Source organism: Stegostoma tigrinum, chromosome 30, assembly GCF_030684315.1.
Source record: "Stegostoma tigrinum isolate sSteTig4 chromosome 30, sSteTig4.hap1, whole genome shotgun sequence".
Classification (NCBI taxonomy): Eukaryota; Metazoa; Chordata; class Chondrichthyes; order Orectolobiformes; family Stegostomatidae; genus Stegostoma; species Stegostoma tigrinum.
This window is the reverse complement of record NC_081383.1, coordinates 25,221,586-25,456,826: the sequence shown is the minus strand read 5'-3', so window position 1 is coordinate 25,456,826 and position 235,241 is coordinate 25,221,586. Positions and strand designations below refer to the sequence as shown.

At 41.0% G+C, this 235,241-nt stretch overlaps 4 protein-coding genes across 13 annotated transcripts; 3 read left to right on the top strand and 1 right to left on the bottom strand.

The window, feature by feature from the left end:
* The first annotated feature begins 12,817 nt into the window (after positions 1–12,817).
* Positions 12,818–25,676, top strand: LOC125465977 (acidic leucine-rich nuclear phosphoprotein 32 family member A-like). Its single transcript, XM_048560031.2, has 7 exons — positions 12,818–13,016; positions 17,301–17,450; positions 19,532–19,654; positions 21,001–21,217; positions 22,613–22,734; positions 23,040–23,085; positions 24,100–25,676. The coding sequence occupies exons 1-7, from the start codon at positions 12,963–12,965 to the stop codon at positions 24,171–24,173; spliced, it is 786 nt and encodes a 261-aa protein (XP_048415988.1). The 5' UTR covers positions 12,818–12,962; the 3' UTR covers positions 24,174–25,676.
* Positions 25,677–27,728: 2,052 nt separating this feature from the next.
* acer1 (alkaline ceramidase 1) lies at positions 27,729–65,024 on the top strand. 5 transcript variants are annotated; one of them, XM_048559314.2, is made up of 9 exons: positions 27,729–27,937; positions 28,410–28,523; positions 36,424–36,524; positions 37,785–37,944; positions 49,451–49,565; positions 52,212–52,350; positions 56,915–57,052; positions 58,385–58,522; positions 64,111–65,024. In XM_048559314.2, the coding sequence occupies exons 4-9, from the start codon at positions 37,825–37,827 to the stop codon at positions 64,286–64,288; spliced, it is 828 nt and encodes a 275-aa protein (XP_048415271.2). In that variant the 5' UTR covers positions 27,729–27,937; positions 28,410–28,523; positions 36,424–36,524; positions 37,785–37,824; the 3' UTR covers positions 64,289–65,024. The 5 variants fall into 5 exon arrangements, with proteins under 5 accessions (XP_048415271.2, XP_059494532.1, XP_048415272.2 ...); XM_059638549.1 differs by lacking the exons at positions 27,729–27,937; positions 28,410–28,523; positions 36,424–36,524 and adding an exon at positions 37,120–37,233; XM_048559315.2 differs by lacking the exons at positions 27,729–27,937; positions 28,410–28,523; positions 36,424–36,524 and adding an exon at positions 37,234–37,291.
* A 10,848-nt stretch (positions 65,025–75,872) lies between these two features.
* Positions 75,873–175,015, top strand: mllt1a (MLLT1 super elongation complex subunit a). 2 transcript variants are annotated; one of them, XM_048559977.2, is made up of 12 exons: positions 75,873–76,082; positions 99,466–99,646; positions 124,484–124,566; positions 127,343–127,486; positions 128,680–128,805; positions 135,968–136,537; positions 140,127–140,214; positions 142,371–142,479; positions 153,395–153,491; positions 161,178–161,249; positions 164,940–165,011; positions 171,077–175,015. In XM_048559977.2, exons 1-12 carry the CDS (start codon positions 76,071–76,073, stop codon positions 171,203–171,205), a joined length of 1,683 nt encoding a protein of 560 aa, XP_048415934.1. In that variant the 5' UTR covers positions 75,873–76,070; the 3' UTR covers positions 171,206–175,015. The 2 variants fall into 2 exon arrangements, with proteins under 2 accessions (XP_048415934.1, XP_048415936.1); XM_048559979.2 differs by lacking the exons at positions 161,178–161,249; positions 164,940–165,011; positions 171,077–175,015 and having other exon boundaries at positions 142,371–142,565.
* On the bottom strand, positions 174,898–225,784 carry acsbg2 (acyl-CoA synthetase bubblegum family member 2). 5 transcript variants are annotated; one of them, XM_048559660.2, is made up of 15 exons: positions 225,615–225,784; positions 220,236–220,341; positions 209,561–209,673; positions 203,804–204,072; positions 201,761–201,849; positions 196,148–196,268; positions 195,197–195,277; positions 192,107–192,256; positions 189,239–189,415; positions 186,915–187,096; positions 185,458–185,691; positions 184,147–184,364; positions 181,757–181,896; positions 178,268–178,514; positions 174,898–177,916 (listed from the first exon to the last, which is right to left on the bottom strand). In XM_048559660.2, exons 1-15 carry the CDS (start codon positions 225,628–225,630, stop codon positions 177,798–177,800), a joined length of 2,262 nt encoding a protein of 753 aa, XP_048415617.1. In that variant the 5' UTR covers positions 225,631–225,784; the 3' UTR covers positions 174,898–177,797. The 5 variants fall into 5 exon arrangements, with proteins under 5 accessions (XP_048415617.1, XP_048415618.1, XP_048415620.1 ...); XM_048559661.2 differs by lacking the exon at positions 225,615–225,784 and adding an exon at positions 220,758–221,166; XM_048559663.2 differs by lacking the exon at positions 225,615–225,784 and adding an exon at positions 220,626–220,709.
* Between the last annotated feature and the right edge of the window lie 9,457 nt (positions 225,785–235,241).

The following is a 235,241-nucleotide window of genomic DNA, read 5'->3' as shown; positions in this document are numbered from 1 at the left end:
TATCTCCATTATGATCAATTGATTATTTTTTGACCAGATTTTTAAATAATTTTATTGAAAGTTGGCGTATCATGGGCAGGATCTTCCCAGTCACTGAACTATGTGAGCATTCCCAAAAAAGTTGGGGAAAATCAAGTGAGATCAGCAGCAAGGAGATTCCTGACATTGAGAGCAAAAAGCCTCATTCTCCAACCAAGAGTTGAATAGGCGGATGAGAATCATGCTCATGAGCTGTGAGAACCCTACTAGCATGCTCATTATTAGTTGATCTCAGTTCACTAATGTGCAGTTTCCCACCCTCCCACCCCTAGATATCAACAATTACAGACATGAAAGTCAGAGTGGTTGCCTGGCCCTTTCATCTTGGACACCAGGCACCAACATCTCAAAGCAGCAACCGTAAGTACTGTCTAAAAGAAATTGACCGGTAAGTCAATAGTAGCCCCCCATTTCAGTCCCAGGGCTTGGGCACAGTCAATCAGCTGCTTAGAGAGTCAGCTTCAAGACCCTTTCCTTGCAGGGAGCAAGAAGTCAAATGTTCAGCATCCCCCCACCAACCATCTTGGCTCTTTCTAACAACATGGTGGGCATTTTTTCCTATAATGAAATAAAGGGAAGGATTGAATGAGATGAAAGTAGCTGTCACAGTTGATAGTACAGTGGAGGATAGGTGGTGAGGTGTCCCAAGTAAGTGAGTAAGTAGCACAGACAGTAACCAGGGTTAGTGGTGTGGGAGGATTGAGTGGGTGCAAGCATATGAGGGAAAATGTTGCATGCGATGGTGAAAGTGGTAGATCCTGAGCCCTGGTGAGAGATGTGTGCAGTAGCAGAGAAAGCGTGAGTGTGAAGTGGCAGAGAAGAGATGGTGGCACTTACCTTTGTTGATCATAGAAGATCATTAACCTTCTTCCTGAATTGGTGATTGTTCTCGAGAGCTTAGAAACAGCACTGGCCTGTATGACAATTTCAGGCCAGGCTGGCAGCATCAGGTGTCATAGCCTCCTCTGCAAGTTCAGAGGGATCAGAACGGTACTCCTTTGCACCATCAGGACCTCCATGTCCTTGTCAGCAAATTGGGTCCAATTTCACTGTTTTACATGTCTGGGGCAATTCACATGGATCATTGCAGGGCAGTGCCAAAATGATGGCACTCATGCGGCTGGGTACTGTGCCAGTAATCCTGTGAGAGCAGCAGTGGTGAGTACTGCCCCCTGTGCCAGGAGCAAGCATGCACAAATAGTATGCCACAGAGATGTGGTGCATAGGCAAGTTTGAGAAGAAAGGATGAGAACTCCCACTGGGCCTCACAGAGAGAAACACTCCATGAAACTTGGCAAACTTGACACTTAGCCTATTTCTGGTAATGTTCAGCTTATAATTTCAGTTTGGCATTATGCCTATCTGGATGTCACAAACCTCATCTTGCTCTGCGTAAAACTTTTAATGAGTTATTTGATTCTTAGTGCTGCCCTGTCTGGCTGTCTGTGAGGATTCTTTAATGTGATTGGCTGCTGGAATAACTTCATGCTTAAGGGGGAGGCAATGGCCTAGTGGTATTATTGTTGAACTACTAATCCAGGGACCCAGGTTCAAATCCTGCAATGGCAGATGGTGGAATTTGAATTTGATTTTTTAAAAATCTGGAATTAAGAACCTAATGATGACCATGAATCCATTGCCGATTGTCAGGAAAAACCCATCTGGTTCACTAATTTTCTTTGGGGGAGGAAACTGCCATCCTTCCCTGGTTTGGCCTACATGTGACTCCAGACCTACAGCAATGCGGTTGACTCTGAACTGCCCTCTGGGTAATTAGGGATGGAAATGAATGCTGCCTAGTCAGTGCCACCCTCATCCCATGGATGAATAAAGAAAAATCACAGCTCAATGCTGGCAATCTTCATTATACCACAATCAATCATTGATCAAGAGAGTTAGTCTTCTCTCTATGGATCTCTGTGAAACTTTCTTCGAGGAAAACAGTGAATACCTTTGTTTCACAGCTGACTACAGATTTTGGGTTATTGAAATTGCATAGTCTTTCATTCCAATTTTTCAATGTGCCCGGCAGGAAGCTGTTGCTATCCATCATATCAACGATATGATGTATGGGCATCACTGAGAGTTCCCTCTTCCGGTTACCACTTGGGCCTGATGTTGCCTGGAACATCAAGTGAGTGAAGAGGCACCAATCTCTGAAAAGTTGTGTGTCTGTTCTTCAGCAGGTGGGACTCCTGAAGAGGTATTTTTTAAGTTGATCAAGAGAGGATCAAACCAGTGCTGGGTTTGGTAGAAATAGCAGTTTCTTTTGGCATGGGAGAGGCTGACACCAGTGACATCTCCGAAATGCAGCCACATGTCCATGTGTGAGAGGAGTCCTCTTTATTACTCTGCATTAGGGGGCATTGTTGAGTGAAGATAAAATAACAATATTCCCACACCTGCATTAAACAGAAATAACTGACGGTGCCTTAACCTTAGGGTCACCACACCTCAGGTAAGGGACAGGTTCAGAAAGAAAGTTCTTTGCTGTACTATCAGTTGCCCAGGAATCGAACCCATGCATCATTCTGCATTGTAAACCAGCCAACCATCCAGACAACAGAACTAACCAACACCCTACTATTTTGTAAAATGTCAGTGATGCCAGATGTCACCAAATTACAAAGCCCTCCTTATTTTAGTTATGGTTTCAAAGCCACAAACATTTTGAAGCTTTGGTAGATTTTGAAAGAAGCATTATGGGGGAGGTTTTCTATGAGACTGGAAGCTACTGGAGCATTTTGTTTAGGCCAAGATTATCTCACATCTCCTAGCGGAGCAGAAAACACATCATTGCTGCTCCACCTGTTCCTTCATCTTGAAGTCCGCTTTGGGAGAAGGAAAAACTTATATTTGCCTATTAAATAACTTTTGGCTGCAAATAAGTTTGATGTGCAAAGACAGCTCACCAAATGCCAGGGAAGTAATCCACACCTTTTCATGAAAATTGCAGTCAATGGATAATCAATCAAATAATCAATCCAAATTTGTTATTAATTGTTACTATCTGAATGGTTTAACAAAGGTTTACAACAATGTTATCTTAGCAAGTATTATAAATTAAAATCAGACTGTTTGTACATAGGTGCCCATGGTACTTGAAGGCTTAAACTGGAATACTGAACATCTCTGGAACGCTAAATACAGCCACAATCTTATATGCTGGCACAATGAAAGGTCTGGAAAATAAATCCTGTTTTTGTGCGGATGTGAGACTGTCTGGAAGAGTATCTAGACCAGTTGCCAATACATGGTAAAGTGTTTTGAAATCTAATCAGCTAGAAGTTATACCTTACATTTCTGTCATCTTCTTGTTTATTGAAATGCACCACCATCTGTGAATATGATGACAGCAGCACCCCAAAACAGATTCTATGCATCCCTGCATTTTGCTTGAATACACATATTTATATGCATTTCTATAGTACCTTTCACTGCCTTGGTATATGTCAAATACTGTATAGCCAATGAAGTGTAATTACTGTTGTAATGTGGAAAGAACAACAGTCAAATAACTCACAACAAATTCCCACAGACAACAATGTGAGAAGGAAAGATAGTTTGTTTTGCTGATGTTAATTGTGGGATAAATCTTGTCCATGATATAGCAGCACATACACACAATTATTTCTGTGAATGACAAACAACAAGAACTGCTTCCTTTGCAGGATAGAAAGTACATCAAATTCCAACACAGGACAACATATCATTGAAGGGCAAGTCAATTGAGGAAGCACCTTCTGATCAAAGCCAGCATGGCTGCGAAATTACTGGGAAGGATAGCTATTACAAATAAATCAGCAACGATTCCCTTCGAAACTAAAGCCTAGAGGTCACTGTTAAATGTGGCCCAGACTTCCCCACTGGAGACAGGAAACAAAAGGTGGTTTTGATTCTGGATTACCAACCTCTGCTCCTTCATGAAACTGGAACTGCCGGTGGTTTTCTCTGAGCTAGGGCTCTACTTAGATCACCAAAAGCTCTGTTATCCAAGAATGTTCTCAGCCAGGGAAAACAGACAAGTCACCTCCAAAACAGGCAAGATGAAAGGCCACCTCTGGGCCCTGGACATGTTCTGGTGCCTAACAGCCGAGAGTTGCTACTATCAAATCATGTTGTCAGCCAATAACAGAGTCACAGAAATGTACAGGACGGAAACAGACCCTTCAGTTCAACTCATTCATGCCGATCAGATTTCCTAAATTAATCTAGTTCCATTGCTAGATCTTCCTCTAAACCCTTCCTATTTATGTACCCATCCAGACGGCTTTTAAATGTTGTAATTGTACCCGCCTCCAACAACTCCTCTGGCAGTTCATTCCATACATACACCACCCTCTGCGTGAAAAGGTTGCCCTTAGGTCCGTTTTAAATCGTTTCCCTCTCACCTTAAACCTATGTCCTCTATTCACCCTATCCATGCCCCTCATGATTTTATAAATAAAGTAACCCCTCAGCTCCCGATGCTCCAGAGAAAACAGACCCAGCCTATTCATCCTCTCAATATAGCTCAAACCCTCCAAAGCCAGGCAATATCCTTGTAAATCTTTTCCGTACCCTTTCAAGTTGAACGACATCCTTCTTACAGCAGGGAGACAGAACTGAATGCAGTATTCCAAATGTGGCCTAACCAATGTCCTTACAGCTGCAACATGATGTCCTAAAATGAACTGACCGATAAAGGCAAGTGTATCAAACGCCTTCTTCATTCCCCTGTCTATTTGCGACTCCCATTTCAAGAAACTATGAAGCTGCACTCCAACCATTAACATTCACATAATCATTCTGAGTAAACTCCCTTTCTCAAACCCATAATTCAGAAAAATGATGCTGTGCGTCTTCTGTGTTGAAAGTTCAAGGTAATCATGGTGGATAGGATGTTTTTATTACCTCTTCCTTTGTCTTTAACCCCAGCTAGATTACTTTCAGTGAGTTCCCTCTTGACACTTTCAAAACCCTTCCACCCTTTCCTCATTGATTATAGCTCTAATGAAGGCAATTTAACAAATGACCTCCTCCTCCTTGCTGGGCACTTACTTGCGCTGCGTCTGAAGCTTGAGAGCCTTGAAAGACCATTCGCTTCCTCCAGGGATTCAAACCCTTAAGTTTGTACTTGTACAAAGCCCATTAGTGGCTTAGAAACAAAAACTGAAATTGCTGGAGAAGCTCAGCAGTGTCTAAGGAGAGAAAGCAGAGTTAACATTTCTGTTCTGAAGAAGGGTCACTGGACTCAGAACGTTTATTCTGCTTTCTCCTGACGGATGCTGCAAGGCCTGCTGAGTTTCTGCAGCAATTTCAATTTTTGTTTCAGATATTCAGCATCTGCATTTCTTTGTTTTATGTCAGTGTTTCCTTTAGTAGTTTACTTGGCCTGTGAATAGGTACAGGTCAGTTCCAGGGCACATGCTGTCGGCACCTTCATGACAACTGCTGACAACAGAAACAGAAGTGGAATTTCTATCCACACCACTCGGTAGCCAGATTACCACCATCCCAGCTCTCGTTTCGCCCTCCTTCAGAAGGGAAAAATAAACTGTTAAGTAGTAGACAAATATTTAAATAACGTAGGTTATTTCTTTGTTATCAGGACATCAATTTCTTTTTATCCAATTTTACATTCTAACATTAGATCGGGCAACTTTTGAATTTAAACAGAGATAACAACTCACTAAAAATAAAGAGATCAATATTTGCGCTATGAAGGAGAACAATATCATTTTAATTACTAGCTGCAATGTTTCTGATTGAAAACACAGTGTTATAGAACAAATTGAGTTATTTCATTCAGAAATTGCCATATCATATGTGATTCATGTTATAGCTTTTATAGAAATCAATGGAGTATACTCTCTCACGACTCTGCAATGTATGCCAATATGTGATGTACAGGCTGACTTGTGGCCTCTTATAAAAATCCTTCAGTAGAAGAGTTTTACTGTCTGAAACTAAACACAATTCTACATGTGAACCTCCTGACTGCAATCTAATAAAGTATGATTCAAGCACATAAATGTTTCTGTGCAGCCATTGTAAGCTCTTACTCATTCTACATAGAGAGGTGACAATTAAAAAACTCGTAATGTTTCCTGTCTCCATGAAGTCATAGAGAATTGAATGTCCTTTAGAATTGCTAACAAAACTCAATCTTTCTCCAGTTTCTTTCTTCTGCTGTTTAACTCTGACACATAGTTGACCAAATATTTCTGTCTCTGTGTTCTAAATCAGTGTGACTGTTTATGAGATCAGCAGATGATAGAGCAGTACTAAATAACTTGTGTTATTTTACGAGCATTTGGATCATCCTCATAGTTCAGGAGCTCTCTGATCTAATATTAGTACATAAAATTGGATAAAAAGAAACTGATGTTTCAATAACCCTTTTACTTGCACATTTTGTACCTTCTTTCACCTTATCCTCTTCCCCCATTCCCCGTTTCAGGAAGATTAACAAGCTGCTTCTTGACCTGTTTGAACCACACTGTGAACTCTCCACTGATCACTAAGTCCTGGAGTGGGACTTGAACCTAAGGTTTCAGGTTCAAAGGGCACGAATATAACTATCATCAACCTACTGAGCCACAAGAACTCCATCCTCTGACTGTTATGGTTTATGGGTATTTTAATGTGCAGCACCAGAAGAAAGAAGAACAATAAAGTGTCCAGACAAATGAAGTTGTTTCTGATCTCTTGAACAATTATTAATTAGTTCAGAGCTCCACTGAGTGTAGTGTGAAACACACAAAAATCACAAAAAATCAGAACAAAATGTAATGAACAATTGGTTGTCAACTTTCCTGAGCAACATTATCAGAATGAACAAACTTCCGGCAAATTAAAATCAGAACGTATGTCACAAACACAACCTTTCCAGACAGCATTATTGCCAAACCTATCTCCCTTTGATAGAATATCTGATTGAGTACCTAGCTGTCACAGACACCAATCAAATCAGCAGCTCCACCTCCACTCGATACAAAATCTGATCGCAACAGATTGTCATCAGTATACATTTTCAGAAATTTCATAGTGTCAAGTCGTTGAGTGTATTTAAATCACCCTCATTGATGACTACACATTCAGAAGAATTAGCCACCATTTTTATTCTTTTTTCTGACTGGATTTTTCATTTTGGCTTCTGTATTTTCTAAGGCTTTCCTCACAGAAATTCAGAATTTTAATGCCCTCTCAGAGTATATGAATGATCTGCGGGTACCTCATCTAGCAGTGGAAGTGTTTGCAAGTAGTCATGCCTAAATGTGTTCCATACGTAGTAAGTTCAACACATTGCAGATTTTTAAATTTTAAGAGCATTGGCAAGAACCTAGTAACATAATTAAGCCAGGCAGCATCAAAGGAGCAGGAAAGTGATGTTTCAGGCCGGAACCTTTCTTCAGAAATCTACAGAAGGGTCCCGAACTGAAACGTCAACTTTCCCACTCCTCTGATGCTGCCTGGCCCGCTGTGTTCTTCCAGTTCCACACTGTTATCTCTGACTCCAGCATCCGCAGTTCTTGCTTTCAACAAGTAACATAATTATGAAGGTTTCCTATTTTGGATCCCCAGGGCCCTCTGCCCGTTTTTTTCTGCCTGTTCAGTCTCATTCTCTTTGCCCACCACTCGCTTCCAACCCAAGTCTTTTTTTAAACTCATAATCTGTTTCTTCCGCCGTCATTGATCTGTTCCCAAGTCTTACATGAATGTTTTCTCCTGCAAAGATTTTCTTAACCATTTTTGGCACTTAGTGTATTTTGCGACCTAAAATCAGATTTATGGCATAGTTCTATGTATTCCCATTGCCGCTCCTGAGAAGATAAAAGAATAGTCCTTTAGAGTTCTCCACAACTGTATTTCATATAAATAACTATTTCAGTTGGGTGTACTCCTTATATCATCATATGTAAATTGTCATAAAAATTCTTCATCTTCTTTAACAGATATAGAGTTCAATCTATCAATATTAATACAATCGTCTGAAATAAATAGTAAATTTTACATTTTCAATAATATCTAACTAATTAAATACACAATTCCTGAATTTTTAATTCATAAGTATTGTATCGGCCTCAATTTATATATTCAAGTTAATTTTACAAATAATAATTTACTTATTCACTGGATTGATATAATTTCTTCAAACATTTTACCATTTTCATATTTCCCTCAGCATAAACTAAATTGATTTTAATATTTTATCCACTTTAATAAATTATCAAGTCATGCTTCATATATCCTCTCAATTATCCCTTCATCATTTCTATCATCTCAGAATGTTGCTGATTCGTGTAGCTTATGTGATTTTAAATTTACGAAGTGACATTAGAGCCAAATCGGACGATGGTAAGGGGGAATGGATTTTTAAAGATTTGGGATTGGAAATGCAGCCAGAGTTAGATAGCATTTGGAAGCTGTGAACATTCTACACTCCAGTTCTGGCTGAAAAGGCAACCAGGGAGAGAGATAGATAGAAGTGTTACAAGGGAACTCAGTCTGAACAGTTGGCCAAAGACAATGGCTGAGGCCTGTCCAATGTTTTGCTTCTTCATTTTCACCATCACTTTAGTAGCATCGAGTTGCTTCTTCTCTGGTTTTCCTTAGGCCTCCCTTTGTCTACACCTGATGTTATCCACCCATCCAATCTTTCATCTTGCACTTCTGTTTGTGGAAATTGCAGTTCTTGCAAAACATGGAAATCGATGATGATCAGATGTCCAAATGTTACATACTCAGTACATACATATGGGCATTGCTTGTATTTTACCCAAGGCCTTCTTTGTCTTTACTGATTTTGTAGCATTTGGGTTCCACCTCCCCCCATTTATCACTCCCTGTAATCCTGGATTTGTCTATCTGTGAGTTCCTCTCTCTGTACATCTTCAGCAGTGTTCTTCAATGCTATCCCATTTGCTTTTACTGAGAATGTTTCTGACTGCAAATATATTCGTTGAGTAAATGAAACTCATTCAACTCCTTCAGCTTCCCCCTTTTTGCGGAGCAAAACAGAAGTTGTCCTCCATCCTTTTTGTGAAGGCCTGCCCCCTGGTAATCAACTTTCTGTTTACACTCCACCACCTGTAGATATTGGCCAGCTATTGAACTTCGGATTGTAAAGGTATTTTGTTATACCATCCGTACACATTGACCCAGCAATACGGGCTCTTGCCTCATGCATTTGGATCCTGCATTCTCTGAATCCCATATTTCTTGCATATCCTTCTGCTGTGATGAACCAAATAGGTTAACTATAAAACAAATACCAACTGGATGACATCAAATCATGGGACATGATCCCGATCCATAGGAGTAGCCATTCAATCCCCAATTCCACCAGTCCTCCCACCAAGTCTAATATCGTCAGCCAATGCTCAAGTTTGGTGATGCAGTGTATAATCTGTTCTATACAGCAGGGCTGTATAGTAGAACTGTCTCAGATATAGTGTCAATTTTTATTCTTTATCTACCAGATTTCTACCAGTTCTATCATTCCCCACCCTAGCCAGTATCCATAAGTATAGATATACAGCATACTTGATTATAAAACAGGGTTGATTATTCCCATATGGTGCTCCTTTTCTAATGTGGCAATAAAATATCTCCCAGTTATACAACAGAGTTTGTTATACTGCTGCTGATATAGCTTTCATCAAACAACAGGCTGTTGTACTGAACTTGCACCTTGATTCCTCTAATAAACCAAAGGTGGGCTCACTGCTGTGGAGATATACAACTACATCTATCTAAAATGGGGCTTACTCTGTTACCTTTCTATCTTTTCTGCCTGTGATAGTAAATTATGGTAATTCACATAATAATCCCCTGTAAAATTAGCCTTTTGTTTTCTACCCTATGTAAATATTAATGGGTATTAATGGGTATAACTGGGATTGCCAGAATAATGACAAATGACAAACTCTTGAGGTGGCAGCAAGTCAGACCAGGCTCCCTGTGCCATGACAGGTTGTTATGGACAAGACCAAACCCCGTCAAAATACATTAAGAAGTTAGCCTGGACGCTAACATTTCCTTATTTTATAGGTAAGTTTAAGGTGGTGTGTTCTGGCTGCAATTCGATTGGTCAAACTATCAGGCTTGAAACAAAATGCACTTTATTCATATACTATAATTAAAATACAAAATTAAAATAAAAGATTTGGCATAACTGCAACTCTATTGAAATGCTTAACAAAATTACATATGTGTATAAAACTACAACTAAAACAACAACTAACTGTTCCAATATAGAAACATCCCATAAACACACCCTTGGCAAAGGCAACTTCAGTAAACTTGATTGTTTTACATGCAATTCTAACAGCAGAAAGAGAACCACAGCTGTAACAGAGAGAGGAATAAAGAGCTTCCAAATCCAGCTTCAAGATCCCAGTTGCTTTGGAGCAGGCTGCTTTTCACTACCATCTCAATCTTTCTTCATAACAAAAGGATAAAATTCTCTTAAAGCCATAGCATCTTCACAAGGTTAAACAATTGCAATCTAGTTATCCAGAGGGGTACCTTGCCCTATGAATTTGTTTCAGGTTTCCCCTCATCTGCTCAAGCATTCACAATGCTTCAGGAATAGAGAGTACTGGGCTAATGGTAAGATTCTTGGTAGTGTGGATGAGCAGAGAGATCTCGGTGTCCATGTGCATAGATCCCTGAAAGTTGCCACCCAGGCTGAGAGGGTTGTTAAGAAGGTGTACAGTGTGTTAGGTTTTATTGGTAGAGGGATTGAGTTCTGGAGCCATGAGGTCATGTCGCAGCTGTACAAAGCTCTGGTACAGCCGCACTTGGACTATTGTGTACAGTTCTGGTTGCCGCATTATAGGAAGGATGTGGGAGCATTGGAAAGGGTGCAGAGGAGATTTACCAGGATGCTGCCTGGTATGGAGGGAAGGTCTCATGAAGAAAAGCTGAGGAACTTGAGGCTGTTTTCGTTACAGAGAAGGTTAAGAAGTGACTTAATAGAGACATGAATGTTGATCAGAGGACTAGATAGGGTGGACAGTGAGAGCCTTTTTCCTCGGATGGTGATAGCTGGCACAAGGGGACATAGCTTTAAATTGTGGGGTGATAGATATAGGACAGATGTCAGAGGTATGTTCTTTACTCAGAGTGTAGTAAGGGCATGGAATGCCCTGCCTACAACACTAGTAGACTCGCCAACTTTAAGGGCAGTTAACTGGTCATTGGATAAACGTATGGATGATAATGGAATAGTGTAGGTGAGATGGCTTCAGATTGGTTTCACAGTTTGGTGCAACATCGAGGGCCGAAGGGCCTGTACTACACTGTAATGTTCTATGTTCGAATGCATAGATACTGCAGACATTATTCTGATTACATTGTTTGAGATATTTTTCATGCTGCTACCTGTTTTACCAAAGTTTGCACAATCCTTGGGTTTGAATTAAACGCCACTCAAGCAAACCAGCACCTGGGCTGTTTAGAACAATGGGTTCCAGCTCAGTGTACAAATTCAGATCAAATTTTTTATCATCCTTTACTAACGCCAGTTCATTTTTCAGGTTCTGGACTCAATGTCAGACAAAGAGGATCTGTGTCTTTCTCTTACTGGTTGATACCGTTGCTATGGCGGGTAGGGCCATGGTTTAATGTTAGACCATAAGAAATAAGAACAGGAGTAGGCCATTCAGTCCCTTGACCCTGCTTTACCATTCAATGGTATCATGGCTGTTCTGACATTCTTCATGTCCACTTTCCGGCCTTTTCCCCATTATCCCAGATTCTTGGGAAGTCAGGGAAAGTGATCTCTGTCAGCTTAAATATATACAAAGACTCTGCCCCCGCCCCCACCCCCACACGTCTCTGTAACAAGCAGTCCAAAGAGTCACAGTCCTCTGAGGGAAGAAATCCCTCCTCATTTCAATCTCAAATTGGCGGCCCTTTACTCTGAGGCTGGTCCCAGACTCTCCCATGTGGAGAAACGTCCCGTCAACATTTATCCTGTCAAGTCCCTTAAGATGCCCAGATGACAAAACCACCAATCTCCCTGTCAGTAGTCAGTGGGAGGCACCTGGATTATATTTCTCTCTCTCTCTCCTGGCAGCCCCTGTCCCTCGCTGAAGGTTAGTCAAACAGCAATTGGTACCAGCAACTGCGCTGCAATGATGCAAGGGACCGCTAGGTGGCGCGGGTTTCTGCCGAAGCGGCCGAGACACCGAGCCCTTCAGACGGACCCATCGAGGATGCAGTGGACATGCGCGCCGTGAGGAGGCGGTGTCCCTGGCGGACCCGGTGAAGTTAGGGGCTGGAGCGGTGCCCTGATGCTGCTACCGTTTGGGCGGACCCGGGGAGTTCGAAGCTGCCGTGGCGGGCGCCGGAAATGGAGCGGTTGTTTGGGACGACCTGCAGCGGCGCCCAGGGGAGCGGTGATTTGGGAGGACCCGGTGTTCCGAGCTGCAGCAGCGATGGTGGCCGCCAGGGGGCGGTGTTTTCGGAGGTCCGGATCGGCATTTCTTTTTTAAAAATGGAGCTGTAGTTGCTCTTGGCACCTTTAGAGGGCGGCTGTTTGGACGAATCCGAAGTGGAGCTGGATGAACACAGCAGGCCAAGCAGCATCCTAGGAGCAGAAGAGTCGGCATTCCGGGCCTAGACCCTTCATCCGAAAAATGCTGCATTGACTTAGAGCGCCATTAGGAGGCCCCGCTCTGGGCGCTGTGAGGCGAGTTTTGGAACGGCGGAGGCTCTCTGGGCGCCGTTAGGAGGCGGTGTTTCAGGAGGAGCCTGGTGTTCGTAGCTGCAGTGGGCTGTGGGCGCCGTCAGGGGGCGGTTGTTTGGGCGGACCCGCGGCTGCTCCCAGAGGTTTCGGCAGTTTGGCGCGGTTGGAGCTGTTGAAGCTGAGCCAGGTTTTCCGTCTGTTGCTTCTCATTGAAAGCGGTTTTGGCGGCCATTCCCCCAGAGTCATGGATATGAAGAAGAGGATCAACCTGGAGCTGAGGAACAGAACTCCGGCGGACGTAAGCCTGGCGATTGGGCGGGAGGGGGGTTTTATTGAGCGGCGCTGTGGGGGTTGGGGTTGATGGTGATGGTGGTGGTAAGGGAGAAGCGGATTGAACCGGACCGCGTGGCCGCAGCAGGGCGGGAGAGTAACAGAGACCTCGGGCCGTGTTTAAATTTCCCGCCGGGCGGGCGGGAGGGGTGTCCCGGCCCCTTCCTCAGTTTGCGGTCTTGTGCCGCGTCCCGCTCCCCCACGGCCTGAAGCCGGGTTCGGGGAAGGAGGGATAAGAGGGGGAAGGGGGCGGGTGGTAAATGTTCAGGCCCGATTCGGGCGGCCCCTGCACCGTTTTCCCGCCCGCCAGGCGGTTGGTCGGCCTTAACTGCCGGGCTGTGCGGAGGGGAGAGTTCGGATGGGGAAGTGCGGCCCGCAGGTCCTCCCCGGGATTTGGGATGAGTGTGGGGGAGGGGGAGGTTTTTTATATTTCCCCCGCCCCCCACCCGGGCCTGTGCTGCCTCCTCTCCACGTGTTGCCCGGGGGGAGGGGGATGGAAGTATTCGCCTGGATAGGGCCCGATCTCCACGAAGGGCGCAATATTCCCCCCGCCGGGAGTCTCTCCCCATCCATTCAAACAGGCGGCTCCAGGCTCTGACCTCCCCGAATATTGACTCACCTCTTTGTTGTGGGTCTTCCATGAGGAGCATGGGTTTTTAATGGGAGTTTACTTCCAGCACATGGATTGTGAATGTTGCCTTTTCGGTAATGGCTTCTTTATTTCATCCGTTTATATCTTTACAGAAACTTGAATGAACTGTGGACATGACTTCTGGATTTTCATTTCATATTTTGTTTTTCTGCGATGAGTTGCATGTAGTTATAAGTGAATAAAGTTTCTTAATTGCCACAATTCTCTTCCCTCCGCCCCGCCCCGCTTTTCTATCTCTTAATTGCTCGTAAATTATTAACATTTCTGAAATAGCTTCGTTTTGTAAGTGGATGATCTTGGAGATATTTTGAGAAGTATTCTCAGGCATCCTTTGCATTGCAATAATATTTAGACTTAATTGTAAAATATTGACATAGCTCTGTTTAGGATTCATGTTGCTTAATGAGTATTATGACGCAAAAGCTTGCATTTATTACACTTTGGTGTTTCCTTCAATGTCAGTAGGATAATGTAGCTAAACTGATTTGGGCAATAAAATATTTATCTTGGTAGAATATATTCATATATTGTGAAGTATGCATTGACTCAGTGATTATGAATTGGGAAAAGGAAATGTAGTTATGGCAGGAGCAGATATTACTGCAGCAGAATGCTGAGTGATTAACCACACAGTTGTGGATCTGATTGGCAAATTAATAAAACAAAGCAGCCTCACTGGTGAGTATTGACCAGTGAAGTTGTTGTGTGGGATTTGGTGGGAGGTTAGCGACAGGTATCTGACAATGTGGTAATCCGTCATGAGGTTTGAAATTAAAATCAAGCTATTAAGAAATCCACAAGTGCCGTTTCTGTTTGGGTGGTGATGAGTTGTCACAATTTTCTTGAAGGGACTTGCCGCACTCACTTATCTCAGAGAACTTGGCCAGAGTGATAACGGTCAAAGGTTATGGAACTTTGTTGTATGTGTAAAGGCACAGAGCATCAAGAGTCTTCTGTCACTTGTCCAGTTTCGACTCCATTTCACGTTAGATCCAGGTTAGCTGCAGCTGGCAGAAAGGTCCCAGCAACATGCTCTCTGCTTGCTATCAAGGCCCTTTTCGGATAGGAGTTTCTGGTGTCACTAACGAGCCAGCCTAGTTCAGTCGTTGACAATCGTGTAATTTACCGTGGAGCTGTCTCAGTTTGGAACCACCTTCAAGCAGGACAGCCACTAGCTGATCATTTAAATATCTGCTGCACATGTTTGAAGGCTTCCACAAAGGGTCTGTTCTTTCCTCTGAGTGTTTGTAGAATCTTGATTTCCATGAGCTAAGATATTGTTGCATTGAGGTGTCATCATGCAGGCTTAGCCTTAAGCTCTGTTTTCTTCCACCTCAGATAGATGTTAAAGATGCTCTGACAGTGTTCAACTGCAGTGAGTTATCTGTCCAGAATGTTTATTCCTGAACCATATCTGCCAATGTAGGTTATAGTACCATAGCATTGAACTTACAATATAATTCAGCGAGCAGAAGCAGTCTAACACATGCTAAGGCTGTGACAAATACTAGAACTGTAAGTTCCTTTAGTCTTAGTAGGTGTGGGTACCAGAATTTTATGGAGTAATATTGTATGCAGCACCAGTCAGTTGTTTTCAAATGAAAATATCTGTTATCAGATCCTACCCATAACATTAGATACATGTTTGTATGTTTGTCAAATGTCTAACCTTGGTTTAATTGGTTGTAGATGGTGGAACTTCAACTACTTGTTTATGTGCGGCAGTGCTGTCGTCACTACTGAATTTTGGGTAAATGTGTGTGTGTACCCAGCTTCTGGTAGTCATGTGCTTTGACTTTAAGCTTTGGACAATCAGAGCAGATTATGCAGACAGTTTCCAACATGCTAACTACCTTGAATGTTGCCAGTATCCCAGGTTTGATGTTATTTAGATATTTGATCTTTATAAACTGATTAAGTTATCAGTTGTTGCTCAGTAGTAATGCACAAGTCTAACTTAGTAGATCATAGATTCAAGGCCCACTGTGAGACGTGAACACATGATCCAGACTAATTTCACTGGCACTGGAAAATAGAGATTTTGTGTATTTTGGCTTCTTGAGTTGAGCTGTTAAACTGACCCTGTCTACCTATCAGAAGGTCAAAAGTTCCTGTGGCACCTATTAAAGCAAAATAGGGGGATTCTGGTGAACTGGTCAGTGTTCAGCCTTCCACATGCTCTCTTGAGAATATTTTATTTCAGCATTTATTTTGTTGCTATTTTTGACGCCTTTCTCTGTATATTCTCTGAGGTGGTTTTGCATGTTGCAAGTGTCCTGATAACTATAGAGTTTTGAGTTGTCTTCAGGGCGTGCCTGGTAATATCAAAGTGCATTTCCTTTCTTAATCCAGATCTTTGACCAATTTTGGGACGATCGTGTTCACTTTTTGAGTTCTGCTGTTCTGCCTCCCTGAATGCATTTCCCCTGCTACCACAAATTGATAATGGTTCATTCTATGCTGATGAACCTGAAGAATGATACTTGTCAATGAAGGCCGATTATTTTATCACAGCATTGCTGTACAATCAATATGAAATAGTAGTTGAACTATCATTTCCTCTAATGTGATAAAAGGTACAAGATACAGTTCTTAGAAGTTCTCTGCCTGGAGTACTGCTCCATTCTGGGCTGTGTTCTTTTCACTGCCCTTGTCCAAGTTATTTCCAAGACCACTTTCGTTCATGAATAATATTCCTTAACTAATTTTTAGCTTGTAGTAAAGTGCAGTTTATCTCTGACAGTCAAGAAAGTCCTTTGCTCCTGCCTCTTCATTGCTGTGTTCCAGTAGATTTTCGAATTGCTCAGTGGATTTTGTGCATGGTAGCTCTACAATCTCCAGGGGTTGTGCTGCACACACCCCACTGCATATCTGAGATTATATTATTTCTCATTCCACACTCCCTCTGTCCTCAGCATTAGTGGTAATTCCTATCTTTAGCATTACTCAAACAACACTACTATAATTGTCAAAATTAGACCATTAAATTTTTGTGTCCCAAAATATAATTCAATCAATGTTAGGTTTTGAATAAGATGTTTGAAATCCGGAGGTCACAATTACCAGTAGGGGGCAATGTTGACAAGTCACATCTCTAATCCGGGATCTGCCCCAAACCAGCACTGAACTAATCACCTTGACACACTTTTACTCCCATTTTGTGTTTACTTTCTACACATCTGAAGGATTAACTCCTTAAAGAGGCACTGGCCGAGTACAATAGCGAATGTAGATAGTGATCAGGCGGCATCATCTCAGTACATTTTGTCCTCACTCTGTCTTCAGACACAACTGGAAAAAATCTACCAACATGGGATCTGACAAGTAATAGAGTTAGCCAAGGTGGTGCAGCTAGAAGGCAGAATTTTGGGGCAGGGGCTGATTTTACCTGGGTTTAATCCTAGCCTGCACTGGAAGCCTACTTCATTAGCAAGGGGTGATTTGGATAGAAAGATGATAAGAAAGGCATCTGTGAGTATACTGAAAACTGTTAAATTATGTTTTAACCAGATTCAAAGTTCATATAAAATATATCAAGTGTACTGCTTTTATCTGAATTGTATTATGGACTATTGAAGACACTTGACTTTTCACTTACAGGTTAAAGAACTGGTTCTGGACAATTGCCGGTCAAATGATGGCAAAATTGAAGGATTGACTGCAGCATTTGAAAGCTTAGAATTTCTTAGTATGATCAACGTAATGCTGACATCTGTGTCAAATCTCCCAAAGTTAAATAAACTAAGAAAGGTGAGAATTTGAACTCATGCTTTGGGTAGAGTTAATCATCCTAGAAAAGTCAGGCTATTAACACAGTCAACTGTGTCGACTTGCAATGAATAGTGCACTCTTCCTGCTGTGAAGTTTTTTTCAGCAATAAATATGTTGTGCTCACTACATTGATCTTGAATTCTGAGCATAATCGAATACAATAATAAAGCTACTCAGTTAAGACTTATTTGTGCTACATTATGAAATACCTACGACAATTTAAACTTCCATTCAATACCTGCTTAAATCTTTATCATTTTTAATGATTAGTTATATGGTGGTAACTAATAATCCTGTAAAACTTAGTGAAGGAGTATTCCTTAATGCATCCTATGCGTGACTTAATCTTTCATTCTGAATGTTGGGCAATGAATGCTTAATTTACAAGTGTATTCTGTGGATGATTGATTGTGTCATTGTTAATATATGTTGAACTGGATAATGGCCAACAATTGAAAGAAAATTAAACCAAGACGCTCTTCATGTTCAAGTTCATGATAAACGTCACCCTCTAATCTGAAGTGTGGGTGGTAAATCTCCATTTTTGCTATAGAATTACATAAAAGTATTTTAAGTGATTCAGCTAACATCATTCCATTTCTATTCTTTATAAAAATTCAGCTACTGTTATTGTAGATTATTTGGCAATATTTTTCATTTTATTAGTTGATTTTATTATTGTATATAATCTCAAGATGTGGATATTTCTAACGTGGCTGTACTTGCTGCACAGCTTTGGTTGGCTTGGGAAAGTGCCATTAACCATCAGCCGCCTTGAACTGCTACAGTCCTTCTAGTCATTGTGCCATGAGGGCACTTCTCAGATTTTTGATTCAGTGATAATAAATGATCGATTCAAGAGGTGTTGTTTTTCTGTAAATAGTACTTATGCAGTTATTCTTCTGTAAATGGTACTTAATGGGCTTCCTCTTGCAAGACTAATCTAGTGAGTTCACTGGCAATCAGTTGATTGCTGTATTCAAGTTGGAAATTCTTCAAAAACAGTATCCAATTGCTTTAAATTTTGCAGAAGCCAGCATCTAGCTATCAATCTGTCGAGTTCATTGTGCTATGTTACTTGGCTAAAATACAACACCAGCAAACAAAAATTTAAGAAAATTAAACTTAAGCACTTGGAGGAGTCTTATTCCATCAGTTACTCTTAGCTAACGTAAGTGACATTCTGAGTTATGCAGTCTTATAAACTAGTTTACAGGGCGTGTAGATTCCTGCTTCTCAGGTTGATATGAGCATTTGTAATGTCCCAGTTACTTGGAGAAGTTTGGATCTCCATCACCAATTCAAAAGTGCTAGATATTGTCAGTGGCCATTCTGAATTGACAGAGGGAGATTAGGTGAAAGATATTGGCTAATTATTTTTCCTGCTCCCAATTAGGTACATGTCAGTGAATGTCAATGTGAGTTACCATTAATGTTTGCAGCTTGGACCATCATCTACACCAAAGTGCATTGATATTATAAAAGCTATAATTCATATTAACACAGAAACAGGATAATAATGCTCCTAAATGCATGTCGTATGCTTGGATATGACAACTAATCATTACCACAGATATTCAAAATTTATGATAACAGGGTGTAGAGCTGGATGAACACAGGCCCAGAAGGGTCTAGGCCTGAAATGTCAGCCTTCCTGCTCCTTTGATGCTGCTTGGTCTGTTGTGTTCATCCAGCTCTACACCTTGTTATCTCAGGTTCTCCAGAATCTGCAGTTCCTACTATCTCTGATTCAAAATTTATGATTTTTATTAAATAGTTACTTTCAGTATGACTGCAGTTATAGTCAGAAAAACACAGTAACTGCAAATAAAATTAAATTACAACTTGATCCCATTGAAACGACACTATGGGCAAATTGTTTTATAATATTGAGTAGGTTTATACTATCTGCCTGCAAGCTATTTTAGCAATAATCTTGACCATGTCTTTCCGTGGTCTCAAAGCACCGCAGAACCACTGGTTATGGCTTGTTGGAGTTTAGTTTGTAACAAAGTTGTTCAACAATGTGATTTAAAAATATTGTAACCTTAATTTTTCAGCTTGAATTAAGTGATAACAGGATATCTGGAGGCCTCGAAGTTCTGGCAGAAAGGACCCCAAGCCTTACGCATTTAAACCTCAGTGGAAATAAAATCAAAGACATCAATACTCTGGAGCCTTTGGTGAGAAATTATCAATAGTTGAAGTGGGAAGCCATGAATGATTTATTAAGCTTGTTGCAATTTAGCTGGATAGAATTTATTTCAGGCTTGTGGTAAGTAAAGTAGCAATCCTGTAAGTTGATGAACAGGAATTGCAGGGCTAGAGTTAATGGATGTTGCTCAGAAAAACAAGGAGTTAGTGTGCATATTCACTGCACATGTGAAGGGTGAAGATACACATAAAACTATATGATGATATGTTTGCTTGTAAAATTCCTTAAAAATTCAATTAGATACAAACATTTTTTTGAAAGCACATTTTAAAAAGTAGAATCTGATTTTGGGTTCCATAAGTAGTATTTTAAAGGTGCAGGGGCATTGGCTATTACTTAGTTTTGGCCACCCCATTAGGAAAAGGGCACTAAAGATGTAGAAACTGTAACCAAACTAAATGAGGGCATGGGCAATGAGAAGCTGTAGTTGTGAAATCAATTCCACTGGAACAGGTAAAGCCAAGAATGGAAGCCACCTTAAGTAAGATCCCCATTAGTTTTTGAGTTTATTGCTGTAACCCTGAAACAAGTTTAAATAGAGAAGCCATGCATCTAAAACAAACTAGGCAGTAATATATCTAGACAGCTGTTTTGTGACAAATGGCATACGAGAAAGCTTTGTAACGTGTAGAGTTCCTGGCATCAGCTTCTCCAATGCAAAAGCTTCCATGGTTCATACTTCATTCCTTCTCTGCCATTAGACTCCTTTCTAACTATATGACTTTTGTGGAAATTATTATGGAGACAATCAGTGGGATCAATGAGAAAATACATGAGAGATTCTGTTTTGAAGGCATTTTCTTCAAGTTAGTGCTGTACTGTCATTAAGGCAGTGACCATATTTCAAAAGTACTTTGGATTGATGTTCTTTGGGACATTTTGAAATCATAAAAGGTATGATATAAATACAAATCTTCCTCCTAACTGAAGCAACTCAATAGAACCAACTGCATGAATTCAAGTGTGAATAATTTCCAACTTCTATTTTAAGCAAATTGTCTCAAAATGCCTTGAATCAAAAACTTTATCTTAGTGACCCCTCGATTCAAAGAATTTTGAACTTAAGGCAGGGCATCCTCCATTTTTTTTTGTATTGCCACAGGATTTTTTTAAAAATTGCATGTAACAGAGAAACTGAATGCAAGTTCCCAGGTCTGTAGATAAATTGATATTTGCGGTTTATGGTGTATTTGTTACAAGATATCAATTGTAATTGCAGCTTCTGTGCGATTGATACTGAACTTTAAAGAGAACCAAATTGAGTAATATTTGATCTATTATTTCTGTAAATAAATTTATTTTCTTGTTCAACAGAAGAAACTTCTGAATTTGAGGAGTCTTGACTTATTTAACTGTGAAGTGACTAACTTAAATGACTACAGAGATAGCATGTTCAAGCTGCTCCCCCAGCTTACCTACTTGGATGGATATGATCAGGATGATCAGGAGGCACCAGATTCCGATGTGGAGGGAGATGGTGACTGTTTAGATGATGATGAAGAGGAAGATGATGATGAGGAAAATGAAGATGGTAAGAAATAACACAAAATCTAAGCTGATGATGCACAAAACCTGATGCCAATGAGTTGATATCTACATGCTAATGTTATATTAATCCTCCTGTTTGATTACTTTTTGGATTCATGTTAGGATCATAGTATAGATTATTAAAAATAATTTTAAAAGTAAATATTTAGAGTAGTGGAATGTTCGAATTTTTGCTATAGCTTTGGAAATATTTCCCTGTTCATGACTAGAGAAAGGATTTCTTAGCGAACAACTTTCAGAAGCTGGATACCGCTGTTTGCTCTGGGGGTTTGTTAATGGACCCAAGTGTGATTGTTTCACCAGTCTTTGGATAGTATGAATGTATTTCAAAGTATTAACGATACATGGACTTGTCTTTGAATTTCTGTGTGAACATTATAGCATCCAGGTATACAATAGTGATTTTTAAATAATACGTGTTTGCTATGTGCAATATATCAAGAGAAGCCCTGAAATTTCAACCATTACAGAACATTTATTCTACAAAGAAAAAGATCGCTAAATTTTTAGAAATTGAGAAATCCATAGGTTGTCCAGTAATATCCAGCAAATCCAGATTTGCTCTTTTAATTTCTGCTTGTAATGTCACAATAATAATATTTATACATCAGAAACAAGTTTGATCTAAACGCAATAATCTAAATAATTTGATTTTTTTTTGATGAAGGGTCCCGACCTGAAATGTCAGCTTTCCTGTTTCTTTGATGCTGCCTGGCCCACTTTGTTCCTCCAGCTCTGCACTGTGTTATCTCTTAATATAAAATGTAGTATTTTAATGTATGGGAATGGGATTAGGATATTTGGCTAACCAGGCTTACCCTGCCATTCAAAAGATGATGGTTGGTCCACTTCCGTGCCATTTCAAGTTATTTCTATATTTTGTGATGTTTGTAAGATGTAAAACTATATCATTGTCTGCTCTGGCTATACTTGGCAACTAGATCTCCATGACCGTTTGAAGATAGTGATTCTTTCAAATTCTATTTTCTGAATAAAGAAATTCCTCCTCCTGTCAGTCCTAAATACCTGCTTGTTCTGAAATTGTCCTCTGATTGTAGACTGCTGACCACCACCTGCCCTCAAAGCTAGGGAAAGATTCATCATTCAGTGGCTGCGTTGACCTCTGAATGAGACTTGTACACTTCAGTTAAATCCCTTTTCATTTTTCTAAACTCCAGTCTCTTGATAGGACAATCTGCCATCCCAGTGTCAGTCTGCCGAATGTAAACGTTTTCCTGTGCATCATATTGTTGGTAATTTGTCTTTTGAATTTAATTCCATGGTCCCATTTTCAGAATAAGAAAATGTTTATGGATTTAAAATATGGATCTCGAAGCCTACAGTGAATTCATTTATTAACCTGTCATAATTTTTGTAGTGGAGGAGGAGGAGGAGGAGGAGGATGATGAAGAGGGGGAATTTGATGTCTTGGATGAAGAGGATGAAGATGAACTTGGCGATGATGATGATGATGAGGAGGACGATAGTGCAGAAGAGGATGTAAGTGATACACTGTGTTTGGAGTGATTTGATGGATCCTTTCCCCTCCATCTCATTCCCTATTCTTCTTTTAAAATTAATTACATTTCTGTGCAAGCTAATCATTGTTGGATTTGGTTGCAGTGTAGTTTCTGCAACAGCCTCTCCAAAACTAGTGAGAGATCAGATCTTCTGAAATTAGTACGTGACCAAACTTTGTGGTTGGTTTTGTGTTATTATTTATAAATGGTTATATACAATTGTATGATAACAGTGAGTCATGCTGATATTGTTGAGCCCAACTCATTTTAATGGTTTTCATTTAGGAGGATGAGGATGAAGAAGCTGAAGATGGTGAAGAGGAATGCAAAGGTAAGCTTGAAAGAAGTGACTGGGTCAGTTGTAAATTGGCATTCATACAGAAAGGATGTGTATAGAACTAAATGCTGAATATTTGTACATTATTATGAATATTCATAATCCTGTTTTAAGTATTTTTCATCATCGTCTTGATCAAAATTGCACTAACTACTTCCATTTTATTCACATTCACTGACTCTCCTGTGCTTACCTGCTGCAACTCAATAGTTTTATGAATGTCTTTGGCGTGAACTGGTCAACCTGCACTGCCTGCTCATCAGCTTGACTTATTTATGACTTCATTATTGTCTTCTCTTAACATTTTCCTGCCTAAGCTACTCAACCCACCTTGAATGTTTGTGTAGCCCAGCAGTTTGAGAAGGACCTGCATATGCTGTTCTATCCATTTAAAGTATATCTATAACATAATCTATACAATTTAAACCATTTGTGTGCCATTTAAAAGATCTCTGCAAATGCATCTTAGGGAAATTAGACTCCTTTTTCCATCCAAATATGTTAAGAAATAGAAAAATCCTCTAAAGGCTTTTAACCTGAAATTTAATGTGTATAATTAATTAACAGTGGGGGAGAAAAGTGGCGTGGGCAGGGATGAAAACGTGTACATGCACAGGCAAAGACAATGTAGTCAAATGTTTGAGGTCATTTAATCCAGAGGGAGCCCACTTTCATTATTCCTTCATTTGAGAATGACTGCCAATCCTAATCCTTTAGGTGATCGTTTTATAGTAATTTCATTAGATTAACTGTTCTGTTAAGTCATGGCAAGTAAATTATTATGCTTTCCGTTATGTAATTTAACATACAGCTAACCAGTGTGTTTCTGTTTATTACGTTTACCGACCATTCTCCAAATATTCTCAATATAACTAGAATACTTTCCTCCCAAATATCTAATGTCTGTTTTCTTAACTCTGAGTGTTAATATAGCGATTTAATCTTTCACTTCTCGCTTCAACAAAAATGCGATTATCTGATAGTTTAAAATATATTCTCTCTTCACAGACACTGCCCAAGGCCAGAAACGAAAGAGGACCCAAGAGGACGATGGGGAAGAGGATACCGAAGATGATGAATGAGTCCAATAAAATGTATAGACTGTGACTGTGGTTGATATTCGCATCAAGTGACATTCCTCTGAGGCAGTATCTGTAGCTATGGCGATGTATATTTATGAAAAATGTAATTCATAAGCTGTTTTGTTTTAAAGGCGTTTATAGTAACTGACTCACATTTCTGACAAGTTGGATAAAGCATCAGGTTGCTGAGGGATCTGGAATGTGGCCTTAGATTGGTCAGAGTTGGCACTGTTTAAACCAAAGTGTTCCATGAAAACTTGGGTAGTGGTGAGTTTTATTTGTTGTCTTTGTGCAGTGTCCTTCAAAAGAAGCAGTTAACATCCCTCCCCAATGAATGTGTAATTTTTTTTAGGCAAGAACTTTTCCACCAGTATTGGTATTTATTCACTCCTCTCTTGCCATCACCCCAAACACACCACGGATCGGTATTCCAAAGAGTGGCAAAGGAGCTTGAGTAGCTGGCGTTCTTAATCTTTTAAGTTTGTAGAGGGATGCGTGCGTCCAAAGCCTTAACTGATAGAATGTGATGACTTCAAAGGTAATAAACCAAACCAGATCAAATGATTCCTGTAGTAGATATTCGTTTTGTTTAAAACTCACTAAGGTTAGCAGTTATACATTGCTATAAAAACCTGTCTCAAACCCACTGCATTCAGTTTGGAGTTTATGACATTACTGTGCCTTATAGTGTAGTTGGTCTGGTAGACAATGTTTTTGTTAAATGTGAATGGGATTATCCAGTTGTCGCTGTGTATTAGAGTGTACAATATGATAGCCTGTGCAATCTGTCAGAAATGTCTTTTTTCAAAAACCCCCGTCTCCATTATTGACAACTTATTGTTTTGGCATTTCCATAGCAACAGAACTGATGCAAGAGTGGTGAGCAGAAGTGTTTTCAGAAGCTGTCTTTTTCAGAAGCCTGAGCATGAAAATCTATTCCATAATTATAATTAAGGTATATTTTGTAGTTGCAACTGCCTGACACTGGTGTTCTAACAGGACTGTAAACGTGCTGTCTAATGTCTTAAACGTGCATCTGGTGGAACTGTCACCAGTAGTTGAATAGAAATCTAAAAAGACTGAGTCTTGCTTCAGGTATACCAGACTTTCTGAAAAAGCTTGTTCAGTTTTTAAATACAAATGCAAAAAAAACTTATAAGGAGGAAGGTAAATGGCTTTCAAATATTTGTATAAACTCGGTCAACAGTCTCTTTGTATTATAACAGTATATTATGGAATTAGTTCTAGATACCCATTGAAAAATGGATATTTATAAACTCTGGGACTTTTTTAAAAGAAAACTAAATGTTGAGATTAGAAATAGGTAATTTGTTACTTTTTATTTTTAGTGTGGTGTGAATTTTTTTAGAGCAAAATGAATTTGAATATAAATTTTCAGTGTAGTAACTTTACAAATGTATTAAACTTTGAAATGTTGCTGTTCAGGTTATTTCTGTACAGAAAATAAGTTCAGAATACCGCTTTCATGTTAATGTATCTAGTTTTGTTATAAATTTTCAAAAATAAATGGGTTTTTAATAAGTTGTTTTTTACTTCTAGCAACAGGTTAGTTGCGCTATTTCAAGTTGCATCTGAGATCATAAACCTTGTTCCCCACCCTCAGCAATTGTGACTTCCAAGTCGTCCCTGAGTAAACTAAGAATTACTACAACTTTCTCATTTTTAGGGAGCCAGTGTGGTTAAAATTTGGACCTCAAAGTAAATATTTATAATTGTGTAAACATCTTCATCAGTGACAATGATGATGCATGTATTGTATATATCATTGGGGTGTCTAATTATACGGTCATAGAGCTGTACAGTTTGGAAATAGACTCTTCAGTCCAACTCATCCATGCTCACCAGCTATCCTAAATTAATCTAGCCCCATTTGCCAGCATTTGTCCCATATCCCTCTGATCACTTCCTAGTCATGTACCCATCCAGATATCTTTCACATGTATGTTGTACTAACCTCCACCACTTCTTCTGGCAGCTGATTCCATATACACACCACGCTCTGTGTGAAAAAGCTGCCTCTTGGTTCCCTTTTAAATTTTTCCTGTCTCACTGCAAACCTGTGCCATCTGGTTCTGGACTCCCCTACCCTGGGGGAAAAGACCTTGGCTATTCACCCCATCCATGCCCCAGGTGATTTTATGAAGTTCTAGAAGGTCAGCCAGTCAGCCTTTGCTTCAGTGAAAGCCCCATTTTATTCAACCTCTCCCTATAGCTGAAACTCTTCAACCTTGGCAACACCTTGCCAATCTTTTCTGAACCCTTTCAAGCTTCACGACATCTTTCCTATAGCAGGGAGACCTGAATTGTTCTTGAGTTTTGATCACTTCACCTTGTATACAAAGTAGTCAGAATTACAGTGAATAATCTGGGGTATGAACGTTCTGTTCTCCGAACTGCAAAAAGAAGCTTGTGGTCAGTAGGTTCTGCTGGAGTGGTTGGGCCATGATTATCTGAATTTTCACACAAGTAATGTAACTTTTAGTGTTCAACATGAGGAGATGGTTAAATTTTTTTATTTGGTGCCTTAGCAGTTGACTGGCAAAGGCCAAATAATCCATTATTACAAATGCTGAATGTTTCAATGACTGTATAAATGTGAGGTAACAAACATTGTGATGGCAAAACAATATGTGGAAAGAGAACATTTTGATTCAGGTATTCTTCAGAACTGAAAGGTGTTAGAAATTTTCTTTTGATACTTTTGAGAGGTGGAGAAGCAACAAATGGGCAGATGGTGTAGAGGTCCAGAGCAAAAGTTGCTATGTAAATTAAAGTGCAAAAGGAAGAGAATGGGTCCTGTTTGCTAAGAGCAAAACAAATGAGACAAGCTTATCTAAGGGGTGGGTGTGTGGAGAGAATAAGAAAAATAGGAACTGACAATGCAGTCCATTTCTGAAGGTATGGAGTTCAATATTGAGACTTGCAGCCTGAACATTGCAGAAAATGAGGTGTACCTCAAGCTTGTGTTGTGTACCGTTATAAAATTGCAACCAGCGCAGGACAGAGAACAAGTTTTATTGAAATGGCAAGCAACTGGGAGGTCAAATTCGTTCCTACGGGCAGCAGAGATGTTCTGCAAGCTGGCCACCCAGTCTGTGTTTGGTCTCACTGATGTAAAGGAGTCCAACGAAGCTGCTTTCGTGTTGGGAGAAAGTTAGGTAGATTGCAATAAGTTCAGGCCAGCCTTCAAACAGTGCAATAGGGGAAACCAAACCTTGGGTACGTCCTATACGTCCATGGCTGCTTTATCCTGTCGTCATTCCTATCTGTTACCCAAGACAAATGGCAACAGTGGTTAATATCTGAAGTCATTGAACTCAATATTAAGGTCAGAAGGCTGTAAAGTGGATAGAAGATGGCATATGACAGATGCTGATTGGATCAGATGAAGTAGAATCAGTGAAAGCTTGAGTGAGAGATAAACATAGACCAACTGGACCCAGTGGCCTACATGTTTGTAAATTCTTTGTAGTTAGCATTCAGACCCATGTGTTGGAATTAATTGGTCTAGCTGACAAAACGAGAAATTGTTGATTAAATTATGATTATTCAGAACCATTCTGGAGGAGGGTCACAGGATCCAAAACTCTGCTTTCTGTCCACAGATGCTTCCAGGCCTCATGCGTTTTTCCAGTGATATGTGATTTTGTTTCACTCCGCCCTACTTCATATAATCCTGGCTTCCTGATTGTCTTGTATTATGAGCTGTGTTCCCTGTATTGTTTTTTGTTTGGAGTGTCTTGGTAAGTTGTTTGGCTGGAGCACCAGGTAACTTATGACTTGTGTGTTCTCTATGGAGACCTTCAGTTTGCAGCATGACTGCACAGCAGAAAGCAAATATGCAACCTCTAGTTTTGCACTGTACAATGAGTCTGAATATTTCATTTAAGTTTACTCTGTCGAATCTTTACATAACCTTATATCCATCCAGGTTTAGAGAAAAGAGCCCCATTTTGTTCTGCATTTCCAGACGATGCCTGTATATCCTTTCAATAATATGAAGTAGGAGACAATGACATTAGTTCTCTGATACCTATCATTGGAGAACCTATGGTTCTGAAGTGGCATTTGTAGCATGAATATTCTGGCGTAGCCCATACCACGATAGATCATAGGACATGTATGTGCCAGAAGTATACAAAAATGATTATGGTGAGAGTCATTATGTAACTGATTTGACCTCTATTGACCTCTTCTTTTGCCTCACCTTTCCAGGTTATGCCCTTTCCTTGCCTTGCAGCTGAAAATTTGTTCAAAAGCAGGAAGGATTCTTAACCCCACTCAACCAAAGCCATTTTAAAAGACCATCTATCACCTTCAAGAGAATTGGTAATTAACTTCCATTAGCTTTATCTAAAATTTTATTGAAGTTCTTTATGGCTTCCAGAGTTGCTTAAAGCCAGTAAAGCCAAAAGAACATAAGTAAGAGTAGGTCATTCAGTCCCTCACGTCTGCCCCACTATTCAGTACGATCATGGTTGATCTACTCGAGGCTTCAGCTCCTTGTGGCCCTCAGACTTTTAATTGTTGAAAAATTCAACTACTTTCTTTTTAAAATATTAGCAGTGATCTAAACTCAACTCTCAAGTCAAGAATTCCAGTCATTTGCTACCCTCTGGGAGAAGAAATTCCTTCACATCTCACTTTGATATAGAAGTCCCCTAGTTCCAGATTGCCCTACTCGCAAAAACATCTCAACATCTACCCAGTCAAGCAGCTCAGAATCTTGTACATTTCAATAAGATAACCCCTTATTATTCTAAACTCGAATTATTAACTGCCTGATCTGCTTAGGTGTTGTTGTAAAATCAATCCTGTCATTCCAGGAAGCAGCCTAGCAAATCTCATTTGAACCACTTCCAGTGCCAGTAAATCCTCTCAAATTGGGAACCAAAACTGTACACAGTACACCTGGTACAGCCTGTATATTTGTAACAAGACATCCCAATGTTTGAACCCCAAACCCAACACAATAAAGGCCAAAATTCCATTTGCTGTCTTAATTATTTTCTGTATCTGCGCGCTAACTCCTTGTTTTACAGGCACAACAGCACCCAGATCTCTCTGCACTTTTCAGAGTCTCCATTTTAAAAATCGTCTGCTTTTTGTTTCTTCCCGTTAGAACCTTGCTTCTCTGATATCTTTTGTACATCTGTAGTGTACTCCATCGTGAAGACTGATGCAAAATATTGATTTTAAATTGTCTACCATTTTCCATCCCCTAAGTGACCGCACACATTTTCAGATTCCATATACCTGTTGAAGTCTTGCTATTTGTTTTTCTACTTGCCAATTTACTTTCGTAATCAATTTTCTTCCTGTTTATTAGCTGGTGAGTGTCTTGCTGCTGGTTCTTAATAAATTCATCAGATCGTTACAGTGCAGAAAGAAAGCCAATCAGCCCACTGAGTCTGTGCCAACACTCCGAAGACCATCATGCCCAGATCCCTGTAACTTACCATGGCCAATCACCTAGTCTGCACGCCCTGGACACTAAGGAGCAATTCAGCATGGCCAATCCACCCAACGCACATTTCAGACTGCAGAACAAAACCAGCACATCTGACGGAAATGCACACAGACTCCTGAGAAATTCTCAATCCTCCAACCTACCAGTTTGGATACCTTTCCTTTTTCTTTGGCTATTTGTCTTGACTTGCTTTGTTAATCACATATTCATCCTTCTCAATGGTTTTTTTTAATCAGGATAAATTATGTTGAGCATTATGAAATACTTGTCACTGTTCATCTACATATTTTTCCCTTAGTTTATTTGCCTAGCCTGTTTTAGACAGCTGTTCCTACTGGTTTGAGACCGGAATTTCTCCCTCAAACTGAATTTAAAATTTTACCATGTTATGACAAATAGCTTTTAGAGAGTCCTTAACTACGAGACCTCTTGATCATCAACATCATTACGCATTGTTAGATCTAAAATAGCAAATGCTGCTCTAGGAAACAGATCCTAAAATATGTCTTCCATGTTACCCCTGCCCATCTGGTTTGTCCACTTTATATGATAAATAAAATCACCCTTCTTCAATGCCTCTGTTATTTTCTGACACATTCTGAGGCAATTCTTAGGGGCCTAAAAACAACTCTTGTTCTTATTTCCACTCAGTTTCACGCCACAAGCCATTGCACCTACATCACTGCGCTGTGCCACACTAATGATATTTTGCTTAACAAAGCAACCCCACCTCTAGTCTCTCTCGTCTTTTCTGCAATTTTGAACACCTTGAATATTGAGTTTCTAATTTGTCACCCTGCAACCATGTATAATAATTGTCAAGTAATATTCATTTATTTCTATTTGTGCCATCAACTCATCTTGTTTCAAATGCTCTGTGCATTCAGATAAAGAGCCTTATGCTGTAATTTCTTGTCATTATTACTTATTCTGGTTCTAATTTCTGCCACACTTTTCTGCTTATATTTCTACTTGTCACAGTTTGATTTTCATTCATGTCTTCACTACCCTGCTCCTCTGCTGTCGCATTTCTTGATTTTTGAAATTTGCCTGAAGTTGAACCCTCCCCTGCTGCAGTAATTCATTTAAACTCCTATCTATAACTATTTGATTTGACTATTTGTAATGAGTTAACCTATTTCTCTCATCTGAAGTTGGCCACACAGTCAAGGAGCATAGTAAGGGATTGAGGATGCAGCCTTGTGGTGCACCAGTGTTGAGGATTATTTGGAGGCGGTGTTATTGCTTATCCTTACTGATTGTGGTTTGCAGCTTCGGACATCAAGGATCCAGCTGAAAAAGGAGGAGCAGAGTTGTAGGTCTCGGAGTTTGGAGATAAGTTTTGTTAGAGTTGGTGTTGAGGGTGGAGCTGAAGTCAATAAATAGGAGTCTGAAGTAGGTGTGTTTGGAATCTGTAATCTTAAAGTTAACTCTTGTCTTGATTTTCCCACCCAATTCCTCCCATCTTGCAGATGATCAGAATCTGTTGCACCCCTCTTATGCTGCACTAATTTCCAGCTGAATGTCCACATATAGAGATTTACGTTGAAACTTCAGTGATGGTGCAATTCTTTTAAAATTTGTACCTTACAGTTAAAGGGTCTTATTTTTGAGTTCTCTTTTTGGATGCACATTGCTGTCTAAGAACCAGAAATGCAAGTACTTCTGTCATTCAGGATGCATTTCAAAATGAATAACTAAAATATCAATTACTAAGGCTGAAACTGTCCCTACCCTGAAGCAATGTGAACAGTGAAGATAAGTTGGGAAAACATGATGAAACTTGGAAATTAACATTGAGAAAAATGTTCCCAATTTTACGCTTTTGTTGTTAGTGCAATTCATTCTGAAGTTGTCATTATTAAGTGGTTGACTACTTTACTTTTGTGCATTTGCATCCTATTATTTGTCCAACCTTCTCATTTCTATGCCACTTCCAAATCTCCTCCTGTGAGAAACTAGACAGTGCAAATTCATGATGTGAAAGTCAGCGTGGTTACCTCACTACACTGTCACAGCATGAACTATAAACATCATCCTCCATCTTTTGTATACAAGTTGACATCAGGAAACAACCAGTTTCAAATTACCATCTCTCAGCCCAAGTCTTGTACTGCGTCAGCCCTTCACGACTTGATTTTGGATCTCAGCAAAACTTTACTTGAACCATCAAGCTTAACTTTAAATGTTTCTGCTTTCAGTTTGCTCACAGGAACATCTATGCATCTTATTATCTTTAAGTAAGATGCATCTTATGGTGCCTAGCCTCATTTCCTAGTACTGACTCACTTTGTGCTTATTTGGAGTCTGCCTATCTGAGTTTCACTTAATCTTTTGAGCACAAAGGGTGAGGCAGGTAGCTTGACATGTTTGGTAGCACTAAACAGTGATGGGGATGTGGGACTGTGCAATGTCACTGTCACACCTGCAGCACCACAAACACATTGCTTCAGCAAAATGGCCATGTCTGAAAGTTAAAGGGACCCAGTTAAAGGGTCCATTTGATTCCAGTCAAAGTGGTTGGTGGAAGATTGTGAGAAAAAGTCACTGCGAACCATGGTTATTCAGTCAACATGAATTTCACACAACAAAACAATTTAAACTCAACACTGGAAAAGTCAACCCAGTATTTCATTTGTGACACCCCGACCTTCCAGTGGGAGAATCACTTAAAGTAATGGGTTGCAATTTAAAAATTATACCCGATGCACCATGTGTAATGCAGAACAACGTGGGAAATGAGAATATAAAATGTAGATGCAGTAGTAGGCCTTTCAGCCCAACAGCTCTACTATTCAATGAGATTATGGTTGATCTGGTCAACCTCAATTCCACGTCCCTGCCTTTTCACCATAAACCTTACTAATAAAAAAAATCTGTCTTGATATATTTAATGACCCAGCTTCTGCAGGAAAGAATTCCACAGATTCAATACCTCTGAGAAATGAATTCTCTGAATCTTTGTCTTGAATATGTGACCCTTTATTGTGAGATTATGCCCTCTGGAAGTAGACTTTCCCTCAAGGGGATTCAACTTTTCTGCATCTACCTTGCCAAATCCTCTAAGAATCTTGTACGTTTCAATAAAATTGCCTTTAATGTTTCTAAATTCCAACAAGTATAGACTTAACTTACTCAACCTTTCATCATAAGAAGTCCTTCCATATGTGGTATCAGCCAAGAGAACCTGCTTTTGATTGCCTCCAATGCCCCCCTATCTTTCCTTAGATAAGAGGCTCAAAACTATTCACAGTATTCCATCTAGGCCTGACTTGTGCCTTGTATACTTTTAGCAAAGCATCCCTAATTTTGTACTCCATTCCCTTTGAAATAAAGGCCAATATTCCATTTGCCTTCCCTATTACCTGCCGAACTTGGATGCTAGCTCTTTGAGATTCTTTCAGACTTCCAAAACACACTTCAGTAGCTTCCTACAGTTCTTCTCCATTTACATGATATTCAGCTCCTCTATTCTTACTGTCAAACTACATTGCTTCATGTTTTCCCACATTATATTGCATCTGCCAAGGTTTTGCCCTCTTGCTTCACCTGTTTATATCTTCTGCAGTTTCTTTGTGTCATCCATAGCATTTGTCTTCCCACCTATGTTTGAATCATCTACAAACCTGGCTGTAGTGTACTCACTTTCCTCACCCAAATCATTAATATTCATTGAAAATAATCAGAGCCCCCAGCTCTGGTTACAGTTTGCTATCGTGAAAATGCCACCCTTACCCCAACTCTCTGTCTTCTACTAGTTAGCCAATTCAATATCCAGGCTAATATTCTATCTCCAACACAATGGGCTTTAATTTTATTAAACAGTCTTTTAGTATGCGGTACTTTATCAAATGCTTTATGAAAATCCAAATATATTGCATCCACTGCTTCCTCTTTATCTATCCTGCTTGGCATCACTTCAAAGAATTCTAGTAAATTTTTCATGCACAATTTCCTTATAAACCCTTTTGAGTATAATATGCTTCTAAATGCTCCGTTATTGTATCCTTTATATAGGACCCTGATATGTTCCCAATAACAGATAGTTCTCGTGTTTTTTTTATGTCTCCTTCCCTTTTTAAATAAAGCTGTTGCATTAGCAGTTTTCCAACCCTCTGGGACTTTTCCAGAATCTAAGCATTTCAAGAACATTACCACTATCTCTGTAGCTATTTCCCATCAGGTCCAGGATAAGTAAATTGGGTGCGCTTCAGCTCTGTCTGCAGACCTGCTTTCACAAGGTTAGTTTCCACATTTACACAGACTTCATACAGTTCAACTCATCACTACTGTTATCCAATCCTCCACTATTTCTGAGCTGTCACACTGCTCGTCTGATATCCAGCTTTGGATGAGCAGTTATATCTTCCAACTAAGTATATCATTTATAATACAGGTATATTAGGAAGACCGAGGCCATGGTCTGTAACAAATTGCATTCCATAGCCATCTCTATCCCTCTCTTGGAAACAGTCTGACACTAAACCAGACTGTTTAGAATCTTGATATCTGCTTGATCTCAAGAGAATTTCTTAATACATTTCTGCATCATCACTAAGAACACCTGGTTCCATACTACTACAGGCAACTTAATTGCTGTTCGAAATACTATCGCAGTGTCATGAGGGCACAGAAGAAGGATAGTTCAGTCCATCAAGGTTTTAATCATAAATGCAATCTGGTTGTCTCCAGTAAGGCTGACATTTGCTTCTGATCCCTCATGGACTTGAAAGGTGAATCATCTTCTGGAACTCCAGAAAACCAAATGATACAGGTGCATCTATGATGCTGTTAGGAAGGGAGTTCCAAGATTCTGACCCACTGACAGTGTAGAAGTTTTTTTTATTCATTTGTGGGATGTCGGCATCCCTGGTTGGCCAGCGTTTATTGCCTGTCCCTAGTTGCACTTGAGAAGGTGGTGGTGAGCTGCCTTCTTGAACTCATGCTGTGAGTTGACTCACAATACCATTGGGGAGGGAATTGCAGGGGGGAATTTATGTGGAAAAATATGGCAGTGTAGGTCTGAAAGATACTGTTGTGCCTTCTAGACAGTAGAACTGTTTTGGAAGAACAAGTAAAGGCAATATAAAGTGAGGGATACAGAACTTTAGGCATGCAAGAGCAGACACCCTGAGGGATATATTGCACAAATCGTTGAAGTTGGAAGGGCATGTTAAGGCAGCAGTTCATATACTATATAGGTTCTAGGACTCTATAAATAGAGCCATACAGCACTGCAACAAAGTTAAGGCAAACCTGTATGAAACTCTGGTTCGGCCTCAACTGAAGTGTACGCTGCCCAATTCTGGCCACCACATTTAAGGAAGAATGTGAAAACATTGAAAAGAATAAAGATTTACAAGAAAGGTTTTAGGCTTGAGAACCTTCAGTTAAATTAGCAACGTGGGGTCTGTTTCTTTTAGAGTAGAGAAGATTAACGAGATTTGTTTGAGATATTCAAAGTTGTGAGGGACCTCTAGGTTAGTGAGAAGCTCTTGCCATTGGTGGACAGGTCAAAAACCACTTAGCACAGATTTAGGATGATTGGTAAAAGAATTAATGGCATGACATGAGGAAAGCATTTTTTATAAAGTGGCCAAAATCTTCATAGCTCCTGAACAACATGGGCTTTGCTGAGTCAGTTGGAAAAATGTGAGATTCACAGAAATGAGACTCTCAACATCAAAATAAGAAGTTCCATTCTCTAGCTTAAGGACTGAATGGCGAGATGAGAATCTTCCGAGTAAGTGGTGTGAGAAGCCTATTTGCATGTATTACATGTCATTGTTGCCTAATTTTGTCTCATTGACATGTAGTTTCGCAATCACACAGCCACTGGATGGAAACTAAACGTTGAGAATTTTCAACATGAAAGTCAAAGTCAGTTGCATCTCCAGACCTCTATCTTCAACACAGTCCTCAATGTCTCAGGGCATGCAACATGGCCAATGATTGCCCACAGACCCTATTCATAGACCAACCTTACCACACCCTCAGGGCTCATCTTCAATCCACCTACAACATGGACCTGCACTCAATGCAGAGTTTGGAGCACACCACCATCTTTCATGTAGAGATGCTGCCAGGGCACTGTGTGCAGGGACAGGCACTCTTGGTTTGGACCCCATCTCGCAGCTCTGCACTTGCTGTCTGAGCATTTGCCCTGCACCTATTTGGATGCTCACAGCATCTGTGCTTTGCTTTGTCTTGGCTTCTTGCAGTATCCTCAACAGCACCCGCACCCCCCACACTCCCACGTCCCCACCCAACCACCACCACCAACCTTAAAGGCTTACAGTTCTGTCTTACCTTGCAGTTAAACATAGACACAGGCAGCTTGTCATCGTTGTCAACAGTTTGGGAAGTCAATAGTGGGGTTTGAAGACAGAATTTAGAAGGGATAAAATTGCAAAGGGGGGATACACAACATAAAAATCGTGGTGCGGTGGAGACTTTAGAGTGTTGGAGCACATATGTTACTGCAGGAGGAGAGTTGTTGACAGACACAACTACTCTGGCTTCAATGCAGGACAGTGGAACACATGGCTAAGCTACAAGCTTCACTAGGTTGTGAATAAAGAGTAGCACTGCTTTATATGGGGTTCTAGGGTGGGATGTGGCTAAGGATGGGTAACCTGTGTAGCTTGCCTCTTAAACAGTGATGCATTTATGAATGTACACTTGTATTTGCAATGAGGTGTCTGCTGTGCCACCTATGTGCCCTGAGAAACATTTCTTTTTTGGTTACTCTCCCACTAGGTGCACTGTGAAGGGAAATACTTGTCTGGCAGCACTGGACCTCGTGCCTGTTGAGCATAACAATGGTGTCAGCACCAGGATTACCAGAGACCCCAGCAGCGGTGAGTACTTCCAACTCTGGCAACGGAGAAAATAGGATGAGCCTGGCACTATATTGGCATTGTGCATAGGTAATGAGGCTCATTTGAGAGAATAGTGTGAGAAATTGCACAAGGTCTCATTGTGAGAAACCCTTCACAGACCTCGCCATAATTGACGCTTAGCCAATTTCTGGTAAAATTCTGCCCAGTAACTGGTTAGGATCTGAAATGACCTGAGTGTGTGGTGAAGGCAGATTCAATAATGATTTTTCAGATGGAATTTCATAGTTACCTCAGTTAGATTTTGCAGAACAAGAGGTGAAAAGCAGGGTAGTGGGATTATCTGAGAAGCACTTACAGAGAACTAACATGAACACAATGGGCCAAATGGCCTCTTTCTGTGTTGTAACCATTCTGTGTTTCTATGATTTAAGTATCAGCAGTGTCCTTTATACACCTGAGCAAAAAATTCAGGTGTCAATAACATGACTCATTGCTACATTCTCAAGAATGATTTGGGTTGGGCAATAAATTTTGGCTTTGCCAGTGACACCCACATCGCATAAATAAAAAAAGTTATTAAGGTGCACTTATCTCAAACCTTTACCACCTGTTTTGAATGAATGTGCGTGGTTTCTCAACCAATTGTCAACAATACAAAGAGAGCAGAACGAAAAAGCAGGTTTGACAAGACCAAAATTCCAAAGGACACAGCCTTTTAAGCTAACAAGTGAGAGTTAACTTTTAACCTTTTAAGAACTAAAGATTCTTTTTTTTTCTCCTAATTGGTAAGTTTTCAGCACATGTTTCTCGCTATTATACAACAGAATTCCAGCAGCTGTCAGCATGTCTGACACAAGTGTTGTACATTTGGGAGAAAATGAAAATTTTTTGTGTTTACTTAGTTTCAGAGCATCCACCTTTAATTGTTTTAGAAAGAGCGTAGATATTCATATAGCCCTGTTAAGATTAGAGACTGGGTAAGAGAATTAATGCTTTTATTGGAATGCAGGGCACCTTCTGGCACCCAGTCCACCCTGATCTCTAGCTGTTTCATTTCATCGCCGCCTGTATCTGTTTACTTGGAATTATTTTTCTGTTTGTGAACTTGAGCTAAAATTCCCAGGACGGTTTGTGGCTGACATCACATGACAATAGTTCTGATTACTCTAGATACCTGCAAGGCTGGCTTTAAATAATTCATACAATTTGCTTCACGCTCTCCTTGTTCCAGCCACACAAATGCTTTTAATTTTGTTTTTCTACTTTTTTTCCCTCCAGATGAGTTTTATATTTTATTTATGAGCACAGGTTCTACTTCATGCAAATCTTTCAGCACAGACTCGGGATGGCCAACGTGTTCGCATATCAGAGTTCTCAGATTGACTGGTGTGAAGACAATTTTCAATTTTCAGAGAAAGTTGCTGAGTTTTACAACACGGTAAGGACTGACAGCTGCTGTGTAATTTCATAATTTTTTTCAGACAATCTTAAGCACAAAAATGTCATGGCATTTTAAACTGTATGACTGACTAGAATTAGAATGGGCAGCAACAGTTTGAACTGCTTCATAGAGATAGGTTGAAATAAGTTGACTAAAGGAATGTTTACATTAAATTATGAACATTTAATCTGTTTTGGCTGAGTACATACTTAGCCATTGAATTTAAATTTATTATTCACCATTTGTGATCTGCCTGGTCTCTGTACCAAGGTGGCAAATAAAAAGGAATTTTTATCTCTCCATGGAGAGTGAACAGTTCTCAACTACTTGATGCTTTTATTCTATTATTTTATACCTCATTAATATTGCTGATCTCTCATTTATGCCACTGTTGAAACTAAGGCCCGATCTGTAATTCCTATCGGGGTTCTCAAAAATATTTCTAATGGTCTCCAGATAGTGGGGGTGCAGTCATTCTCTGTCATTCCCCTGATGGGAATATCCCCAGTCACCAGGAATGTAATCACATCAACAGAAGCAAGGTTTTAGAATGTTTTCAAGACTAAAGCAGTTGGAAAAAACCACCAATGCTTAAACTGTTCAGAATGATAAAGCTCAGAAGGAGACTAGTGGACCTGTCATTATATGGAATCCTAGTCATAGTGAATTACAGCACAGAAAGAGGCCTTTCAATCCAACCCCCCCACCCCTTTCAATCCATCATGTCTTCTCCAGTCATCTACCATCTATCTACCCTCATCCCATTTCCCAGCGCTTGCACCATTGCCTTGTAAGGTGTTTCAAGTACTGGCTTTTTAAAAAGTGCTGTGAATTTCTAAACTAATTTTTTTTTTGATAACCTGTTAAAAAGCCAATGAAACTCCCAACTGGTGAGTGGCAGACTCCCAATTCACAAATCGTATAGAGATAAAGACTTCAGTCTGGCCATGGACACAGTAGTTCGATCAGCAATGATTCCTTCAAATGTAAGTGAAAGAATTTAAATAGAGGTCAGCAGAATTTAGATATGTACAGCTATTTTGGGGAATGGTCTTTTTATACATTATAACAGTAAACCAGTCTGCTGAAGTAGCAATCTGTTCGGAAAGTTTCAGAGGCAAGAGAAGCAACCAAAAAACAATGTTGATAGAAATCCACTAAAATTTTCTGATGGGTACACAAAATGGCAGCATCTTTTGCATTTCTGGCAGAAACCTCAATGACTAATTTCAGAATCAGTGACTCTTCTGCTTACGATCTTGGTTTTGTAGATTGTGGCCAGTGAGGTTACATTTCTGTCGTGTTGATGGAGTCTGTCCAGTCCAGTGGCATTAACCTGTTTGTCACTAAGTTTATGAACAAGAGGCTTTGTTTTGCTTGTGCTTTTCTACTGCATTCTTGGCAGCATTGTCAAGCTAAACGTAGAACATCGGTTTTCATTTATGATGCTTCACTGGAATGAATTTGGGCAAAATAATTGGCTCTGAGCCAAAGACTTGGTCAATGAGGTAGGTTTGAGTATTGTAAAGGAAGAGGGAGATGGAGTGGTGCACATGTTGTTGTCTTTACTTCAAATACAAGCCAAATCCTCCTTCCTTGTCAAGATCTGTCAATTGACAATGCTTTCTTAAACTCATACATCAGCACAATTTAAAGTGCAATGATTATGACAATTAAATGATTTTTACCAGGAATTTCCTCATCTCTTTTCTAAAATGCACAGTGTACTCAATTTGCTCCACATAAAATATAGACATAGCACAATGATGTATTTGCCTTTCTGAAAGTCAGTGCTTAAGGTTACACTTTTCTTTGCTACCAGTTATTTTCATTTGCGATCATTGAAATTCTGAATAAGGCAATTACTGGAAGTGTTATATGTATCAAACAAAGATAGGTATATCTACCTGGAAATAGAACATAGAACATAGAACAGTACAGCACAGAACAGGCCCTTCAGCCCACAATGTTGTGCCGACCATTGATCCTCATGTATGCACCCTCAAATTTCTGTGACCATATACATGTCCAGCAGTCTCTTAAATGACCCCAATGACCTTGCTTCCACAACTGCTGCTGGCAACGCATTCCATGCTCTCACAACTCTCTGCGTAAAGAACCTGCCTCTGACATCATACTTTCCACCAACCAGCTTAAAACTATGACCCCTCGTGCTAGCCATTTCTGCCCTGGGAAATAGTCTCTGGTTATCAACTCTATCTATGCCTCTCATTATCTTGTATACCTCAATTAGGTCCCCTCTCCTCCTCCTTTTCTCCAATGAAAAGAGACCGAGCTCAGTCAACCTCTCTTCATAAGATAAGCCCTCCAGTCCAGGCAGCATCCTGGTAAACCTCCTCTGAACCCTCTCCAAAGCATCCACATCTTTCCTATAATAGGGCGCCCAGAACTGGACGCAGTATTCCAAGTGCGATCTAACCAAAGTTTTATAGAGCTGCAACAAGATCTCACGACTCTTAAACTCAATCCCCCTGTTAATGAAAGCCAAAACACCATATGCTTTCTTAACAACCCTGTCCACTTGGGTGGCCATTTTAAGGGATCTATGTATCTGCACACCAAGATCCCTCTGTTCCTCCACGCTGCCAAGAATCCTATCCTTAATCCTGTACTCAGCTTTCAAATTCGACCTTTCAAAATGCATCACCTCGCATTTATCCAGGTTGAACTCCATCTGCCACCTCTCAGCCCATCTCTGCATCTTGTCAATGTCCCGCTGCCGCCTACAACAGCCCTCTACACTGTCAACGACACCTCCGACCTTTGTGTCGTCTGCAAACTTGCTGACCCATCCTTCAATCCCCTCATCCAAGTCATTAATAAAAATTACAAACAGTAGAGGCCCAAGGACAGAGCCCTGTGGAACTCCAGAAGTGTATTTGATTCAGAGGAAATGTGGAGCAAGAGGGTTGACAGGATGGATGATGATATTCCTCTTTATGGGAAGTCTGTAACTGGGGAGAGCTGGGGAGTGGAGGCTGTGAATTTCAGTGTACTGTTCCTGGAGGGTGGTTAGTCCACAGAGTTGGGTCTGCAGAGCAGTGAAGGCTGGGTGGCTGACTTGGGACAGATCTTTGATTGATGAGGTAAGTTGAAGGTCATCAGGTGGGGTAGGAAATCGAGTTGAGGCCACAATCTTGTGTGGTGGGGAAGACTTGAGGTGGTGAATATTCCTGCTTCTAATGTCATGACCTTACCAAGTGATCGTCAATCTCCCCAGTCTGTTGGCAAGACACTGTCTCTTGCCTGGATCCATGTAGCAGCAGGCACAGGCAGAGTGAGGATGCCACAGGTGCCATCCTGTGCCACATGTAAGCTTTAGCTGTTTGTTGGAGGGCTACAGAAAAAAAGTTCAAAAAGCTGGAGAATTAAACAAGAGAGACTTCCAAAAGATGAAACCAGATGGATCCAACACACCACGCTTCTACGGACTACCAAAAATTCACAAGCCAGGAGCCCCCCTCAGACCCATAGTCTCGCTACCTGGAACACCAACCTACAGATTAGCCAAGGAACTACACCAAAGACTAAAACACCTAGTAGAAGACTCACACCATTCCATTCGCTCCATCCAAGAATTCCTGAACACCAAAGACACCAAGATAGAAGAGGATGAAATAATGGTCTCCTTTGACGTAACAGCCCTGTTCACATCCATCAACATCAACCTGGCCAAAGAAACACTGACTGCACTATTAGAAGAACAGAAGACACATACACCAGACACCACCAACCTCATCAGCAAGGACAACATCATCAAGCTAGTGGACCTATGCCTCACCACCCACTTCACTTTCAATAACAAAACCTACAGACAAACCAACGGTACACCCATGGGATCTCCGATATCAGGGTTCTTAGCAGAGGCTGTAATGCGGAGACTCAAACAAACAGCTCTGCCAACCATCCAATCCAAACTTTGGGTCTGCTACGTGGATGACACCTTTGTCATCACTAAACAAAACAAATTAGAGGAAACCTTCAAGACCATCAATAATACCCTTACTGGCATAACATTTACAAAAGAGGAGAAAAACAACAAACTGCCATTCCTAGATGTCACAGTAGAGTGAACAGTCAATGGGGAACCCAGTGTCTACAGGAAAACAACACATACGGACCAAATACTGAACTACAGGAGCAACCATCCCAACACCCACAAACGAAGCTGCATTAGAACATTATTCCAACGAGCCACCACACACTGCGGCACAGAGGAACTACGAAGAGCAGGAGAAAATCACCTATACAGCGTATTCAAAAAGAATGGGTACCCAATGAACACAGTCCGCCGATTTCTCAGCAATAAACCCAAACAGACAAACGGGCCCAGAAACCATAACCACTCTCCCCTACATCAAAGATATTTCCGAAATGACTGCCAGACTACTCGGACCCCTTGGCATTAGGGTAGCCCACAAACCCACCAACACACTAAAACAGCAGCTAATGAACTTAAAAGACCCTATACAGACAACAAGCAAAACAAACGTCATCTACAAAACACCTTGCAAGAACTGTGACAAACACTACATTGGACAAACAGGCAGAAAGCTAGCCACCAGGATACATGAACATCAACTAGCCACAAAACGACATGACCCACTATCACTCGTATCCTTACATACAGATAAGGAAGGACACCACTTTGATTGGGACAACACATCCATCCTAGGACAAGCCAAACAGAGACACGCACGAGGATTCCTAGAAGCATGGCATTCCAACCGGAACTGCATCAACAAACACATTGACTTGGAGCCAATCTACCATCTCCTGAGAAAGAGAACAGGAAATGACATCACCAATGCAGGAAATGACATCACCAAGGAAACCTAACCAGATAAATAGAAAGCGGGACATTACACCAGCGCTTCGTCGGAGAGTCACTGATGATGTTACCGAGAATGGTGACGAAACGTCTGAAAACTAACCTTCCAGCTCAGCGAGCAAACTCACATCCAGGGTTACAGAGTAACAAGAAGAGAGTTGGGTTGGTCAGTGTCTAAGGAGAACTTGCATTCCTCAGAATGTGCTGACTTGCTCCAACTCTGCGAAACAAATAGTTCCAGTGCCTCAAGGGCTATTCACTGTTGCTGTTGGAGGAACCTGTCAGGAACTCTGTAGCAGAACTCCTGAACTTTCGAGGATTTGCAGTTGGTTCAGTCCACCTTCTAAAGATTTGAACAAGGCAGGTCCATCATAATTCATTGTTATTGCTCGTTCCTGTTATTGAAGCTGCAATTTTTGCTGTCAACACATAAATATTGTTTGATTCTATGATTTTATTTGTGCTAATCTGAAATGTTCAAATATAAAATGCTAGATTCACATCTTTTCAAAGGCCGAACTTCCTCTAGACCATTGAATATATTAAACAATGAAGTTTCCGATGCATGACTGAGTTAAAAGCATAGCTAATAGCAACACTGAGCTATTGTTGCAGTTACACAAATACTCAAAACAAATAAACTAATTTTTTGCCAGGTGGAGACCACAAGTAAAGCAGGTTTTATGGGACAGTGATGGCCCCATCCACCTGCCAAAAGATCGAAGTTTCTTAGCTGGGAGCCCAGACCCAATTTTAACTGCAGTCTGGCATCAGGGCTTCTGTCTCTTCAAGGGACAAGGACCCACCTTCCAAGGGCTGGTGGTCAAGTGGCTGTTCAATGCCACTGCGCCACAAGGTGCAGTGACCAGTATTGGGAGTGCAACTTGGCTGGCATCAGGGTCATGGGACAGATTGTGTAACCTCACTGCGGCTGTACAGGGCAAGCCACGCTGAAGCTGCAACAGTCAACCATAAGACGGGCAGTTATTCCAAGGAGCGGACAAGTCCACTTGTGAACCTAACAATACCTGATCAGGAGGGAGTCAAAGCCTGCCCTCCCACCTAACCACAAAAGCCACCAGAGTAAAATATCAGCAGGAGCAAGATGAGGCATGGCGTTTAATTGAACATTTAAAACACTTGATTGGGTGCAAAGGCCAACAGACAGATCACCGCCTCTTACATTGATGGTAAATGCCAATTGTAGCATGATGGGCATGCCAATCCCCACCCCCATGGCTGAATTTTCACCTCCTGCACCCCCCAGTATGCTTCCTGGAGACCTGTAAAATCTTGGCCACCAATTGAAGTGATAGACAGGCAAATTAAACCATTCACTATAGAGCAGAAGTAGATCATTCAGCCCTTTGAGTCCTCTCTGCCATTCAATGAAAGCATGACTGATCTGATAATTCTCAACTGATAATTCTCATCTGATAATTCTTTTTTTTACTCAGAGAGTGGTAGGGGCATGGAATGCTTTGCCAGAGAGGGTAGTGGAGTCAGCCTCATTAAGGGTATTTAAGTGGCTATTAGATAGGCATATGGATGATAGTATAAGGTAGTGGTGGAGGTTCGATAGACCGTAGGTTTCGGGTGAAAGTTTCTGCACAACATTGTGGGCCAAAGGGCCTGTACCGTGCTATACTGTTCTATGTTCAACTCAACCCTTCTGATCTTTCTCCATAACCCTTACTGACTAAAAATCTATCTCAGCCTCAAAAAAATGTAACAAGCAGCCATCTCTGAGAAAGAATTCCACAGATTCACTACCCTCAGGGAAGAAATTCCTCATCATCGCTATCCTGACAGTGTGACCTCAATCTGTGATTGTGCCATTTGTCCCTAGATTCTCTCTGAGGGGGAAAAAACTTATCCACATTGAATACGTCCCTGAAGAATCTTAGATAAGATGTGAACATGGATGAACAGCATTTTAGGAGCAGAAAAGCTGACGTTTCGGGCCTAGATCCTTCATCAGAAATGGGGGAGGGCAAGAGGGTTCTGAAATAAATAGGGACGGGGTGAAGCTGGATCAAAGATGGATAGAGGAGAAGATAAGTGGAGAGGAGACAGACAAGTTAAAGTGGCGGGAATGGAGCCAGTAAAGGTGAGTGTAGTTGGGGAGGTAGGAAGGGGATAGGTCAGTCCAGGGAGGACGTACAGGTCAAGCGGGCGGGATGAGGTTAGTAGGTAAGAAATGGGGGTGTGGCTTGAGGTGGGAGGAGGGGATGGGTGAGAGAAAGAACAGGTTAGGGAGGCGGGGACGAGCTGGGCTGGTTCTGGGATGTGGTGGGGGGGGGGGGGGGGGGTTAGATTTTGAAGCTTGTGAAATCCACCTTGATACCAATAGACTGGAGGGTTCCCAAGCAGAGTTGCTGTTCCTGCAACCTTTGGGTGGCATCGCTGTGGTACTGCAGGAGGCCCAGAATGGACATGTGGCCTGAGGAATGGGAGGGAGAGTTGAAATGGTTCACGGCTGGAGGTGCAGTTGTTTATTGCAAACTGAGCGTAGGGGCTCTGCAAGCGGTCCCCAAGCCTCCACTTGGTTTCCCTGATGTAGAGGAGGCCACAACGGGTACAGCGGATGCAGTATACCACATTAGCAGATGTGCAGGTGAACCTCTGCTTGATGTGGAAAGTCTTCTTGGGGCCTGGGATGGGGGCGAGGGAGCAGATGTAGGGGTAGGTGTAGCACTTCCTGCGGTTACAGGGAAAAGTGTGGGGTGTGGTGGGGCTGGAGTGGAGTGTGGAGTGGACAAGGGAGCCACAGAGAGAGTGGTCCTTCGGAAAGCAGACAAGGGTGGGGATGGAAAAATGTCTTTGGTGGTGGGATCGGATTCCAGATGGTGGAAGTTTCAGAGGATGATGCGTTGGATCTGGGGGTTGGTGGGGTGGTATGTGAGGACGTGGGGGATTCTCTTTTGGTTGTTATTGCGGGGACTGGGTGTGAGTTGCGGGAAATGCGAGTGACACAGTCGAGGGCATTCTCAACCACTGCGGGGGGGATGTTGTGGTCCTTGATAAATGAGGACATCTGAGATGTATGGGAGTGGAATGCCTCATCCTGGGAGCAGGTGTGGTGGAGGCGAAGGAGTTAGGAATAGGGGATGGCATTTTTGCAGGAAGTTGGATAGGAGGACGTGTATTCGAGGTAGCTGTAGGAGTCGGTGGGCTTGAAATGGATATCGGTTTCGAGGTGGTTGCCCGAGATGGAGACAGAGGGGTCCAGGAAGGTAAAGGAGGCGTTAGAGATGGTCCAGGTGAGCTTAAGATTGGGGTGGAAGGTGGTGGTGAAGTGGATGAACTGTTGAAGCTCCTTCTGGGAGCACGAGGCGGCGCCGATACATCATCAATGCAACATAGGAAGAGTTGGGGTTTAGGGCCTGTGTAGGTGCGGAAGTGGGATTGTTCCACGTAACCTACAAAGAGGCAGGCATAGCTTGGGCCCATGTGGGTGCCCATGGCCACCCCGTTTTGTCTGTAGGAAGTGGGAGAAATTGAAAAAGAAGTTGTTGAGGGTGAGGACGAGTTCAGCTAAGCGGATGAACGTGTCAGTAGAGGGGGACTGGTCAGGCTTGCGGGACAGGGAGAAGCAGAGGGCCTTTAGGCCATCTGCATGGGAAATGCAGGTGTATAGGGTCTGGATGCCCATGGTGAAAATGAGGTTTTGGGGACAAGGGAATTGGAAGTTCTGGAGGAGATGGAGGGCGTGGGTGGTGTCACGGACCAAGGGGGAGAAAATGGAGTCCAGATAGGTGAGTTGAGTCGGGCAGGAGCAGTTTTGTGGATTTTGGAAGTAGATAGAAGCGGGTAGTACAGGGTTGGGGACAATGAGTTCAGTGGGGCAGGAGCAGTTTTGTGGATTTTGGGAAGTAGATAGAAGCGGGTAGTACAGGGTTGGGGAACAATGCGGTTGGAGGCTGTGGGTGGGAGGTCACCTGAGGTTGTGGATGGTTTGGGAGATAATGGTTTGGTGCTTGAGGGTGGGGTCATGATCCAGGGGACAGTAGGAGGTGGTGTCAGAGAGTTGGCATCTGGCCTCAGCAATGTAGAGGTCATTGCACCATACTACAACTGCGCCTCCCTTGACCGCAGCTTTTCTGGTGAGGTTGGGATTGGAGCGGAGGTGTCCAGGAGGAGGGCTTGTGTTAGAGGCAGGAGAAGGGGTCAATGGAGGGAGGTTTAGGCTCACGGTTAAAGAAGTAAGCGTGGATGCGGAGGCGGCGGAAAAACTGCTCACTTTCCTGCAAAATTGCCATCCCTTATTCCCAATTCCTTTGCCTTCGCCACATCTGCTCCCAGGATGAGGCATTCCACTCCCGTACATCTCAGATGTCCTCATTTTTCAAGGACCGCAGCATCCCCCACCGCATTGATTGAGAGCACCCTCGACTATGTCTCCTGCATTTCCCGCAACTCATCCCTCATAGCTCGTCTCCACAATAACAACCAAAAGAGAATCCCCCTCGTCCTCACATACCACCCCACCAACCCCCGGAACCAACGCATCATCCTCCGAAACTTCCACCATCTGCAATCCAACCCCACCATCAAAAACATCTTTCCTTCCCCCACCCTTGTCTGCTTTCCGGAAAGACCACTCTCTCCGTGACTCCCTTGTCCCCTCCAGCCCCACCATGCCCGGCACTTTTCCCTGCAACCGCAGGAAGTGCTACACCTGCCCCCACACCTCCTCCCTCGCCCCCATCCCAGGCCCCAAAAAGACTTTCCACATCAAGCAGATGTTCACCTGCACATCTGCCAATGTGGTATACTGCATCCGCTATACCCATTGTGGCCTCCTCTACATCGGGGAAACCAAGTGGAGGCTTGGGGACTGCTTTGCAGAACACCTATGCTCGGTTTGCAGTAAACAGCTGCACCTCCCTGCTGCGAACCATTTCAACTCTCCCTCCCATTCCACAGATGGCATGTCCGTCCTGGGCCTCCTGCAGTGCCACAATGATGCCACCCGAAGGTTGCAGGAACAGCAACTCATATTCCGCTTGGAAATCCTCTAACCTAATGGTATCAATGTGGCTTTCACAAGCTTCAAAATCTCCCCTTCCCCCCACCGCATCCCAAAACCAAGATAACAAAGTGTGAAGCTGGATGAACACAGCAGGCCAAGCAGCATCACAGGAGCACAAAAGCTGACGTTTCGGGCCTGGACCCTTCATCAGAGAGGGGGATGGGGAGAGGGTTCTGAAATAAATAGGGAGAAAGGGGGAGGTGGACCGAAGATGGATAGAGAAGATAGGTGGAGAGGAGAGTACAGGTGGGGAGGGGATAGGTCAGTCCGGGGAGGACGGACAGGTCAAGGAGGCGGGATGAGGTTGGTAGGTGGGAAATGGAGGTGTGGCTTGAGGTGGAGGGGGGTAGGTGGGAGGAAAAACAGGTTAGGGAGGCGGTGACGAGTTGGACTGGTTTTGGGATGCTGTGAGGGGAGGGAACGAGCTGGGCTGGTTTTGGGATGGAGTGGGGGAGCAGGAGACTTCGAGCCCTGCCTCCCTAACCTGTTCTTCCTCTCACCTATCCCCTCCTCCCACCTCAAGCCGCACCTCCATTTCCCACCTACCAACCTCATCCCGCCTCCTTCCCGTCTTCCCCGGACTGACATATCCCCTCCCCACCTACACTCTCCTCTCCACCTATCTTCTCCTCCATCCATCTTCAGTCTGCCTCCCCCTTTCTCCCTATTTATTTCAGAATCCTCTCCCCATCCCCCTCTCTGATAAAGAGTCCAGGCTCGAAACGTCAGCTTTTGTGCTCCTGAGATGCTGCTTGGTCTGCTGTGTTCATCCAGCTTCACACCTTGTTATCTTGGATTCTCCAGCATCTGCAGTTCCCATTATCTCTCATCTCGCATCCCAAAACCAGCCCAGCTCGTCCCCACCTACCTAACCTGTTCTTCCTCTCACCCATCCCCTCCTCCCACCTCAAGCCACACCCCCATTTCCTACCTTCTAACATCATCCCACCCCCTTGACCTGTCCGTCCTCCCTGGACTGACCTATCCCCTCCCTACCTCCCCACCTACACTCACCTTTACTGGCTCTATCCCTGCCTCTTTAACTTGTCTATCTCCTCTCCACCTATCTTCTCCTCTATCCATGTTCGATCCACCTCCCCCTCTCTCCCTATTTATTTCAGAACCCCCTTCCCCTCCCCCATTTCCGATGAAGGGTCTAGGCCCAAAACGTCAGCTTTCCTGCTCCTAAAATTCTGCTTGGCCTGCTGTGTTCGTCCAGCTCCACACCTTGTTATCTCGGATTCTCCAGCATCTGTGGTTCCTATTATCCCATAAGAATCTTATATGTTTTGATATGGTCACGTCCCATTCTACTAAACCCCAATGAGCACTGGATCAACCTACATAAACCCCTCTACTAAGGTAATCCCTCCCCATACCTAGGATCAGCCTAGTGAACATTTTCTGGATTGTCTCCAGTGCCAATATATCTCTCCTTAGATAAGGAAATCACAACAGTTTTTCAGGTGACTACAAGTGCATGGTTATAACAAGGTGTTCCTACATTTAGCCTTTATTTCCTTTGAAATGAAGGCTAACATTCCATGTGACTTCCTTATTATCTGCAGAACTTCTGTGTTAAGCTTTTAGTGATTTCCTCTTACTTCAATTTGCAGATTAGCAGTGTAAGTTTCTTCATATCGTCTCCTATAATGATGTATCTATTACATCCGTATGCTCAGAAAAGGTCCAGAGCTGTGTACCTCATCTGGGTCATGATTATGTTTGTAGGTAAGTGACAATTCGAAATAATTACTTGTCATTCTTTTGCCTGAGTGCAGTCTACACTGAAAACTCTGTTACATTAATCAATATGTAATGATTATATTTTACATAATCAATAGGTATAATTATTTATGTCTAATCTTACCTCATTTTTACCAGATAAACATACCACCATCATTGGAAAAAATATGGTGTAGATCTTTATTCAGAAATGACAATTTACACAAAAAATTTTGGAGAAACTCACAGGTCTGTAGATAGAGAAAAACAGAGTCTGATTTGACTCTTCTTCAGAGCCTTTTCAGGCTCTCCAGCTCTCTTGTTTTTATCTCAGATTTCCAACATCTGCAGCATTTTGCTTTCAAATGGGCTAATTTTGTTTGAATAAACCTTCACTGAGGGCCAGTAATTAGTAGAAACTCACTTGTTCTGTCAGCAGGCTTTTGTAAACGACACAGAACATTACAGCACAGTGCAGGCCCTTCGGCCTTCGATGTTGTGCCGACCTGTCGTACCGATCTCAAGCCCATCTAACTTACATTATTCCATGTACATCCACATTCCGTATCCTGTCAATCAAGGATTTGTATTAAAAGAGGCCCCAAAGAGGGTCAGAATGGCTGCAGGAAACCTTGAACGCAAAGGCTTCTGGAGGCAAAAAAGAAGGAAGATGTTTCTAAAGCGATCCAGAATCCATGCCCCTCGGTTCCCTGACTCTTCCCTGGAATTAAGCAGAGTCTAACAGAATGTGCCAGTTTTAGCAGTAGGAGTCTGTTGTTCAGAACCTGGATAGTTGCCAGAAAATTTAAATAACCTCCTAAAGTCATGAAAGGTGAATATCAATGTTCAGGTGGATTTTATTACCTCGTTGGCATTCTCCTGCACAGTACTCCTCTGACAGACACATCTTAGAGCTCAAATGTTCCTTTCTCCCCAACCACGTCCTTCAACTTCAATTTGAACCACAAATATTTACACACACCCTCTCCTATTGCCATCTCACATCCATCCCTCACAGTAACCCTCTCTAATTGTTCGCATTCTATCCTCAAAACACATTCCACTTCATACCTTTATCACTGTTCTCACATTGCAAGAGGAGAGATCCCCTGCTGCAGCCCCAACCCACAACCACCCACCCCAACTCCAGGGAGAGGCTGTGAATGAGGCGAAGATAGATTTGCAGCCAATGCCATCTTGACTACTTTGGAGAAATGTATTTCAGAGATCAGGCATACTAGAAATTGGTGAACACAATTCCCCATCCCACAACTGAATCCAGTTCCTATTCTCCCTGATTTAGCAGCTAATTTGCCTCCAGATTTCTTAAGCAAAATAATGAACATGTCAAATACACAACAGCTAATTTTCTCACTCCCTGAGGTCTGAATATTGAAAGAGCCAGTGTGTAGTGATTGTAATGATGTCAGCCAGGTGGACTTCATAGAATATGAGTTTCGTGATTAGCGAAGTTAGTTTGGTCCAATCAGAGAGCACTGGCTGACAGATACAAACAGGAGTGTCAGAGACTCTGTTCACTCTGGGAGCTATCTCTGAGGGAGCTGCATCAATGTCAAGGATACTCCGCGTATAAATAAAAGGTGACTTGGCCAACCAGCCAATGGAGAGCTATTTCACAGTAGTTGTTTTTTAAATTTGTCCACAGTGAGCCTGAAGATTACTCTTCTGATTAATGCACCATGATTATTTGAGTTATAGTGTATTTTGAATCCTTCCTCCTACATTTGGTATTTTACAATTATCCACACTGAAACACATCTGCCACCTACTGGCAAAGACACAAGACAAATCAAATTCTTCTGAATCAAGTTCCACGATTTAGCATTATTCCATTGTTTCCTCTTTTGTACGAGCAAGTGTTTCTAAACTATTTCTCCATTACAAGTAATAAAAATTCCAAGACTGATTCATCGTGGTACTCCAATTATAATGTTTTCTATGTTGAAAGACCCCTGCTATTGTTAACTTTCCATTACTTTACTCTATTTTGCAATTTCTCACCTTTGCTTTCAATGGCTGATTTAGACCATTGCCAAAAGTTTCATAGCCATGTATTAAGAGGAGTTATTGTTCAGAGCTATCCTGGAAGACTATTTCACTATGTTACTGTTACATGAATAGATCACATAATGGACTTTTGCAAAATAAGGTGAGTAAAGATTAAGAACAAAGCAAAAAAATTTGCTAACCAGTGTGAATTGGAGACAGGACGCAATGTATCCCTTTCCTATTCTTTTAAACATCTTCTGGGAGCCCCAGAAAGAACAAACTTGCTGGGGCAGAAAATCTCTGGACCTTTCCCACTGCTATAATTCGATGGAGAGGGAACCTATGAATCATTTATCAAAGTGTAGGGCAGTGGTGACATGTATATAATCAATAACTAATACAGAAGGCACAACTACAGCTTCATCGGATATCAACTTATGCAGCCCAGATCAAAGACTCTAGCTGCATCATGTCTGGTTTTTAAGATATGGGATATATACCAATTTACGTGACAGATTTTCTCATTCAGTCATAAAGGCCGAAAGAAATTGAGTTTGGAAATGATATTTTTGCTCATGTCTGGATGCTAATGCCTTCATTTAATTAAATTGATTTTTCTTTCATTGTTCAACTTTGTTACAGGATTTTTCTCAGCATACTACCACATGACTTTGAGCTACTTTGGACAGTTATTAGATGAATTATCCATCCTGTGGGTGTTAGCAATTGGTTACATGCTGTGGTTTCCCAGAAGACACTTACCAAAGTTCATCACAACCAGGTAATAATATTTTGTTAGTATTTAAATTGCTATTTAATATTCAAAAGGACCAACCCAGAAAGAATTAGTTGAGAAATGTCAGAAGTTCCAATTCATACAGGATACTGAGTTGGATGATCAGTCATGATCATATTGAATCGTGAAGCAGGCTTGAAGGGCTGAATGGCCTACTCCCGCTCTTTTTTGTTTATATGTTTCAATATCCTGACAAATTCTGGCCAATATTTCAAATGGTAAGACAATCATGATGTATCCCCATATGAAGCTGGGATCTGAAAATCACACCTTCCTCTGAGCTCAAGTATGATTTTATTGCTCTGAAAGTGTGTACGGTTGGGATGTATATTTTTTTCTTACCTAATGAATACAGTGTTACTGGGGGCTTCCAGTAGAAGATTTCCCACCCAGAGTGTTTGCTGCAGACTACATTGTTGCTGTGATCAAAGCCATTATATAAAAGGGAGCTCAGCCTTTCATGGAAAGACCAAAACGCCCTCCATAACCAAAGAAATACAGAGCTGAATGATAACCCACCTTAAGGATTGTGCACTATATTCAATAGGAGTGTATATAGCATCACAAAATCAGGCCTCAGCACACTGAACTTTATATTCCTAATTCTGCTAGAGAGCTTCCTGAGTCCATATTATTGAAGAAGGAAATAATTGTGGCACATTCCCAAACTATCAATCTTCCATAATGGCCCACAGAAACATTAAGAAACATTTTGACATTAAATTGATTGCAGTAAGAATATTAATTAATATCATTGCCAAAACATTCCTTCTAAGTTTTAAGTTCATCCCTTTGAAAATTGTACATGTTACTGATAGATAAACTTTTACATAAATCTCTTACATCCAGCATTGCTCAGGCACCAGTGATAAGAGAAATGCTGTGTGACCATGCTGCCCTGATGCAACTACTTATGTGATTATCTTTAGAAATCTTTGAGATGAAGAAAGGGTAAAGGAACTGCCATCTTCTGTATTGTTTAATTTCACACAACAGGACACTACATTTTGGGCCATTGTATTCATAGGCATTGTGCTTTATAACATTACTGATTATATTTTCATGATCTAAATGTTTTGCTCCATTCATAAAAGCCTTAATTACACAAGCAAGAGTTGTATATGAATATTGAATTTTTTGAGAATGCATAATGTGTGTAATGCCCTGTGTCATGATTTTGAGTAACTCTTTTGTCAAAATTTACAACTAAACTGTCTGTCTAAATGCTTCTAATGCAATTGTCTTGTAAAAGTTGCCTGTCATTCTGTATAAAAACCGAAAGAACTGTGGATGCTGTAGATGAGGAACAAAAACAGAAGTTGCTGGAAAAGCTCAGCAGGTCTGGCAGCATCTGTGAAGAAAAAAATCAGAGTTAACATTTCGGGTCCAATGTCCCGGTTCTGAGGAAGGGTCACTAGACCTGAAACGTTTACTCTGATTTTTTTCTTCACAGATGCTGCCAGACCTGCTGAGCTTTTCCAGCAACTTCTGTTTTTGCTCCTGTCATTCTGTAGCTGTGTGCTTTGTACCACTGGTGGCACAATACAGCCTGCCAATGAAGTACTAATCTGCTTATACCAATATCTACATCTTCTGTCTGTAAGTTTCTAGATAGCCAGAAGCTATGTATTCTTCTATCTCACAACCTTCATTGCCTTCCCCCGTCCCAAGATTTGAGATAGTTAATGTTAATCACAAAACTCTTTTAAATTCCTCGGCCATCCAGAATTTTCCCAGGTTGACCCTAACCCGTTGCCTTACAGGGTGTCCATGCTCAAAGTGAGTTTTTGGTTTATTTTCCTTTTTGGCTTCCAACTTCAGTTCTTCATTTTTAAATATGTTAGACCTCTGCCCTTGATGGTTCTGCAGTTTCGGCCAAAACCCTTCCTCAGCCCCAACTCTTGAAACTTCATCTCTCTGCACATGTTCCCATGCAAACTTGACCCATTCAAATTTTCTCTAACTGCAACGTTCCATCCATCACTCCAACCTTAGTTATTTAATGTGGAAAAAGAATACTACTGGCTCCAAGCCAAACTTTCAAAATGCTGTGTTCTATTATTTGTAGATAATCTTCAAATTCTTCCTTTGCATAGGTATGTTCTTTGCAGAGGTTGGTTCTTTACTCAGAGAGCAGTAGGGGCGTGAAATGCATTGCCAGAGAGGGTAGTGGAGTTGGCTTCATTAGGGGCATTTAAGTGGCTATTAGATAGCCATATGGATGATAGTATAAGGTAGCGGTGGAGGTCAGATAGACCTTAGGTTTTGGGTAAAAGTTCAGCACGACATCGTGGACTGTACTGTGCTATGTTCTATAGCAAATTTCATACTCAGGAAGGTCACATACCCACTTCAAAAGAAGGTACAAACTGAGATTTAGGGTATGCATCAATATGGATTTATGTTGAAAGTCACACAGACAACAAAGTGGTACCCAGCTGTGGTACTGGTTCCCAAACCAAAACAGTGACGTCCTCTCTTACAATCCTCTGTATATTGCTACCGTATTAAAGCCTGTTAATGTTCACTCTCGCAAGCACAGCACTCATCCCAAACAAAATACCAAATGCATAATGTGCATTTCCTTTTTAATTCTTAAAATGTAGGTTTCAATTCATCTAACCTGGCTGGACATGCATGTGGTCACAGAAATTTGAGGGTGCATACATGAGGATCAATGGTCGGCACAACATTGTGGGCTGAAGGGCCTGTTCTGTGCTGTACTGTTCTATGTTTTATGTTCTAACCATGACTCGTACACGCTAGGCATGTGATATTTAGGTAAATAAAAACAAAACACTGCGGATGCTAGAAATCTGAAAACACAGAAAATGCAAGACTCAGAATGTTAACTGTGTTGTTCTCCATAAATGCTATCGGACCTGCTAAGTTTCTCCAGCATGCTCAGTGTTTGTTTCATGATATTTAGGAAAGTACAGTTCAGAAAGGTTGAAATAACTCCACAGAAACCGGTGTCCAGTCACCAAGTTACCTGTAATTTACACATGAAGATTTCTTGGCACTGATCCAGCTCCCTCAGAGCCAATTCTCAGAGTGAACAGGATGTCTGACACTCCTGTTCTGATCTGTCAGTCAGGGTTCTATGATTGGACCAGATTGACAGCCCCAATCAGGGAACTCATATTCTACAAAATCAACCTGGTTGAACTCATTACAATTACTACAAAGGTTACTAAGTGTTTGTATCACATCATAAAAGTGCATTCAATAACACAGGAAACACAAGACAGGTCCTAGTGGGGATGAAAGTGGCTTAATATGCTCAAAATATTTAGATAATCTTTTTTTAGAAAGTGATTTTTTATTTCCTGCTACAATTGAGAATGTGATTGTAACATCATGGTCTCAGAACAAGTGCAGTTGGAGGACAATTGGATTTGAAAGTTAGGTGTGTGATGGTTTTGAGGGTGAAGACATTTGAGTCGAAAGATTTGGGAATATTGTAGTTAGATGATTATATCACTTGTGGCCAAATTTCCTAGCGTTTTAAAACTATGTAATCAGTTTGGAGAGTAATCAAATGGAGAGCAACATCCAGGTCCAAGTACCTGCTTCCATGTATATTCCTGGAAAAGTAACATTTCTGTAGAGTCATACAGCATGGAAACAGACCTTTCGGTCCAACACATCTGTGCGACCAAACATCCCACTTTGACCCAGTCCCATTTACCAGCATTTGGCCCATATCCCTCTGAATCGTTCCTACTCATCCCATCCAGATGCCTTTTAAATATCGTAATGGTACCAGCCTCCACCACTTCCTCAGGCAGTTCATTACATGCACGCACCATCCTCTGCATGAAAAAGTTACGCCTCAGGTCCTTTTTAAATCTTTCCCCTCCCACTTTAAACTTATGCCCTCTAGCTTTGGACTCCCCTACTCGGGGAAAAAAATGACCTTAGCTATTCACACAATCCATGCCCCTCACAATTTTTATAAACCTGTATGAGGTCATCCCTCAGACTCTAATGCTCCAGGGAAAAAAGCCCCAGCCTATTCAATGTCTTCCAATAACTCAAACACTCCAAAACTGGTATCTTCCTTGTAAATCTTTTCTGCAGCCTCTCAAGTTTAATAATAGCCTTCCAAAGAATGGTGACCTGAATTGAGGGCAGTATTCTAAAAGTGGCCTCACCAATGTAGTCCCAACTCGCAGTAGGAAAGCAAGAGATGACGGATGGTGAGTTTAATCTAAGGACCAGCGTGCCTCAGGTCAGGAGTGAAGTTGAAAAGGTGAAGCACTTAATGTAATCTCAGTGAGTGTCACTCTGTATTACAAACTAGCTGTTCAGCCAATTGAGCTAAACAACCATCCCTTTGCATACCATGTCTACATGTGCACACAATGTTCTGAAAACAGCTCGCAGAGCCCCATTAATTAAAAAAAAAGAACATTTAGAAATGACAAAAGTCCAAAATGAAAATTGAAATTATGTGAACATTTCTATCTTTTTGAAGTGAACTTGATTTTGGAAAATAATCCTCCTCTCCAGAATTTACTGAAATGTGTTTTCTTTCCCTCTGCAGGAAGTCTTTTTCACGGATTGTCTTCCTTGCTGCATTGCTGAGCACAATCCTCTCATTTTATAAACCAACAGTGAATGCTTATGCACTGAATTGTGTTGCCTTGCACATTATTTATGTGATTTCACTTGAATTGAAAAGGTAAGAACTTTACAACAAGTCAGTATTAGATCTGAAAAATAGCTTTGCACCAAAACAGTTAATGCATTAAATTTATGACTAATTGTCTGAGAATTAAGCTATATATTTTTAACAAGGTCCTACTATCTGAAATATTCTTCCAGATGATTGGACCTCACTTAACTCTTTGTACGTGGGTGGAATCTTGACTGAGGGAAATTCTGGTCCACAACGATTATATTATAAGTTTGGAACTTGTACCATTGTTCCACAAAAAATGCCTCATGAATTAATTTTGACATCTTTCCAGAGTAAATGATGATTAAAATTCATAAGGAGTTGGCATAATTTTTTGTTGGATATATGACAATGTTATATATGCTGATTTGTAACATCTGATCTTTCACAGCCACTTTCACACTTCGAAATGCTGCCATTAAAGCAACTTAAAGAAGCATTACTACCACTTTTTGCAGCATTTGGTAAAACATTTTTAATGACATTGGCTGAGAGATAAATATTGAACACTCTTGCTCTTCTTTGAATTGTTCCATGGAATCTTTTACATCCACCTGAGAGGCCAGGTGCCACTTCAATTTCACTACAAATCCCCAAAATGTGGCATTTTTCGCTTTGCAGTGCCCTAACTGTACTTGCTTACATGCTTAAGCCTCCAGAGTGAGACTAGAGACCCATAACTTTCTGATTCCAGGGTGGAAGTGCGATCAATGGAGCTATTATTCATGTAGAAGATGAAGTAAGTAGTTGCTCACCCAAATGAGAATTCTACTTGTCTTTCTTTCTCAACCTTTAGGATTGTGCAACTTCACTGTGCTTTCTGGGTGTATTATCACTAATGCACAGTAGAGAAGGCCATTGAAATGATCCAGTAATAATGGTGCAGAAACACTTGATGAGTTTGGAAACAAATACTTAACTGATATAAATGTTGGCAATTGAGGAGGACTCATTGTATTCGTAAATTCTAAATTTCCTAATTTGGACTGTGCTGACATCTATTTTGTCCAAAACTGCATGGAAGTACTGACAGAAAACATAGGAGGAGTTTGATGTAATTGGAATAACTGAACAGAAATTCCACCAAGTTTGTTCAACCTAATGCACCCTATAACCTGCCAGAGGTAGACATGTAGGGAGCAAACAAAAGCTATAGCAGAACACAAATACAGAGCTGTCGAGCCAGGGGACAAAAAGACAAGTATAAGAAAGTTGTTTGGAGAACACAGCCATTAACATTGAGAAAGGTGACATGACTGAGAGATTTATGATCAAAAATAAGGAAATAGGTTGCAGTTCCAGTTAAAGATTACTTTATTGTATTTATTCTTTCAGATGCACAGATCAAAGAATAATTAACTTGGCCTTTGTGACTGTGGCTTGGTGGCTTGTCGCGATTTCTTGCTGGCTAAGTGATCGCTTACTCTGTGCCTTCTGGAGACAGATAAATTTTTACTACCTCCATAGTTTCTGGTAAATCTGCTTTAAACTAAACAACTATCATTATTGTTTGCCATCTCTTCTTCTTGCAAAGTAAGATTTAAAGATGGTAATAATTGTTGAACTTTGAGTCTTTTCATTTTCCCAATAAATTTAACAAATGTTGGGTTTTTCTTCTGGAGAAGTTCTCTATTGCCACAATCATGCCTTCAGGAGCATTGATGTCTAAGTTCACTCTTCATAATTCTCCAGGGATAACATATTGAAAGATCTTTGTGCTAATTAACTGCTGAAATTGTCTAATGTCTCCACATATCTTTCTTTAATGGCAAAAGATGGCTCCAAACGACTTTACTCTTCAACAATTATATAGATTTATTTAACCACCATGTGGCAATGCTCTAAGTATGTTGGAGGATCCACTGTTGTGTGACTATAGGATTATAATGTAAAACAGATGAAGTGTTGTAATTTACTACAGCCTTCCTCACAGGGGGCCACAATACAGCAGGGAAAGAGTTGACAGGAGGCAATGGCAAGACAGGCCTAGAGAAGCAGACAACTGACACAAACACCTGAAATAATCTGCGTAAGGTACTGTGGGTTTAACCACACCACATTGGATTCCAAGGTATTTTCTAAGCAACCTGTTTAAGGAATATTTTTACACACTTCTGGAGCAAGTGAATGAAATGTGAGGCTGGATGAACACAGCAGGCCCAGCAGCATCTCAGGAGCACAAAAGCTGACGTTTCGGGCCTAGACCCTTCATCAGAGAGCTCCCAGGCCTCCTGACTCAGAGGTAGGGATATACCATGCACAAGATCTCTACCCACATGGGCTGCAATGGTTTGGAAGGCAATTCACATCACCCACTCGAGGAGAATTAGAGATGGACAATTATTGCTGGCCTTGCTAGTAGTGCCCAAAATTCCATAAATAAACAAGGTCAGGGATTGAGTGGGAGAAGCAAATAAAACAGCTGCAGAAGTAAAAAGGAATTTGGAATGAAAGGTCATTATGAATAAATTCTAAGGCTAGAATAAAGGTAAACTCTTGTTTTATATTCATATCTACATTGGAAAACTCATAGTAATTTGAAAAGCTGGAGAATGGATCTTAAGACTTGAGGCTGCCACCAGTGCAGGCTGAGCAAAATAGAAGCTCAACAACAGCACCTAGTGTTGGGAGACATGAAGCTGCAAGCTTAAGAAACTGCCATTATGAGTGCTTAATGTTTTAACATTGTATGTGTTTGCATTAAAAAAAACATTCAAAAGTCTTGGTAAGAGAAACTTCTAGAATAGGAAACTCAAACCAATCTCCATAGCATTGTCTAAGGAGACTGAAGACCATGTGTATCTTCAGATGAAGTATGATAGGATGAGCCACATATAAGTCAGTCCCCATGGGCGATTAGAGCCATGTCGACAGTGAACAGGCATTGAGGTATCAAGAGGTGAGTTACCTGCCACAGAATTCACAGCCTCTGACCTGTTCTTGTAGACACAGTGTTCACACGGCTGGTTTCCAGTTCATTTTCTGATCGGGGAGGCCCTTTAAAGGGAAACAACTTTACACAAGACCCATGCACTGCACAGAACACAGACCTGACTATCCTAGGCGTTGGCTCACTGTATGCTGTACACTTTTGGGCACCGGACATTGTTGGCCACTAACTCACACCAGCACTTTTGGCCAAGGAATAGAGATGTTTTAGGATGAGAGGCAATGGTGTCAGCAGGATACCTCGTTCATCTTTCTTTCACTCATTGTAATACAGACATCAATCCATGTACATCCTGTGTGGATGTGAGTTTGGCACATCTGAGGCTAGGCACAGGCTCAAACATACAGATGTAATGCCAAAACAACAAAATTCATACAAGCACATGAATTCATACACCATGCTATGTCACCTATGCCAAAGTGCCCTGAATAAGTTTTGTTGTTACCCTCCTTGCTTGGTTCCATAGCTGGGGTGGAGAGAGCCTGCTTGGCAGAGGGGAATGTTAGCCCTGGGGATTTGGTTGGATGGGCCTGGGTCACTTGTGTCTGGGATGCCCAGACATGCCAAAGATCTTCTTGCTAGGGGCAAATAAACCTTCCTCAGTTTCAGCTTTAGGTGGTTCAAGGGGTCATGTAGGTTGGAGGGCCCAGTCATTTATGGAGAATCTGACAGGAGACTTCTGAGAGGTTTGTGTGTAATATCTCCTAAACAGGAGGCTCCCTGTTGCCATGTTTAGATACTGTAGACCCATGGCCTCCAGAGATGGAGGGCAAATGTGTGATCCTGAGGGTGCTGAAACTGGGTCTCCATGGCAACCATCAACCTGTACATTGAGGCTGCCAGACAGTCACATGCATAGCTGCAATCTGCCACCTCTGGGTTCTGAAGGCCATTGTGCCCCACATTCCTATCTGCCATTCCAGTTCCTCTCTGTGCATGTGAACAAAAGCCTGGGACAGAGCTTGTTCCTGGTCTCTGACAATCCTACAAGTGCCAAGTGATCAGGAACATTTCTTCCTTGGCCAGCTTTGGCACTGTCACAGTGAGGGGCTCACCAGCTTTCTAAAGCTATTGTTCTCACCGAGAAGTCAGTATCTGAGCCAGTGTGGAGATACTGGTGACAGTCTTGCTAATGCTTCCTCTGAGAGCTCTATACTGTCATCCTCAGAAGGTCAAAGAGGTTGCTTCCAGCAGAGCAGATAATTTCTCTGCAGAAGTGGTGGACGTCCTGCTGGTACCTGCCAACCAAAAAATAGAGATAAATCATTCCATCCAGTGGTTGAAAGCATTGTGTAGTGAATGACACAGATGGAACGATAGTAGAATTAAGAGTGGTACATACTTGGTTGGTGGGGCATGGATATCTCAGCATCCCCACAGGAGTAGGTCCCAAAATTCTCCTATGAATGCCAAGATTCTCTCCTCCTAGGGACCGAGGAATCTAATGTTGATCATTGCTCCACATGTCCAGGCTCTTTCTTCCCTATTGTGGCTATCTCCTCCTGTAGTGAGAGAACAAGAAAGGCCAAAGTTAGTGGTGTGACTGTCAGTGAAGCTGCAGGTGGGGAAAAGATGGTGAGATGTTCTGAGGGAGTAAGTAGGCAGCACAAGGCCTTACAAGGTTAATGGGTTTGTCAGGCTGGGGAGTGTGAGAGGAAGTGAAGGAAGATATTGCGGGCAGTAGCGAGAATGACAGCAAATGAACACTGATGGATGGAAGGTGCAGTAGCTGGGGTAGAGTAAGGTAGCAGAGAGAAGAGTGTGACACATACCTTGGCAGAGTGAAGAAGGTCACTGACCTTCTCATGGCACTGCAACGATTCCTCTGCACCATTGGGACTGCACTAACTCATGTAGTGAGCTCACACCAGGCTGCCAAAATGTGGTGTTATGGTCTCCTCAGCCAGTCCTCTGGGAAGAGGATCCCCCTCCTTTACATCAATCCCTCAACCAGGTCCTCAGGTCCCAGTTGTGATGAATTGCGGTTCTATCTTCGCCGACATGTTCCGAATCTGTCCGTAATGAAGCAGGGCAGCTTGGGATGTCAGAGCACCTCCCAAGTGCACAACGGCCTTTAAATATCTCCAGGCACCTCTGTCTTTTGGCAGATATTGAGTGGGTGTAAGTTATTCCGGGAATGGTGCAGGGTGAGATGGGGTTTGAATCGGATGTAGGGGTTCAGATGGGAGTTAACAAGGTGATTTAGTGAGAAATGTTGCTAGGTCTTATAGTGAGAAACTGTCCAAAAAAAGCAACACAGCCCTCACTATTCCAAAGAAAATTCAGTTCTTGAGATTTTTTAGTTCATTATGGATTAGTGAATGAATAAATGCTAGCAAATAACACATGCTCATATACAGTAAAATGCTTTTGTTTATTCTTATTTTGAATGAATATTTTGCATACATAAAAATTTCTTTTATTTTATCACTTACCACCAGTGGATTGTAACTAGTCTGGTTCTTCACAGTTTCAAGTTTACATTCTCCTGAGTTTGTAAATTTTACTTGGTTAGTTAGGATTTAAATAGCTGACAATGTGATTAAAAAAGGAACTGTCAATCGTCTACAATGATCCATCTCTTAACACTGTTTACATTTGAACATGTGACTTGCATCCTCCCTCAAACAGTAATCTTGGAGATAATTGACCAAATCGTGTATTGCACCTAAGAATTCAGAATCTGAATAGGAATTTGTGTACTTAAATTTTTTATGTGTTGTGACTCAATGCATTTGACCCGTCTGAGGATTTTAAAGTAATAAGTTTGAACGATGGCTATGTTCAAATTGAAAAACAGAGTCAGATTTTCATTCAGTTGAACTAACCCTTCTTTTATTGCAATTTATTCTGTGGGCCTATTCTGTTGCCAGAATTTTTGATTGCCATGTTATATTTGGCAACCTGAACCCTGCTCACTGATCACATGGAGTCTGAGATGATTCAGCAGCTCAGAGAACAGAAGATATCACTGACAATATTTTACATTGCCCAGTTAATGCAGGAAGTGGGTTTTTGACATTTTGATGAGAAAAGGAAAGCTTGTTATTACTGTGAGAGATAATGGGAACTGCAGATGCTGGAGATTCCAAGATAATAAAATGTGAGGCTGGATGAACACAGCAGGCCAAGCAGCATCTCAGGAGCACAAAAGCTGACGTTTCGGGCCTAGACCCTTCATCAGAGAGCTGATGAAGGGTCTAGGCCCGAAACGTCAGCTTTTGTGCTCCTGAGATGCTGCTTGGCCTGCTGTGTTCATCCAGCCTCACATCTTGTTATTACTGTGTTGCTTCTTCTATACTTTCACCTATTTAACATTGGATAAATGCGACTAGTAGCATATAGTCTGAGCCACATTCATATACAATGTATAATTTTCCCCCAAAGAAGTCTATGTGAACATGTGATAAATTGCAGTGACTCAGAGTACAGTAATAAGAGAACGGTCCTAACCCGAAACGTCAACTTTCCTGCTCTTCTAATGCTGCCTGGCCTGCTGTGTTCCTCCAGCTCCACACTATGTTGTCCCTGACTCCAACATCTGCAGTTCTTGCGATCTCACAGTGATAATAGTTCTTTGTTAGACCCTTGGGAGTCTACATTTAACTAGATATTCAACAGGAAATATTTACTCATGGTTCATAATATCTACCAGTCACACTGAATCCTAACCTAAAAATGTAACACCTCAGCAAAAACTACTAGCCTTTCATTTACAGTTTGTTCACACATATTTTCTAGTCTTATGTAACTGGTAATTTTTTTTTACTTAAGTAAATATAAGTATTGATTTTACACATCCATAGTGGTAATAGACAGCATGAGTAAATTATTGTACTTGTCAAGGGCTTTGTGTAAGCACCTCTAGGATAAATTGATCTCATCAACCAATGCTAAGACACACCTTAGGGCCTACTTCATAGAGTTATGCCTCCTCTAGACAATTTACAGATGACTTGGTCTCACATTCTATTTATTTACTTGGATTATACAGAAAGCAGGTATCGGGTTTGATGTTTGGTTTTATAGTGACTAAAATTCAAGAACAAACAAATGAAATGAAATCCTGTGTGTTACAAATTTATCTCACTGCTCTTGATTTTTTTTTCAGGCATGTACTGATTAATATCGCAGTTGTTCATGGCACAACGTTGTTTTCATATTTTGATGCATTTTATGAAATTCCAGAGACCAACCCAGAAGTAAAATATTGGCCCGTAGACTCACAATGGTTGGGTCTACCATACCTTGCAATAGAAGACAAGGATCATCTTCGAAAGTCCTGCTGAAGGGGTTATGTATTCTTAAATTCTACCAGCCATTTTATCAATCAGTGCCTACGAATAATATTTTAGTGGTGCTATTATGGGATCTTTTGATCGTGGGCATAAGGAACCTGATCTGAAGTTATAAATTTGTCTTTTATTTATACAGTTCACAGTATTGTTGGCCATGCATTATAGGAAGATTGGTTCCGTTTTTTTTTGTAAATCTGGAGCATTGATTTCGATTTTAGTTATTTTGAATTCATGTTATTTTATTCTGAATTCAGGTGAAGGCCAGAGAATATACTTTTAAATATTTTTGTGTCCTATGTCAGTATGAAGCACTGTTCAGTAAAATATGACATTATAATCAGCAGGTTAAAGAATGTAATATTCTAGTTTTTAAAACTAGCTATCCTACTGGAATATCTGAAGAATAAATGACAGATTAGTCTCAGTAATATTGGTAATTTGTGAAGTATGGACCAAAATTGATTTTGGGGACAAAACACTTTTATTTCTAACTTGGGGAAAATATTTACATTAATTATTGTTAGATATCTGTTAATTACATTACAGGTATGTACACCCTTTGCCCTTCTGACAAAACAGAATTTGTCAGTGTGATCATATATGTCATTGCAATGCAGGAATAATGAGCCACAAGTGTAGGTATTGATGCAATTGTATCCCTGATGCACTTGTATAGTACGATCCTGTAAAGCATATAGAACAACATTTATCACTGTACCTCGGCACACGTGACAATAATAAATCAAATCAAATCAAGTCAAGTGTTGAAAACTTTTTTCTTTAGGTATGGAGTGTGCAACTCATTTAGTCATAGAGTTGACAGCACAACAGGAGACCATTTCACTCACCTGGATCTATTTACTCTTATTTCCATACAAAAGCAACATACTGCAGCTTCTATAAAATATGAAATAAAAATTACAAATGCTGAAACTATCCATTAGGTCGGGCAATATCTTCAGCAGATATCTTCAGCATCATCTTCATTCAACTTCAATCTTCTGGCAGCTTTCTTCTATCCATCCATACTTTTACTATTCAAATATTTATCCAATTGTATTTTAAATGACATTCTCAATTGCTAGTCGTACAAATATACAAGGTAGGAGCAGAAGTAGACTATTTTGCCCATCAAGCCTGCTCTGCTGTTCAGCAAGATGACGGCTGATTTCTGTGCTTTGAATTTCAAATTCTGTTTAATTCCCTTACCTATCAAAAAACATATCTACTTCTACCTTGAAAATATTTAACGACCCCCATTTTGACTGTCTTCTGAGGCAGAGAATTCCAAAGAACTCTCAGGAAAAAGAAATTCTACTCATCTCAGTCATACAATGGCTGCCCCTAATTGTACGATAGTATCCCCTGGGTTTGGACTCACCCTCGTGAGCAAAACATCCTTTTCTTGTCCACCTTGCCCAGATCATTCAGGACCTTATAAACCTCAATCAAATTGCCCATTACTTTTCGAAGTTTCAGGGGTGAAAGCTCAGCCTGTCCAATCTTTCCTCATAAGACAATCCATTCAGTTGCATAATTTAAACATAGCATCCCCACTTCCGTGTTCAATTCCTCTCACAATAATGGATAACATCCCATTAGCTTTCTTGACTACTTAACTTTTTGTGACTCATATGCTGGGACACCAATATTCCTCTGTAGTTTGAAATTCTGCAGTTGTTCTCTGTTTGAGCAAAATGCTGCTTTTTCATTTCATCGTACCAAAGAGAATAACTTCACATTTTCCCACTTTATATTCCATCTGCCAGTTTTTTGCCCACTCGCTCAACTTACCCATACCCACATGAAACCTCCTTACCCCTTTCTCACAATGGTCTTTCCTGCCATCTGTGCCTTGTGTGTGTGTAGCTTCTACACCATTGACTTTCCTCATCTACGTTATTGATGTAAATTGTTAAAAATTGAGGCCCTGGCACTAACCCCTTGCAGGACTCCACTCATCACATCTTGCCAATTAAACAAGCACCTATTTATGTATGCTGTCTGTTTTCTGCCAGTCAGCCAATCTTCTATCCATGCCAACCCCTTCAACATGAACCTTAATTGTCTGCAATAAATTTTGATATGGTAGTTTATCATATGTCTTCTGGAAATCCAACTACATGCTCCCTTTATCTGCAGGCTGATAAACTTTCAAAGAATTCCATTAAATTAGATGATACCAGGCTGATTCTTCCTGATTGCTTTCAGGTTTTTCCTTTACCACCCTTTTATACTTCGAGTTCCAAATATCCATAGCCCACTGGATGAAAAAAAAATTCTCACATCCCCTTTAAATTTCCTTCTTACCTTAAAACCGTTATTGATCTTCAACTAAGTGGAAAATCTTCTGCCTTTCTACCCTGCCAATGCTCCTCAGAGCTTTGTAAACCTCAGTCAGATACCCCCTCAGCCTTTTCTGTTCAAAGGATAACAACCCCAGCCTGTTTAGTTTCTCTTCATAGCTGAAATGCACCATCCCAGGCAACATTCTGATGAATCTTTTCTGTATCCTCTCTCGTGCCCTATAGTGTGGCAAGCAGAACTGCATGAAGTACTCCAGTTGTAGCATAGCTTATGTTATATGTAGCTGCAGCATAAGCTTCTTGCTCTTGTATTCAGTGCCTTGACTAATAAAGGAAAGTATCCCATCTGCCTTCTTAACCACCTTACCTACCTGTTCTGCTGACTTCAAGGATCTAGAATATGCACACCAACATCCCCCTCATCCTCCTTATTGTCTTGGATCCTACCATTCAATATGTACTCCCTGGCCTTACTAATCTTACCAAAATGCATCACCTCATGTTTCCGTCAGCTGAACAAATTAAATTCTGCTTTGTGAGAATTTGATGGAAGTATTGGCATTTAATCCCACAATTAATCTATTTTTATACCTCAATTCATTTTCTCCTTTTTTTTGGAAAAGTGAATCCAATTGTATTGTCAAATTCCACAAGCAAGTATTTACACTGAAAGTGCAGTGGGACAACAGGATGTTATAAGTACAGATATACCCAGTATATTTTCAATTTTATTGCATGAAAGGCAAAATAAATGATACTCTTTTCCAGTGCAGACAGATAGTTCTGAACCAAATGTGCTGACTGAAGTGTTGGAGATATGTTTTTATGGGAAAGAGCGAAAATGTACGCATAGAACATTTTATATTCCATTTGTGCATTTTGAAGCTAAAGTTCACTTTCAGGACGGGTAACAGGACCTGAGTATGTTTCTACATTCAAAACAACCCATTGGGACAGATTACAATTTTGACCAGGCTCTCCTTTGATTGACACGGAGACAAGTTCCCGGTCCAATTAGGGTAATGGATGGGCTAGCGAAGCTGGAGGGCCAATCAGAGGCTTTTCAGCTTCAAAGGGGCACCTGCTACTATGGATGGTAAATAACTAAGCGATCACTTCAGTCGGAATGTGTGGGAAGGCATAGGGCTGGAATCTTTGTACAGATTCTTCAAATATCTAGACATCTTTGATTTACACAATTTAAAGCAACATTGCTATGTGGGACCTTATTTTTCTGGTTTTAGCCTCATTCCCATCCAGGCAGGGAAGACCTGTAGGGTTGCCTGGATGCTGCCACCCCACCCTGCTGTTGAGTTTCTACCTCCAGAAAGTTGATTTGTCCCCCGCCCATTGCTTCAAGAAATTGGCTGATCAGAAAATCCCAGTCTTATACTTAAAATGATCCAAACTGGTTTCCTAACCCATAGCAAATTGATTAATGCCAGAATTGAGGAAACCGGCGTGTTGACCCATGCTGATATTTTTCTACTCCATCTGCGTCCCTTTCCCATCTCAGCAGTGTTGAAAATCTTACACTTGGAGTTCTACTAAAAAACCAGAAAAATAAAGCCCTAAGTGGCAATGTTGCCTTTAAATATAGAAACTGATAGATTTCTCAACATAAATAGAATTTCAGACAGCACTAGAGATAATGGGAACTGCAGATGCTGGAGAATTCCAAGATAATAAAATGTGAGGCTGGATGAACACAGCAGGCCCAGCAGCATCTCAGGAGCACAAACGCTGACGTTTCGGACCTAGACCCTTCATCAGAGAGGAGGATGGGGAGAGGGAACTGGAATAAATAGGGAGAGAGGGGGAGGCGGACCGAAGATGGAGAGTAAAGAAGATGGGTGGAGAGAGTATAGGTGGGGAGGTAGGGAGGGGATAGGTCAGTCCAGGGAAGACGGACAGGTCAAGGAGGTGGGATGAGGTTAGTAGGTAGATGGGGGTGCGGCTTGGGGTGGGAGGAAGGGATGGGTGAGAGGAAGAACAGGTTAGGGACGCAGAGACAGGTTGGACTGGTTTTGGGATGCAGTGGGTGGGGGGGAAGAGCTGGGCTGGTTGTGTGGTGCAGTTGGGGGAGGGGACGAACTGAGCTGGTTTAGGGATGCAGTTGGGGAAGGGGAGATTTTGAAACTGGTGAAGTCCACATGGATACCATTAGGCTGCAGGGTTCCCAGGCGGAATATGAGTTGCTGTTCCTGCAACCTTCGGGTGGCATCATTGTGGCACTGCAGGAGGCCCATGATGGACATGTCATCTAAAGAATGGGAGGGGGAGTGGAAATGGTTTACTCTCCATCTTCGGTCCGCCTCCCCCTCTCTCCCTATTTATTCCAGTTCCCTCTCCCCATCCCCCTCTCTGATGAAGGGTCTAGGCCCGAAACGTCAGCTTTTGTGCTCCTGAGATGCTGCTTGGCCTGCTGTGTTCATCCAGCCTCACATTTTATTATTTCAGACAGCACTGTTCCTTCTACTGAGGATTTCTTCTTTTGTGACTGTTTTATGTGAATAGTTAGCATTTATGTGATTTGACTTTGTGGTTTTATCTGTTTCCCTTCCTTTAGGAGCCAGTGGTTGAGTGGCCATCTGAATTCATCTTGCTACTTAAGTGCCTTACAACTTTTATTTCCCTTCTAAAAGGATGACAAAACTGTCTTATTGTGAACTATGCTTTCTGTCTCCAGATCTCTTCCTTCTGCTTTGCTGCTGCTTTTGGCCTCTAACTCAACCAACCAAAACTAATTTCAGCTGATTTGCTGCCTGAAGGGAAAGAAAGGCATGGCTTTTATATCTCTTAAATTTCACAGTAACAAGACCCATGCTGGAATCAAATGGCCTCTAAAAATGGTTATCACTGTCACCTGAGATATTTCCTAGGTGTCAATCAAATAAACAATTACATGGTGGTCAAATGCCAAATATTATTAACGAAAAGTGTACCTTCCTGCTAAGTTCACATCTCTTGTTCTCTCTTATCATTCAGCAACAACCAAAAGATCATAAACCTCTATGTTTCTTTATCTCTCCACTGAATTTATGAACAACGGTGACCCATCAATCTGTGTCTTGGGTTGCTGCCAAATAGATGACATTTGTGGTTCTGCTGTCAGTCAGCAATTTATGATTTCTGTTCCTTCACACTTTTGTGATCTTTGATTCGCAGAATATTAATACCGATTCTCAAGTTTTACCAGAATTCATTATTCACTGTTGGTTAATGACAAATTTTACTTAATTTGCAAACGTTCAGACATAAAACATGTTTAGTATTTTTCCATTCCCTTACTATCCACCATAAAATTGTTTCTTCTATCCCTTATCAGTCATTCCCCAAACTGACTTACTTTTCTTCTGATGGTAACATTTTGAGTTTTGCTTGTATTGCTTAAGCAGAATTTTGGCAATTTATCATTTTTGTTGCAGTTTTTACAACATTGAGGTCAGGGGTCAGGGATTATATTTAGCTATCATAATCTCAAGTCTTAATGAGCAATTATGATACATATCATTGCTGAACTTCCCTTTGAGTCTCAGAAATGACCAGATATCTTGATTCAGTGAATTTGAAATGTAGTACTGATATAGAATAGCATTATTATATTGATGCAATACGTAATTGGTTAAAAAAAAGTATGACTTCGACAGTGACAACTGTAAATAAATATTTTCTGTACAATAAATTGTTGATTTACAATTGTGCCTTGTATTGCCAGCATGATTTTCATTCTGCTTTCCCTAAAGACAAGAAAACTTGGATAGAAACATGTAGCATTACTGTAAGAGATATACTTATTCCAAAGGGTCACCATGCCATGTTATTGTTTAACTATATGAATTCAGCATTAAAAGTGCACTTCCAATGTTAAAGCCCAGAGGTTTAGTGTTTTGGAGGTCAAACATCTCATTCCTGGGATAACACTGCAGGAGTTCTTCAAGGTAGAGTCCTAGGTCCAAACATTTCAACTGCTTAATCTATAATCTTCACTCTGTCATAAATGTGGGAATGTGCACAGATGATCACAAAATGTACAGCACCATTCACAACACTACAGAAGCTGTGGCATTCCCTCTCCAAAGGTAGCAAGACCTTGGAACATAGAATATAGAACTGTACAGCACAGGAACAGGTCATTAGGTTCACAAAGTTGTGCCGGACATGATGCCAAATGAAACTAATCCCTTATGCCGGCCCTTGGTTCATATCCCTCCATTCCTTTCATACCCATGCTTATCTAAAAGTCCCTTAAATGCCCTTATCATATCTGCCTACACCACCATCCTCGGAATGTATTCCAGACTCCTATTGCTCTATGTATAAAAATCTTGCCCCTTACCTCTCCTTTGAACTTTCCCCCTCTAACCATAAATGTGTACCCTCTAGAGTTAGACATTTCAACTCTGGGAAGAAGATTCTGACTGTCAACCCTATTTATACATCTCATAATTCTACAGACTACCATCATTCTCCCCTCAGCTTCTGCCGCTCAAGAGAAAACAACCCGGGTTTTTCTAGTCTATCCTTTTAGCTCATAGCCTGTAATCCGGGCAGCATCCTGGTAAGCCTCTTCTGCACCCTCTCCAAAAGCTCCACATCCTTTCTGTAATGTGGCAATCAGAATTGAACACAATACTCTAAGTGTGGCCCAACCAAAGTCTTATAAAACTGCAACATGACATCCTGACTCTGTATTCAATTCCCCAAACAATAATGACAAGCATGACATACACATTCTTTACCACACTATCTACTAGCATGGCCACTTTCGGAGAACTATGGACTTGAACCCCAAGATCCTTCTGATCCTTCATCAATGCTATTCAGAGTCCTGCCATTAATTATATACTTTTCCCTAACATTTGATTTCCCAAAATGAAGCACTTCAAACTTACCTGGATTAAACTCCATCTGCCTTTTCTCTGCACACATCTGCATCTGATCTCTATCGGCTGTATTCTTTAACAACCGTCTACGCTATCTATAATTCCATTGATCTAACCCACCTGTTTACATTTTCATCCAAGTCATTTATATATGTCACAAACAGCAGACGTCCCAGTACGGATCATTGTGGAATGCCACTAGTCACCAACTTCCAGATATTACTACCCTCGAGATCTTGCTTTTCCACTTCTTTCCCAACTCTATGTACTCGCTTTGCAGGACTCCTTCCCTCTTTCTACCTATGCTATTGGTACCACTGTGCACAACAACCTCTGGCTGCTCACCCTTGCACTTCAGAACCTTGTGCTGATTAGTGGCAGGCAGCACTCTTGGTGCGCAAGTGCCAGGCAATGACCATTTCCGATAACAGAATTCTAACTATCTCCTCTTGACATTCAATGGATTTATCATTGTGGAATACCCCACTTTCAACAGTCTGGGGGTTTACCACTGACCAGAAATGGAACTGTCCTGGACATATAATCGTTGTGGCTACAAAAGCAAGTCAGAGGTTGGGAATTCTGTGGTTAATAATAAACCTCCTGGCTTCCTGTCCAACATCTACAAGGCATAAATCAAGAAAGTGGAATACTCTCCACTTGCCTGGATGTATGCAGTTCAGGTAATACTCAAGATGCTTTCCACCATCCAGGATAAAAGCTTCATTTGCACCTCAAACAACATCTTCAATGTTTATTCCATCCAAGACCACCATACAGTGGCAGCAGTGTGTGTTATCTGTAAGATGCATAGCAGCAACTCAACACGGCTCCGTCAATAGCACTCTCCAAACTCATGACCTCTACCAGCTAGAAAGACAAAGACAGAAGGTGTATGGGAGGTACACCACCTGCAAACTCACTTTCAAATCACACGATATCCTCATTTGGAACAATAACACTTCTTCCACTGTCAACGGTCAAAATCCTGAAATTCGTCCCCCTACAGCACTGTGCATATCCCTACCCTCGAGTTCAAGAAGGCAGCTCATCAGTGCCCTCTCAAGGGTTATTAGAATAGAACTGAATAGAATAGAATAGAATACAGTAGAATAGCGTTCATTGTCACATGCGTTTGAATAAGTGCAGTGAAAAGTTTGTAATGTCACCGCTTTGGCACCATCTTAGGTACTGGATACCCAAGTACAGATACTTCAAGTATTTGTTACAGAAAAATAGTTTAGCATAGGAATACAAAGTTTTGAAAAGTACTTAACTTATTCGAAGTCCAGAAGAAGAAAAGTACTCAAATTATAGTCCTTTTCACTGAGTCCGCAGGGCTTCAGAACATGATGCTTTGCTATCTCCATGTGCTGACATCCGGTCCAGACTTGCCACGAAGACTTGCATCCATGATTCACCTCCAGCACTCATCTTCCAGGCTGGCCTGGGTTCAGACTGCCTCTCACTCTGGGTTCTGGCCCACAATTCACATCTGGGACTCGTCTCCCAGGCCGTCCTAGGCTTGGACTGCCTCCTGCTCCAGGCTGTGGCCCGTGACTCACCTCTGGGACTCATCTCTGGCACAGCATTGTATCTGACTCATCTCCCACACCAGGCTGGATTTGGACTTGCCTCCATTCCCTCTGGGTAAGTTTAAGAAGTTAAAATTCGGTGTGATGGGGTGGGAGGAAGAAAAACTGCAGAAAAGAGAAGAAAAGAAGAAAGCTAAAAGAAAAGGATCTGGTGAAGCAGAAGAGCTCCAGTTGGAGCATCCTACCCTACCACCATCTTGAGGATATTAGGGATGGATTATAAATTTTGACTCAGCTAATGACACCCATATCTTGTAAATTAATTCTAAAACTGACAAAAAATTCCTCTCATATAAATATTTTTACTGTCTTACTGTATTTTTGGATAATTAAAGTATTTTATTGTGTACTATTGTACTAATAACATAAATTACAGTTCGATATTTAAGTACTGGCTTAAGAACCTTGTTTACACCTCTTCCCTTTCACTCACCAGAAATATCTTTCTCTCGTTCATTCAGTTTACAGTGATCCTGTTTATGGTACTTACTTAAGCTGGTTCCAAACCCTGTCAATTATAATGCTTGATTCAGAACAGCTTTACAGCAATGATAATTTTAATAAAGTTCAAGTGCATTTATATCTCCAGCTTTTGATAACTGTGCTTGACTTCCAGTGTCAGCATGTAGCATGGAACTGTTAAAACTCACTTAGTTATTCTCGTAGAGGCTACCTGAGTGGGACAATGAAATACTTCTGATTGTTGCTTTTGGAGCTAAACTCTGAGTATAATCTGCACATTCTGAGGCCCTGTTTGTGTCAACTGGGTCAGCTCTGTTTGCTTCCAAGCAGCTGATTGTGGAGCATTTATAATAATGGTGATATCCTGATATGTAGCACCCTGATTCAAAGGTGCTCCTGCCAAGTAATAATACTGGGCACATAGTCATGAAGTGAAGGAAAAGAAGTAAATCCCTGCCTTTATATCTTTACAGTAACTCCATTGGCTGGATTTTTCTGCTTCATCCCACCAGGCCTATTTTTCGTTAGGTTGAGAATCACATAAAACACGAACCCATAAACTTCCCACCTGCCCCTGACCAGTTAAACAGTAAATACTTCTTCTGTGCAATTCAGCTGAGTGGGATTTATATTAAAGAATATGGAGCCATAGATCAATGTCTGCAGATTATATGGTTTTTGGTGGCACTGTGTATAATATACGTGAGAACAGAAAGTTGCAGCGGAACGTTGATAGCTTAAATAATTAGGCAAAACCAATGCAAATGGAGTCCACTGTGAGATCAGTCATCTTAGACCTATACACAGTGAGTAATCAGGAAACCTGAAGGAACTGAGAGACTTGAGGATCCATTTACGATTTTTCTTGTTGAACTTAATCATAAACAAGCTGCACCTGCAACACAAAAAGAAGGAATTTATGTTCCAGCTGTATGAAGCTCAGATCAGACCCCATTTAGAATACAATCTTCAGTATGGACACTGTACCTTGGGAAAGTTTGGCTAGCCTTGGAGGGACACAACACAGAATCACCAGAATGATACTGGGAATAAAAGGGTTAATTGTACAGGCAGGTTGCTCAGAACAGGTTTGTATTCCATTGAATATGAACGATTAAAGAGTATTCCAAATCAGGTGATAAAAGATGATTAAAGGAGAAAAAGGTAGTAACTAGTTCCTCTTTGGGGCAGAACTAATCAGGAGTGCACAATCTTAAAAACTGAACAAAGAACTGTGGATGCTGTAAATCACAAGCAAAAACAGAAATTGCTGGAGAATTTCATCAGGGCTGATGAATTCTGTCCATGGATGCTACCAGATCCACATGGTGTCTCCAGCAATTTCTGTTTTCATACCTTAAAAATTGAATTGGGTCCTTTACAGGTGATGAGAGGAAATATTCCTTCTGGTGAATATGTCCAAACCTTTGTCTAGTTTGTTTTTTGCTTCTTGGATTTAACAACGCTGCCAGAAATTATCAGATCAGTTTGAAAATCATGCAGATTCGGAGAGTAAATTCAATTTTACTCAACGTCTGTCTTCTATATCTAGAAACGTCTGGCAAATGTGTATCGGGATTTGCAGTTGTGCCTATGTATCTTTAGGCAAAACGTATACTGCAGACAATTTTTCAAACTTCCAGTGTCGACATAACGGCTGTAATCTGATAAATCCAGAAATAGGATGGGTGGGGGTGGATTTTAATCCATTGAAGATTATATTGTTAGTAAATGAAAGCAACAAACTGAGACAGCTGGCAATCAGACACCAGTGGAGGGTAAAATGAATGAGTAAGGAATCTTCTGGTGCAGCCTGGCTTTATATCCCACTTGCTCCAAAGATCTGTAATACCATCACTGAACAGGTCGATTAGAAAATATTTAGATGAATGGAGTTTCAGGGATGACAAAGATTGCGTGATGAATGCAAGACATTTCCGGGTCCGGGCAGCAGCCAATCGCAGCCGTGGGCATGACGCGACCCCCCGTGAGCCCCCCACAATGGCCGTCGCCGATTGGTAGGCTGAACCCAAGGTATGATTGGTTAAAATGGCCGTCAATTTATGGTCCGGAACGGGTGAAGGGGCCTTTCCATAAAAAATCCCGCCTTATCACGGTACTGATTGGCTGGATTCCGTTCAGCTCTCCGCACCGTCTTAAGCCACGGTCCCGACACCTCCAAGCTTTGTCTCCGCCCACTACAGCTCCGTCCCCGCCCCCTCGATCTCTAGCCCCCTCCTTCCCGCTCTATCCCCGCCTCCTCCGCCCATCCAGTGCAGGCCCCGCCTCTAACTGCCCAGTCTCCGCCCTCTCCCGCCCGGTCCCGTGTGATTGGCCGGCGCGACGCTCTGTTTTGGAAGTCCTCTGAGGGCCTGTGTCCGTTGTCGGCGCGGCTTCCGTTCCCGCTCCCCGGCTTCGGGCTCGGCCTTGGGAGACAATGCGAGTGTGAGCGGGTGGGTGAGCCGGCGTACGGAGAGGCACCGGGGAGCAGGAGGAGGAAAGGGAGAAAGGCGACGCCATCGCCATGGACAATCAGGTAGAGTCTCCGCCCTGGCGGCTGCAGCCTCGCCCCACAGCATTGTGAGCTGCTGGTCCCACAGGCCTCCTGCAGAAACCCCGGGCCAGCAGCGTGAGGAGAGAATGCAGCCTCTAGACTGATGGAATGTTCCCCCATTCATTCATCCACGGTGTTCCCGCTTTTGCAAAGTTTTATTTATTTATATATCCAGAGAGAGAACATTAATGCATTAAAACAAGTGCTAGCGGCTCCGATCTAAAACAGTTGAGGGTTCAATCTACACCATAATATTATATGGGGTTGGTTGACAGATACCTGATTGGAAAAGATTAACTGAGTGAACACCTCGATGAAAGACCGATTATAGTCTCTGGTTGAGATACTGACTGCTGTTTTGAGAGTCTAATCTTGGGCATTAGAGAAGTGAAGAGTTTTTTTATAAGGGCCCTAATTTCAACTATTGAGATTAAAGATAAGACTACTGGCGACTGGTCTTCAGAAGGCGACTGACGCATGGATTTTGTCAGGAGAAAGGCTGGAATAAAATGGTAGTTAACAGTTAAAAATAAATCTTCAAGAAGGCTTCAAGCAAACTCCTCCACAGCAATCCAGCATGACCTTTAGGATGCTTAAATCATTAGTAACCGCGATAAGCTATTTAGCGAAGCTTAGCAGGTAACCTCTTTGTAATATACATTAAACGTGAAAATATAGTGCAAATAGATCCCACTGTTTTTCACATAAGTAAAGACTCTTTCAAGGTTAATTTTGATAAGTTGACAGTCTTTGGATTCATTTGAATTTTCAAATACATTTTCCTTCTGTACACATTAAACGAATAAACTTTAATGTGTTGAACAAACAAGATCATCTGTTTACTGGCAACATTTGTTTTGATTTCAACATGTAGCTTCTTTAAGATCTATGCATTTGCAATATAGCACAATGACTAACAACAGTAACTGCTGTGTGGATTACTGTGACATTTTAAATTCCTTTCAGTATTGTGCAAACAAATTGGCAGTTGCCGCAAAGCATATTTAAATTTGCATCAAATGAATATAGTTTTCCATCTGATTTGCAGAATTGTCTCATTAAAATATTCGCCACAAACAACTAAGAACTGGTAGAGCATCGGCAAGCAGCCCTTCTGTTTTTTTTAATCCGAGTCTGAACATGAACTCTGCTTATGACAAACTGATTATTTTCTGGACAGGGCTGGGATACAAAGTGTTTCAATTGTTGAAGTTGACCGTAACCATCTTGTGAATTTGTTGTTTTATCTGGTTAGTTTTCTCATAGAAATATTTGCACTGATCATGACATAGGCTTTGCATCATATCATTGTGTTGTTTAATGCTTTTAATATTGAACTTGAATTATAAGTTTTTTTACCCCTGCTCCTGGCGACATTTGACTGGAATTCTGCCCTTATTTAAAGAATAAGAGTTTGGCATTGAAATGTTTGGACTTTTTTAAAGATCCCCTTTCTTACCTTTTCTCAGTGTTAGTCTTTTGATCTGAATGTAGAATTGGCCAGGAACTGAGAGAAACTCATCAGGTAGTGATCCTTAATGTTTGAGTATGGGTAGTGACTGTTGACAACTTGATGACTAAGCCAGATATTATGGTCAACCAATGTGCACACACGTATTTCAAACTGGCATAAAGGTTGACTGATTATCCCTTCTCATCAAAGGGGATTTAATTGGATTTAAAGTCAAAAATTCTTTTGTAACAGCCATGGTTCGAGTGCTGTTTTGCCTTTTTGACACAAGCAAAGCAGTTCAAACCCTGCAGCAGGTATTTGAAGTTGTAGAAATAGGACTGCACTGTTTGAGGACCCACATTTCAGATTTGATGTAAAATGGAATCACTGTCTACTTCCTCAAACAATGTCAAAATGCCCATTTAAAATAGCATAGAGGAGTGCTCTCAATCAACAATTATCTATCAACCAACATCATTAAAATGAAGAGTCTAGGCCCAAAACGTCAGCTTTTGTGCTCCTGAGATGCTGCTTGGCCTGCTGTGTTCATCCAGCTCCACACTTTGTTATCATTAAAACATGATTTGATTATTTCCTTCCTTACTGTTTGTAGAATCTTGATACGTACATAATAATTAGCGCTGCTTTTACAGATTCACTTCATACAGGACCAGAATTTGTTGTCCATCCCAAATTGTCCTTGAGAAGGTGGTGATGAGTTGTCTTCTTGAGCCACTGATGTCCTTGTGGCATGGACACATCCACTCCACTGTTAGGTAGCGAGATAATGTCACATTGGACACACACAGGCATTACAGCCAGATTATATTTAATGAGTGTATATTTGGAAGTTCTTTTGTGTGTTTGTGCATGCAGGTGGGGATGGTGGTCATTGTGGCCTCGGTGTAGGAGAGGCCAAGGATTATGTGGTTAAGGCAGATGGGCTAGCCATTTAGACTGTTAATGATCTAGAATAATGTGGAGGTTGATGACTTGTTCCAGTGGCCGTATAGTTATAGTTGCTGTGTAAATCAGACAAAGATGAAATGGGTTGTCCTTGAATATGTTACTTCTGAATATTCAAACTCTGAGTGTGCCTTAAACTCCTGGGATCAGAAGAAACACAGGTGAACGGCGTAGATAGGATCAGTTGATAAGATTTGCTGAGACAGGCTGAAAGCCTTTGGCCATAGGGCCCCACAATAAACCTTTGCATGGTTCAGTGACAGGGTTGCTGAGGAGTGACAAATGTCAAGTGAAATGAAGTAATATTTACTACATTACTTTAGTGCCCATGACCCCTGAGCTGTTGACCTGCAATTCCAATGAAGTCTCACTTGAAATCCCTCATCCTTGTGTTCAAATCTTTTCATGACCTGACACTTGCTTATCTCTGTAACTTCTTGCAATCCTTTCATTTTCAAGAACTTTGCTTGTCTCCAACCCTGACCTTATGTATTTCTCCCATTTATTCTGTCTGCACTGAGGCCTAAACATCTGAAAATCCCTTCCTGAATGTCTGCACCTCCCTCCCTCTGTCTCTCCCTATATTTTAAGACTGTTCTTGTAATCTGTTTCATTGACCAAACCTTTAATCATCTTACTTCTCCCCTTTTTGGCTCGATGCTCAGATCTGGATGTGCTTTGATACAGCATTTTAGGATATTTTCCAATGTTAAAGGTGCTGTGGCACATACACTTATTGTGGCAAAATAATACAAATTGATTTATATTTAGCCTCACCTCATTAGAATATTAATCTATCTGACTTTTTTCTAAACAGTTTGGAGCAATACATGTCCATGTATGTTTATTTCCTAATGGGATGTCATTGCTACGTCTCTTGCGTTACCCTATTGTATGTAAAGGTATTTTGGAACCATTTCAACATGACAGCTGTCGAATAGACCTGTGGCAGAAATAAGTAAAGATACTGAAGACAGAACTGAAATTTGTAATAGATTCCCTAAAGTAGAATATATTGGCCTTTGTGGTAGGTTTTAATGGGGGACTGAAAAAACGAAAAGTAGAGAATTTTGGGGAGGAAATTCTGTAGCTCAGAGTGTAGGCAGGTGAAACCCTGACTGTTAATAGTGGTGATGAAACTAGAGATATGGTAGAATCATAGAGCAATACAATTCAGAATGGGGTCATTCCATTCCAGCTGCTGGAAATGTATTGTATAGTTAAATCTGAATTCCCTGCCCTTTCTTCAACTGTGCAAATTTATTGCCTTCAGGCATTTATCTGATTCCTTTTAAAGAGTTAGTTAGTGTTAAATTTTACTTCAACACTCTTCCAACATGCTTTCCCTGAAACCATCTGTTGCTGTTTAGTCAATTAACTTAAATCTGTCACCATGTTACTGGCCTTTCTGCAATTCTTCCTGTTTACTTTGTTAAAATTTGTGATGATTTTAAATATCTCTCCTAAACTTTATTCCAAGGAGACCCCTGCTTCTGTAGGTTCTTCACATAATTTGAAGGCACTCAGCCCTGGTACCATTTGAGTAAATCTGTTCTGTACCCTCCAGAAGCTGTGCCATTCTTATCAAAGTGTGGCATCCAAAATTGGGTGTAATACAGAAGATAGGGTCTAACCAATGCGCTATAAAGATTCAGTATAACTCGCTACTGCTTTTGTACTCATTTTGTAAAGCCATGGATCTTTTATTGTCTCAACTTCTACTGCCTTCAAGGATTTCTCTCAGAAAATGTTCCAATCCTCACTCTATAATTGTATTACTTAGTTTATGTTCCTGATATTTTTCCTATCAGAATTTAACATCTGTTGCTTCTAGGCATGAAACATTGTCTGCTAATTTTATTGTCCTCCTGAAGCATTTTGCTATCTTTGTTTATATTATGTTGTCAAGTTCTGTCATCTGTACTTAGAAAAATAATGTTTTGTTTCTTTAATCAAATTTATCATCTAAACTTAAGAACAATGGCTCTGATCAATATGCTATCTCATGTAAATCACCTCCATATCTCAAAAATGTTTTATGTAGCTGCTCATGCCTGGTAACTTGATTGGGATGACTTGTGCATGGCCTGCATTTGACCTTTTGGATTATTGCCTCAGAGGGAGTATTGGTTCTAATGCTGATCCCTGGGGACAGTACTATTTTCAATAGTGTCTGAAAAACAATCGTTCGCTGTGATGCTCTGCTATTTGTCACTTGCCCACGAAGGCACTTCCCCATTTAATCCCGTGGGCTTCAATTTTGTGGATCAATTTTCAATATTCTATGATTTTTGGTTTCGTATACACAAAATCAGCTGCTGTCCTCCGAGCAACCTGATGTTACCTCAGGCCAGAATCAGAGTGTTAAGGGAGAGACTTCAGTATAAGCCCTGGGGATGGCGCATGTGATGCTCTCTGGCGTGAGAGGGGCCTTTTAGAGATCAGCAGGCACCACAGGGGCGGGCGATCACCAACCCAGATAATGTTATTTTAATTTAGTTAAGTTTCTGTTCTGTTGAACAAGATTCTGTTCAACAGTTAATTTTAGTTCGAAACAATGACACAGCGGTGGCAATTTCTTCATTATTTTTGACCTCCTGTTTTAAAAAGAGTGGGGGAGCTTTGTTTTGTATCTTGCCCTGTCCTGGGAGAATTTATTGGAGGCAGTGTTAGGGGAGCTTTACTTTCAGTTTAAAAGAGCAGAGGGAACCTTACCCTGTATCTAGTCCCATGCTGTCCCTATCCTGGGATTGTTTGGACACAGTTGAGGGAGTGTTAGTTTCAATTGAAAAGAGTAGATCAGTGAGGATAGGTGAGCAGGACCTGATATGGGTTAGGATGCAGGCAGTACTTGAGGTTGATGTGGTCTTGTTGCTTAATTCTGGTTTTGTGAGAAATTGTTGCTGTGTCTTTTGTGTGTGTACTTGTTCTGTATTGGAGTGAATTGTCGGCTTTCAGATAGACTGTGGGAAACTGCTGTTTTAAGTTTTGAGGTTAGTGTGAAAGATACTTTTAAAAAATGATCCCTGTGGTGTTTAATTAGATCAGTTTGCACTTTTCCCTTATTGAAACTCGAACAGATGTAAAATGTGACACTGGGCACACAAACTAGTGAGTAGTTAGGAGCAGCACTTTTGTAGTTTGGCTTCCATTGAGGTTTAATTTTATTCTGCAACCAGAGTGTATGTTACAGCTTGGCACTTCTGCCCTGCATGCTGTGATTAGCTACGTGCCAGGTTTGATTGTTGGCCTCCACTAAGTCGATCACTCTGGGCATAGCTGGCAGTACAGTGCCATTGTTAACCTGGATGTGCCAGACCACAAAGGGAAATCTTAAGATTTTTGTTCTCCAGTGATCCTGCTGAATGTTGGTATTAGATTAGAATGAGATTGGGTTCAACTGAAATGATGTGCAACATTTGCTGCCACAATGTTCAGATAAAGAATGGTACTTGTTTGATCTGTTGTTGGCAACAGTAGGATCTAATATCAAAAGTTGCACACTGCAAGAAAGTGGGATAAGAATAGAAAATTCAAAAGGGCAGGTGGAAGCAGTGGAAAATGTTCTGCTGATACCACCGGAAAACAAAGGAACCTTTACTATTTTGCACAGCATAACTTAAAATATCATCAGTCAGGGATTTGGTGAGGCCAAGATAAAATAATTGGCATGTATTATGATTGAACTCTGGCCTTTTACTGTCATCTAATGCTTACTGCATCTATATGCTGATCCATTGGGCAAGATTGCATGACATCATTTGAATATTATTTTGACTCCGCTGTGATTTGTACCTGTTCTGCACTTAAACCCTGTATAATTACTGTTTGTATGATCTATGTCTCCTTGTTGTGTTGTAGGCTGCTTCAAAAATGAAGTCAAATTAGTAATGGTTGTTTTGAATCAGAGACCCTCGCAATTAATTTCATTGAGAGATGCAGTGCATTCTGAGGGACTGGTGTCAGTGTACTGAAATGTTGACGTGTATGTAGCAGTAGGTTGTGCAGAGGGTCCATTTGTGTGCATTGAATGGTTGTGGGTCGATGATAGATATTCTCCCCTGAAGAGCATTAATGAACTAGATGTGTTAGTTTGGTGGTTAACCTGCATGTTGAATTCAGTTTGGGTTTATGAAATTGGAATTTGTGATCTTGATGCTGCTAGTTCAGGAGCATAACCTGTAAGGCATTGAATTCAATTCTGGTTGTATAACTCCTAGCGATACTACTTCTCACCTGAGAGTTATGTTGTCTTATTGAATTTGCGTGTTTATCAAAGCCTGATTTTTATCAGCAAAATGCTTTCCTACTATGGCTATGTTGCAGTTTCCTTTAATCTTTATTATTTATACAAGTGCAATTCTCAGGAATCTACTCTTGGAACTGTACAATACAGGTCATCCTACTGTTGTGTAGGAAATGAAGACTTGAGATAGTATGAGGTACTGTTTGCTGTTGGTCCCTCTCACTCTTATTTACAGTAACAACTTAAATTGCAGCAGTTCTAACATAATATCCCCAGGCTTCACAAGGGTTTGGATAAATGTGAGGTATTGCATTATATTGAAAGGGCAGGACTTTTACAATTAAATGTTGGACCTTGGGTAGTGTTGTAGAACAGAGTTAAGGTGAGTAATTCATCTGAAGTTTGCATCGCATGTAGCCAGGGTGGTTAAGAAAGTGTTTGCCTTCATTGCTCAGACCTTTGGGTACAGAGGTTGGGACATCATGTTGAGGTTGTACAAGATGTTAGTGAGGCCTCTTCTGGAGTACTGTACTAGTTCTGGTTGCTTTGTTATAGGAAAGATTAATAATTTGGAGAGGGCTCAGAAAAGATTTACCAGGATGTTGCTGGAATGGAAGTTTTGAGTTATAAACAGAGGCAGGATAGACTGGGACATTTTTCAGTGGCGTGTAGGACTGATCTATATAGAGGTGTATAAAATCATGAGAGATATAGATAAGGTGAATGGCAGGTGTCTTCACCCTTGAAAGGGTGATTTCAAGGCTGGGGGACATATTTTTAAAGTGAGAGCAAAAAGATTTTTAAAAAGCATGAGAGGCTTTTTTTTCCCCTCAGTGGTTCATGTGTGGATACAGGTACGGTTACAGTGTTTTAAAAGACATTTGGGTAAATGCATTAAAAATAAGTGTTTGGAAGTATATGGGCGAAGCGCAGGCAGGTGGGACTAGTTTAGTTTGGGATTATGGTCTGCATGGTTGGACCGAAGGGTCTGTTTCCATGCTGTCTGACTTTATAAAATTTGCCACAGAGTTACATATTAGGTCAGATGACTAAAAGCTTGGACAATGAAATAGATTTTAAGGCTTGTCTTAAACGAGGAAGATAGGGTACATTGTTAGAGATGTATTGGGAAGATATTCTAGAACTTGGTGACCAGTTAACTGAAAATATGATCACCAATGACAAGTAGAGTTGATCAGAATTAGAAAAGCACAGATACCTCTGGACTTAAAGGAGGTTGGAGAATTTTGGAGTAGCGAGGGCGAGTGATTTGAAGACAACGATGAGAGAGTTAAAATCAAGCTGGTGTTTGACTGCCACTGTGTGGGTCAGGAGGCACAGGTGTGATAAATGAATGAGACTTGCTACATGGTTGGACAGGATGACCTTAAATTTAATGAGGATAGATTGTGTGAGATCACCCAGGATTATATTGGCATGGTTACATCTAGAGGTAAGAAAAGTGTGAATGAGATTTCAGCAGAGATAGGCATCCTCAACATAGTATACATCAAACAACAGTAAAAATTTTAAAATTAAGTAGATGCCACTGTTTTTGGTGAATTTTTGGAGCACATTAGCAGTCCAGACTGTGTTAATCATTCGTGATTATTTCTATTCTCAGAGGCAAGCAGATACAAGATCTGGTGTATAACAACAACATGGTTAAACACCGCAAGATGTTTTGAAATACTTGTCTGATTTCCAAGAGCTTTATGATTTGTGTGTTTTCCAAGGATAACATAATTAAATGAACCTTTTACTCCTCTCATTTCCCATTTTTCAAGAAGAGAGCTCACCACAAAAGTCACTTTGTTCAGAAAAGTTGCAGTCTGATATTCTTGGATTACTTTTCTGAAGTGAATTTGAAGTTTCTTTGATTAACAATACTCAAAATCTCATAATTGCTAGGTGTTTGAAGCTGCCTCCCTAAGAGTTGCTGCTGCTATTTTGTGGGAATAACTAATGTTTTGCAGAATGTTAATTTTGGACTGTTTACAAGAGTGTGGTTTGAATAATGGATTGGAAATATGGAAAGCATGCCCGTTTCTGGTGAGATCATTGCATGCAGCATTCAGCAGAATACACCAGTCTTTTTGTCAAGAAATCGTTGCTCTGTTGCAGTGAAAACATCCTACTTAACCTGTTCATATTACTGATTGAAGACTTAAAGTGAAGAATTATGTGAGTGAATGAAGAAGGCTGTATGGGTTGATCATAAAAAAAACTTATGCATAAAAAGTGGGAGTGGTGCTGCCATCAGATGAGAAATTGGGAGGGAAGGAACAAAAATTGTGCTAGGAAATTTTTTTGAACTAGTAATTACATTCTTTTTCCATTAGTTTATTGTTCTGGATTAGCTTGTCCACTAACCAGGCTTCAGTTTTTTGATTTTTTTAAAATCTACTGCAGTTTCATTGTGACTTCTGTTGTGGACTTGTTCATAATTGTATCTGAACATGCAACTCTTTTCCCAGGAGATAGTTTGTACCTTGAGCCTTACCCTGATGGATAAACTGAAACTCCTGGTATGAAGTATATGGGCCAAGCACAGGCAGGTGGGACTAGTTCAGTTTGGGATTATGGCCTGTATGGCTGGTCCGAAGGATCTGTTTCTATGCTGTATGACTCTATAAAATATGCCACTGAGATACAAATCAGGCCGGATGACAAAAATATGCCTCTGACTAGCAGAGGTACCAAATGCTGTGGGTACACTCAGTTCCTTAATCTGAAATTTCAATCCTTTATCATGCTTCAGAATGAACTAGCACTGCAGAATTCTGAACATGCAAACACTCACTGGTAACTTACTTTCATTACTGTAATTTGGCCTCTTGCCAGACTTAAGTTTTATAGACATGCAATATGTGTTCATTCTGTGGTTACTGAATACTCAACAACCTTGTAGATGGTGAGGATTTTGCAGTTTCTCTGTCAGCTTGTTTTATTGGTATTTTCATCTGAGTGAAGTTTGGGCCCCACTGTAAGGATTTGAGGCTAAGTTATAACCACAGCATTGGTGCAATATTGAAGAGTTATTTGCTGTTAAAAATTCAAGTCGGATACAAGCATATAACTGGCCTTTACCTCATTCTGTTAGTCAGACTTTACGGGATGCAAATGGCCACTACACTAGCCTACATAATGAGAAGTACACTTGCATTTTTGGAATATCCTGAGGATGTGAAGGTCACCACTGTATTTAAGTAGAAGTTTGCTTCTCGTCCTATTTGTTCATTGTTATATGTTAATAGAGGCATTTAAGCAACTGAACTTGCCCAGTGCCATCCAAAATTATGGACAACTTGTGATGTCAAATGTTAATGTGAGACTTGTACAGGCCCACGTGTTTCTCTCCAATGTTCCTTGAGTTTTGTGTGCAACATCAAGCCATTTGCTTTTTTCTGTGATCAAAGTCCCCGTTCCAGTAAAAGGCATTGTTTAGTCAATGATTTTGAGTAGTGGATGATTGAAAAGTATTTTTGTGAGAATTTGACTGACAGTCAAGAATGTGGAAACATAACAATATTTTGTACCCTTTTTCTTGCATATTGCAATGATGGCATCCTTAAGATGCTGAGGAATGGTTTCCTTATTGTCAGTTACTCTAGGCCAAGGATGATTGTTAGCCAATGAGCACAATATATCCAGCTAACAATCTGCTATTAAACCTTGTTGAATATTTGGCTGTCGGTTTGTGGAATTGATAATCACCTGCATCTCCTCCTGTTAGAGAGAATCAGTTATCTACAATGCATAGGTGCATGATATGTTAAATCTAGGCCATCAATTCACTACAGGATGGTTCAGTTGACATTCAGAATGCAAATTTGTTCCTTTGTCCCCGGAAGCCATCTACATAACAGCTGAATAGCAGCAATGTACCACCAACTGAAGGCTGAGGTCCGGTGATGCATTTGTGGCATGAAGGACAGTTGGAGTGGAGAAGGCGCATGTTCAGTTTTATGTTAACCAGAATAATAGGCACAATTTTGTCCATTTTATTAAGATGATCAGTGGACTGTGTTTGATTGGATAAAATTTTTTCTCACCACGGAGCGGCTCCTGGCTCCTCGCTCCTCGTACTTGATATTTGACCAGCCCTTAGCCACTGTCTTGGCTAAACCTTCCCTGGCTCAGTTGAGCATCCCGCATGCTATCAATGGAGGTGGGGCAGCGCTGCAGCATGTGCAGCACTTCCTGTATCGTGGTGGACCCCTCCTGCCAAGGAATTAGCATCAATGCAGAAAAAGTCCAGCACTGAGGCAGAACTGGCTTGGGTGATTGTTGCAGCTTGACATTATGTGCTGTTGACAATAGGAACCTCTGGAAGACAACATTGGCCCTAATCTATAAGACTCATATGTTTACCATCCTCCCTGACTGCAGTGAAACTTGGACCATCTACTGATGTTACATTAACGTTCTTGAGAGCTTTTGTCAGTAGTGCCGACACCAAATCCTGGGGCCAAATCGGCGAATCACCAGAACAACTTGAGTGATGACCAAGAAGCTTCCTAGGCAGGATCCTTTTCTCTGACCAAAACACAAAGGGTGACCAAAAGAAACGGTCCAATGATTTGCTCAAGTTCACCTGAAACAGAGGTTTTGACACTACTGACTGGGAGAAAACAGCTGCAGACTGCTCCCCGCAGTACCACCTCGTAAATCAAGGCATGTGATACTTCAAGGCTCAGTGACCTGACTACATGAGCATGGAATTGATAACCTTGTGCATCTCCTCCTGTTGGACAGGATCAGATATGCAAAATCCAGGCCGTTGTTTTCTAAATTTTGTGAGAAGAGTCATTCTTCCCTCAGGTGAAACTTGGATAATGTTTGAAGCTGACCAATTAATGAGTGAAAAGATGACGACAGCTGGGTAGTAGGATTAGGTTGGTTTGGATTGCTGTCATGAAAAGCTGACATGGATTTGGGCATCTGTCCATGCAACACAATAGTACCATCTGTTAACCAGCGTGAGTAGTATATTGCCCCAAACTTTCCTTGTTTACCTTTTTAGAAAGTATTTCTATAATTTTTCTAACCCATAATGGATGAAAAGATCATAAAATGTTACACACCACAGAAACAGACCATTGTCCCAACAGGCCTACATGGGCATTTATCTAACAACTAATACTGATTTTTCCTACAATTCTTTTGGTTCCCCGTACTAGTTGAAATTATTTTATTTTCAGCATTTTATTTGTATTTTATGAACTCAACAAGTTGTAGCAGACAAATCCAGAAGCTAACCATCCCTACATAGACACATTTGTTTTTTTAACTCACCCTTTTAGGTTTATTCACATTCATCTTAAAATTACGTGGCCTCTCCACTGTTTCACTTAAGTGGAAACAATCTATCACATCTTACTTCATTTTAACAACTCATAATCTAGAAGATCTGTCATGTTATCCTTTAATCTTCTCAGCTGTAGTTCAGTTTTTTTTTAAACTTCTCAAGTCTCTCTAAATAACCATAACCTCCCCGTTCATCTGGTAACAGCTTAGTAAATGTCTGAGCTGTTATTTTTCCATTGCTGGTTTTATATCTTCTTATAATGGGCTAGCCAAAACAGAATTTGCTCCAACTGCAGCCTAACTGAAATCTTGTGCAGATAGGATTATTCCTTGCTTTTGTATCTGAGGCCTCTAAACCTCGCTTTGCTTTTGTGTGGCCTTGTCTACTTATGCTGCTACCTTTTAATCTGTTTCTATATACCACTTACCTCAATTGACCATTTAAAGAAAGATCTTCTCTCTCTACTCTTGCTTGAAAATGTACTTTCTAAATGAACCACATCTGCTAATAGTTTTTCCAGCCCCCAGCAATCGTGAGCAAACGCTTTGGAAAGTGCGTAGGTTTGAAAGACCCGGTTTGTTCATACTTCTGCATTGAGAGTCAGTGATGTAATGTACATTTATGAGGTGCCTTTACTGTTGTACTGTAGGAAACACTACATTAACTTGGCCACAGCAAAGGGATAACCGTCAGGTTTTTTTGATATTGATTGAAGGATAAATACCAGTCAGAACACCGGAAATACTATGGAATATTTCAAATCCACCACAACAACTGTTGGACCCTCTGTTTTATCTCTCTTCCAAAAGATGACATGTACAGCAATCTCTCTGTGTGCCACTGGAGTGTAGATCTTTGTACACTGAACGCTGAATTAGGACTTAAACCAATAACTTTCAGACTCTGACACAAAAGACAGTCTTCTGGCCAGCAATCTCTACAGGATATTACCCTTCTAATGTGAGGTCAAAAAAATTTAGTGTGAGAAGAGGCTGTTCTGCTTAACTTGATTCAGAGGTTCATGCAACATTGATATCTCTTCGATTTCATCAGCTTTTAAATCCAGCGTGATCTCCCATTGCCCTTCCTCCTTTTCTCTTCCCCGCTCCCTTCTTTTTTCACCCCCTCCTCCTCTTCTTGTTTCTTCCCCCCCTCCTTTTCTCGTTTCTCCTGCCCCTACCTTCCATGTCTTACATTTTTGTAATGGAGATAGACTTTGAGATGCATTTTACTAAAGGTGAGTTAGAGAGGTTTAGGGAGAGAATTCCAGAGGGCATGATTTGTTTTTGATTTATAAATTAGAATCACAGGTGTATAAGAGGCCAGAATTGCAGGAGCGCTGGTAATTTTCGAGTTGTGGTGCTAGAGGAGGTTACAGGAATAAGTGAGGACCATGAAGGGATTTGTAAACTGGGTTGAGAATTTTGTAATTGAGACTGTGGCAAGTCCCAAGTTAATGCAAATGAAGATGATGATGAGCTTGGATACGCTTTGCAGAGTGCAGTGTTGGAGGCTGAGCAGAACAATGTTGGCAATGGTTGAGTTCAGAGATCGATGAGGGTTTCACCAACATTTGTGAGACTTGTGGATACAAATAGCGTTACAGATGTAGAAAAAGGTAATGTCTCAGGCATCGCAATGAAAGCTCAGCTACATGTCAGTAGTGCTGCAAAGTTGTGATTAATTATGTTCAACCTCCAACAGTAACCAGAGAAAAGGATGGAGTCACTGGTGGCTTTGGTGTTCTGAAAATTTAATTGGAAACAATTTCTGATCTCAAGCTAGTGGATTTTTTGGGATTTGGTTTCATGTATTTGCTATTCTGAGGTGACAAAAATGATTTGATATCTCTGCTTGATATTTGTAAATTTGTGCAGGTAAGCCCCTGTACTAGTTGATCACACTAAAGAGGAATTTAGTTTAAGCTTAACTGTATGCCTTGTTAATTTGGAGAAATATCATACCTCTCTTTTTCGCTGGAGGAAGAAAAGAGACACTTTCATTTTGCCCACGAATAACTGAACTTCCATAAGGGCACTGAATCACCATTAGCATTGTTGATGGTTCCTTACAACATGAGCAAGCGGTTGTCATATGGAGTGTGCTGTACGCATATTCTGCATATTTAGGGATGTAAGGAATATAAGCTGTAAAGAGGGAGTTACATTGTTTGCTTGGAGAAGAGGTTAATTTTGCATTCATCAGGACAGATGCAAGAAAACCACATTTCAAAATGAATTACAGTTATACTCCATGAAAATAATGTTGCATAGTTGGCAAGTTAAAATCATTGTTTGTTAGAAGCTAGATTGGTGTAGGGTCCTACCCTCTTAAGGAGAAAAGTACAGGTCCAGGTATGGTGAATTTGAATTAATCAGAAGCCTGGGGATTAGTCCTCAATCAATCAATTGGCTTGCCAACCAATTAACATCTTTGTGTCAAGCAGCATATATTATTGATGGAATTTGGTGTCCCTGTCTATCTTGAAGAATAGAAGACTAAAAGCTTGGTGCATCTCTGATTCTGGGAAAAATCAAAGTTCTTCATTATTCGTACTTTACAGGTTCATAATTGGCTGAGTGATTACTGTGTGTGAATTGATACTGCAATTGGTTGGAACCTGTCTTTCAGATGAAAAGGTCAAGAGATTCAATTGCAACCATTTTGTTGAGATGTTTACAGTAAAAATTTAATTTGAAGCTGAATTTATATGGAAAATAGCTTTTGCTGGTAATAGCTGAACATTTGGTCTATATGTACTTTTTAGTAGCCTTTTGTTATGTGATATCTTTGAAGCACTTTGAGGCTTTCTTTGGACAGCATTGCTTAACTGCATAAATCAGTCTGAAGCTAGCAGCAATCATGTCATAGATTTTATGGTAACATTCTGTGAAACAACTAAAGAAACCTTATTTCAAAAATCATTTTAATGTGGAGAGTTAGAGCAAGTTGATGTGCTCGAGATAATTAAAAAATTCTTACATTCTGTTTGCGCTGAGTACTGTTCATTTACTTGCTTTTCTATTGAATAAATCTGCCTAGTGGTTTGTAGTTGGAGGCGTATTCTGCTGATGTTCATCCACCAACCGAGTCAAGGAGGCAGCTTGAGTCGCTTCTAGTGCCCAGGATCTCTCTACATTTGTCAAATAACTATCGGGCAAGCAAAAGTACCCTGTGTTTCAGCCTGTGTGTGATGTCTGCTTCTGAGAGTGGTTGATGACAATGAACACCTAAAGTATCCAGCGTAAAGTTCCAGACAGGTTGAAGAGACTTAAATATGCAAAATTCGAAAGAGAAATAAGCAAAACATGCAGGGCTGGAGGAAGAAGACAGGGGAGTGACAGTTGGAAAACTGGTCCTACAGAGAGCCAGAGCGGACAAATTGATCAAAAAGTGCCTCCTTCGATATCTTATTCTGTGAAAGGAGATGATTAGAGAAGAAACTTTCTGAACAATGGAAGTTTAGAAGGAAAATTTGTTTATATAAAGTCCCTAATAGAAGTACCAGTTATTTCAGAGAGCAAGAAATTTACCACATATCGAGCAAGGACAGGATTTTACCTTCACTCCTCAAATTGTAAATAATGATTACTGGAATATTTATTTTTCTGGTGCTTTGGAATAATTTGAGATTTTTTTTCCAAAACCAGAGAGCATTCTGAAAATTTTACAACTAAATATTTTGCAAAGGCTAATGAAGCTCAGCTCTGTTCATGCAGTCACCTTGAAAACATTCAAATACAGCTGTGCAAAACCTTTTCTTCCAACAAAAATGTTTCCAATGAAAACTATTTGACCCTTGCTGTGTCGCTGTCAAGCTCCAGCATCCTCATCAGAGTTCTGCCCAATCCTCTAATCCAGCTCTGAATGTTGCCAGAGCCTTAGGCTATTCCAGTGTTGTGAAATTCCTGACTCCATAATCTCTCTCCTGTCTAATGCTACTGTGTATTACTGTCCCTTCTCACTTATCCCAGTCACATTATGATCCACTGAGCTCCAGCACACTCACTAACTTCTGCAACTTTAAGCTGGTTAATCATGAAAGGCTGAAGAGGACCACCGAAGGTTGTAGCTGATTATCTCTCTCCTCCACTGTATTGATGGGCCCAACCTCCGCTGCCTGTTAGTGGAATGACTTTTAATGAAGTGAGAGTTATATTTTTGAAAATAATGGCATCTTTCTGAACTTATTTTGGCAGACTAAGCGGGGACTGGATAGTGTAGAGAGAGAGAATGAAAGAAGTGAAGTTTGGTTTGGGAGTTCTCAGAATTACACAAGTGTAATGGTGCAGAATGAGATCTTGCAGCCTGTGTTGTCTGCACCAGCTCTTCAAACAAACATTTTGACATAGTGCCATTCTTCTGCGTTTTCCCCGTGCCCTCGTACTGTTTCTATTCAGACTATCATCTGATGTCCTTCAGGATCCCTGAATTGAATCTGGGAGTTGTAGAGAGTTAAGTAGTGTTACTCATTTGTTAATGTTGGATGACTCTTTCATCCTGTTGAATACGTTGGGATGTGTCTGGTGGTGGTGTGCTGTAGATCAGTTGGGAAGCATAGATTGCAATGGCGACCTGCATGTTGTAGTATGGACAGTGATGGTAGAGGCTGCAATGTTCTTTCTGTAATGTGGATCTCTGTGAAACTCTCCTCTTTCACTGTGTGATAGAAGGATTTATAAATGTTATTCAGCCTGTTTTGCCATGTTATGAATGTATTTCCCTTGGCTGTCATGTACCTGAATGGGATGCAGTCCCCAACATCAAAACAATGATAATGTCTGAAGACCTTTTAAAAAAACGTAAGTAACAAAATTAAATGTGAAAAATCAGGCCCACTGATTTTTTTCACGGAAGTGAACAGTAAAATACCACAATGTTATTAAATTGAAATGTGACTTACTCAATTACAGTGAATTTCGGGCATTGATTACTCATGGTACAAAAGGTGCAAGGCCATGTAGAATACTGAGAGTATTGCCACAGGAGGGTCACTGATAAGGAAAGTTCTGCATTTACATAGAGCCTTCCATGACTTTGGGACTCTGGACTTCAAAATGTCCCAAAGTGCTTTGTAGGCAAGGAAACACCTTTTTGAAGTCTGCTCACAGATGGAAATGTGGCAATGACATTTCTGTGTAGCATTGGGATAACAACCAGATTGTTAATGTTTGGTGATGTTATTTGATGGATAAATGTTAGTCTGGACAAAAGAAACTCTGTACAAATTAAATTATTAAATAGTCAATACTTTAAAAAAATGTCTGTGCATTTTCAATCTATACTATTTAGCTTTTTTTTGCTAATGTTTCCACTATAAATACCAATACCAAAATTGAAAATGAAAACTTTCAGTGTAAGTTCCTGAGATAGTAGGAATTGCAGATGCTGGAGAATCTCAGATAGCAAGGTATAGAGCTGGATGAACACAGCAGGCCAAGCAGCATCGGTGGAGCAGGAAGGCTGATATTTCGGGCCTAGACCCTTCACAGATACAACAGAAATACAACCAGTGTAAGTTCCTGGTCTCTGAGCAAGCCAGTGGCCTTCTAGCTGCTGGGGAAAATGATGTCGCAGGGCTTGTGGAGAGGGTGGAGTTATCTACCAGCACTTCAGAAAAACAGCACACAGATTTGATTCAAGAAGTGCTAGGCTGACCTATCATCATTGCACGGTCAGTGGGGAAATCATCACCGGGCCTGAAAGAAATACCTGAATTGAAGTAAACAAGACAAAGCTGATCGACAAGCTGAGAAATGAGTGACTCAAGTGTTTGGAGCTGTGCAGACTGCCTGTGTTGACATTGGCGATAAGACTGAGTAGTTTTGTTGCCGTTTGAGGCAGGTGATAATTCTAGGTACCAGTCATGCCATGTTACAAAAGCCCAGAGAAATGGAGTCCTTTGCAAGAAGAAAGTTCTTTGAGGCTATTTTTGGCATTGAGTGACTAACTTTATAAATGAATTTTTAGTGGACTTGTTTTTCTCAATTATTTAAATTTTTAGAAAAAATCAGTTGTCGCTTGAAAGGAAAAAGATAAGGTGAACAAATTGAGCGGTTTGTTCTGTGATATTTGCTCGTTGCTGATTCGGAGTTTTCAAAACAAAATGCAAGTTTGTTTGTGTTGTGATAGTTAGCTGAAAATATCCTTGTCTGTGCTATTTTGTAGCTCACACCTATTCCTCTCTGTGTTTAGTTAAGCAATTTAGCACCTTAGAAATCCAAAATGTTCTAACTTGGAGGGATTCAAGTCTCAACACTTCATGAATACAGAAGGTGCAAAGCTTTTAATGATATAGATACATATGTCTGTCTGAAAATTGTGTAAAAGACAAAATAAATGTATGGCATTGAAACATTTACTGATGTGTTTGTACTGCGTGAAACATTGGATAGCTTTAAAAAAAGCTAACTTATTCCACTAGTTAAAGATTTTATAAGTCAAGGAATAAACAGTAGAGTGTATTAAATAGGAAATTGGAAATCACCAAGGCTGAAGGAATGACAGAATACATTAGTACCTTTTTTCACTAATATTTATGTTGGAAGAGTTTGGTTTGAATAGGTGTTATTTTCTGTACACCTGTCTTGCTCCCATAACCAGTAGTTTGACTGCACTGCCCAGTATCTAATCATATGATGTAACTGTGTTCATCCAGCTTCACACTTTATTATCTTATATACGATGTAACTTGACGGGAGGGAAGGAGTGTGATAATAGGATTCTCCAGTTTTTATCTGGACTGGAAACTGTCTGTCTTGCGTGTGCCGTTTGTGAGTTCATCTTGTGTTCCAGTGGGCAGATTAGTAAATATTTTGGTGAGAGGAGACCTAATGCAAATAATTGTTCTGCTTTGTTTTGCATACGAGTGAAGACTGGGTTCTTCCCTTCCTTCAGTGGCACTTCTCCTTTTGAAAAATGAGACAAAATATAATAAGCCTTAATTTTTTTGCGTTCACATGCTGGATTTTGATATTACCTTCCTTGGTAGACTACATCTAACCTTCTGAGGCTCAATTTGGTGCTCAGCTCTGCCCATTGCAATCTTCTATTCAAAGCTGAGTGCCCCCTCTTCCCCTATCGCTGCTGTAGAAGGGTGATGCTTGTGTGGTTTTGTTTTGGAACAGAAGCCTCCTAGAGAGTGTATTCTCAGTCTCGTTTTAGGTCCACGTGTCGAATCAATCTTTTCAAAATAGATGTAAGTGTTGTTTGTCAGTCTGGGATGAGATAATGAGCATTTAATTTTCTGCTTTTTGTGAATATTTTTACAGTCAACACTTCAAACCCACTCTGTCACAGAGGCTGAAGTGCAAGGCATTTTAGGCAGTAAAACCTCACCTTGTTATAAAAAATTGATGTTAGACAACTTATTTCCAAATTCCAAACTCTTAAGAAGAAAATCAAAAGTCCGACAACCTGATCTGTGATTATGCAAAAGCAAGGCCACGAAAAGAGGTGACCGAGAGCAAGTAGATAAGTCAATAGAAAAATCACAACTGGGGTTAGATCAGTTGCCTTCATGTGTAGCACAAAATATTCCATTTCATTGCAATCAGTGAAACTAAATGACAGGCATTGGGTAAAACGGGCAGCTGATTCAATCTCGCCCATTTTGTGCTCCTGTCCAAGGCAAACACTTGTCCCAGATTTCTAAATGGCAAAGTAACCGGATGATAAATGTTGAAGGAAATGGGTGAGGAAGTAGCAGAACAACTCTGGCTATAGATTAAAAATCTAAAGAATCTAAAAAAATCTAAAGTATTGCCTCCAGTAATTTAAATTTCTAAATGCAGGCTCTTCATTCTAGATTTATGCTAGAAAAAAGATATTTGTTGACACAGGCTGTAGGAGAACCGCATTACTTGTTGAGTTTGGTTATCAAAATGGACCATCCCTAACTTTCTTGTAATGGCCTTGCAACTTGAGTGGAAAAGACAATTCAATCGCACCCACAATCTCTTATTCTCTTGGTTTTTCAAGATAGCTCATATTGGAGAGTTTGTTGCTTTTGATCTCTTTCATTAATACAACACAAGCACTTCGATTTTTATGCTGCACAGAAGTACAGACTGTGAGGGAAATAACATTTTTTAACTGAACAGATCGCATTTAAACTAGAGTAATATTGAAAATACTGGAATTGGATGAGCAGCGCATAAGGTTTGAAAGGAGCAGGTGGAGTTATGGCAGAAGAGGAGAAATATGCCAAATTGATTCAAAAGATATGCATTATTTGATGAGTTATTGCTGGAATCCCTCATTTCACCACCAGCCCAGCTGTAATATAGTAACCTCTGCCTATTATAATGATCAAAGCAAAATCCATAATGAATGTTCTGTAAAAGTACAATTTGAATGGTTATGTGAGGAGTGTCGTGACACTTGTTAAATGTGGACAATCAGCTTTCAACCTCCATCACCAGATTTCATACCCGGGACCTTCCATGGACTAAAATTGATCTCCAACAATTAGTAAACGCTGACTTAAGATGGGTACAGTGATCACTGGATCAGGTTGAGCTAAGTTGATGAACCTATTTTTGAAGTTACAAGTTCTGAGCAAAAATTAACATTTTATCAAAATACACTGAAACTCAGTCAGGCATGAAGGAACTTTGTCCAACCATTTTGATTTACAATCTTCTGGATGTTTACATATTGGGATGGAAGTTGGGATAGACAGCTTGCAAAAACATTGGTGCCAGACATGAGAATATGCAAGTGAGCTTTACTTCAGGCAAAACAAATTTTATACAAAGCAGAGAGAGCAAATAGATTAGTCACAACAGAATTGGAAGACCCACTCTCTCTGCCAGTTTTTTTCCAGCCTGTCAACAAAAGCAGCGTCTGCTAATGGGGCAGATTGTTGAGGCATATGTTCACTGATAACTTGAAGATATTTACAGATTTTGTGACTGCTGATGATACAAGGCATTAATTAAATAACAGTGGTCTCGAGTTAAAATTTAATAAATACCTCAGACTTTAGTGACTTTTTAAAAACTACATCCTTGCCTTTCTTCTTGTGTCAGACACATTCCTTTCTAATGTTCATATGTGTTTGTTGCATTTAATTGTCTTTATCTGGATTAGTAAGTAATAATTTCCACTTGCTTTCACACATGAAAACGTTGAAGTTTGCTTCTTACTTTTGACTAGTATTCCTTTTTCATTGAATTATGATGTAGCCATTTGCAGAAAAAAATTAAAATTTTTATGATCAACTGATCAGGTTAAAAAGAGGAAAGCTCATACATCCCTCCTCATGTGACCGTAATGAGAACGAGGTGTGAATACATGCAAGCTGCTGCAGCCGTAGAGGACCTGTATGTATCTATCTGTCCTGTGGGATTCTGTTATTCTCTTAAACAGACAAGATGGCAGGAAAAGTCATTGTGCCTGACTCACTTGTCAAATATTTATCTCGTATTACTTGTGAAACATGCTATTTTAATGTTGGAGCAATCTAAGGTGAACTCCAGGAGTACTTTTGAAAATAAAACTTTGGCAGATTCAGAGCTGGAAAATGCTTTTAGAAAGTGATTTCCAGTTACTATCAGGTGTGAAAATAAGCAAACTGTTGATTCCAGCAGGTCAAACCACATTAACTTTGTTCTAATTTATTAAAATCTTTTAACATTTTGGGCTTGAGTCCTTTTTAAGAAATGGCTTAATGTGGAAGAAATTCGACAGGATAAGTGTACCCATTTGAGAATTTTTTGGTAAGGGTGTTTAAGATTCAGTTGTCGTGTGGTGATGCAATTATTAACTTGATTGTTATTGCAGCCAAAGCTAAAAAGAGCTGGGTTTTTCTTAAAGACTCTAAGATATAGGAGCAGAATTAGGTCATTTGGCCTACTGAGACCGCTCTGCTGTTCAATTACGGCTGTGCCTCTTTTATCATGGGGAAAGAGCTTTACCGAGGTATTATCTTCAGACTCTTTCAATGTTTTCCTCCTGGCACTTTTCGTTGATTCAGTTTGTTCGACAACCAGAGGTGTGCTGTCTGAAACCTATGTAATGTTTTCCCATCAACAGTGCTTCTATAGTCTTGTTCTGTCATATCTCTGTAACACTCCTTGCATGGCTTCTGTACGCTGGTAATTTTTATCATGCCAACCTCTCTGCATTTTCTTGTGGAGTTGTGTAAATAAAACCTGCCAAACAGGGAAGTGAAGGAATGGTAAAGAATAAGCTTCTTCCCTTTCTCAAATGTATGTGCAGGGTTTTTTTTTTAAAAAGCAGTGTTCACATGTTTCAGTAATTAAGGCACAATTGCATTTTGTGTACAGTAGTTCTCTATTAACACGATAGTTATGTTCCCAAAAGTCACTGTTAAGTGAAACCGCATTATTCAAAACTTAGCCCAGTATAAACTCATGTAAATATTTGGGATGCTTTTCCTGCCTCCTTTACAAGATTGCTCATCTGGTGATGGCAGACTTTGGACAGTTTTTTTTTTGAAGAAAAACTTTGCCTGCCTCAATTAAGGCTGGATACAGGTAAAACAAGCTGAGCGAGCAAGAACTTGCCCAGGAATGCTAAGTTATGGTGCATATAGAACAGCATTGTTGTGAATTAGATGTATGTTATTGGAATCATGGGTTATAAGATAAAACCTATTGGTTTGAAACTGTTATTTGAGTACTTCTTTTATCTGAGAGGAATTTTCCATGGCTTAAGCTGGGAACACAGTTACTGATCATTACTGGTCTTAGAGTAATAGTCATACAGCATGGACACAGATCCATGTTGGGAACAATTTGAGGTAATAAATTCAGAGCTGCGTCAGAAAACTATTGACTCTTTTTAAAAGTATGCTAGTGGCAATATATTAAATAAGCATGTTTAGAATTTCTCACTGGAAATAGTAAGCGTGAAGTGTTAGAATTCAATATGGTATATCTCAGACGCTTTTCTACTTAATTCTTCCTAGTTCCTTTGTGACACTCTACCTATAATCGTAATTCCCGGTAAACAGATGATTCAGTTTACAGTATGGAATTGTCCCTACACCAGGACCAGGAGGCCTAGGTTCAAGTCTGAAATTCTCTGTTTTTATTTTCTTCAGAATTTGTATTCAAGAATCCGAACTTGGGTACCTTTGTACCAAAGATGGCATCATAAGTGGCAACTTGTAAACTTTTCACTATACTCATGTAGAACTTGCAATAAATAAATTGACATAAATAGCATTACGGGGAGCAGCCATGGCTGTTATTGGTGGAAATTTTGATGGGTAGTGTAAAAATAAATGGTCTGATTTACTGAAACTTTCATTTCCCTCAAAGGAAAAGATACTGCCACTATGAGGAAGAGTAGATATCTACTGAAGGTTGCATCTAATTTGCCTGCTGCTTTATTGTGTTTCTCTTATGGTTGTTTACAGTGCACTGTGCAGGTTAAATTGGAACTAGGCCACCGAGCCCAGCTTCGGAAAAAGCCCACCACTGAAGGATTCACCCATGACTGGATGGTCTTCGTCAGAGGACCAGAACAAAGCGATATTCAGCACTTCGTGGAAAAAGTGGTTTTTCGGTTGCATGAGAGCTTTCCAAAACCCAAACGAGGTGAGGTGGTGCTTTTGAGAAACACTTATGGTAACCCCTTGTGTCTAAATTTTTGATACTGGAGTGTTGTGACTTTTTTTCCATGCTGAAGATTCTTGTGTGCATGTTTGGGATTAGCTAGGGATGGAGGTGAATTGAAGGAAATAATGATAACATTCAGTAAAATCGGTTCTGACTTGCTAGAGTGATTGAAATAGGGATGGTTGGAACTATCGACTACAGCTGACAAATTGCCATGTTATAATTAGATAAGTAATTTTCTTCTGCCCTCAGCTCTGAAAACAACTGCTTATACCCACACATGTTACTGTTCAGCACCCTGTTTTAAGCAGATGAGAAATCCTTGTTTTTGAGGCCAGTAGATTTGAAATGGTTAAAATTCCTTCTTTTGATCAATTTAAATAAAACAAATCTTTTGATCATCTCTCGCTCCTCTGTCTTTCCCCAACATGTGTGTCTTCTCCTTGGTCTCTTCAATCTCAGTTCTATGCTCACTGACCTATGTTGTTGCCAAGTTCAGCAAGACCTTGATTTTAAAAATAGCTGTCATGTGTTCAAATACCTTCTGATCAAACTCCTTCTGGCCTCTGACCTAGTGCAACTCTGTCATTCAGCAAGAACACTGTGTGCCTCCAATTCTGATCTTTTGTGTATCCCGCGCTTCCTTTGCTACATAATTGGCAGCTACACTTTTAATCCTCGGGATTATGCCTCTCTTTTTTCCTCCCCCCCCCGCCGTCTTTTTTTAAGACCCTTGTTAAAATCTACTTTCACGAAGCCTTCATTCCCAATCACTGATTTTCTGACCAGTTTTTGTTTAAGTGTGATCCTGAAATGCCATTTAAAGATGCTGTATTAATTGGAGTTGTTACTTTGCCTGTTCTATTCTCTCTACTTTTGGCATCCTTTCCAAACGTTTTCCGAAGAATTATTACCTGCATTTGTTTTATCTGTAATTTTCCTTTGTTCTTTCTGAAGCTTGGCCACTGTTATCCTTCTTGCAGCTTTTCCCTATCTTTCCTTGCCTCTGTTCCTATCATTGCCATTATTTGATTTTTCTTTCTTTTCCTCACTGAGTACAGTTTTCCTCATTTACTTCTTATCAACCATCTTCTACTGATGTGTCTTTTCATTTACTTATTGTCTCCACCCAAGCACAGACTGTCCTGACTAGACTGTGTCTTTAATAGCTGCTGCTGTTTGTATTTCTCTCCTGTCTCAACAACAACATGTGATATTTTGGTTTTTCCCCAAGTTTCTAACTTTGTCACTTGCTGAATCATGCTGTCATCACTGCTCCCTCCTCTCTGTTCACTGGCCACTCCTACATGACCCTGTGTACATCTGCGCACTTATTGCTGTTGTAGCTAATTTATTCATTCACAGGGTGAGGGCATCACTGGTGAGGTAGCATATACTACCCATCGCTAATTACCCAGAGGGTAGTTAAGAATCAACCGCATCGCAATTGGTCTGGAGTCACATGTAGGCCAGACTGAGTAAGGACAGCGGTTTTCTTCCCTAAAGGACATTGGTAAACTAGATGGGTGTTTCTGACAATTGGCAATGGATTCGTAGTCATCAGTCGACTCTTTAATTTCAGATATTTATTGAGTTCAAATTCCGCATCTGCCATGGCAGGATTCGAGCCCAGGTCCCTATAACATTTTCAGGATCTCTGAATTAAGTCTGGTCATAATGAGGCCACCACCTCCACCTCCTCCACAGCGTCTGGCAACTCATTCCATACGTGCACCACCCTCTGTGTGAAAAGTTGCCCCTTAGGTCTCTCTTAAATCTTTCTCCTCTCACCTTAGCCCTATGCCCTGTAGTTTTGGACTCCCCTACCCTGGGATTCAGCCCTTGGCTATTCACCTTATCTGTTCCTCCCATAATTTTACAAATCTCAATAACGTCATCCCTTACCTTCTGACACTTCAGAGAAAAACGTCCCAGCCTATTCAACTGCTCCCTGTAGCTCAAACCCTCCACTGCCGGCAACATTCTTGTTAATCTTTAATGCACCATCTTAAGTAGAACCACAGCTTTCCTACAGAAGAGTAACCAGTATTGTATGCAATATTCTGAAAATGGCCTCGCCAATATCCTCTGCAGCTGCAACATGACATACTAACTCCTATACTCAGTGTTCTGACCAACGAAGGCAAGCATGCCAAACGCTGTCTTCGCCACCCTGTCGACCTGAGACTCCACTTTCAAAGAACTATGTACCTGCAATTTGCAACTTATCCACCACTGATGTTCTAAAATGGAGAATGAATACGGAATTCTGACATCAGAGGGATTCAGGTGTTCTAGTGTGTGAATCACAAATAGTTTCATATTTTGTGCAGCATGTAATTGAAGGCTTAGAGGGATGTTATCCATTATGTCCAGTTCCTTTCGATAAATGGAAGGATGCTCTGCATCAGTTGTATAGGACATTGATGAGGCCACAGCTAGAATATGATCATTAGCTTTGGTCTCCTTATTTTTAAGGAAGGATGTAGTTGCCTTGGAGGTAGTTCTGAGAAGGTTTACCAGATTGATAACTGAATTGAACACGGTGTCTTACGGGGATGGGTTGGACAAGCTGGGCTGGCTTTCCTTGGAGTTTAGAAGAGTGAGAGATAACTTGATTGAAATCTATAAATTTGTGAGTGGTCTTGATAATGTGGCATGGAGAGGATGTTTTCCCTTGTCAGTCAGTCCAGAACTAATGGGCATTTTATACTATTAGGGGCCACCTTTTTTGGTCCGGCGAGGAGATTTTTTTTTTCTCTCAAAGGTAGTGAGACTTTAGAATTCTCTGCCTCAGAAGGTGGCAGAAGTTTGGTCCTGGAATATTTTTAAGACAGATGTTAATTAATTTCTCTGCACAACAAGGATGTAAAATTTCTTGGAGGAGACGGGAATGTACAGTTCAAAATATAAACAGGTCGGCCATGATCTTATTGAATGATGATACAGGCCTAAGGGACTGAATATTCGAGTGCTTCTGTTTTGGATATTCCGCTGTATTCATATCCCTTAATGTAATTTGTGTCAGGAAAAATTGTTGATCTCTGTCTTGAACTTGTGAATTGATTTGAGCTCCCACCACCTTCTGGTTAGAGGACTCTCAACAGTTCACCATGCTGTGAATGAAAATCATCCTGCATACCTCAGGATAAGGGCAGGCCATTTAAGACTGAGATTATGTCCCCTGGGTCTGAGCTCCCATCTAGGGGAAACATCCTGTCATTACTATGCATGAAATTTGTAAGTTTCAATGCAATCACCTCTCCTACAAAACTCTGAAGTATATGACCAAGGTTTTTCAACCTTTCCTCGTAAAACAATCCTGCCACCCCAGGGGTAAATCTGGTGAATCTCCGTTGCACTCTTTTTGATCTGATTTATTGTTGTCACAAGTGAGGAAGTGAAAGAATCTAAGTTACTATGTAAATTACCAAAAAGATGTAGGACATTAGCTGAAGCATTGGACTAATTGGTCTTATGTACATGGATTTTTTTAAAAAATTGCAATGCTATCAGGGAGGGAGTTTCAGGACTTAGCCCAGGAACAGTGGTACATGTTCATGTAAGGATATTGCATCACGAGGAAGGGAGTTTGCAAGTAGTGGTTGTCATGTGCCTACTGCTGTTGTTCTTTTAGGTTTTAGATAGCGTAGGTTTCAAACATGTTGAAGAAAGCTGGTATTTTCTTCTCCAAGATAGAAGCGAGAAATGTGCTGGAATGCTTTCCACTTAGGATGGGTACACTTCACGAGCTCAGCTCACTCAGGTCAAAGCTGCCTGCTTGGTTGGCACACCTGTCGCCTCCTTCAGAGTTCACTTCTATCACTGATTCCGTTGCGGTACAATGAAACGTGAGGTTCTACATGCAGTACGGGCAGATTATTACCATCTATGGCAGGTATATCCTGTCTTGGATAAGGAGATCAAAACAATATGCAGTACTTCATTTCAGGAGTCAGCAAGGCTCCATACAACTGCACCAAGGTGTCTTCACTTTTGCATTTAAATCCCCTTGAAATGACTGCAACATACCATTATGCTTTTCTAATTGCTTGCTGCACCCATGTGCAAGCTTCTTATGATTCATCGACAAGGACATCTACACTTTACAACCTCTCACCATTTTAAGGAACATTCTACCTTTTTTTTAAAACCAAAATGAACAACTTTGCACTTGCATTGCATTTCATTGCCATGTTCTAACTCATTCATTTAGCCTATTCAAGTCCTTGCAATTCAGGTTCACGTCCAGTTTGATGACATCAGCAAATTTTGGAACTATTACAGTTGGTCCCCACATCCACATAATTTAGTTAATCATGGCACTGACCCATCCCACCAGGATAGCTACTGTTTTGAGAATAATATTCCTGCTCTGCTTTCTGTCCTATTAACCAATTTTCAGCCCCATCCTACTAAAGTCCACAAACTTCAGTTTTATTTACTAACCTGTGTGGTACTTTATCAAAACTGTTTTAAAAATCCAGTGCGCTACATCCATTCATTCTCCTTGATCTTTGCTATAAGTATGAAACATCTCCAAGTATGTTAAACATGATTTCCCTTTCATTAGCTGCATGTTGACTTTGCCCAATTTTGCCACACTTCTGAATGTTAATATATTTGATCCCTTATAGTAGATTCCAGCATTTTTTGTACTATGGACATCAGGCTGACCTGCCTTGGGGAAAATAATGTTGCTTCTATTTCTAACCACTAATTTAGTTTCTCAACAGATATTGATCCAGCTTCCTCGAACGATGTCACTCTGGGAGTTACTTCTGTTGTGACCACTAGGGGTACATTTTCTTTGTAACTTTGTTCAAGGATTCTGAATTTAATTGTCCTTCTGTCCTACACATGTTTGTACAAGATGAGTAATTAGATACTTCAACATAATCTCTTTCTGATCCAGTGTGTCCTGCTCCATTCCCTCCTCTATGTTCCTGCCATCCCACAACTCACCTGCTGCCATGTAATCTAGCAGTTTATACTGTGTGCCCCATTGCCTCCGACCAACCATTGTAGTGACTATTGGCTGCATAATGAGTGATCCAGTAGTTAACTGCTTTGAAGATTCCCTGTTCCTCTTAATCATTCCCTTGACTTATTTACTCTAACTTTCCTTCTATTTAAATTGATCTGTTCTTGGCAGCTCACTGTTATCCATCACCAGTGACATTCCTTTGGTACATATTTATGTCAAATCCTTGACTATCTTGAATGACTACATAATCTGTTCAGGCTGTTTGCTACAGACACAGGTTCTGATAATTAGCTGATCAGATGATATGGATATTGAATTCAGTTGGAGGTGAAGACTTTATGAACAAGACTTACTGTATTTTCTAATTATCAGTCCCATCTATTTTCATCCTTAGTATAGGGGAGTCCAGTGCATCATGTAAACATCATGTAAGGGTGCCAATTGGATAATCTGCCTCAACCTCCCCCGAGGCCCCCAGCATCATTAGCTGTATTCTTTAGCTAACTCGGTTCACTTCACATGTTGCGTAAAAGCGGATGAGTACTCCGCGTACAGCTAACACTATAGCTGTATATAAGCTGTAGTGCAGAATCAGGCAGCCTTAGTATAACTGAAAACAATGGGAGTTGAATGAGGTGGGGTGTGCTCTTCACTAGTTGGAGCCTTACTTAACACAGCAGGAAGATGATTATGTTTGTTGGAGGTGAATTGTTTCATTGCAGAACATTGCAGGAGTTCCTCAGAGTCTTACCCTAGGACAGACCATCTGTAGGTACTTCATCAATGGCCTTCCCTCCATCATAAGGTTAGTAACAAGATGTTTGCTGATGTTTGCAGTGTTTAACCTGATTTACAAGCTCTGAAACTGAGCAGCCCATACCTACATGCAGTAAGGCCAAAAATGTTCAGGCTCGAACATTCGTGTCACACAACCGCCAACAAGAGAGAGTCCACTTCCTCCCTGATGGCCACAACTGCAGGTTAAAGGCTGCGAACTTTGCACTAAGCAAAATGCCTCCTAATTTCACAAACATTTAATTTCTTCTCCAAGATAGAAGCGAGAAATGTGCTGGAATGCTTTCCACTTAGGATGGGTACACTTCACGAGCTCAGCTCACTCAGGTCAAAGCTGCCTGCTTGATTGGCACACCTGTCGCCTCCTTCAGAGTTCACTTCTATCACTGATTCCACGCTGTACCATCTGCAAGATGCACAACAGCATTTTACCAGCTTTCTTCAACATGTTTGAAACCTACGCTATCTAAAACCTAAAAGAACAACAGCAGTAGGCACATGACAGCCACTACTTGCAAACTCCCTTCCTCGTGATGCAATATCCTTACATGAACATGTACCACTGTTCCTGGGCTAAGTCCTGAAACTCCCTCCCTGATAGCATTGTGGATGTACCTACATGACACTGACTGAGTAAAGGTCATGAATTTTTTAAAAAATCCATGTACATAAGACCAATTAGTCCAATGCTTCAGCTAATGTCCTACATCTTTTTGGTAATTTACATAGTAACTTAGATTCTTTCACTTCCTCACCTCCTATCTGTTTTGACTAGTACCTTGCATGAAGTCATGTACTGAATTTGATGTAATCATCCAACTGGGCAGGCCTTCTAGAATTTGTTGCTGTGCTCTGGTTTGATCGAGCATCTAGCTGATCTAAGCATACCTGATTTGTTGTTTTCTTTTGGCAGGACCGATTTTAAACTTCACTCTTTCTGTACATTATTTCTGAAACTGCATCTTGCTTCAGGCATATTTGATTCCAAGACTTTGTTGTATTTTCTAATTATCAGCCCCATCTATTTTCAGCCATCTTTACTCTTTGTTTATAGCCTTGAAGGGAATAATTTCAGCCTGATTGAAAGAAACAAGAACTGCCTTGTTCCTTTCCCACAGATGCTGTACCTCGTCCATTGCTGAAATTCCGGTGAAGTTGTGGATTATCTCTTCTCCAGCCTATTTTCATAATTAATTTAGTAACACTCCCAGAGAGAGTTAATTAATTTAGTAACACTCCCAGAGAGAGTTCTTCTTTACATTCACAATTTCATTCCTTAATTTTATTCTGCTGGCTTAATGCTTCAGAGATAGTAGGAACTGCAGGTTCTGGAGAATCCGAGATAACAAGGTGTAGAGCTGGATGAACACAGCAGGTCAAGCAGCATTAAAGGAGCAGGAAAGCTGACGTTTTGGGCCTTAACCCTTCTTGGGATCTTCTGTCTTTGGACTTCAAGACAATATGTGGTCCTGAAAATATCTTTCCAATAATTATTTATGTTTGTGCTTGGAAATTTTTGCCCTGTGCCCTATTTTCAGTCTGATTTCTTGACAATCGTCTTCTCTTTAGATTTCTAATTGCTTTAAAATTATTTCTAAAAATAAGAATGCATCTCTTTCTTTATACAGATTGAGCCCAATTTAGTTTGCACGTTTCCCCAGGATCATTACCTCGCCTATGCAAATATTGTTATATTTGCTCTCAAGTATGTGGTCTCTATTTCCACATGGCATTAACTCTCAAAATGTTTAACGTAACTGTGATTCCTTTTGCTCCAGTTAATAAGTTGTTTCATGTTCCTTGAATTGTTTTTGTTTTTGAAGTGTTGTGATTCAATCTATTTACTCCTCCTGAAACAGGTTAAACTAAACAGGCTCAATGGTTCTGTTTCCATTAGGCAGATATGTTCTGATTTTTAGAATTATCCCAGGAATTGAGAAAGTTGCACTTAACGATTTCCCCACAAACACCAAGAAATGGTTATCTTTTGTATGATGCACAAAAGAATAAAATGTGAATATGTTTGCATGTTTTATATTGCTCTTAAAGTTATAATGAACAAGCCGATCAAATGTTTTTTTTAAGAATCCATTACAAAAATAATATTTAAAGCAAGCAAAAACTATTAAAGAAGCTGAATTTTCACTTTGTCCTGTGTGTGTACTTACTCGGCTGTTTTTCCTTTATGCGTCCATTGACATTAGATATGGGCCATATGTTGCATCCATTCAAAAATAATTGTCTCATTTGGGATAGCAGTACTTCTCTACTATTTGACAAACTCCTGAAACAATTGTGGACTGACCAAACCCCATCAAAATATATTCAGGAGGTAGCTTAAACCTGAACATTTTCTTATTGTAGTGGTAAATGTAAGGTGTTGTTTTCCAGATGCAATTTGATTTGTCAAACTACTCAACATTAAGCAAAACACAATTTATACACACGCTGTAGTTAAAATACAATAAAAGAAAGAAAAATAATAAGCTTAGCTGTAACTATATTGGAAAAGTAGATTCAGCAACTATTACTGCCTCTTCCTTCCTTTCTCACAGTTGTGAAGATGTGTCAGCAATTACATTCTATCGTCCTGCTGCTTGAATAATATTTAAATTGAATGGCTGAACTAAAAAGATGTATGTAAACAGTCTGGAATTTTTGTCCTTAAATTTTCCCAAAAAATTTAAGGGGTTATTATCAGTATGTACAATTGTCTCAAACACATTACTGGTAATGTGTTCAAGTGTTGTAATATCAACACCAAGCTCAAGACTTTGTTCTCAATGGTGGAATATTACTGTCTGTGATTATTCAATCTTCTGGAATAATACCAATAGGTCTTTCAATCTCATTGTCTTCTTGCAAGTGTACAGCACCAACACCTACATCATTCATTTCGATACCCACCTCGAATGGCTTTCTGTAATTAGATGTGACTAATATTAGGGCAATGGTTAACACAGTTTTCGAGCTGCCAAATGTCTTCTGATAGTCCTTAGTCCACTGAAGTGTTCTGCATTTCTTCAATAAATCAGTCAGTGGAGAAACCACATAGCTAAAATTCAGAACAGACTTCTGATTTAAAAACCATTCAATCCCAGGAATCGTAGTACTTCCCTCTTCATTACTGGTCAGCGAAAGTCTCCAATAACTTTTGTTTTCACATCCCAGAAGGCCAACTGTCCAAGTTCAGTGACATGACCCAGGAATGTGACTTGGGCTTTTGTGAACTCTGTCTTAGCCAGGGTTATCATCAAGTCTGCCTCCCAAAGTTGATTGAACAATTCCAATAGATGCTCCAAATGTTCCTTCCATGTGTGACTAAAAATCACCAGGTGGTCGATGTACATCACACAGTTGGGTAATCGGGGAATAACTTTATTGGTTAGTCTTTGAAATGCGACTGGTGCATTTTTCATGCCAAATGGCATGACTTTAATCTGGTACAGTCCGTTTGGTGTCATGAAAGCCACAACTTTTTTCACTCTTTTGGATAAAAGTATTCTTTTTGTAAGTCCAAATTAGAACTATAAGTTGCTTATCTCAACTTCTTAATATTGTCTTCCAAACTTGGAATAGGATATGAATCAGATTTTGTAATTGCATTGACTTTGCGATAGTTCTCTCAGCCGTTGGTACCATCTAGTTTTGGCACCATTACCATGGGTGAGCTTTATTCACTGTAACTCACTTTTGATTATGTTGCCCTTGACCATGTGTTCAATCTCCTTTGACCCTTTGCCGATTTAAGAGGGTTAAGTCTGTAAGGATATTTCTTAAATGGAGCAGCATTTCCTACATCTACATAATGTGTAATTAGATTAGTATTTCTCACCTTTATTCTCACATATCTCCCCATGTGATTGGAATAACTCTTGTCATTTCAGTTTTCCTCTGGAAGGTAACTCAATAATTTAGCCCTTTTTTTTGAGAACTTGTTCATTGTCCATTTAATTTGATCTTTGTCCGATTCAGAATCCCCTGAACTTTGTTCTTCACTCGGTTTTGTAAACAGTAATACATCATCCTTTTGCTTTCCTTCCCTATCAAAATTACATTGAGCATATTCACATGACACACACTGAGATTTATTTCTATCTGGCATTCTTATTAAATAGTTCACTTCGCTCAGTCTCCTTTTTGATTCGATAAGGCCCATGAAACCTTGCCTTTTAAAGGTTCACCGGTAGGTTCTTTCCTCGGAGTAGTAAGGGCATGGAATGCTCTGCCTACAGCAGTAGTAGACTCGCCAACTTTAAGGGCATTTAAATGGTCATTCCATAAACATATGGATGATAATGGAATAGTGTAGGTTAGATGGGCTTCAGATTGGTTTCACAGGTCGGCGCAACATCGATGGCCGAAGGGCCTGTACTGTACTGTATGTTCTGTGGAAGTAACTAACTATTTTTTCCACTAGTAAAAAATTACGAATTTTTGATTTCTTGTCTTTCTTGACATGCCGAATTTCCTTTGCCTCCTGAGGAAGAAGTAGTGTTGTGCTTTGTTGACTGTTGCACCAGGATATAATGGTGATCGTTACTCAGTTCCATTGATGTAGTTAGCAGCGCACTCTCCATCTTGCCTTCTGAAGTCAATGACCAACTCTTTCATTCTGCTAATATTAGGGGAGGATTGTTATCTTTTCACAATGCCATCAAGCACTTTATCTCTTTCCTATATTCTGTCTCGTCATTTGTTTGAGATCTAGCCTACAACAATGGTGTCATCAGTGAACTTGTAGATGGAGTTATGATGAAATTTGTCCATATAGCCATGAATGTACAGGGAGTACAGGAGGGGGCTGAGTATGCATCCTCAAGGGGTGCCAGGGTTGAGAATCGTTGTGCAAGAGATGCTGTTGCCTGATCTCACTGATTTGCTGTCTGTGGGTCAGCAAGTTGAAGATCCTCTTGCAGAAGGTGGAGCAGAGACCTAGGTCTCAGAATTTGGAGAATAGTTTGATTGGAGTTGTAGTGTTGAGGGTGAAGCTGTAGTCTGAGTAGCACCCTGACACAGGCATCCTTGTTAGCCACATGTTCCAGGGATGAGTGTCGGGCCAGGGAGTTGGCATCTGCCATGGACCTGTTGCAATGCATTGCAAGAGATCAAGGCAAGCAGGGAGGCTAGAGTTGATATGAGCCATGACTAACCTCTTGAAGCACTTCCTCATTATGGAGATCAGAGCAACTGGCTGGTAGTTATTGAGGCACGCCACATGAGGTTTCTTTGGTACTGGGATGATGGTGCTCTTCTTGAAGCAGGTGGGATCATAGCAAGGAGAAGTTAAAGATGTCAGCATATACTTCTCCATGTGACCAGGGATTCCATTTGAGCCAGTCACTTGCCATGGGTTCATTCTTCAAAAGGTTGATCCGATGTCTGCGCAGGTGACTGAGGTAAACAGGTGCATTGAGGCTGTCGGAATAGGTGACATATTTTAGCTGCAACTGTTTGAATTAAGCATAAGATGCACTGAATGCATCAGAGAGGGATGTAATTTGTCTGTTATTCTGTTCTGCTTCACTTCGTAGCCTGTTATGCCATGTAGGCTGTGCTACAAATGGTGGTGTCTGTGTAGTTGGTTTGGGGCTTTAGCTTCGTCAGGTATCACCTCTTGGTATCTCTAATGGCCTTATGGAGCTCATATCTGGATTTCCTGTAAAGGTCAAGGTTGTCTGACTTGAACACCACACACCTGGACTTCGGTAGGCAATAGATCTCCCAGTTCATCTATGATTTCTGGTTATGTAATGTTCGGATTGACTTCTTTGGCACGGAGTCTTCTACAGACTAGCACATGAAGTCTGTAACAGTAGTGGCATGCTTATTTGGATTGGCCACTGAGTTCTTGAATATGGACCAATCCACTGATGCTAAGCAATCTAGTACAAGCTCTTCCACTACCTCCAAACCAGCACTATAGTTCTATCTGTACTGGGTGGTTGCATTTTAATTTGTGCTTGTAAGCTGGAAGGAGGAACACTGTTTTCATCTGATTTTCCAAAGCATGGCCAGGGTATGGACCAGAAGACGACTTTGGTTCTGGCACAGTGATCAAGGATGTTTGGCTCTCTCGTGGGACAGGAGACGTGTCATGGTATTTTGGTAGAGTGCTTTTGAGGTTGGCTTGGCTGAAGTCACTGGCTGCTGGAGGTATTCTGTCTCAAGTCCAGTTATGGCAATGCATATTTCATGAAGAGCACTCACTTCCCCATGGAGCACTGTCTAGACTGCTGTCAAGATAGCAGAGGTAAACCCGAGTGGCAAGTAGTAGGAACAGCACTTTGCTGCTAGATATTCTAGGCCAAGGGAGCAGTAATTCGTAAGGATCGCCACATCTGAGCATCTGGATGTGTTGATTGGGAGTCAGATCCCACTGTCCGTTGCTGTGCCTGAGGATGCCATGCAGTCCATGTGACGTATGGAGAAACCTTCAGATTGTAAGGCCAAGTCCAGTATGGCAGGAGTGAGCCGTGTCTCTGTAAAACGGAGCACAGCAGTTACCAAGTCAAATCAAAACTTCAGAATCAAATAAAAATTGTTTTTGTATTTTGGCTTGAGCTTTCTTTACACAATTACATCCTACTAGTAATTCATATACTGCCTTTAATACTTGTTTTCTATAACGCGCCATTAATACAATTTGATGAACTTCTGCTCATTTTTCATCCGCCTGTATATGTGATAGTCTCCATTTCTACATCAGGATGTCATTTGCAAGATAGTAACATTGTGGGACACACTCGGATTCTTAATCTATTTATGCTTTTGGATATAACTGCCTTAATTTTTCATCTTTCTGCTGTTAATCAGTTACATTCTCCAAACAAAAAATATCCACTTTGTCCTCCACCAATTCCTGTTTTTTTTTCTCAGTCATTCGGTCAGATGTCGTCTCCCATAATTGAAGTTCAACTTCCTTATATTTATTCTTTGATATCTTCTCCAGTTTCCACCTGTGGCTTTGTGACCTCATTATCACAGTCAGGCTAAGTCCCAGGATATGCTCCTGTAACACCCCAGCATCCTGCTGTTTCCAATGACTATTTGACTACAATGGGCATCTCTCTGTCTCACCTGTGACCCAGTTAGATCATTACCAAGAATAAGTCGTATTCCCAGAACCGAGAAATTTCTCTAACTCCCACCAGCACTTCAGCATTTTTCAACGGACATTCCAACCTCACTTTATTATAATGGAACACTGCTCTTCTCACCATGAATTTCACATATTACTGCCTTTTCTGGCAATACTGTTTCTGAATTACATTGTTCCTTATCTCTCACCATCAAAGATCGACTTGCTCTTCTATCTCAGAACTTTAATCTCTCGACCTGCTCCTGCATGTATGAGTAAATCTTAGCCGTGCAAGTAAATTATTGAAAGATCTGGCACTTTTTCTCAACCAACCCACGACCAGATTATACACTCTGTTGCAGCTTTTCAGCTTCCCCTGTGCTTTCCATTACCACTTCAACAAAACTCACTGGCTTATTCTGTTTTCCTGTCTTCCCAGTGCTTTTTCTAAACCATCAACCCTGTGACTTCGTAGCCTACTTCCGTGCAGTGAAAACACCTCAGCTTTTTTACTTCCCTTCCCCCTCACTGGTTTCATTCCACTCTGTGGTAAACTATGTTTGCTATCCTTGATTAGATCTCCTTTTCCCTTACAACCTGAGGATTTCACTTTTCCCCCTAATTTCTATCCCTCAGGTTGAAATTGATGTCAGAAGGCAAACTTAGATTTATGAACCAACTCATAATCATCTCCCATTTCCATGACTAATTTTGCTGTTTTATCATTCTGTTCTTTCACATGAGTTCTCACTACTTCAGGAAGTGAATTTTGAACTCGTCCAGAACATCAGTTGTTTGATCTATTTTTGATGCCCTTATCTTTGTTTGATCCTTTCAAACTCTATGTACATTTGACCAGGTTCTCCTTAGATTCCTGAAATGTCTGCAGGGCTTCTAGTTCTAGCTCATATGCATTTAAGATGGCAATTTTCACCTCATTTACACTCCCCAGATACTTCCTTCTGATAGAGGTGGTGAGGCATTTGTATCACTATTTACCATCTTTGTTTGGATCAAAGTTACCCACGTAGTTACCAGCCATTTCATTCGTTTAGCCACTTTCTGAAATGAAATCAAAAAGGCTATTACGTCTATTTCATTGATGGGATTGCTGTCCATCACTGTCCTCATCATTTCTGCTATACTTTATGACTACCTCCACTATCTTAAGTTGACTTTGAGTTGTAGTTCCAACCTTTCTCCCTTTCTTCTGTGAGAGCCTTCCTCTGCTTTTAATTAATACTCAAACTGTGTCATTTCCTTTTTATATTCAAGCTGCTTCATTTTAATTGAATTTTTGCCATTTCCAAAGATTCCAGTAGCATTCCTGGCAATTGTAAATGCTGCATGATTGCCACAACCAACTCCTCTTTCCTTGTAGACAGGCATTCCCAATTCTAGCTTGTTTGCCAATTCCGAAAGCTTTGCCCTGCTCACTTTCCATAAAACCCCCCCCCCGCAGTGATTTCTTCCACCTCCGAGAAATTTAGTGCCTCAATGAGCCATTATTCCACAAGACATGCCCTGTTTAAAGCAACCACATTCAACATCAGAAATAAAGACACAACCACTTGCCTCTTGCTGCGTTTGAGTCCAGTAGTCTTAAACCCAGTCTGGATTAGAGATTTTGATCCTGACAAGACCCACCCCCATTTGCTATGTATCAGACGAAGTCCCTTCAAACTCTCTGAAAAGGGTAGCTTAGACACTTTTCTTAAAGGTAAATGTGAGGTGTATTCCAGATGTAATTCAGTTGTTCAAACTACTCAATGCTAAGCAAAACACTATTCATTCATTGTACTATAGTTAAAATACAACAAAAGAAATAATAAAGAAAAGAATTGGCTTAGCTGTAACTCTTGGAAAAGTTAACAGAATAACACATTGAGCAACTATACTGATTAACTGTTCACCCTTGGTAAAAATGAACATTCAGAAAATCAATTGTTTGGCACACAATTCTGGCAGCAGGAAGAAAACCTGTGGTTTTAGTTGTAACTAAGAAAGGGGGGAAGAAAAACCTTCCACTTCTTCAAGAACTCAGTAACAACTGCTGAAAGCTAAAGCTAAAAATCCTGGGCTCTGTGGGAGCTTGACCACGCTCATTCAGGCTGCTTATATTGTTCCAACTTTTTTTTTAAAAAACCCACGACCTTTCAGACTATTTACTCCAATGCCTCTGGTGGAATGCTTGCCACTTCTGCCTTAAAAACATATTAAAAAAAACTGGACAAAATAACCTTTTAAAGACATGTATTGTCACAAAACATTGTGCAGAATGAATATAATTCCAGGTGCTGGCCAAAATGCCTCATACATTTGGGTTTTCAAAATGTTTCTGGAAAGTGTGTCTGAATCACATGTTGCCTTGTTGAAGGCAATTTTTGCCGGCAGCATAAAGATCCAAGAATTGGAATGACCAATCTTAGCTTATTCTTATTTTTCTGTTTGGTGTTGCAGAATAATTTTGAAGCTCCATAGAAAATTTCAAAGACATTGCTTGGTATTGACTCTTCTTTGATGCAGAGTGCACATTGTTGGTTGGTTTGCCAGACGTGCCTAATCCGTCCAAAAGAAATCTTTATGGAAGTTAAAACACTCTCTAAATAGGGGATTCTGGGGTACACAATAAAGTAACAGAGGCTTCTTCACCACGTCTTGGAGTGGATTGAGTTTTAATTTGCATGTCCAATGAAAATTCTGAAGCGCAGACCAATTATTTGATTTTTCCAAAGAGGAGGAGGACAGGATCCCCAAATGTGCTTGAGATTAAAGCTCTCACTGTCTTAAAACTGCACTTGTAGGACAAACTGCACCAAAATGGTTGCTACTGATACTGTATGCTTTGATTTTGCTCCCTCAAGAATCAGGAATGCTAATTTGGAAGAGTTTTTCAGGAAATTGTAACAAACTGTGGCTGGAACCTCAATCTTAATGCAAGGTAATACTGCAATTCTTATAGTCACCAAATTGAATTTGAGCTCAAATGAATTCCTCCACTGAAATGGTCAAATCCTAAAGGCATACCGGGCTAAAAGTAAGCAAAACACTACTACTTTTTAAAACAAACATAAGATTCAAGTAGAATGCTGAGGACTTATAGAAAATGGAGAAATTTACGCAATTGTTTTGAAGAATGGAGAAGGTCTACAGAATTCATGATTTTTCTCAATAAAAACCGAAAGAGCTGCGGTTGCTGTAAATCAGGAAAAAAACAAAGTTGCTGGAGAAGCTCTGCAGGTCTGGCAGCATCTGTGAAGGAGAAAATAGAGTTAATGTTTTGGGTCCGGTGACCCTTCCTCAGAACTCAGAGTTCTCAGGTATAGGATACCCAGAGTCTGTTTATTCAGTACCATCTCCTGCAGATGACTGAGGCACAGTGTCACTGCAGAATGAAGACATTTCAGGACAGTATTACAGAACTATGCCAGTTGTTGGAACAGGACCAGTGACATGAAAGATCTTGAATTAACTGTTTTAGTGCCTGCTGGAAGTACCTTCAATTACTATTTCAGAAGAGCATTGGGTAATTCTTTGAAGAGAAAATTTTTGCGAAGTGTTCAGGGAAAGAGCAAGAGAGTGGGACAAATTGAACTGCCCTAGCAGAGTACCAGTATGGAAAGGACAGGCGGAATGGCTTTTTCCTGAGCCATCAGGTTTGAATCTTACTAGTTATAAGTTTAAAAAAAAATTGTCCTTTCAAAATTTGTGAGAGTGGCAGTAGAAATTCAAGGCGAGTAATGCTAAACATGGCTATTCCAATTGAAAATAACAACTGAAATTATAAAGGTGAACTCAGTAACAGTGACCTTGGATCTACCCTCAATAACTGTAAAATCTGAAATCCTTACCCGGTCTACCTACATGTAGCACAAGACCTTAGAACAGATTATGGTAGGTGATTCCCATTCCACGTTGGAGTTAAGCAAAACTATATCCATCCGTCAGTTTGATCCTATTCCTTAGTAACCTGATTAAATTCTGACAGAAGTTCATGATCCAAAATGATGGATAGTATATTATACACAGCTTGAAATGTTGGTGAAGCATGTAAATATAATTTATTTTAGGGATAGATTCTGATGACTTGTCTGCATTAGCTCACATTTGTAATACGTTGGGAGACTGACATGTGATACAGTGAGGGGGCTGGAGGTGTCTAGGTACTTTGAGAGAATGACGCATTCATCTGTAATTGAGGTTAAGTGGTCCTGTGCATTCTAATCACAGCATTGGCTTCTAATTCCAGAACAGCATTTATAAGTCATTAAATATGGAAAAAGACTCTAGTAGCGTGTGACACAACGAATCGCAGGCTCGGACTGCTAATTAAGGCGCCCCGCACCCCCCTGCCCCGCCAAACCTGTCTGTTCTCACACACCACTTGGAATTGAGGATGTAAATATCATTTTTGAATTGTACCCACTTAACTGATATAATTTTAAATTTTTAAACATTAGCAGGTGTGATCACTAAAAACAAAGCTTTCAGCTCTGTAATCTAAATTATACTAACAAGAAATGAGGAGGAACACTGGGCAAAACAACAGGAACGACAGTGATCATGCATCACATAATATCCTCAAGTATTAAAAATGGCTTTCCAAAAAGTAAGTTGCTTTTCTGTAGCATCCTTAACATTTTGCATAATGTCCCAGAGCCATCCAAAGCACGTTCAACTGATTTTAAGAACTGGTAAAATGCTGTGAGTTAAGCTTAATAAATGCTGCGTTTCAACTCTAATGCTGTTTTTGTTCAGAAAAACTAACATTTACATGGTCAGATATTAATCTTGTGTGCAGATGATTAACGGTAAGACCAGTTATAGGTTAACAGTTATCACGTGTTCTGCAGGCACAGATGAACCTGGAATCCAATCTTACGATAAGGGTTAATCTTATAAGTGGATTAGAGGTGTGCCATGAGTGTGCGATCAGGCTGCTTGATGTCAGATGCCGTGTCTATTTTGGGGAGAGCATTACAATTGCTGTCATGGAGTGTGTTCTGAGGCCTGGGTTTCTGGTGCTATAGATGTGGGCATGGAAGAGAAAACAGCAAAGTGGAGTTGCCGCATAATGGATCCAACTTTGATGATGGGAGACATCTGCATCTATGTTTCTCGTATGGATTTCCTATTAATCGTATGTTCCACCCCATTTATCAGTGCATACAATTACAAGTAGGTGAAATGCAACACTATGAAATTGTGTATCAAATTGGTTTCAAAACCAAGCAAGATTCATGATGGTTGTAATCTTTGATTATTTAGGCATTGCACACAAAAAAACCAAGAATCAATCATAAATGACTTAGAGTTGTACAGCATGGGAACAGACCCTTTGGTCCAACTCGTCCACATCAACCAGGCATCCCAATCTGACCTGGCCCCATATGTCAGCACTTGGCCCATATCCCTCTAAACCCTTCCTGTTCATATACCCATACAGATACCTTTTAAATGTTGTAATTATACCTGCCTCCACCACTTCCTCTGGCAGCTCATTTCATGCACACACCACCCTTTGTGTGAAAAAGTTACTGCTCAGGTCCTTTCTAAATTTACCCACCCCCCCCACCTTAAATTTATTCTCACTCGTTTTGGATCCCAGAAGCCTCAGAAAGTACCTTAGCTGTTCATCCTATCCATGCCTCTCATGATTTTATAAACTTCCAATGTCACCCCTCAGCTTCCAATACTCCAGGGGAAAGAGCCCCAGCTTATTCATCAGGTCCATATAACTCAAACCCTCCAGTCCAAACATAGGCTGACACATCAATAAATGGGAATGATGTCAATGACATCTTGACTTTGTACTCAAAAGCTGAATCCTGCAATGCCACATGCTATCACTTGACATCACTGGTTCCCAGGATTTTTACAAAGTACCTGTCCATGATCTCACTTCATGCCTTGGTACATGAATTATTTGATCAACATAATTACTTTGCTGCAATCTGTAGATGCAGCAGGTCTTTAGTGCAGTTTGGAAATTTGGCATCTTTAGAAGTAAAATTCCATTCTACCATCCACCTGCCACCGGCCATGATGCTCAAAGGTGCCCAGTTAACATGGATACTACTGGAAAGCTGTGCAAATACTTTACATGAGGGAGGTAATAAGTACCTGTATTCCCAGTACTGCTTATCTGTTTATAATTGTGACTTAATTTTAATCAGTAAATGTGATCTGTTGTTGGCATTGGATGTCACATGATTATCCCAGGAGAGAGTGTTAGTCAAGCTAGTACCTTCTTACTGACGCCTAAGCTGAAATCAATACCTGTATATTTTTTGCATGGCAGGATGTTCATTTGCAAGGCTGCACCCAAAGGAAACTGATGATACACAATTTACCAAGAATTGTACATTTTCCAAGCTTCAGCAGAGAATATTAGTCAAGATACTGGAAGCAGTATCACAGCATGATATTCTTTACCTAATACTTAATGGAATTGGTAATCATGACAGATATTTCTATCCAAGGGCAGAACTACTCCTCTACAAAGCTGTGTGTTTCTTTAGGCTTTTTGTAGAAATGAGCCAATAGTAATACAGTTACAAGGAACCCTCTATGGGGCATTTTTGAATTTTCCCAATTTCTCATACATTTTTGATTCCACCTTTTGCTCTTGGCTCATGATTTACTACAGGTGTTGATACCCAACCAAAGATGCTACAAAATAATTTTATGATTAAGGAGCATCTAGATGCATTCACTCCCTCGATAATTATTCAGGTATTTGCATGATAACAATTTGTATTTATAGAGCATCTTTGCCATAACGAAACTCCCCAATTCCACATAGGCATTACTGAATGAAATATGATACCAAGCCATATGAGTTATTAGGCTAGATGACCTGAAACTTGGTGAAAGAAGTGGATTTTAAGGATTGTCTTCCAAGAGTAAAGAAACTGAAACTTTTATGTTAGGAATCGCAGAACTAAGAGTCCGAGCAACTGAGGATGCAGTCACCAGTTAAAGTTTGGAATATTCAAGAGGCCACAAATGGAGGAGCCCAAATATTTTGGGGATTTGTGGGCTGAAGGACGTTACAGGCACAGGAAGAAACATGACCTTGTGATTTAAAAACAAGAAATATGAGAAAAATCACTGTCCAGCCTGAGGTGTTAAGGTATAAATGTTCCTCAGCGCTTTTTGTTTGGTTACTTCATACTATACACAAGAGAGTTCAAGGCACAAGGATGGACCGGATCTCTTCATACTAGCTTCAAGCTATGATCTTTCAACATTCTGGCAATATGTGGAGACAGGAACCATTGCTTTGCAGACACAAGTTGCAACAGATACTAGATTTTAATCTGGAGATGTTCAGATTGATGACCTTACAATTAGAAGGTCAAAGAATATGCTCCAACATATGTCTTCTTGACATCTGACATTTGATCAGTTCTTCCAGAATGCCCACCAAATAGGACTTAATACAACAAAGATAGAAAAAGCTCCAAGTAATCATGTTCTTCACAATCTGGAATAGCCATAATTTGTTCAAAGTCACTTTGAATTATGTTCATGTTAAGAATGTTTCATTTTTGCTATTTCATTGGCTTATTATGGGAATGTTGCTTGATATGCTGCATTTGGCAATTTAGGATCTGCACGTAATTAGACTTACTCAATTCTCATTTGGAACTTGACGTTATTTCTTGAAAGTATTTCATCTTCTGAATTTCCTCGGCTATTTTTAGTGAAGGAAGCTTTATTTTGGTTTCTGCAGTTAGAAAACTTGTGCCCTTATTATAAAGTTGTAGTACATTTGGCTTTCTGACTAAAGTTGATTTAGAGTTGTATCCTGAATCTATTTGTTTGTTAAGAGGTTATTGCTTTTTTCTCTTGCCCAATATTACATCATTGAATCCCTGCAGTGTGAAAGTATTCATTCGGCCTGTCGAGTCCATATCAACCCTTGGAAGACCATCCCTCCTAGACCCGCTCCCAATCTTATCCCTATAACCCTGCATTCTCCTGTGTCTAATCCACCTAGCCTGCACATGCCTACACATGAGTTGAAAGTGCATTGTCTTTTCCAGTCTGTATCTACGTAGAACCCAAGTTTCTATTTCTTCTGTGCAAAGCAGTTCAGAAGTCGTGATTTGTTTCTTGTCATGTAAAGGTGCTAACCAGTTCTGTTACCAAACAATAGAAACATAATTGTAAGGTTGAGTGAATGCCACCTTGCCGGGAGAAAACCCAAAGGGGAGATGGCTCGTTATTCAATCCGTTCCATGGCTGTTATGGAATTGTCTCAATACTTTGGTAAAACAGTATATTGAGTGTTGCTCAAACCATTGCTGACTAACCATTGCTGTTTTACTTCATCTGTTGGATACGATGTGGTAATCGTTCCTACCTCATAGATTGTCCAGCTTTGGTATGATCCTGTGGTGTATGAAGGTTCCTTAGTGAAGGAAAGCATTTGTGCATTTTGTAGGTATTGGTGGATCTGCAGCCTTCACACATCACGATCCCACAGATCCATCCTTTTTTTGAACTTAAGGAGTAGAGTTTCAAGGTTAGGGATCCATAGTTAACTTCAAATTAAAGAATTGTAGTTCAGTTGTAGGTCCTGAACCTTATCCAGAGTCAGACTAAGAGGGCACATGTTAGCCATCTACCTGCAATCCCATGGCAGTATTTTAATATATGTATATTAGGCATATTTACATGCATTGTTCACCAACTCAGTTAACTTAATCTTTTATTCCTGCTGTGTTTGAGGGATGTTAGAGCTTTCAGACAATTGAGAGGATGTTACATGCTAAGAAATCCATTTTTAACTCTTATCCTCTTTTCTGCATTGACTGTGGTTCTAAACACAATTTCCAGCAGCTTCTCCAAAACCGTCTCTAGTACGTGTTGTTCAAGATATGTTGCACATCAGATGATCTCCACTGGAAGCATTCTTTGTAGTTATTGAATTTCTTTTATAAATCTGCAGTTTCTAGCTCAGTTCTTTTGAGGCTTTCACGCCTCTTTAATCTCTGTTCCATCTCTAGATAACCCGTCTTCTGCACCAGCACCCATACAGATGGGTCTCCGTACCACAAGCCTTGTAGCAGCCTCTAGGGAGGAAGCTCCAAGTAGTCATGTTCTTCACAATCTGGAATAGCCACAATTTGTTCCACGTCACTTCAAATTAAGTTCATGTTCAGAATGTTTCAGTCTCATAATTTCATTGGGTTATTATAGGAATGTTGCTTGATATTCTGCATATAGAGATTTAGGAATTGCACTTAGTTAGACTTATCCAATTCTCATTTAGAACTTAACATTATTTCTTGAAAGTTAGTGTTTCATCTTTTGAGTTTCCTCAGATTTTTGATGAGGGAAACTTTATTTTGATTTCTCCAATTAGAAAGTTTGTGCCCTTGTTTTTGAATTGTAATACATTCAGCTTTCTGACTAAAGTCGATTCAGAGTTGTATCCTGAATCTCCAGAGAACAAGTAAATATTTTCTGGACTGCCCTATCATCAACTAAGCTAATTGCCACTTCAGCTATTTCTAATAGGTTTTTATTTGTAGCCTATTTGTTCTGAAAAATGCGTTGACTGCCTCCTTTGATAGTGCCGCTCTCTAGATGGTCACTGGCAGCCTCTCCCCGTTATCTTTATGTATTTAGCCTCTGTGGGTGTGAGGCTAATACTATTTTGAATGTTGAGGTCACGTTATTAATTGCCCATTTCTTGATTAGCATTCTAATGTCAATGAATTGCTGAAAATGTCTATGCATCACTAATTCTGTCTCTTTGAGTGTTCTAGGATCTGATTCATCCTGTCTTGAGGCTCTGCGGATGTTTAGTTCTCCCAGCTTTTATATAACAGTCCTGTTTCAGATACATTTCCAATTTCTATGTATATCATAGATATTTTTCCCATATTTTATTTTACCTAAGATTTGTCTGCAGTCCACAAGAGAATATTTGGTAAGAATCCTATTGTATCATCTATGGCAGCTTTATATAATGAGTCTGTTAGTCTTTGATCCTTGTTAGGAACAGAGAATTTGTTTGAAAAGTGCAGCATTGAAATCACTTGTGGTTTGTATCTGATCAAAACTAGTTTGCAGCTCAACTATGAATCAGCCATTTTCTCTCTGCTTTCTGTCTACTACAGTCCCACTATCTCCATTCTTTGCTGGCCTGTATCATTAGCAAAAATATTCAGTAATTTCATAGACAGCGACATCTGCAGGCATAAAGTTACTGCATCAATGTTGCATTATGGTTACATTGTTATTTCTACAAATCGGTTGTACAAATGTCTGTCTAAATAGCTGTCACTTCTAAATATTTATAGATCTTTTGTAACAAAGGAAGTAACACCATATCTTGGTCACTATAGAGGGTTTACTTTGGTAGTGCCTTTAGCATGCCGATCCAAATATTGAGACCATGTTAACATGAAAAAATCAAGGATAGATTCTTAAATCAAAGTCAGAAGTCTCACGTCACCAAGTTGAAGTCTAACAGGTTTATTTGAAATTACAGTCTTTGAAGTGCTTCCTGTCTCGGGGAGGCAAAGGAGCAGTGCTCCAAAAGCTTGTGATTTCAAACAAACCTGTTGGACTACAACTTGGTGACGTGTGACTTCTGACTTTGTTCTCCCAGTCCAACACCGGCACCTCCACATCATATTCTTAAATCTGTAAGCTAAAAAGAGTACACGTGAAAGATTAAATCTTCTTGCTGAACAGTCACTCTTTACCTCCTGTAAAGCAAGGGTCTCCTCAGTTGAGTTGAAGCCTTTGCTGGTTTGTCCTCACCAATTTGACATTTAGCAGGATTTAACCTGCAGGATGGTGATAGTGGTAGTAGCACTCACTGATGGGTTTAGTTTTTTTAAATGATAGCTATGATTTGAGGATGCTGAATTAAGTTAGTATATCACAGCATTCCATGGATTAATATTTCGGATTTTGCATAAATTAAATTCTCATCTCGGTTAAACTGCTGGGTCACATCCCACGTACAAGTTTCTCAAGAAGGGAAAAGTATTTATCTGTAACATTGGACATTGCCTCCTATCATAGAATCCCTACAGTGTGGAAACAGGCCCTTTGGCCGAACAAGTCCACAACAACCCTCAGATATCCCAGCCAGACCCATCCCCCTAATCTACACATCCCTGAATACTACGGGCAATTTACCATGGCCAAGCCACCTAACCTGCACATCTTTGGACTGTGGGAGGAAACCAAAGCACCCGGAGGAGACCACGAAAACATGGGGGGAATGTGCAAACTCCACACAAACAGTCACCCGAGGGTGGAATCGAACCTGGGTCCCTGGCACGGTGAGGCAGCAATGCTAACCACTGAGCTACTGTGCCGCACTTATCTAGAGACTGATGGCTTAAGACCCTCATTATTGAACAAAGACCAGTGTGCAAAATGAGAGCTCCCATAAAAGGAGATTGTGTAAGGAGAAGAATCAATTAAAGATTTTTGATCACAGTTTCCTGAATCTTGATTGATTTTGAGTCATGGAATTTTCCAGAACTTCTGCTGGGACAAAATACTTCTCTTTGTCTACTCCAGAAGTTACTTTATTGCATTTTGTCAGGATGGTGCGTGAGATTGATGGTCAACATTCTTTTTCCCAGTCAGGTTTAGTTTTTATATGAGTAGGTGTGATTTTAGACAGGTGTAAAAGGTAAGTGTTGTAAGATCATTTCATTCACGGTGGAAGGAACAAGATGAATAACTAACCCTCAGGCTTCTTCAAGTATCTAATAGTAGCATGCTGATTCTAGAAGAACAGGAGAGAGATGTTAATAATACCGATGAAGCAACTGAATTAAAAACAAAGCAATTTCCTTTCTCATTTTTAATGAGGCCTTCAGTTTGGCTGTTGGACTAATAGGCTTTTTGAGACTCTTTGTTAAATATATAAAACCGAAACACTAAACGTATTTTGTTTCTTCCAATGTAGTTTGCAAGGAACCACCTTATAAAGTAGAGGAGTCTGGCTATGCTGGATTTATTATGCCGATTGATGTCTACTTCAAGAACAAGGTACTTCTGCTACTAATTAAACTTTACTTTTAATTTAAGAAAAGCAAAGGAAAAACAGCAGATCACTCTGAACCTGAATCTTGTCCCCTGCTTTGTCTGATTCCATAACTTAGAATCTTGAGACAGCCTGTGCTTTGGGTGAACAGTTACAGCCAGAACGTTTCCATGTATTATTCTGTTGGGTGTTAGCTGACCTGCTAAAATATTTTCAGCATTTTGTGTTTTAATTTCACAATCTCTTCAGCACTACAAATCAGAGTACAGCAGAGGAGGGGGTCTGGAGTTCTACTTCCCTCTAACCCTTAAGCCATGGCTGTTAGACAGTTTCTCAAAAGTTACTTGAAAAATCCCAAATTCAGCTAGTCAATCCTGCATGCTGTTTGACTCCCCTTGACCACACGTCCAAGAGACCAGACAGTGTTCCTGCTCCCAAGATTGCCCTCACTCCAGAGACCTGAGCACAACCCTATGCTGACTTGCCAGTGTGGTATTTGGTAGTAGGTACTACACTGTTGAAAGGACTACCCTTCAGATGTAAGTTAAATCCCAAGGCATAAAACAGAAATTGTTGGAAAAACTCAACAGGTCTAGCAGCATCTGTAGAGATAAATCAGGGTTAACATTTCGGGTCCAGTGACCCTTCTTCAGAACTTTGATTTCTGCCGGATGCTGCTAGACCTGCTGAGTTTTTGCAACAGTTTCTGTTTTTATTTCTAATTTACAGCATTTGCAGTTCTTTTGGTTTTGAGTTGAATTATGGCCCAGTCTTCTCCTCAGTTTCTATGTCTTTTTTCTAAGACGTGCAGAGGATTTCTTCTTGGTGTTTTCACTGATATTTGCCCCAGAAGCCAAGTCATTAATGCATCTTATTTGATGGTTATCATATTGCTGTTTGTGGAAGCTTACTTTGTGTCTGTTGCATTTCTGACATTTTAGCAGTGGCCAAATATATTTTGTTGATGATAAAGCACTTTTGGATCTGATGAAGTCCTTCATGGTGCTATATAAATGGACGTCTTTCCTTTGCAAACTTGAATGCTGCTTCCAGTGACCTCAGAGCCTTACACCCACTGTAATATCTCCGCTGCTCCTCTCAGTGCTATTACAAGCTTTCCTGATCACAGTGGTAATACATTATGAGACCCTATGCTAATATTTAGGTCCAGCAGACCAGGCCGATTGTGTTGATTGGGGTCAAATCTTCAGGCCGTTGATGTTTTGGCAGAATGAGCTGTGCATTTTTCAGCAAGTTCGATATAGGGTAAAAGACAATACAGCACCATTTAGTGATCAGACCCAGTTTGCTTGGGGCTTTATGATTGCAAAAATGGATTTCAAAACCTATATTAGAAAAGTTGAAAATGTCAGAGACAATGTGATTACGAGGTGCAAGGTTTTGTACGTGAACTATTAATACTGAACTCCATTTTAATGTTCTGGAGAAATAGCTTCAGATCCCAGCATGCCAGATGATGAAGCTTGAATTCAATAAAAAAAAACTGGAATAAAATACTAGCCTAATGGTGACCATATAATGACTGTCAGTTCTAACTATAAACCCATCTGGGTCACAGTTATCGTTTGACGAAGGTAATCTACTATATTTAACTGGTCTGGCCTACACGTGACACCAGATCCAAAGCAATATTGTTGACTCTTAACTGCCCTCTGGGCTGTTGGGATAGTCAATTAGCCCAGACAGCAATGCCACATGCTATTAATGAATGAAATAAAACCAAGAATGTTAGAGAGTTGATGAAATATAGATAAATGGATTGTAGTGAGGGAAACTGTTTGAATCTGTTATTAAGGAGGTAATAACAGAACATTTGGAAAGTCAAAAAAAATCCATCAGAATCAGCATAGTTTTATGAAGGATAAATTATGTTTGATTAATTTGCTGGAGTTTTTTGAGAATGTAACAAGCAATGTTGATAATAGACATCCTACAGATGTGGTATATCTGGACTTCCCAAAGACACTTGATAATGTGCTCCACAAAAATTTCATACACAAGGAAAGACCACACGGTTTTAGGAGTAATTTATTAGTTTGGAATGAAGACTGTCTAAGCAATCAGAAGCAGAAGGTTGGGATAAAAGGATCTTTTTCTTTGGATGTGTCTTTGGCAAAATGTAGCTAGAGGGTACCACAGGTTCACGGGCCTCAGCCAATTCCGTTTTGTATTAATGACTTGTGTGCAGAGACCGAAAATACTATAGCCAGAATTGCATATGACACTAAAATGGGTGGGAAAATAATTTGCAATGAAGAAATGAGAAATTTGGAAATGGCTACAGTTTGACAGTTAAACTTTAACATGACTCAGTGTGAGCTTGTCCATTTTGGTCAGAAAAAAGAAAGACAACTTATTACCTAAATGGAGAGAAACTTCAGGGTATTCAGGCACAGAGGGATCTGTATGTCCTTGTACATGAATCACCGACATTGCACTCATTCTCCCAGTCATTTTCTGTTCCATGAAGAAGTTCCATGTGGCTCCTCATCCCATGTAGCCATGTTTGAGTAGCCACTGGCTTGTGAAGAAACAAAGTCTGATGTCAGAATGAATAACTTTGACTTTTGCCTGGAATGCCATGAACTTGGTAAAGTAGCAATGTTAAGTACCACTAATTGATTTGAGGAAATGCTATTTTAATCTGCTATTTTCTGAATTTTTGATTTAAATGCACTGACTAAAGCTATAAATAAAACTTTTAGCATGTGCAGTAGAGTAGCGAGATTCTAAATACTTTTTGTTATTTTACATTATCAGGAAGAGCCCAAAAAGGTTTGTTTCACATATGATTTGTTTCTGAATCTGGAAGGGAATCCACCTGTAAATCATCTACGCTGTGAGAAACTTACCTTTAACAACCCAACCAAGGAATTTCGACGCAAGCTTTTGAAAGCAGGAGGGGTAAGTTTCAGTTGCCTGGTAATGAAGACTTTGAATTTATGCTGAAAGTAATGTCTTACTTAAAATGTGCTGAAGGAGAGGCGATGACGTTGTGGTATTGTTGTGGACTATTAATTCAGACACCTAAGCAATTTTCTAGGGTTTGAACCCACTGTGGCAGATGGTGAAATTTGAATCCAATTAAAATCTGGAAATGAGAGTGTAATAATGCCCACGAAACTGTTGCTGATTCTTGGAAAAGCCCATCAGGTTCACCAATGTCCTTTAGGGAAAGAAACTGGTCTTTACCTGGCCTGGCTCATGTGTAACTCTGGACCCACAGCAATGTTATTGACACTTAACTGCCCTCTAAGCAATTAGTGATGGACAATAAATGCTGGCCTAGCCAATAGTGCCCACATTCAGTGAATCAATTTAAAAAACCTCTGCAATTGGCCTTGAATATGGTAGGCATCCAACTCATCATGTGTTCCATTTGAAGCCAAATTATATGAATTAGCATTGCGTTTTTGCACTAATACTCTGCACCTCTTGGTACAAAACAAAAAAATCTCTTCGTCATGTACTGGTGGCTTCCTGTTTTCTTGAAACAAATTGAGGCCTGTAGACAGCATACAGTAGAAGCCTGTCAGGTAAATGCAAACTTTATGCAGCCAGGATTAGGAGGAATTCCCTGAAGTGGAATAGCACTAAATCTTCATGTTATAGCAGAGAGTATTAGCTGGTAGATAATATTTCAGCATGTAAGTAGACATCAGCATTTCAGGACATAGCGACAAATTAGATAAAACTATTCATTTACAGAGCATGGAAAAATGCATGCTAAGTGTTACAATCACATGGGTAACATAGTGAGCATATAACCATGTCTCCTCAGCAGGGTTCTGCTCTCAAGAGGAGTTTTCATTGGGAGCTATGAGTTTTTTTTCAATGCTTCAGTGTATGGAATATCAGTATTCTTGGCAACCCTGTTCTGTGAAGCACTGTGAAATGGTGAATACAGACTCCAGAAGGCTGATCCTGAGTTGGAGCAGGGCATTGTATTTGTTAGTTGGGACATTTAATGTGGTGGTGGCTCAGTGTGTAGTAATGGTCTTCTCAATGTGTGTATGGTATTCAGGTTCCTCATTATCTCTGCTTAATGGTCATTCTCTGTAACAAATAGCCAGAGAGCCTTTCTTTCATTTTTTAAGGTTATGGTAATGCCTGAAGGAACCGACACAACCTCCAGACCAAGTCCAGACTATCCCATGCTGCCGACGATTCCTCTCTCCGCATTCTCTGATCCAAAGAAAAGCAAACCATCTCATGGGTCAAAGGTCAGTTATCCAGGCCAGAATTGTCTACATTCAGAACATTTTATAAATGTGAAGTTATTTTCAAATTTAAAGTTCTAATCCAGGAGAAGTATCGAGGGTAATTTCCACCATCACTGCTGGTTTCACTCACCCTACTTTAATTTCCTTTGATTCTACAGCTTTATATTGGTGTAAGATCTCTGATTGAGTTGATTGAGCAATCTCTGAAGGTTAAAATTATCCCCATTGTATTTTCCCTTTTCAAGTAGCTCTAATTGTAAAACAAAGGGCTCTGGACATGGGAGCTTCAACCTGGTGATGTTCTGGCACCCAGGTTTGAATCCTGCCATGGCAGATGGTGGAATTTGAATTCAATAAATATCTGGAATTAGGAGTCTAATCATGACCATGACTCCATTGTCAATTGTTGGAAAAAATCCATCTGGTTCGCCAGTGCCCTATAGGGAAGGAAACTGCCATCCTTACCTGGTCTGGCTGACATGTGACTGCAGTCCCACAACAATGTGGTTGACGCTTGATTGCCCTCTGGCCAATTAGGAATGGGTAATAAATGCTGGCCTGGCCAATGACGTCCACGTCCCATGAATGAATGGAAAAAAACAATGTGAGTAAAATTTCTCTGTCAGTTACATAAGGAATTAACTTAAAATAATACGTTTGACAACATAATTCATTTTATGCATTTTCTATTATGAAAGTTACTTTGTTGTAGCTTTTAATCTAGAAGATCTTCCATATTCCTGATCTATTAGTGATAGGCAGCCAGGAGCATTGTGAGTCACGTGACATGGTAGTCTTGGCACCATTGTCCATTCCTGTGTTAGTCAAAAGATAAGCCATGCTGTGTCGTTTCTATCTATCACCACTAAAATCTCTGCAATTCTTACTAGATCATAGAATCCCCACAATGAGCAAGCAGGCTTTTTGGCCCATCGAGTTCACACCAAACCTCCAACGAGCACCCCACCCAGACCTTACCCTTGTCATCTTGCACTTCTCATGGCTTACCCATCTAGCCTGCACATCCCTGGACACTGTATGGGCCACTTAGCATGACCAATCCATCTTCCCTGCACATTTTTGGACTATGGAAGGAAACCCAAGCAGGCATGAGGACAATGTGCAATCTCCTCACAGATAGGCTCTCTCCCCCCTGGCGCAGCTAGAATCAAACCCAGGCCCCCGGTGCTGTGAGGCAGCAATGCTAACCACTGAGCCACAATGCTGCACAGATTGTGCATGACCTCTTAATTAATTAATGTTGCACGGAAATTTTTTTCTTTACAGTCAAGCCAAGACTGTTTTCGTGATTTTAAATGATCTTGCTCCATCTACCAAGTGAGAAAAAGAGTGTTTGTTGCAATGAGGATATAATGTTGTAACATGTTTTTTGCTATTGTGATGATTTGTTCCAGAAGTCAGACATTTGAGTCTCAAGGTTTTGAAAGACAGAGCCAAGGCCGTTTTGTTAATCGTACTCCTTTATTGCAAATCTTTCAGTTTAAACTGAAAGATTTGCAATAAAGGAGTACGATTAACAAAACGGGTTTGATTCTAGCTGCGCCAGGGGGGAGAGAGACTATCTGTGAGGAGATTGCACATTGTCCTCATGCCTGCTTGGGTTTCCTTCCATAGTCCAAAAATGTGCAGGGAAGATGGATTGGTCATGCTAAATGCACGTTCCCAAGTCGTCTTCTTCTCAAAGTGTACCATCTTACACTTTTCCACGCTAAATTTTATCTGCCTCCTGTCTGCTGATTCAGCAAACCTGTCTGTGTTTTCTTGTTAGAGATAATGGGAACTGCAGATGCTGGAGAATTCCAAGATAATAAAATGTGAGGCTGGATGAACACAGCAGGCCAAGCAGCATCTCAGGAGCACAAAAGCTGACGTTTCGGGCCTAGACCCTTCATCAGAGAGGGGGATGGGGAGATTGAACTGGAATAAATAGGGAGAGAGGGGGAGGCGGACTGAAGATGGAGAGTAAAGAAGATAGGTGGAGAGAGTATAGGTGGGGAGGTAGGGAGGGGATAGGTCAGTCCAGGGAAGACGGACAGGTCAAGGAGGTGGGATGAGGTTAGTAGGTAGATGGGGGTGCGGCTTGGGGTGGGAGGAAGGGATGGGTGAGAGGAAAAACTGGTTAGGGAGGCAGAGACAGGTTGGACTGGTTTTGGGATGCAGTGGGTGGGGGGGAAGAGCTGGGCTGGTTGTGTGGTGCAGTGGGGGGAGGGGACGAACTGGGCTGGTTTAGGGATGCAGTGGGGGAAGGGGAGATTTTGAAACTGGTGAAGTCCACATTGATACCATATGGCTGCAGGGTTCCGAGGCGGAATATGAGTTGCTGTTCCTGCAACCTTCGGGTGGCATCATTGTGGCAGTGCAGGAGGCCCATGATGGACATGTCATCTAGAGAATGGGAGGGTGAGTGGAAATGGTTTGCGACTGGGAGGTGCAGTTGTTTGTTGCGAACTGAGCGGAGGTGTTCTGCAAAGCGGTCCCCAAGCCTCGGCTTGGTTTCCCCAGTGTAGAGGAAGCCGCACCGGGTACAGTGGCTGCAGTATACCACATTGGCAGATGTGCAGGTGAACCTCTGCTTAATGTAGAATGTCATCTTGGGGCCTGGGATAGGGGTGAGGGAGGAGGTGTGGGGGCAAGTGTAGCATTTCCTGCGGTTGCAGGGGAAGGTGCTGGGTGTGGTGGGGTTGGAGGGCAGTGTGGAGCGAACAAGGGAGTCACGGAGAGAGTGGTCTCTCCGGAAAGCAGACAGGGGTGGGGATGGAAAAATGTCTTGGGTGGTGGGGTCGGATTGTAAATGGCGGAAGTGTCGGAGGTTGATGCGTTGTATCCGGAGGTTGGTAGGGTGGTGTGTGAGAACGAGGGGGATCCTCTTAGGGCGGTTGTGGCGGGGGCGGGGTGTGAGGGATGTGTTGCGGGAAATACGGGAGACGCGGTCAAGGGCGTTCTCGATCCTGTATTTCCCGCAACACATCCCTCACACCCCGCCCCCGCCACAACCGCCCTAAGAGGATCCCCCTCGTTCTCACACACCACCCTACCAACCTCCGGATACAACGCATCATCCTCCGACACTTCTGCCATTTACAATCCGACCCCACCACCCAAGACATTTTTCCATGCCCACCCCTGTCTGCTTTCCGGAGAGACCACTCTCTCCGTGACTCCCTTGTTCGCTCCACACTGCCCTCCAACCCCACCACACCCGGCACCTTCCCCTGCAACCGCAGGAAATGCTACACTTGCCCCCACACCTCCTCCCTCACCCCTATCCCAGGCCCCAAGATGACATTCCACATTAAGCAGAGGTTCACCTGCACATCTGCCAATGTGGTATACTGCATCCACTGTAACTGGTGCGGCTTCCTCTACATTGGGGAAACCAAGCGGAGGCTTGGGGACCGCTTTGCAGAACACCTCCGCTCAGTTCGCAACAAACAACTGCACCTCCCAGTCGCAAACCATTTCCACTCCCCCTCCCATTCTTTAGATGACATGTTCATCATGGGCCTCCTGCACTGTCACAATGATGCCACCCGAAGGTTGCAGGAACAGCAACTCATATTCCGCCTGGGAACCCTGCAGCCATATGGTATCAATGTGGACTTCACCAGTTTCAAAATCTCCCCTTCCCCCACTGCATCCCTAAACCAGCCCAGTTCGTCCCCTCCCCCCACTGCACCACACAACCAGCCCAGCTCTTCCCCCCCACCCACTGCATCCCAAAACCAGTCCAACCTGTCTCTGCCTCCCTAACCGGTTCTTCCTCTCATCCATCCCTTCCTCCCACCCCAAGCCGCACCCCCATCTACCTACTAACCTCATCCCACCTCCGTGACCTGTCCATCTTCCCTGGACTGACCTATCCCCTCCCTACGTCCCCACCTATACTCTCCTCTCCACCTATCTTATTTACTCTCCATCTTCGGTCCACCTCCCCCTCTCTCCCTATTTATTCCAGTTCCCTCTCCCCATCCCCCTCTCTGATGAAGGGTCTAGGCCCGAAATGTCAGCTTTTGTGCTCCTGAGATGCTGCTTGGCCTGCTGTGTTCATCCAGCCTCACATTTTATTATCTTGTGTTTTCTTGTTCCTGTCCACTTCCCATTGTTTCCTTAACGTCTTGGGTAGCTTGTTCTTCAGCTTACCTGCTGAAACCTTCATCAATGCCTCTGTTACCAGTAGGCTTTACAATCTCAAAGCACTTCTGGCCAAGCTCTCACATTCTAAAATTATGCAAAGCTGTTCTGCCTCTGGTTGTTACTCGCAAAGAGTTCTGTTCACCCATCACACCAGTGCCTGCCGGCCAACATTGAATTCCAGTCAAACTATTATAAAATCCAACTCCTTATTTTCAAATCCCTTCACAGCCTCAGTGCTGTCTACTGCTGTAATCTCCATTAACCCCCCAAACCTCTGTAGCAATATACGTTCCTCCAATTCTTGTAACATGATCGTAGATTTTGATTGCTCCCTCTTTGGTGTCTGTGACTTTAGCTGCCTGGATGCTAAAATCTGAGATTCCCTCCCTAAATCTTTTTTTGTCTCTGTTTCTTTTCCCATTCAAAGACATCTTTAACAAGGCTTTTAACATTTGGCCTGATAACACTTACTGTGCATCGAGTTTTGTTTTATAACACTCTTATGAATCACCGTGGATTTTCTTCTTTTATCTTGAAATTTCTGTTGTTTTTGTAAATTTATATTTGGAGAATATAAATCGCTAAATAATTTCCTCATTAAAACAACAACGTAACTGCAAGATTGTCAATGATTTGTCAACATACTTGCAGAATATGGTGATTACTCTGTATGTGGTAATTGTTTTCACTCTGTGGGAGATGCGTATCGGGAGCTGGAATATCTGATAGGTGAGTGTAAAGAGAGAGTTAAACTTCACCTGTTTAAATCTAACACTTAGGAGTGCCGCATTAATCTCATGGAGATGGTGTGATATAACTTTGCCATAAAGACAGGAAATGCATTCAAATGTAAAAACTAAAATAAAACAAGCACCTGTATTGATATCAATCCACCCATATCTTCAGGACAATGTAAAATATTTCTCAGCCAATTAGATGTTTTTGACATCAAGAGAAACTATGAAAACTAATGATCTTTTAATTTGCTTTGACTGTGGTTTAGCTGTTGATCAGAACTACTTGCTCTGAATAGCATCATGGGACCTTTTGACATTGATCTAAGTTGGTGCACTTGGGCTTTAGTTTAATGTCCCATTTGATGATGTAGTAGTCAGTCACACTGCACCAAAGTATTCAGGCTATCTTAGGGCCCAGTTCCTGGAGTGAGACTTAAGCTGATTATTTTTTAGTATTAAGATGATAGTGCCATTATTGAGCTGACACAATCAGTATTTGTGGTAATGGATCTCTCTGTGCGTTGCTATTGATGCAACATAGGATGCATACAATATAGTGTCCACTGTAATAACAAGGTTTTATAACAAAGTGTGGAGCTGGATGAACACAGCAGGTCAAGCAGCATCTCAGGAGCACAAAAGCTGACGTTTCGGGCCTAGAAGGGTCTAGGCCCGAAACGTCAGCTTTTGTGCTCCTGAGATGCTGCTTTGCCTGTTGTGTTCATCCAGCTCCACACTTTGTTTATCTTGAATTCTCACAGCATCTGCAGTTCCCATTAACACTAATAACAAGGTTTGTGATGGTTTAGAAGATATCTAGTGGTTTACAAGCACCTGTACGGATATTGCTTCACTTAGGGTTGCTTTTTGAGCTGGAGGCCTGTGACCGGCAGTTGCTACAAGGACCGGTGCTGGCTCCACTGCTTTTTGTCATTTATATATTGCCATTTATATAAATTATTTGGATGTGAATATAGGAGATATGATTAGTAAGTTTGCAGTTGACACTAAAATTGGTGGTGAAATGAACAGTGAAGAAGGTTACCTCTAAGTACAATGGAATCTTGGTCCGATGGGCAAATGAGCCGAGGAGTGGCAGATGGAGTTTAATTCAGATAAAATTTGAGGTACTGCATTTTAGTAAGACAAATCAGGACAGGACTTATGTGGTTATTGGTAAGTTCCTGGGGAATGCTGCTGAACAGAGAGATCTTGGAGTGCAGGTTGACAGTTCCCTGAGAGTAGAGTTCCAGGTAGACAGGACAGAGAAGAAGGCATTTGGTATGCTTGCATTTATTACTCAGTGCATTGAGTATAGGAGTTGGGAGGTCATATTGCGGCGGTACAGGAAATTGTTTAGGCCACTTTTGGAATACCATGTTCAATTCTGGCCTTCCTACTATAGGACGGATGTCACTAAACTTGAAAGAGTTTAAACTTGAAAAGATTGACAAGGATGTGGCCAGGGCTGCAGGGTTTGAGCTACAAGGAGGGCCTGAATAGACTGGGGCTATATTCCTTGGAACGTTGGAAGCTGAGGGGTGATCTAATAGAGGTTTACAAAATCAAGAGAGACATAGATAGGGTGAATAGACAAGATTTTTTTTCTCCAGGGTAGGGGAGTCCAAAACAAGAGGGCATAGGTTTATGGCGAGAGAGGAAAGATTTAAAAGGAACCTAAGGTCCATCATTTTCTCACAGAGGGTAGTGCGTGTATGGAATGAGCTGCCAGAGGTGGTGGTGGAGCCTGGTACAATTGCAAAATTTAAATAGCATATGAATGGGAACTGTTGAGAGGGATATGGCCAAATGTTGGGACTAGATTAATTTACAAAATATGGTCAGCATGGACAGGTTGGACCGAAGGGTCTGTTTCCATGCTGTGTATCTCTGACTATATATTCTCTGGATGCCCTAGTTAAACATTTATTTTAGACAGTTAAAAACTGCATTATTAGCATTTAAAAAAAAAATCCTGTATCTGTACTGTAAAACAGTTTTTTATATCTAGGTATAGATCATAGGCAACACCTGGGCTTATCAGTGATTTTAGTGTAGTCTACAGTTAAAATACGTGATTGAAAATTGGATAGTTTCAATCTACTTTTGTACATATTTTAAAAATTTATCTATTATCATTGTTTAATTTTTGCACTATATGCTTTTGATTGTTTAGTGTGAAATGAATTATCTTCATGTTTGCAAACAACTTCCTGAAGTTAGGAATTGTGACTGGCTCCTCTATTAATTACTTCTGTCTTACAAAGCAGGACACAAACCGAGAAAGCAGCAAATCCTCAAAACCTCACAAAGTCACGAAAGAGCACAGAGAACGACCTATGAAAGATACTGAGAACAAGCCAACTGTAAAAGAACCAGAAAAGGAACACAGTAAATCATCCAAGGAATCATCGCGAAAATCAGCAGAGAGTAAGACTTCAAAGGAAGAAAAGGCCACACCAAAGGCAACTTCTAAAGAACCAAAACCTGCCTTCAAGGAGTCTAAACTAGACAGCATGTCGCCCAAGGGTGGAGGTAACCTCCATCAGGAATCAAAGCCTAGTATTAAGAGGCCCTCTAACACAGATTCACTGAAGGCAAATGCCAAAAAACAAAAGAAAAGCACTTCTGAGTCATCAAAAAGTTTCCCAAGTGTCTCGCCAAGAATTTCTTCTTCCTCTTCTTCTTACGCTGAAAAAAAGAAATTGAATGAAAAAGAAAAGGAAAAAGTGAACATTAAAATAGAGAAAGTTAAATCTGAAAGTAATGTGAAAGAAGTGAAGAAGGCAGTGGATTCAGATGACTGTAATTCAGAAGATGAAGTGGTGTCCAAATCTGAGGTAAAGAACTATATTCTAAAACCTAAATGGGATTGCTAAAGGGTAGTATTCCTTTGGCATTCAATACTGTGGAATAGTAGGAAATAAGATTGTAAAAATCATTATTATGAGAGTTACTGATCCTACCTGAATTACCATTCCTTGCACAACCCAGCGCATTGTTGGTGGGCCAAGAAAATTAAACCCTGTGTTTCCCTGCTTGGAAGAATGACAAACGTTTGGTATGTTTGTTGAAGCAATTTGTTTTGCAGGCTGGCTTTCACATGAACGTGGATTCCAAATCCAACCAATGGCCTGTGGAGCTGGGAAATGGAAGGAATTAGGAGAGGTGATGACGTCTCCCCACCACCATGTCAGTCCGTAGCGGGAACCAGAGATAACAAGGTGTGGAGCTGGATGAACACAGCAGGCCAAGCAGCATCAGAGGAGCAGCAAGGCTGATGATTCTTCAGAAAGGGTCTAGGCCTGAAACGTCAGCCTTCCGGCTCCTCTGATCCTGCTTGGCCTGCTGTGTTCATCCAGTTCTACACCTTGTTATCTCAGATTCTCCAGCATCTGCAGTTCCTACTATCTCAGGAACCAGAGAGTTCCCTTTCTATTACCCCGCATATTGTCTGCATTTGGCAGGTTCATTCCGGCAGCCTCTCTGTAGTATATGTTTGACCAATGTTTATTCGTGTCCCTAGTTGCCCATGAGCGTGTTTTGGTGAGTTGGTGTAATTTTTGGATTCTTAGATACTCGGGGAATTGGAGAATACAGGGATTGTGTAGGAAGGTGGGATTGAGGTGGATGATAAACTGTGATCTTTCCTGATAGAGCAAGCTAAGACTATCCAAACCATTCAGTTCTAGTGCAAACAGTTTAGTTCTGCTCCCCAATATTACTGAATTGACAGTTGTTTAATTGAACAATTATTTACATTTTATAGTTTTGGTAATTCTGTTAAAAGTATTAGTCTGCTAACTATTCAAAGGGGCCTATATTTAACAGGAATATTGTGCCAGCTACCAACCTGACTTGGAAATATATCCTGTTCCATCGCTATCACTCAGTCACAATCCTAGACCTCCCTCCCCAATTGCACTCTGGATGTGTCAACTTCCAGGGACTGCAGGTATTCAAGAAATCAACTCTCCACCGTTTCTCAAGGATAATTAGGGACAGGCAACAACTGCTGACCTGGCCAGCAAAGCCACATCCTGTGAATGTATAAAAATATATCTTTTGCTCTTGGTCACTCTTGTTGGCATGGTAGCACAGAGTGAAAATGAACATGAGTTCTGTCCTAATATTGAAAGCAAAATACTGCAGATGCTGGAAATCTGAAATAAAAAAGTGCTGGAGAAACTCAGCAGATCTGGCAGAATCTGTGAACTTGAAACTTTAATTGTTTCTCTCTGTAATGTGGCTGTTCAGAATAAGAGGCTTGGGACTCAACATTAATTCTGTTTCTCTCCACGGATGCTGCCAGCCTGGTGAGATTCAGCAGCGTTTTCTCCTTTTTATTTTTGGAATTCCATTCTTTTTGGACTCTGCTTTAGCATCCACTATATTTCTGTCTTTGATTTCAGTGATCTTAGCCCACCTGATTCTTTTTTGGATGAGTACGTGCAAACTATACAGAATTAGGGCATGGTAATGTCATATGTCCTGTATAGTGTCATTTCTACTTCCATGTTCTTGCTGTTGTAAAAGAAGTATCCGCGGTTGTTAGGCCACAGTGGGGAAAAAGCAAAGCAAATCCAATTTAGAGAAGCCAGCGACATGGGTAGGATTTGCAGAAACCTCTACATATTCTATTTTGATAAATTCATTTGACTTTTCACTGCATTAACTACAATCATTTCTGTCTTTGTGATGTTTGCTGAGAGGCTGTCATTTTTCTTTACCATTGTCCCACCCATTCCCCAATCCACAGATTTCCTTTAGGACCTCTTTTCTACTAATTCTTGGGAGAAGAGTAGGAGCAAGTAGATGGGTTGGTCAAAGGTGCTGCAGTATGCTGCACTTAGATGTGTGCATCCCCACGTGAAAAAAGCACCAGCAGAGGTGTTCCTACCCATAGTAGTTCAGGAGCAGTGAAAGAGAACTGTCAGTGAGTTAGAGATAATGGGAACTGCAGATGCTGGAGAATCCGAGATAACAAAGTGTGGAGCTGGATGAACACAGCGGGCCAAGCAGCATTTTAGGAGCACAAAAACTGACGTTTCGGGCCTAGACCCTTCATCAGAAAAGCCTACAGTTAAAGTTACCATCACATTGTTTTAAAATGCAGCAATTAATATCCTGTAACTCATTCCCATATTCATCCCATAATGAAACAGTCTACAGTTTTTTTTGTGGAAATCCAATGATTAATTCAGCCTGTATATTTGACTTATATATTTTTAAAATGATCTTAAACCCATGACACCATTCCAGTTGAACTCCTGTTTGTCGGTGTTGAAGTTATGTTAGTCATTCCTTTAAATGTTGATCTGCAGTCGATGTTATCATTTGTTTTCCTGATACAACATAATGCTGAGTGATAATTTGTGACAGTATGTTTTGTCTATCCTATTGGCATGTAAGTAATTGCAAGGTGCAAGTACACCATCAGGATGATGGATAGATTACATTCTACCCTAATTGGAAAATCGTTGGCCTTAAAAGTAAATGCAATATGTTCGCTGCTATTAGACCTTGACTGAATTCCTCAGTCTGTTAAGTCAGCCTCTTAAATCAGTCTGTTTACCTTTTAGACAGCACCTTGCCTTGTTCCTTTTACAGCTGCCCAAACTTCGGTTCCTGTAAATGCAAGTTTGCATTGGAGAGCAATGATGTAAGAAAGTAACCTGTAAAACTAAAAATCTAAAACTGCAATCTGAGTAGAGTCTGACCAGAATGTCATTTGTGGAAGCAAGTTACTTGGCTGTTTCCCTTCGGCATATTCATGTAAAAGCTCCTATAAATCACTGCTGTTCAAAGCATTTGGTCAATCTGCAGGCTTCTACCCAAATTGAGCATCTTCAGACAAGTAATACCCCTCGCCCCACCAACTCCACATGCATTCAAGAAGATTTGTGGATCCCCAATATTTATATCCCTTCCTCCCCACTGAAATTTCCTCTTTAAACTACTCATTCCCTTGCTTTGCCAATGAGATTATTTTTGGCACTGGCATGTGACCACAACTACACTTGCCAACAAGTTGCCACTTACTGCTTGTCCCAGATTGGTAGCTAGCAAATGGGGCTTGTACTTGAAAGTCATTTTTGCAGATACAGAATAATGCAACTGTTCAAACCCTGTAACAACTGTAGCGTTTCGTGGTGGCTACTTCATTTCCTTTTACAGATGCTTTTGAAGAGATATTCCTTAAATTGTACATAACCAATTGTGTCTCTTTAATGGAGGGAAATACCAAATGGTCCTTTTTGGACTGTGGCTAATTACAGATTAAGGTGAGCAATTACCTTGCACCCATCCGGTTCTCACCAGAACTTAAAAATGAACTGCAGTTAATTGATATTGAGTTCAGTTTATTAGCTGTTGATAATAAGCTGTTGATAATTTTCATGACTGACTTATACTCTTTTCTCTGTTTAGTCTGTACGGACCAGTCAGTCCAACTCAAGTTCAAGTTCAGATTCAAGCTCAGATTCTGATTTTGCACCATCTCAAAACCACAGACAAGGTATGGAATTTTCTCAACATTGCTGTTTAGGACGACAGTTCGCAGACATATTTTAGTTCTCCAGTTCTATCCTGAACTGCGCATAAATATGACCAAGTATATAGCATGAATGTAGACAGGGTAATTTTTCTTTGCGTACCTTCCCCGTTGCCCCTCAGTGAATTTGCTTCAGTTGTTTCCTCATTGACTTGAATATTGCCTTCTAATCTTAAGTGTTTGTTTGTTGCTTCATCATGTTATGATGATCGCTCTTCTTTCCAGCCTTCTATTGTGTTTCTAGAATTTTGTGGAAGAGTGATTGAACTTCTGTCAGTACTGATGATAAAAACTCAAGGGTAATGAGGTAGTGCCAGACAGGAATGTGGAGCTGAAACCACAAACCAGGTCAGCCATGGTCTTACTGAAAAGTGAAGCAGACTGACAGGGAGAATTAGCCTACTCCTGCTCCTATGTACTGTTTTCCTGTGACGTGAAAGAACTTCACCAATTGAGGACATGGCTCAATAATATCCAAAGCAAAGTGAGCGTTAGGACCTGGCCAGAGTGGCCTCATAGATGACCAGACCCAACACCATAGGGTCAGCACGGAAACAAGCCCTTTGGTCAATATTGCCTCCTTTGTATTCTGTGCCTGCTATTCTTGCGTCAGCACTACCCTCCCTGTAAATCATCCCACCTATCCACATCTTTAGCTTCCAGCCCTTCATGCTATCATTTGAACACAGATGGGACCTTTGCTGATGACACTTTCATCTCCTCATATCACAAATAGAAATATTGAAAATATACAGCACTGAAGAAGCTATTCTTTACATTGTTCCTGTGCACCTCTCAGTTTCCGAACATCTATTGTGCATACCCTTTAATTATTCACTCTCTCCAAATGCACTAACGCACACGTTTCTAGATTGAGTTCCATTTGCTAGTTTTTGCCCACCTGACCAGCCTGTTGTTAACTCACCGCAGTCAACCTCTATCATCTTGTCTATCAACCGATAAGTCAATTTTATATGTCTTGAAAGCTCCTTAATCATGTTCCCTACATTTCAGTCTAAATTTAACATGAAAAGTTAAGTCCTAGTATTGAACATTGCAGACCTTGCAGGAATTCCTGCTGGGAGTACAGAACTTTGACATTGCTAAAAAGGGACATGAAAACCAACCTTTTTTTCCTGCACCCATCTGGACTGAAATTTACGAAAACCAAGTTTAGAAAGGACACAACAATTTGTAGCATGGGAAGAGTTTGCTGATTAGTTGGGCTGTGATTGGCATGGAGATTAAAAATAGGAAGTGTTCCTGTTTTAGTTAACTTATGAAATCCGAACCAGGCAAGTTGATTCTGATTGGTTGGGGCATTTCCTTTAAGTTGCAGTCAGGATGGGCTGTCTCTGTAGCCCTTTTCCCAGTGGAAAAGGTATAATGCGTGGACATACTCCTTTTGCCTCAAAAGAAACGACCATGTAAGTGAATAACTGTAACTTCTGGTATGCATAGCTATTCCTGCTAATGCCAGTCCAAAGAGAGCTCAGTCAGATTTGTCTGAAAGCATGGCAGTGTACGGGTGAGGATGGAGATTACAAGGTATCAGAGAGCAACAACAACTGGATAACTATAGAGATGCTACCCTGCTGGGCACTGAAGGATGAGGAAGCATTGTATTTCTCTCTATTTTGCAGGTTTTCTTCTTCCAGATTTGTTGTCAAATTGTTTAAATTTTTCCCCAGCACCAGCTATTGGTCTTTTAAATGAAACTGAGAAGGATGTAGCAGCACTTTAACATTAATAGGCTATCTCTTGCTTGTATATTTCACTATAAACCTCATTAGTTTCTAAAATAGAAAGTTTTTCTAAGATAAAAAGCATGCATTGCTCGTGTGTCTTGATTTTGTGCCTAAGTCCACCTAGAAACAGCTGAGAAAAGTGTGTGTACACATTTGAGTATGAGAAGTTTTGGCAGTGACTTTCTTGTGACTGATTTTTCAAAAGGTGAAAGTAGGTATCTGTAGGAGACTGATCCTACAAATGGTTTCATTTCAGGTTGATATAACTCAGTGTCTGCTGGTGCCTATTACACTAAGCCACATGGGGAGAGACAGATGCCACTTGATCATCACTATAGTTGTTGATCTCTGTTCAACTTCTTTTATCTCCAGGGCCCCTGCGGTCTATGGTAGAGGAAATCCAATCGGAAGGCTCTGATGACGACAGCAGCTCCGAGGAGGAAAGGCCTGTAAAAAACATCGCAGTTAGCAGAGATCACAGGTCGGTGAGCTTAACAGATGGGAATGTGACAGAAAGTTCAGTTGTGTTTCATCCATTGTTTGGAAGCTGTGCACTCTGGACCCAAGGTAGAAATTTTGATCACCTTTGTATACCTTGACCAAGTCTAAGCACCAATAACCCTTTTAAAAAAGGCTTCCCAAGATGAGATTTACTACTGGAGACTAGTTATAATCAATTAATAGTCTTTACGTACTTCAGAAGAGTGAAAGTGTATTTTTTTAGACTTGCCTTATCTCTTGACAGTGTTCTTGTTAAGCCCAAATCAATGTAGATTCGTGGGCATTAATAGCACAGAAGGAGGTTGTTTGGCCCAATTTGTCTTTGCCAATCATACAGATGTACAGCATGGAAACAAACCCTTCGGTCCAACTTATCCATGCCAACCAGAGAGCCTAAATAAACCTAGTCCCATTTGCCAGCCTTTGGCCCATATCCATCAAGCCCTTCCTATTCATACACCCGTCTAGATGTCTTTTTAATGTTGTTATTATACCAGTCTCCACCACTTCCTCTGGCAGCTCATTCCATGCTCGCACCACCCTCTGTATAACAAAAAAAAGTTGCCCCTTAGGTACTTTATAAGTCTTTCCCCACACTCTGGGGAAAAGACCTTGTATATTTACCCTGTCCATTTGCCTCACGATTTATAAACCTGATAAGGTCACCCCCCAGCCTCCAACGCTCCAGGGAAAACAGGCCCAGCCTATTAACGTTCTCCCTGTAGCTCAAACTTTAGAAACCTGGCAACATCCTTATAAATCTTTTCTGAACCCTTTCATAGAACATAGAACAGTACAGCACAGAACAGGCCCTTCAGCCCACGATGTTGTGCCAACCATTGATCCTCATGTATGCACCTTCAAATTTCTGTGACCATATGCATGTCCAGCAGTCTCTTAAATGACCCCAATGACCTTGCTTCCACAACTGCTGCTGGCAACGCATTCCATGCTCTCACAACTCTCTGTGTAAAGAACCCGCCTCTGACACCCCCTCTATACTTTCCTCCAACCAGCTTAAAACTATGACCCCTCATGTTAGCCATTTCTGCCCTGGGAAATAGTCTCTGGCTATCAACTCTATCTATGCCTCTCATTATCTTGTATACCTCAATTAGGTCCCCTCTCCTCCGCCTTTTCTCCAATGAAAAGAGACCGAGCTCAGTCAACCTCTCTTCATAAGATAAGCCAGGCAGCATCCTGGTAAACCTCCTCTGAACCCTCTCCAAAGCATTCACATCTTTCCTATAATACGGCGACCAGAACTGGACACACTATTCCAAGTGTGGTCTAACCAGAGCTTTATAGAGCTGCAACAAGATCTCACGACTCTTAAACTCAATCCCCCTGTTAATGAAAGCCAAAACACCATATGCTTTCTTAACAACCCTGTCCACTTGGGTGGCCATTTTAAGGGATCGATGTATCTGCACACCAAGATCCCTCTGTTCCTCCACACTGCCAAGAATCCTATCCTTAATCCTGTACTCAGCTTTCAAATTCGACCTTCCAAAATGCATCACCTCGCATTTATCCAGGTTGAACTTCATCTGCCACCTCTCAGCCCATCTCTGCATCCTGTCAATGTCCCACTGCAGCCTACAACAGCTCTCTATGCTGTCAACGACACCTCCAACCTTTGTGTCATTTGCAAACTTGCTGACCCATCCTTCAATCCCCTCATCCAAGTCATTAATAAAAATTACAAACAGTAGAGGCCCAGGGACAGAGCCCTGTGGAACACCACTCACCACTGACTTCCAGGCAGAATATTTTCCTTCTACTACCACTCGCTGCCTTCTGTTGGCCAGCCAATTCTGTATCCAGACAGCTAAGTTCCCCTGTACCCCATTCCTCCTGACCTTCTGAATGAGCCTACCATGGGGAACCTTATCAAATGCCTTACTGAAGTCCATATACACCACATTCACAGCTCGACCCTCATCAACTTTTCTAGTCACATCCTCAAAGAACTCGATAAGGTTTGTGAGGCATGACCTACCCCTCACAAAGCCGTGTTGACTGCATTTGATCAAGCCATGCTCATTCCAGATGGTCATAAATCCTATCCCTCAGAATCCTTTCTAACACCTTGCAGACGACAGACATGAGACTTACTGGTCTGTAATTGCCAGGGATTTCCCTATTTCCTTTCTTGAAGAGAGGAATTACATTTGCCTCTCTCCAGTCCTCAGGTACGACTCCAGTGGAGAGTGAGGATGCAAAGATCCTTTTTTCAAGCCTCACTACATTCTTCCTATAGTAGTGAGGCCAGAATTGCACACAGTTTACCAAAAGTGGCGTAACCAATGACCTGTACAGCTGCAACATGACTTCCTAACTCCTATATTCCATGCACTGACCAGTAAAGGCAAGCGTACCAAATGCTGCCTCGCTACAAGTGGCTCTACTTTCAAGGAACTATGAATCTGCAATCTAAGGTCTCTTTGTTCAGCAATACTCCCCAGGACCTTGCCTTTAAGTGTAAAAGTTCTGCCATGATTTTATAGAATCCCTACAGTGTGGAAACAGGCCATTCGGCCCAACAAGTCCACACTGACCTCTGAAGAGCATCCCACCCAGAACCATCCCCCTGCATTTCTCATGGCTAACACACCTAACCTGCGCATCCCTGAATACTATGGGCAGTTTAGCATGGCCAATTTGCTTGGCCTGGACATCTTTGGGCTGTGGAAGAAACCAGAGCACCTGGCAGAAACCCATGCAGACACAGAGAATGTGCAGACTCCACACAGCCAGTGGCCCAAGGGTGGAATCGAACCCAGATCCCTGGCGCTGTGAGGCAACAGTGCTAACCACTGAGCCACCATGCCTCCCCATTTGCCCTTCCAAGATACAGCACCTCACATTATCTAATATAAACTCCATCTGCCAGTCCTCGGCTCATTTGCCCATCTGGTCAAGATCCCATTCTACACTGAGATAACCTTCTTTGCTGTCCAAACACCTCCAATTTTGGTGTCACGTGCAAAATTACTCAAAAAAGATCAGATCACACTAATCACACTTGCCCCACAGCTTTGGAATCTATGGCAATGGCAAGTGAATACCTAGATATTGTTCAAATGTGGTGAATTCTAGACTGCCACCACCCTCTGCGTAAGAATAAAACAAATTTCTTCTCAATCGTGCTTTTGCCAATTACCGCTTATCTTAAATGTTTGCTTCCTGGCTATTGACCACTTTAGTATTGGATATTGCCTTCCCATCCGTCCTTTCCATGCCACTTATAATCTTCTACAACTCTATCAGGTCCCCTCTTGCCCTTTGCTGCTCTAAGAAAAGCAACCCCAAACAGTCCAATCCTCATAGCTGAGACTTTGCAGCCTAGGCAACGTCCTGGTAAATCTCCTGTGCACCCTCTCCAGTGCAGTCACATCCTTTGTCTTATGTGACCAGAATTGCATTATAGTTGTAGCCTAACCAGCTATTTAAACAGTATCAGGATAGCTGCCTTTCTTTTATAGTAGAGTAACTGTCCTACTTGCCAAACTGAACACCTGTTCTACTCTTTTTTTTATTAATTCTAACTTATATGCTTCTTGACATGCAGGGTTCGCCATCTTTTCTGATGAAGGGTCTAGGCACGAAATGTCAGCTTTTGTGCTCCTAAGATGCTACTTGGCCTGCTGTGTTCATCCAGCTCCACACCTTGTTATCTCGGATTCTCCAGTCTTGTTCCCACTCTGTCTTTACAAGAACATATTTGCCCTGTGCTCCTGCTATTTCCTCCTTGAATAACTTCCAGTGCTCTGACACAGTTTTATCTGCAAGTAGCTGCTCCCTATTCGTCGAATTAAATCTGAGTAAAATCAGCCTTCCCTCAGTTTAGAACTTTTTGTTCCAGGTCCATTCTTGTATTTAGGATAGATGCAGAAAATGATAAGTGAGGTCCCTATCTCCAAAATACTCCCCTACATTGTTTCCTCTGTCTCCACATTCAGTTCTTTATATTTGAGCTTGCATCTCAGCTTCTCTCCCTACTGAACTATGTATTAGGATTCCATTCCCCTTGCCAGTGGAGATTAAATCCACCCTAACACCAGTAGCAAACTACTATGGGAGGATGCAGGGATAATGGGAACTGCAGATGCTGGAGAATTCCAAGACAACAAAATGTGAGGCTGGATGAACACAGCAGGCCAAGCAGCATCTCAGGAGCACAAAAGCTGACGTTTCGGTCTCTGATGAAGGGTCTAGGCCCGAAACGTCAGCTTTTGTGCTCCTGAGATGCTGCTTGGCCTGCTGTGTTCATCCAGCCTCACATTTTATTATCATGGGAGGATGCGGGACCTGCTTGTGCCCAACATGTACAAGTCCCAGCCTCCCTGGCTCCAACCCCAATGCCTCAGGAATCTGAAGCTCTCCTCCTTTTTCATCTCTGCAGCATTCAACTGCTGTATCCTTCAATGTCTATTGTTACTTGTGTGTGCCACTAGCAGTAATCTAGAGATTACTACCTTTGAAGTCCTGCTTTTGAACTTTTTACCTTTTGTTATTTATTCATGGTATGTGTGCATTCAGAGGACAGTTAAGAGTAAATCACACTTAATGGGGAACTGCAGTCATGTGTAGATTAGACCAAGTGAGAGTGGCAGTTTTCCTTTCCTAAAGGGCACAAGTTAACCCAGATGGTTTTCACAACAATTATTGTCATATGCTAGCTTTTTTCTTCCAGATTTTTAAAAATTGAATTCATATTTCACCATGTGATTCAAACCCATGGCCCCAGAATGTTAGATAACAAGGTGTAGAGCTGGTTGAACACAGTAACCCAAACAGCACCAGATGAGCAGGAAGGCTGACGTTTTGGGCCTAGACCCTTCTTTGTTAGTCACGTTACCACAATGCACTGCCTCCTTTAACTCCCTACAGCTTTACTGCAAGACCTAATTTCTCTGTCTTCTTATATCATTGGTCCTAACATGGACTGTGACCTCTGGCTGTTCACCCTACCACTTTCAGAACGTCCAGCAACCATTCTGTGATATCCTTGATCCTAGCAGCTAGGAGGCAACATACCATCCGGGAGTCATGTCCACAGCTGCAGAAACATCTGTCTTCTACCTTTACTGACAAACTCTGACCACTATTGCCCTTCCACACTTCTTCCTGTCTCCTTCTCCCTGCTGCCCCTCCCCCTTCCCCAGAGTACCTGAACAACTTACTGCCCTGGCTCAGCTCTGCCACTCCTTCACATGAAACTGTTTTCTCACTATTTTTGAAGGCCGAGAAATGGTTTACAAGTGAGGTCCATTCGGTTGGGGTGATTCTCCCAAGATCCATCTGGTCCTTTCCTTCTACCTGGCAGTCACCTATTCCTTTCCTGCCTGCAGTTCCTGCCTGCGGGGTGACAACTTGTTGAGATGTCCTCTCCATGTATCTGTCAGTCTCACGCAAGCATGCACGCACACACTATAGTGTCCTCAGCTGCTGCACAAACTCCAAAACCCAAAGTTTGCGATACTCCAGCTGGGGGCATTTCCCGTAAATGAGCTTCCAGCACCACCTAGGATTTCCCACATCTGGCAGGACAGGTCAGAGCTCCTGAGATGTGCCTTAATGCAATACAATCTGGAGCTCTAATTTTATTTTACCTGTACTCCCACTGGAGTATAAACAAGAAAAATCTTACTCGTATGTCAGCCAGCAACCAGACTCACTTAACTCTCTTAAGTGAAAACACTTAGGTTGGAAATTTTAAAATGTTAATTATCTTTGAAAAGTTTAAGTTGTATTTGATCACAATCGATATCCAGTCAGGAGACACAGAGAAAAACCCACTGTTTCTTGTGATATCACTCTTTAATTTTGTTGAAGCAGTTCAATCATTGTCTGTTTGCTTTTGGGACACCTCTGCTCATGCTGTCCTTATTTAATCCTGCTCCTTCCTGTCTTTAGTCTGCTGCTGTTCCGTCAGTTTGTGTTTTATCTCTCTTGTTGCTCTTTTCTTCTTGATTTATCTTTTAATTTTTTTTGTAATACTTGTTCCCTCTCCTACTGATAATTTGCCCATGTTCATAATTGTATTAGCAAGATACTTAATTTGGTAGAAAACTCAACCTGTACCAATACTTCAGTTGGGTAATGTGGCCCTCGTTGTGACAGTTGTTTTATGCTGCATACACATGCACTGCTTCCTGAATGTGATATAACAGTTAGATCAAATTGATCACCTCTGTGATACTAAGGATAATGCATTGGGAATAGACTTGAAAATCTAGGCTTGGCATTTTCTATTATTCTGAAACAAGATTCCTGTCCATTAGAGGAGGGAACAATAAATAAAACCAGCCCAGTTCGTCCCCTCCCCCCACAGCACCACACAACCAGCCCAGCTCTTCCCCTCCACCCACTGCATCCCAAAACCAGTCCAACCTGTCTCTGCCTCCCTAACCTGTTCTTCCTCTCACCCATCCCTTCCTCCCACTCCAAGCCGCACCCCCATCTACCTACTAACCTCATCCCACCTCCTTGACCTGTCCGTCTTCCCTGGACTGACCTATCCCCTCCCTACCTTCCCACCTACACTGTCCTCTCCACCTATCTTCTTTTCTCTCCATCTTCGGTCCGCCTCCCCCTCTCTCCCTATTTATTCCAGAACCCTCACCCCATCCCCCTCTCTGATGAAGGGCCTAGGCCCGAAATGTCAGCTTTTGTGCTCCTGAGATGCTGCTTGGCCTGCTGTGTTCATCCAGCCTCACATTTTATTATCTTGGATTCTCCAGCATCTGCAGTTCCCATTATCTCTGAACAATAATTAGTCTTTTTTTTGCTGGTTCATCAGTCTATTAAACATTACAGTGCACTGTAGTATAAATGTAATACTTTCAACCAATTTTATTCTTGCTTGTATAAGAGAATGCACAAAATAAACAGCACTTTGGCAACTATTTTTATTTAAAAGATTGTATAACTAAAATACCAGCTGCTATTTTTCATCTAGTGACTTTGTAGGAATTTGTGTAATTTTTCCGCTCTCCAGGGCTATCATTAAAACAGAAGTAGACCCTTCAGCCTTTCAAGCTTGTACTGACGTTTAATTAGGTCACTGTTGATGTATGCTTCAATTCTGTTCATTCATCATAGCTCCATTCTTTGGTACCCTTGCCGAACAAAAATGTATTCGCCACAGCCTTGAAATCTCCAATTATCCCAAAATCCACTGTCTGTTGATAGAAAAAAATGTCCTGTATTTATGCATAAAAATAAAGTTGATGGAAAAGCTCAGCAGGTTTGGCAGCATCTGTGAAGGGGAAAAACAAGAGTTAATATTTTGGGTCCGGTGACCCTTCCTCAGAAAGCACAAACGCACGTGGACACTCTTGCTCCTATAGTGAAAAAATGAGCCATACTGAATTTTGTGATAAATAACCCACCCAATATTTTGAATAACTGGCAGACACTGAAAAAGAATGTCACCGGACCCAAAGTGTTAACTCTGTTTTTTCCTTCACAGATGCTGTCATACCAGCTGAGCTTTTCCAGAAACTTTGCTTTTGTTCCTGATTTACAGCATCTACGGTTCTTTTGGTTTTTATCCTATATTTATGCTGTCATTCATGCGAAACAAATATTTTCATTTTCCCTCTTGAATGACCCAGCTCTAATTTGATAACTCTATGGTCCCTTGTTTTTAAGCTTTTCCAGCTATGCAACTAGTTTCTTTGTATTTACAATTAAATCTTCTCAAAATCTTAACCATTGAACTCAGATTTGATCAGCATGACTGTGTAGGTCTGCTATTTAGAATGTCTTATTTTATTTTCTGTCTAATCCACAGCACTGTGGTTCTATCCATTGAGGAACAGATACTTGTGATTTGCTTAACCTAATAGATGTTGTGTCCTTCTGAATTCCACCTGTAAGAATAATTGTGATTTCAAATCTAATTCAAAAATTCATTCTTGATACTGAAACTAAATCCTAGAACTCACTGTTTAAACTCTAAAACTTTATTTTGAAATCTTGACAGAAAAAGGTGATTGTGGTATGGACACTCTTGCTCCCATAGTAAAGAGATGAACCATACTGAATTTTGTGATATATACCCCACCCAATATTTTGAATAATTTGTAAAACCTGAGAAAGATTTTCTCTAGAGTAGTGCGACAGGAGCACTAAATCCAATGCAGGCTCAGTATTTAAAGGTCTGTAGCTCACTAAAAAGGAGCAAGTTGTGATTGCGGCAGTAACGTGGAGTAATTATTCTTGATGGTACATTGGAGGATGATGAAGAATGGTGGTTCTTTTGATGCTTGGAAGGTTGGAAGTCCAGCTTTGGAAGATGTGCTAAAACAATCTTATTGGGATTCAAGGTCCCTCTTGTAGTAAAATCAAACAGCTTCAAACCATTTGATAATAGAAAGCCATGCAGAGGCTTCAGGGTTGGTGGCAATATATGCTCCCACTATGTTAGTGAGGAGCTTTCAGGATTCATCTAGTGAGGGATCAGACTTGTACTTTACAGCAACTGTCCTCCTCAGAAAAGTGGAGGAATAATACCTTTAGAGTTTAAAATGCCAACAAGATAATTTCAGAATCCATTCAGTGCTCCCTGATGCATAGGTAGTATGCTAAAGTATTAATAATGGTTGTGAGGGGTGCTTTTCTTCCTGACTTAACCGGATGTGTAGATCTGACACTAGGCATTTTGATTTTTCAGCATTATTCTACATAATATAGAACATAGAACATAGAACAGTACAGCACAGAACAGGCCCTTCAGCCCACAATGTTGTGCCGACCATTGATCCTCATGTATGCACCCTCAAATTTCTGTGACCATATGCGTGTCCAGCAGTCTCTTAAATGACCCCAATGACCTTGCTTCCACAACTGCTGCTGGCAATGCATTCCATGCTCTCACAACTCTCTGTGTAAAGAACCTGCCTCTGACATCCCTTCTATACTTTCCACCAACCAGCTTAAAACGGTGACCCCTCATGTTAGCCATTGCTGCCCTGGGAAATAGTCTCTGGCTATCAACTCTATCTATGCCTCTCATTATCTTGTATACCTCAATTAGGCCCCCTCTCCTCCTCCTTTTCTCCAATGAAAAGAGACCGAGCTCAGTCAACCTCTCTTCATAAGATAAGCCCTCCAGTCCAGGCAGCATCCTGGTAAACCTCCTCTGAACCCTCTCCAAAGCATCCACATCTTTCCTATAATAGGGCGACCAGAACTAGACACACTATTCCAAGTGCGGTCTAACCAGAGTTTTATAGAGCTGCAACAAGATCTCACGACTCTTAAACTCAATCCCCCTGTTAATGAAAGTCAAAACACCATATGCTTTCTTAACAACCCTGTCCACTTGGGTGGCCATTTTAAGGGATCGATGTATCTGCACACCAAGATCCCTCTGTTCCTCCACACTGCCAAGAATCCTATCCTTAATCCTGTACTCAGCTTTCAAATTCGACCTTCCAAAATGCATCACCTCGCATTTATCCAGGTTGAACTCCATCTGCCACCTCTCAACCCATGTCTGCATCCTGTCAATGTCCCGCTGCAGCCTACAACAGCCCTCTATACTGTCAACGACACCTCCGACCTTTGTGTCGTCTGCAAATTTGCTGACCCATCCTTCAATCCCCTCATCCAAGTCATTAATAAAAATTATAAACAGTAGAGGCCCAGGGACAGAGCCCTGCGGGGCCTCTGAAGTCAATCAGTTCTACATAATCAGCTGGACATGTGGCAGGGAGGATGCCAGAAAAATGTGAATGTCTATTGCATGACTTGAGTTGGTTAACTTCACTGGTACTACTGCATATAATTAGAGGGAGTGGAGGCTGCCCAAATGTTTGCTTGGTAAGCGTGCCTCTGAGCAGTCTGAATTAGTTAAGCATAGAATAGTATTATGAGGAGAGTGTTCCAGTCTCCACTCTCTACATGCTAATTGGTTTCTGTGAATAAAACATCCTGCTAACCAAATGAAAGTGATGAAAATTTGAGAATGAAGAGAACAAATAGAATAAGCAGTCACTGGAGGGTTTGACACACGTTGAACCTTATCAATGTCTGCAGTGTTTTCTTTGAGCTGTGCATGTCCTTCATAATGTTATATCTGAAAAACTTGGCCTCTTCCAGTGGAATAGCCCTTTCATCCAGTTTTGGAACGTTTGCTCAAGTGGTGAGCAATGTTTCCTGTAAGCTGTACATCCATACAGCATCTGAGAAACCCCCGTAAACTGTCTCATCCTCCACTGTAAGATTTCTAGTCTGGTTTAAAAGTACTATGCATGTAACTCAGAATCCGTGTAGGAACAGCAAAAATTCAAGGGAACATTGGTGATGAGCTGAAATTCTATCGTGGTCCTTGAGCTCACAGTCTTCTGACTCAGAGATGAAAGTGCTGTCGATTGAGCAAACTGACGCATAAATAAGCTGATATAACGAGCAGGAAATATATTTCATGTGATGGAAGATAGAGTGAGTAATTTCTGATCCAATCAAAATGACACATGATGATGAGTATCTAAAGCAAAGGGATTTAACAGAAGTGAAAAGTAGATTGGGACATTTCATTTGGTCTTATGAAGGCAGCTTGTTGAGAAATTCATAAATGGGTGATTTGCCAAAGTAGTCAAGAACAAAGTTTCAGAAGTGAATACAACAGGATGATCCAGCTGCCATTGTTCTCATTTGTGGTTTACTTCTTCTGTAATGGAATACACTTTTCTTTTTAAAAATCTTTTCTCATCTGAAATATTGCTAATGACATTTCTTCCCTCTAGGGTGTTAATGAGGTAATCTGGCACAGGGGACAGTCTAGATAATCTAGAATATCGGGATTTTGACTCCAATACTAGCAATATGGGTTTCTCTCTCAAGACTGATCAGTTATAATGTATGCTTTTTTGTTTCAGATTGAGTTTAAGTGATGACAGTGGAAGTGAAAGTAGCGAGAACTCCAACGTCAACACCCTGGACCAGCCACAGAAACACGTAGCTGCTAATAACAAGGTACTTCTCAAAATTTAGACTTTCTGTACTACATTATTGATGTTTACGAACATGGCTTTGGTTAAATTGTAGCATGCAGGTAAATTGCTAAAGCATTCAAGAGTAAAAACTCAGAAGTTCTCACATTACCTAAGTGCCAGTGTACCCCGAAGAGTGTTTTAATCTTTTTAACCCAGGAATAAGATATTTTATGCAACATGACCATACTATGTGCAAGTTTATTAGTGACATAAAGGCAGTTTCACGAATACCATAAACAAGATAATAAATAACAATGATATTAATAGGTTAAGTGAATGAGCAAAACTGTATTTTAATGTAAGTAAGTGATGGGTTCATCACTTTGGAACAAAAACATTTTGGACACCAACAATTTCTAAATAGCGAAAAGCTTGAAACACCAGTAGGCCAGAAAGCTTTTTGAGTCTGAATACAGATGAAAATATCATGAGCAGTTACAAGAACTAATCATAAATCTACTGGAGTGCTGGTCTCTTTAATATTTTAAAGATAATTTTCAATTTTCAGAGGATTAAATTTGTACAAGTAAGATCATTAAAATGCTGGGCTTCAGAGATTGCTAGAACGCCTCAAGAAATGGCAGTTCAAAGGTTAATCTGTGCTTATTTATTAAGGCCAGAGTAGAAAAACCAGCAAACAATAACTGCATGTAAATAGCTGGGGAACTGCAGAATTTCCATTTGAGCAGATTTGCCCTGACTTCATCAGAATTTGAATTATATATGCTGACCTCAGGGTTAACAGTTTTGGGTTTGACCTTAAAGTTTAATTAAGGTTGATGTCCATTAGCCATCTCAGCTAGCCTCCTGCTAAAAAGATGAGTGCTCTGAAAGACTGGGTTGGAATCCTGATAAGTTGTGGAATTTTCCAGACGGTCTCATCAGTTGGAGCAGCAGGCACCTACATTGGGGGGACACCCTGAGTTCAGCAGGCAGGGAAGGACAGTTTCCTGATGAGAGCTGAAAAGTTGCTGTAGACTAGAAGCAAAAAGGGATGTCAGGAATTCTCAGGTGGAGGCTGTCAGCCAGTGTGCAGTGAATCCTGTCTTTGAGTTGGAGTGTCCCAATCATGAGGTACTTAAGAAGTCCAGAAAAGCTCACTTGTCTGGTGCCTAATGGGAAAGCTCCAAGAAAGCGCTCACCTCAGGGTAACAGCAGAATTAAATTCCTGAAAACTGTTGCATTTTAATTTGGTCCCAGGACCGGAAGGAATAATCAAGGGCGTGATGAGTGACTAAAGACTTTCTGAAAGGAAGTCAAACTAAATGCAGGTTCAGTTGACAATTACAATTTCAAAATACGTGTCATCATGTTTATTGTTTTTCTCAGTGTTATAAATATAAATTGATAATCTAAAATAGTGTTTAGGGAGTAACATTTTCTTTGTTAGACTCTCGTACAGTAAAATAATTTGCTTAAACGTGGAATCTTGTTATTTTATTCTTTCAGTAGTTAACAGGAATTTCAACTTTATGTTCAACAGATTCTAATAGTATTATAACACTCATATTTCAAAGTTTAGAATACAGGAGGTAGAAGTTATCAACTACATCTGGAGTATTGTAGACTGTTCTTAGGCACCATGCCATTTGAGACAGTGAAATATAGATTTACCATGGTGAAACCTCGATTCCAAAGCTTAAATTACAAAGAGAGATCATGCAAATATAGTGTTCTATTCCCTAGAATTTAAACAGGTAAAGAGTGATTTGATCAAACTTTTCAAAACATTTAAGGGCAACAGCCAGGGTAGTTTGAAAGAGTATATGTCCAGTGTTTGAGACGTAGTCAAAATTAGAGCTAAACCATATTCTGCTAGATATTAGGTAAGCATTGGTCTCACTGAATCACAGAACAGACTGGAGGGCTTAAATTTCTATGATTCTCTGTTTCTAGGTAGATTTATATTTTGAAGTAATCATTTAATCCATGGGGAAAAAGTACCACTTTTAATCAGTGCACTGAGCCCTTGTTAATATAAACCAGTAGTTTGTGCCGGTACTCTTACAAGACAGTCAGATTGCTTCAGAATGTTTCAAGCTAAGTGAGGACCAGCCACTTTGTTTGAGAAATTGAGACCCATGTTTCCTTTAATAACTCTCTCTCACATCCCCAGCAGCTAAGTGGCTTTTCTGAGTGTGTTATGTATCAGGCAGGAAATGTCTTAAGCTGATTCATTTTCTCTAAGTATGGAATTAATGTATTTATATAACATATCAAATTCACTGAGACTTTGGATCACATCTGCATGTCCATGCTTTAACCATTAGATGGAGTTTCCCAAGCTGCCTGACAGGATGGTGGAAGCAGATTAAACGTTACCTTCCAAAGGAATCTAAAGTAGAGGAGTATAGGAAAGAATGATGGAGTGGGCTAATTGGAGAGCTCTTTCAGAGAATCGTCACAGGCACATTGTGCAGACTGACTTTGGTCTGTATTGCTAGTTTGGTGTCCTGTGATAATATTATTGAAATATAAAAGCAATGTATGATTTAAAGAGGAGACTGAATTACATTTTTGTACTGTTCTGTAATTAGCTCCCTCCCTTAAACCCATTCTAAATGAAGACTGCGCTTGCTTTTAACTCGCTATAAACAATATTATTGGGAATAATTACCATGTTAACAATCTTGTATAAGGTACATGCATGAGATGGTTTCCCTATTCTACAGCACCAACCATTTCAAAAGTATATTATCCATGAGACATTGTATTTTCCTTGATCAGGGTTAGTTAATTCTGCAGGAAACTATCCAACAGTATCCCTGTTCTTCATTAGTTGCCTTTTACTGCTAGGACACTCTATTTTGGGGTAAATCATTAATTAATTGTGTGTGAAAGTGAAAAGTTATGTCAAAGTGATGTCAGATCTCCTGGAATTGAAACCAAAGCCCTCCTGTCTATCCTGATGTACTGTTAGGTTGGGTTTGCATGACATTTCATCATGTGTCATAAACAATTATGTTTAATAAAACCTGTTAATGATCACTCACAAGACTGTAGCTTGCACCTTTCTGCAATTGCAGCACCTGAAATATTAAAAGGAAATGAAAATGACTAATTGTCAGCACAAATTTTGCATTGATTTTTAAAGAGCCGAGTAATCATGAAACACCTGTCAGATGCAGCGAGGGAAAACAATTGGATCTCCAATATTCAGGCAGGACCCATCTTCGTTATAGGTGATAGAGAAAAAGTCAGAAGGTTAAAGGCAAAGAGGAACTTGGTGAAATTGTAATCACTGGAGAAGTTATACTGAGCAAACCAATGGAGCTGCAGGTTGATTGGTCGCTAGCTCATGGTGGACATCGTCCTCGGATCTTAAAAGAAGTGGCTAATAATGTATTGCTTTTAATTTCCAAAATTTGGGAGTTTGGAAGGTTCTAGCAGACTGGAAGGTAACAATGTAAACGCTCCTAGAAGCAAGGGAGGCAAAAAACAGGACATTTTGGATCAGTTAGTTTATGTGTGTCATTCACTAAGAAGATTTTAACTGGGCACTGGGGGAAAAACTCTTGGGAAGAATCAGCATGATTTTGTGAAAGGGAAATTCTGTTTAACCAATTTATGGAATTCTTTGAAGGAGTAGCATGAATTTTAGATAAAGGGGAATTAATTGATGTACTGTACTTGGTTTTCCAGAAGGTAGTTTAAAAATTTCCACATAAAAGGCTATTGCATAGAGTAGGAGATCATGCTGTAGAGGGTAACATACTATCATGGATAAAAGATTGACTGGCTGGTAGAAAACTGAGAGAATGCACAACTGGCTCCATATCAGAACGGCAGGATATGACGAGCAGAGTTCTGCAGAGGGGCTGTGCTGGGTACATAACTTTATACTATTTATATAAATTACTGAGATGGAAATAAAAGCATGATGACTAAAAGAGATGTTATTTAAATAAAGAACGACTGCAGAACTCTTAGTGTACTTGATCTAGTGCACGAGCTACAAAACATACACATGCAGGTTCAGGGCAGTTAAGAAAGCTAATGGAATGTTATCCTTTATTCAGAGAGCATTTGAACATAAAAATTTATGCTTCAATTATACAAGGTAGTGGTGAGACACACCTCAAATGCTGTGTAGTTCTGGTTGACTTATTTAAGGAAGTATTTGAGGAAAGTCTTATGAGGAAAGGTTAGACAGACTGGGCTTGTTTGCATTGCAGTTTAGAAAAGTGAGGCTGATTTGATTGATGTTTCTTAGATTCTGAACAGTGTTGACAAAGTGGACATTGAAAGGATGTTTTCTGTTACACGTGAGTCCAGTACTGTGGCGGGGTCACTGTTTTAAATTAAGTATGATCTTATTAGGTCAGAGTTGAGGGGGATTTTCTTTTTAATCGGGGTAGATTGAAATATGGTACTTAAGCACAGCAGCCCATGATCTTGTTGAATGGCAGAGCAGGCCTGGACAGCGAAATGCCCTACTTGCCTAAACAGTTCTCTAACATCTGGCTGAATCTTCCATTATTATTGTTGAGATCGAAGTAAAGGAAAATTAGCTTAAATCTTAAAAATGATGGAGGATACGTATCACATAATATAGGACCAAAGGACCATTAGAACATTAGCAGGCCATACGGCCCATCAAGCCTGCTTCACCATTCAATAGGATTATGGCTGATCTGACATTCCTCATGTCCACTTTCCTCCATTCTCCCCATAATCCTTGATTCCTTGACTGATCAAGAATCTATCTATCTCCACCTCCATTCTACATAAGGACTGTGCCCTCCACAACTGTGAGTGCAAGGAGTTCCAAAGACACTCAGTCATCTAAGGGAGAAAAAAAATTCCTCCTTATCTCAGTCTTAATAAAACCTGTTAATGTTCACTCACAAGACTGTAGCTTGCACCTTTCCGCAATTGCAACACCTGAAATATTAAAAGGAAATGAAAATGACTAATTGTCAGAACAAATTTTGCATTGACTTTTAAAGAGCCAAGCAATCATGAAACACCTGTCAGATGCAGAGATAGACTATGCACCCTGATGTTATACTCTCCCATGAGGGGAAATATCCTCTCAGCATTTAACCTGTCAAGCCCTTTGAGAACCCTGTAAGTTGCAATGAGATTGTGTCTCATTCTTTTAAACTCCAGCGAGTAATTTCCCAGCCCGTTTAGCCTTTGCTCATAAGACAGTCCCTCCATAATAAGAATCCTCCTCATTAACCTTTTCTGAACTGCCTCAAGTGAAATTATATTTTTCCTTAAGGGGGCCAAAACTGCTCATAGCACTGTGGATGTGGTCTCACCAGCAACTTGTACATTTGCAGTAAGATTTCCTTCCTCTTATTCATACATGGGATGTGGCTGTTGTTTATTGCTGATCCCTAGTTGCCTTTGAGAAGGTGTTGGCGTGCTGTCTTCTTGAAGTGCTGCTGTTCATGCGCTGTAGATGGACTCTCAATGCCGCCAGGTGGGGAATTCCATCTCACAGTGGAACAGTCACGTCAGCTGAGGTTGAAATTGGATTGTGAAGTGATTCACATTTTTAGCATGTATATGTCATGTTTTTCTTCGCTATCCATTGTTTTTTTTTTGGCTGACCCGTTTCCCTCCTCCGATTATGAGCTTTTCTACCTTGGACTTGGAAGGTTGTGAACCTAAGCTTCACTTGATAGCCATGCTGATGGAATGCTGAACTGGTGAGAGTGGTGATTTTTGATGAGTCTTTAAACCAAGGGCCAAATCATTCATCATTCTAACTCAAGCAAGTCTGCAGCACTGCTGAAAGAAGTACAAGGACTTGTTTTGATTTCCGGTCGAGCAGTCTTCACCAAAACAACAAAAACCGACTGTTGACCAGCTGGCTTCATCACTGTTAGTGAGGTAGTGAGGTAGTAATCCAGAGCCCCAAGTCCCATGTTCTGGGAACATGGGTTGAATCCCAACATTTGAATTCAGTAAAAATCTGGAACAAAAAGCTAGCCTAATGTCAATTTATTGATTGTTTAAGAAAAATGCTACCTGGGTCATTAATATCCTTTTGGGGGTGAATACTCCAACTCCTTTGAAATAAGAGGTAATATCCCATTTGCATTTCTGATTGCCTGCTGCACCTGTTTGCTAGCTGTTTGTGTTTTGTGCACAAGTGCCCCCAAATCCCTTTGTTTTGCAGCTTTCCCCTAGCTAAATAATACTCTGTACTTTTGTTCTCCCTTCCAAAATAAACAAGTTCTCATTTTCCTACATTATGTTCCATTTGCTGATCTTTTGCCACTTATTTAACCTGTCAATATCTTTCTATAAATTGTTTCTATCCCTTTGAAGTGGCAAGAAATCAACAGCGCTTACCAGTAGAGATACTCATAATCTTGACAGCCAGTGTTAGAGGAATGGATTTAGCATAGAACTTCCCTGCACCATTTTTCTTAATTAGCTAGGCATCCTATGAACTGAAAGTACATTGTTGTGATGGACGTACTGGATAGTGGCTGACAGAGGTCAGGTACATCTGTAGGAGAAATCAGCACAGGGCAGTCTTGTATTCCTTGGAGGCTGTTCAGGAGAAGCAGAGCTTAACAAACCAAGGTAGATCAGTTCTTAACTTGCACTTGCTTGGTACCTACAGGATTATGTGAACCCCTACAGCATGGGGACAGGCCAATCCACGCAACAAGTTCACACCGCACCTCCGAAGAGGACCATTCCACCCAGACCCATTCGCCTACCCTCTTACCTGTAATCCTGCTTTTCCCATGGCTAATCCACCTAATTTACACACCCCTAGACACTACAGGCAATTTAGCATGGCCAATCCACCTAACCTGCATGTCTTTGGACTGTGGGAGGAAACCAGACCACCCAGTGGAAGCCCATGCAGACTTCACACGGACAGTGGAATTGAACCCTGGTCCCTGGCTCTGTGAGGCGGCAGTGCTAACCACTGTGCCACTGCCAAGCTGAAGCCATAGTCAGATCCACCATGATCTTGTTAAAAGATGGAGTAGGCCCAAGGGACTGATTGGCCTACTTATGCTTCAACAGTCTATTTTTTATATATCCCTTGAGCCACTTGCCCTATTTGCTCTTCAATGGCAGTTATTATGGTGCGCTGAAATAAAACAAAATACCTTTAAATTGAGGAACGAATGAAGATTATCAATTTTGTTTTTCCTTTATACATACATGGGATGAGGGTGTCGCTGACTAGGCCAGCATTTATTGCCCATTCCTAATTGCCCAGAGGGCAGTTATGAGTCAGCCACAATGCTGTGGATCTGGAGCAACTTGTAGGCTTGACCAGGTAAGGATGGCTGTCCTTCCCTAAAGGGCATTAGGGGACCAAATGAGTTTTTCCTGACAAGTGGCATTTGATTCATGGTCGTCATTGGACTCTTAATTCCACATATTTATTGAATTCAAGTTCCACCATCTGCCGTGGCGGGATTCGAACCCAAGTCATAGAACATAGAACAGTACAGCACAGTACAGGCCCTTCGGACCTCAATGTTGTGCCGACCTGTCCCCAGAACATTACCTGGTTCTCTCTAACCGTCCAGTGATATTACCGCTAGGCCATTGCCTCCCCTTTATGTTAAAATACAAATATGTTTGGAATAAGTAATTGAATGTTGTTCTGTAAATAGGTGCCTTTAGAAAAAGAATCAGCTAATTGACTACTGAATATTTATGTTCATCCCTATAACAGACATCTGGCAGAAAAAGTCCTGAAAACTGTGAAAAACCTGAAAAGCTATGTAAAAAAGGATTGCAAGACAAGGTAAACAATTTTGAAGGAGTTACATCAGTGCATAAATAAGTCATAACCTTCTTCCGTAACTTTGTGTAAGATTTTTTTCCTTATCTTTTCACCCTGTTTTCAATACTTGATTGCAGATGCTTTTTTACTAATATTTACTGCCATCAATGCGAATTTTAGTTATATCCAGACCAAGAATGGACATAAAGAAACAAAGACAATGCATTTTCAGAATGAATTTGACATTTAATTAATTAGGAAGCAAGTTTATGGCAATCCATGGCTTTCTCCTGTTGTTGGAGCCCAGGAGGCACAATGTAAAAATGAGGGGCATGCCATTTTCCTCCAAGAAGGTGGGGGAGGTACTTTTATGCAGAGGGTGGTGAATCTTTGGAATTCTCTACCCCAGAGAGCTGTGGAAGCTCAATCTTCCAAGTATTTAGAGATCAAACAATTTTTGATTATCAGTAAGCATAAAAGATTATGGGGCTAGAGCGGGTAAAAAGCAAGGAAGTATTTGATCAGCCATGACTGTATTGAAAGGAGGAGCAGGCTTGACTTGGTGAATGCCTGGTTCTGTTCCTATCCAAACCATAGCAGTGTTGTAACTAGAGAGAGTTATCTCCTTTGTCTCCGTTCTACTTAATGAATCCAGTCATGTGACTGGATATCTGATCTGGCCAAAGTCATTGGAGTGACCACCTCCATAAAAATGGCCCAGGGCAAGAAAATCATGAAAAGCTGTTTCGTAATTAGTTCAGATGCCTACATTCCAATATCTTTTTTGTAAAGTGGGCAGATGAGGAGTCTTGGGGACTTGGCATGCTCAACTGACTCCCTTAAAGGGAATTATTTTTGTTAATTGCATTTGCAAGGATATTATGTTATGAGTATAAATAGGTTTGCGTTTTTTGTTTCATTTCCCAATAATCCACTTCCTTAATTTTGTTTTGTACAACTGCCATATGAGCCTTCTCATAAGGACTGGTGACAATATAACTTTCTTTGAGGCTTCCAAAAACCCTAATTATTGCAGTTGAGGATTAATTCATGAAGAGCACCAAAAACTGGTGCAGTGATACTGGAAGCATTTTTTTCTTACACATCAGTACCCCAAAATTCATCAAATTTTCCATCCCTCCACAAAACTGGACATACTCACTTGATGAGGGGTGGGTTAGTATGTTTGCTGATGACACAAAGGTAGGAGGTGCCGTTGATAGTATCGAGGGCTATTGCAGGCTTCAGCGAGACATTGACAGAATGCAGAGCTGGGCTGAGAAATGGCAGATGGAGTTCAACCTGGATAAATGCGAAGTGATGCATTTTGGAGGGTCGAACTTAAATGCTGAATATAGGATTAAAGGCAAGATTCTCAGCAGTGTGAAGGAACAGCGGGATCTTGGTGTTCAAGTGCATAGCTCCCTCAAAGTTGCCACCCAGGTGGATAAGGTTGTTAAGAAAGCATTTGGTGTTTTGGCTTTCATTAACAGGGGGATCGAGTTTAAGAGCCACGAGGTTATGCTGCAGCTCTCCAAAACCCTGGTGAGACCACACTTGGAATATTGTGTCCAGTTCTGGGCGCCCTATGATAGGAAAGATGTGGAAGCTTTGGAGAGGGTGCAAAGGAGGTTTACCAGGATGCTGCCTGGACTGGAGGGCTTGTCTTATGAGGAGAGGTTGACTGAGCTCGGACTTTTCTCTCTGCAGAGAAGGAGGAAGAGAGGTGACCTGATCGAAGTGTACAAGGTAATGAGAGGCATGGATAGAGTCGATAGCCAGAGACTTTTCCCCAGGGCAGGATTGACTGCCACAAGGGGTCATAATTTTAAGGTGTTAGGAGGAAGGTATTGAGGAGACGTCAGAGCGAGATTCTTCACCGAGAGAGTTGTGAGCGCATGGAATAGTTTGTCAGTGGTAGTCGTGGAAGCGGAGTCATTAGTGACATTTAAGCGACTGCTGGACATGCACATGGACAGCAGTGAATTGAGGGGAATGTAGGTTAGGTTATTTTATTTTCGGATTAGGATTATTCCACGGCACAACATCGTGGGCTGAAGGACCTGTTCTGTGCTGTACTTTTCTATGTTTTATGTTCTATGAGATGGTCTATCGTGGAGTTGCATCATTGCAGCACGATATAACTGGAGCCCAGACAGCTGTTGCTGCCTTAGCAGTGTTTGTGTGCCATGAAGATTTCCTTCTCCCACATCCTTCCAAGCTAATTGCAGGAGGGATCTTTTATAGGCTGTCTGCTCGGACCAGTGATAAGCACTGAAAAATCAAATGGCAATGATTTTGCTTTAGGAAAATAGTATCAGTTTGATTGGAGTAGAAATTTGTGGATCTTTGATTTCATCCAAGCTCCCTCATTTTTAGTGCAATGGGGATAATGTCACTGTGGATGCCTGGATTCCTACAAAACAGAGTGAGCTTCTACTTTGGTGATCACACAAATATTCTGGACCTTTGTAACCTTTGTACAGATGCAACCATGCATTACTTGCATGTTTACAGAACCTCGATTATTTGGGGAAAGCAGTGAGGGATTCCTCAATAAGCCAAGGCTTTGTTTTCTGCTCCTGTTTGCTGACTCCTCCTATGGGAATCCCTTTCACAAACACCAATGAAATCATGGAATTCATACAATGTAGAAAGAGGCCGTTCAGCCCATACAGTCTACACTGCCTGAAGATCTCCCATCCCATGACCCAGCACACCACCCTATCTCCATATCTACCATGACTAATCTACCTAGACTTGCACATCCCTGGACAGTACAGGGCAATTTACTATGCCCAATCCACCTAGCCTGCACATCTTTAGTCTGTGGGACTAAACCAGAAAGCACTCAGTAAACGCAGCAGACGCACTCGTGCAAACATCACATAGTCATCCCCAGGCTGAATCGAATCTGGATCCCTGATGCTGTGAAAAGATCCCTAGCCTGGAAGTTTATTATTTGTTTACTTTTCCTTGGACACTCTGTCCTGCAACAGGAAAGTTGTATTAACCACCGTTACACAATGAAAGAACAGGTAAAAATGGGAATGGTTATGTACAGTACTGAAGGTGCTCATCCCAAAGGGGGGGCCCAAAATTGATATTTAACTGTTATAGTTAAATCCCACCAGAAATTTGTTGCAGTCTTTTTGTTTCTCCTTCTACGGGCAAGCATCTCCATTTTGCAGTGAGGGACAAGATATTGGGATGGCAGCATTATAGCTTGTTGACCAGTCTTCGATCATGAGGTTTGCACCGACTGTCTTACTGAAAGCCTTCAGCTTAAATAATTTGGAGTATCGTCTGTAGTCTGACCATCAAGGTCTTGGAATCAAATGGAAGACACAAGTCCATGGGCTTTCATTGTGCTATTGTGAATAGTTAGTTCAATTCTTGGCCACTGCCATTGCTCCCCTGTTTGAGTAAAGCTGCTACCTTGTTGAATTTACAATGCCCAACTAAATATCTAACTGAGCAAATACATTCTGTTCAGGAGAGGCAGTGCTGTTGGAGAATTTAGTACAGTCCAATCTGTAAGCTGTCAGTTTATTCTTTGTTACATTGAACTAGCCAAACACTATTTTGGAAGCTTTTGGAAATGAGGGGATCCACTTGTCAACCTAATTGCATCAAAACTAAAAGGTAAATGTTAGTTTTTGCAGTCTGATGCCAAGGTAAAAACTCTAATGTTAACTTTCTTTTCTGCAGTCATATACTGAAGAGTTGGTAGATCTGCATCGCAGGTTAATGGCATTAAGAGAACGCAATGTGTTACAACAGGTAAATTATAAATGCACCCTTGGACAGCATGCACAAACTTTTTTTTATTGATATTGTTGCTCCTTTTAAGTGCTCATATCATTTTAAATAAAATCACAAAATGCATTGTGTAATTAATACCTGGTTGAATGCTGTTTGAGTAAAATTTTAATTCTTTTCCCCCCTTGTGCACAGGTGCTACTTGGTTTACCTACCTTTTTGATCTGGCTGCCCGTTAAAGCACTTGCAATCTTGGCAAGCTTTGAACACTTTTTCCGTACTTCTGAATCTGTCGTCTGAAATTACTTTGATTTGATTTTTACTAGGCTGGTCAGAGCTGATATTCCACATGTGGAAAAGTTATGGAGTCATTATAAAATAGGAGGAGTCCATGCTGGCTTCCTGTGAAGCAGCGGTCAGTTCCATTTCCATGCTTTACCCATGTAACCCATCATGTTTATTTCCCTCACTTGCCCACCTGGTTTCCTCGTTGAAATTATTGATCATCTACATTGGTGCAGAAGTAGGCATTCAACCCATCAAATCTGCCGTGCTATTCAATGAGATCATGGTTGATATTATAACTCCCAATTTCACTCTCCACCACAGCCTTGTATTTACTTAAATAACCCACCCTTCATAGCCCTGTGCAGTAAATAATTCTGCAGATTCAGTATCCTCTGAGAGAAAAAATTCCTCCTCATCTCTGTGTCTTAAATCTGTGACCCTTTATTTTGAGGTTACACCAGCTGGTCCTAGACTGTCACCTGTAAAGGGAAATATCCTGTCCACATCTACCCTGTTAAGTCCCCTACAAATCTTCATTACTTCAATAAGGTCAGTTCTCATTTTTGTAAAATCCAATGGGTACAGCCCAACCTACTCAACCTGTTCTGGTAAGACAGTCCTGCCTTCCCAGTTTCAGCCAAGTGAACCTTGTCCAGACTGGCTCTAATACTAGTAAATCTTTCCTTAGATAAGGGACGCAAAACTGTTCCCAGTATTCTAGCTGTAGTCTGAATAGTACCTTGAACAGTTTTGGCCAGGTGTCCCTAATTTTATGCCCCATTCACTTTGGAATACAGACAGACATTTCATTTCCCTTCACTATTACCTGCTAAAATTGGATGCTGCCACATGTCACCAGCCTGCACTTGAGTTTTTATCTTAGGAATCCTGTTGTTCTGCTGCACTCACCTGGTTTGGCACACCAGGAAGCTCTCTGGCTCCTGCCATGAGTGTATTGGAAGAGTTTTCACACTGATAATCAGCATGTTTAGCTGCATGACGATGCAGTTTTCATGGCCATCAGGTGGGTCTTGATCCCAGTGCTTTTGGCCCAGAGGTAAGTACAGGATCTCCTTAATAACTTGTCTGTGGTGATTTTACAGATTTATTGCTTTAAAAAGTTCTTCTTCGTATGCCACCTACATCTGTTGTCCAAAACCTTAAATCCATGTCTCCTGGTCTTTGTACCATTGAAGAAAAGCAGATACTTGGAGCTTGTGACCTTCACATGTAACCACTGATATATAATTAAAACTTTTCCAGCCAGCTTTTAAAAAGTTTCACATCTAAAATTAGATATCCAGTTGACTTAAGCTAAAAGAGTCAAAGGTCCTGTAACCCACTGATAACCCAACTTCTGGGATAGAAGGTCTGGGCTCAAGTCCCACCTACCCTAAAGATAATTGTAAAAAGTAATCAATTCAGTTTGGTTCTATAGAGAAATACCTTTGAATACTCAGTAAACAGCAGAAAACCATATAATTAATTCACTTATTGTTTCTTAGCTGTTGACAAATTAGACCTGACAAGTAACAGGAAATAATCAATCCATTGCTGCAACAGTTCAGTGGTTTGTTTGACTTGCCATCATGAAATCTTTGTCCAGCTGAAAATCTCTCTGCAGAAGTAATGCTTGCAATGTGCAAAAAGTAGACAATTTTGATTAAAGTGCTTAATTTTAACCCTCAGATTTGCCTGCAAGGTGTTACACGTTTACAGAAAATGTTTCCTCCAGAGAGTTGAACTACCCAGCAGGCAGTTTAGAGTTCTTTGCAATTCACTTAGCATGACAGTCGTGCATTGGAAATGGATGCTGTCAGTCTATGCTGCCCAAAATTCTGCTTCTATTCTTATCAGATTACATGGTTGTCAGCCGTATGGCGACATAATTAACTTCATACTGGCCTGTTTTAGCATTCCTTCTGCAGTTGCAACCTTAAATATAAGCCTGGAGTTGTGGGATTTTAAACGGAACTGTTTCTTTTCCACATTAATCCTGTTACTATTTTTACACTATCCTGTTACTTTCAGGCTTTCGCTTTCACTGGGTACTATCAAAACCCTACCCTACCTCATGACTTGATTTCTCAATACGTTTCTGTTGGGCCACAGTCAAGAAATTACAAGTTATTCAAAATGCTGTGGCAGCTTTTCACTTTCTGTGCTACAGTGCACTTATTTTAAATTTCCTATATTTGAGAAGCAAGAATTTAGCCTTTATATAAGAATGTGTTTCACCAAGTGTGGTATCAAGGAACCTGCTATCAAAACTGGAATTAAGGGGGAGACATTGTACAAATTGGAATCATATCTAGCAGATAACGAAGAAGGTTGTGGTTATAGGTGTGCAATTATTTCAGTCATAGGACATCTCTGCAGCCCCTCAGAGCAGTGTCCTAGACCGAGCCATCTTCAGCAGTTTCAATTATCACCTTCTTTCCAATCTTAAGGCCAGAGATGTGAATGCTCACTGATGACTACACAATGTTCAGATTTATTCATCTGGGCAATATTTAGACTTGAGCCATTAGGTGGCAGTATTGGGGCCATTATTATACAGGCAATATTCAGGCTTGGGCCTTTAGGTGACGAGTAATATTTGTGCCACAGAAGTGCCAGGCAATTACCGTCTCAAAGAACAGAGAACCCAACCATTGCTCCTGGACATTACCATTGTTCAGTACTCTACTTACAACATTTTGGAGGTTACCATTGATCAGAAACTAAGTAGGAACAGTCACTGGGATTGTATTCATTAGAGTTTAGAAGGTTGAGGGGAGATCTAATAGAAACTTACAAGATAATGTATAGCTGGGAGGTTGTTTCCAGTAGTGGGGGAGACTAGGACGCGTGGGAACAGCCATAGAATTAGAGGGAGTAAATTTAGAATGGAACTGAGGAGAAGTTTTTCAGCCAGAGAGTGGTGGGCCTGTGGAATTCATTGCCACGGAGCGCAGTGGAGGCCGGCAGCGGAGCTTGATAAATTCTTGATCTCACAAAGAATCAAGGGCTACAGGGAGAGTGCAGGGCGGTGGAGTTGAAATGCCCATTAGCCATGATTTAAATGGCGGAGTGGACTCAATGGGCTGAATGGCCTTACTTCCACTCCTATGCCTTATGGCCTTATAAATACAAGGGCAGGTCAGAGACTAGGAATTCTGTTGGGACTAACTTAACTCCGGACTCCTCAAAGTATGTCCACCATCTACAAGGCACAAGCGAGGATTGTGCTGGAATACTCTGCACTTGCCTGAACAGGCACAGCACCATCTAGGATTAAGCAGGCTAATGATTGGCATCCCATCTAAAACCTTCAAAGTTTGTTCCCTTCAATAACATACAGTGACAGAAGTGAGGACTAACTACAAAACTAACTGAGTCTCCTGGGATAGCACTTCCCAAATCTACGACCACAAGTACCTCGTGGGACAAGGGCAGTGGATACAATAAGAACATCACCACCTGCAAGTTCTCCTCCAAGCTGCATATCATCCTGACTTGGGACAATATTGCCATTCATTCGTTGTTGCTGAATTGAAATAGTCAGAGTATTATCCTGTTTCCGTGAAACAGGCCCTTCGGCCCAAACCTGTCTATGTCGACTAAACTGTCCATCCACACTAACCTTTTTTCCCTGTACTTGGTCTATATCTTTCTAAATCTTTCCTATCCATGTATTTATCCAAATGGCTTTTAAATATTGTTAATGTACCCACCTCAACCACTTCTGCTGGCAGCTCATTTCATTGTGCGCATCCCCCTCTGTGTAAAAAAAACAACCCTCAGGTTCCCATGTATTCTTTCCCCTTTTACCTTAAAAGGATGCCCTTTAGTCCTTGATTCTCCAACCCTGGGAAAAAGACTTGAATGCATTCACCCTATCCAAGTGTCTCATGATGTTGTACACTTCTATAAGATCCTCCCTTAGTCTCCTACGCTCTAAAGTAAAAAGTCCCAGCTTGTCCAACCTCTCCCTAAAACTCAGTCCCTTGAGTCCTGGCAAAATCCTTGTAAATTTCTTCTGCATTCTTCCTATAGCAAGATGACCAAAAGTGAAAACAGTGCTGCAAGTGCACCCTCACCAACATCCTAAACAACTGCAACATAACTTCCCAACTCCCGTACTGAATGCCCTGACTGATGAAGGCCAGTGTGCCAAAAGCCACCTTCACTGCCCTGTCTACCTGTTACTCCACTTTGAGAACAGGGCACCTGAAATGCAAGGTCCCTCAATTCCACTACACTCCTTAACACATTACCATTCTCCATGAAACTTGTACCATGATTTGACTTTCCAAAATGCAACACTTGTCTATATTTAACTCCATTTGCCATTTTATGGCCCACTTCCCCAGCTAATCAAGATCCTGCTGCAATTTCTGATAACCTTCCTCACTGTCCATGATCTCGCTTATTATAATATCATAGTGTCAAATCCTGGAACTCCTTCCCTAACAACAATGTGGGTGTATCTGCAGCACGTGGACTGCAGCAGTTGAAGAAGCCAGTTCATCACCATCGTCTTCAGGGCATTCAGAGATAGGCCATAAATGTTGACCTAACTGGTGACTGCTCATCATGTGAATGGTTGAATTGAGTCAACTTGAAATTCTCCTGTGATGATGTCAACTGTGGTTCATTTTAGAACTTTCATCTCTGGGTCAGAAGATTGGAGGTTTAAACACATAATCAAGACTGCTGCTTCGTTAGGAAGAGTACTACTTTTTGGATATTGTTGGGAAAATAAGGTTCTAACTTTTCAAGCTTGAATAACGTCATTTAAAAACTAGGTGAACATGTGGAACAGCATTTATTTCTAATATGCATTACAGTACGATTATCTGGTCATTCTTCTCTTTGCTGGATGTGGGACTTTTGAAAATTGGTTGTCATGTTTTTCTACATTACAATGGTACTTTTTTATAATTAATTAATGAGATGTGGATGTTTCTGGATAGGCCGTTACGTTTTGTCCATCAGCTTATAACCAACCACATTGCTGTGGGTCTGTTCACATATAGGCCAGAACAGATTGCAAATTTTCCTTTTGAACATATGTTAAAGAATCAAATGGGTTTTTATAACAATTGTTACATGTTTGGCATTAGTCTAGCTTTTTGTTCAAAGTTAGCTTATTCAAGTTCATTGAATATAGTTTTACTGTCTGCCCTGGTGAACTTTGAATCCTTGTCCCTCAAAGATTAGAGTGGGTTTCAGGATTAGTAGTTTAATGACATTACTGTAACGCTACTTTCATTTCTCATTATCTGTAAAGTTGCTAAAATGTCCCAAAGTCACGAAAAGGACAATATAACTCAGGTTATTTCTAATAGAGAAAAGCAAATTGGTTCGTGCTGAAGTTAAGCTTTTACATGGTCCTGCATTTCTCATCAATTCCTCTAAAGTTGTCAGCTTATTGCACAGTAAATAGAATTTTTTTTAAATTAATGATTTTGAATAGATGGAAGTTTAGTAGCTGTTACTGAAACTGTGGGGAATAAATTTTGCTCATGAAAAATACATTGTTTAAATATTCAAGTGTGTGGTACTGAAGCATTTATCCAATTGAAGTTGTGCGTTAATTTGTTTCACGATCAACCAATATTACTATTCTTTGCACAGAACGAAATAATCTCTTTGTAGTTAATCATTACTATCAACACGAAATACTGTGCTGTATTTTTACTGTACTATCAATTGTTTACCTTTTCTATCAAAATTGACTTGGGTAAGACTCTTAAAGATTTGATGCAAATTTCTGAGCTTGGTTTCAAGTGGTCTCTGTTTTCCTTCTACAGATTGTAAATCTGATTGAAGAAACAGGACATTTCAATGTTACAAACACAACTTTTGACTTTGACCTTTTCTCACTGGATGAAACCACCGTCCGTAAGCTACAGAGTTACTTAGAAGCTACAGCCACATGACAAGACTTGGGCTTTCAATGCAGACTGTAGTATTTTTAAATAAAAACTAAGACGTTGGACTTCAATCCCTGTATGATGGAAGGTACAACCTAAGGGATGAGCGACAGTGTACTGGATATTGAAAACTTTGTTTCAAAACTGAGGCTCAACTTAAAACCGGAGCTGCATGGGATTAAGAAAGTCATTGTCAAAGCATAAATTTTATCGCCATTTATCAATTCCCGAAAGGATAGCTATTCTACTAGGTCAGGAGAAGAAAGAAAGGAAGAATAGTGAGTGACTTTCTACTCCAAGAGGTGTTCACCTCTACATGCTACCAGAGGAACAAGAAAGAAATGTTTTTAAAGAAACATTTGATGAGACTTTTGTTTTAGTTTTTAGTGAATGTTAAATTTTACCCGAAGACAATAGAATTAATGTATATATTCTGCAAGAACAAATGAGCTACATCCCTGATGTGAACCGAAGAATTCTGTGGTTTCTAATAAAATGCCAAATGATACAGTTTTGCTGTGGAAATAAAATTCTGTAAAGTGCTAGACACATTACTGAACTTGGTTTCACTAATGTAGTCTCTGAATCCAGTACAGATCTATTGCATTGTATATTATCTAAAGAATATATATTTTTGAACCCATTGAGTACTGACTATCCTTTCCCACTTCCGTAATATGTACACATTTTAAACACATTTATTTTAACCAATATCTAATTAAGCATTTTTTTTTAAACTTGCTACATAGAAGGACACCAAAATTCAAAGAATTTTACAACACAAGAGACCACTTATCCCTGCCCCTTCTGGACCTAGCCTCCAAAGACATTTCTTGCATCTGCTGTTAAACCATATCATCTTTTTTTTCTTTTAGGTTGCAGGTCTATTTCTCTGCCACAGTTTCTTAATTCTTATTTGCCTAACTTTTGTCGTCAAGCTGATGTGGAATCTTATTGTTGTATTTTGCTGATCCATAAATACTCCATCTGCATTTTGTTTCACAACAATTTTCCCCCAAAGAACTGTTAACGATACATTTAATTTTGCAGACACCAAGTTAGACCAAATGGTAAATGAGTCATAGTAGAATATTGCAAAGACATATTAATAAAAGTGCAAACTCAGAGTTCAATGTTTGAATCAAAAACAAAGTTCCTGGAAAAGCTGAGCAGGTCTGGCAGCATCTCTGAAGGAATTAACAGTTAACATTTCGGGTCCAGTGACCCTTCGTCAGAAATAATGGTGGCTGGGAAAATGTCAATTTATATGCAGAAAATAGGGAGGTGGGTGTGGTAGGGAATAAACGATAGGATAGAGCCCAAAGAGAGAGAAAGACATTTGGACAGACAAAGGAGTTGCTAATGATCAGGCTGGGAGGGTGAGTAGTTGTTAATGGGGACTGTTACTGACTAACCACAGAGGGTGTGTAATGGCAGACTGTGTGGTAACAAGGCCTGGTGTGTGGGGTGGGAGCCTGGGACATGGGAAAGTTTAGGCCCTAAAATTATTGAGCTCAATATTGAGTCCTGAGGGCTCTAGGGTCACCAAGTAGAAAATGAGGTGTTGTTCTTCCAGCTTGCATTGGGCTTCGCTGGAACACTGCAGCAAGCCAGAGACAGAGATATTGGCCAGGGAGCAGGGTGGTGCCATTCAATGTCTGAATGTTGGCCATCGTCCACTTTGAACCTAAGAATTCTCTAAATGTTGTGAATCCACGAATGATAGATATAAAAGAATCCCAATATCAAAATGCTTAAAAGCTAAGGGGCATAGTATAAAAAAATTATTATTCAATAGGCCAATGCGATAAGGATTGCAACAGAAGGGAGTGAAAGTTGCACTGATAGAGTCAAATCAGCTGTGATTGACCCCATCTGAAGTACTGGATTCAGTTCTTGACATTGTATCTTAGGACCGCTACGTTGCCAGGCAGGGTCTGTGACAGTGTGCTATTAGCATTGTTCAGCTTGTTGATGAGATCAACGTGTGGCCTGATCTGGAAGGTGAATTTGGACCAGGTTGCAGAGTGGCTAGAAAAGGCCAAGATGAATTTTAAATTTGAACTTTTCTCTGGTATTTCTAGGCCTGAAGTTGTGCCTGTATATTTACTGGAGAGTGGTTATCAGCTTCCAGTTGACCACCTTTCCTCATCTAGATCACCTCCTGGCGCAACAGTTTTTCACTTGTTTTTCTTCTTTTCAACCACATGCAATAGCACTTCACTAGCTATTTTGCACCATAATTAGCACACAGTTTGATAAAATTTGTAGTTCATCTTTCCAATTGCCAAAGTAGTGCCATTTTAAAAAAATTGAAACCCAAAAGCTTTCTAGCACCAATCATTACTTGTGTTCCAATACAAAAGAGGACTATCATATATCATGTAGCATGGTCCTAAATATTCTAACAGTAATGGTTGGAAAAACTTCCAACAGTGGAATTGCATTGTCAGAGATAGGTTCCATGGTCTTGTTTCAAATCATAGCAGTTGATAAAAGTTGCTGCAGAATTTCTGGTGCTGGACTGGGCATGTTGCATTTACATAGGGGTTTCAATTCTTGTCAGCAATGTTTTTAAATTCTAATCCAAAGTTTTACACAATGGAACCATTAGGATAACCTCTCCAGGAAAGTCATACCTTTATACCCGAAAAAGGACGTTAGCGCATCTTACACCATTCAGCATCTACTGTTAGCCCCTTTGAAGCCTGAGTAAATACCACATTACCCAAATCAGAGAGGGTGCAGTGAGAATGAAGAATCATTTGGGCTTTGGATGACCATGTGTTTGAGGGGTGGATTGATTATAGGGAAGGTGATGTCAGCGGGGAGAGTAGCACAATAAGGTTACTGCCAATTTTTTAAAAATTTAGACTGACACAAGAGACATGGAAATTCCAGGCCATTATTCCAGTGGACTGGATGGATGTGAGGACACTGGGCTGAAGGTTGTGTCCCATACTGAAATCATCAGATTTTCTCTCGTATTGAAGCTGAGTCCTCTCTTGGGATCTGGTAAGATATGTAAGCACTGGGTCCATTCGAGTGTTGGATCAAAGGACGTTTTTCTGTTGGGATTATTGAAATTATATTGGAAACTTGTACAATCTGTTGTTACATGGACTGAGACTAGTAGATACTATTTCCCTGTGTACTATATGGTTCAGTTTTGTTGCTTGTAAATAATGATTTGGTTGTCTAATACCCAAGTATTGCTAAAAATAAAGACATTTTATTTAAGCATTTTATCTGCCCTGCCTGCAAGATGATAATCTTTTAACAAAATGTCTTTTTTTCAGCAATGAAAAAAACTTGAACTTTATCTTCTGTTAGTAAGTACTTGTTAACCGATTATTGCTATAAAGCAGTGCAGCTAGACCAAAATGTGGGGTAACAATTTTTATCCTTAACTGATCTGACTGTTACCATGTTTTAAGTGAAGAGGTGTTCACAGATTTTTTTTTTCATTACAATTGCTACTGCTTAAAACAAATGTAGCACTCTGCCTTTTCTGTTTTTGAGTTTACCTGGTCATGGTCACTGCTGGTCTAATCTAAAAAGTAATCAGTCACGTTATCATACGAATGGGTCTTCTGTTTTTCTGTTCATCAAATCACTGAAAATCTAACAAATGTAAAATGATCTTTTTTTAAAAACTCCAGTAGTAGGACCCTTTGACATATCATCCTTCTGAAAGATTACTGGTTTCACAACTTTATTTGCATCACAATGCTATGAAGTACGCAATTGTTCAACATTGCATATTACATGTTCATGCAAAATTTACAGACTGCAGCAATAGAATAAAACATTACAGTATCCATATTTACACTGAATACAGTCTGGGTGTTATCATTCGTGGTAAAATAGCAGTAATTACACTTTAAGAATTTTTAACGTGATTGGTTGCAAATGTATTAAGATGTTGGGGAACAACTGGTAACAAGATCAATGAAGTATTCTTACAAATAATAATGTAGGAGAAATGTTAATTGGGCAATGTTTACAAGCTTCAGTTGACATGGCCATATTGCATACTGCATGAGAATTGTGTTCAGCTTATAAACTGGCATCTTGCATACAATGGATGTGGTACATTACTATTGAGAAATAATGCTTTCCTATTTATTTTCCCAATTGCTGAGAAAACCAAATCAAAATTGTTCATTTCATAGTAAGAAAAACATAACACTTTACATAGAACAATTGCTAGTAAAACCACTGTATAGATCATTCATAGACTATTAAGGTGCCAGTTTTACCATGTTTTATAGTGTAATCAAGTTACTGCCGAAATGCTATTCCCTGCAGCCAAGGAATCTTGGGATGGCTAGTGGGTTGCTTTTTCTCTGGTTAATACCATTCCCCTTCACAAGTTGGCATTATTTCTGAAAAGTTCAAAACTGGTTTAATTCATACTTACAAAATTATAAGTGTTGCAAATAAACATGTACCATAATTAAGGTTTTGAAAATTTAGCCCCAGCATTTCATTTTTAGGCACTTTTCACACGTGGTATTCTAGAAATTACATCCTAGGAGTCCTTTGCAATCCAATGCATTTATGTCTGATCTTAGCTGTTCAACTGAAGCTACCAACTGCAACCTAATTTATATGCCCTTGTTAGCAATCTATCCCAGCATACCCCTGGCCAGTCTCCCACTATCTCCCTTTTAGTATGTCACGGGAATTAAATATTGCTCAGTACATCACAGGCTTTGACCACAATCTTTCAAACACTCATGGATATGGATATTAAAGTACTGGAGAATGGTAACATTGAGAAAGAGGAAAAAGAATAAATCACTAACTATAAAACACATAAGATTGGATAAAGCTTGTGGAAATCAAACTTTATCCAAAGTTAAAATGGTAAAAAGACATGGATTGAGTCAAGGGTAAACAACATTGCTTGTAGCAGAAAAAAGTATGGAGCACTTATAAATAAAAGCAGAAATTAAGGTGTACGGTCTTTGAGATAGTTTAGCTCAGTTGACTGGACAACTGGTCTGTGGTGCAAAGAGCTGCCAGAGAGATTACCAGGAAGGATTCTACTTCGCAACTTCTCCCTTCACCTGAGATATGGTGATCCTGGATTAAGTCAGTATGAGTTGTCTCTCTCTCTGAAGGGAGTGCAGTCCTATAGGATGGCAGGACAATGGCAACCGTACTCGAGATAATGTATCAGCATTATAAAAAACAAAAACTTGTGCTGGTTGGAGAAGTGAAACAAGTTGAGCAGTGACATTTCTGATGCTCAGCAAGGATGGTTGTGGGTGGTGATGTATACATGATCTGAACCTAGGTGTAGAGGATATAAAATGTGCATGCAGTGTTTAATAACAAAAGTGACAGTGAGCAATTTCAGGAGGCTGAAGATAAATTGGGCAGAATGACTTAGTGTAAAAGTTGAGGTGGAGAAATACAAGTTTAATTGAATGTCCAAAGAGATCGAGATACCTATAACTAAAAATCCCTGGTTTTGGTTTCAAAATTACAAAAGCAGAAGAAATGGAAAAATATGTAAATCTTTGGCAGCCTTCTTTCAAAGTAAATGAAAAAAGGTTTCAGATGTGAGCAGAACCAGACGGTACCGTGGCCCTTACTGCTGTAGAATCACTTAACATTTCTATTCTAATGGTTGGTCAAAAAGGGCATAAAGCATTAAATTTCAACTGATTTTAAAAAGACCAAAAAATAAAATCTATTATACAGGGTATGATTATGTCAGAGAACAGTCAAGCAGAACCACGGCGAAAGGAGAATCCAGTAGGGGGATGAATAGCTGAGAAAGAAAAGATCAGATTCTTTCAGATAGCTAGCATACACTCCTGTGCTTTAAAGTCTATGATGCTACAAAATTTAAAGCATTGCCACATTATATTATGACTTTTCCATTTGTAAAAACAAAACTTTTGTTTTATTTGGCTGGTCCAAAGGGGGCTGTACAATTCTTCTACAAAAATGTACATTTGAAACAAAAAAAATATATTTCATGACAAATTGACTTTAAGAACAATAAATAGCCATAACAGAAAAATAGTATGACATGTTTAAATAATGTTTGGGGATGCTGTACAAAAATTAAAGAAATGGAAATCTTGGAATAATAATCTCTACACACATGGTTTCATTAAACCATAAAATATGATCACTTCTTTGGAGACTGTAATCATGTATAGCAGAATATCTGCCATTTGTCACAGATTTTGTAAACATTTTATTCTGCATCCAAGCGACATCACTCTAAACAGAATTGTTGCTGCTGGCCTTCATGTTTACTACATTTCAGCATAATTCCACTTTAGGAAGTCAATTACCAAAAGTTGGTTTAATCACCTATTTGTGCATACATTTAAGTATGGAAAAATAAGCTTTCAAACTAGCACATATGCAATGCTGGCACAATGCCTGCACTAAGCATTTTATAAATAAAAAGCACTTGTTCTCACATGATTTGTTCTAACAATTGTGAAACATGAACATTTATTTCAGACATATGTAGAAATGCAAAAGTTGATGTTAACATTGCAAAACTAAAAATTATAGACAATGTACAAATCCAGCTGGTGAATCATTGCTGTAGTAACAATGAAGTTTATTTTGCTGTAAGTGGATTATCTGGAGTGATTGGAGTTACTGCATCCTTGTACAAATCATCAATTTGGTCACTGTACATCTTCAACACAACAGGCCTTTTCAGTTTCATTGTTGGACCTGTGATTAACAGAGGGCAATACACCAAAAATGAGATTTATAACAAAACACTGCAATACAAAATTATATTTTGTAAAGTTAAAAAATTTAGCTTGTTTTGTTTTGAGTGCCATGCTCCCAATTTCTAAAGGAGCAGTGTACTTCTGGCTTGCCACTTTCCTGAGATAGGAATCTTGATGCATATGTAATAACATATGAGGGAAAAACCACTACTATTACATAATAAAATATATTAGACACCAGCTTGATTAGCCACTTGTTCACTGTATGTTTTGACTTGTCCTGCTTTGGAATGATAAAATTGGTCTACAACTTGTGCAATTATATCCAAGCTTTATTTTTATTCCTCACCTAGTTCTCCTCCTGAAATGGAGAAGTCCTTTTCTAAAAGAAGCCACTTCTGAATTCGCTGTGCATTAGACGTAGCCTTTTCATTCACATGGTTAATGCATTCTTGTATGGCACCGTATATAGAAACATCTTTGCTGGCTATGATTTCTGATGCCTTTGTGGCTTTGCTGCCCAGCCTTTGGCAGAACTGAATTGCTGCTTCTGACAGATCATCCTGTGGCTCACCAGTATCGCTGTTTAGATTGCACTGGAATGAAGTTTAAAAAAAAACATTACTGTGCATTCTCGTAACATTAGCTCAAGAAAGGCACTTGAATAAGAGGAGGATGATGGAAGCATTTCAAAGTTTCCCTGAAGGTTTTTCGAAAGAAAGAAACATAGATATAAACATCCAGCAGACCCTGGTTCAGAAGCGAAGACTTGGAGAAAAGGAACCAGAGAAAGGAAGGCCAGCAACCTATGGGCCAAGGATTAATTTCACCTCCTGGAAACATCATATGTGTGGTGGAGATGCAGCTGTCGGATTTGGCTCATCAGCCACACAAGGACATAGAACCCATGATCAGTGACATGGAATTTCCGATGTGGACAATCATATTTCTTATTGAATGATTGCTGATGACAATGGACAAACATAAAACAGTCAGCATGGCTTTGTTAAGGGGAGATCAATTTTGGATTTTTTTTAAAAAGGTGACTGTGTGTAGAAGAGGGCAATGCCTTTGGTACAGTCTAATTAGACTTCAAGGTTTTTGTTAAGGTCCCACTTGGGAGTCTGATAGCTAAGAACCCATGGGATCCAAGAAAATTTGGCAAATTCAATCCACAATTCGCTGAGTGATCAGAGGTTGATGGTGAGCTTTTCCAACAATTTCTGTTTGAGTTTCTGATTTAAAGCATTCACACTTCTTTCGGTTTTTAGCTTAGGTAGAAACATAGAACAATACAGCACAGAACAGGCCCTTCAGCCCTCGAATGTTGTGCTGACCTGTGAAATTATCTAAGTCCCTCCCCCTACATTATCCCATCATTATCCATATGCTTATCCAAGAACTGTTTAAATGCCCCTAATGTGGCTGAGTTAACTAGTTTCGGATCCAACTTGATAGGATTTACGGGGACAGCATGTGTGGTACACAACAGCCTAGAATTTTTTTTTTACATAATGCATGGATAACTTGAAAAAATTCTTATTAAATATATTCAACCAAAAACCTCAAGACCTGTTGAATCAGTTTATCTGGTCGAACTGTAGTCAGGAATGAGAATCAACTGCATAAATAACTCAAAGGGGAGTTTTAGAATCGTGACACATATATTGAAGAATAAAGGCAGTCTTCAAGATACATCTTTTGTATTTTAGTTCTTCTCCACACATCGTTAAGTCAAGAAAATAACAAGACTTTCTTGGAGACGTTATATTCAGAACAGAGGTAAAATTTAGCAATGCTCAGTGACAACTGCTTTATCGTGCTACTTTGATCATGTAGACACACTCATTAAAGGCAATATGGAATGGAGAGTATTTGTTTTGTGACTTGTGGGTTTTATTTTGCAGAATTGGAGGCTATAATCCACATTTATCAAGTGCAGATTGAAATTCAGCAGGTCTAGTCGTATCTGTGAACATAGAAACAGTCAACATTGCATCTGAAATGACTTCGTCAGACTGAGGTTCAGAATAGATTTGAGGGGGATAAAATGTTTTCACGCAAAGGGTCGAGTGGGGGGAGCATTTGGAACTCATTGCCTGAAAGGTTGGTAGAGATAAGAACCCTCACAACATTGTGAAGTATTTTGATGAATACTTAAAAAGCCCTTAGCATTCAAGGTTACAGCTAAATGGTGGAAAATGGGATTCGAGTAGATAGGTGCCTGCTGACTGGAAATGGAGTGAAAGGCCTCTTTCTGTTCAGCAGAGCACTATGACTCTATATTTAAGGTTGATGACTTAAGCTTAATCATAGAAGTAGATTTTAAGAAGCAACTTCAAGGAAATAGAGATGGAGATGTTGAGGAAGAGAATTTCAGAATTTGGCTCTAACACCTGAATGCCCTGTGGTAATTGCTTTGACTTGTGTGACCAGTAATGTAACTTGGACAAGATCATATAAAATAATGTCCAACGGCAAACAAAATTAGGTAATTATGAACTTCTGAATGGAAATTCATTCTTTCCATGATTTCCTCAAGATGATCAGTAATCGAATATGGAGACTACAGGGCCAACATGTTCCAATAAAGGAAAAAGGGTGGGACCATCAAATTCTGTGAAATCCAAACATTGGGAGATATACAGCATTAGTTTAAAGAGAAAAAAACAGCAGGGGCTGATATGGGTATAAATATCAGGGAGAAAGTCTGTAATTCAATTAAATATATTAACATAGATGGAGAAGAGATTTTGAGTGGTCAGACAGCAAAATTTTCAATTCATCTCTGACCACACAGTGGTGCCAAAGGTCAGCTGTTGCAGTATTATTATTCGAGTAGGGGGAAGGGATACACCAGGAAACTACAATATCAGTCGAACCTCTGTTGGGGAAAACTATTGGAAGCGATGCTGAGGGACAGAATTAATCTGCGTTTGGAGAGGCAGGGATTAATCAAGAACAGTCAGCATGGCTTTGTTAAGGGGAGATCAATTCGATTGGATTTTTTTTAAAAAGGTGACTGTGTGTAGAAGAGGGCAATGCCTTTGGTACAGTCTAATTAGACTTCAAGGTTTTTGTTAAGGTCCCACTTGGGAGTCTGATAGCTAAGAACCCATGGGATCCAAGAAAATTTGGCAAATTCAATCCACAATTCGCTGAGTGATCAGAGGTTGATGGTGAGCTTTTCCAACAATTTCTGTTTGAGTTTCTGATTTAAAGCATTCACACTTCTTTCGGTTTTTAGCTTAGGTAGAAACATAGAACAATACAGCACAGAACAGGCCCTTCAGCCCTCGAATGTTGTGCTGACCTGTGAAATTATCTAAGTCCCTCCCCCTACATTATCCCATCATTATCCATATGCTTATCCAAGAACTGTTTAAATGCCCCTAATGTGGCTGAGTTAACTAGTTTCGGATCCAACTTGATAGGATTTACGGGGACAGCATGTGTGGTACACAACAGCCTAGAATTTTTTTTTTACATAATGCATGGATAACTGCCACCTCAAAGATATCAAGTGGACTTGATGAAAATGAATGAAGAATTTCTTTAGAGTCAGATCATAGAAAACAAAATCTACTTATTCAGAAGGAATATTTATATAATGAATAGTTAAGATAAATGTTTCAATTGAAATTGGAAGATGAACTGGCAAATTGAAATGAGATAAATTTGAAGGGCTCACTTCAGTTTGCATCTTAAAACAATTTAAACAATGAAATATAATCCTGGCCTCTACACATTTCCTTCATTCTCACTGTATACCTTCCACATTAAATGGCTTACTGAATGCAATTACACAGCTGTGGCTATTATAAATTAAATGAAATACCTTTAGTGTTAATAACATCGATAGGAATTTGCGTTTGTCTCCTATCAGCATGACATTGCTGATGATTGGTAAACGTTCCTTTACAGCATCTTCGATGGGAATTGGTGGTATGTTTTCCCCACCAGCAGTAATGATCAACTCTGGATGATAGGAAATTTTAAAAATGGAAAAATTAGCAACAATGAATTCCACAATGATGATGAAGCATCTGTACGTATGGCAACTTGCATAACCTCTGGAATTGGCAAAGCATTGTGTAGGCAATTGAATAGATTTTTGGAAGGGCAATCACTGCACCAAACGCAGTAAAGAATCCTGAGTCAATTTGTGACACAGGATTTCATCAGTTTCTTCCAAGGTACACTGCACTGAACAAGCAGGGCGCAGGTGTCAGAAACGGAACAGGTCACAGTACACTGCTGAAATCAAGTCATCTTATTTTTCTTTTACACAAATTAACTGCAGCTGGATCCAGTGGTTGAAGATGCAGGAAAATCTTACTGTGCATTAGTGCTCAGAGGCTTGATGATGTACAAGGTTAACCGATGAGTCAGGTACAGTATATCTTGCTGTTCAGGATCAGGAAACCTGGTGTTACAGACGGTCAGCAGATCTCCTTGCAGAATCTGCCCCATTGCTCCTGTTCATTTTGATCGATAATCCCGTCACCCTCACAGATGATTACAGGAAGGAACGGAAGAGTGTGCGAAAACCCGACAAGCAGACCGACTGACCAGACAACAGTACTCGGGTCTGTTTTTTTAATCTCAAAAGTATAACCTGCGGTACTTCCAATGGCATTCTGGTCTGTCAGTCCCTTGGGTTTATTGGCTCAGATGATATGTAGCCTGTTAGCACTCAACCACTGAATGCAGAAACTTGATTTAGTACTGAACACCTATCTTTTTAAGGAGATGTCTGGAATCTGTACCCAATGGTTGTACTTAGTCTGATTCTCTTTAAAAAAAATTCCTTGCTCAAGTCAGATCTCAAACAATTCAACCTAACAACCCCCTGAATCCTGAGGATGCATTTGTAAAGTGAAAGGAAATGCTCAGTAATAATTTTAAAAACATTAAATGTGTGAAGTGATTCCTCACCAGATTTCTGCAGGTAACTGTCTTGGACCCAGATTAGAGGAGAGTACTTTGCATGCATTCTGTGTTTCCAATCACTCTCACATTAACAGTGAGCCTTCATGCACCAGAGTACCCTACCTAATCCCCTCTAAGCCACACCCTAAAATTCACCTCTTGGATCCAACTATTAGTCTTCAATCCTATTAGTAAATATCCAAATATATTATAGCTAGGGTTGCCAGGGTTAGACGGTTTGAGCTAAAGGGACAGGCTGAATAGGCTGGCGCTATCTTCCCTGGAGCGTCACAGGAAACAGGTAACCTTTAGAGGTTTATAAAATTGAGAAGGATGGGTAGGGTGAACAGGCAAGGTCTTTTGCCTGGGGCGGGTGAGTCAAAAACTAGAGGGCATAGGTTCAAGGTGAGAGGGAAGAGTTTTAAAACGGGCAGCTTTGTCCATGCAGAGGATGGTCTGTGTATGGAATGAGCTGCAGAGGAAGTGGAGGAGGCTGGTACAATTACATTTGATGAGTATATAAATAAGAAGGGTTTAGAAGGATCTGGGGAAATGGGATTGGCTTTGCTTGGGATACTGGGTGGGCAGGGACGAGTTGGACTGAAGAGTCTATTTCCAAGCTGTACGGCTCTACAACTATGAATTTATTTTGTAACGCTGGTGTGAAACATCTTGATACACTTATTAAAAAGATGCTATGTAATTGCCAGTGGTTGCTGGCAGGTCATTTAAGTAAGTGCGACCCCAGAATGTGGAGCAGCTCTCTCTGATCTCCCTGCATGATCACCATACATCTGCTGGCCTAAAACGGAGCACAGTGATAGAGTGGCTGTTTTGACTATTGTCATATGATATGGAGAATGGCAGGCTTTCATAAACAGCATCTCAACAGTGATGGTTTACAAATTTTGCTAGAGTCATTATAAAAGGGTTCCAAAAGATGAACATTTTATGTTGGGAGATTAAGAAAATTCAATTGCTAAAGCCAGTCGTTTTCTTGCAAAATAGGTAAAGCCTTTTATCGTTTAACTTTTTGGTTTTAAACATTGGAACTTTTAGTTGTTAATGAAAACAAATCAAAAAGCATTTTGAGTGATCTATTGAGAAAACAATACACAGTCTCACACAGTTGTCAGATGTTGGAATTACGCAGTGGTAGCTTGTATTATAATTGGGAACATAGAAAATTAATACACAATATGACAAGACAAGATAAAACAAAACTGCAAGTAAGATTTTGCAGTCCTAAAATGTGTGTTTTCTTTGGTTTAGGAAGTGGCACATGAAAGTACTTACCTTTAATTCTTCCTGTAATATATAGAAATCCATCCTCATCATGTTTCCCCAGATCACCTGAGTGTAGCCAACCATCCTCATCAACTGCTTCATCCATCTTATCATCCATGTGCAAATAACCCATGAACACATGTCGGCCCCAGAAACAGATCTCGCCACAGCCATCATCGTCAGGATTGAAGATTTTTGTTCTGCAGCCGGTCATCACCTTTCCACAACTAGAAGAAATAAACAGAATAAATGTCAAACCTTCCTTATTTTTGAAAAGTTTAAGGCTGTAATTCCCCTAAGGATGAACTGGTGGCTCATGTATGTTATTTGCTGCACTCCATGTAATGGTGCGCAGACAGCATTGATTTCTTTTCTCTGCAGTCATTTAAATGCAGTTAGTGCTCACTGCATAACTAGCATTAAGGGAAGATATTGGAAACTCCTGAACTAGAATCAGGCCTTCTTAAAACAGCAAAAGTTTGAAACTGGGGATTTTCAGTGGAGGTAGGAGACTGTGAAATGCATTTTATCGTGACCTGTTCCATTTCTGACACCTGCACCCTGCTTGTTCAGTGCAGTGTACCTCGGAAGGGACTGATGAAATCTTGCCTCACAAAATCGACTCAGAATTCTTAAATGGGCTTGGTGCTACTGCACTATAGCAAAGCGTTGTAAAAATGGAGTTCCAATAAAATACAAAGTAATTCAATCTAAAAGGAACAAGGGGTGAAAGGTCTCAGCAGAACTTTCAGGAGACAATTTTACCCCAACGGCTTGTAAGTGCTGCACCCTTGTTTAATGCTCTAACTCTTCCAAATCAGCAACACATCAGATTTCCTGCGGTTCTAATGATCTGCACCTAACAAATCTTTAATTGGATGTATATTATAGGACAAGAAGCTCCCAGGACATCAATGTAGCTTCGTGAAAAAGGCAGGCCTCACACACAGAACACAAAGCCAGTGATCCAGGTCTTCTGCTTCACTTGATCCTGCGCTACTGTTCATCTGTTGACAGCAAGCTGGAGAAGGCTTTCATCCCTTTGAGATTACGTTTTGCGAATGTAGTGAAGGAAATGTTATCTCCAGCACTGTGTATTGGGAGGTACAATTACACTAAAGATCTGTTAGGTTTGTTTTGACTAGAATTCACATGGATCAGTGACACAAAGCAGAATTCTACACCACACAACTGGGAGTGCAGACTCAATGTCTTCCACTGGTTACCACTAATTAAAATCTGGAAAAGAAAATGGCTGTTAAAACACAGATATTGCTCAATTTGGCCATTCTAAATCTAAACCGAAGAGAGTGATCCTACCTTGAAAGTCTGAACGCATCAGGTACGGAAATGGTGTGTGGTCCTGAGCTTTCACTCATTCCATACAACTCGTATACAGGGATGTTGAGACTAAGGAAGAACTCCAGCGTGTCTTTGGTTATTGGAGCTGCTCCTGTGTAACATTTTGTGCAACGAGTCAATCCCAAAGCATTGCGAACCTTTTTGAACACGAGCTCATTAGCCACTCGGAAGTTAAGCGAAACAGCATTATTTCTGAAAAACAGAACATAGGTATTTATTTCCAGCCTTTTTAAAAAATGTAATGGACTTTGTCTCTCAAATCATAAAACAGTACAGTCTATACCATTGATGCACCAAAATACAATGTATCTAATGCATAAGTGAACGTGGTGTTGGGGTATTGTTGCTGGACCATTAGTCCGGACACCTTGTCTAATATTCTGGAGTTATCAGTTCAAATTCCACGATGGCAGCCAGTGGAATTTGAATTCAATTAATAACTCTGGTATTGAAAATGTGAAGTCTCAGTTTCATAGTATTTGTGACTATCATTGACTGTCATAAAAACCCATCTGGTTACATAATATCTTTTAGGAAGGAACTCTGATGTCCTTATATGGTCTGGTCTGTACATGTTTTCAGATAAACAGCAGTGTGGCTGACTCCTCTCGATCCCCCCTGGAATGGCAGAGTAAGCCCGGAAGTTCAAAGCCAATTCAGAATGAGTAACAAATGTTGACCTTGCCAGAGATGCCTCCAACCCACAAAAAAAATTAAAACAAATAGCCCAGAAAATTTTCAAAAATGTATAACAGTTTAGAAGCTATGTATTCTGGACGTAGGTGGTCATCTTTCTGTTTTGCTCCTAAAACCCTTGTAACGGATGGTAAAAAATTAATGCATCTTGTACTTTAATGTTGTGATAAATGTGACAAAGAGGCCGTTTGCCCTCAGTGGGCAGCAGCTATGGTGGAGGCTCCGCTTTGTCTATTCTCTCTGAAGACGAGGCAAGGATCAAACAAAATCTGTTGGTGAAACGTTCAGTTTGTTTTGTACACCTACTCTTTGTGTAGACAGCAATACCTGTCTGTAGCTGTTAATTCAACTGAATTGGGAAACCTGTTTGGGTGAGTGTGGAGCACTGCTTTCAGAGATTTCACACGGCCTTAGTAACAGCCACAGCTGACACTTTATGTTGCACCCAAAGTGCAACATATAATTCACTGACTTGATGGCTAAAACACAAAAACAGGACGAGATCCTGTTCACTGACTTTGTGTCTGATCTATTTGGTGATTGCTTCTTGTGTGTTGACCACAACATACGCAGAAACACATTTCACGAGCACTGTTTTTGACCTTCACTTCAAAAGGTAAAACTGTGTTTGAAGGAAGGTTTTGTCATGACCAAATGAAACAAATGGTTGAATCCAAGCTGGAAGAGAGTGAAAACTAGTCATTAAGTTATATACATACCCACGCATGCGATTTAAATTAGTTTTTAAACCAACATCTTTTGCCCAGGAGGCAACTTTCCTCCTAACAGTCGAGGATTTTGCTCCTACAGTTTTCATTTTCTCTTGCATCTTCTCCCACACACGAGGCACGCCCATAAATGCTGTAGGACGGACCTCCCTCATTGTGGTCACCAAAGAGCCCTGGAATCAAATCATAATTAGAACATAAGCACATTTAATTGTACCTTGGGCAAGTCTTTTAGTAATATTCACTGCAAAATATTCATCAAGAATCATTTAAATCAAGGAAAGGTCAGTCATATGCCCTGTGATTTTAAAAGGAGCTGAATTTTTGAAATCCACACAGTATATACAATAACATTACACAAGTTGGCAAAAAACAAGTTGTCCCTGATATCTTTGGTCTTATGTGTTGCAAATTTTAATTTGTAAAATAGCAACTTCTGTACAAGCAGCCCCTTCTAGGGAATGTTAATCTTCCCAAATTCTTGGTTTAATAGTCTTCTTCACCCTTTTCTAACAAATCCCGTAACAGGGAAGCAGTAAATCCCAACTGAAATCGTTTGTGCCAGAGCACAGAACAGAGCAGATTTTCAACATCAAATTCCAGTCGATATGTCAAATACAGTATGTAAACTGACTACTAACGTATGAAATAATTTGATTTTTAATTGTGAAACTTTGCAGTCAGAGGAAGTGTTTCGAATTTCAAAAGAAACAAATAATTACAGATTAAGATCACTTAGGCTAATCAAAGTTGGTCTGCAATCCATATGAAGTGTAATATTAATCTCACTTGTCCACTATAAAATGCCTTTCGCACTCATTCCTCGTATTAGTTAACTGACTTGCTATTAAGAGCCGACTTTTCCCATGTTTTGGTAAAGCAATCTTTCCAAATGGAATTCATGGCACGCCACCCCCTGCCATGGTCCACGTCGGCATTTCTCACAGGTTTTGCTCTTCAGTTCATTTATTCGGCACCCGGCTTCTTTAATGTTCGTGTAGTGAAGTTATCTGGCAGGAGTGCTGACCAGGATGTTGGGATGTTTGTGCTGCTGAAATATCCACAGCACTTCAAACACTGCATGCCAGAACGTGTCCTTGCCCCGTGGGTACTCCAAACATTACACCCAAGCCCCCAGATTTGAGAGTTGCCATTCCCTTGTGGCCACATGCTCCTGCCACATTGAGGCCTGCGACAGTCACTTGGGATAAATATCCTTCAAAAAGTTTCCCACGTCCTCCTGCACTGAGATCCCACCGTTCCCCCCTCCAATCATGAACTGCGCCTTTCACTATAATTATTTACTCAGTGATCCAGCCTGACTAACACCATCTACAGACATCACCATCCCACGTTCCTGAGGGCTCTATGGACTGGCCCATGATGAAGCCCCCAACCATTAAATGTTCCAACCCCCAGGGCTGAACACGGCCTAGTCCACGGACCACCCCTGTTCCTGGCTTGACAGGGCAGCCCTGACTGAGCTTAGCCCAGTCCCCAAGATGCAATCTTTGCAGCCCCTCAAATGATTGCAATCCCCAGAAAATTCCATCCACTGTTTATGCTGCAATCAAGAAGTCCGGTTTGCACCTTTGACCACATTCAGCCTTACATACCAAGGCATCTGCTCTCTGACTGTCACCTTGTACATTTCCCCCTTGCCACCATTTCCATGGCTCATTATTGGTGGCTTCCTTTTGTGTAGGACCCAACCTCTGGAACTACCAAAAACTCAACCTTCATTCCCTATTTAATGCTGCTGTTAAAAATGTAACCATTGCACCAAGCATTTAGTCACCTCTCTTCAGCTCCTAATGCATGGAAGGTGTGGCCATGCAGCAATGGGAGATGTGCTGCTCCAGGGAGCTAACAGGAACATTGCTATTGCTTAGCCTATCAAGATGCCATGGCAACCTTAAAAGGAACTGCTCAATGCAACATGGAGGTCATCCGCAGAAAACAGAAACAGGAGGGACCAATGCTCCTATTACTTCCTTTCTTTAGCTTGGTGTTAATTCATAACTCATTCTGCTCCTGTTGAGCATCAAGATATTTCCCTTATTAAGACCTGCATGTCATTTTTAACATGTTGTTCAAACTGCACAAATTCGTAGTTGTGGTTCTGGAGATCTACAGGAAATCCTGTGCTGCAAATAGAAACCAGATGCAATATTCTGGCTGCAAGAACACACAAACTGGGTTGTTTCTAACTATGGAGAAAGTAGTCAACGTATAACAGCCCCTCTTCTTAAGATGCAGCATACAAAGTAGTATTTATTTAAAAAATTAATATTTCATGTTGCATTATGTTTTACCTTCAGTGCATCAGGTTGTGCAAAATAAGTGGTGCCTCCAAACATAATGGACAGCCAGATATCGATCATTTGCGCAGCAATATGACTTAGTGGCAGGTAGCTAACAATAGCTTCTTGGCTTTCAGTAGCTGGTCGCAGTTGCACCATATTTCCTGCTGCATAAGCTGTCCAGGTCAGCTGCAGTTATAAAAGAAACATTGTAATGGTCTCATAACCAGAAAATATGACTGACCTAAACATGAGACACTGCTTCCATTATTGCCCCACCTCTCCCCCACCGTAAGATGATCCCGATATAACCCATTTATTAGTCATCCCTATTTATCCTGAGCTGATCACAGTTTTAGATGGCTGTGGTTCTCGTGACCACAATATTCCCTTGGTGGGAAAGCAATACACATTCACCACTTTACGTCAGGTTTCCTGTTGGGTTCTAAAAACAAATGGAGATTCTGCCTTAGTATTTGCAGTTTCAAACTGACAGGACCTCTTCTCTAGTAACTGTTTCCTTCAAGCCTGGAGAAATGGGTACTTCAGGAACACTGCGTACATGCAGTGGCATGTTACTATGGCATACACTTCGAAAATCTTGACTTAGCTCTCTCTTCAAAATTTCTATAGACAATCATAACTGTTAAAGTGTTTTATATTTTAAAGCTTTTGTAACCAACCAGAAAGCAGAATGCTCCAACTGTTCCCATTTAAGTACAACTCTTCAGCAGAGAGAATACAACAACTACAGAGAGGCTATTCTAGTGCAGTGGTAGTTTGCCTACCTCTGGTTCGGGGGGGGGGGCACGGTTTATTACCTTTATTAAAGGTAACGTTGCGATAGTCCTAGTGGACTATACGGCTGCTCTCTCATTAGAGAGACAACTGGTTGTGGTTTAACCTGAGGGTCACCCAGCATCAGGCGAGGGGAAGAGGTTCAGAAGGACAGTCCTTCATGGTAACCGCATCTGGTGCAGGAATTGAACCCATATGTTCCTTTTCATTGCAGACCGACTGTTCAGTTAATTGATCAAACTGACATATCCTCTACTGCCTACGATATCAATACAAAGAATAAGTGGTTAGCTTGATTGGAAATAGCTGCAATATAGGAATACTGGGTCTGTAACTAGAAGACATGAATTTATTCAAAGTCAGTGGAGAGATCAGGATAGTTTTTCCCATATAAAGAAGTAGCAGTATTAAACACATGAATGGAAGAGTTTTTCTACTGGTGATACATTTTACACTGTCCTGTGATTGAAATCGGAAAGGACTGGAGAAATCGTATTGTGTCCATATACCACTTTATGCAATTTTTGGGCAAATCTATAAAAAAAATGGGCAACCAAATATCCTGCTCTCCACAGGAAACAGACTGGTTAAATATGAATATCATGCTTCTGGGCTCGTTGGAGGGTCATGATTACAGTTCAAACGGATGGCGTGTGCATCATGTTTAAGGGCTTAACCCATAATCCTTGAAGGGAACTCCTGTAATGGGGCTTAAGGGCCAAAAGAAAATTTGTTTGGGGTGCAGCAGAAATTTTGAAAAAATTAACTTTAAGTTTTACAATTTTTAAATTTAAAAAAGCATCACTGTAGGGTATTCAAAATAGGTAAGTTTAAATATTTAGAATTTTTGTGGTGGAGTCAGGATTGTGAAAAATTTTGACCCAAAAACTTTGAAGGAACAGTGAAGATCTTTCCATGTTACAATAGTGGGTGATGTGGAGGTAAAGGGAATTCCCATACTTGTGTTTCTATATAAATGCTGTATGTGTACAGCAACATCCAGTTCGGGGCCCTGTGAATGCTACTGCATTAAAAAAATTCCAATGTCACAACAAAGCTCACAACTGATCTAAGATAACACAGTGTGGGGCTGGAGGAACACAGCAGTCCAGGCAGCATCAGAGGAGCAGGAAAGCTGACATTTCGGGTTGGGACCCTTCTTCAGAAGGGTTTGAAGAAGGGTCCCAACCCAAAACATCAGCTTTCCTGCTCCTCTGATGCTGCCTGGCCTGTTGTCTTCCTCCAGCTCCACGCTGTGTTATCCCAGACTCAAGCATCGATAGTTCTTACCGTCTCTTACAACTGATCCGATCAGAGAATGGTGAATACGAAATATATAAAAATGTAGCTATACATATAGCACGTAATTACAAAATTCATATAACAACATTATGCATGTGATTGCAATTCAACATAAAATAAAACAGTTTGAATGTTAAAGCCTTTTTTACCTCGTTCAGATCATTACAACCAATAGAATGAAGTGGAAATAGATAACTCAATCAAGTTGAAGAGAGGTTTGAATGACAGGAAGTCCTAGATTGAGCCTGATGTGGCTTTCAATGGTAGGCAGCCACTGTGATTTCCCTCTAACATCCAGCCTCATTTTCAATGAAGTGGTTTTGGGACAGTGAGTACTGACTGGCCAAAAGCAGTGGGACCACCACAAATGACAGCCTGGCAGCTATTTTATGAAACACAAACACCTTTTAAAATCATGTCCAGAGCACACCATCATCAAGTGGTGTCCTCTCTCTCTTCGCATCAGCGACTCTAATGCCTAACTGCTCATGCAGTGGAAGGATGTACTGAATGGAGCTTCTAAAGGCAGTCAGTTAATCAGGCACTTCCTCAAAAAGAACTTCTTCTGGGTAGATTCCTGACTGTCACATCCTCACATTGGTGGATCAGGGCCCACCAACAAATCTTTAGCCCATGATCTATTTAGGGCTGAATTGAGAACTGAAAATGCTTTTACTGCAAAGGGAGAAAAAGGACTTTCTTTTAAAAAAAAGTGATAAAAAGCTGTGACATTAAATTAAGCACGACCAAGCTGCAACACGTTAACAGGACAACTCTTACATTATCGTGGCTCAGCATGACTCCCTTTGGCGTTCCAGTGGTCCCCGAAGTGTAAATGAGTGTGCAACACTGGTTTGGTTTCTGGGAAGCAATGATCTCATCAAGATGAGCATCTGGCACATCTTTCCCAAGCTGCATGAACTCCGCCCACTATTTCAGGTACAAGAAAGCACATTATCAGAGAAAAATCACTCAAAGCTGAATACAATTCCACTTCTTGAAATACTCTACCCTGGGGGGGTGGGGTGGACAAAAGCCACCCTTGCAACTTTGACAGGCACAATAAACCCCAGTTACTGTACCATGCCTGTCCAGGCATTTTATTTTCCTTTACAGAATGTCTTGCAATATTTTATCTACAGCAGGTCATACATTCAGTCTTATGCTCATTTGTAAAGACTGGGATTCCATGATTTACTTGCAAAACCTTAGGCACCAGTCTACTTTCCACAGATTCCTTAAAATATAGTGACAAGAATACAGCTGTTGCTTTAGCATTCTTGTACGAAACCTGTTTGAACCTTGTGTCTTGTCATCTATCAGTCTCCTGAGACCATTAGTAAGTACCCACTTTCTGAAACTTCTAATTCAATTCTCATTTCTTCCATTCCCGCAGTCACACCCCAATACCCGACAAAGAAATTCAATCTTCTCACTGCTTGTAATCCTTCTGTAAACACCAAAAATAAATAATCTGGTGTCAATGCCACAATGCTTGATATCATGTTACTGTTGGAGAGTTCCAACAGCTTTTTTACATATATTCATAACAAATAAATTTAGGAATTCTTTATATTTTTCAAAAAGAACATGTTAGAAGGGGCCCAACCTGAAATGTCAACCTTCTTGCTCCTCTGATGCTGGGTTCCTCTAGCTCGACACTGTTATCGCTTTCCTAACCTCACTTTTTATTTTGTTTTCCCAAACAGTGTCTTTTCTGATATCCTCATTACTTTAGATTTTCCCCATTTGTCTTGGTTGGCAATGATATCCAATAATTTATAATCTAGAAATAAATGTAGTTTACATCCTTTCCCTCAACCTTTCTTCCATTCCATTGCTGCTCTTTCCCCTATTCACCCTTCATAAAAGCCAGCTATCGGTACCTTGTTTACAAATATCTTAAACTTGACCTACACAGTGTACTTCCAACCCCACTCCTCTATTATCAGAGTCCTAATCCTTCAAACTCTACTGTTCCAAGGTTAAAATACTTATATTGTAAATAGTCATTTGGTAGTACAATCTTGAGCACTGCCGAAGAAAAGATGGATTTTATCAAAGATCTTTGTCTTGCACTCATCAGGTCTATTAGTAAAATGTTATGAAGAGTTAAACTGACAACCAATTGAGAATTGTCAGTCAGGCTCACAGTGCAGTGCACTTTCATGCACTAGAAGCTACATATATTAAGATATGGAGCCTGCACTTTGCAGACAAAAATATTTGCATGCACTGCATCTACTTCATCTCATCAAAACAGGGTGACAGCAATTTGCTGATAATTCCATAGAGTAACAGCCTGACTGGAGTCAACCTGCCTGGTTTCAAAATTAAACAAAGCTCAGCAGTTAAGTATCATTCATTATTGATTCTTCTTCCAAGACAACAACGGGGGCGGTACGCTGGCTCAGTGGTTAGCACTGCAGCCTCACAGCACCAGGGACCGGGGTTCGATTCCAGCCTCAGGTAACTGTCTGTGTGGAGTCTGCACATTCTCCCCATGTCTGCGTGGGTTTCCTCCGGGTGCTCCGGTTTCCTCCCACAGCCCAAAGATGTGCTGACTAGGTGGATTGGCCATGCTAAATTGCCCGTAGTGTTCAGGGATGTGTGGGTTATAGGGGTATGGGTCTGGGTGGGATGCTGCAAGGGGCGGTGTGGACTTGTTGGGCCGAACGGCCTGTTTCCACACTGTAGGGAATCTAATCTAATCTGAAAAACTCCACCAGAGTTCACTTGCTAACCCATCAGCATTTTCCTCTCATACACTATTAAGATTTCCCTTTCAATTAGCATTCATCTAAAGTGTCCTGATGAGTGCTTTGTCAAAGTGCTTTTTTGTTTTGTCCCCTGCAATACTGAGCTTATTGCTCCCTTCATCATCATAGACAAAACCTTAAAATGTCACTGTAATGTAGTCCCCGGTGCCAACCTGCTAATTGAGTCTCACTTGATGTCCCGAAGATCTCTCTCATTTATTAGAGGCAACAATTCAATAGTGTCCACAATCACATCTCAACTATATTGGCTCCTTGGTCGTTTGCATCTCACTTTACTACAACCTGTAGCTACCAGTAATGTTATGCAAATGTACAGTACAACTGTAAAAAGTTTGCATGTTTTATAATCTTACTATACAAGAATTCATACAGAATAGAAATGCTGGATGACAAATAAACATTATCAAGATAGGGGAGTAACATCTAAGTCAGCAATCACAGTGCTCTGTTCAGCTAAAAACTGAAAATGTGTTCCACGCACATCACATGAGCTCCCCAAAGAGCAGATTTGATTTCATGGGAATGCTCGGACAGCAGTACTGCTGTTCTATGGCAGCAACATTATTCCAAATTGGATAGTAGCAGCAGAACATCTCCGTGGAACAAACTGAAGTGCTTGCTGTAAACATCAGAAAAGAAACAACAACGGCTGCACAGGAGATGTCTTTTAACACGATCAGGCAATTATCAATTCCAACTCTTCAACTGAAGCCACCTGATCAAATCTTGTTTGGATATTTTTTAAAGGAAGAATGTAGAAGCAATCAATTTTATTTTATATAATGTTACAGACTGTCTCAGTTTGAGTTGCATTGCTTCAAACCTTTCTTTGTTCACTGACCGTGCTCTCTGGTAGGTGAAATATGCAGGGAATGCAAAGTATGATTGTCAGTTACTGGTAGGGGAATAGTATGCTGTCTAGCAGTTAGTTATAAATGCCAGGGATCTAGGCCAATATTGTTGAAAACATTTTTGTTGCAGTAGGCCTGTTCCATAATAATAACTGGCTTTAATCGTTTGGATTTTTACACGGGGATTTGAATAAATAAACAGCAAAGAGTTTTGTGGGCTCAATCTTGGATATACCTACAGTGTAAAGATTTGGCCTCTTCTCCTTCAGTTCATCCTTGTACTGTACAATTGCTTTTAGGTGTGGAAGCTGATCCTGAATCTGAAAATGAAGAGTTACACATTACCTGTATGCAAAAAGACCCAAAAAGTACAAACGCATACACAGATTACACGTGATCACATTCCATCAAGCTGCAAAAGGTCTAGAAATAGCTATGTTTGATGTTAGAATAAAAAAAACTCAATACATTCACAGACATGATTACCTTAATAAGTGACAAAATAATACCGGAAGATTTCAATAGGAGAAACTATGCTCTATACAGTCAGCTAAGTTGTATGAAAGAAGTTTGAAATAATTATGGAAAGAATGAAAGAAGATTAGAAATAAAATTCTATACATAGTAGGTGCCAGGGATATCACATACTACATTAACAGTGTTCATTTCATTTTCAAAGGAAAAGTTAGATTATTGAAAAGAGAAGGATGAAAGGGATGGATGTTGAGGAAGAGGACAGTTGGATGCGTGGGGGAAACTAATGGCTTGGAATTGACAGGCCAAATGCCCTGTTGGCGTGTTACAGCTCTCTATAGCTCGAAGGAAACTACCCGAGTATAAAGTAGTAAGAACAGAAAATAAAGGCATCAGGTAATATAACAAAGATAAACATGAAGCGAACATAAACACAAAGCGAGGCTGTCCATGAATGGATGATCCCAAATCTCAATGCAAAATTTACATTGCATTCTCAAATAATACAATGCATTGATCAGAGTAAATGCATGAAATATATCACTAGCATTGATTAAACAGAAGAAATTATAAACATACTTGGTTTAAAAAAAGATACATAAGCACAGATGTTATAGACATTTGACAGGAAATAATTACTAATTCATGCAAGACGAAGGTTTTTGCTTTTATAATAAAACTTGATTCATTGAACAATTTGACAAATAGCCCACAACCTGCAAGATCTTCTGTAGTTGCTTGTTGTTCTCTACGACCAAAACATTAGCTTCACTGTCACTTGCTACATATTGACAGGCTTCAGGAGAGTTTGTAGTGTAGATTCCGACGGCCAATCCACTATACGGAAAAGGAAAAAAAAAGAAAACCTTTAGGAATGCAAGGGTTTGAAAATCAGCAGCTGTTCTGGTGCGTGCTCCCCCACCCCCTAAAAAGTTCAGCAAATTACAGTAACTTGTACTGAACGATTGTGGGAGCAGTGGGGACCTGCCACTCTGAGACTATTCAATTAAATCAAGGGTAGAGGGGAGATAAGTCAGCACCAGGATTAACTGGCTCATTTTCTCCGTTAAACTCTCATGTTATGCTTATCCCCCAAACTTAGAGATTTTTCAAAGCTTTGAAGGTCACCTTACATATCCACAAATTGCATTCTAATGTATTTGCCATTAACGGCCTAGTCACCAAGTTTTCTAATTACTTCCTGTGTTTCTTCCTTAAAGTTAACTGGATCCCCAATTTGCCACCATATGCAAATTTTGCGTTTTTACTTCCACTCAAGGTCATTATTGTACATTATAAATAACAATGATCCCATTAAAGACTTATTTTAATAACACTGCCTCATATCTTCCTTCATATTACCTTTTACCTCTACACTGTGGGTCCATTTCTTAGTCAATTTGCTCCCTATTCAAATTGATATTGGTGTGTTGCCAAGCTGAGAGGTTTGATAGCAGACGTTTCATTCCCTGACAAGGCGACATCCTCAGTGCTGTGGAGCCTCCTGTGAAGCGCTGTGGTCTCGCGCCAGCTTGAATTTATATGGTCAAGTGATAGAGTGTTGCCCCAGTTGAAAGTGTGGTTTTTCTTGTCTGTGTGTATTGAAACCATGAGGATCTGGTCATGTTGTTTAGTTGCTAGCTGGTAATTGGGGGATGAGGGTTGCTAGCTGTTTGTCCCACATAGTGATTGGGCAGGAGGCTCCATTGCACTGAGGGTGTCACCTAATAAGGGGACGAAATGTCGATCAAACCACTCAGCTCAGTGAGCACACCGACATCTACAACCAGCACCCGAGCTACAAATCTTTCACAAAACTGATCACTGTTCAAATATTTGTTCAATGATTGCAAATGCCCTGTGTTTTGAGCCTACCATGAAATATAAGATATCATGGTATTTTCACACAGGCTTTTGAAAAATCTAGATTATCAGCATTGCCTCGTTCTATTTTTTTTCTAAAATAGCTCCTCTCGAAAGAATCACTTCTTTCCTGAGCTGCAGCATCTTTCTTACTACTATTAAGTTGATGGATTTTTAGTCTCCAGGTTTTATACCAAGCTGTTCTACCAGTCTTTTGACAAATCTGGACGTCACTACAGATACTTTAGCTATCTCCTTCCTAACTTCTTCAAATATGCATTTATCTGCGTACCATTTGGACATGGTTTTATATTCCCTTTTAGCTTTGATGCAAATCAATCTACAACCTTTCTTCCTATCCCTACACCACTGATAGTCCTTTCAAGCTCATCCTTTGAGGAAATGTCTATTTGATTTCCTTTATTAGTAATAACAGATGATAAGATGGCTCTTTGGTACTTCTGCCATCTCTCTACTATAACCTGTGCGGTTAACATTGCTCAGTCTTTATTTTGTGGCCCTATCCTTCGTATCTTTCTTTTTGTTAATTACGTTCAGAGAATTCTTCACTAATTCTTTTCCTGTTCCACGATGGCTTGGTTTTGTAATTTATTGATCTACCTTGTATTTTCAAGGTTCTCCCATGAGCTTTTTGTATAGTTTTTTGTCCTCCTTCAGTACTTTTTAAAAATCAGGCCCTTTTTCTTTGGTTTTAATGTTTCCTTTAGTTCTTCAACCCTCCACAGCACCAGACGATTACTTTTCTTACTTATAATGGAATAAGTTACTCAGAAATTCTACACATTACTATTTAATGCATTCCTATTGCACTCACACACCCTTTGCTCACAACCACATGATTTCCTTTTGCAATTTTTTACTTTTGTCCAAATTACTTTCAAAGTTAATCCTGAACATTATAAAAGGTCAGAACTGCAAGGGACCTTTAGTTAATGAATGAATATATTGCCTATGGTGAGCAGTAATTGTGTGGGATTATTTGGCACTTGCTTTTAAGTGTTCACTTTGACATTTAGCCTGCTATTCCTGTGGAGACTCAGGACAGCTGTAAACAGGACATGCTTGGAAATACAAGTTCTGAAACTATTGTTATATATACACACATCAATGGAATCTCACATCTCTAGGTATGTTGCAGAGAGACAGAACAAATGAGAAAAAGAGCATGAACGCAAGAAAATTAAAAGGACAGAAAAAAATGGAGAGGGACACACAAGTACAGATAGTGGGGATGGAATAGCGTGAAAAACGGAATAAAAAGGGTGTGGAGCGAGTGGATTAGAGAGAAAAAGGGGATACAGAAAGTGGGGATTAAGGAAGAAAGAAAGGCACGAGTAGGAGAAAAGGGAGGAAAGAGAAAAAGTATGGCAGCTAGATATAGAAGAGAGGTGGTGGTAAAGAGAGAGAAGGGGGAAAAGAAGGATAAAAAAGAGGGGAGTGAGAAAGAGCGCAAGGGCAAAAGTGTGACTAAGAGAGGAAAGGGTAGAGAAAGAGCATGAGAAGAAGTTGGGAGAGAAACAAGGGGGGGGGGGATAAAAAAGGAAGACAGGGAGAGAACAAAGGAGAAAAGCAAAATAAGGAAAGAAGAGGCTAAGTAGGAGAGGAGGATGTTCGCTTTTCAGACTTTTGGCAAAGGGTGCAATGTAGTGCCTTCCAGAATGTGATAAAAGCAGCTGGAATGAAAGGACTTCAGACATTTCTATATTCATGTACTTAGTGGAAAGAACTATTGTGCTGTTTGATCCCGAACAGCTGTGAGGAGAAGCAGTACCAGCATTCTTTTACCAAAAAGCATTTTTAATTAATGTTTATACATGCATGATGCACATCCGTAGACTATGACTCACAACAAAGAAAGTCAAAGGGTATTGGACTCTCAGCCAGTGTCCTACACAACATTTTGCTGTTTACTTTTGTAAAATCACAAAGATCTGACTGCTGTCAGGCTACACTGAATTTATATTCCACGTAGCCATTGTTTAACTTTTAAAATTTGGCTGAGACAAGTGAAATATTTTTGGTACTTTCTTCACCACAAATTAACAGTTTACAAGTTTATAATACAAGATGACAAAACTATAACTAACTGAATCCTGTTTTTATTTTGGCCCAAGGGTGAATTTTTGGAGGAACTGTTGCTGCGAGGCTCTACCCAAGAGAGCTGTGCAGGTTATATCACAGAGGATTTAAAGAAGAGATAGATTTTTAAAGTAGCTGAGGGCAATAAGAAGCTGGCACAAAACAGGAGTTGATGCTGGGGACAGATCAGCATGATTTTATAGAATTCAGGAGCAGGCTTCATAGGTTTAGTCCTGCTCCTATTCACCAAAAGACCAGTATCCCTAGTGCCCACCCCATCTTTAAAAAGGTCCCTGTGCACCAGCATTCTGAAGCTGCGCTGCTTGGGCAAGGATGGGGCTGAACACATCACAGGAGGGGGAACGTAGTGAAGCAATTCTTTGGCAGGGACTAGGAGCTCCTGGTCAAGGGGTCGATGTAAGAGCAGTTCACTTCCCAAAAGGCTGGCAATGGAGGCCAGGCCACCAGGCCTAGGCAGCACAGTCCAAGATCACTACGCACGTCAATGCTATCCCAAGTGAGGAGGAATAGCCAGTGTCATAAGCATGTCTGTGAACTTCTCTGTTCCACTGGGGTAAGTGCCACACACCATCTCTGCCGATGCAGCACACCTCTTACCAAGGCTCACCTTCTGCCATTTTCACCAGTGTCTCTGACAGACAGGTACACGAGAGGCCCTCATCGCCCAGAGGCAGCAGTCAGTCATGTGACCATCTGGCTGCCATGGTGAGCTGAGGAGGCGCACATACTCCATTGCCCCAGGTCCTAACGGCATGATGACTGAGCTGAGAGGAATGTTGGATGCCTAGCTTATGTTGCAAGATTGCAAGTGGAATATTAATGAGGTGAACTGGGCCATTAATAAAAGGTATTTAACAAGGAATAATGCCCTTTAATTTGCAATTTGCCATGCCACTAGGAGAACCAAATTCAAGTCCCACCTGCTCAAGAGGTACGTGACAACATCTCTGAACAGGATGATTAGAAACTGTCAAAGATCCAGTGAGATGCTCCTGACATCAAGATGGGCCTGACTTCTTGTTTGACCCTGCCATCACACCCCCTTTTAAGATATGGCCAAAGTAAATAAAAATAGGGATCAACAATAATAATTTATAAGCAGGAAGAAAGCTGGGATTTTATTCTGGATTGTTGATTTGATGAGGATTGTATCAGTTTAAAACCATCCTGGAATGAGATATAGTAACTTTATGTAGTACATTCAAAATTGAAAGATTATGGGCATCACACTTTAGGATGGATGTGAAGGCATTGGAGAGGGTGCAGAAGACAGATTCATGGGAATGGTTCCAGGGAAAAGGAATTCAGTTGTCGAGGTGGATTGAGAAGGTAGAATTGCTTTCCTTGAAGTGAATCAGAGAATCCATAGAGTCAAACGAGCCACACAGCCCATTGAGTCCACACTGTCCCTCTGAACTGCATTCCTCCCCAGACCCACCCCTCTAGTCTATCCCTGTAACCTTTGCATTTCCCATGGCCAACCCACCTAGGCTGCACATCCCTAGACACTACAGAAAATTTAGCATGGCCAATCCATCTACACACCTTTAGACTGTGGGAGGAAAGCAGAGCACCTGGAGGAAACCCAGGCAGACATGGGGACATTGTTCATGTGAAGTTAGCACAGCCAGTCACCCGAGGGTGGAATCAAACTGGGCCCCAGGTGCTGAGAGACTGCAGTACTAACTACCGTACCACCTGGAGGCCAAGACGAGATTGGTAAGGATATTCAAAACAATATAAAACAAAGGAGCCTGAATGGAATCGGCAGGAAGAAACTGTTCCCTCTTGTTAAAGGATCAAGAGGAGAGGTCCCAGGTTTAAAGTACGAGACAAAAGAAGCCGGAGGAAAAGGTCTCTCACACAGCAAGTAGTTAAGGTCTGGAATGCACTTCCCAAGGCTGTAGTAGAAGCATAGAAGGGAATTACATTGTTATTTGAAAGTGGTTGATCTTCAAGGGAGAACCTGGAGGATGATATCAAGTAAAAAAAGTGATCAGAGAGAGCCAGCACAGATGCCCTCCACTGTATGAAATCTGTGATTCCCATGGTCACTTTATATAGCTCGACAGCCTAACATTCACTGATAGTTAACATGTGTTAATTTCAAGGGAAGGTCAAAATTGGTTCGAAAAGGTTTGCCTGCACTTAGAATTAACATTCATACATGAAAATGGATATTTGGACAGGTACCAGAGCGGTGGCACATTAAAATGCCTTAGTGTGTTTTAATGCAAAAGAAAGGCAAATTGGAAGACAGCGATATTTTCTGCAGCAACTAAATAATCTTCTTGCAAAACCACAGTTCCTGCCATCACAGTCTAATCAAATCAACTGAGCCATACCCTGCCAGGATTGCTCCAATATTCGCAATGAACCACTCTGGAGAATTGAAACCCAGAATTCCCACACCATGGAAACGTTGGAGGCCAAGCTGCAAATAAATGCAGACGTTAAACAAAATACACAGTCTTCACAAAAGGTACTTCACACACAAATGAACACATTGCAACCCATAAAGCACGCAAAAATATGAAGTTGTTTTCACAATGAGCAAATATTACTTCAATTTTAAAAGCTGTTGACTTCCCACCACAATTTAATCACTGTAACAGGTTTGGGTCTCTATAATACTTCAAGCAATGGTACTGGCTGGCTGAGCTGGGCAGAAATAAGCTGTTGATCTGGATTGGAGTGTCAAGTGGATGCAGGTAGAAATTTAAACGTAAGACTAGATTAGAAGTGGAAAGGTTCACTGGTGGTGGTCATACATGAAGTGATACTTTGGGTGATTTGATGAGGGGCAAATGAAATGTTCAGTTGTGTGTAAGAACACTACGGTCTATAAAGAGACAGAATTGGAGAAGTGAAGACTCTCATGGTGCAGTCATGGTGCCCCAATTTCTCAGCAATGAAGGTCTGTATTCAAGTCCCAGTTACTTCAAAAGCTACATGATCGCATACATGAGAAGTTTGTTTAAAAATACCTAAAACTTGGAAAGGTCCTGTACATTATTTAACAACAACAACGTGTAAAAAACCACTTACAACCACTGCAACTTGCATTAGGCAAGTCATGTGGAGTTAAAGGGCTGAAAATGGTAATGTACATGTTATTCAGGAAATCCACTAAAGGCAAACTGAGATCAACATCACAGGTATAAATGGGAACAAAGATAACAAAAATCAGAAAGGCAGAAACTTGGAAGTGCTCTGCAAGGATGGTTGCAACAATTCTAAATTGGCCAAGACTCTCTGGGTAGCCCAGTGGCTCAGTGGTTAGCACTGCTGCTTCACAGTGCCAGGACATGCGTTCGATTCCACCCTCAGGTGGCTCTGTCTGTGTGGTGTTGGCACATTCTCGCCATGTCTGCATGGGGTTTCCTCCCATAATCTAAGGACATGCAGGTTAGGTAGACTGGCCATGCTAAATTGCCCGTAGTGTTCAGGGATGTGTAGCTTATTTGGGTTATGGGGGAAAAGGGACCTGCGTGGGATGCTCCATGGGTTGATGTGGACTTGGTGGGCCACAGGGCCTGTTTCCACACTGTAGGAATTCTATAAATCTTTGTTTAGTCAGCTCTAGTGTGCACTGAAATGAGCATACTCCTCAATTTCAATGCTGAACCTCCGAGCGCAGTTACAGAAATGGATTAGAGTGGTAGTGCAATCTTCAAGATCTGCTGAAGTATACTCTGTCCTGGATTTGCACAAACACATTTTCATTTCTGTGGGGCTGAAAAATAAATAACAATGGCCTCTAAATTGCAGTAAAATGTTTTGGAAATGAAGTGTGGAGCTAGAGGAACACAGCAGGCCAGCAACAGAGGAACAGGAAAGTTGACGTTTCAGGTCAGGACCCTTCTTCAGAGGAGGCCTAGCTTCACTTCCCGCCTGAAGAAGGATCCCAAACTAAAATGTCAGCTTTCGTGCTCCTCTGGCGCTGCTTGGCCTGCTATATTACTCCAGTTTCACACTTCTGTCTCCGGCATCAGCAGTTCTTACTATCTCTTTGGGAATGAAGTCCCATTTTTTGGAAGTTAGAACACCCTCACTCCCTGCATTAACCTGGTCTCTTCCACCTACCCAGTCAAAAACCCGTGTGGGATTTGGGGTGAGCCAGAGTCAACTGTGCTGTGCTGGGGCATTGAAAGCCGTCTGCAGCTACCAATAATTAAAACCATGCAAGCTAAAGAGAAAAATACACTGCCACATCACAATCTTTGTTTGCTTTGGAATGTCCATTTCACAGTTGGACTCATGAGTCCACTTAGAGTTTTAACAATTAATTTTCGATATAATTAAAAAGCAATCCAAAGCTTAGAGATAGTATAATGTACTCTGAACTGGCAGTGATTGTACATGCAGAAGATATTAGTTCCATCTACCTTCAGAAAGCTTTTTCCAGCATCTCTACATTCATTGTAATACTGCTTGAACGTTAGCTTCTTCCAGTTTTCGCCATTCTTTGATGCGAGGGCCATGTAGTCCCCATACTTTCTAACAGACTCCACGAACATCTGATGGACAGTCACTGGTGGCTGTTCTGAAGAATCAGAATCATGCAATCGCACTTTGACCTCACCATCTCTTCTAGTGGTATAAAAGCCTGGACCAGTTGAAATAAAACTCTGTGCAACTATCTGTAGTACATCTCCTAAAGGGGATTACAACAAAAGGATATTTTAGGTTTGGGACTTTGCTTGCACTGGCTATAAATCACCAAGTCCTGTCCGCACCAGTTAAGAAATTACGCTGAAACATTTATAGAACATAACAGCACAGTACAGGCCCTTCGGCCCTTGATGTTGTGCCGACCTGTCATACCGATCTCAAGCCCATCTAACCTACACTATTCCATGTACGTCCATATGCTTATCCAATGACGACTTAAATGTACCTAAAGTTGGTGAATCTACTACTGTTGCAGGCAAAGCGTTCCATTCCCTTACTACTCTGAGTAAAGAAACTACCTCTGACATCTGTCCTATATCTTTCACCCCTCAATTTAAAGCGATGCCCCTTGTGCTCGCCGTCACCATCCTAGGAAAAAGGCTCTCCCTATCCACCCTATCTAACCCTCTGATTATTTTATATGTTTCAATTAAGTCACCTCTCAACCTTCTTCTCTCTAATGAAAACAGCCTCAAGTCCCTCAGCCTTTCCTCGTAAGACCTTCCCTCCATACCAGGCAACATCCTAGTAAATCTCCTCTGCACCCTTTCCAAAGCTTCCACATCCTTCTTATAATGCAGTGGCCAGAACTGTACACAATACTCCAAGTGCGGCCGCACCAGAGTTTTGTACAGCTTCACCATAACCTCTTGGTTCCGGAACTCGATCCCTCTATTAAAAGCTAAAACACTGTATGCCTCTACACCAAGAAGCACATTAGTCTTTGCAATGTTCAGTAAATAAGTGTACACTGATATGCAATTGTATTCCAACATTTTTTCAGTTTCAAAATACACCATTTCCAACCAAAATGTAAGCATGCACAAGCAGCAATAGTTTTGAAGACAGACTTGTAACAGAAACACAATGGTGGCCTTGCATCCATTCCTGCAATTTCCTTACGCAGTCATATTAATCAGGAGCACATTTCAAGTTAAAACATGGCTGCAGTAATAAAGGAACACAGATGATATATACAGTTAAACCAAGATTAAGATTGATGGCAGATGGATAATGAAATCCAACAATGGAAAGTTCTGCTGTCTGGTGAAGAGGCAAATACTTTGGAATCAGATGGACCCACTATTATTGGGGGGTGAACTAGATGAGCTGAATGGAATTTGTGCAAATAAAGCTTGTGATGGCTGTGGTGAGCAATTGAGCAAAGGTAATACATCAAAAGAAAAGTTGACAAGGAAATATGATAAATCTCACACTCGGACCAATGTATCAAAATGATATTTCCCATTCCTACTACATTTGTTTCATAATTTCTCTTGGTGGAAATTTCCAAGCAAAATCCAGTTTAAGATTAGAATGAACTTCCTGGCCATAAAGACTATCCAACTTCCATTTCGTACCAAACCATCACAGGTTACACAACTGGGGAGGCATGATTCTAGCCTAGCTCAAACGGTTAAATACCAGTGCTCTAATTGGGAAGATCTGAAATCTAACCCCTCCCAAAACACTGCTGCATCCACCCCAGGAGGAAAGCTAGATCTGCACAACCAGGGTATTCTAGGATATGAATCAGAAGCAGCAGTACACCATTCTGCCCCTCGAGCTTGCTTGCCTCAGTCAATAAGGTAGTGGCTTATCTGATTGCAGACATGTATCCTGCCTGCCTCAAACTTCCAACCCTCTGTTTAACAGATTTCTAACAGCTGCATGGTACTTGATGCAATGTGGGGAAGCTATTTTCCCTTGGGTTGGTGGGGTGGCCATTAGTGGAGGGAACACCACCCACCCCTCCCCTGATGATGGCATAGACACCCCATGTTGAAAGTGATCCCTCTCCTGAGGAAACTTACTGATCAACGCCTTCCACTGGGACTTGGCTGGCATCCTTGGCGAGGTCAACCAAATTTACCTGCACTCCATTTCTTTGCTTTACACAGTACTGCCGGTGGGGCTGAAGAACTGGCTAGTAGCTTTTGGAGGCTTTTAAAAGGGGCAGAAACCCTGGAAGCAAGTGCCAATCAGGGAGGTCATTCTACCAAGGTTCCTCAGTGGCCCTTGGCTTTTCTATTGCCAGACAGGGCCACAGCTACAAGCATTGATTTACATCAATCTTCCCTTCTGGATGTGAGTTTGCTCGCTGAGCTGGAAGGTTAGTTTTCAGACGTTTCATCACCATTCTAGGTAACATCATCAGTGAGCCTCCGATGAAGTGCTGGTGTTATGTCCCGCTTTCTATTTATCTGTTTAGGTTTCCTTGGGTTGGTGATGTCATTTCCTGCGTGGGTGACATCACCAACCCAAGGAAACCTAAACAGTTAAATAGAAAGCAGGACATAACACCAGCGCTTCATCGGAGGCTCACTGATGATGTTACCTCGAATGGTGACGAAATGTCTGAAAACTAACCTTCCAGCTCAGTGAGCAAACTCACATCCAGAAACTCAACCTGAGCTACAAATCTTCTCAATCTTCCCTTCCCCAAAATTTAAAGCAGGCAGGAGGTGGTGATTGAAACCAACACCTGCCTAAAAGAAAACCATAAACTTGCACACAAAACAAACCACTTGTTATGAAGGCCTATTAGGGTCACAGAACAAATGCCCTCCCAGTGACATTCTACACCCGATTAGTGAATAAATGAATGGATATGAATATTGATTAAGAAGCAAAAATAAAAATTGACAGAGATAAAGTTAATTCTAATTAATTCTTATCTACTCTTTATGTGGCTTAAGTGGAGCATAAATTAAATATTTATTTGTGTACTGACTACTCCTTCCTGTCAAACCAATACAGGCCACTTCCCAATCTATTAACTACTCTCCAAACTATCACTGAGCATTAACTAAACATCTAATATTGATTCAAGCTGAAGACTTTCTCCAATATGAGCATCTGACAAAGAAGTGACATCTGTGCTTTCACCAGATGCCTATGATTAGATTAGATTACCTACAGTGTGGAAACAGGCCCTTCGGCCCAACAAGTCCACACCGCCCCTTGAAGCATCCCACCCAGACCCATCCCCCTATAACCCACACACCCCTGAACCCTACGGGCAATTTAGCATGGCCAATCCACCTAACCTGCATATCTTTGGGCTGTGGGAGGAAACCGCACACACACATGGGGAGAACGTGCAAACTCCACATAGGCAGTTGCCCGAGGCTGGAATCAAACCTGGGTCCTTGCATTGTCCCTGAAGGAAAAGAAAAATGCAGTAAAGCAGCTTGTGGTTATCGATCTCGGCTGTGACCAGCAAAAGGTGAGGAGTGAAAATGAGCGTGCAGTACAAACAGCTCTCTGGAATGCCACACATTCAGGGTGGGGTCTGAGATCATTGTTATCCATATCCACTTCTTTAATTCTCCAGACTCAGCAACTGGAAAAACCACCAAGTACAGTCTTCACTGCATGCCATTTAAACAGTCACATTACAAAGGATTCACATCTCTGGTCTCAAAGGGCCCACTTTCCTCTACTTAAAAGCAAATTTTCCATGCTAATGAAGACAGGAGACTGGTGTGCAATGAAGTGGAAAATATCATTTTAATGCATTGATCTTCAGTTCTAACATTCAATTAGAGACCACGTTTGGGGCAAAGTAGAAAAACCAGATTCTGAACTATAATTCTTTCTTGACCCAGAAATACTTGTTGCTGACACTATGAGTTCAAAAGCCTAACACTTACTAGTACAAACAGTTCTTGCCTCACCGAACACAATTTGTCACTATAGAAACAAATAACCTTAAAGCTGATGGCACCAGAAGGACAGAAGTTGCATTTCTGAAGCGCACTTCTGTGTTTTCACATCCAAAGCATTTCATTTCCACTCAATTACTTTTGAAATGAAAGATAGCAGCTCCACATTACTTAGGGAATATCATCCAACAACTTACATCCAAAGTTCCAAAATTAAGCAACATGTCAGCTATCGATAACCTGCCCCAAGAATATCATGAGCAAAACTGGCTTTGGACAAAAGACATAATCCCATGAATGAATGTATTTAAAAGAAAACAAAATATCTTTACATTTCCAGAGAAACTCATTAACATAAACTTACATGGAAAACTCCTTTAAGTCAGTGCAATCCATGTAATTGATTATGACCAAGCCTAACTCAACATTCTCCAGTATTGTGAAAGCAAGTGTGGTTGCCAGGAAGTGAGCTAATCTTCAACTGATATATCCTCTTGTTCTCATTTAAACAGAGGACTTCAATTGACTGCTTTGACCTGTCCTTGGTATGCCCTGTGACTAACACAAGTTCAACTCACACTATGCCCTTCTCTGTTCAACAGGACTGTGTTTGAACTCACTTTAAAGGAAATGCAGAACAATTTAGAGAATTGCAACAGCTACAGGAATAAAAACAACACAAATCAGTGGTCAGTGGTCAGAGAAAGCAAGAACTGCAGACGGTCCAGTTAGAGATTACACTGTGGAGGTACAGAGTAGGCCAGGCAGCATCAGAAGAGCAGGAAAGTTGACGTATCGGGCCAGGAACCTTCTTCAGAAAGGAGAGACAGGTTTCAACTCACTACTAGTCACAACAGTTATGGGTGATTAACACTGCATTAATATTGCCACAGATCTGTGTGTCAAGAGATTCAGATTGGAACATGAACATCCCCAAATGGGAGTTGGAAATAATCAGCTCACACTTGTGCAGGACATATATGATCTGTACTGGAAAAACCACACTGCTCGGTTTTGTTGACATTACTTGGCTTGCAGGAGAAATCCATGCTGTTCTTCAACTAAAACATGGTAGTCATATTTCAAAACTGCAGCGTTGGTTATAAATCACTTTGACATGTCGAGTGGTCTTGGAAAGTGCTATTTAAATATAAGTCTTTATTGTTTTCTCCCCTAAAAGATTCAGGAAGATCTTCTAACGTTCATAAGGGAGCCCAGTGTAACTGCCCATCTAGAAGATAGCCAATAATGTAGTGGTGCCTCAGTAAAGGCACATTCTGGGTGCAGCCTATACCAGAATGCTCTGACAAAAAGGCAGGACAGTGACTACCAGAGACAGAAATCACAGGTTCCACTCTCCCAGGCCGCAGCCCGAGAATAGCTGCCCCTCCTTCCAATCCACACCTGGTCCTAGCTGTTGGGCCCGGATGTATCCTGTGTCCTACCCCCAGTGACCAATTAATCAAGCTGGGCATCTTCCAACTCCCAGTTTTCTCTGGATGAAAAATAAAGGAGAAACAGACAAGCTCAGCAGTATGTCAAGGAAGATCACATGGTGGCATGATTCAATGAACTGAAATAATTAACTGCCCCAAGGACACATTCTACTCTGGGATCTGTTGTGTTGGAAAAATACCAAGAGCAAGAACAAGCAATAAGTTACACATAAAATCTAAGTCTTGTAGTTTAATATTGTGATCTAGTAAACTCAACGCTGCAAATGACGTGACATTAACTGTACTTTAACAAGATACAAGATGCCTTAGCAGTCACTGAACCTTCCTAATGCAGGAGCACACTTACTTTTATCAGAAACTTCTTCCTTTGTTGACATTTTATCGAAGTCCGATTCATCAACCTCTATATCTCGTGGAGAACCATAATCCAGTGTGACTGCAGCATTAGAAGTCTGTGTGCTGTAAGTGATGACCAAAAGTCATGAGTACATATTATATTGAAATTTAACACATTCACATCCTTTCAAATTGTTGAAAAATAGAATCTACACAGTTTCAATTTATATTTTGGAATGTATTCTGTTGAACTAGTCGATCCGTTTTCTTGGTCAGTGCTGTCTAAACTTATCGAAGAACACAATACAGGAGAAGATCGAGTCTCTCTTATCATGACAGATCTTAAATCGGTAATTTTAACATTCCTGCTGAACAAAACAAAACCTCAGCTTAAAATTGCTAGTTAACCCCCAGCTGCAACAGCTTTTCGGGCAGGGATGGTAAGGACAGTTCCAGATTTCCTCTATGCCTTGTAAAGTTTTCTAATATCACCCCCAACTCCCTAAGTGGCTTTCCTGTAATTTTAAAGTGTAGGCCTTTCATCAAGTTTCCCACCAGAGGAGATAGCTTCTTCTACATGTCCTGTCAAATCATTCAATCATTTTAAACACCTCTAAGGGAACACAAGCCTTGACTATGAAACCTATCCTCATCATTTACCCCTTTCAGTCCTAGGATTATTCTGGTGAATCAGCACTGTACCCCTACATGGCGAGTATATTCTACATGAGATACAATGTCCAGAACTGAACAGTTTTCCAAACACTGAATGCAACACCCTCAGTCTCAAGAAACTAGAGTGCAGGATGAGGTTTAATTGGCACACAATTGACAAAAGGAACATGCTAAGGCTACAAGCTGACCTTAAATTGCACACGTCAGATGATATGGAATTTCTACCCTAGAAGGACAAGAGCAGATAAAACATTGAAAACGGAAATCTGTACAATACATTTCATAGCCATAGGATGTCCCAAAGGTGATGACATATTTTGGAAGTATAGTCAATGTTGTAACGCAGGAAATTCCACAGCCAGGTTGTGTACAGCAAGCTGCCAGAATAGCAATATGAAAATAACCAGGTAATCCAGTATGAATTAAGGAATAAGTAATGGCCAGGACACAGTAAAGCTTCCCTGCTCCTCTTCAAAGCTCACACAGGATCTTCTACTTTCACCTGGGAGAACTAACTTGATTGAGTTTTTTGAGCAAGTAATGAAGTGGATTGTTGAGGGCAGAGTGGTGTACATGATGTATATTGTCTTCAGGCAGGCTTTCAACAAGGTTCCTCATGGTAGACTTGTTAGCAAAGTAAGAACAAATGGAATACAGGGAGAACTAGACATTTGTTTACAGGACTGACTCGAAGATAGAAGACAGAGAATGGTGTTGGAGGGTAGCTTTTCACACTGGAGGCCTGTAACCAGCAGTGTGCTACAAGGATTGGTGCTGAGTCCACTGCTTTCATCATTTATATTAATGATTTGGATTCGAACACAGGCAGTATGGTTAGAAAGTTTGCAGATGACACCAAAATTGGAGGTGTAGTGGGCAGTGAAGGCTACCTCAAAGTATAACAGGATCATGATCAGATGGGAAAATGGGCTGAGGAGTGGCGGCTGGAGTTCAATATAGATAAATGTGAGCTGGAGTATTTTGGAAAGGCAAATCAGGGCAGGCCTTATACACTTAATGGTAAGGTCCTGGTGAGTGTTACTGAACAAAAATAAAAAAAAAAGAGACCTTGGAGTGCAGATTCATAGTTCCTTGAAAATGGAGTCACGTGTAGACAGGGTAGTGAGCAAGGTATTGGTATGCTTGCCTTTGTCAGTGCATTGAGTATAGGAGTTGGGAGGTTATGTTGCGGCTTTACAGGCATTGGTTAGGCCACTTTTGGAATACTGTGTTCAGTTCCAGTCTCTCTGCTTTAGGAAGGATATCGTGAAACTTGAAAGGGTTCAGAAAAGATTTACAAGGATTTTGCCAGGGCTGGAGGGTTTGAGTTAGAGAAGAGAGGCTAAACAGATTAGGGCTATTTTCCCTAGAGCATCAGAGGCTGATGGGGTGACCTTTTCATAAGACCATGGGGGGGACATAGATAGGGTAAACAGACTAGGGGTGGGCAAGTCAAAAAGTCAGGGCATAGGCCTAAGGTGAATGGGGAAGGGTTTAAAAGGGACATTAAAGGAGCAACTTTTTTGTGCAGAAGGTGGTGCATGTATGGAACAAGCTGCCAGGGCAAGTGGGGAGGCTGGAACAATTACAACATTTAAAAGGGCATCTGGATAGATATACAAATAGGAAAGATTAAAGAGGGATATGGGCCAAATGGGACCAGAGATTTACCTAGGATATCTGGTTGGTATGGATATGTTTGACTGAAGGATCTGTTTTAGTGCTGTTCATCTCTGTGACTCTATGAGACTCAGTTTAACACCAAATCCAAAAATCTGACACTTCCAACAGTGTAACACAAGCCTGATTCCAAAGAGTCTCAAAATGTTCATTTGTTTCCCTCTCCACTGATACTTTCAGAGCAGCATTTTGGTGATTTTATTTCAGTACTGCACTGGACAGTCAGTCTTGATGTTTGCGCTCAAGTCTGGAACGGAACTTCAACCCACAACCTACTGACTCACAGGTGAAATCCCATTAACGGAGCCACAACTAACACAAGGAAATGTTAAAGGGGGAGCCCCCATGGAGACAGACATTTTTACAGCCTCCCACTGAACAAAACTCCCTCAATGTGGAACAGTCTCAAGGGGAAGAAAAAGTACAAAAGAAAATTTACCAGAAGTTTAAATGGAATTTTTTTTATAAAACAAAGTCTCCATCTAACAGCACAGAGAAATACAGAACTTCAGCTTTTAGATATTAGCACAGTCTCCTTCGTCGTTGTTCTATATTCACCCAGTTTTATATTGATAAAAGGCTGATCATCACAAATTGGGTGATAAACAATGACATTTAGAACTGGTAATATCATCTCTACCTAAATACATTTGCAAAGCTACATTTCAGTCAATTTCTACGCTCCTTCTTCATTTTTAGTTATGACAGAGCATACATGAATCATAAGGTGGTGCAATAAATAATGCAGAAACAGGAGACAATTTAGCAGATCGGACAAGATCTATAATAGGAACGAGGTCAATTGCAGAGACATTTGTTTTTATTTCAGTTAGCCAACATTTGCAACATTTACTTTGATAAAAACTGGTCAATCTTATTTCAGCATCAAGTTCTGATACCCCACCTTTCACCATTAGCTTGCTGATGATTTATGAAAGACCCCCTCCAAGCCACACGCCATTCTGACTTGGAAACATAATTGCTGCTCTTTCACTGTCAACTAGGTCAAAATACATTCCAAGGACTGCCAGTCTCCAAGAAGGCAGCTCAGTACCACCTTCTCCAGAGCAACTGGCAATGGGCAATTAGTATTGGCATAGCCCACGTCCCATGAGAAAATGAAAAATATAGCCTGAAGTCACAAGATTATTTCAACAATGTCAAAACTTGAATTAACCCTGTACCTCCACAGATGATCAAGCTGGTATGGAGAAGTAATTATTCACTAAGTCACCATATGACACTCATTCGTTAAGCAGAACCCAAACTATCAAACATAACCACTTTTTTGTCTACCTAAAAAGGAATCTGCTGATGTACTGCTGAATGGTTTAAAAAGGACACGATGTAGAGCTGCAAATGTTAATCAGAATGGCACACTCATGGAAGAACACTTAAGGACAGAAACATAATGTGGGTTCAGATTAAAGATAATTAAATGAGGTTAGTTTAACCAGAACAGGAATGTAGTAAAGTCAGTACAGCTGCAATGTTTTGCAACAGAAAAATCAGGTCAGTTTGGGTCATTTATTGTGCAATTTAAACAAGATCACGAGATGGGCCCACACTGACAGGAAAAAAGACAAGTGACATATTTGGACAGAACCAAATAGATTGCATGCTCCATTTCTAATTAACAACTCAGATTATTGGGCTACAATGTGACTGTATTGAAATCCGACATCACCTGTGAAAAGATGGCCCTGTACATGCTGGTCCTTCGCTGAAAGAAAACATGGTAAAGTTACAAAGCATGTGACTGAGCATAAAAGCAGTTCTTCAGCAAAGATCATTACCAGTTCAGTCGAGACTCCAGTGAAATAACAGCTAGGAAGCAGCTGTTCACTTACCCTCCCTCGACTTTTGGGGACACTGGGAATTCAAGACAGTGTATCAATAATAGCATAAACATGAGGAAGCATATAGCAAAGGAAATGTAGCTGTGCCACAACCTGTAGGTGCTGCTGATCTCCAAGAAGAACAATTCAGTAACCCATTGTAAATTACCAGAAGTTCCGACCTTGACTCAGTCATCTCCCCCCAGTTCAATCCCTACCCACGTACATCCATGAGTCATCTGATGCCTTACACCGGTTTCAAAGCTTCCAGTTTACTGGCTCCAGCCATCTCCTCTTTACCATGGATGTGCAATCGCTCTGCACATCCATTCCCCACCAGGAGGGTCTTAAGGTTCTCCGCTTCTTCCTGGAGCAAAGACCTGAATCATCCCCACCCACTACCACCCTCCTCTGCTTGGCCGAGCTTGTCCTCACCCTCAACAACTTCTCTTTCAACTTCTCTCATTTTCTTCAGGTCAGAGGGGTTGCCATGGGTACCCACATGGGACCTAGTAATGCCTGTCTCTTCGTGGAGTACGTGGAAAATTCCTTGTTCCAGTCCTATTCCAGTCCCCACCCACAACTCTTTCTCCGATACATTGATGATATCATTGGTGCTGCTTCCCTCTCTCGTCAAGAATTGGAAAACTTCAATTTTGCCTCCACTTTCCACCCTGCCCTCAATTTCACCTGGTTCATCTCTGACTCCTCTGTGCCTCGATATTTGTTTCCATTTCTTACAATAGACCGGTCACTAATATCCATTACAAACCCACCAACTCCCACAGCTACTTGGACTATAGATCCTCAAATCCCACTTCTTGTAAAGACTCCATCCCATTCTCTCAGTTCCTCTGCCTCCATCGCATATGTTCAGATGAGGCCAACTTCGACAAGAGCCTCCAACAAGTATACCTTCTTCCTCAACCAAGGACTCCCCAGCTCCATTGTCAGCAGGGCCCTCATTCGGGTCCGACCCATCTCCCGCACTTCTGCCCTCCCCCTTTCTCTTCCCTCCTGTAACAGCGATAGGGTCCCCCTTATCCTCACCTGCCATCCCACCAGCATCCACATCCAGAAGATCGTCAGACACCATTCTGCCACCTCCAGCAAGATGCCACTACCAGACACATATTCCCCTCCCCCCCGCTCCCCTCCCTTGTCCGCTTTCCGCAGGGGCCATTCCCTCTGGGACACCCTGATCCACACTTCCTTCAACCCAACACCTCCCCACAGCCCTACGGCACCTTCTCCTGTAACTGGCGAAGGTGCAACACCTGCCCATTTACCCTCTCCATCATACCTTCCAGGTGAAGCAACACTTCACCTGCACTTCCCAGAATCTAGTCTACTGCATTCGCTGCTCACAGTGTGGTCTCCTCTACATTGGGGAAACCAAGCGTAGACTTGGCGACCACTTCGCAGAACATCTACGCTCTGTTCACAAAGAAGTCCCTGAACTACCTGTTGCCTGCCACTTCAATGCACCACCCTGCTCCTTGGCCAACATCTCTGCCTCTGGCTTGCTACAGTGTTCCAGTGAAGCCCAGCGCAAACTGGAGGAACAACATCTTGTTTTCCACTTGGGGACCCTACAGCCCTCCGGATTCAGTATTGAGCTCAATCATTTTAGGGCCTAAACTCTCCCATGTCCCAGCCCCCACCCCACACACCAGGCGTTGTTACCACATAGCCTGCCACTACACATCCCCTGTTGTTAGTCATAACAGTCCCCATTAACAACTAGTCACCCTCCCAGCCTGATCGTTAGCAACTCCTTTGTCTGTCCAACTCTCTCTCTTTGGGCTCTATCCTATCGTTTACTCCCTATCCTACCCACCTCCCTATTTTTCTGCATATAAACTGACGCTTTCCCAGCCACCATCAGTTCTGAGGAGTCGTCACTGGACCCGAAACGTTAAATCTGTTTTCTCCTTCACAGATGCTGCCAGACCTGCTGAGCTTTTCCAGCAACTTTGTTTTGGTTCCTGATTTACAGCATCTACAGTTCTTTTGGTTCTTACCAGAAGTTAAATGACTGGGTACAGGAAGATTGTTCTTCCATATAACAATCTCGAGTAGCTAGGCAACATTGAGCATTTGTCTACTTCAGCTGAGACCAAATCTATCATTAATTGTATACGCCCATCATTTTCTAGTTTGTCAGCAGTACCTAACATTCCAACCATACCCTTCGAATGAAGGATGTACTAATTATGCTTCAGTGTGAAACAGATTCTATTTCTGAGCAGCAATGGAGATTAAGTTTGCCTGATACCTTTATTATTCTCATTGGAAAAACACATTAACCCCACCTCAGCAAACAAGTTTGGTGGCTAGCGTGACAGATCAGCTGAAATACAGGAATAAGTGCAGCTTCTGTTCTGCCATTTCAAGAGGCATGGTTGATCTGCCACCTAACTAAATACGAAGGCCAGCATTCCCGTTTATTTTGATTGCTTCTGCACTTGTTCATTACATCTTAATGGCTCACGTACCTGGACCCCGAGAGGTAACAGGGGCATAACCAGAGGAAGGGGGATTTGTCCCATACCCAATGACAAAACAAAAACAGATGTCTGTCCAGTGGGATGACTTTTTGTAAATTAAATTTTCAGTTCAAGATCTGTAGCTACAGCAACAATTGAAAATAATCTGAAAAAATGAAGTCGAAATCTGTGATGCGATGTTCTGAGGTAGAAAATGCTATTGAAAGATAAGAATAACTCAATGACTTCTTCAACAGCACCTGAGGACCTCTACCACCAAGGATGAGGACAGGAATGGGAAATGGACCACACAATCACCAAGCTCCACTTAAAGCCACACAATTCAGACTTGGAACAACAGTCATTCCTTCATAGTTGCTGAGTCAAAGTCCTGTAACTTCTGCCCTAACAGGATTGTGGGTGCCCCTAAACCCTAGGGATTACAACAGTTCAAGACAGCAGCTCACTACCACCACCTCCAGGGCCATTGGGAAGGTTAATGAATAAAACCGAATCCCCAAAGCAATGTCCCAATTGTTCTTGAGCTTTCAGTCTCTGTGAATATGTCAAGTGTAATTCTTGCACTACTAAGCCAACTAAATTACTTTGATTAACATCCAATCATTTATCAGTGCAATAACCTACTATGGGAGAGTACTCATTCAATTATTTAAAAAGAATACTAAAACATTGCTTACAGGCTGTAGGGCAGCATGGTAGTTCAGTGGTTAGCACTGCTGCCTCACAGTGCCGGGGACCCGGGTTCAATTCCACCCTAGAGCAACTGTCTGTGTTGAGTTTGCACATTCTCCCCATGTCCATGTGGGTTTTCCCCTGCCGTGTGCTCTGGTTTCCTCCCATAGTCCAAAGATGTGCAGGCTGGGTGGATTGGCTATGCTGAATTGCCCGTAGTGTTCAGGAATGTGTAGAGTAGGTGGGTTGTAGAGGGATGGGTCTGGGTGGGATGCTCTGAGGGTCGATGTTGATTTGTTGAGGCAAAGGGCCCTGCTTCCACACCGTAGGGATTCTATGATTAAACTTAAAGCACAACATATACTGCACATCAAACTATAATCCTCATATGGAGCTACAATAAGTGCACCAGAAAAGTGATTAAGTATTGTGATGGGCTGAACTTCTTGCAAAAGCGTGAATAGTGCTAACCAAATTGGGTGTTCCCCAAATTAAAAATGGCAACACTATCATGTGCGCATGGAGACAGGACTGCTACCTAACAAGAAATAGAGCATCAGGATAAACAGGATGTTAAACTATAACTAGTGGAATACCACAGGAGTCAGTGCTGGGCCCTCGGTTATTTACAAAATGTAACAAAGCTCGGACGAAGACACTAATGGTACTGTAGCCAAATTTGGAACAGTAAGATAGGAGGAAGAGACAAAGTGTCTGTGGAGGCATGTAAATAAGTTAAGTGTGCGGGGAAAAGGGAAAAAAAACTGAGGTTACCCATTTGGGCAGGAGGAATACTAAAGCAGAATATTATTTTAATGGCAGACACTGCAGAGGCCTGGTTACTCTTGTACATGGATCACAAAGTAGGCACGTAGGGAGAGCAAATAATTAGGAATGCAAAGGATGTTGAATTTTTTGCAAGGGAAATGGATTATAAAAAGTAGGGAAGTCTTACTGCAACTGTACAGGGTCCACACCCAAAATAGAGTATAGTTATGGTACCTTACTTCCAAAGGGACATTGTCATATTAGAAGCAGTTTAGAAAAGTGGTTCATGTAGTTTATTCCTGTTTTGAGGGGTTTATCCCAAGAAGAAAATGTCAAGCAAAGTCAGCCTGCCCTCTTTGCAGTTTACAAGAATGGCAAGCGATCTTATTGAAATTTAGAAGATTTTGAGGAGGCTTGATAGGGTGGATGTGGAGAGGATGTTTCCCCGGTGAGAAACCTAGATTCAAGATAAAGAGTTTCCCACTGAAGTCAGAAACAATGAGGAATTTGTTTGCTCAAAAGGTCATTAATCTTTTGGAATATTCTTCTACAGAAAGCAGTGAGGCTGGATCATTCAATATATTTAAGGCCAAGTTAAATACAATTTTGATGGACAGTCAAGGGTGACAGAGACACGCAGGAGAACTGTGTTAAGGCCACACCAATCAGATCAGTAAGTGATCTTACTGAATGACACGGCAGGCTTAAGGGGCTGAATAGGACAATCTTGCTTCTATTTCTTAGGTTATGTCCTTTTCCTGAAGTCATACATCACGCAGATTTATGTTTACATTTTGATTGGGCACAGACATAATTGCAGCCTCCTGCGTAGGCATTTTGGAACAGCACTGTGTTCCTTCAGCTGGAGGCTGTTCCAGCTGATCAACAAAAGAATACAGGAAGAATAAACAACCAATTTGCCAAACTGGGATTCTAGGCAATCTCAAGACATCTTCCAACAACTCATGGAGCTTGGAATATGTTTAGTTATCTATTGATTTTAGAGACATGCCATGGTTGGTCCCACTTATGCCAGGATCCAGTCATAGAAACTTACAGCATGGAAACAGACCCTTCAGTCCAACTGATCCATGTCGACCAAATATCCTAAATAAATCTAGTCCCATTTGGCTCATATCCCTCTAAACGGTCCCTATTCATATACCCATCCAGAAGCTTTTTAAATGCTATAATTGTACCAGCTTCCACCACTTTCTCTGGCATCTCATTCCATACATGCACCACCCTCTGTGTGAAAGCATTGCCACTTATACCCCTTTTAAATCTTTCACCTCTCACCATAAAGCTATGCCCACTAGTTTTGGACTTCCCCACCCCAGGGAAAATAGCCCCAGCTTATTCACCCTCTCTCTATAGCTCAAAACTTCCAGCCCTGGCAACATCCTTGTAAATCTTTTCAGAACCCTTGCAAGTTTCACAACATACTTCCTACAGAAGGGAAACCAGAATTGTATGCAGTATTCCAAAAGTAGCCTAACCAATGTCCTCTATATTTATAATATAAACCTCCCAACTCCCATACACAATGCACTGACCAATAAAGGCAAGCATGTCCTATTCATTATCCTATTTACCTGGGACTCCACTTTCAAGCAAGTATGAGCCTGCACTCCAAGGTCTCTTTATTCAGCAACACTCCCTGGACCTTACCATTAAAAGGTGCTTAAATCCTTCCCTGATTCGCTTTTCCAAAACTCAACACTTCACATTTATCTAAAATTAATCTCCATCTTCCAATCCTCAGCCCACTGGCTCATCTTATCGAGATCCTGTTGTACTCTGATGTAACCGTCTTCACTGTCTACTACACCTCCAATGCTGGTGTCATCTGCAAACCTACTAACCATACCTCCTATCTTCACACCCAGATCATTTATACAAAATGACAAGAAGCAGTGGACCCAGCACCGATCCTTGTGGCACACCGCTGGTCACAGGCTTCCATGTCAAAAGCAACCATCCACCACCACCTTGCGCCTTCCAGCCAATCCTGTATCTAAACAGCTAGCTCTCCCTACGTTCCACATGCTCTAACCTCGCTAACCAGTCTACCATGAGGAACTTTGTTGACCACTGTACCAAAGTCCACATAGATCACATCCACCACTCTGCCCTCTTCAATCCTCTTCGTTACTTCTTCAGAAAACTCAATCATATCAGTGAGACACAATTTCCCACCACAAAGCCATGCTGACTATCCGTAATTAGTCTTTGCCTTTCGCAATGCATGTAAATCCTGCTCTTCAGGATTCCTGATAACAACTTGCCTACCACCCATGTCAAAGGTCTACAGTTCCCTGGATTTTTTTAACCACCTTTCTTAAATAGTCATGTATTTTAGGTTTATATCTCAACGCTCGAGGTAGATGTACTGCTACAGATGCACTCAGAGTATTTTGCGACAAGAATTGTCTCAAAGGCATAAACAACTGTATTCAGACCAATTCTGTGCAGTGCTCATTTGAGCACAACTGCTATCTTTCACACACACTCCAAGTTATATGAAATGACTCGACCGTACCTTACTGCGAACTCATTATCACAAAGGAGCAAGTCACTCTGCGGCGGGACTCCAGCCGCTGGATGTTCACCAATGTTCAACGACATATCACACAAGACTGTTCCGGCTGTGGGAGAAGGGGGGGGGGGAGAAAAAAAAGAAGAAAGCCTCATGTTATCTCACTCATTCACCCACGGAGCTGAGTCAGCGCTGCCGATCAACAGCAGGAAGTGCGTGCAGTCACTGAAGAGCGGCTGAGATAGCGGCATTACACTTATCCACAGTAAACGCAAACTACCCAGTCTTTTTGACAGGAAACCTGCAGTTTAAATAAATATCCACGATGAGTCCTACACAATCACTACCTACTGCCACGCCCTGTCACCGGGTACTTTCAATTCCCAAAAACACCTCTGGTTCCTGGTGAGTTTCACTGCGCTCTCGCTCCAACCCCCTTTCCTGTACGTTGTAACATGTTCCATATCCTCCTTCCGCACTCTCATCTCCCGCCCTCAAGCATAAGCATACACATTACAGACCTACCGCCTCAGACTGCATTCACTCTGTATCTCCAGTGCTGAAAGCCACTGAGCTTTAGGTCCAACTCAGTTTTACGACTTCCACGCAGGCCAAATAAAGGTTATCACAGCTCAGGCACCGCCCGCTGAAATTTCCTTATGCCACGCACTGCCAGTTACCGCTCTCTAATGCTACCATACGAGGATCACACCACACCCTCTGCGCAACGAATCCAACCCTCAACAATCAGCAATGTTGATCCACTCCACAGATCGCATTGTACACGAGAATGTCCACCGTTTTAGCCCCAAATAACCAAAGTAATCTTTTTCTAAACGCGTAAACCGGCGGCTGTACCCAAAAAAATAAAAAAATACTGCTAGTTAAATGTGGAGCAACTTCTATCAAGCTTTGAAGGTGATTCAACATATTTGTCAAAGGACGCTACAGGCGCAATTTTGATTTTTTTTTAAATACTGAGGAGGAGTTATTCTGCCACCACGTGTATCCACATTAACCCGACAGGGTAGGGCACTGTGCCTGCCTTGTATCTTGTCATTGGTCACAACAAGCATTGCATTTTCAGAGTTGCGTTTGTACGTAGGATAATTCCCAATCTCCCAGTCAGATTTCGATTAGAAAACAAACTGATCAAATACTGCCGCAGCAAAAATCTAACAGCAGCCCAAACCTGCCTTGTAACTGAAATAGTCAGCCATATGTAATCTTCGCTGGAACATCAGTGAGGGGGCTTGAGGAAATGCATATGTCCAGCAACTGATGTTAATATTGATTTGACACAATACAATAACAGGCGTCCCTAGCAATCAGTGCTACTGAAACAGCAAATGATGGAAGTGTGGCGTCAGAACATAACCATCGCTGCTTCACAGCTCCCAGTGGCTGACAAAAGTTGCTAGGATGAGCTAAAAGACAGTGATGATGACCCAATTTTGTGGCCCTTCTGCCCTAAAAATTGCAGAGCACTGACAGCAAATCTTGCCATGGCATTCTGCACCCACCACATGCCAGTCTTGTGACCAAGTTAAAGGGATCTCGACTGAGCCAACATGAGACAGATGTTCCTATTTTTTCCTCACAGCAGCCAAATTTGTCATTTGATTACTAATTTATTAGAATTAAGCAGAATTAAATTATCAGCCGGTTTGGTTCTTCTGTACAGATAAAATGAAAAAGATGATGTTCACGTAAATCAGCTGCTCTCTCTGCATTCGCAAAAACAATTAATCAATTATGTTAACATACTTGCTTTCCTTGAGGAGGCTAAAAGAAGCCATCAGCATCTGTCAAAATAACAAAAGTCGTTGAATATGTAAAGAATAATACTATTACCATCATAAAATAATAAAATGTGAGGCTGGATGAACACAGCAGGCCCAGCAGCATCTCAGGAGCACAAAAGCTGATGTTTCGGGCCTAGCTCTCTGATGAAGGGTCTAGGCCCGAAATGTCAGCTTTTGTGCTCCTGAGATGCTGCTGGGCCTGCTGTGTTCATTCAGCCTCACATTTTATTATCTTGGATTCTCCAGCATCTGCAGTTCCCATTATCACTATTACCATCAGTTGGCAAATCCCTAATAAAAAGACATAAATGTAATAATTACTAAGTGATTTATAAGAGCATGGTATGCTTTATCACAAATGGGTATTGAGACTGAGATTGTAATAACACTTAAGAAGGGAACTGAATATGTACTTTAAAAGAATATGGAAGGATTTAGGGATTGTGCAGGAAACATGATTTGAATACTTGGGTCCAGTTGAAGAGCTGGCATTGATAAAGTACAATGGGCCGACTGGCCTCTGTCAGTGGTTTCATTTCTATTAACCAAGAGGAATAGCCAGGATTAGGAATAATTGTATTTTGCATTGTATCATTATCAGAAACACACCAGCAAATAAATTAAGTACTAAATATTATCCCTGTAACAGCTTCAAATCTATAAACATCTCACTTGTCAAAATATTCCTGATTAAACACATAACTGAAAGATTTCTATTTTGTTTACACAGCCTGTCTTACAATACACATTTGTTATATGGAATTGCTCAAAATATTATGAAACACCACACAGGATTAGACAGTAAATAAAACAATTAACAAAGTCCATAAAGATAACAAAGCTATTTGCAAAGCATCATTGTGTTGTAAAATACAGTACCCTTTCCTGTCTTACCCCTGCATCTTAATGTGAATTCTTATCTAATGACTGAGGTTAATGTAGGTTAAAATTTTTCCCAAGGGAATTCGGTGAAATTCTAAAAGCCTGTCACCTGGATCATTCAATTAGCAGCTTGGTAAAGAACTAACATTGATAATGTTTATATATTACAGGCATGTAACTCTGTTTTCTTAAATTACCACACCCATAGTTTCATTTTTCTAAAAAAAAATCATGGAATTTCAAACCTGAGCTGTGAGCTAACTAAATGTAGTCCTGGGTCTTGGGCTTTGTTGTATATAAAGGAACAACCTACTCACTGATGCTCAGTTTGGATTCCACCAGGGCCACCCAGTTTCTGCTTCATGACAGCCTTAGCAAAACATGGACAAAAACAGCTGGACTTCATACGTGAAAGTAATAGCTCTTGATGCAAGAGCAACATTTTACTGAATGTTGTACCAATGAACACCAGCAAAACTGGAGTTAATGATAATCATGAGGAAATCTCTTCACTGGTTGGAGTCATACCTAGCACAGGGGAGATGCTTGTGGATTTTCGAATATCAACCAACTCAGCTCTGGGACATCTCTGCAGGAGTTCCTCAGTGTATTTTCCTTTAAATCAAGCTGTTATGATACATCTCTGAAGTAGGTTGAACTTGAATCCAAACTTTTTGGCTCCGAAGTAAGGACACAATCACTGCACCACAAGTGTCTCGGCCTAACCATCTTCAGCCACTTCATCATAAGGTCAGAAGTGAGGATGTTCATTGATGATTGCAAAATGTTGCAGCACCTGTCACTGTCATCTCAATTAGTGAAGCAAACTAGCAGAACCTGGACAATATCCAGGTTTATGCTGATAAGTGACACGTGACATTCATGCCGTACAAAGTGCTGAGCAATGACCATCTCAAAGTAGATAGAATTCAATCATCATCCCTTGACATTCAATAGCATTACCATCACTGACTCTCCCACTATCAACATCCGTGACAACATCATTTATCAAAAACTGAACTAGATCAGCAAAACAAGGGCAGAGCACAGACTATGAATTCTGCAGTGGGTAACTCACCTCCTGTCTCTTCAAAGCCTGTTTACCATTTACGAGGCATAGTCAGGAGTATGATGGAATACTCTTTACTTGCCTGAATGAGTGCAGGTCCACCAATTCTCAAGATGCTTCATATCATTAAAACCATCCATTTGATTGGTACCTCATCCAACTTCCCTACCACACCCAGTGGGCAGCAGTGTGAACTACCCAAATGATGCACTGCAAGAATGCACTAAACCTCCTCTGACAGAACCTTCCAAATACACAATCCCCACCACCTTGAATTACAGACACAGGTATATCACCACACCACCACCACCTGCAAGAGCCCCAAGTGACACACCACCCTGTCTCCGACAATATCACTGGGTCAAAATTCAGGAACTCGCTCCCTAACAACATTGTGGGTAACCCTACGCTTCAAGAGCTATAATGGTTCATGAAGAGAAATCACCTTTTCTAGAATAAATAATTGCTGGCCTTGCCAACAAAACCTATATTCTGTGAATTGAAAAAAAGAGTATCAGGTAACAGGCAGTTTCCTGGCTCAAATAACAATCATTTGCTTGTCACTTTTTGCCCTTCCCCTTGGTCAGTTCCTCAACAGGTATCTTCATGCCCCCGCCTATAACAATCCACAAGCAACCTCACTGGAGCACATCAGTTAATAATTGCATTTATTGCCGTCCCAGATCGGTGTCATCGAAGGTCCTTGCTGACTGAAAAAGACAATGTACAGACTTCTGATTGACTTGCACCTTTCCTCTAAGAATGTTCATTCTGCCTGGCAGAGTGATTTGGATTCAACAATGTCCTCAGAGAAAAATCACATTATCAGGGAATTGAGAGACTTTGAAGGAGAATGCTTGTTATTATATGTTAACAATTATAATTTGTGAGTATACATATGATTGGCAAATCATAGTAATTTACAAAGCAAATATCTGCTTACTGCACTTAATTTTAAATAGTGTAGCAAAACGTGTAATTATTCATAGGGATTTCCAAGCCTTCAGTTTTATTCAAATCTGTTTTTTTCCCAAAATGATGTAACATTTTTGATTCAACTATTGGTAGAATTTTAGTTCTTGACGAGTTAGCATAAAATAACAAGGACTTGCAGTTGATACCCACTTCAGCATTTAATTTGCAATGAATAAATTCCAAGGCATATCTCTGATTATTTGAAAGCCACATCATTTTTGGTTAAGAACAGACAATAAATTAAATACGAATCAAACAGTAAAAATCTATCCACTGAGGACATTTCAGTAATCACAGAATAATGACACATTTCAGCTCATTGATAGTTGTTCTGACATTGAAATGATTCCCAATTTCAAAACTGCATCAACTTCTATTACAGACATTAAAGGTATTGTAGAACTCAAACACCACTAAATCTTGTAACATGGTGCTATTTCATTCAAACAGCATAAAGTTTTATGAACCAACTGCTTATTTGTGATTTCATTATAGGCATAAAGCTATCAGTACTGAAGCGTCTCCACAGTTCTCATTCAGCACGCTTCTTGCTCTTAACAGAGGCCCATTCCTGTATTACAGTATTTGAATACGAACAGAAGCAATACAGAATTTGAATTTTATATAAGAATAAAAACAAGCATTCCTTACATTCTATCCTTGGCATTGTATGGCAAGGTTTATAGTTTGTCACCAGAGCCTGCAAATTTTGTGCTCTGTTTGGATGCTAGTCCATTAAAATGTCCCTTTTCGCATTGAAGCATAATAGCTGCATACACTGTTCAATCCACTTCCCCCGAGTGTAATCTGTATTCTGTGATGTTTCGTTTTCTGATTGGATACTACTGTCTGCAGGCTCCCCAACACCCAATGTAACCACGGCAAGATCTTCAGATTACATGTTACTATTTCATTGGTAAATGACAATCACTGCTGTGTTTTTTTTTCAAATCACACTGGAGTACAACATCCCGTTTTTCAATAGCCGCTGGGTTGTGTGCGCAAGTAACACCCACCACTCAAATATATGCATTTGCTCTGTGTCTCAGCAGCTGCTTTTGAAAACACTGGAGTGTTCAAATGAATGACACAATTATTTCCCCATGTCTATACCATTTTATTTAAAAAATACATCCCCAAAATGCTGGATGAATGGAGAATTTCTAATACTCATCTTTATTTATTTCTTCTTAACAAACATCCTGAAAATGGTAACAAAGTGTGGAGCTGGATGAACACAGCAGGCCAAGCAGCAGCTTGGGGAGACTAAAGCTGACGTTTCGGGAAGGGTCAAGGCCCGAAACGTCAGCTTTTGTGCTTCCAGGACGCTGCTTGGTCTGCTGAGTTCATCCTGCTTCACACTTTGTTATCTCGGATTCTCCAGCATCTACAGTTCCCATTATCTCCTGAAAATGGTATTTGTGGTTACATTTTGTCTTAGAGTAGTCCCCATGCTGCGAAGGCGACAGCAATGCTCAGAGATAGAACTGCTGACGCTGGGGTCCGAGATAACTCAATGTGGAGCTGCAGGAAACACAGCAAGCCAGGCAGCATCAGAGGAGCAGGAAAGCTGACGTTTCAGATCAGGACCCTTCTTTAGAAATGGGGAGGGGGGAGGGAGCTCAGAAATAAATAGAGGAGGGGTGGGGCTGAAGAAGGTACTTCCTACAGACTAAGGGGTTGGCCATGTGAATCTGTATGGGCTCAAGATATGCCTGCCTCTTCCTAGGATGCATGGAACAGTCCCTCTTCCGCTGCTATGCTGGCACTATCCCGCACCTCTTCCCCCGCTACACTGATGACTGTATTGATGCTGCCTTGTGTTGAACAGTAACACCTCTCACCCCAACTTCAAATTCACCTAAACCATCTTTGATTCCTCTCTCTCCTTCCTGGACCTCTCTGGCTCCATCTCTAGTCACCGCCTTGAAATCGAGATCTATTTCAAGCCCATCGACTCCCACAGCTACCTGAACTACACCTCCTCTCACCTACACCTCCTCCATCTCCACTGCATCTGCTCCCAAGATGCAGCTTTCCACTCCCACACATCCCAGATGTCCTCCTATTTCCAGGACAGCAACTTCACCCTTTCAATGGTCAAAAATGCTCCCGACCGCATCTCTTGCGTTTGCCACACTTCTGCCATCACACCGCCTCCCCACAACAAAACTAAAGAGAAAATCCCCCTTGTCTTCACATAGCAACCCAAAAACCTCCACATCCAATGTATCATTCTCCACAATTTCCGCCACCTGCAATCTAACCCCTCAACCAAGGATATATTTCCCTCCCCACCCTTATCTGCCTTTTGTAGGGATTGCTGTCTCTACCACTCCCTCGTCAGCTCCACACTCCCCTCTAGCCCCATCACCCCCGGCACCTTTCCCTGCAACCACAGGAAGTGCTACACCTGCCCCTACACCTCCCCCCTCACCTCCATTCAAGGCACAAAACAAACCTTCCCCATCAGACAAGGGTTCACCTGCATATCCATCAATGTGGTCTCTTGCATCTACTGCTCCCAATGTGGCCTCCTGTGTATCGGGGAGACCAAGCAGAGGTTGGGGACTGCTTTGTGGAGAATCTACACTCGGTTCATGACAAAGGACAACACCTCCCAGTCGCGAACCACTTCAACTCCCCCTCCCACTCCTTGAATGACATGCCCATCCTGGGGCTCCTCCAGTGTCACAAAGATGCCACCCACAAACTGGAGGAGCAGCACGTCATATTCCACCTTGACAGCCTACAGCTCAATGGCCTAAATGTGGATTTTACCATTTCCAAAATCTTCCTACCCACTGGCCTCATCCCATGACCAACCTCCCTCTCATCCCCACCTCCTTGATGTGACACAATCTGTCCATCTTCCCTCCCATCTCACTGACCAATCCCTATCACTCCCTACCTGCATTCACCTATCACCTACCTTCTCAGCTGCAGAATACGTTAGAGTATATGATGAGGTCTAGACTGTTGGTGAATGGGTTTTTCTGGTGCTGCCCTTCACTGTTGTTTTCTTTAAGTGTTTCCAAAAGTACAACATTCTATCTAGTGTCACTCCCAAGTATGATGCATTGGAAACATGCTTTAGTCTCTGACTGTCTACTTAGATATGCAATTCCTTTTGGCATTGGAATTGTTGAGAGAAACAAATGGGACATAAGTAGTTTTTTAGTTGTACTAAACTTGAGTAATGCTGAAAAAAACAAAACTTTAAAAGCTTTTGACTTGAACTCAACAGGACGTTTCACAATAACACCAATTCAAGGGAAAGTCATTTATACAGTGCGACAGCAGAGAGCTGCTGGGTACTCACTGTACCCAACCAGTCTGAGCTTGTTGAACTCAAACACAATGTACAATATTAAATGTAATTCTACAACTGGATGACATTTATGGTGCACAAATGCCTGGCATGACCATCTGCATTAAGAAACAATCTAATCACTGCCCCTTGATATCCATTGGATTTACCATTATTGAATCCACCACAATCAACATCCTTGAGGTTACCATTGACCAGAAACTTGATTGTCCTCACCACACCAACACAGTGGCTACCACACCATGTCAGAGGCTAAGAATACTGTGGCGAGTAACTCACAATGTGATTCCCCAAACCTTGTCTGCCATCTGCAAGGCACTGGTCAGGAAAATGATGGAATCCTGGGAGTGTGCAGCTCCAATAACACTTAAGAAACTTGATGCCGTCCACGACAAAGCAGCCCACTTGATTGACACCACAACTAAAAGCATCAATTCCCTTCACCGCCAATGCTCAGCAGCAGCAATGATTACTTTCTATAAGATACATTGCAACAACTTACCAAAGATCTTCGGACAGCACCTTCCAAAACCGTGCCCTCTCCCATCTAGAAGGACAACAGCAGCAGATACATGGGAACACGACCTGCAAGTTGCACTCCGAGCTACTCACTATCCTGACTTGGAGATATATTGCCATTCCTAACTTCATAAATGAATTTGTGAGATGTGATTTTTGGCAGGACATTCAAATATAAATTGAACAGCATTATGGCTAGCAATATGCGCAGTGTTAGTCTGTTGGCCAGCCTTCTCCATGCACTTCTTCCTTGTCCAAGGCGAACTCTAAAGTTTCTGTTGTGAAAGAGTGTTCAATGTTGGTTCCAAGCCAGGCTGGAAACACATTGTTAATGGACGACAAAGTGATGGTTATGCCATTGAATGTTAGGGGAAGAATATTAACCTCTTGCTGTTGGAAATAGGTGATTGCCTGCAATGTGAAAATCATTGCCACTAATTACTCCAAGGCTAAATGTTATCCAGGTCTCCCCTCCCAAATATCTTGTTTGCTTGAGTTTGCTCCGTGCACAGTTGAACTATTTTTTCACTATTTATATCTCAAATTAAGACTTGTTCTGCATCTCTATGTCCCCTCTACTAGTATGAGCATTTCCATTGATCTACCATGCTCACCATCTGATCTACTTGCTCCCTTTTCCCCTCTATCAAGAGTACAAAAACCATTAGTTCCAGCTCCCTCATTTCAGATAGGAAGGTCATATTGGATATAAAACATTAACTGCCTTTCCCTCTCCACAGATGCTGTCAGGCCTGCTGAGTTTCTCCAACACTTTCTGTTTTTGACGTATATCTACCCTATTTAGATTTTCCATAAATATTCAATACAGTACACGTTAGAGGCTATTACACAACAATAGACCTTTCGGAATAGAGGTAATATTTTAGCATGGATTGAGGATTTTGAATAGTAGAATACAAAACATAGCAATGAATGGGACATTTACAGAGGGTTAGGCTGTAAGTAGAGGGGTACTGTAAGGATCAGTACTTGGGCCTTAGCTCCTTCCAATCCATATCCCTGTGTATATGGTCGGGACCAAGAATAAACGATTCCACATTTATTGACAATACAAAGTTAGGTGAGAACATTAGCAATGATGATGATGCAAGAGGCTGCAAATGGACAAATAGAGCTTGGTGTGTGGACAATAATCTGGCAGGAGCAGTTATGTGGCTCATGTGAAATTATCCAATTTGGTAGGAAGTTAAAAAAAAGTGTTTTTTTTTGAATGGTGGAAGACTTGGAAATACATTCTTTAGAGTGGTCTGGGTGTTCTTGTTCATGAATGATGGAAAGTTAGCATTGAGGTAAGAGCAAGCAATTAGCAAGGCGATTGCTCTGTTACTTTATGTTCGCATTGTTTAAGACATGTTAGGCAATATATTGTTAATCAATCTGTTCAGACATGTCATGAATACCTTTGAGGCAGCTGAAGCTTGAACTCGGACATTCTAGGCCAAAGCAGGGACATATCACTGCAATCACCCTCAAGGCAATAGGGTGTAATGTTAATAACACAAACATACTTTAATTTACAGGGCATCAGTGAGACCACACCTGTGAGCAGTTCTGAACTTTTAATCAAAGAAAGTGTATGATTATCCTGGAGGAATCACAACAAACAAGAGTTAGGATAAGCGGTTTGTCCTGTGAGAAGAGATTCAGTAGATGTGGCCTGTAATCCCTGGAATTTAGAGAAATTAAAGATAAACTAATTCAAGTACATAAAATTCGTCAGGGTCTTGGCAGGATGGACATTGAGAAAAGGCTCTGTGGACTGTAAATGCTAGCTGTATGTGGCTCAGAGAGTGCATATATGCAAAGAGATGGCACGGTGGCTCAGTGGTTAGCCCTGCTGCCTCATAGCACCAGGGACCAGGGTTTGATTCCACTCTTGGGCAACTGTATCGAGTTTGCACATTCTACCTGGGTCTGCGTGAGATTCCTCCAATAGTCGAAAGTTGTGAGGGTCGGGGGATTGGTTGAACTAAATTGCCCATAGTGTCTAGGACGGGAAATGCAGGATTGGGTAGGGGGTGGGCCTGCATGGAATGCACTTTGGCGGGTCGGTGTGGACTCAGTGGGCCAACTGGCCAGCTTCCATACTGTAAGGATTCTAAGTGAAAGCATCTTTGGACAGCAGCAATCATCATTTGATTGAATATATATGTGACAAGGTAGAGAAGTGAAAGACTAATACATCAACATTGTTAGGGCCATTATGAACACATGATGGTGAACTGGCAAATTACATTAAGTGATAAGTCGACAGAAATGCAGTGGCACATCTTTAGGGGCATATCACAGAATAGGTATATTTCAATGAGCATGATAAGCCTCAAGGGGAGGACCGGTCATCCTTTGGGGTGGCACGGTGGCTCAGTGGTTAGCACTGCTGCCTCACAGCGCCAGGGGCCTGGGTTTGATTCCACCCTTGGGCGACTGTCTGTGTGGAGTTTGCACATTCTCTCTGTGTCTCCGTGAGTTTCCTCCCACAGACCAAAGATGTGCAGGCTAGGTGGATTTGCCATGCTAATTTGCACGTAGTGTTCAGGGATGTGTAGATTGGGTGGCTTACAGGGGGATGGAGATGGTATTGGGTGGGATGCTTTGAGGGTCAGTGTGGGCTTGTCAGGTGAAAGGGCCTGTTTCCACACTGTAGGGATTCTAAGAACAAGATCCATACATATTTTCTGAATACACAGAATTCAATAGCCAAGATGAGTCTGCTGGAGGTTTTGTACGAAACGGCTTCAGCCCCATCGATTGCCCCTCATCACCACCTCGGCCAGGTCTCAGGTATGCAACAGCAGGCAGAATAGTCTCCCTGTTCTGGGGAGGGCCTCCCTCTGGGCAGCACTGCAGCTGGAGAGCTGCTCTACTCGGGAGAGAAAGCTTCACCTTGGTCCCAGCTTCCATGACTCCTCTCACCCCGTCTCCTCCCCAACCCCTGATCTTGCAGTGCGTTTAGTGCTCTTGTCTGCTCTCTGCTCAGATGTTGGTGTTGTTGTCATTGCACGTGGAGTGCAGTGACATATGAACAGATGTCATGGGTACATCTGTGCATGTGTGGGAGCCATTTTGGTCAACAAAAAGAAAATGGATTCCCCTGGCTAGGAAATCTAGAACATAGGGTTACAGTTCTGGGATAATGGATCAGTCAATCAGGATTGAGGCAAGTAGAAGATGTGATTGTAATAAGGTCAGCCAGTTGGATCTCATAGAATATGAGTTCCCTGATTGAGTCTAATCTGGTCCAATCAGGAAGCCCTTGCTGTCCTAAAATGATTGCGTGTCAGGGATACTGACATTCTTATGCCTGAGGTTTTAGAGGGATATGAGCCAATGCAGGCAGAATTGGATAGTTTCGGATATCTTGTCAGCACAGACAAATTGGACCAAAGGGAGGTAACAAGTATGTTAGATCAGGGAAACCCAGTAGATGTTATCTATCTAGATTTCCAAAAGGCCTTTGATAAGGTGCCTCACGGGAGGCTGCTGAGTAAAGTGAGTGCCCATGGTGTTCAAGGTGAGCTACTGGCTTGGATTGAGGATTGGCTGTCTGACAAAAGGCAGAGAGTTGGGATAAAAGGCTCTTTTTTGGAATGGCAACCGGTGACGAGTTGTGTCCCACAGGGTTCAGTGTTGGGGCCGCAGTTGTTCACCTGATATATTAATGATCTGGAAGAAGGGACTGGGGGCATTCTGGCGAAGTTTGCTGATGATACGAAGATGGGTGGCCAGGCAGGTAGTACTGAGGAGGTGGGGAAGCTGCAGAAAGATTTAGACAGTTTAGGAGAGTGGTCCAGGAAATGGCTGAGGTATTCAACGTGAGCAAATGCGAGGTTTTGCACTTTGGAAAAAAGAATACAGGCGTGGACTATTTTCTAAATGGTGAGAAAATTCATGAAGCAGAAGTACAAAGGGATCTGGGAGTGTTAGTCCAGGATTCTCTAAAAGTTAACTTGCAGGTAGAGTCCGTGATTAAAAAGCGAATGTAATGTAGTTTATCTCAAGAGGGTTGGAATATAAAAGCAGCGATGTGCTTCTGAGACTTTATATAGCCCTAGTTAGGACCCATTTAGAATACTGTGTCCAATTTTGGGCCCCACACCTCAGGAAGGACATACTGGCCCTGGAGCGTGTCCAGCGGAGATTCACACAGATGATCCCTGGAATGGTAGATTTAACGTATGATGAATGGCTAAGGATCCCGGGATTGTATTCATTAGAGTTTACAAGGTTGAGGGAAGATCTAATAGAAACTTACAAGATAATGTATGGCTTAGAAAGGGTGGACACTGGGAAGTTGTTTCCTTTAGGCGGGGAGACTAGGACCAGTGGGCACAGCCTTAGAATTAGAGGGGGTAAATTTAAAATGGAAATGAGGAGGCATTTCTTCAGCCAGAGAGTGGTGGGCTTGTGGAATTCATTGCCACGGAGCGCAGTGGAGGCCTGGATGTTAGATGCCTTCAAGGCAGAGATCGACAAATTCTTGATCTCGCAAGGAATCAAGGGCTACCGGGAGAGTGCAGGGAAGTGGAGTTGAAATGCCCATCAGCCGTCATTTAAATGGCGGAGCGGACTTGATGGGCCGAATGGCCTTACTTCCACTCCTGTGTCTTATGGTCCTATGGTTTGTTTTTGTTCTGTATAACTCTAATACTCTCTATGAGGCAGTACTAAAGTCAAGGACTGTTCATGTGTAAATAAACAATGACTTGGTGACAGGATAACAGCCTCTATAGAGTCATGTCAGTTTCATTATCAAACTTTTGTTTATCTTTTGACATCTCTATGCTCACAGACAGCTGTCACTGCTGAGCCATTGAGCACATTCAAGACAAAAGTTGGCAGTTTTTGCACTAAGAAGAGTATTGAGGAATATGGGGATAGTTAAAATAAAATATATCTTGAAATAAAATATCTTATGACAGAGCAGGCTTAAGGTGCTGAATGGCCTCAGCCACATTCTGTTTAGAAGAATTTTCTCAAAACAAATTCTTGGAATGGCAACCGGTGATGAGATGTGAAGGAATTTCTTCTCCCAGATTTAGGTCGTGAATGTCTGAAATTGTCTACCATAGAGACGTGTAGAGTCTAGATCACCGATACAATTATAGAGGTCTGAAATATTATAGATGTCTGAAATATCAGCCAAGTTGGTGGCTATTCTGAGATGACACGAATGAGGAGCTGAGGTCTGTGCAGATCAGTCATGAGTTTGTTGAATGGTGGAGCAGCCTTCAGGGACTGAAAGTGCTATTTGTTATGTTTTTGTGGATCTTTTACATTAACAAGAAAAGGTGGTTCGATATCTTCAGAGATAATGGGAACTGCAGATGTTGGAGAATCCAAGATAACAAAGTGTGAAGCTGAATGAACACGGCAGGCCAAGCAGCATCTTAGGAGCACAAAAGCTGACGTTTCGGGCCTAGACCTTTCATCAGAGAGGAGGATGGCGAGAGACTTCTGAAATAAATAGGGAGAGAGGGGGAGGCGGACCGAAGCTGGATAGAGGAGAGGATAGTTGGAGAGGAGAGTATAGGTGGGGAGGTAGGGAGGGGGTAGGTCAGTCCAAGGAGGACAGACAGGTCAAGGAGGCGGGATGAGGTTGGTAGGTGGGAAATGGAGGAGCGGCTTGAGGTGGGAGGAGGGGATAGGTGAGAGGAAGAACAGGTTAGGGAGGCAGAGACAGGCTGGGATGCAGTGGGGGGAGGGGACGAGCTGGGCTGGTTTTGGGATGCAGTGAGGGAAGGGAATATTTTGAAGCTTGTGAAGTCCACATTGATACCATTGGGCTGCGGGGTTCCCAAGCGGAGTATGAGTGGCTGTTCCTGCAACCTTTGGGTGGCATCATTGTGGCACTGCAGAAGGCCCAGGATGGACATGTCATCTATGGAGTGCGAGGAGGAGTTAAAGTGGTTTGCGACTGGGAGGTGCAGTTGTTTATTGTGAACTGAGTGGAGGTGTTCTGCAAAGCAGTCCCCAAGCCTCCAAGATAATAAAATGTGAGGCTGGATGAACACAGCAGGCCCAGCAGCATCTCAGGAGCACAAAAGCTGACGTTTCGGGCCTAGATCCTTCATCAGAGAGGGGGATGGGGTGAGGGTTCTGGAATAAATAGGGAGAGAGGGGGAGGCAGACCGAAGGTGGAGTGAAAAGAAGATAGGTGGGGAGGAGAGTATAGGCGCAGGAACAGCAACTCATATTCCGCTTGGGAACCCTGCAGCCCAATAATATCAATGTGGACTTCACCAGCTTCAAAATCTCCCCTTCCCCCACCGCATCCCAAAACCAGCCCAGTTCGTCCCCTCCCCCAACTGCACCACAAAACCAGCCCAGCTCTTCCCCTCCACCCACTGCATCCCAAAACCAGTCCAACCTGTCTCTGCCTCCCTAACCTGTTCTTCCTCTCACCCATC

What these genes read in the sequence shown, in the direction of transcription:
- acsbg2 (XM_048559660.2), bottom strand. An exon ending in AATTTAAATCGCATGCGTGG is followed by an intron (nt 185,692 to 186,914) that starts GTATGTATATAA and finishes TCTGTTTTTCAG; the next exon opens with AAATAATGCTGTTTCGCTTA. An exon ending in GATGCGTTCAGACTTTCAAG is followed by an intron (nt 184,365 to 185,457) that starts GTAGGATCACTC and finishes TATTTCTTCTAG; the next exon opens with TTGTGGAAAGGTGATGACCG.
- mllt1a (XM_048559977.2), top strand. An exon ending in AAGTGGTGTCCAAATCTGAG is followed by an intron (nt 136,538 to 140,126) that starts GTAAAGAACTAT and finishes TTCTCTGTTTAG; the next exon opens with TCTGTACGGACCAGTCAGTC. An exon ending in AACGCAATGTGTTACAACAG is followed by an intron (nt 165,012 to 171,076) that starts GTAAATTATAAA and finishes TTCCTTCTACAG; the next exon opens with ATTGTAAATCTGATTGAAGA.
- LOC125465977 (XM_048560031.2), top strand. Translation starts at nt 12,963, where the DNA reads ATGGATATGAAGAAGAGGATCAACCTGGAGCTGAGGAACAGAACTCCG. An exon ending in TCAATACTCTGGAGCCTTTG is followed by an intron (nt 19,655 to 21,000) that starts GTGAGAAATTAT and finishes CTTGTTCAACAG; the next exon opens with AAGAAACTTCTGAATTTGAG. An exon ending in ACGATAGTGCAGAAGAGGAT is followed by an intron (nt 22,735 to 23,039) that starts GTAAGTGATACA and finishes GTTTTCATTTAG; the next exon opens with GAGGATGAGGATGAAGAAGC.
- acer1 (XM_048559314.2), top strand. Translation starts at nt 37,825, where the DNA reads ATGCAAATCTTTCAGCACAGACTCGGGATGGCCAACGTGTTCGCATAT. An exon ending in TTGCTGAGTTTTACAACACG is followed by an intron (nt 37,945 to 49,450) that starts GTAAGGACTGAC and finishes TTCAATTTGCAG; the next exon opens with ATTAGCAGTGTAAGTTTCTT. An exon ending in ATTTCACTTGAATTGAAAAG is followed by an intron (nt 57,053 to 58,384) that starts GTAAGAACTTTA and finishes TTATTCTTTCAG; the next exon opens with ATGCACAGATCAAAGAATAA.